Source organism: Patella vulgata, chromosome 4, assembly GCF_932274485.2.
Source record: "Patella vulgata chromosome 4, xgPatVulg1.2, whole genome shotgun sequence".
Taxonomy (NCBI): domain Eukaryota; kingdom Metazoa; phylum Mollusca; class Gastropoda; family Patellidae; genus Patella; species Patella vulgata.
Window position 1 is genome coordinate 48,554,568 of NC_065882.2, and position 252,783 is coordinate 48,807,350.

Consider the following 252,783-nt stretch of genomic DNA (forward strand, 5'->3'; position numbering starts at 1 on the left):
ATCATATCCTCCAAATATATATTACTAGAAGAATGCCCGACTTCGCTCGGGGGGTCATAACTCCGAAACCGGAAGTGGTAGACTAACGCCACCTGGCCTATGTTACTTCCCGGTCCGAGCTACCCCTATACCCCAAATTTCAGACTCGGGGCAGACCTAGTTTAGCCGCCAACCCCGAACAGACAGACAAACGACAGTCACAAATATTAGTATAGATGTTCTACCTACAAAATCCCTATTCCTACCAATATATTAGCTTCTAAACCACTTAGGATCGCATTCACCTACATTTTTTTTTTGGTGGAGGAGGAGGGGGGGGGGCAAAAATACAATTATACAATACAATCCAGAGGTATCAAGATGAGGGTTAAAAGTCAGTTGGGTAACAAATATCTTTATGTAAGTTGGAAAATAACGAATATTTATCGTAAGGTTCTGTATTCAATGAAATATTGCATGGCCTCGAGAAAGGTGTCTGATAATATATTATCATCCCCAATGCACATTCCCAGAGTTCATGCAATATTTTCTGTGACTACAATACCTCAAAGATACAATTTCATATTTTCTAAGAAAGTCATAACATAATTATTTCTATGTCTTTTGCTCAGTAGGTTGTCAACTCACTATTATACGATCATAGGTTGTCTTTCTCACACTTAAAAATCTTCACACCGGAAATAATAACACAATCACCTCCCAAATACTCCATTGTTTTCCTATTCCCCACCATGGAATAGCTATCTTCAAACGTTTGAATTTGAAGTTGAAAATGATATTTTTGCCAATTTTTCAACTGGCAATAGTGAATTATAGGATTAATAGGATTATTCTTTAACAAGCTAGGACTGTTTATAGATACCATCTATTTTAAGGCTTTATTTTAATAAATTTTAAAAATATAACTTAAAAATATGGAATTGTAACTTTAAGACAGTACTGAAGTGGGTTTTCTTTCAGCGTATATGAACGTTTTCTTTTCGTGTTAATACCAGCATTCTAACCCTTTCTAGGTGGTATGAATTGTATTCATTGACCATTAAAATATATTTTTAAACACCAAGATTGTGATCCTAACTGGTTCTGAAGCTGAGATTTTAAGTTGGTTTTTACATTGACGTTTCCTTTATTGTGTTTATATAAACAATCTGATCCGTTTCTAGATGGTATAATTGTATTCCTTGTATGATCGTTCACATCAACTTGCTAAGCTGCCTAACTAAACTTGAACAGAAGGACGTTAAATCCCATTTCATTTCATTTGTCCAAGAAATTCTATTATGGTTGCACCCAAAAGCAAATCCAAAGGAATTTCTGTTTCCCAGGGAGAGCACGAAAAGAACAAAGGGAATAACTGATTCATTTTTAAAAATCCTCCAGAGAACCACTGAGTGAAATTCCGAATGTGATTTACACCTATAAATATCCATTTCATTAGCCTGGGATTCGTGTGGAAATGCATTTCTATTATCAGTATGGGTCTTCTTTTCAACAGTGGCACAGTTATACAAAGGTGTGCAGCATGATAATATGCACATAAAGGAGTCGGTTATGATGAAATCTTTTTTTAAACGCCCAATATTAACCGCATCCTTTGTTAGTGAACAACAAGTGGGAGGAAACCTGAGGACCCGGAGAAAACCCACGAAGCTGGACAGGCGACCCTACTCCTTGTCACGTACAACTGGGGATTCGAAACCACGCCAGTTGACTGAATGACAGGCCTTATGATACAGCACGCACGTGCTAATAACCATTCGCCCCCCCCCCCGTCAAAATCAGTAGAACACAATCAGCTATAATACATCCTAGTGTGGTTTAATATCTCAGCCTCCCTCCATCAAGAAACCTTAAAGATAGAATATTTTCAAATCAAAGTACACAAAAAAGCCTAAATTCGTAATTTTTCAGTCAGTTTAGATTTTCAACAATAGACGATGGCAATCGTGCTACAATATATCATGTGATATAGCAGTACCATCAATATTTACAGACTTGTTGTTATGTAGCAGTTACCAATAATCAATCGAATTGTTTGTTAGATTTCCTCCCAATCTTCTATTGTAAATAGTTCCTAGCCTTTAGATCTTCCCATAGTAATGGCTCTTTAATGAAATGAGTACTGGGGTCGATGGAAAGGGTATAGAGGGTGTTATGAAGAGAGGGGTTATTGGGAAAAGCGGGTAAAGGAGGGGGGGGGGCAGAGCGAGTGGTTGGATGGAACACATAATTTGTTTTCTAGGGTCAACCAAATGAATTTGCGTCAAACACCACCAAACGGCCAATAAATTGTAAGGTAGTTAATTCTGGGAAACATGACTAAAACTGTAACTCACTCACACCCAACCTCGGGTTCAATCAAACAATATACTTGAAATCCACCCGTTCTCAATACTCAAGTCTTACTGGATCCAACAAATCCATTTGAACACATTTTCTTTTTATGTGAAACGTCGATAATGTGTAATGTGTCCCTACTTCAACCAGATTTGAGGAGATTGAAATATTATCACTAAGTCAACATGTTTAGCAAGTTTTATGTTGAAATCCCGGTAAAATGTAATTCAGAACCTTTATATTGCCGTCGTCCCCATTTGGGTGACTTACTGAAATGTATAGCTATTTGCTACGAAATCTTTTGATTCAGAACTTTTCGTCCGCACTTGTAAACGCCATTCTCTTTATTTTAAATTCATGTTACTTACTTAAACTTATGCCCCTTTGTTACGAAGTCTTGTGAATACTCTAGCGGCCATTATTATCGATCTTTTTTTTCAAATTGATATAGAAAGAAAGAATTTAATGATTTTAAAATCATTCCAGAGTTATTCCACGTTGTAACGAAATCTGTTTAGCGATTAGACGAGAAAGCTGTAAGTGGATGTACCTTTGGTTTTCTGGCAACGTATATTGTTAATCCGGATGTTTATCCTGGCATGAAGGATATAACACTGTTGGATGTTTTGATTACAAATCTCCGCATTTACATTTTAACTTTTAAATACGCAACGAACCAGGGGTTGTGTAGGGACGCAAGACGGAAGAACTCTGCCAAAACATGAACATTTTAAGTTACAATTGGCATTTCTATGTTTGATATGAACCTGTGGGGCATCCCCGTTTTTATATTTCAATTACTGTATTATTCAGGCGTTACTGGACAAAGTTGGAAAATTCAGAAAGATAGTTGATTGCGGCTGAAGCACATTTCCGAAATTTATATTTTAGTTTTAGAGCAAGGTGGGGCGCCTTTGTTAATGCTGCCCATTAGGGCCTTACACATGTCCCATCTGTATATTTGTGTTTGAAATACTACGATACATCTTGGCCCCACAAATGTCGCAACTCTTGTAAATTACCTATCTTACAATTAATATACAATATCGTTTATCATGGCTTAACATTTATTTAATTCCATTGCTACGACAAAGGAACTGGTTTCAATCACCATTCCTGCATAATTCCTGTCATATTTGATTGTGTATTCATAATGCCCGCAGGTAAACAAGGAATCAATAAAACAGAATAATAGAATCCATGGTGTCTTTCATTCTTTAAGCTAGCTATTTAATGTTCTCGCCATTAATGTACCCATACAATAACGTTTGCTTATATAAAGTTAAAGTTCTGCATGCTTTTAGGAACTGGTGCCCTGGGACGTTTCGAGAATAAAAACAGTATAGATATAAAATGTAAAGAAGCGGTGACAATCAATATTACTTCCAATGACGTAGGCGACTCCTTGGTGACACTCTATGGCTCTATGCTGGTTGATGCGAGCTCTTTTCCCTGGGTGTACCTTTATCACCGAGCCAGCCACCATATTGGAAGGATAGTCAGTCGTAGAGTGCTGAAGAAAAAGGAGAAACTTTTGGGCCAATTTTGACGAGCTAAATTTGGGTAAGAACATTATTTACGCTTAAATCGTTTACCAACTTGTGAAATATTAAAATTCGTTTCCTGAGAACTTTCAATATAGCGTGTTGCTTTTTTGTGCGATTTAATTTTATAATATTCAAATTATGAGGGGGGGGGGACAATATTAACAACCATTGAATATGATTTTATGATTTAAATAATACCACTTCTAATTCAGTCTAACGTACAGTGGATTCATTATTCTTCTCGTATCAAAGAAAATTGATATTGCATGCAAAAAAGTATAAATAAATAAATTAAATTTATTTGTCAAGCATTTTGTTGCAAATCATCTCTCAACTTGATTCTGAAGTTTTTAGATTTGAATATAATGACCGAAAACAGGTCATAGTTTAATCACAGTTAAAATTAAATACGAAAGTTCTTGGCCTTTTAAAACATTACATTATTAAGCATTTTATAAAGATTAACCGAATGTCTGTATTAACCGTCAAACGAAATTATGAAAGTTATTGAAAGATACAAACTAAAAATGAATTTATTTGCCGTCTTCGAAAAGGACCGGGTAGATTATTGTTGCTTTCAACCACAGTTGAAATTTTGCATACAATCGCTGTTATTTCTTCGTCAAATTACGTCAATTATTTTTTTGCAAACCCCCACAAATCTAAAGTGCCATACCTCTTCCAGGCTCTTACGTCGAAACGAAATATCAATTTACGAATTCTAACAGTTTTTAACCTCTGGTACATGTACTTACAATCTGCTTGAACAATGCCCGTTGTTAATCTCTTTACGATGCCACCAATTGCAAATAAACTTTGTTTTGGTAGCCTACCAATTTAAGAATTAGTTTTCAAACATTGTACTTGAGAAATGGGAAGGTCTGTAAGACTCAATAAGTTTTTTGATGACAATAACGTTTTAACCGTTGACAAATTCTTGGTGTGGGTGTTTTAACGTCACAAATTATATTCATTCACACTTTTACTTCAGCTACGTATATATACTAAGGACCTATACAGATTCGGACCTGACCATCATACTTCCTCCAGAAAGCGTTTAAAACTATTCATTGCCGACGCTGACAGCCGAGAACTAACAACCCGACTTCGTGCATATACAAGGTACCGCTTCACATCTAGGCAACGAGTTAAGGATATGCATTATTTAGAAATGGTTTTAGAAACCTTATTACGGGTATTTAAAAAATGCAATTTAAAAACACTTTATGGGCACAACTATATATTATATCTTTAATTGGGGCTGCACACCCTGATGTTATTTGTGTTTAAATGTAATCACCTTAATGAAATTAAAGGAAATAACACAGTTCAATGAAACCCGTCGACGTGGTGGTACCTAAGAGTCTAACTACATGTATTAAGTGATTATCCCACTTTTCTTGCATAATTTATAGGGTAAAATTATTTCCAATAACAGTATGGCACATTTGTTATATAAGGAAAGTACAGAAAATACTAGATTCTCTGAAAGACTTAACTTCTCCCAAAATTAAAATTTTAACCCACAATCCTCGGCAACAATCACGTGCCCTAACCCTGTCTACATCTCCTGACCTTGACGAAATCTGCAGATGGCCTCAATATTTATATCTGACCCAAATGGAGTGGCGTATGGAGAGCTTCTTGTTGATCTAATGGTGAGCGGTTGTGACAACATTGAGAGACTGGCTTGGCAGAGGATAATCCAAGAATTTACATAGGCTTCAATATTTATGGTTAATGTACACGACTAACGACAAATGCAAGCTATAATTTTTTCTCCCTAATTTTATTCGTGTGGCAAACAATTACGCCTTAATATAGATTCTTGAGACATGGGGAAGTTTTCTTGACTTTGAAATGCTTTGAGGGGGATTTGAAGTAAAATTTGGATAGATAAATTAGTTTGAATGTAAGTTTAATATCAAATTACCCAGTTTGTACGTGGGAAGACATCTTTAAGATATCCGTACCATTCTCAGTATTTAGCTCTACAAGATAACGCAACATTATGTGCGCGGAATGATTTTAGTTTACCTATCTGATGATGTAAACAAAACCATGTAGGCCCTAGTGACTTGGTGCGAAAACGAAAAGAGAATTATCAATATTTTAATTGTCACATAATTGTCAATAGAAAATCGATTTTCATAAGATAGAATCGATGAATTTTAATAATTTATGGACAAATGTTTTTCAATAAACGTATTTTTAACTGTACATTGTCTTACATTCAATATTTAACCTTTATCCTATGGCAGGTTTGAATTTTAATTATCAAGGGATCTTAATTTTTTTTACATAATCTACCTCAAAGATGTGTTTTGATAATTTTGACTACATTAGATGTCGACTGGCTTCAACTTTGGTATATCACATGTAGCTCGTATCTACAAGAACTTTGTAGTCCCAATTGTAGACAGTTTTAGTTTTTAGGAAACGAATCATAATGTCGCTTTGTACCCGAAATATATATGTTTTATACTTCAAAGTAAATATACGGATATTTAATTCCATTGTCGATTTCTACAGTCTATATTAAAACGGTGTCACAAAATCAATATATTTAGTCTTTTAACTACACAGAGTAAAGTTTGCAAGAGTTATCGATCTTGTTGCTATGACGAAGTGTTAGAAAGCTATGGCGGAAAACAAAGAAGAACAATAAAAGCTTTTATTTCGAGAACAGTCAAGCTCTGGATCGTTGGCCATTCAACTAAATAAAGAAAGTAGAACATTGTTGGGTTAAATCAATTTTACTACAGATAATATAAAGTTCCTGGAGCAAACAAAATACTATGGGCCTGGGCCTAGGTAATCGCACAATTAAACACAGGGAAGTTTATTTGAAAAAGACGTAAATATCTACTTTTTAACTATCCCTCAATCTATACGTATATTATTAACAGAAGACGGTAAACTTAATTTCACTACTCTTTACAAAATAACGACAGAATTATTGATTACAAACTCAAGTCAATTCGTTAGAAAAGTTTTAATCTACCGCAGCATCTTGGCCAATCCAACAAGGCTACGTGAAAGACGCGGATAGAGAATAGGTGTGCAGGGGTGCGCATCACCCATTTTATATTGGTATTTTTTTTAAAATGTCTTCACTGCAGTGAATAGCCTACTATTATTATTGTTCGCTTTATATAGTGCTTCGCTACACGTGTTTCTAAGCGCATTAACAACAAAACAGTTTAAAAACATTTTTGAAATCTGTATTTAAGTTAGTTTTAAAGCTCTGGATGGAAGGGGACCCACTAAGGGTTTTTGGAACATCATTCTACATTTTAGTTGCTCTGACAGAGAAAGCATATTTTCGGAATCCTCAATATGCTACCATCAATTGAAGAACAAAGGTTGGATCGCCGGGGAGTATAGAAATCAAGGAGTTCCTATAAATAATTGGGTACAGTGTCGGAATAAATTGATTTAAACACATTCACAAGAGCTTTAAGTTGAACCCTCGCTCGAACTGGAACCCAATGGAATTTTCTGTAACTTGGCTGATATATGATCAAATATTTGTGTTCTAGACCTAGTTATGAGACGTGCAGCATTGTTTTGTGCTATTTGTAGCCTATTTAAAGCCGTTACTATGATCCATAGGAAAACCCCCAGGATAACACTGTTTACATAACATTATTAAATTGTCCTCATCTATTTATTTGTCCAGTCATGCTTCAATTGCAGTTTTCCTATTCCTGATTATAATATTCGCCTTTAGGGGGCTAGAAATATTAAATTTACCAAACAGCTCTTAGCTGCGGAACAGTGGAATAAATGTTATAAAACCCCAGCAGAGGACACAATCAATATACCGGTACCTGTTATACATATAACCAGCGGCTGCCAAACAGGATACGCCCACATTTTGCAAGAGATGGATAGAGAACAAGTTAAAAACAAATGGGATTTTGTGTACAATCAGGGGCAATAATCCAGAAAGTTATGGTCTGAAATGCGCAAATATCAAAAGGGGGGGATGTTTGGGATATAAAGATATGTTTTAAGTTTCATCAAAATCGGATAAAAATTGTGATCTCTAGAGGGTCCACAACATTTGTATTGCACACTTTTACACAGTTTGAGTACAAAGAGCGGACATTTTGTCGAACAGTTTATTTCGATTTTCCCGAAATTCGAATTCAACATTCATTATGGTGGAATGGTGATATATTTAAACGCTTTTTAAAATCCGAACTCAATCAAAATTACAGTGTAACGGTGATATATTCGAACGTTTTTGTTTTTTTTAAAATAGGATAATAATTGTAACCTCTAGAGGGATCACAAGCTAAAAACGCGATTTTTTGTACAATCAGGGGCCATAATTCAGGAAGTTATGATCCTATTCGAAAGGAACCAATATCTTTGGGTTATAAACATGTATTTCAAGTTTCATCAAAATCGGATCAAAATTGTGACCTCTAGAGGTTCCACAACTTTGATATACCAGATGCTATTTCCGTACGAGGGGCGGGCATTTTGTCCAGCAGTTTTAGTCCGATTTTCACGAAATTCGAACTCAGCCATAATTTTGGTGTAACGGTGATATATGTGAACGTTTTTATAAATTGGATAATAATTGTGAACTCTAGAGGGACGTGAAGCTAAAAGCGCAATTTTTCGTACAATCAGGAGCCATAATTCAGGAAGTTACGATCCGATGTGCGCGAATTTCGACAGGAACCAAGATCTTTGGGTTATAAACTTACATTTCAGGTTTCATCAAAATCAGATGAAAATTGTGACCTCTAGAGGGTCCACGACATTGATATTTTTACGTTATTTGAGTACGAGGGGCAGCAATTTTGTCTATCAGTTTTGGTCCGATTTTTACGAAATTCGAACTCACCCATCCTTAGGGTGTAACGGTGATATATTCAAACGTTTTATTAAATCGGATAAAAATTATGACCTCTATAGGGTCCACAAGCTAAAAACGCGATTTTTCGTACAATCTGGGGTCATAATTCAGGAAGTTACGGTACGATATGCGCGAATATCGAAATGAACCGGGATCTTTGGGTTAAAAACTTACATTTCAAGTTTCATCAAAATCAGATGAAAACAACCTTGATATACCATATTTTTACGCTATTTGAGTACGAGGGACGGCCATTTCGTCCGGCAGTTTCAGTCCGATTTTTACGAAATTCGAACTCAACCATCTTTAGGGTGTAAAGGTGATATATTCAAACGTTTTTTTTTTAAATCGGATAATAATTGTGAACTCTAGAGGGACCTCAAGCTAAAAACGCGATTTTTGGTAAATCAGGGGCCATAATTCAGGAAGCTGCGATCCGATATGCGCGAATATCGAAAGGAACCAAGATCTTTGGGTTATAAACTAACATTAAATTCAAGTTTCATCAAAATCAGAAGAAAATTGTCACCTCTAGATGGTCCACAACTTTCATATACCATATTTTTACGCTATTTGAGTACGAGGGGCGACAATTTTATCTGTCAGTTTGGGTCCGATTCAAACGGTTTTTGAAATCGGATAAAAATTATAACCTCTATAGGGTCTATAAGCTAAAATGTGATTTTCCGTACAATCAGGGGCCATAATCCATGAAGTTACGGTCCGATAATGCCAATATCGAAAGAAACCGAGATCTTAAGGAGATAAACCTATATTTCATGTTTCGTTGAAATCGGATAATCTTTGTGACCTGTAGAGTGTCCACAAACAATTGTGGACTGACGGACGGACGGACGGACACCCGGACGTAGAAGGGTGACGACAATATACGTCCACATGAAAATGTGGGCGCATAAAAAGTAACATGTAGCCAATATTTAAATCTATGGAGCTTCAAAGAACTACGGACAAAGTAGTTTGGCTCGCTGTCTTTCTTGAATAACGAACGTCTCCTTGTCGGACCATGCACTATAGTTAACCCAATAGGATCGTTATGCTATTCATGCGTTTATCGTTTACAACAATTTGTGGGCTTTTTTCATGCAAATATGCTTTTAGAAGTGATTTATTTGATTTTTTGGTGATTGATATTTAGTAAAACGGACATTGTACTACAACCTTACTAGACACCTCTAGGTAGTCTTTTCTTCTTGGGACCCAGCAACGTAAAAAAAACTCGATTAGGTTAATTTCATCATTTAGACTACCGCTTGAAATCATTATGATTGATGGATAAAAATCGACAATTAACTAAAATTGATTTTTTATCGGTTATGATTGTTAATTCTACTTCTGTAAATAAGTCAAAATTGATTAAAGTCAAAATTGTTACATTTAAAGGAGCTAAACCTCAATATTTTCCATAATATTCGAAATTAAAACACGAATTATATCCAAAATTCAAGAAACAATGAACACTTTAAAATCAGTACACGAGTCGTGTACTCTATAGTTTCGGTGCAATTTGCAATAAACAAAGAAAAACATATCTTACAAGGCAATGCGGAAGTAATTAGTAATGGGTGGTTCAAAAACGACAAATAATAATTTTAAAAAAAACCCTGTAGAATGGACTAAGCAGGTGGAAATAACTGCCGTTGAATTTGGACAGTTCGAGTATTTCAACTAACATAATTGATTATAAATTACAATAAAAAATTACAAATTGAATATAAATCACTCCATATACATTCATATTAATAAATATTAAAATATGTGCTTCAAGACCCATTATCGTCTTTTTTAAGGTTCCAAAGAATAGAGCCATACGCCCTTTAAATTGCCATTTATCGTTCTTAAATTTAAATAATTATAATAAAACATTAAAAATTATCTTGACTTCGCCCATTTTTCTAATTTCCAGGATACTCATAGCCATCCACCGTACTTACGGCTCGTAAATTAAAATTTCTTAATCTCTACTTAACCTGATCGATAACGGGAGTATCTTTCACAATTTTATCGTCAATGCTTTAAATATCTGCTTATGATAAATAAACAATGACTCACTGTTTTCTGTAAATATTTTAACAGAAATACAATCCATCGTCGTGGTAAAGAATAAAATTAAAGTGCTCTTCTGAATAAAAAAACATATTTAGAGCCGCATTGTCTTAACAGTATTTACACAATCAGAACTTTCTGATTTGTAATTTTAAAAATAGCTTAAACAGTGATTTTTTTTTACTAGTTTTCAATAATACCAAAACTAATGTTGAAGTTTAATTTACAGAAAAAGAAAAGTGTAGCTAAGACGTCAGGTAGTACCGTACAATATCAATGTGTCACAGACTATAATGTTGTAAAGATCACTGCTAACCCAATTGTTTAGATAATAAGACTATTTCATTTCTTGTAAATGGGACTATAGATAATACCAATAACAAACCCATTGTATCCAACCATGCATTAACCAAAAGAAAAATATAGAATTGGATTGTTTTAAAAGCTCGTTTGTACCTGAACTCCGATTTAATAGCTTTTATTGTTCATAATCGCATTATCTTGTTTTACATTCAAATTCACTCAATCGAATGGTGAACACAATTTACAGACATGCTGACATAAATATCTGGCGTTTTTAATTGTTCCAAGTACATTTTATAGTATTAATGACAATGCCCATCTGAGATTGGAACTAAAAGCTATGGAAATGAAAACCATTTAAAGGGAAACTTTACAAATATTGGCAAAACAATGTATATGTACATGTATATTGAAAATGGTTAATAAAGCGTATTTAAGGCCAATGAGGTCAATAAATAGTAGTACATGTAGCCGTGAGAAGATGTTGTCCGTCTAATATAGCTTACGTGTTCAATTTAAATAGTTTAGTAGGTGCCTATTTATTTAGTATTTATTAGTTGATTTTTTCCATTGGTTCAGATCGTACAGACTTTTACGTGTAGAATTGTTAGTTGTTCTCTTTAACCCAGTTACATCTAGTCCGGTGGCTGAAGGGGGGGAATCGCCACCAGAGCTGTGAATTTATGAGACCAAGTTTTTCTAGACCAGTTTTTAGTGTAGATTCCGAATCTGGGTGGTGATCAGGCGTTTGAGAGGGCGTTTTCGAGATATAGGGGGTCAAATGTCTACAATGGGGGGGGGGGGGTGATGTCATTATGTTGACGTAATATATTAATAAAACATAAATTTCTAAGACTGCCCATCTATAGATAAGTGTTTATGATGCTCCTGGACAACTGCTTTGATTTGTGGGGAGGTGGGGTGGGGACAGCAGGTAGGTAGGTGTGTGTGTGTGTGTGGGGGGGGGGGGGTCATTATGTTGACATAATATATTTTTAAATAAGTGTTTATGATGCCCCTGGACAGCTATTTTGATTTGTGGGGAGGTGGGTGGGGGTAGCAGGTGTGCGTGTATGGATGGGGGGGGGGGTACATTTGGCGAGAAGTGAGTTCACGTTGATGATTTTCTTAGAGCTTGGTAAAAACATTATTTTTAATTCCACTGCACATCTCTAAATATGTGTATACGATTACCGTTGTGCGGGATAGATATCCACTTGATGGCTGATCAACAGCCTGCGTATATCCTTTGGATATGCTTTAGTTACCCATTCATCTTGTTCCATCATTAATTTTGCAACCTGTCTCCATATTGTTGCAACATAATTATTGCGTTTAATGTGCAGCAAAAGACTACTCGGGCAAGATGGTAATAGGGAAAGAAAGTTTTGTTATTTTTTATCACAATTAAAATTTCTCCAGAAGATCTTTCTTCTAGTGTCATCTACAAAGAATTTTTTCTATACCAGCAATTACGTCATCAGAAGCATCATTTGTCTATCCCAGCTCTTTAAAAATTCCTAAAAAGTTAGGATTATCTTGAAAAAGAAAGACAGATAGTCATTACCACTGAAAGCATGTACCGTAGGCCGAGATATTCTCGACACTTTCAATACTAATCTTGATTGGATCAAAAAATATCAAGATTAGTATTGAAAGTGTCGAGAATATCCTAGAACTGACAACCTACTCCTCTTCGCATTGCAAATTAATGGAGGTGCTGAAACAAATTGTATTTTGCATTCTTGCTCGGGCGAAATAGACATCCCAATCATTCTCTTCGCAAACGATGATCCAAATATACAAATTTTGATCGATAATGAGACGGGCAAAGGTAGAAAATATCGCGAAAGACGACTTACATCACTAGATGACGCTAGAAAAAAGTTTTTCTGGGTGAAAAAATAACAGACCTTTCTTTATTACCACCTTGCCGTATACGTGGTCTTTTGCTGCATGACTGGAATGAAGATTTACAATGTGAATTGGTTCCTGAAGCATATCCAAAGGATATGCGAGCTGTTGGCCAGCAACCAAGAAAATATTTATCTAGCTCATATGAACTTTTGATTTTGAATCTTCTGATGAAGACTAATAAGAATAAACTAACAACTAAACATATCTCTCAGTTAATGTGTTTTTGATTTGCATTTCCAGATCTCTTGAAAAGTACCATTATACTTTAATATTTTGAACGAAAACGCTAACGAGATACCACTTTAAGCTCAATTATGAACAAAATGAGTTTTGTCCACAAAACACATGTTGCCAACCGCCATTACCCGCACCGCCCCCTCCCCCACGGCGGGCACTCACCCCGGCGTCACCCCCATACAATAGGAATCTTATAAACATATTTAGAGATGTTTCATCAAGCTGCTACCCCCACCCCACCTCCCCATAAATCAAAACAGTTGTCCAGGGGCATCGTAAACACTCATTTATAGATGGGCAGTCCTAGGAATATATGTTTTATTAATATATTATGTCAACATAATGACATCACCCCCCCCCCCCTCCCCATTGTAGACATTTGACCCCCCATATCTCGAAAACGCCCCCTCAAACGCCTGATCACCACCCAGATTCGGAATCTACGCAAAAAACTGGTCTAGAAAAACTTGGTCTCATAAATTCACAGCTCGGGTGGCGATTCCCCCCCTTCAGCCACCGGACTAATCATTTTACTTTATTTCCGACGTCTCGGCTTTGCAGAACGTGTAGTACATGCGCAGTTAACGTATATAGTCTTTAAGATTACATTATGATTGCGTACGTTAGATGTCCCAGAAAAATTTTATTCTGACATATCTATCAAAATGTTGGAAGTTTCGGTACTTTATTGGCTATTCATGAATAATAAAAAGTAATTTCCTTTCTTGTCTCAGATATCACTTGATAGTGGCAATATATTAAAAAGGGGTTATTTCACACATAACTTCGAATGCCTTAGAATGCTAGATAGTGTGATGGCTACAACCAATAAGATTTGTTTCGGTGTAAATTATAAAATGTTGTGTAGCTTGTGTAGAAGAAAACCCCCAAAAATAACGTTAATCGAATGTAATGATTTAATAGCTATTGCTTTATTGTAAAACTTCATTGATTATGAAGAAAAGGTATACCCAAATGCATACGCGTACATTTTTTTGGCGAAATAGGTTTGTTTCCGATATTTTACATTTTTGTCCTCGCAATTTCTAGATAAATTGTGCATTAACGATATTACCTTGTTCGACGTTTAGAAATCGTTATAATCGATAGTGGTATGGCAATTCTCAATTGCTTATTCAATAAAAAAATATCAGAGATCACAGGTTAATTTAGATCTCCAGGTCAAACATGCGACCTAAAAGGAAGATAATTACGATGTCTTCAACGATTAAATATGGTTACAATGGATTATTTTCTTCCCTTTTTGCTAAGCGACAGAGGTTATTCAATAAGAGTTATCAATACTGATCTTATCTGTTGATATATATTTTCTTGCACTTCACATTCTGTGGGTATGTTTATTTTTTCGCAACATTATAATACTGATACTACTTAGCTATTAGGATATTGGTTATATCTTTCTCCCATTTTAGAAGTTTTGCTTAATTGTGCGTAATGAATTATTGAATTTGGTTATCCACTAAGGCTCCTAGTTTATGTGTAGCAGGTAAATTGTTTCTGGCCTTATGAATAATGTTCTTATGGATAAATATGTGGTACTAGTCGAGCAAGTATTTGTAAAGCCTGTACTCGGGGTAACTCGTGGTACTCCTAAAAGTAAATATGTCGTACGTTTCATCAAGTCCTTCACTATTAAACATGAATACGATTTGCTGAATTGCTCTCTGATAATATTCGACCTCAAAATGGTGCACTTGACAAATACAGCTATTTTCACCATACTTTGTTGAATTGTTATATTTATCCGTTACAATGCCCGTGCGCTACCACATCCACCTTTGTATATTACAAGAGGCCTTCAGCAACATGTTAAATAACCCTCTCTTGAACGTGCCACCATTATTATTAAAACAATATGGTGATTTTAGTACACGTTGTTAATAATGAATGTTTTAATATAAAAATGTTGTCATTATAGAATTATTTATCGATAAACATTATTATAAAAGGAATCGATAACTGAATGAGTAACCCACCTTGCAAAAAATCATTACATGACAGGAAACGTGTGTTGGTATTATTTATCAAATCCTGTCCAACTCTGTCGCCAATGGCGATAGAAACATGAGAGAGAGAGAGAGAGAGAGAGAGAGAGAGAGTTTGCCCGAGTTCTAAATATCTAGAAGTTATTGCTAAATGTATCTTTCAGTTACTGACTGTTGTTTTCATCCCTTGATCAACGTTTCATTGTAAAATAGGCTAAAGTTGTTATGGCCTCCGTAGGTAGTTGTTTTTTCAAGAGTCAGTCTATGTCCCGCCTATAATCACATTTCAGCTGTACAATGTCTCACCAGCACTGTCATTGAAATCAGTGGTACCTTTTCTTTGCATGTCAGTATATATAAAAGAGAAAGTTAGTTTGTTCGCTATAAGAAACCAAACTGTTGAACTTATAAATTTTAAATTAACCTCATAAAAAAACATTTATACATGAAATGTATTGACGCTATTGATCTTGTTTTTGGTGTGGTATTGAATGATGAGATTGACAAATAATGATCACTGAGTTATTATGAATGTTAGAAAAATGGAGTTAAAAACTATGAAATTAATAAAAACAAAACTATAACACTGACTCATAGATTTATACTTATATGAAATAGTTGTATTATTTTAGATAATGAATCATTCTGAAAAATCTATTTTTATAAAATAGTATCATTTGCAAAGTGGAAAGCAAATATAATATACTAAAAGATGCAGTTAGATTCGAACCCTACAAGAAACCTAACTAAACTAGTTGCCTAATCAAACCGCGACACCGGCGTGGGGTGGGAAAAACTTCTGGCAGTTTCCCCAGATGATTCTCATTTTTCAGGGATGCCACTTTATTTGACGGACAAGAAACGCTGGTCTAGTCGTTCGGATAAACGAAAAACAATTAACCAAAGATCCCGAAACAGTTAAAACACCGGTAGCCCCACACCCATGCTAGTTCACAAAATTTAAATGTCGACATGGAAGTAGTCAACGTCGCCTTATTCGTTGCCATGTTGCTAACGGAGTAATAGTCAGGTTATATTTACTGCATTACTTGATTATCAAGACTATTATGAAACTGCTATTTAGTCTACATACCAGTTTCATAACAATCTCCTGTAATATGTTTGGTATAAGACCAATCAAATTTCGGATTTGACCAGGACTCAAATATGATGATAATAGTTTGACTATTACAAAATGCAGCTGATGGTAGCGGCCCGAGAGCAAAGGTCAGTAGAGACATAAAAAAAATTCCATTAGGTCTAAGCAGCTACCTACCAACGCCCACTTTATAAATGTAATGCTTTTTTGTAAATAGCCTAAGACTGGTTAGACTCGATTTGTTATTCCGCACCCAGTAAACCCCTCATAAAATAATAATTACAAACTGGAGATATTTCGTCTCGCTTTATATATATATTATCAAATTAGAGTCTTTGGTTAGAATTTTCGCTGGGAGGGCTAACATTTTAAGGTGTTTGCTATATATTGCTTTGGTCTGGAAACAATCGTTTAAAATCTGAATGGATGACGTAAATCTCATTGCCATCGTGCTATTCAGTTCGATTGTGTTCGCAAATATATGGTATTTGAAGATTCATTATTTATTGAGAACAAAAGGTTCGGTTTCATTTGAACAAGATTTAAAAAAAATGTGTTCATGTTTTCAATAACCACTCTTTAAGATTGGTGCTTTTACAAAATGGCGACTATGGGTGTCATAGTAACTGAAGAATCGAAAGCGCTTGTATTGTTTGAAAGTTCTAGCATATATGTATATAGACAATAAACTGTTACGGGAAGGCTCATTGGTTATACGACACTTTCTGTATAAATATTTATAAGACATCCAATTCCATAGATACAAAAGACAAAGCTTTTTAGCAATCGATGTCTTTGTTTTTTTTGTTTTTTTTATGGAAGCAGACGATCAATAATAAATAACACGAAAGGCTTGCCTTCATTGGTTTTCGTCATGGCACAGGTACAAAGGAATTGAACAGGTAGCTATCAATAATGGTGCTTCATACAGGATATTTCATTCAATACTAGTTCCTGCGTTTAATTCGAGAATTTATTAAAAGAGATTTCTAAAGTAGTTAATATCGAAAGCTGATTTAGAACTGGACATTCTTTTTACGTTGAAGCAAGATCAATGTACGCTGAGGATATTAATTTTTGATTGCAATAACGTGACGTCATTTAATGAATTCTTCGCTTGTTTTTAAAAGTTATATAGTTGTGGCAATACCGAACAAATTGTACAGGGGTATTAAGAAGATCATTAGTTTATTTTAAGAATATTTTTAAAGTAAACCTAATTGCTTTATATTGGTGAATTCTGAGAGCTCCTAATATTCAAAGTAGAAATTCTGAAAATGTATCGATGTATTTCTCTCTGAAAAGAATTCAATATTAAATTCAATGTACACCAAAACTTATTTCAGTGTTTGAAATTGTTTTTAAAACTTAAAATATTATTTAACACTTATATCTTTTTAGAAACATAAGAAGAAACGAGACAAAAAGACGTAACCTCGAGGACATTCTAGAATGTGCTGACTTCATTTTGCACTGACCAATTCGAACTGATCAAGGAACAATGGGTACAAAGAAACGCGATGGGTGTTGCAAGAAATTTGCAAAATTTCTATTTTCTCACATTGGATTATGTGGTATGGTGATATTGTATTGTGTGGCTGGAGGATTTATATTCGAACACTTAGAGAAAAACAACGAACAACAGATTTGCTATGAATCAAGAAGCGAATACAATCCCATGGAAAACAAAACCATCGAGAGTATTTTGAAGATATTTAACGATTATGGTTTCCCTACGGAGAATAACCGAGCTTTAATGGAAGTTCAAGTTAAGAGTGTGTTGGAAACTTTCAGGAACAACACATTGGCTATAGGATATGATGGAAGAGACTGTGGTGCCTATGGTCGAACTGGTGGGCCAATTTATTCCTGGTCTTGGGCTGGATCATTGATGTTCTCTGTTACTGTTATATCAACTATAGGTAATTAGCTAGTTTCTTAGATTTGTAATTGTGATTATTTACTCCATCTTTATTCACTCAGATGTTGAACGTTAAACTCCATTTCAATTTCATTTTGCGATTCTTTCTGTATATCGTGAAAATGAGTTAATTGAGGCTATAATGTTGGTTCTCTTAAAATACGCTCACGTTACTGTTGCCATAGACCGTCTGTATTGTCCGAACACCCAAAACATTATGCTGTTTACAAAGTTGGGGGGGGGGGGGTGGATGGCCGAATGGTTAGCGCGTGCCTGCTGTATCATAAGGCCTGTCATTGAGTCAACTGGCGTGGTTTTGAATCCCCGGTTGTACGTGACAAGGTGTAAGGTCGTCTTTCCGGCCTCGTGAGTTTTCTAAGGGTCCTCCGGTTTCCTCCCACTGCTAAAGACCCCTACGCGCAAGCGAATTATTGAAATAAAATTAAACCATATGTTAGTCCCGAAATGACCTAGTTTTTGTCGAGTGGACGTTAAACCCCATTTCTCTCTCTCTCTCTCTGTTTGCAAAGTTGGCTTAGATTGAACTAACTCAAGGACATTTTTATTGCCAGTAAAAGTGAATTTTAACCTCAATTTCACATTCGGCTGTCAAACTCATTTCTGTTCTACACAAAAAACACATACTTATTTCTGTTCTGTTTTTTATCCAATAATAGTGTTGCTCTAGAAAACTAGTACTGGAACTTAAATGAAATGTCATTCAAATACATTTTCAAACTCATAGATGTAAAATATGTATGTAGCTTTTGTTGGAGAAATAAGTATACTATTTCCCTAATTTAACGGTAGGAGCTAAGCGGGGACAATTAATTGGACTGAGACAGAAATGTGTATACGACTGATCTCACGTAGCAGTCACGTCATGAATTTCTGGGATCTTTATGAAGGACATTTATAAGGAAAGAAAAGTTTTATTGTTCCATGATTAACCACAATCACAACTTTGCGTGACTAAAATGCTAGGTAGTGAAGACTAGTTTGATGAATTACCTAAATTCACTATTATTGAAGTCGTCACGACACCTTCTCATGCTCATATCTTTGATACCAAGATACCCCCGAGACAACCTATGCCCGTGCTACCTTCATGTTCATTGGCTATAAAATATGTCAACATCCTAAATTACCTACTATTCATAAGATTTTCTCCACGCAATTGAAAAATTTTTGCTGAATGTGTGTTGATTGCGTACGCGATACCTTTAAATTGTATTAAATGATACGTCTTCACAGGTAAAAACTTAATAGTTTGTATTTCAGTCATTGAAAGGAATACTTTCTACTATCATTCTGTTATCAATGATTGCTTTTAAAACCCTTTTGTATAAAGGGGGAATTCAGTTCATACTTAGTTTTGAATTAGATTCCACTGCATTGATGCATTGAAAATAATTAAAATTTAAAGACACATAATTGGAAATACCCTTTAACCTGGGAATTTCATGTGATGTAAAGTGATCAACTCTGGGATTATAAACACGGCATAGTATTAATAAACTGATTCATGTGCTGTAATGTTTTATTTTCTAGGATATGGACACATCGCTCCTAAAACCGTTTGGGGAAGATTGGTGTGCATTGCTTACGCTGTTTTGGGTATTCCGCTCATGCTGTTGTGTCTGGCTAACATAGGCGACGTCTTGGCTGACATCTTTAGATTCATTTACGCCAAGATTTGCTGCTGTGGATGTTGTCGACGAAAAAAGAAGGACAAGGCTACTAAAGTTGTTGAAATTAAACCCATGCCACGGGATGGAAACTGGAAGTCAGATAAATCAAACATGGTAAAAAACAACACAGTCACCGATCAGAACGAATTCTCACGAATACCATGCAAATCACCAACAGGAAGTACCGATACAAATGACAACAACAAGTTGAAGCTATCTTCTCGTTCACCGAGTCCACTGGGCAAATCCGTTAAAATTGTTCCCTTGGACCTAAACCCCATGAATCGACCTGATCCTATGATTCTCGATGATGACAGTGATGATGATGACGACGATTTGGATGATAAGAAAATCACCGTCCCCCTAACTATTACTATGATCGTTATTGGAGGCTACATTTTTGGTGGGGCCGTTTTGTTTGGATTATGGGAAGGTTGGGATTGGTTACAATCGGCTTACTTTTGCTTCATCACACTGAGTACGATTGGATTTGGAGATGTTGTTCCTGGAACCGATTTCGAAAATTCTCAAGCCCAAGCCCAGCTTCTTCTCGGAGCTGTGTACGTATTGTTCGGTATGGCCATCTTGTCCATGTGCTTCTCGCTCATGCAGGATGAAATTATCGCCAAGTGCAGATGGGTTGGAGAAAAGTTGGGGATTCTAGATAAAAGTGAAGAATAAATGGGAAAAGCTGCACTACCTTTAGAATAGTAGTCTACAACCTTATGAATTATTTCTGATAATACGATCATTCTGAGTGAACATTTAAACAAAATAAAACGAGAATTGGATATTTCTGCATGCGGTTAAATAGCCATTGCTCTAGTTGGGTTGATCTTTATAGTGGACAAGGACTTGATTCGTACACGTGCAAATGACTTCTCAATTCACTGTTCCAAAGAAATTATCCGAATATTAATTGCATACTGCTGATATACACAAGTTGTCGTTAAAGATTTTCATATGGAAGAAGAAAAACATTCCTTTTATTTTACTTATATACGAAAAACATATTTTCTACATAATGTATTTTTTTTTTTTTTTTTTTTTGAAGCAAATTGTCGTACTAATAAAATGTGTTTATTGTTGTCAAGTACACGATCCCTTTGCAGAAAATCTCTTATTGGTGATTTGTTTGTTATCTGAATTAATATTTTATTAATTAAAACCATCGTTGCCTTATATGTCAGTATGTGCTTGGTAGATTTTCGACCGGGGGATGTTTGTGCTTTTAACATCCTGACTATTCAATCAGGTGCATTCTGGGTGAATAATGATGTATATCATGTGCTCAAAAGCCCGAGGTTGATAGCACATGGCCTCGGAGAAGATATCTTTACCACCAATGACAAATTTTTCGTAAAGGGATGTTGACAAATGTATCAGAATACACGCCCTTATTCCGTCCAAAAACCCTACTTATATAAATATAGTTGTTTTGGTGTTATGTTTTAATGTCTTTTCCCACATTTGCCGTATGTTTAAATGTAAATGATTGATCTGCCAATTTTCTAAAATTATGTTACTATCTATAGAATACATTGTTTACAACTTGAATTTGATTTCAGTGGGAGATAATGAAATTAAATGAATCAATTGTTTGAAATCACAGAGTTTATATATTGTACTAAATCAATTTGTTAACTTATTGGCTACACAAATGTTCCCCCAAATAACGCATATTTTAGTTTTAATATATATTTTTTCTACTATGTAAATAGTACAATTTAGCACAATGCTATCCATACATCAGTTGTAAATATATTGTAATTGGCTATGGATAATGTTTCGTGCCGCACCCACTATCTTGAACCTATATTGAACTTTTAAGGTCCTTATCAAACGTGATCATCCCATGCAGTGGACATGCAGCTATGTCAAGCGGGATAGTGATGTGTGGTGAAATTGGTACAAGACTACACTTGTGGTTAAAATATTTTCTTGTTTTAGCATACTGGTATCCACGCGTTAATCATAAATCTATTGTAATTAGCTATGGATAATGTTAATTGTTACTCTGCGTCATACGATTTAATGGTTATTTAGTTATGCTACATGTAGTGTTATTGATATTTGATTATATGGTCACATTTGTTATCTTTAATGGTGGTAATACTCGAATTACATTTTATTTAATTTTGTTATTTTATATGTTATGTTATATAAAAGCGCAATAGCTTTATTGTTACTGTTACTACTTTAGAGATAAGTAGCGACGACAGGTTGGGTGTGGTGAGGTGGGTTATACCATGCGGCGAAGCTAGCAATATATATCCAATTTCGAATAACTAACTTTCTCCCTTTCTGGTCGATGCTGAAATGCGATCAGTTCTGTGGTTGATTGTATTCTTGTACTTTGCATGGAATTTTCTGGGAATATATCGCCACCCCACCCTTTCAGAAACACCCCGGAGCTGCCATTGGTTACTAAACGCCTTAATACTCTGCTGTTAAACTGTAACAACAATAATAATAGTTGTTCAGTTCACATTCGGTTCCCTCCCATGGATTTATATCAAACCCGTCCATATTTAGAATCCCATACAATTTGTTTATAAATTTACTGCTAAATTATTATATTCTTACTGTTTAATATTTATCATATTGTTTTATTTTTTTGTTTGGTTATGTACTATATATTTATTATAGCTATATAATATATTTATTACATTTATATTATGTGAAGAAAGGGTTGTTACACAATCTAGAGATTGACACAATCCAAAAAGGTAAGGCACTGCATTGCTAGTAAAAGTGTTTTGAGAGACGTCGAATGGCTTTATGGTCTGTCGAATCTGTTTAACAGCCCAATGAAATTATGTTGAGAGTTACCATCTTGTAAAACTCTGCTGAGTGTATGTGTACACGACGCGGTTAAAACAGTCTAGTGAAACAGTATAGAGAGTCACCGGACAGTTTTAACAGTAGAAATAGCCTCGTGATATGCTAGCTACGTAACAGTTTAAGCAGTAGAATATGACGTATGCAATATGTATATTTCTATGAAATATTCAAATACTGATTAAAGCCGCTAATTTAAAATACTATTTCATTTCTTTCACGGCTTAATCCATGCTAAAATGTTCTCAGATTGGTTATTTCACATTTAATTTAGAAAACAAAACAAAAAATATCAATGGTAGGTTATCTCTCGGCGTGTATTAAGCACAGGTAGGTGGTGCTTGCTATTTTATATCAACCGCAGAGAATAACGCAGCTTACTAAATTTTCCAAGTACTAAACCAGATCGAACTATTGTAGCGATACAACTTTCACAATATGGTCATTTGCAAGTGATTCAAAACCCCTCACATAACGATAATCGGCTTTAAAAGATAACATGAATACAAAGTTTATAAAATTCGTACACATACGTTTACTAAAAACAAAGACAACCCTTTCTTCATGTACGTATTTTGTCTGTGATATGTGTGTACAAAGTGATATATAAATAAAGTCATATAAAACAACCGTTTCTGCATTTGCCTCCTATAAAGAAATGTGAAATGTACATGGAATGAGACATAAATTAGCGATCTGGAAACTTCGACCATTAACATAAAATACAGATGCGATGGAAAAAGATAGACCTTCATTTAACACATTGGTAGGGTACCCCTTACAGTCAAATGTAAGCTTTTAAAATAAAAGATGACCCTACCTCAACAGATTTTCACACAGTTCAAGATACAAAAGTGGTTATGTTATAGCTCCCGATGCACGTGAAAGGTCAACAGTAACGTTTATTTTGGTCTTTAAATAGGAAAGTATATAATATTCTCTCTCAACAAGAGGGTTGTATATGATCATAGTGCTATAACTATCAATAGTTTTCGAGATTTTGTTCAGCCACGGGTACTACTGATTACTAGCCATAAAATATTAATCTCGCTATTTGGTTGGGTATCCGGCAACATGGCTGGTGAGGTTGAATTTAAAAGCATAGATTGTCAGTATACGATAATAAAAATCAGTAATCTAATGGATCAGTTTGACAAAATGGAGTAATGCTGCACATCTTGAGCGATAATCCACACGTCATACATAAATGGCAAAATACGCCCCGCCCCCCTCCCCGGCAAAAAAAAATCTCGGATTGCTCGGATTGCGCCCAGGACGGTAACCCTCTGGTCCACTTATAAATTGTAGACCCTGCCTCCTTTAATTAACTAGTCGTTGGAAACTGCATTATTTTCAATAAAAGTGTATTTTGTCAAACTCATATCATAAACAGACAAGAGAACAGAAATTGAGCTGAGTGCACTGATCACCGTGTAGGCCTGCCTAGACCCTCTTCCTAAGGGAACAATTAGTTTATAAGGTAAAGCACACTCACACAAGTGTTGGTCCACTAAAATGCTTTCTGTACGCCTGAACGATCAGAAAAAAATTAAAAAGCGATCTGCTGAGAATATTTGATGTAACTAACAATTTAAGCCCTTTAAAATTGCATCAGCAATTGCATATCCTCTACCATAATGCCGCCTTTAGAATCGATATTTGCCAAGCGATGAGAATTATTGTATTAAACCCCGATTATATTTAGATCTCGTACGATCAAATATATAGGATGTTTTATTGATATCTAAAATACACTATTTAAAGATGAAATGGCACATAATTTCAGTCAACATAACTGGTTAATTTATGTCGAAGACTCGTAGAACCCTTTCCCCTAGTCCTAGGAACATCCGGAACCTCAATGATACGTTTTTAAAGAAATATTTACGTCACATTGACCCATGGGGTTGGGGAGGGACGGGGGACTTCTTGGCCTGTAATCACTTGGTGCCTGGATAAACCCATAGATAACTCAAACGCGTGCATAATCACCACTTCTCATAGCTTATGGTTTATTCTTGTTGTCAACCAACTATAAAATTCGCAAGTTACTGCTGTTTTTTTAATTACTTCTGGCAAACGATATCGAATCGCTGTGTTTATCGGGGCACTAAATCAACAACTTGAGATGAGCGTTCTGAAATGAGATATTTAACCTCAATACTTCATTTCCAAACTGCTCAATATTTTGAAATGAAAATTTCAGATAAGGTAAATTAACCATTTATTCACAACCTTTAAATCCACGATTTAATGGATAAAGTTAATATATACATCTTAATGCTTTAATATCATCGACTATCAGTAACTAACACCTGCATTATTCCCAATAACACCATATTAAACGTTACCTTATAATGGCACCTGATTGCGTGTTACCTATAATTATAGTTAGAGTGTTTAAAGACACTGCTGATGGTTTAGTATGTAAAAACCGAGAATCGATAATAAAATCCATACACAAAAATCGATGATGTTACCAACCAAATCTTCTTTTTGTTTTCTGTGTTTCTATAGCAGAATAAAAGATGATCGCTCTAGTCATAAATCATGCATGATATCGCCATGGTAATTCTATTGAAATCGTCGTAGCTTTATTGATAGCGCTCAAAGTATTAATATATACAATAAACTTAATTCTCGTCTTAGAAATATAGAATAAATATGACAATGTATTGTAATAATGTATTTTTATTTAAACCACACCATATTTATGGTAGACATAAATTGGATTGTGTTAATAAGACAATATAGAAAAAAAAACCTTAGACTATTTGCAGTTGTTTCTTCTTTAGTAGAATATATTATGTGTATATTTATTTCCTAATTTTAAATTAAAAACAAATATTGCATAAGACACGTTGGATATATACCAGAATTTGATACCACTAATGTAAAAATTGATAGTTGTAATCTGTTTTAAGTGTGATTTCTGGAATTAGTTAAAGAACTACTCCACAAGTTTAGTCACTCAGTTTGGCTCCCCACATCTCACCACCTCTCCGTTTCAGATATTATCACTTCTCCACCACAAAAGAGTATCGTATTTGCAGTGATGGAATTGGTTTGGGTTCAGAAATTGTTTTTGTGGGCCTTGAAATGTTACAGGGTGACCAGAATATCTTAGAAAGGATGTTTTTCAATGTAACTGAATAATTGGTTTGCGTAGATTCCTGGAATGGCTGATGATTAATCCATGACAATTTAATTGATACCAGAGAAGACAAAAGAAGAATAAAAGTAATAGATTTAAGAATGAAGAATTCATAATAAAAATATCGTGAATTTTGAAAGGGATAGTGTCCAAATTTCTAAATGTATTTCGTTCCTATTTACCAATCCCGTGCATGTTAAAACTTGCTGGACATTTGTTTTAAAATGCGGGAAGACAGATCGATAACCGATCCTAATTCAAAACAATTATGTGTTTGATAGATACTAGTGAAAGGACAAGGGTGCATTTTACACCAGAATTTTAGTCAGTCCAAGCTTTCTTTGCACCACTCTTCGCCCCACCCCCACCCCCCCAACCAAAAAAATATTTTTCATATTTTGTGATTGCTGTTTCAAATTTGATGCGTACGGGTATTTTTTATACGCCCACATATTCATCTGGACGTATTAAGCCGTCACCCCCGTCCGTCCACATATAGAATTCGGTTCCTTTCGATATTGGCATGTATCGGACCACAACTTCATTGATTATGACCCCTGATTATTCGAAAAATCACGTTTTTAGCTTGTGGATACACTATATATAGAGGTCACAATGTTCATCTATTTTCATGGAACTTGAAATTCACGTTTACAACCCAAAGATCTTGGTTTCTTTCCATATCCGCGCATAACGGATTGTAACTTCCAGCATTATGGTCCCTGATTGTACGAAAAATTGTGTTTTTAGCTTGTGGTCCCTCCAGAGGTCACAATTATTATCCGATTTAAAAAGCCGTTCGAATATATCACCGCTACACCGTAATGATGATTGAGTTCGAATTTCGTGATAATCGGACCAAAACTGCTGGACCAAATGGCCGCCCCTCGTACGTAAATAGTGTAAAAATAAATATATGGTATATCAAGTTTGTGAACCCTCTAGAGGTTAAAATTTTGATCCGATTTTGATGGAACTTGAATACATGTTAATAACCCAAAGATCTTCGTTCTATTCGAATATATCATAACACCGTTATGATAATTGAGTTCGAATTTCCTGAAAATCGGACATAAACTGGCGGACAAGATGGCCGCCCCTAGTATGCAAATAGTGTAAAACAATATGGGTATATCAAATTTGTGGACCCTCTAGAGGTCACAATTTTTACCCTATTTTGATGAAACTTGTAATACATGACAATAACCGAAAGATCTGGTTTCCTTCCATATCCGCGCATAACGGATTTTAACTTCCAGCATTATGGTCCCTGATTGTACGAAAAATCGTGTTTTTAGCTTGTGGTCCCTCCAGAGGTCACAATTATTATCCGATTCAAAAAGCCGTTCGAATATATCACTGTTACACCGTAATGATGAGTGAGTTCGAATTTTGTGAACATCGGAACAAACTGTCGGACCAAATGGCCGCCACTCGACCCCTCGTATGCATATAGTGTAAAAATATCAAGGTTGTGGACCCTCTAGAGGGGGGTTGGATGGCCGAATGGTTAGAACGTGCGTGCTGTATCATGCGGCCTGTCATTGAGTCAACTGGCGTGGTTTCGAATCCCCGGTTGTACGTGGCAAGGAGTAGGGTCGCCTGTCCAACCTCGTGGGTTTTCTCCGGGTCCTCCGGTTTCCTCCCACTGCTAAAGACACCTACGCGCAAGCGAATTATTGAAATAAAATTAAACCATATGTTAGTCCCGAAATGACCTAGTTTGTGTCGAGTGGACGTTAAACCACATTTCTCTCTGGACCCTCTAGAGGTCACAATTTTAATTCGATTTTGATGAAACCTGAAATACGTGTTTATAATTCAAAGATCTTGGTTCATGTCGATATTCGCGCATAACTTCCTGAATTAAGGCCTCTGATTGTTCGAAAAATTGTATTTTTAGCTTGTGGATCCGCTAGAAGTCAACAATTTTTACCAATCTGATTAAAACACAGATCCTATTTCGTTTTTTATAGTTATTTACTACTCTAGGATCTGGAAGAGTGCTTATATAAACCGCGTTCTGGGTGATGTGAGGGATTAGCCCATGAAACGGCCTGTTACGGCGAATTTTTGGCGTGAGGCACACGGAACTTTGGGTAACCCACTAGAAACATCAACGCTGATTGGTTAATCAAATATCTGACGTCATAGGGTCAAAAGCCGCTCGTATAACCTCTGACCCGACCTTCAACTACAACCGGTCAGATCTTCATGTAGTAGAGGCCATCGAACGTATAAAAAAAAAACGAAACGAATTATAGATCCGTGTTTTAAGGTAGCTAAGTCTCTAACGCAATATCATCCAAAGTCTTCGACATTGAAAACACGAATTATTTGTCATTTTAAATCAACATCGATGTTGTGAACTTACCGGGAAATATGGGATTTCTGATATCCAATATTTAAGACAAAATAAACATTTTAACATTGGTACACGAATCGTGTGTCATAATGCGTTTCAACGCCATTTGTAACAAGGGACTCGAAGAACAAGGCTAGACATATTCCACAAGAAATGTCAAGCGGTGACGCCATATAATATTCTTATCTGGAGAGCATGCGCAATAAATATTATCGGTGTAGACTGGAATAACCAGACGCTAGAGATTGTCATTCGATTGAGACTTCTGGTGTATTTCGCCGAACATAACTGATTAGAAACTAGAGTAAATACACATTCATATTACATTATTAATATGTATTGCGACCCATTTTTGTCAATTTCTATGTCCCAAATATTAGCAAATATTAGCAATAGTGTAAAAGTATATAATACCAAGGTTGTGAACCCTCTGGAAGTCACAATTTTTATCCGGTTTTGATGAAACCTAGTAGAATATTAATCATTTATTATATAGATTGGGCACTTCGCTCGGGCTGCCCATCGTTAACTAACCATCTTCAAATTTACAAAACTGAAAAGATTAAAGTTGGCTGCGATAGTGCCTTTTACAAATCAAAGTGACAAAATGGGGAAGTACAAAATTCGACGTTTTGGGGTGTGTTTTTACAAAACCGGTCGAAACTATCGCTCATTAGAAAAGTGTTTACAGAAACAACTTTTGTAATAAATATTAAATGACATTATTAAAAATAATCGTTTTCATTTTCACTATACATATTGCGACGAAAGACAAAAAAGCCTACGACCTGTACTGTCACGAAAGATGGAAACAGACAAAGCTAAAACAGTGATGTGGTGCTTTTTTGGTGAGACTAGCCCCCCCCCCCCACCCCCCCCACCCCCCCCCCCCCCCCCAGTATTGCTACAAAATTATTTTCACAGAAAACACTTCGATGGGCAGGAAAGGAGAAACGATCTGAGGGAATAGCGCGCGATGTTGCCTGAAAATTCACAAATGGACCTCCTCCCCACAACGGATTGGAACCTGAAATTAATGTCTTTAAGGTTGCCGGCCGCGTCGTTATTTTCTTATTCTGATCTGAATATGGGTACTAAACTTGAAGGACGAGAAACATTTCAGATGATTACATGAGAAATGTAATTACTCAGAACCACGAATATATATAAATATATGAAAAGCTGTGATCAGCGTGATTAACTTGGAGGATCAACGTGAAGTAATAACATGAATGTACCGGATACGAAGTAATTCTCTAACAAAAGATTTCTTCGCACCACAAGAATTATTATACCAAAGGGATACCACGCGCATGACAACCCCTGGACTACTCGGAATATTCTAGTTATAGATTCCAACATACTGACATTCTGCCCCCACCCCAGACACTCCCTGCCCTGTAAAGATGGTTCAACAGATCACTCTTGAAACATGGATTCAAGATATTTGTTCTGTATCGGTTCCTGTAGTGTTCTGGGTTGCAGTCTGATCTGAGGGGTTTAAATGGTAACCGGATCAGAAGACGACATGTTTCATCGTTTCTGCGCCGGAATTTTAAAACATTTCTCGCGGAAGATCCCGGGTGAGATAACAACACCGCACCATGTTGTCTCATGCCCTTAGTGCCTTTTTGACACACCATAAACAAGTCTAAGTTTCCGATTTTAGCCTTCTTAAATCTCGCTAAACTACTGTAGTTAACAATTGCGTTCTCGTAACATCACGCAGAGTACTCTGTTTAAAGATACCAATCCGATAATTAATTTAGTTAAAGATTACATCCGGTTGACACAATGTGTAGCAATCTACTCAGGGAAGAGATTTTGTAACAATATCTTAGTGATAACAGAGATCAGTTTAGTAAATATATGATTTATTTACTTCAGGTATATAAGATATCTATATGCAGAACAATGCAGGAACCTAAACTAATATACAGGAACTAGCCCACGACAAGAACATATATAACTATATCAAATCCACCATTCTGCCCCTCTGCCAAGGCAGCGGTTGAACTCGGGTGAGTCCATACGCCAGTCTCTCCATCTCCGCTCGTCTCTAGTCGTCTTTAGTCGTCTGCCTAACTGTCAGCAAACTTCTCATTATATACCCTCGGACAATAGATAACTCATGATCATACATGCAATTGTCTCTTTTATCTCGTCATGATATGCTTACTGACCAGTGCGTATTCCTTTGAAGTAATGCGGAGCGTGTGCACTGATCATACGTAGTTTGTAAATGACATATGGGATTGATTACATGTTTAATTAGATCATAACCAGTCCGTGCCTTAACAGAAGTTTATACAGAGTTGAAACGTCAATATATATTATCAAAAACCAGCAGAGGTCATAAAGTTCTAAGCACCTAAAATAATGATCGTTCAATTTGATGAAAGTTATAGAGTACTTTGTTAAATTTTCCTATCCTACCCAAGTACTCTAGCTTGAGCAACACTAGTTAAAGAAAAGGCTAAGCCTCTTGGCACACCGAGAAGTAATCTAGGAATAGACCTTCACCAATCCCCGCGACTGCACTACAGTTGGTAACGACCGTGTTAGATTGACTCCGCTCGACGGGCTACTCAAGTTAAAGATATTAGTTGCTTGAAAAACCCGACAACTACTCCTGGGGATTTCTCCCCGCTTACCACCCAAGGTAAAAATCTGACTCTAGTTCATGATTGCGCGGTTTAACATCTCATGATCTGCATGTACTCGGTTAAAGATTGTGTCCGTTGCACAGCCCGAGATTACACAAGCTTGACACGCGATGGACTATTCTATTTTTATTGCACCCGCACAACAACCCGATGACAGATGCTTGCTTTACACAACTTGAAGATGAAGCTTGCTTGACACCCGAAGATGCAACCCGGGAAGAGATTCAACCCGATTAACAATTCCAGGTATAGATTGCGTACCTCCATTCGCTACTTTCAGCATACCCCTTCAGATTTCAGTCTAACGGAAAGTAACTTCAAACATCAGTTCATTGACGCTCACAATTTACAGAAATGCAAAGATATTAGGCGAATGTCGTAACACCATGGCATGTAGAAAAAAAACAGCGGCTGCCAGGCAGGATACGCCCACATTTTGCAAGAGATGGATAGAGAACAAGCTAAACAAAAAGCGATTTTTCGTAACATCAAGGGCCATAAGTCACGAAGGTACGATCGGATATGCGCGAATTTCAACAGGAAATAAACATGCATTTCAAGTTTTATTAAAAGCGGATCAAAATTGTGACCTCTAGAAGTTCGAACACAACCAACATTACGGTGTAACGGTGATATATTCGAACGTTTCTGTAAATCAGATAATAATTGTGATTTTTCGTACAATCAGGACTATAATTCAGGAAGTTACGATCTGATAAGCGCAAATGTCGACAGCAACCAAGATATGTGGGTTATAAACATGCATGTCAAGTTTCATCAAAATCGGATCAAAATTGTGACCTCTAGAGGGTCCACAACCTTGATATACCACATGTTTATACTATTTGCGTACGGGGGGGGAGGCATTCGAACTCAACGAACACTACGGTATAACGGTGACATATTCGAACAGTTTTTCAAAATGAATAATAATAGAGACATTTTTAGAGACCACAAGCTAAAAACGCGATTTTTCATACAATCAGAGGCAACAATTCAGGAAGTTACGATCCGATAAGCGCGAATATCGACAGGAACCAAGATCTTTGGATTGTAAACATGCATTTCAAGTTTCATCAAAATCGGGTTAACATTATGACCTCTAAAGGGTCCACAACCTTGATATGCCACATTTTTACACTATTAGCGTAAGAGGGGCGGTCATTTAGTCCCTTAGTTTTGGTCCGATTTTCACGAAATTCGAACTCAACCATCATTAGGGTGTAACGGTGATATATTCAAACAGTTTTTTAAATTGGATAACAACTGTTACCTCTAGAGGGACCACAAGCTTAAAACGCGATTTTTCATACGATCAAGGGCCATAATATTTACAACCTTGATATACCACATATTTACACCATTTGCGTTATACGAGGGGCGGCCATTTTTTCCGGCAGTTATGGTCCGATTTTCACGAAATTCGAACTCAATTATTATTATGGTGATATATTCACACGTTTTTTTTTTAAATCGGATAATAACTGTGACCTCTAGAGAGACCAGAAGCTAAAAACGCGATTTTTCGTAGAGTCAATAGCCATAATTCAGGAAGTTATGCGCAAATATCGAAAGGGGAGAGAGAGAGATGGGGTTTAACGTCCACTTGACACAAACTGTGTCATTTCGGGACTAACACATGGTTCAATTTTTTTATTTCAATAATTCGCTTGCACGTAGGTGTCTTTAGCAGTGGGGGGAAACTGGAGGACCCAGAGAAAACCCGCGTGGTTGGACAGGCGACCCTACTCCTTTTCACGTACAAACGGGGAATCGAAACCCCGCCAGTTGACCCCATGACAGACCGTATGATACAGCGCACACGCGCTAACCATTCGGCCATCCAACCACCCAATATCGAAAGGAATCAAGATCTTTGGGTTATAATTCAGGAAGTTACAGTCCGTTATGTGCGAATATCGAAAGGAACCGGGATCTTTGGGTTATAAACTTACATTTCAAGTTTCATCAAAATCAGATCAAAATTGTGAGCTCTAGAGGGTCCACAACCTTGATATACCATATTGTTTTACACTATTTGCATACGAGGGGCGGCCATCTTGTCAACCAGTTTATGTCGATTTTCACGAAATTCGAACTCAATTATCATTTTACACTGTTTGCATACGAGTTTTGGTCCGATTTTAAATCGGAATAAAATTGTGACCTCCATAGGGTCCACAAGCTAAAAGAAACTAGATTTTTCGTACACTCAGGGGTCATAATTCAGGAAGTTACGGCCCGATATGCGCGAATATCGCAAGGAACAGGGAGATAAGCCTATAATTCAAGTTTCGTTGAAATCGGATACAAATTGTGGCCCGTAGAGTGTCCACAAACAATTGTGGACGGACAGGGGCGACGACAAAATACGTCCACATGAAAATGTGGGCGTATAAAAATTGTGAACGGAGTAGACGCCAGCTACGTAAATGGTTCTTATAAAAACATGAATGCCTCTTATTCTTTCCCGTGGAGTGTGTCAAGGGAGACAACTCTTATAGTAAGTGCAGGAGGACCGTACTACACGTAAAACAAAAATCTACAAGATAAACCTGCGGACAAGACAGAAAATAGACATTGCACCAAATAAACAAATATCAAATTTATAGCCCTTCGAACGTCGACGTTTAAACCACTACCATCCTTTCGCATAAATATTATCAGCGAATTATAAATACAAGATCAAATACAAGATCAAATCCATAGAAATCTTGATATTTCAAGAAAACTGCTAGAACCAATAATTATATTGCTTACTTATAAGCTTATATCCAGGAATACAAACTTACCCATTTCAAAATGTTTCCACTATTTATTAACTGATCATTATCTCATTATCCGTCCATGGGGTTGTTCCCATTGTGTATAAAACGTAAACAATAATAACAGTTTATTGTTCAAAGCATACAAATACAAATTTTTCTACGCCAGCTTTAGAATAAAACAGTTAATTAAATGCAACATATCAGTATTAGAAAAAATAAAAAGAGACTACGAATAGGTGAAGCGAAATAAGTGAGTTTTCAGTTTACATTTAAGAAAGATAAAAAAAAATATAATAGCAGGAATAGATTCTGGTAGTTGTTCCACAGCCGTGGAAAAGATATGTTAGCGTACGTTTTCAATGTCTTAGATAAACTGGATGAACAAGTTTAATTTCTTTAATATCTTGTAGGCCACACGGGCAATTACGAGCTCGACCAGATTGGCCACCATGTATTGCTTTAAATGTGATGCACAGAATTTTGAAGCTTTGGTAAAGTAGACCAATCAAAAGGGCAATTACGAGCTCGACCAGATAGGCCACCATGTATTGCTTTAAATGTGATGTACAGAATTTTGAAGCTTTGGTAAAGTAGACCAATCAAAACAACGGCCTATGAGTTTGTGCAGAAGCCTTCACTTTGATCATCACGCGTTTAGCGAGCCAAAATTGGGTTCCTGGAGCCGCCCTCCTGGCCTGGACTAAATATTTACAAATTAGGCCTATTGGTGTATGTGTGTGTGTGGGGGGGGGGGGTCTGGCCTAGGTTTAGACACGTTGAAAGAAGAGGCAATCCCTCCACACGTCCCCCCCAAGTCGAGTCAAATATTTCAGTAACAAGTCTCAGTTCACACATAATGACCTGTGCCAAGTAACATGCCAAGGAAATTTGCCCAAAATGTGTCTTCTGATCGGCCCGGGATTTGGTGATCAGATAGACCGACCCACATTATTTCTTAATTTTGACTCGCTACTTTGCCATGGCATTTGGAGAAACCACGCTGCGAAATAACTCGCATAGTATTAAGGTTATGGCCAACATCACGACACCAACCCGACAACACGACATTTTTACCCGACAATACGACATTTTTACGGGACATTACATTTTTAATGTCGTGGTGTCGGGTGAAAATGTCGTATTGTCGGGTTAAAATGTCGTGATGTCGGGTTGTCGCCTTATGAAGGGCGACATCACGACATGATACCAATCAGCCACCATATATGTGTGGTTTAATGGTCGAGAGCTAGACATTGTCATTAAGTAATATATTGAAACAACATGAGTGACGTAGTGTTGTTTCAATATATTACGCAATATCTTAAGCTCCATTCTGAACATCTTAGACACGCTACCTGCGGAGAAGTATCTCAGACACAGTCAATAGCTATGATATCCATATCACGTGATCTACACATCACAGGTCATGACATTGACGTCCATGGGTCATGAGGTCAACAACACGTTAAATTGTAAACAATAGGTTTATCTTCGGCATTGTGTCCTTTGCACCCACAAAGACTATATAATTCGTACAGTCCCAACGTGTCCTTTGCACCCATAAACACTATATAATTCGTACAGTCCCAACGTGTTCTCTCTTCTTCCAATGAGTTTTCACAAAAAATAACATCTACAACTCATAGAATTGACGTTGTCTTCAATGACAGCGTCTGCGAATGGTTGGCACTATTTTGTGCGTCGGTCGTGTCTTTTTCAGATATACACAATCAATTCTGTTGATGTTTTTTACGTTGTGATTGACTAATAGTTAATTTATTTCAGTTCCAAAACAAATATTAAAAACTTTAACGCAAATTTAGAAAATAGCCAAATTCTGGCTGGGATTACTGAGCAATATGGCCATTCACTGTAGTCCTATAGGCCTACGTGCGAAGAAAAGCTAGCCACCAATTAATTTTCGTACGTTAGTTACGTACGCTTAAGCTCGAGATCATTAAACGACTTAAAATACGGACACTCGCACGTGCTTTGCAATGAAATACGTCACACGGTTCAAAAGTTTAACTAGTATAAATAATGTACGCTTGGCACATTGCCCGTACCACTATTTAAAATAATGATACGCCAACATCAAAGGATGACGTCACATCTGTATTTTAAATCCAGAAGAAAAATAGACAAAAAATTTCATATAATTTACACCACTTGGTTGTAATAGTGTAAACCATTTTATAATTAATATATTATTTATTTGTTATTTCTTGGAAATAGCAGTGATCGGGTTTGCTGTACATATTGGGTCGATATATATGCCGTTGGGTGACTTGTGTTTCTACCGGAAGGCCAGTCTCTTTACTAATTACTAATTACCGGCCGTTGTTAAGGAAAATTCACATGCTGAATGGCGAATAAACATGGACCATGGTTGATGTTACTGGTTTAGATGATGAAGTTAATATGATGTGTATACCGTAATAAATATTGTCACATTCAGTTATATAGGTATATAATTACTTATTACGACCAGGAATTGCCTTTGTCTGTATTCATACACATATGCAAATATTGTACTTGTGTTAAAATTGAGTAGTTATAGAGGCTGAAACAATTTATTTCTTGGTCGGCGAAACCCTAGTGTAGGCCTTGTGTGTAGGCCTTGTTGGGCTAATCTTATTCCCCATCGTCTCAATTTATCAAAGGTCAAATAATAGAGTTATTTCCCCTTATATAACATGGGGAAGGCAGGCCATTAATTTCTTCATTGACGTCAAAGTTAATTCTAATCTTTTTGTCCGGGTATAACTATCCACCGTACGTATAATCGTGGCCAACCTCATAGTTTTGTTATCCTTCAGCCAATGGGAGATTGGGCGGCTGAGTGGTTAACGTGTGCGCGTTAGATCAGAAGGTCTGTGATTGAGTCAGTTGGCGTGTTTTCGATTCCCTGCGTGTACGTGACAAGGCGTAGGGTCGCCTGTCCAACCTCGTGGGTTTTCCCCAGGTCCTCCGGTTTACTCTCACTACTAAAGGCACAAGCGAATAATAAAAATAAAATTGAACCATGTTAGTCCCGAAATTACCTAAATTGTGTCGAGTGGACGTTAAACCCTATTTCTCTCTGTCCCCTTCGGACAATATTCAACAAATAACTATCATTTTTCGTTTTTGACCAAAAGAGTCAACTAAAACGGTCATGCAAATGAGGAGGATCGGAAGAAGAGGGGAAAGGGGAAGATTAGTCCTATATAGAAGTCTCAGCTAATTCCGTCCAATATCTGAACCCAAGAGCCAAACATGTCACGATATTATCAAATAAAATTTGAAAGGGATGGCCAGCTCAATATTTTGCTCGACGTGAAGAATTGATGAAAATGTTAAACTCCATTTCTCCCTGTCCCCTTCGGCCAATATTCACCTAATAACTATCGTATTTCGTTCATGATCAAAAAAGTCAATAAAAACGGTTATGCAAATGGGGGAGGCTCGGAAGAAGGGAGAACAGGGGAAAATTATTCCTATGTGGAAATCTTAGCTAATTCCGTGCAATATCTGGGTCTATAACCCTTTTTGGTTGAGCCTAATATCCAAACATGTCACAGTATTATCAATTAAATGAAATGAAATGGAGTTTAATGTCCTACTGTTCTGCTCCGAACTTGAAAGGGGTGGTCAGCTCAATATTTTGCTGGACGTGTGGACAATTGATGGAAATGTTATTTATCCCATGGAATTCTTGACGTCTGGGGCATGGGTGAGCAATCGGAATTTGAATATTTTGTTTTTGGGTTTGAAAAACACATCCTTTTAGCAATTGCAATGAAACAAACTCTTTTGTTATTTTCATTTCGAAATGATTTATAGGATGTTGTCGGAACCCTGTAATGAAAACAAACTGATTGACCAACCTTTCAAATTTAAGACAAGATTGTACTTGGTTTCCGTCATTACATGACAATCAGGTTTCTTATAAAGGACTTTCTGGACGTTGGATCGATTTTACGTGAACATTAAATGAAATCTCTTTCAATTCAGCAAACAGCTAAGAAATGAAATTCAGTAAACGCAAGATTCTTACAATATCATTAACAAATACTGTCAAGTTATGTAGAGCAAAAACTTGAAGCCAAATCGAAGGCATAATAATGACATTTACAAAAACACAATCGGTGTAGAAAATACTTCAAATCCACCGAAGAAGCTAACGCCAAATGGGAGTCTCGATGGAGTAGACAATAACTCGTTTCTAACAATGTTACACCAGTGTGAAACGTCATTATTATAATACCGATTAAATGAAAACCTTGTTCTACCAGTTAAATGTTAATGGTTCAGAAAGGAGCTTCACGGTCTGATATAATTTAACTATTTGAGGCTTGATCAGTCACGAATTATTTTAGAGAAAGTTCGAGGAGATAATCACGCTTTTCAGCCAACTCAATTGATCCTTCAAAAGCAATATCTTGAAATTCAGGCCAGGTTCAGTTATTGTATAAGTTGCGGGAGCTGACGTTCAGTAGAACATCGTACACAACTGGAATCATATTAATATATAAATGAATTGCTCATAGTTGTTGAAACTGTTTTAAGTGTAAGAGTCATGCAATGTCAGGAACTCGCCGTATTATGATGTCTTAGGTTACAGTTCAGGGTCTTTATAATAAAATCTTAATGACATCACCCCGAAATAATTTGATCTTGTTGACTGGAGAGAGTAATACTAGTGTAAAACGTAACAACATCTAACGTAGCTGTGGAAATCTAACGATATTGTAATATAACTGATTGAAGGTCACTGATTGAAAGAAGACTACTTCTTTTTGTTGACTCCTCCACAAGCTAGTCGGTTATCTAACTGGAATAAAGGTGTCGCGAGAGAGGAGCTCTAATTAAGACCGGAAGTGTGTCTGATCATGTTGATTGGTCAATAGCGGTAAACAGAATTCTCCACCAATCAGCCATACTTAGAATATTCAAGCTTTGCTCGTGTGACACAGTAAAAAAAACAATGGTGACTTGCTGTCAAGAATGTGTATGACAGAACGCTACACGAATTGCCATTGAACTCAAAATAGGACAAAATTTACAATTAAGACTTAGCAGTATATTCCCCAGTCCTAACTGTTTTTCTTGACCTTTTATTTCAAAACGGTTTAAATGTATATTGGTAGCCAATCGGCATTTAGAGGTTGCCGGCATTGGGCGTGCCTCGTACTACGATGGTCTAATAGGCATAGCATACGCATTGGTGTGGTAGGTAAATTTAGGTTTGACTGCCCGCCTGTCCGACCTAGGTTCAGGGATGTGGTAGGTAAATTTAGGTTTGACTGTCAGCCAGGTCCTAGGGCCCACCGCCTGTCCGACCTAGGGCACCCAACATCCCTTCACGTATGGACGTCCGACTACCAGTAACCCCAAAGTCTTCACAGAGTAGAACACCCCGTTCGTCCCTCCGGGGTCACATCATAATATTTATATTTGGCATTTGCTGCCTGTAACTCTTTTTCCAGGATATACATCCCGAAGCCCGTCGTACCGTTCTCGGGGTTGTGCGATCTATCCATGTATATGTGAATCCAATGGGTTATTCCCTTTATCTACGAGGGAGGTATCTTCTATACTATTAATAGTGAGCTTATCGAAACCGGAGTCTCTAATCAATTCGCCAACTACCTGCCGGGGGATGGGGGTGTGCCACCTTAGGGATCGCTACCACAGTAGCTGTACGCCACAGACAGGGCACTCGCCTTTCCGCCAAGAGAGGGATTGTAAAGGTCAAGGACGACTTTAGAAGTATATTTTGGCAGATGTTTTAGCATTGGAGTACTTGACCCCTTCCGGCTCCGAGGCTCTGTCTTTTTTAGATGACAGAGCTTTTATTATATTCTCTCAGGGAAAAGGGGGGGGGGGGGCAGATCTGAGCGTCCAACAAGTTCGCCGCCTTTCGGCTTACCCCTTTCCTTTTGTGGATCGAAGTCTTTTTTCCTGGCGCTCAATTCAGGCGTAAAGTTGTTATTGTTACTCGTCATAGCAAATGTTTTAGCAAGAAGTTCGGCCTTTTCTGGGCAGATCTGGGCCACCTCTGTTTTATAACTGAGATTCGGTGAGCATGCCGTTCTCATCTTTCCATTCATAGCATTAATCTTCTGTCACACCTCTTTAACTTTAGAGTTTGAATTGTCATTCAGTGACTCACAGTAGGCGTGCCAGCGCTGGGTTTGACATTCCTTAATAACATCTCTTGCCGGATAATTTGCCCTTAAGTATGCGGATCACGTGGCCGAAGAGAGGTAACGTTGGTACTTCCGTAGACATCTGCGGCGTTCTCGCACTGAAAATTGACAAGATTGGGACCACCAAGGTTTACGAAACTTTTAAGATTGCCCGCCGGTCATAGGAATAAAGGCCGTGGCTGGCCTCTATTATGGCACTGGTTACGTTCGCGGCATACGCTTCGGTATCCTCCGCAGCCAGTTCCTCTTCCCTCCACTCTCGACAGCTGTCCCAGTTGGCTTTGGACATTTTCCATGTTTTATTGCTTTCAATAGCTCTACCAGGCCCGTTATGCTTAATTCGGCTTCCCTGTAACTAATCCCTTCTCTTGCCTTAACTTTGAGTGCCCGGCTTACCAGGACAATTTTGGGACACAGTTTGGAAATTGCCATGTGGTCACCCTGGCAATTTTTACATTCTGTTGTCGTCTCCGGGCACACAGAACTTTTGTGATCTTTTCCACAGAGACCACAGACAGCATTCCCAGAGCAGAACTTCTCCGTATGTCCCAGTTTCTGACGTTTTTTTAGGGACATACGGGTGTGTCTGTCTACGAATGTAGAGGATGTAAACAGTGCTGGGACACTTTCCCTTTGGGACGGTCAGGACGACCGTCCAGTGTTGGCTGCCATCTTTTACTTTGAATCTATGGGTCTCCTCCACACCATAGCCTTTAAGTTTGAGGTCCTCTGTAATTTCCGTCTCACTATATTCGGGGGGGGGGGATTCTGTGGACGACGCATTTCTCAGAGCTGAGAGAACGTGGTAGGGAGATCGACACTCTCACGTAGCTAAAAACGTTGAGATATACTGATGTGCTTGTTTTTAGCTACGATTGGGTGCCTTTAGTTCCAAATGGCAAACTCAGTTTCTTTATTAATGCATGTAACATCTTAAAAATAAGATAATTTTATACTATTATGAACAATTACACTTACAGAGGCCAATGTAGTTCCACAACTATCGCCTAACTTCAAATATTCGCGTTTAAATTAATGAAGCGTTGTTTTATCTGACATACACCGTCATGCATCTCCTGTTTAAAAATGGCGTTCCTGGTAACGACTTAACGCCTCGATTTTAAATACGATAATTTATACGCGTTTTGGTAGGATTGCTTAATTGTAGTTGGATGTGTTAGAAATATTATAAATAACAATAATCAATCGTTGTTTTGATGAAAAATAATGTCACTTTTGCTTACTGAGGCCCGATGTGATTGGCGTTGGGCTTTGCTACGTGGGACTTTATAGCACCATCTTTTATCACGAAACACAGAGGGTTGAGAAATTAGGTTTGTTATCTAGACCGTGAGCGTGTCAAAGGGAGGGCCCGTTCCATATCCACCTCGTCTCGGAAAGCCACGCGGAGCTCTCCGGTTTTCGTGACCTTGATTGTCGTGAGGCAGGACACCTCCCAGACATCTCTGATTTCTTTTTTTCCACTAGTGTCGCATTCTTACACAAGAAAGACGACCCATCTAGTGTTTTTAACTTATAAAAGATGGCGATACGGCTCGAGCAGGTTCCTCGTGAGGAAACCTTTGGGGGCCCGAGAGCCATTGAAAGCTTCGGCGAAGGAGCGTTTCAGAGGGGTGACTGTTGAGTAGACCTCATCTTCAAAAACCGCTATTCCGTCCATGCAGATGCTAGTATTTGTCATAGCTGTTGGGTACGCGGGGAAAACTAATCAAGAGTGTTGCCGCGTACCTCAGAGAGAACACTAGATTCTAAAAGTAAACCTGATCTAAGTGCGTACTTCGGAGAGAGCACTAGAAAAAGGAACCGAGTATACTCGATGCAGACCTATGAGAGTACACCTTAATATAAACGAGAAAAAAGTGGCGAGTGAAGGTAGTCACGTGACCTCTACTAAAAAAGCCAGTGAGGTCCCCTCGAGCACAGCGTATCTTACAACTCTTGAATTAATAACTAATCTATCAGCGGACCTAGTCAAGTGACTCTCACATTGCAGTGTTCCAGGGGTGGTTCTATCAGTTTGTCAATAGCACCGAGCAGTCTGGTTGACAACTTCAAAGATGGCCGCCGAGTCGCGTCCCTGGCGACGTAGTTTTTAGCAAGTGAGTTGGGAACTGGTTATTCTTATTTCATGAATGCAGTGCGAGTGTTACTTTTAGGTTCTTTGAATCCGTTCTGGATGACAACACTGGTTTAAACTTCATATAATACTTTTATTTTTTCTTTAAACATGTCATGTACAAGATTTCTTAAATAAAACTTAGTTACCAGGTTTCTTGTCTTGTAGCAGCCTTGTTTCCAGCTCGGCTCTCTGGTCTGGATTGACTACAATCGTTTAGGTCTGGTCTTATATAGTACTGAGCAAGATCGATGTCCAGTCTTGAATTCCAGATACCACATCCACGCACTGTGACCTGATTGGTCAGTATTCAGTTTGTCGTGGGTTATGCCCCGATCGGATAGATAGTTTTGACCAATCAGCTTCGGACAGGTGTTATATTTCAGACCATATTGTGGCCGAAGGTTGCGACTGGTTATTACATAATACCAGGTTAAGCTTGCAGTACAGATTGCTTTACAAGACAAAGGACACTGCGTTAATCGGGCCAGCTGTAATGACTAATGACTTCACTAATGACTCCCACTTGGCTGTTGGTCGCGTCAAGCCAGTGCCAATGTCGACCATCTGTGGGTCATACTATGATAAGGATGTTTTAATCAGTTTCATGTATGGAAGGTGTGACATTTTTCTAAATAATCTCACTTGTGTAACACGAGTTATAAATAGACAATGTTTCCCTTAATTTTTGTCTCCCTTCTTCCTGCAATTTTAGGTTGACTTTTTGGTCTAGAATTGGAGAAAAGGGATCAAATTTGCAATTTAATAGCAGTTTTAGGTAACACTGATGATATTACAGTAGTGGGATAGGGTGTGTAAAGTGTCTTTCTGCAGAGCAATCATTGTGTCGGAACTGGCTGTGATGGTTCCCATCTGAGTAAAATATCAGACGAAGGCGCTAATTGAGAATGTCAAAAAATACATGTTCACAAATCAATACTCTACATTTACGATACTCCCTAATTTACGATGTGGTCGTCGGATTTTCGGCAGGTGGTAGCGGCACAATAAGCCCCCATCCCCATTCTAAACATCGAGGTACGCTACCTTACCATTTAATTTTCGATAAAACCTTTTTGGATTGATTGCTTGACGACTCCCTTTTATTTGCGAAAACGATGGCCGCATTTTCCCCATTAATACCCTCAGTAAACTATTCTATTTAATTTGTAATTTAAGGCTTTATAAACAAAATCGAGAAGCTGACCACGGCCTGGTTTTCTCCGTATTTATTTTAATGGCAGTATTCTTGAAATACTCGGTGAAATTATTCATATTGGAATAATGAAAGAACTAATCAAACGTTTTTGTTTTGGTGAAGCCTTTTCAAGCTTCTGACGTGATTTTTTCAGACTTTTTGTTAAATATTTCTCTCTGATAACAATGTGTTTCATTATATTCCTACAGATCAGACCTTCTAATAGCCTTCACATGTAGATTATTCTTGTTTTATTTACCGAATTACAAGATGCCACAAAGCATAAAGCGAAATTATACCGAATGTTTAGAGATGAACCCAAGGGCGCTGTCAGTATCAAAGCAGATTTTTGTGCATGTTCATTAGGAATACTTAAAAATTTAAAAAGCATAAATGGTATCCATGGGCTAAATGTCACGTGGCCCATAAGAACAGAAAAGAAGCATTCCCCACCCTAAATTATGAAAACAAACACAGATAGATTGATTTTATGTCATCTACGTCCCCGGGACATCTTCTGGAGTCTTCGCAAATATTTAGTGTAGCCAGTTACATCCGATATCTATTTAGTTTTTAGACGATTGCGTCGGCTTGATTGAATTGAATTCTAGTCTGTAACATGGCTATATGTTGTCGAGTCTATCATCAGCATTTCTCTATAATAGGGTGTCTAGTGTCTACGACTATAGATATAACGTGAACTAAGATTTTAGTGCTTAAAGGACGGAATTAAGACGTTTCAGATAGAGCATTTACGTCCATTGGCTTTTCGACATGTCACTTACGGGGATACAAATTTCGAAGGAATTTGTCAAAGCAGTACAACCAGATTGATTTCTGTTAAGCTATGACCCCAGCTAAAATGACTTGATGTCCTAGTTCCAAGGCTAGTTTTAACTCTATTGGTAAAGGTAGACACCGGAGTGGAAGAGCGAAATATGCCAGTTTACACCAAGAACTACCAAACGATTAGTGTCGAACCTGTGTTGCCTAAACACTAACTTATGTCTGAGCTCTTCGATTTGTCAATATTATATTTAATAGCCATTTATAGAACTATTAGAATTGATTGAAACGATTCCCATCAAAAGATATCAGCGAAACTTAACGGATGGGACGATATCAAAATTATAGTAATAGACCAAACAAACTTATGAAAACGGCCCAAACATTTGATCAAAACGAACAAAAGTTTTAGATAAAGACTAAAAATTGGTAACAACACCAATAATACAAAATGTAAACGACGATAGATTAAATATTTATTATTTACTGAGAATCCAATTTTGTAGATTTAGATACATTTTGACATTTTGATCGTTGCTGTATCTTCTATAATATATGCTCCAATCCTAAGACAGACACATTCTAAATTTATAACTGAAAATATTAAGCCAGACGTTATTTGGATGTAAACAGCATTAAGGGCTCTATGTGGTGGATGTTTTTAGATGTCCGTGGTTGAGATGGTTATCAATTATTGAAAAATGTCAGTACTTGTTAGTTGAGCAATCTGTCCCACGTAGAGAGGATATCCACAAGCCTGGCGGACCCAATAACGTAATAGCATCGAAATAAAATAACTAAAATGGTTTAATTATTTTGACAGACTTGTAAAGACCTATCCTTTTCCCGAAAAATCGATTTTAAGATCTCTAGTCCGATCCTTAATGTAAATCCGCCGGCTTTTCGGGTAGAAATGGAATCATAAATGGCATTATATAAAGCCGTTAGAAAAGGAATAAATAAATCAGCACACGATTTAAAGGATATGCCAATTCCATCTGGGCCAGGGTATTTGCCTGATTTCATCTTTTTTTATAGCTTTCCTGATCTCAAAATCATTAATTGGGTCATTATACTTACTAATAATATTCTCAGCATGTTCTAGAACTTGATCATCCTCAGTTGACAACGACTTACTATACAGTTGCTTGAATGGTTAAACCGTGTTCCAGGGTCTATATTTAGACTCTATGTGGACTTTGGGCTAGAGCCTTCCATAGACTTCCAGAACAAGATTGGACCATTCAAGCTAGACTGTAATTATTTAGTAATGCTCTCTTTATCACAATTTTCTTTTTTAACTTTACAGATATTCTTAAAATTATTCTTAAACCTGTAGATCATCATCAATATCGGGTGTTCTAAATGTATTTAGTGCTTGATATTTGGCAGATTGGAAGGATTCACATTCTCAGTCAAACCATCCAGGTTGTTAAACAAATGGCCTGCCCAAGTAGGTTTAGAGAGAGAGAGAGAGAGAGATGGGGTTTAAGTCCACTTGACACAAACTAGGTCATTTCGGGACTAAGGTTTAGATACCATGTGCTTAGCACAATGTTTGATATAGCAACATAAGTGTGAGAGTGCAGTTTCATTATTTACCTATAGTTGTTCATAGAATTCTTTGTTAAATGTTCTAATATTTTCAATATATTGTTCTTATATAAAGGAACCTTTTCAGGATTCCAAATAATCTTCTGATAATTATGTATGTTAACAGTGTTGCCTGCGGTGCTAACAAAGGTAATACTGCATACAATATTGAACTCTAAGGGGAGATGATTTGTATCAGATCTTGGTTGAAAATAGAATAGTCTATAACGCTTGCACCGTTGTGTTTTATGCCAGTCAGTTCGCCATTGCTATAAGAATCTAGTCTTCCATTAACTAAGTGAACATTGAGACTTCGTCACTTCCACATAACGTATATTGTTCGTTTCATTGTCTTTGGATTGTCTAGACAGGGAAGGATACCGGTGTTGTAAGTACCGCTGGTCTTGCGTAAGTAATGAAAGGTAATCCCATTGGTCATGCATTCCAACGTATGAATATTTGTGTAGTAATGTACTTTGAAGAAGCCAAGCTAATGTGGCGACAGCGCCGGATTATCTATGTAAGGGGCCCCCAACCTAAAACAAGTGACCAGAACTTGGGCAGTATTATTCCACACATATACATCAAACCTAATTCGAAGTCGGTCAGTGATAAATAACGGGGAGACCTTGATACGGAGAGTAATATACGATAACACGAGATTCAATCAAGAAAGCAGACTATTTCCTGTGATCGTGATGTGATGTATGCACGGGCAAAATATATAGCTAACTACCATTACGTAGGTGGATCTAAGCCAAAATCCACTCAGGAACATTCTTCTTTTATTGCCCATGGTGAATTTTGCAATGGCCTCTTCGACATTATGGTGCGCAATATACCAATCTCAGAGGCCAGCCGCACTAAATACACAAGCCTATCATACAAGCCTGTGTACAAATTTTCACGAGATTCAACAACAGGAAATGAATTAAATGAAACCAAATATAAAGTCATCTTTCGCCGCCATTTCTTCTAAGCGATGATCCCCGCGGGTAGGATAATCACTACCGGCGGGGGAGATGCCTAATCACTGAAAAACCTAAGTTATGGCTGATGTATGATAAAAACAAAACGCCCCCAACACTCGCATAAAGGATCATAACGTTTACAATCACCGCAGAAATACTCATCCTAGCCTGACTCAAATTTAAATGCGTTTTTTTGGGGGGGAACCAAATTGGTTAGATCTTTTTGATAATAGATCTTTTTTAATCACCCTAAGTCAGTGCTTATATGGAGACTTACCCCCCCCCCCCAATTCTTAAACCTAACAGTGGACCTAGCCCCAATGCTTACCCCAACCCTAACCTACAATCTCGCCAACAATCACGTGTCCTAACCTTATGTACATCTCAGCGACCTTGACGAAATCTGAGCTGGCCTGAACAAATAGATTCAGCCCACCAAATTATCAAATAATTATAGTCTAGGGGTTTCCACGGCAATAAAAAGAAGGTTCAGAGATTACCAATGACATTTTTGACAGATTCTGCGTTCAAACCTCGAACACATATGATTCCACCTCCTAGTAGCACAATATTGCCGCCAAAGCCGATTTTAATGCGTTTTCTTTGTACACTTTCCCGCTAATTAAACAAAAGAAAAGAACCAGCGGCTGCCAGGCAGGATACGCCCACATTTTCGAGAGATGGATAGAGAACAAGCTAAAAAGAAAGGGATTTTTATACGCCCACATTTTCATGTGACTCTCTACAGGTCACAATTCTTATCCAATTTTGATGAAACTTGAAATATAGGTTTATCCCCAAAAGATTTCGGCTGCTTTCGATATTGGCATGTATCGGATCGAAACTTCATGTACGAAAAATCACGTTTTTAGCTTGTGGACCCAATAGAGGTCACAATTTTTATCCGATTTTTTTGAAAATTGAAATGTAAGTTTATAACCCAAAGATCTCGGTTCCTTTCGATATTCGCGCATATCGTACCGTAACTTCCTTAATTATGGCCTCTGATTGTACGAAAAATCGCGTTTTTAGCGTGTGGACACAATAGAGGTCATAATTTTTAGCCGATTTAAAAAAAAAACGTATTATTATATCACCGTTACACCCTAATGATGTCTGAGTTCGAATTTCGTGAAAATCGGCCCAAAATTGACAGACAAAATGGCCGCCGTTCGTTCTCAAATAGCGTAAAAATATGGTATATCAAGATTGTGGGCCCTATAGAGGTCACAATTTTTATCCGATTTTGTTGAAAATTGAAATGTAAGTGTATAACCCAAAGATCTCGGTTCCTTTTGATATTCGCGCATATCGGACCATAACGTCCTGAATTATTGCCCCTGATTGTACGAAAAATCGCGTTTTTAGCTTGTTGACCCTATAGAGGTCATAATTTTTTATCCGATTTAAAAAACCGTATTATTATATCACCGTTACACCCTAAGGGAGGTTGAGTTCGAATTTCGTGAAAATCGGCCCAAAATTGACAGACAAAATGGCCGCCGTTCGTTCTCAAATAGCGTAAAAATATGGTATATCAAGGTTGTGGACCCTATGGAGGTCACAATTTTAATCCGATTTTGTTGAAACTTGAAATGTAAGTTTATAACCCAAAGATCTTGGTTCCTTTCGATAGTCGCGCATATCGGACCGTAACTTCCTGAATCATGGCACCTGATTGTATGAAAAATCGCGTTTTTAGCTTGTGGACCCTATAGAGGTCATAATTTTTATCCGATTTAAAAAACCGTATTATTATATCACCGTTACACCCAAAGCACGACTGAGTTCGAATTTCGTGAAAATCGGCCCAAAACTGACAGATAAAATGGCCGCCCCTTCGTTCTCAAATAGCGTAAAAATAGGGTATATTAAAGTTGTGGACCCAATAGAAGTCACAATTTTTATCCGATTTTGTTGAAACTTGAAATGTAAGTTTATAACGCAAAGATCTCGGTTCCGTTTGATATTCATGAACTTCGAACTCAGCCGTCATTAGGGTGTAACGATGATATAATAATAAGGTTTTTTAAATCGGATAAAAATTATCACCTCTATGGGGTCCACAAGCTAAAACGCGATTTTTCGTACAATCAGAGGCCATAATTCAGGAAGTTACGATCCGATATGCGCAAGTTTCGTTGAAATCGGATAAAAATTGTGACCTGTAGAGTGTCCACAAAGAAATTGTGGACGGACGGACGGACAAATGGGGGCGACGACAATATACTACGTCCACATGAAAATGTGGGCGTATAAAAACGGATATCAGTCGAAAGCCGAATAACACAAAATTCTCGGATGTCAACCGCAACACGACGATTGAATTAACAGGCCCAATGTCCAGGACTTTGGAAATCAGATGTATGTGGGGTGGGTGGGTGGGTGAGGTGGCTGCTGTGGTTAATCCGGTGATGTATGACGATTTAATCTACAAACTACAATGATCAATTTGATATTTAAGAATATAATCTCCAGCTGGATGAATGGGACAATGAGGGACGGAGGTATCTTGGTTCCTTTCGATAGTCGCGCATATCGGACCGTAACTTCCTGAATCATGGCACCTGATTGTATGAAAAATCGCGTTTTTAGCTTGTGGACCCTATAGAGGTCATAATTTTTATCCGATTTAAAAAACCGTATTATTATATCACCGTTACACCCAAAGCACGACTGAGTTCGAATTTCGTGAAAATCGGCCCAAAACTGACAGATAAAATGGCCGCCCCTTCGTTCTCAAATAGCGTAAAAATAGGGTATATTAAAGTTGTGGACCCAATAGAAGTCACAATTTTTATCCGATTTTGTTGAAACTTGAAATGTAAGTTTATAACGCAAAGATCTCGGTTCCGTTTGATATTCATGAACTTCGAACTCAGCCGTCATTAGGGTGTAACGATGATATAATAATAAGGTTTTTTAAATCGGATAAAAATTATCACCTCTATGGGGTCCACAAGCTAAAACGCGATTTTTCGTACAATCAGAGGCCATAATTCAGGAAGTTACGATCCGATATGCGCAAGTTTCGTTGAAATCGGATAAAAATTGTGACCTGTAGAGTGTCCACAAAGAAATTGTGGACGGACGGACGGACAAATGGGGGCGACGACAATATACTACGTCCACATGAAAATGTGGGCGTATAAAAACGGATATCAGTCGAAAGCCGAATAACACAAAATTCTCGGATGTCAACCGCAACACGACGATTGAATTAACAGGCCCAATGTCCAGGACTTTGGAAATCAGATGTATGTGGGGTGGGTGGGTGGGTGAGGTGGCTGCTGTGGTTAATCCGGTGATGTATGACGATTTAATCTACAAACTACAATGATCAATTTGATATTTAAGAATATAATCTCCAGCTGGATGAATGGGACAATGAGGGACGGAGGTATCTTGGTTCCTTTCGATAGTCGCGCATATCGGACCGTAACTTCCTGAATCATGGCACCTGATTGTATGAAAAATCGCGTTTTTAGCTTGTGGACCCTATAGAGGTCATAATTTTTATCCGATTTAAAAAACCGTATTATTATATCACCGTTACACCCAAAGCACGACTGAGTTCGAATTTCGTGAAAATCGGCCCAAAACTGACAGATAAAATGGCCGCCCCTTCGTTCTCAAATAGCGTAAAAATAGGGTATATTAAAGTTGTGGACCCAATAGAAGTCACAATTTTTATCCGATTTTGTTGAAACTTGAAATGTAAGTTTATAACGCAAAGATCTCGGTTCCGTTTGATATTCATGAACTTCGAACTCAGCCGTCATTAGGGTGTAACGATGATATAATAATAAGGTTTTTTAAATCGGATAAAAATTATCACCTCTATGGGGTCCACAAGCTAAAACGCGATTTTTCGTACAATCAGAGGCCATAATTCAGGAAGTTACGATCCGATATGCGCAAGTTTCGTTGAAATCGGATAAATATTGTGACCTGTAGAGTGTCCACAAAGAAATTGTGGACGGACGGACGGACAAATGGGGGCGACGACAATATACTACGTCCACATGAAAATGTGGGCGTATAAAAACGGATATCAGTCGAAAGCCGAATAACACAAAATTCTCGGATGTCAACCGCAACACGACGATTGAATTAACAGGCCCAATGTCCAGGACTTTGGAAATCAGATGTATGTGGGGTGGGTGGGTGGGTGAGGTGGCTGCTGTGGTTAATCCGGTGATGTATGACGATTTAATCTACAAACTACAATGATCAATTTGATATTTAAGAATATAATCTCCAGCTGGATGAATGGGACAATGAGGGACGGAGGTATCTTATTTTAAATAGGTTAAAAAGTTGAGCTAAAAGAAAGTCCATTTTAACGAGATGTACTACATCTTGAACAAATCTAGTAATATTTATTTGCTTATGTACAATATAAAATTTTTAAAAATATGTCGGCTTTAACAAACCTAACAAATACAAATGATTAAATCCCTTCATTACAAAAGAATATTCGAGATTGACTCTTTATGAAATTTGATAGGTACTGAGAAACTGATTTTCTAAAGCATAAAATAAATTCATTTGTTTTACCATAACAGATTCTTGTTACCGTCCGGACAACACATGTCGGTGCACTTATAATTTATGTTTTCGTAAATACCTCTTTATTAACTGAAAAATATACCTGCCTTCCTTTTTTACCATGACCTATATATAAAAAAGCAATAATTTGAAAGAATGCCCAGCTGTTACAAAAAGCTTCATTATTTATTTACATAATAATATAGAGTCCATTTCCATTTTGATCCCATTTGATAGCATAAATAAATATCTCCAAATATCTCGACAATTACACCACACTATGCAGGGATCGAACACCCGACCTCCAGGATAGCGAGCCAGCGTCTTACCCACTTAGCCACGTGATCCCCTCAACAGAAATCACTTCGAGACAAGCCACTGAAGCGTGCACATTCGCCATGTCGAGTCCAACTTTCTGTAGCGAAAATTTTCACTCTACGGTTCACCCTATCATGGAATTAGGTTGTTATTGGGAAATAAAAGTCATTTGATTATATAATGATCTGTTTTTGGTTATCGATGGTTTGGAGGATGTACAAGTGTATTATCACTGATTCTCTTCAAAACATATTTAATCCCATTTAAAGTCATACTGAATCAACGAAAAGGGACGTATTAACCATTCCTGTACTGGCTGATAATGTTTCTTATAATCGTTTTGAGCATTTATAATGTGTTCAGGGGATGGCAGCAGTAGTTTCTTGAAGTTTAGTTTATGGAAGTTCTTTTCATTAGCCAATCTGATGCTTAAAGACTTCACAGGTTTCCCGTCGATACAAATGTTTTAAAGTAATGACCGAAATAGCGTGTCTGAAAGTTTCATCTCAAAATATGAGCGTCCGAAAATGATCGCGTTATATTTGCTTAACAGTCTTGCGTAACATATTGAAAGGGACAAAACGTTTTTAATTTAGAACAAAATAAAGTATTTATCCGAAAATGATCGCGTTATATTTGCTTAACAGACTTGCGTAACATATTTAAAGGGACAAAACGTTTGTAATTTAGATCAAAATAAAGTATTTATGAGTTTATCTGTTAATTTGATTGATCTGGGCGATTAAATTGATGCTTAGTGCCAGTTTCTACTAATTTATCCATAGAAGTAAACTTTTCAGCGAAGACAGATTGACAAAACTCTTTATAAAATCCAGAAATGTACCACAGTTTCTGTAGGGGCCTCCATTCTGTGGTTAATATTAAATGATCGTTCTTTGTTTTTGTCCTTCTGTCACAGTGTGGCAAATGCTTATGTGGGATCTTAAAACGAAACGAAGTATTAGAGACACGTTTCGTATAGTGGTACAGGACTAAGATAACGGTTGCTATGAGTATTCTACACAGAATTAACTCATTTCATTCGCTAACATACATGTATATCAGAGCTCAATAAAAACATTCAGCTTGAAATACTACTAAGCTGATATCATATTGACAGTAATCATCTCCTGGATTCCAATTGCTCATTATTATCTGAAAGATTTCTACAGTTCCTAATCAAAATATTAAGACCAAGGCTACCCGATCTACTGACATAGCCTGGTATATAACGACAATGGTGATAATTTATTTAAGGATGTATTATATAAGATTTAAATAAAGTGCTGACCGTTCTTGCTATCATAGTTCAAAATTAGCTAAGGAAATTAAATTGCGAGTGTTCTAATCCATCCAATATAACGGCCATTCGATGGACTATAGACTTGATCAAACGAGGAGATGCATCATAATCAGGAAAAAAGAAACCTGTTCCTATATATAAAACATGATGTGAATACGGACAATGCGTATTTGACTTTCAAATAGTAGTTGCATGAGGACCGCACAAAATATACTCTTCAAAAAAGTAGGGGATATTGAAATGCAAATACCTATGCAGGTTGTGATATGATAAATAGTCATGGACACTTGACATGCTTTGAGAGTGTGTTCACAGATGAAGAACTTATCGCCCCAACAGAACCACTGAGCTGCACATGCGACACGCAATAGCGCCATACATGCGGGAGGGGTTCATTGTCAAATTTGACACTCCAAGGAAGGGTTGATGAAAACTGCCGCGTGCTGGTTTATCCTATCCATGTTTGCTTTCCTATCGGTTCTTGCATAAGATTTACTGTTTAGCGTATCTTTGCTTTAGTGTGTTACGGTTAATTTGTTCGTCGACGTCAACGTCAACCGACAACACTGCAAGAATTGGCCGTGGCACTGCAAGAGGAGTAGGTCAGATTGCCCTAAATCGTGATTGGACGCTTGATTAGGACCATGCCACGACGAATTGCTGAATGTATGAGGTTTGGTGGAGCAATTACTCATTATTAAGACAAAAATCAAAACGTCCATTTTCACATTTGACAGTGTATCTCTTTGCGAGTGAAATGGGGCCCTCAGATAAGTCGCCCATATGAACTGTTTATGTTCATGTGTAGGCAATTGGCCTGTTATTAATATACACTGGTTACCTCTAGTGAAAACAGCAGTGCATTTCAGCAGTTTTGTATTCTTTCTAAATATCCCTTTGTTTTTTGAAGAGTATATAAACAAAATAGACAAGATAGACACACGGACAAGACACACGACTGCAAACAATAAACAACAAAAGTCTATATCAAATCAAGTGAATACTGGAACCAAACGTAAGTAAGCGCCCACTGCGCTGTACAGCCCCGGGTCTATTGTGTAGTGATACATACTTAAAGACGCATTATGTAAAAATGAATGTATTAAAAATTTAATACATGACAATCCAAAAAGGTAACTGCGCACTCCCTCTTTTATGGATGCCAACACCCCTAACTGATTTACGTCTCACCAAAGTACTAAATTCCAAATATCGAATAGCCATGCCCATTGCTTTGCATACCAGCAGGGACTATTTCCTAATTTGGTTAGCAGGATACATTCCATCTCCCTTGGTGCAGTTTCATAAACAAGAGAGATTGATGTGTTTATGACAATCCAAAAAGTTAACTGCCCACCCTGTTTATTAACCTACAGGCCATTTATTGTACCAAAATACCATCCATTTGCGTTGAATTACGTGTTATATTCTTTGTTTACGAATGTGGAACCAATAATTGGTTAAGGCCATAATATTGTTACGCTTATGAGTGTATGAAGTTCTCACAAGTTCTCGATTGTCAAGTCTATTGCCACGATAATCAACTTTGAATTATTAAATGGCGCAAGTGTTCTAATCCATAAAATGTAATTTACTACCCGATGTTCTAGGAAGTGAATTATAGGTTTGTCATATGAATACATTCCAAACTAATAATTTATATAACATTTGAAGCCAAAAAAGACGTACAACAGGCAGATTTATCTCTTTCATAATGCATCTTTAACGTTATCGTATAGCACGACATCGTTCATATCCAACACGCTATCATTGATTGAAGAATACTGAAAAGATACTCTGTGTATGTCGAAAGAATATACTTCCTTCTCGTTGTGTCAAAACTATTGAGAAACTGCGCCCTGTTTTATTGGCAATGTAATGTTAATTATTCGGGGAAAGAACTTATATAGGCTTTGCCTGTTGTTCAATCCTTTTCAAATGAATAAAATATTGTTTAAACTAATTATTCGCTAAATTAAATCATGTAGAAAATAGTGTTTGATTAAGAAAGAAGGCTTTGGGTTTGTCAGCCCCATAATAAACCCACCAGCAGGAAAGTCGCCCACGGTAGCACCCAAGTTTTAAAAAAACAACCACCCTGAACCCAGTCCCAAGCCAAGTGTGAACGGCATTATTAAAACTGGCGATTTCGACCTTCGGTCATGATAGGTCTATATAATTTCGCTTGATAATTCCGGGTTTACATGTTTCAATCCACACCAAACTCTTTAAGATATCTACCATGTTCGATATGGTTAAGATAAATTTCTGGTCAGGCAAGGTCACTCTTGTGCGCCCGACTTGAGTGCGGCTTGTTCTATGACGATTGTACGCTGGTAACTTGAAGGAACCGCTACTTATGATACCAGCTTTCAATTTTCAAAATGTCAGTTATTCAACGTGCACGAATGGCTGTTTCAACCTTTTCAAACGACAAGAGAAAAAAAATAATATTCTTGTTAAATCCATATTGATTTTAGAGGCGAGATTCGAATTTTTTTTATGTAGTTTATAATAAAAATCCGGATTGTAACATTTAGACGTTTGTAATGTCGAGATGCCCTATAATAATAAGATTATGTCAACGTGATTCATCTAAACAGGGCATTTGTTTAATTCAGTTCAATAAGATCTTTCTATATATTTGGAACTTCCTACTAAGTATTGCATTACTGGTAATAAGTGCCCGATCTACTAAACAAAACATCACAACAGAAAATGTTCGCTATGTGAACTCATCCAATGAAAATTTGTACCAGGCGGTCCAACATGAGTGAGCATATTATCCTACATACTCCTCGCAGTGTTTCGTTTGATTAGATCTAATCCCACTCAAATACTTCCATACTCGGCGCAAATTTCTGTTCCAAATTATGACTGGTTAACAGCCCGATCAACAATTGGTACATAACTCAATAACAAAATCAATCGAGATTAACCAGAGCTCTAAATGTGTAACCGTAAAGTGTCTGTTGACAAATGCAGGTACATTACTTCAGTACGCGCGAAATGTATGAGACTCAATTAACCCGTGCATAACAGAATATTGCAGAGAAACTAATTGTGTGATAAACGAGGCTATCCGAAATAGCTACAATGTAAACATTGGGTAATCGCCGCGCACGTGGATTTTTCGAAACACCTCTTGGACCACACAGCAGAACAAAAAGAAGGGCTGTCATGTTACGTACAGTGTTTCAACAAACTGGATAGAAATACGACATGTACCTTTTTGATAAAATAAAGAATTTATGGATTTTCTTTACAAAAATGGATAAATATTATCGAATATTTAAAGGTAGGCAGTAATAATCGGTACAAATAGACACATTTATAGAGTTTATATCGGAGTTTATATGTGAGTATCAATGCACCCAAGGGTAAAATGTTTTTTGAAATCAGCACTAACAAACACTGGAATAATTTTTTTTAAAAGAGGCCACCCCGTTAAGTCTTGAAAATTTCTTTTATTTTACTCAGAAGAGATTTGATTGGACGACCAGAATGGACAGAGAGGAATTTCTCGGGCCATTGCTTTAGGAATATGAATTATCCTACCTCGCACACGAGACACATACTTAAAGCTAACTGTAGGAATGTAGTCGGGTCACAACCCCTAGATCGGTGACCATTTTTCGAAGAACAAGGTTTGACGATGGTTTCAGATAGAAGGGGTCCTATTGAAGATATTTGGAGTTTGCTGCTCTTGAAAACTACTGGCTAACTCCAGGAGAGCCGAACATCCAAGATGGCTACCAAACATTGTCTGAAATTGAACTTGACAAATATTTTATAGGGTTTGTTGGTCACTCATTTTGGACAGTTCTCGATTCATCTCACAAACCGTTGATCTAATATGGCCCTAAAAATCCGAAATGGCGACAATACCAATATCAATTTGAAGGGAGATGGCATACACAAATTAATCATTTTCTAGGGTGACCCGTGCACTTTACAGAAAGTTGGTCTCGACACGGCTAAATGTGCACGCTTCAGTTGCGTGTCTCGAACTGATTTCTGACTACCCCGCACTCGCTTTGAGTCGATAAATAGCCATGGCACGTGCAATTCTCTACAAATATATCAACTATTACAGCCGTAAAAAATCTATTGTTGACGATTTTGAATAGCAGTAAAATTTAGCTTCTTGGTTATTACAGCAGCTTTAGTATTATAATAGTAATTACGTTTGTTTTATTTTTTAAATTGCTTTATCATTAACTGTACCGTTAAGAGCGGCATCTTTTGGTTTAGTACAAATACTATCTCCGAATCGCTTTCTTTAGCAGGAACATGATACTAGCAGTAGTTTCATTTTACTTTTACAAGTTTCTTAAAACAATTGTTGAGTTGTCTAAAGTGCTTATTTCTAAATTCAATTTCTTGTTCTAGCTTTCTGTTATGTTTCGTAAAAAAAGTAGTCTTGATTATCCCGACCTGTCAATCAGACGTAGAATGGTCGATAGACTGGTTAAGCGAGACTAATTTCAAAACAAGGGCACGTAACCTATATTTTACTCAAAAGTGTCTGGATGTTATGGACGCAACTTGGAACCAGTTTTCAGTCTATTATTTATAGATGATTAATGGTCATAGCTTATTAAGTACAACATGATCGTTTATTTAGTGACTATAATTGTGTGAAACTGATTTGAGGCTTGGCATATATATAAATATTGTGGCGTAATTGTCGAGATATTTGGAGATATTTATTTATGGTGGGTCACCCTACATTTTCACGACCACAAACCTACGCATGTAATAATAACTACCATAAATTGTTCCAGATATCCATGAATTTTATCCTTTATATATTACAGCTATACATTATAATGCACTATAATAATGTATTCCGCAGTATGATTCGTAAATCTCTGAAAACATGCGTCAAAAGTCTGAGTATTTTGAGTTTTCTATCTGACTTGCGCATTCAGATTGAAAAGTAATGTTATTTTGGGTGTTATAGACTGAGAGGTTGTATCATATACTTCCAGCCTTGCCCAAAAGGCCAATGTGGATTCTGGAGTCTGTAATGCAGCATAATGTAGGATTGATAGTTAGCTTTTTTTGACCTTTTGCCTTGAACTATCACGATCTTGTGGTAGACGCGTGGCACACAATATATATCGTATGCTTCCAAGTTACTGATTTTTTGGATTTTTTTTTCAAATATCACTGACCTGTTATAGTCTTTTCAAAGGGTATACATGTAGACACTCATAGTCAAACAGAAGTTATATTACTAAATCTGCGTCCTTTTCATAATGGCTAAATGGATATCTCTGAAACGCGGCAAAGATGACCCTAGTATTATGATAAAGTTAAGAGTTAGTCTGAAAGTAATTGAAGAATTTTGATAAATAGCGCCATGAATGTTACGTAGCTGTGGTTGTTGAGATTTAGTGTAATGAAATTGTCCGATCTCATAGTTTTTGGTGCAAAAGCAGTTTGATCGAGCAAATTTTGGACCCCTTGTGAACCCTTTAATGGGTTTGAACAATATTTGGTAGGTATATATGTTGATTGAGTGGTGCTTGTCCAGATCCGTTTATGTGCCAGGCATCCATTTCATGGAGAATTAATCAAAGAGTGAAATCAAAATTCAGTTTGTTGAAATTTGAAATTATCGCTGTTATCTATGCTGTAAAGGGTTTATTTCATCTGCTTTTACATAATTATATGAAATGTTTCTTTTCTCACATTTCTCAGTAGTAAGCCCTATACTTGAGTTTTTGAATGGCGGTAGGAGCAAATAACTTCTGCACGCGCCACGCCTCCGAGATTGGCAAGGTGAAGGGACATATTTATACATTGTTCTGTTGACTTCTTGATACTCCTAAAACTCATGATGGACTACACCTAAATTCAGAACCTATTGCCAGGAATATTCAGTAGCAGCTTTTAATGGAACATTTTGACTTTAAATAGTTCAATACAAATTTATCTTCAAAGCTGCTCCTGCATAATCCTGGCAATAGGTTCTAAATTTATCTGCAATCCACCATGACTTCTAGAAGGATCACCCCTCCACTCCCTTTCTCCAATTCCACGCCTCTGGTTTATTTCCTGCCTAGACAATCATCACTCAATCAACTTACTTATTTGATTTTGTTTAACTCAATAAAGGGTTTGGTGTAGTCGAATATTCGATAAGTAACATTCATGCCAATAATAGTTATCAAACATCCATTCAGCCATTATAAAAAAGAAGTAGATTATGTATAAAATACATTCTATTTGACCCGTAAATGTGTTAGGACTTGGGTGCCTACACCCTTTTAAATATGACTGCCCAATTCCGAGGCGCTCACCATTATAAGAAGAAAAAAAACTATTCAGTGGCTTGAAAGCACATAATTGGTAGTGTGTACCACGCGTATGCCACTAGATCGCGCGATAGGGCTAACAACTACCAAGCCTACATTATGCTGCATTACAAACTGCAGAATCCACCATGGCCTCTTTGAAATGGCTGGAAAGTAGTGAATGGGAAATACTTGTCTATATGATACACGCCCGATGCTAAGTGGTTAAACAAGATCTCAGTCGATATCTCCCAAAATAACAATACTTCTCAAAATACCTAGACTTATTGTAGGTTTCTGAGATTTGAGAGTCAGTCTGCGGAATACATCATTATATGCATTATAATGCATTATATATGCAGGGTAAGATTTATTGATGTCTTGAACAGTGCATGGTAGTTATTATTACATGTGTAGGTCTGCAGTCGCGAAAATGCTTAAATCCTTTCAAATTAATTCTATCAACTTCGATATGCCATATTCGAGTTTCTTGTCCTAAACATCCCCTGAAACGACATATCACACGTGTACGTTGATTTTGGTATTGAAAGAATACTTTTCGAGCCAATTTCTGTTGCCATTTTGAATTTTGGCGACCATATTGTATCAACCGTTTGTGAAATGAATCGCAAACTGTCCAAAATAAGTCGATGACCAATAAACTCTATCAAATGATATATTACACGGGTCATTTCGCCGAGAAATGTTTGTTAAGGCCAATTTCAGACCATTTTTGGCCGCCATCTTGGATTTTCGGCTCTCCTGGAGTTATCCTGTAGTTTTCAGAGGTCGCAAACTACAACTATCTTCACTATTGAATTAGTTTCTGATGTCACTTGCCACTGTGAGTAACTGGGAAGAATGTTGTCTCGTGGTAGCTTCGCGTCTGAATTGTATATCTGATGTATACCATTTATATGCTTGAAAACACTACCCAAAGCAATTACAATATTCCATCTGTGTCGACAATGATATTATAAGCAGTACTTGAATATTCTTAGACTGAATATCAACCTAGTATTGCAGCTCTAGATAAGGTGAGCTCACCCAGCCCAGTGCACAAACCAGTCGCTATAATTCAAAAGCTGGGATTACCGGTCAGAAGCTAAATCATTTTAAGATAAATATTCTTAATTTCATTTTTCAATATCTTTAAAACATCTAATGTAGACGTCGGGAGCAACATCATATTCTTTCTAGGATTATTATTTTAAATACTCTTCAAATAATTCTGTTCTACCTAATTTATATATCAGACAATAAGAAACATTGGAAATCTGCCGTTACTGTAGTAACGCTAATAAACAATCCAGCAACAATTGATTGCATTATCGAGGGTAAAAGAAGACGTCTGAGAACCTCCAAGAGGTCTATTAATTGTTCTCTATTGAAGAATATTATTATTCGTCTTTCACCATAATACCATTGAATAAATATATACTTATCAGGAAGGTTCATTCGGAAAATAAAATATGGATAATTTTATTGACAATTGTGGAAGAAATCCAGAAACTTCGCTATGACCATCTGTATTTGAACATCAGAAGACATAAAGAGATAAATCTATATTATTAATTATAAAATTCTGATCACGTAGACACGTTTATTTTCCGTGGCGTGTTCTGTCAGTTACCTGACAATACAGAGGTATTTGTGTTATGGCTACCAGAATGTGCTTATTGAATATATCAATAGGTTTTGATCCCACGCATCAATGAAATATTAAAATATCTATGACCTGGAAAGAGACACACCATGATGTTGTTAAGAGGGAAAGAACAATGTTTTTACGATGATAGAATAATGAATTATACATGTAGTTTAGAACTGTAGTATTAAAACACAATGGTTCTGAATAAATAAAAGCACTAAAAGAAATTTCCAAGGATCAGAATTTTCCAAGATTTTCGAAAAATGTAAAGTAGTCCGGAACGGTTTCAGACTTCATCACTCAAATTTAAATTTCAGGAGACGTTGTCGTTGTATATCTATTTGGTATTAGTCTATCAATCGAGAAATTGTCTATTGATGGATGTTATGTCCTGTCGATGAGTGCACTGAAGAAGGTTATACAAAGCTGATTTAGGCGATGGGAACGGTGGTGGATTGATGGTTGTAATATATAGGCATGAAGAAGTTGTGGTGCTGGTGTTGATGCAGTGATGGCGCAAGCGATGAATTTATGGTGGAGATGAAATATATGAAGAGAAAGTGACGGATATGATACAGTGATGGAACAAGTGGTGGGGGTGATACAGATGTAGTCGAAATGGTGGATGTGATACAGTGATGGTAGAGATGATACAAATAAGGGAAAATGGTGGGCCGTTGCGGATGTGATACAGTGAGGGAGAATATAGTAGAGTGTTGGTGGAGATGATACACTGGTGCGGATGGGGTGCTGATTATTTAGTAATATTTGGTTAGTTATCCGTGTTTAGGAGTCCTAAACAGAAATGCTAATGCTGCAGCCTTATTTAATTTGTTAATGGAAGTGTGGGTGTTGCTATTTTAAAGAAATTTGATTTACCTAAAATCAGAACATGACTGTCATGAATGGCATTGCTATTGCTATTATCCACACAACTGGTTTCCATTCAGGATAACACGAAAATAGATGTTAGTTAAGCACACCATAACACCTTTGAACACAAATGAACGTTCATAATTTCAGCAAAGTTGGATAAACAATTCAGTAATTTAAATAAAAATGTGAAAATTACTCTCATTATCTTGAAAAATCGATTTTGAAAACACCCTCAATATAGCCAATCAAGGACAAATTATATCGTGACAGAAAACCATTATAATCAACTATTGTTTGATTGCTTTCGACCCAAGAATTATAATTTCATGCAATGGGCAGACGTTAAGTGTCATTGTTTATTAAATATATGCAGCGCTGTTACGGGTAGTATTTCTCTACAAAATAAATTGAACCATTTAAACTCGTTTTCTTTCGGTCGCCAAGGGCACAAAAATCTTGTGCAAGGTCGATAGCTCCCAGGACCCACCATTGCAAAATGGAGTTTGTTGAGTTGAAGGATCCACCGACGCCTTTCCATTATCAAACCTTCATGCCCTTACTTTTCCGTTAACCCCAAGCAAGGAAATTTGTTTTTGTTTTTTGTTTGCCATCAAGACAAATCACCATTAGAAACTTCACTTAAGATGTTTTAAATATGTGTTTATCGAAACTCTAACCCCTTGAGACGGTTGATTAATCAATTAGATAGTATTGACCCGTGGCTGACCATTGTAATTGATACTGCCTTGTGTTAATATTGAACAATTCAAGAGTAAGATATAAATATAAATCAATTTCCTTCCAAGTTTAAATTTACTTTAAAATTGTACTTCATAAATATGATGTTTGTAATACAACTAGTTTTTTTTAGGTGTTAAGTCGCAGACGAGCTGAAAGGAAATAAATGATTGTTGTCGCTGATCGTGGGGTTTAACGTCAGTTGCAGACAAAAAGAAATAAAGGACAAGATACCGTACTAAAAACCTAGATATACTCTTCAAAAAAAGAAACGCTTAGTGCCATTTCGTCGTCGGTATACCCTCGCTTTACCATCGCCTCGTTACAACAGGGACCGCGACCCGTCGCTGAACCAAACTGTTCTCCAGCGTTGCTGTGGCCATACCCTATGTGTCTGAACCCATTGAAGTCGGATTTGACGGTGTGGGCTTATTTCAAAACAACAGCTCTAATAGGACGTCTGGCTGGTAATACGGTTTCACGTAGGCGTCTATGGACTGTTTGCGCTGAGATCCTACGCCGTTCAGCAATTGCTGCTCCAGTAGAGGTCGGCAAATAACGTATCCGGATGTGACGATCCAGGGCAAGTGGGGTCACTCTTGTTTAGCCTAAGCTTGGGTGGTCAAATGTTGATCTTCTATGTCGGTACCTATCCAAAAATCGTGAAATAGTACTATGGAAAACATTCAGCGGCCTGGCTACATCTGTCTGGTATTCACCTGCTCGTAACCAACCTATAGCGTTATTGCGTTGATCTTCGTTCAGGTGTGGCATCACTTGGCTCGTTGAGTGTTTACGTGTGCAACTGATTTTGAAACCGAGAACCCCGAGATTTTAAAGGCCCTAGGTTTGAGTTTCACGCGAAAAGCTTGTGAATTTGTTAAACTCACATGTCTTGGTGCAATCAAGCGAAAACAAATTTCGGCAGGGTCACAATTAGTGACTCGACATTTAAAACCAATAATGGATTTCTTTTATCCTTACATAATGACATTAAAACGATCGTCACGTCATTAATTTACATGGATCATCAAAACATTAAAATTGACAAATACACTTTAAATCGGCCATTAGCGCTTTATATGGGTCATCAACGCTTTACTTAGGTCATCAAAGCTTTACATGGGTCATTAACACTTACAGTAGATTTTAATAAGGTTAGGGGGTGGGGCTAACATGAACGTATTTGTATTAATTGTGGTCATGTGTACACTGCTGGTGAGTACCGTGCCATAATAAAGAGATGATGTGCTAAATTTTGATTTGCCCGACATCCATTAATACGGTGCTAATTAGATAAGCACAAAGACGTTTTTTTTATTATTAAAATCACGCTAAAGAAAAGATTGAGCGACTATTTTAAGGTGTAAGAGGCCCAAGTCTGCGCCCCGCCCACCAATGCTCCGGATTGAATACACTACATGATCATGTACTTACGCGCATTTATCTATGTCATCCTTATAGATAGCAAGACAGAGACAAAGAGGATAGATAGAAATTGGGTTAAACGTCCAATCGACACAAAAACACGCATTGTGGTCATACGTAGTGGGATGACCCGGATAAAACCCAAGAGGTTGGGCATGCGATTCTACTCCGTGTCACGTACAAGCTTGGGATTGGAACCACGCCACTCACTAACAGGCCATCCTTATATTTGGAAACCACCCCCACCCCCTAAGTATGACTATAACATCACATTAAACATACATTATGACTATTGCAGGTCTTTCCTTGGGCCCGAAATGTTATCTAGATTATTAATTAGACATTAATTAACTTATCCATACCATAATCTACTTTCGATGTCATAGCTAGCCTACGATATTAACTGGAATTGAATCCAATTTGCTGCTCAGCGCTCATTGATGATTAAATCCAAAAATGGATAATCGAGACTCTGTTTTTTATCGTACCGACTTTTACTAATGATGATCGGGGCTAGGCCTAAAATTCAAAAGCTAATATCTCGGTTCAGAGTGGATCAATTTTACTTTAATTTTCAGCTTTACATTATTTAGTTTTTAACTATTATAGTGAGAACTGCCAGCTCTTTATCTAATCTCCCATAATGTCCTTTTAAGATTGAGTTTACAGAAGCAGTTTTGTAGTAAATAATTTTACAAGATGTTGATAGTATATTACTTATTGGGTGTACAGAGGTAATTATGTAGTAAATAGATGTAGAAATAAGATGTTTTATTACTAATTGTATTAAGTTAAAGTATGAATGGCTACATATTTATTTTAGAGATAGCATAACTCAAAACTATTCCGTATATTATTCTAGATAGAAATTAGGTAATGTGCCACACTGATCAGCAGTGAATATTCGCTAGGTCGCTACAATCTCTGATAAGGATGACATCGATGCGACTTAATGAGTCCCAAATATTAACTTTTTTCCTTCGACAAATTAAATTCTAAAACATTTTTTTCATGTATTAGAAAAATAAATAAAGACGTTTGAAGTATTTGTAGGTAAAAAATATTTCCTATTTAGTGTAAATGGGTATTAAAATGAGTAAAAGGCTCCATTCTGCCCGAACCAGTTACGTCTTTTGTAACCAATGCACGCTCCATTGAGCCAATGATCGTCGCCGCGTGATGTGACGTCACTTGTTGAAGACAGTCATCTTTTACAGAGATATTAGAAGACTTTCGTAATCCTCTGTGAAACAGATTTGTAATAAGCGTGCGTCACGCACTTCGCTATTAGAAACTGTTGATTAAATCTCAGTTGCCTTATCTGCCATGCTAAAATTGTGTTTCGAAATGCTGACACCTTGTACAACTTGTACTTGTAACATCTTACCACCATACGGGTAGTAAAGGTTATTAGGTTTGTCAATGTTTAAGCAATTCCACGATTTCAAATTGGTCTAGATAAATTACTGTTATTACGACTGTGGGATGTAGGAAAGACCCTGGGATAATTCTACCCCAGTACATGCTAACTCGGGAAGTGATTATCTCGCTAATGAATACCGTCAAATTTTCTGGTATCCGTTTCGCCGCCAACCATTATTTAGATAGATGCTTAGAAACCCTTGTCTTGTATACATACATACACTTGTATATTGCTGGGGCTGTACTGTACTGAAAAAAAAGTCATTTTATTACATTTGTATAATATCATATTCAATATAATGTTAGATTCGCCTATTTACCAAGTAAACCTATTGCGCTCGGTAAACCTATTGAAAACCACTACAACATTAGTATGACCATTAAGCTCAATAGATAGTTTAAAGGACAATATTGGCGTCAGTCATTATCACATATGTGATAGAACTGGCTAAATACTTTCCAAACATAATTTTAACACAGAGATCATTGCTACTACGACAAATGCGTTATGAAGATTTCAAGAAAAGGAAGTGACGAACACAAAAGGAAAACACGAGTTATCCTTCTATATAACTGACTGAAGTGACGACTGATAACAGATACACAGGCGAATTTCTGCTCACTAATAATTCCTCTGAAGACCGAAAGTTGGTATATGAGACTGTGGGGGATATCTGACAATTCAAAAAATAATTGACTGTCACTAGATAAGAGAAAAATAGAAAAAATCCGAGCATTACTGTGTTTTTATTAACAAGGGAATGTACGGACTTTTTCTATTTTTCTCGTTTTCCCTTATCTAGTGACATTCAATTAAGTTTGCATACAATCTAATCTGAACATTCGCGATTTACCTGCACGACAATCAACAATCGACGAAGAATTTCACGGAGCTATTGCCTCTTTAAATAAACCCCAATACATTAAGTTTGTTGGTGGGATAGCGCCCTACAACACGGTATCAGCGCTTCGATTATAAAATTCATATTATAGTCTTTTTCTGTTATTGTGACCTTTCTATGACAAATCTTTACAATAAGACAATCATCGATAAAATATCTGCTCTTGTGAAATTTCGATTTAATCGATAAATTCAATCAAGACATTGAAATTGGAAATGGTAGTTCTACTAACCTGACCCAAACCAATCAATCAGTGCATCGTGTTCAGGAAAATCACCATTACACACTGTCGGTTCAACACGATTTCTAGTTTCCCGCTAACCTCGATTTAAATGAACAATTCCGCATAAAAAATAATTATGGTAACTAGGTAAAAGAACAATTTAAATTGATACGAATGGAGTGTAAAAACGATCCATAGTTCAAATTGAGTAAAATATGCCCAAGATAATGAAATGCAAATGTATTTGTTGTCTGTTTCCAGTGCTTGTACTTCAAATGTTTAAAGAATTAATCAAATTGCTTTAACACGCCTTTTCTTGCTGCCATGAATAAAAGATTATTTGACAACACCTGATGGGTTTTAGGATACAATAAGCTGTTAGGTTTAAAACCAAGCAAAGGTTGGGCATGATTTAAATTCTAAGCATCAGTAACATCATTGCTATTTCAAATGAAATAGGCCTTTTTAAAATCTTTGGATATTTAGGTATGTTCATGGTGCCTTAATAACTGTTTTTCCAAGGCAAAGAAATCGTAAATCAGTCAACTCATAATAAAAGAAAGTGTTTTATTGAATCGTGGGTCCTGAAATGATAAATTCTAGACCACTTCGCATAAGTTGTAACCTTTTCTTCATGTGTATTCCATTTCTCTTTCATTGGTTCAGACACTTCAATAACTATAAAATCCAAAATATGATTTACCTCGCTTCGAGTGCTACAATAAGAATTCTAGAGAACTCTATAAATGTGTCTTGTGGGAATCCAATATCCTAAAATCTTTTACTAAATCAATGTAAACGTTTTCGCTGAAATGGACTTCAAGTTGTTGGCCATTGTTTGTTCGGATCTTCTGGTGTCATGTGTACAGTTAATGATGACGTAAAGCTCAGAGTTGTCATAGAAACGCATGAAAATAATCCTTAAAAGAAAACAAAATCATCGATTTTTCGTTGCTTTTTACAGCCGCTTGGATAGAAGGGTTTCGTATTGATTAAATGTGCTGATTGTGAAGTGAATGTAGAATAACAGCTTATATGGCGAGATAATCTGAATCATAAACATAACCTTTGTAGGAGGTTGTCAACCCAACAAGATTCATAAAGATTAAATATAAAACACTGCATTATCTTTATCTGGACATATTAAGATACTGATTTTTTGGCAATTTTAATTATAAGAAATTAATATTTAATAATATGGTTGTAAATCATAGCAAACTTTCCAGACCAACGTGGACATACAACACTATGGATTTAGTTGTGGTGATTGATAGTATATATTAGATTTCTGTTGTATGCGTCCTTCTATCGTTCTCATTTTAGGATCACTATAGAACCTACAATATTCCGTATATCTTTTTGAAATTGATATAGATTGTATATCCCATCGAAATGAATAAAGCTATTGATGTTGGAAAGCTATTTTCGAGGTCTTTTTACTTTACAGGCTTCATCCGATCATTCTGAAATTTTGGCTGTATATCCTATTGAAAGGAGGGGTAATTCGTTTTTGTTACAAAATCTTGTATGCACGTTGAAAGTTTCAATTATCATCCAATCTTTTGAAATTTGTATTCAATCTTTCTGAATTTAGTTTGGAATGGAAGAACTTATCCTTTTTTGATTATAACTTCGGTAGTCATCCCACATTGTTACGAAATATTGTTAGCGCTGTAGATCCCATCCTTCTGAACTTTGTCTATGTTTTTGCAAGGAAGAACTTTATTGATGTTCAACTCTTTTCGATAAGTAAGATTTTGTTAGAGACTCTTGTTAGCACCTACGGGACATTAATAATGGCCCGATCGTTTTGAATACATGCATGTCGGCCTGTATTAGCAAGATTGGTGTGGAAAAGGGATTTTAAACCCTAGTTTTTTCATTTCGTTTCCTTTTAATCCGATGCAAAACTAATATAAAGTTCAGAAAGATCGGTTAATAATTGCTGCAACTAAAGGGCTATAACCTTGGGCTGGTGATCAAAAAATATTGAAAACAATAGGGTTCTTATTTTGAAAGTGCTGAAAAGCATCAATATATAATTCGGAAAGATGGAATTCTACTTGAAGTCTATATAGAGCTAACAAGATTGGATATCAAAGTGAAATGTATCTTGAAGTTATCTAATCTGTGTGCGTATAATTTTACATAAACCTTGTCAGGAAGAGGTGCCACGTTACTGATAAATTGGTGTCAAGCAAATATCTGGTGTTCAGGTTGAGTATTTGTACATTTATAGAAAAGTCTAAATACTGTAGAATCTAAAACAGCACCCAATTCAAGCAATACTGCCGCGATTTCTGTCTCAAATTATTCTGCTTAATTAATATATTTCATTGCGCAAGTGCATTAAGAACCATACAGACCTTTTCGAGTACCCATTATCAGCGGTTAGTTTGTATATCGGAATTATAATAGATTTAATGGATTTAACACTTCTAGTAACTATCAAAAAATTCTTCACTGTGACGTCACACGCTTGATTTGGTTAATTGGCCACATGTTTTCTTCCGTTTTGCTATTTTAGCTGTAATGGATTTAGATAAAATTAGTTTTTGGTGCATCAAAACACAAGACCTTCAAGCACATTTCATTTTATGATTTTTTAATACTCCCACATTTTCTTGAAAGATACTCGAGAGTCCTAGTGGAAGCGTCGCTCAGAAATTATAAAAAGTAATTATATTCCAGTAGAATGGTGTTTTGTATATCCACGTAAATAACAAAAACACAACATGGACTAATGAAGTAATTATAATGATTAAGTTTTAAAAATAACATAAGATTCAATTAATATTTAAATTCAGATGTTAAACCATACGATAGTAATATTAATACTGGACAGTACGTTCTTGGTGGTCAAAAAGATCTGAACTTAGTCCTGTTTATTGAAATCTACTCAGATATACTAAACAACAAAAAAAAAACGTCAGTACGATTTCAAAATCAGAGAAGCACCTTAATCAAATCATTCTAGAAAACGACTTACTAAATTGATCAAAGCAATTTTTTGTGAACAGTATGTTGACACATTAGTGATTAATTCATCACATTCCAAGACATTACGAGAAGGTTTAGAGTCTGTATATGGTGTGTCCACCGCGAGTGTCAATAACAGCAGCGCGGCGTCTGTACATGGAGTGGACCAGACGATTGATGAACGCCACTGGCACCTTGTTCCACACTCTCAGAAAAGTCTGGCGCAATCCATCCACTGTGTTTTGCCTCAGTACGACGTTATTAAGTCTCCTCTGAATTTCATTCCAAAGATGTTCAATCGGGTTTAAGTCCGGACTAAGGGCTGGCCAGTGCATAACGTTGACATCGTTCTGACATGCTGGAAAACGTTGTTTCGATGATGTGCGAAATGTGGTATGACGTGGGGTCCGAGAGCTTGATCGATGTAGCGCACTGTTGTGATGCCACCTCCTCTCCCTGGGCAAAGATTTTGGAACATCACAGGACCTACTCTCTGGTTCAGGCCGATTCCACCCCAAACCATTATGCTTGGACCTCCAAATCAGTCTCGTTCCATGACACATTGGTCAGAATAACGCTGGCCACGTCGACGCCATGTTCTGGTCCTCTCATCTGTGAATAGAACAGTTCTCCATTGCCTGTGTCGCCAGTTCTGGTGTTGTTGGGCAAACTGAAGACGTTCACGTCTATGGCGTGGGGTGAGGTTAGGCCAACGGTAAGGTCTACGGCAATGGGTGTTCTCTGGTGAGACGTCGGCGCACTGTATCGGTACTTATGGGTCTTCCGTGTGTTCCCACTGTCTGACGTGCAGTCTCAGATGCCTATGTGAAGGGATTCTGCACGTGCTGTCGCACAACATGGCGGCCTTGTCGCCTTGTAGTAACCCTTGGTCTACCAGTTCGTGGGCGATCACCCGTGGTGTTGGTGTCCCGAAAGCGTTGCTGAAGCCTGTAGATGGTCCGAACATTGACCTGGAAGTGATTGGCAACGGCTTGGGCAGTGTGGCCAGCGTCGAGTCTTCCAAGCGCCTGGTTCCTCTGAGCTGCCGTGAGTCGTGTCATGCTGCTGACGTTGTAGTGTGAATTATTTAACCAGGTATGGGGGTGCATTTTATAGGGCTGGTCCCGGTGAACAGCACGTGCAGCATGAGTTACATGAAAATCATGCAGAACACATTACCATCTCAGAAGTCAGGTTGCGTTTTTGAGGACATTTCCTGGGTTCAATTCTGTGTTTGGGAAGGAGCCTTATTGCTCAGGTAAAGTTGGTCACAAATATACAATAAAAACATTTTGCAAGTTTTATGCAATGTGTCTACTCAGAGTAACATACCAACCTGACGTTTCTTTTGCTGCTTAGTATATATCCTTTGGCAATATTATGGAGAGTTCAGTAACGAAACGATGCAAAGAAAATGAGTAATTAGTATATAACAATGCACAAATATATTTTATAAAATCTTATAAAGGATATTATCTCAAACAATGGTTCAAAGTTTATTTTGCATTCTATAATGTATATGTATGGCCATTAACCGTATGGTATTGCTTGGGGTAAATAATAAAATAATAATAATAATAATAAAAGTAGAGGTACATAGAAAATCTTTCACCTAGAGTAGTGCCGACAAACATTATCTTCACAAGATATCGTAGACAAGATACTATCTCGTCACATATGATATAAATATGTGGATTTATAGGATTATGTATAGATATCATAATAATATAGTATTTGACTATATGAAGAAGATCAAAATGTCATTACCCAAGCATCACGTCTGATTAACTTTAACATTGAAAGTATGATATTGGCATTCCCTTGTTCCCTTTAGCTTAACCGATTTTGAATACTTCAATAATAAACGTTAGTCTGATAAATGCTGCCAACTTTGACATTATATCTCGTCTGATATTAAATACTCAAGTATATCTTGACATTTTGGTAATCGATGGTGGCCATGTTGTCTTATTATTCGGTCATTTTGTTAGTCCTCGAAAATCACTGCCAGATAACTAAGATTAAATTTCAACCATTTAAATTGTCTTATTTTCTTTCATTTTGTTTTTTGCTTAATGCGTTTTCGGAACTTGAACCCAATCTATCAGCTCTTTGTGCCCACACATTAGATGCAATCGAGTTACGTGCTTGGTTGTTGCAAATGAGCGGTCCATGATGCTTTTATATATTTCAAATTAAACGTTGGCTTCTTTAACCAGTCAGTTACTAAGGAACGCAGACAGGGGGTGCTACCTGGGTTACTAAGGGAGACAGAAAGGACGTTACCGGAAGTTTCTAACTCAAAGAAGTAATGGCCTCGTATCAAAAACTGCGATAATTGGAATTTGTAAAAGTTTTTTTTTTTAAATTGGTACTCTTAATTTACATAATGTTTATCGCTCATTATAACCACAGTATAAAGTCTAAAATAAATATTTTAAACACTAGCAATGTTTCATTGTCCATGACTCCCCGTAATACAGAACTATAAATGTCGATAGGTTCCTCATCAGGATCAGGCGGACAATCCTAGCAAGGTTCAAAAAAGCATCATTCAAACTCTTACCTTTGGTGCTATACTACATTTCGCCAGGGTTCTTTATTATGACAATCACAACCATTTTAAAAATAGTAAACCCATCTAAGACTCTGGCCAGTATTAGTATTACTATAACAGCCCTACGGACAGGGGAGACAAGATACTGCCACATAAATTGTGGGTATATTTGAACTTCGATCCTCTGGCCCTTTAACCTTTTGGATTCTACCAAAAAGAGAAGAACCCACTGGGTGATAAAACTGCTGGTAAACGTGTTACCTTGTCTGTAAGACTGTCTTTAGTTTGATGATATAACGTCCCCCATCCCTCTAAATTTGTCTTCAATATCATATTTAATCTTAAGCCAAAACCAGTCTCTTCATTGAATCATACCAGTCGATATGGGCGGATCATTTTAGTCAAATTTAGAGTTTCCCATCTTGTAAGGCAGCATTAAATAGGTGGCCAAGTTGTCTAACGGTCAATAGTGAAATAAAACAAATAAAAAATAACTTGCGTGAACGTGCTAATGGTCTATCTCGAGGGGTTGTGTTAGTTTTCTATAACATGAATTCTCCCCAAAGGTTTGTGTGTAAATATATTTAGACGTAGTTTATTTGTATGTCACCGCCTCGACATTGTTGTTTATGAAGATGGCAAAAACTCACTTTGTCCATTGTGGCGGCCACCTTGCTTCCGCCATTATCGGTAAACGTTTGTTCGTTAATATCTCAGCAACTAGATTTGATATGCCGGTGACCAATACTGTCTCCAAACCCATGTTTTAATTGTCAGTGGTTACAACAGTGGTACCACTAAAAACCAATCTGGTTAAAATACAGATCTATATTTCGTTTTATTTTTTTATACTTTCGATGGCCCCCACTACATGAAGATCTGGCCGGTTGTAGTGGGGGTCGCGTCATAGGTCATACGAGCGGCCTTTGGCACTATGATGTCAGATATTTGATTAACTAATCAGATTTGGTGTTTCTAGTGGGTATTTGGAAATACAACTATTGCTTTGTCTTCGCTGCGAAGGTCTACGCACAGTTCAGTTCCGTGCACCACCAAGAGAGAGAGAGAGAGAGAGAGAGAGAGAGCTTAACGTCCACTCGACACAAACATGGTCATTTCGAGACTAATATATGGTTCAAATTTATTATTTCAATAATTAGCAGTGGGAGGAAATCGGAGGACCCGGAGAAAACCCACGAGATTGGACAGGCGACCCTACTCCTTGTCACGTGTATTATTGGCTAATCCCTCACATCAACCAGAACGTAGTTTATACAACAACTCTTCCAGATCCTAGTGTAGTAAAGACAAGTAAAGCGAAATTTTGAACTATAAAAAAACGAAACTATCAAAAATCAGAGTTAATAGAAACAACCCGGTATGTACACAATACTTTGTCATAAGTCACACTGTTACATTGGTCCCTGATGATAATACTCACACATCCCGTTATAGCCTTGTCATGTGAATAAATGTCTAAATAATATTTTTTTATATAACATTTGAAGCCAAATACTTAGGCAGATTTAGCGCTTACATAATAATAGAACTTCTTAATCTTTCGGAAAATTCATAAGCCTGACAATTAGCGTCGCAGTTATATATTAATCAGGTAACATGATGTTTACGCATATATAAAACAGATATCATCGGTACAATAGTCCAACTCCATCACAAAGGACATAGAAGATGTTGATCATGATAACTAAATGTCAATTGACACATAACACGTGATTTATTGCAGAGTAAATTGTTTAGATTTCTGCCCAAAGGCATCATTACCTTGTAACATTTTCTTTATATCACCTTTTGCTACTTATTCTTCATCTTTCTATAATTTCTTTTTTAACTAATTCTCGAAAGAAAGCGTCATTAGAAGATTGATTTCATTTTTTTCAAATTATAGGCCTTTCTTCCGATATTGTTTATTTGAAAGAAAGAAAAAAAAGTCGGTTAATCATAAAACAGATTTTAAAACAATATGCTTTGTTTTGGGTTATAAATTGCATAGAGTTTGCCATCAAATAATCGTTTTGGCAAAAAAAATATACCTTAATTATTCATTTTAATTATCCGTTTCATTTACTTAGATATCATAAGATTATAATCAATAGCCCGTGTTTCGGCCGCGCGGCACTTTAACATGTCTTCATCCAGAACACCAAATATTAGTTTACCGACACTAAACCATTCAGAGCATCAAATGTTAGTTTACCCCAGATACATATAATAATGAAACAACTTCATTCTAAACACCAAATATTAGTTTGCCGATATACAAACAATAATGAAACAACTCAGACCTCTTTGAAATTCCCAGATTATTTTTAAAAATAGAAAGCATTGGTGTTTATTAACAGATCAACGTAATGTTTTTAATTGTTAACGTTGTCCTATGGCCATTTGAGTGTTAGCTTTTAACAGATCAAAACGCTGGAAAATGTAATCACATTAGATGGAGATTAGATTTCTCCATAATCTAATACGGTGATCGGTGATGTGATTCTTCGCCCACGTAACTGTCTGTCCCGAGGCAGTCTAAAGCTTAAAATGAATTCAAAGGTTTTTTTATAGACAACATAGACATAATACAACAAACGAGTAAAAAAACAAACATAACACGTACCAACAATTCTAAATGTAAATTAAATGTTATTTACAAGCAAAATACTTTCGAGATCCAGTACAGTTCATACCGCAGTGTTTTCTATTAGGGTAAGACCTCAATCAGGTGTCAGTTAAGTTTCGTTTTACTAATCTTAAATGACATCTGACATATTTCTTATAGTCCGGTGTTCAGGACACGCAATCAAACTGTCTGTGTTGGCATATTGGTCTGTGTTGGGATTGGAATAAGGAGGATTTTAAAACCCAAGCGTATACGAGTTGCTCTGATCGGTGTAGCGTATGATTGGTGGATTAAAATAACCAGTATTCAGTCTGTTTACATACAGTTTTGTACACCATCACCTCCTTCCAATAACATTTTTATACACTTACAATTTCATCTGTACGTATCATGCCGCCCTTCCGTATGTCCGTTCACATTTTGTTTGTGGACCCACTACAGGTCACAATTTTTATTTGATTTTGACGAAACTTGAAATATGAGTTTATATTTCTTTCGCTATTGGCATATATCTGACCATAGCCTCGTGGATTATAACTCTTGGTTGTACGAAAGTTCTTGTTTTTAGCTTGTGGGTACTCTTGAGGTAACAATTTTTATCTGATTTTGATGAAACTTTTCATAACATATGTTTATCCCAACGATCTCGATATTGGAACATATCGGACTTTAAAATTCTGGATTTCTGACCATCTCTTGCAACATGCGGGTGTGTGTGTGTGTGCGGGGGGGGGGGGGTATCTTGCATGACAACCGCTTGTTTAAAAAAATAATTACTTTTGATTTGTTGACTCTAAGACGGCAGATTCGATATTATTCTGTTTTTATGCACTGCAGACAGTGCAAACGTGGGCCGGGTATATTGTTGTGTTTCATCACGATGTACAATATCCACTGGAGTATGCGACCGTGAAATTTCATGGAAAACTCATGTCTTGACAAATTCTGTTTCTTGGATCGAAATGTAGGAGTATAAACAAATCCACTTTTAGTGGCAAAAACAGGTTTTGGCTTTTAATCGAATCTATTATTATAATTTCAACAAATTCGTGTAGAATATTAAAAGCTTCAGAAATACACAAGAAGAGTGGTTATAATATTGAATTGAGATCAATTTGGGCATAATACTATGTTTTCTTTGATAGCGTTATCCAATAACATCATGTCACTGATCGTCATTTGTGTTTTCTGAAACTGTCTAATTTTACGCACTAAAACTTACTCAAATTGGTTATATAACATTTGGGGGGTTGGATGGCCGAATGGTTAGCACGTGCGCGCTGTATCATAAGGCCTGTCATTGAGTCAACTAGCGTGGTTTCGAATCCCCGGTTGTACGGGACAACCTCGTGGGTTTTCTCTTGGTCCTCCGGTTTTCTCCCACTGCTAAAGACCCCTTCGCACAAGCGAATTATTGAAATAAAATTAAACCATATTATGTTAGTCCTGAAATGACCTAGTTTGTGTCGAGTGGACGTTAAACCCTATTTTTCTAAATATATACATTTAAAGCGGCATTATTGAAGATTAGATCCAGAGCCGTTGAATCGCAAATTGGATTCAAATCTGTTGACCCATCAGATGGCAATGAGAGTGGATTATGGTCTTGTCACGTTAATAAATGTCTAATCAATAGTTTATATAACATTTAAGATCTAAAGAAAGACTTGCAATAGACATATTTAGCTATTGCATAATGACTGTTTAATGAAGAAAACAAAATCATAGTATCAACTTTTAATTTAAGTCGGATTAAAACGAAATGAAATGAAATTGGGTTGGACGACTTACTTTTTGCACCAACCGGTCTAATAGTAATTAAAAATCAAATCAAAATATCCGCATTCAGTCAGATTAAAAAAGAAATTAAATAAAATTTGGGTTTAACGGTTTACCTTTTTTCACAAACCGGGATAATGATGACTGGCATATACACCATGCAGGGTAATATGGGGCAATTTCGCCAGGACAGAGGCGCAACGGTCGGCTCTTTTACTTGTGTGCATTCCAACTTGTACACGAAACCTCGAATTTCCGTCCTAACCCAACGACAACACACTGTTCCTTGTTGAACCACTTCTAAGCGAAATACACGACGGTAAAATCCCGAGGAACTTTCTCATCCATGATGAAATCGTGATCCAATACCACATATCAAACAATCGGCTTAGCTTAGAAATGTTCTTCGTTTGTTTCCGTCTACGTACTTGCGATCGTAGATTTATTTCCAATCTCGTTCGACCAAGAACCCGCTAGTGTTCAACTGCGGTCTTTCATGAAGATGGTTTATACCAGTCCAGGTTTCCAAAGTTTGGTTTATAATTAGTCATTAAAACTGCCGTAAGTCAACCTAAGAGCAGTCGTCATATATGGGCATAATGCTGTTAAGACGAATAAACTTTTGTTGAGATTATCCCGAGATGTATTGAAAGGTTTGTTAGATAAATAGAATTTGAAATGTCTAGTTTGTTTCAACACAAGGTGCATGAACTTATAGTCCAGGAGCTAATGACATGGTCATCAGTTACAAAAGGTTTGCCCCCCCCCCCCCATTTGTAGTGGGTGCCCATACGAGTAAAAAACAAATGGTCAGGGGGCCAAAAATTATGTCATAAGTTGCATGGCGTCATCTTTCAAACATGCATGTGCATGCGTAATGAACATACTATGCATAAACTATTCATTGATACCTCATTTGTGAAAATCGGTCTTCAGGTGGCAGATATATGATCAAATGAATTTACATGTAAGAAATCCAACCATTTTCAAGCGTGGTCCTATTCTTTTGGCCACGACTGTATTCATAGCTGGAGTAAATATTTCACAAATCTAACCAAACTTTCAGGGGCTTTCTCCAAGTCAGACCACGCCCAATATCTCCTCACGGGGCTAATAATGTGGTCTTCAATTACATGGTTGAAACTTAACAGAAACAAAGATCCATACTTGGAAAATATAATTTTCAAAAATCTAACCAAAAGTTTGGGGGGCTTTCCCCAAGTCAAATCGCTCTAAAGTCTGCCAGACCACGCCCTAAAAATGGGACCACTAATATGGGCATCAGTAACGTGGCTGAAAGTTCACAGAAACAAAGATCCATTCTTGGAAAATATAATTTTCAAAAATCTAACCAAATGTTTTGGGTTTTCCCCAAGTAAGATCGCTCCAAAGTCTTTCCGACCACGCCCTAAAACTGGGGGTAATAATATGGTCATCAGTTACATGGCTGGAACTTACCAGAAACAAAGATCTATACTTGGAAAATATAATTTTCAAAAACCTAACTAAAAGTTTGGGGGCTTTCCCCAAGTCAGATTGCTCTAAAGTCTGTCCGACCACGCATTAAAAATGGGGATTTTTGTGAGATCATCAGTTACATGGCTGAAACTTAACATAAATAAGTATCGGGGCATGGATAATGCGATTTTCGAAAATCTAACCATAAATGTTGAGTCTTTCCTCAAGTCAGGGTGACCTTTATAACTTAGCCCCACCCCATCCCCTCTATATAAAGCTTATAATAATGTATTATATATGATACCTTTTTGAACCGCAGCAGGATTCAATATACTAATACAAAGTAGAAGTTAGCTGTGTGAAACCCTCAAATGAGAAATGGTATCTGGTGTTGTAAAAAGGGTAAGCATACCATATCCAATTCACGGCAAACTGCATTAATTATAGCTAAATGATTAGATAGTTAGGATTAGTATTGAATTTATGTCTTCAAACGTTCTGTTTTCCGTTTTTGACACATCACAACCTCCATTCAACAATCATTCAAAATGTTATTCAATATCTTACAACATTGTGAGAAAAAAAAAACTAAATTTTTTAAACATTTTTATTGGAATGGTGTAATACGGAGCTTTGCTTCTATAGTTTTTACTTTTCTGAATCTTTGATAATGAATAACCACCTAATGGATTCTGAAAAACGTTAGTGATAGATGAATTCATGAATGTATGAAAACTATCCATTTACATAGTTTTAATATATATACTATGCAATTCCTTAAACGGTATTTTGGCCTGAAGAGACCTGGGGAGCCTTTTTCAAGAATGCGTGTATATTTAACTTTGGAACAATCTGTAAAGGCAGGTGTTGCTAGCCAAAGAACAGGAATCAGCCCATTCAAAAATTCGATTTTGGCTCGATAAACCATTAATTTATTTTCAACATTGGATCTGCCGCCAAGACAGCCACTATGGTAAGAAAGGACTTTCTATTAACTGAACAAATATTAAAAAGAGGCTGTTTCAAAAATATATCACCCCAATTCCGTCCTATAGCTCCTAGTAATGTTGTCATCTGCACAGATGATACTGATAATTCTACAGGTAATATAGATTTTATTGTTCCATGGATTTATGCTTGGAAGTAGGTGTTTATAGAAACCAACATTTCGTTATATAAAAGTGAATGAGTTACACAAGAATCTTGGAGCAACGTTATCACCAGCATACCACACTCACTGGCTTTGATCATGCTGCATCATTTAGGCAGAAAGGGGAAGTTTGTACTTGTAGAAAAAGCTGTTGATGTCCTGAAAGCCTTGTCTGACCTGGTGTAAATACTGTTATTGAAGGACCTGTTTTTATTATCTATCAATTGAAGATATCCATCTAGAAATAGTTTTAAAGAAATACAAACCAAACAAATGGCGATATATGTCTCTCTAGTATTAAAGGCATAGAAGCGAGCTCTTTGCTGTCGTGCCCATGCATATTAACTTTGAAAAACAAGAGAGGGAATTATACTTGTACTGTACGGATACATGCATAAACGAATAATCCCCCAAACTGCCATTCAGAAAAATAGCGGATGTGTTTTAAATGATGACGAGTTGAATTAAAGTGGTTTGATGGATCAGTGGACAGTATTTGCGTAGATGAAGATGATAACCAAGAAACAGGACCGTAACTAGCTCAGAGCAATGAGGGGGGCGGGAAGAATGGTGCTGTAAATTTGACGAACAGTGTATATCTATTTTGTTTATGACGACAATTTTTTCACAGGGGGGAGGGGCGAAACTGACGAATAAGATGACGAATAAAAAAATCCCTATGAACATCGACAGCTTTTTCTAATCCTTTCCAACTAAAAGATGCAGTACAGGCAGTGAGTGCGTGATTTGCTCCTAAAGACTCTAAACAAGATGTAAAGACACGCATTGAATGACTATTTACCTATCGAATACACTGGACTGATCCCTATTCTTTGGCTAGAAGGAAGCACATCTGCGTTAACAGTTTGTTCGAATGTCAAATCTACAGACATTCTTGAAAAAAGCTTCCCAGTTCTCTTCGGCGCAAAATACCCTTCAATAAACGAATGAACAACCAAGCATAGATTGGCTTACAGTAACAGGCAAAACAATAATGGGTTAATTTTGACAAGCAGTATAATTCGTAATCTTGTAGCTAACAGACATACGTTCTAAATTTGTGTTAGTATTTTAAATCCTGCTGCGGTTCAAAACGGTATCATTGATAATACATTATTATAAGCTTTATATAGAGGGAATGGGGTGGGGCTAAGTTAGATCTTTGTTTCTGTTAACTTTTAGCCATGTAACGGATGACCATATTATTAGCCCCATTTTTAGGGCGTGGTCTGGCAGACTTTAGAGCGATCTGACTTGGGGAAAGGCCCCAAACTTTTGGTTAGATTTTTGAAAATTATGTTTTCCAAGTATGGATCTTTATTTCTTTTAAGTTTCAGCCATGTAACTGTTTGCCACATTATTAGCCCCGTGAGAGATATTGGGTGTGGTCTGACTTGGGGAAAGTCCCAGAAATTTTGGTTAGATTTGTGAAATATTTACTCCAGCTATGGATGCCTTTGCTTCTAGAAAGTTTCAGCCATGTAACTTATGACCTAATTTTTGGCCCCTTGAGGGGTACTTTAAGGTGTTACTGTGGCTATATGCCCCAGCAGTGCCTGATATGACCAGTTGTGTTTTACTCGTATGGGCACGCACTACAAATTTGGGGGTCAAACCTTTTGTAATTGATGACCATATTATTTTGTCATTAGCTCCTTGGCTATTATTGATCAATGCAACGCAATAGGTGTCAGATATCCGAAATAAAATCATTATTATTGCAGTAAGCTGCATTTCTGAATGTTGTCACATTTGTACACGCAGATTCTTATCGTAGTACACAAGCACATCTAATATGCATTAACGTGATAGGAATATGTGATTACGTAATGACATGGCGCCTGGATTCTACGATCAGAGCAAATATATCGTGCCCAAGTCCATCAATGCTGTAATTAGAAAGCACACAGCATATAAATCTATAGACCTATCAGTCTGCTACAGTATTAAAACAGTGTATTGTTATGGGCAATCGGGAATGATATATGTGTCTCCAGGTTGCCATATTTAGCTGAATAGGATGAATAGGCCAGAGTTGAAAATAAAGGATATAATGCGGTAGTGAATAACATATCAGTTATGATTTTGTGATAAACGGACAATCACCTATGTTGAGCAGACGTAAATCTAATCCGAATATCACCACAGTTTCCGTAGATCAAAGTAATTTTCGTGTATCATAAACATAACACTTTCTCATTTCCTTTAATAGGGATGAAATTTACGACGTAAATATTTGCGATGTTCGGGTTATTCAAAAATACTAACTAAAGTTATTGAAAGAGGGACCCTCGATTGAACTCTGTACATTAAGCGCTTAACATAATACCCTGCATATTTCATCACTAATTTCGATTGGCTAGTGACCGAGCTTGGGACCTCTCAGATTCTTCGATAGAAAATATCATCGCGAATACCAAGTCTCGCGCTTCCCAGCTAAAATGTCTACTTGTGATAATCGAGTTGCAAAGTTCAAGGTTCGTTCAATGTCAAGGTTTCCTAGAGGTAGCAATGTTTGATTTGAGTGTGTTTGTGTCATGATCTCTGATTGGACATCCCTCTTGTTCACGTGTCTGCGGTAAAGGGAGATAACGTACCTATAAGTTCGGGAATTTCAGACTAATCTAGCAACGGCTAGATATTGTAAAACTCGCGGTCATTGCTTTATTAACATGGAACGTGGATAGCTTTCTCCATTATCAATCTTTACTTGTTCCTCGGAATATCCATAACATAATACCCTTGATGCAAAAGGCAGCTAGAAGCCGGGGCTAACTAGGTGAAAATCACATCGCTGAAAGTGACAATGACTTTTATATCAAATGACCCTTCTGGGTATTTGGGCTAGTTTGTAATAAGATAGTGGTATTTTACCACGACATTAAAACAGCCAGCAGACTTTCTCCCTCAAAGTCACTGCTTTATCACATTTAATGTCAATTTCTATAACAAAAAATAACTCTGATCTTTGAGAGTGGACTAATGCAAAGCAAACAAACCCGGATTCTGTGAGTTATCGTTGTATAATATTGTATAATATAACTCTTCCCTATCCTATCAAAGAAATCAAACCATTACATGTTATTGCCATTTTGGCATACATGATAGTCCATTTGGCGCGGTCAGTTGTTTTGGGGTTTTTTTTTTTAAAAAAAGGCGAACTATTTTTGAAGGTCAGCGTAAGGAATTTATGAAAAAGGGCGAGGGTCCCAAGAACATTCCAAGAAAAGTTTTATTGGTGGTTTCTGGTAGAATTGGGTGTAGAGAATGACATCCTAAAGTTTACCGAAATGGGAGTACCGGAAATCCCAAATTTTGAGAGTAAAATTGTTGTTTTTTTTTTAAAATCATTTTCCTTTAAAAAGTAAGGCGGGCGGGGGGGGGGGGGCAAATGGTTAGCGTGTGTGCATTGTATCATAAAGTCTGTCATTTAGTCAACTGACGTGGTTTCGGTTGGGAATGATCATGATACACTAGACGCATCTTCATCTCGTCCCCAGAAGAACTGCGATCATATTTCCAGGGCGGTTTACAATAGCTATAAGATGACAACCATAGAAAGACGTGGCGCAATAGTGGATCATAAATAGTCCATATTGCGTCATTGTAATGTCAGGTTTAATTTTTATGTAATTCTAAAGATCCTTCGGTGTCCTGCTGTTTTAATATATATTAGGGCCTTAAACCAACCGTTTAAAATTTTACCATTTTTTACCGTTTTCCGGTGCTCAAAATTTGGTAAACGTTTGGGATGTTATAAAGTACACTTACATAAACGCAAAAATGCATAAAAGCGTTTCCTTGCCATTTTGTTGGTAAAATCATAAATTGACTGGTCTAATGGGATGAAAGGCAGCTTCTGTTTGTTCAGTGAAGATGTCACAACCCATCGACCATAACAAAGACATGGGTCTATTTCCTAGATAGGGCATCTGGGGGTATTTTCTAGATACGCCAACATTGACAAGCTCTGTTATTGAATAAAGTTGAAGTTGAGGGGGGGGGGGACTCAGGCTGGTAAGGTCGCTCACCTAACCTCGTGGGTTTTTTCAGGTCCTCCGATCCATGCCCCCACCCTCTCACTCACCACTAAAGACCCCGACGCGCAAGCAAGTTATCGAAATAAAGATATGCCATAAAATGTTAGTTTCGAAATTACTTAAGAGGTCGTGAAACCCGTTCGCCCTCTCTCCAATGAAAATAATACAATCTCCAGATTATATGCAAATAGATTTTTGACTTTGGCACGACTCCCACAAATCAAACTCAGTATTAATTTCAGATAAAGAACAGATAATTATTGATCTGCCTTCCCGGACACGTGGAAGCAATAAATAAGAATAACTATATATCAAAGAATAATATATATTTTATTTATCACGTGTTTTTACATGTGAAGGTATAAGCAGCTCTTTAGATTCCGAGCTTAACACTGACAAATTTATCAAAGCTACAGTGCATTTCAGAACTGAGAAATGTTTTGGTTTTTTTAAATTAGATTTTTTAAACCATCGTTATCATTAAATGAAAAAATCAAAAAACCAATAAAGGGAACTAATATCATATTAGTACTCAAATTGTTCATGTAATAAAAGATGGTCGGCTTGATAAGATTATTAATGTATTTTACAAGAGGCGGACTATACAGGAAAGAATTGCTTTGAATGAATAATAAGCCGTTTCTAGGGGAAGTAAGAGAACAAATTCAATACCAAGCTCTGGTACATTATACAAAGAGTTCAAAGATGGTCGACTCATTTAACAACCCCGAAGAACAAGCAGGAATTGTCTAAGATTCATAACTCGCGTAGAGAATTCGAGCATGACATGTTATTTAAAACTCTGACATTTTGTGCTCCAGGAGGCGAAGAAATATCATATTCTTCGCTGTAAGTTCTAGACACGAATCTGTTTTGACAACTACAAAACGATATGTTAAAACTTGTCTAGATTTTGGTCGTACCTAAACAGAATGGAAAATGATAAGATATTAGTACTGGGAATTAATTATTAGAAATATTAAGAAACTATAAAGTCTGGGTCTTTGGTTTTTTGTATTCTGCATCATTACTGATATTTGAACAATATGATAAATATGATGTAGTCTAGTTCCCGTAATCTAGAAAAACGAAAATTCGGGATAAAAGTCCGCTATTTTTCTCAATTCTTTTCTGTTTTTAATTTCAGACAATTTCTGAGAGTCTTAAATAAACAGCCCAAGACATTGGCTTAATGATTTTACACTCTGGGCGAGATGTTTTGTTCTAAAATTATATTGAAGAAATAAAAGATACCAATGTTCAGGTGACTTTTTGGATTGATGACTATTCTAATCTATTCAATATTTAAGCATCGGTCACGTGTTAACTGCGACTTTAGTTCCAAATGTTCTTTTTTCTAAGATTTTGAACTAAACTACTGACCATTGTTCTGAGATACCACACATTGGTATAAGATATACTTCTAAATCCTGAATCAAACTTATTTTAATGTGTACACTAATCACCAATGAACGGTTTGTCATTTCAACTGCAGTTAATTGTTTTCATTTTCTTAGTGGTCTGAATCCGGTTTCTAGAACTATTATTTTATGTGGTTGATTTTTTCCCCACGTTTTAATTATGAGAAATTTATGTGTTTTTTAATAGGAAATAATTACATTAATAACATTAAACCCTGGAGAATCAAATTGGTTACTGCTAATTTGTCTCCGGTCTGGATATTTATTAAATATAATCCATGATCGAAAATTGAACGTCTGCTAGAAACCGGATACAAATATATTTTATTTCCACAGATCAATATTGTTTAAAATATTGTTTTAATACAACAACAAAATAACACAATTACATATACATGCTATATACAACATATGTACAATATAGTTCAATATATGTTTGACATGGGTGATGTTTTGATTTCATAACTCAAAAGCCAGTTTTATCGTAAATTGGTTTTGATTAAGTCAGCTACAAAAATTGGATATTAAAACTACACGTTTTCGATCTAAAACCTAGCTTATGTCGCCCTACGACGCGACAAAATTGACGTCGATTCGAAATCGGCGACTGGTTTACGATCAAGTGGAACTGATCAGTTTTGACTACCTGTGTGACGTGGGCGCTCTTACGACTGGTGTAAGTCGCCGTCGACTCCAGTTTCTCGGAGTCGCACATGTTCTACTCCTACGACTGGAGATAAATAGTTGTCCCTAGTCGCAAGCGACATGAGCGTGCCTGCAACTACCTTGAGTCGGCGCCTCGGTGAGGCAGCCAATACGATTCGGTTATTTAGTCACGTGGTACCCAGGGGCGGTACAAACATGGCGGACACGTGGAATGAGGACATTTTGAAGGTTATCACATGGCAGTCATGTGATCAGTTGTGACCCCGGTTCTGCAACTGACGCCGGGCGACATGAGCGCGCTTACGACTATGATCAACTGGTTGTTCATGGTTGCATCCAATCGTGGAAATATTGGGTCGTGGCGAAATAAGCTCCCAGTTTTCGTTAGTCGTTAGGCGACGTAAGCTAGGCTTAAGATTCCAGAAAATATTATTCCACAGTGTCAAAACTTTCTAAAGAATTAAAGATCAAAATGTTGTTAATATCAATGTAAACGTAAACATCTAAATGGGCTCGACTAATCTGAGGAAAATGCGTTATATTCGCACGTGCGAAAATCGGTGACAATTGATGGATATAGATCCAAAAATACTTGTAGATGACTGTTTTAACATATGACTTACAAACAAACAAGGACAATATAGAACAGGGTATTATACACAAAAAATCTATGTACACTATTTTGTGGCCTTGTAGTGGGCAGCTATATAGAGAGAGTTAATTAAGGTAGGGTGCTAAATGGGTGTGCTAAATTCTACAGTGGGTGCAAATGCGTGGGTAACGTATACATAACGTTCAGAAGGCTATATGCCTACTTCTGGGTTTTGCTTTAAATTAACTGTACATATGTACAGAAAATAAAAGCATTAATATATCTATGACGTAATATATTACAGCATTTCTACTTCACGAATGACTACACGTTTAGGCGTATATCATAGCTAACTCTTACAAATATTAAGCTGACACTTTTATAAATATAATGGTAGAAAACGGGTTTGTCAACTTAAAAATCTGTTATTGTTTCTGGAAAGGTAATAACATAAACAACATCGTATCTGGTCATCCCCAGCATTTCGTTTCTGTTCAACTGTGTACTGTTTTGTGAAGTAATCACTTTAAATTGGTACATTTTTTTAAAAATCCCAATATGTATAGGCCTTTATTAATAATCCTCTTTTGTTCCGTTCGGTTATATATAATTTTGTTTAAGGGTTGTTTTTATGGGGTTTTTTTCTATTATTGTTTGTCACTTTTGTCTGAAGTTATTTTAATATACAAATCGGTAATCGTCTAGATTTGTTATCATTTGTTTTCTGCGATAACTTTAGTATCAAAATCGATAATGATAATCGTCTAGATTTGTTATAAGTTTATTCATTAAATATGCAAAAATACTATTAAACGACGGATTAATAATTGAACCGGTAAAACAAATTTTGTCAGTTCTTAAGTAATATTGCGATACTAAAGTACTTATACAATTAATAGCATATAACATATACAATATAACATAATAATAACTACAATACATAACAATAATAATATAACAATCGGTGGGCAGTATCGTTCTTGTCTAGTCAAATAATGTCATGACTTGGTCTCCATAGATAATCTTAAAATGGGTGCGGTACTATTCTCACGCTATCTGGCCACAGATCACCAATGATTTCCCCATCGACGTTAATGCTAATTCTCGTCTCTTAGACCGGCTCTAACTTTTTTCCCAAATTTTCGTTGGTAGAACGCTTTTCTACCACAGCTGGAGCAACATGTGACAACCTCTTGCCCAAAAGCATGAGGTTCATCATGAAAAACTTGAGACACACAAGTTGGAAGTAGAGACAATTAAACATGCAATATTCCGCCCTATATTTTAACCCAACCAACCTCTTAACTCTTGTATCCTTAAGCCTCAAAATCACGAATATGCACCAAAACCTGGCTGAAAATGTATAATCAAACCCTTTTCTTCAATTCTAAACCAAAAAGTCAACAAAGATCGCCATGGAAAAGGGAGATAAGGAGCAAGGTGGAGAAAGCCTAACAATAGCTTTGGCCCTTGTTTCGTTGGTGACGACGTAGGAATAATTGGTGAGCTGTGTCCATCTGTTGTACTACTATTTATGATAAATTATTTGGTTTCAAAACCAGTTAAGACATTTATCATGTGATATTCTAAGAACCACTCGCATACATGACTACCGGCACGAGATCACGTTTTTCACTAACAGCTAAAATCGTGTATCTAACAGATAACCAAATCATCATAGAATTTCCCAAAAAGACAAGAGTCCTCGAAAGGACACTGGGTGATAATGAGTATATCACTCTACACACCTGGTCAGGACAATAAGAAGTATTCAAAATCTCTTATATTACTCTTATAATCCGAAAATGTATGTTTAAGGCAAAACCTTGAAACCTTTACATCACAGACTATTTTAGAACAAGCACAATTTTTTTAGACTATCTACGGTTTTCATTCTCGAAGGTTATTAATTTCAATCAAATTTCTTTTAGAAGGGAAGTTCTCTTTGATTGATATCAATAAAACAATTATAATTATAATAAGCGTATACAGTTAATTGAAACAGTGGTCGTTAATTCAAACAGGGGCAATTAATTTAAACAGAGGCAATTAATTTAAACAGGGGTCGTTAATTTAAACAAAGACTGTTAGTTAAAACAGCGGCGATTAATTTAAACAGCGACTGTTAATTTAAACGGTGGCTGTTAATTTAAACAAAAGCTGTTAATTTAAACAGAAGCCGTTTGTTAGTTAAAACAGCAGTTTATAATTTAAACATAGACTGTTAATTTAATCAGCGGCAGTTAATTTAAACAGAGGTTGTTAGTTAAAACAGTGGCTATTAATTTTTCATAACAAAATGGAAAGACCGAGCTCCTCATTAAACACGAAATGTATTATTTATTATTTACGTTTCTCATTCCCTGAGCTTGTGCCATTCTGCAATTTGCTTTCTTGGGCAATTTATAACCTCGTTCCAGTGTGACACTTCTGTTGGTCCTGTTTTTGAGCCTATCTCCAGACGCCCCACTACTTCGTTTTTCGTCATTCGGTCCCAATCCAAAACGAGGAACTCCAAACTGATGTTTTGCAATCCCTCATTATAAGGGACATCGAAGAGGAATGATTCATTAAATACGGGATTTAAGGTTCTTTTCTTCACGTGTGTCTTCTTCTTGGCTATCCGTTGACCATTATACAGCAGATATATTTTAATGTAAGGATCTGAAGTGAAAGACAAAGGAAAAGAATATAAAAGAAATGGTTTAATGGAATATCAGAGGTTAATTCCCGACAGTCACGAAACAAGCTTGAACATCGAACTCTCTGGACCTGTAATGCTTTTGAGCGCTTTAGAGAATATCGCCGGTTAATTTCTACGTCGGGATTTGATTACACAATAGAAAATGGTAAGATCTTGTCAGACATTGAAGTCGATGACGCTCAATAACTTCGCCTACGACCCTGACATAAGTTATTTAGTAGGCTACATGAACTCGTGTCAATATCACTATGACCCCTAGAAAAGAGTTTTATGCGAAATATGGCGCATTATATCGTATCTGTAAATGACAGTGATGGACTATCTGGTACAGATAGATCGATCGATCATGATTTATAGAAGGACTGGTTGACCTAGACGATGTTATTTTTAAGTTTGCAGATTCGCTAGGAATCTACAGAATATATATTTCTGGTACATAATTCGATTTTATATATCAGCATAGATGAACACTAACAAGTGCAAAATTATGCAGGCTTAAGAAATCAACATCTATAAACCTCCCCTACCCCACCCCACCCGAGCCCCTCCGTCATTGGAGATTAGCAAGCGACGTTACAGTTATGAGAAATACCTATAACAGATGTATACAGTTCGTGAGAAATCAATCAGCTAATGCTTCTCGTACGATCAAAGCTTTTAACATATCACGATAGCAACATATGTATATACTTGAGAAAAGGCCTAATTCCCATAAATACCGTTAAGCTTCTCTTCCAATATAGTGATTAGCAAGAGATGGCGTTTTCCTTACGATGGTTATTTAGCCTACACGTTGATTACTTTTAAAATCCGAAAAACGGATATCTGTCCTTAACCACTTTTTTTCTTTAACTATGGATGTAAATCTACACGGACATAACAAAAAATGCGGTAATATGCTATGAACGGAAATCTGCACGGGCTTAGAAAATGCTCGGTTTCTTTATCAGCTTTATGGGATTTCTTCAGCGGCCTATAAGTAAAATTTCACCGCTGACATTGCTATATATTACAAGAAGAAACGCTCTCTAGTTGAAATGTATATTGCCTCAAGGAATAATAATCACATGCCTGGAGAATAACTATGGCAACAAGTCGTAAAGACGGAATACATTAGGTTTGACATAAAAATCACTCAAGACTGCACAGATAAAATTGCTATTGGTTTTAATTCGTTACACGCTTATTCCACAAAGCCCAGATAAACCATTGATAACATGTATAAATCGGCCAGGTTGCTGATGAAATAATAATCTAATCGACTTATATAATCATCATTAGCATTCACGCTTACAGCAAACAGATTATATAAAAGTCATTAAAACATATAGAATATCGGCAGAAAACATCATGGTGGATCAATTCGATTACGTTTTACGACTAGAGACGTCCTCCTGAATTATCGATGTTGTTACTAAGCGACATTTCCTAGCACCATGACAATTTTAGGATTATTTTGTAGGTGTTATTTTTTTTTTATAACTTTGAAGGATTTTATTCAGAGAGTCATTTTCAGGGAATTTGTTGTCAAAAGCCTGATGAAGATTTGTAGCTATATACGGATTGCTTATCGATTATGTGCCAGAAACCATGGCAATATGGAAACAAAAATACTACGGTGACGTATCATTTGCGACTGGGAATAAAGATCAGTAGGATATCGCTGTCAAACTCTCCAATTAGAGTTCATATACATGTAACAAAACTTCACGAATCTAGTTAGAATCGCTTCGTAATCAAATTCACCACTCTCGAGATCCCAAAAATATTGAATTAATCAAGTTCTTTCCCCCGCCAAGAGATTGTAGCAGAATACAAATCAAGTATGACGAAACTGGTAGCATGTTAGCTGAGACTATTTTGTAAAATGAAGAGAATCATTAGTTGACAAGGCCTCACTCAAAAGTAACCTACATCTGTAACTCGTATTAATTGAATCAAAATCGAGTATCAATTTAACCATGAGAGGGTGACAATAACAATCCGGATATATTTGATTAAATGAATGTATCGTTGCTGGCACAATATTCCATATCTTGGCCATTCCGAATTGGATTTATATGTTGTCGATCTCAGATCGATTAGTTATAGTAGACCAATATTTTTCAATGTTTTTAGCTTGAAATCAAGGTTAATGTGTTCGAAATGGCTTTTATCGACAAAGATGGTAGACTTTGCTAAGTATAGCTGACACGTGCTTTAATTTGATTAACCTTTATTCCTGTTGTTGAGGAATACATATAAACAAGGTTAACTGACTATCAATTATTTACCCACTACAGGTGTAAACAATTAGAATGAATATGAAATGGGATTTAACGCCCAGCTGTTCTGCGCCAACTGGCGCTACGACCTACTCTTATATCGAACTCCAACTGCCAATGGATCTTTTACGTGCATGCTAATGGGACCTCGGTTTTTCGTCGAATCCGAGCGACTAAACGTTGTCCCTTACCAGGCCCTCTATCCTGTATCATTGACAAGAGGGGACCACGCCGGAATCCCGATGAACTTTCTCGACGAACACCGGGATCGAACACGGGACCTCCAGGTTACCCAGTCAACATCTTACTCGCTGAGCCACCTCGGCTCCGTCACAGGTGTAAAGTACTCAATATGATTAAAACACAGATCCTGTTCCGATTTTTATAGTTCAACATTTCGTTTTACTTGTCTTTACTACACTAGGATCTGGAAGAGTTGTTATCATTGAGTTGTTATGGATGATGTGAGGGATTAGCCAAAGAAATGGTCTGTTACTGCAAGCTTATGGCGTGAGTTGCACGGATCTGTGGGTAATCCACTAGAAACATCAATGCTGATTGGTTAATTAAATATCTGACGCCATAGGATCAAAAGCCGCTCGTATGACCTCTGACGCGACGTCCCCAAAACAACTGGTCAGATCTTCATGTAGTTTAGGCCATCGAAAGAATAAAAAAACGAAACGAAATATAACTCTGTGTTTTAATCAGATTGTAAAGTACTAGATATATAAACAACGACACTAGACAGTATAAACTGGGAAATCTGTTGGAAATGTGTAAAATGAACCAAAAATTTATCAGTATGAATATTAAACTTTAAGAAATAATCTGGAATTTTCCTTTGTCTCCCGATTGTTAGTACTTCTCTTTTGTTAGTAATTTTGTTTCTCTATCTTTAGTACTTATTTATTTGTCTCCTTATCGTCAGTCACTTTTGTCTCCCGATAATTATTTATATTTAACTCTTGTCTCCCGTTAGTTTGTATCCTTAGTACTGTTGTCTCCTTGTTCTTTGTACTTCACTTTTGTCTCCCGATCGTTAGTACTTCTCTTTTGCCTCCCGATAATTTGTATTTCTCTTTTGCCTCCCGATAGATTGTACTTCATTTTTGTATCCCGTTAGTTTGTATCGTAAGTACTGCTGTCTCCGTGGTGTTTGCATTTCACCATCGTTAGTAGGGCTTCTTCTTTTTTGTCTCCCGGTAGAATTGTACCGTTAGTACTTTTGTCTTCCGATAGTTTGTACTTCACTTATGTCTCCCGATAGTTTTTGAACTATTTTGTTTAGAAAGTGAGAGTTGGTAGTGGTATGTTTAAAAGAATCAATATATTATGTATAACATACCTGAAAGTCCTGTTATATCCATCTTGGGTAAATTTCTGGCTTTTAGTACCACTACTCCTAGTCTGTTAGCTGCTGGTTGATAACATAACGATACCAATAACTCTCCTCTACCCTGACTTCTTAACTGAAATTCAAAAAAACAATATTTACAACTTGCATTGTTGATAAATCCAAAATCTTAGAGTTTCAATTTAAGGGTATAGTGAATAAAAATTTTAAAAAAATCATTCTTTGAAATACATGTATATTGGTGAATTTTGTTATTATCATTAGTGGAGTTTGTGTAATAATTTTGATTTTGTTCTACATGTAAATGTGTTATTATATATTCAAAGATATGATTGTAGTATATTTTGTGATAGAGATAGAATATCATATGTTTAATGGGGACTGCCATAACAATTTTTAAAGATATTTTAATTAGATCATTTGTTCAACCCTCAAAACTTATTTTTTTATTCAAAAGTATGGTGTATGTAATAATAACCGGGGAAAATAAATGATTACTCGTAAAGTGCATAATATACCGACAGGTCATTTATTATGCTATCTCAGTCTGTGCGTTACATGGTTTCCGGCGAATACATTGTAAACTAAGCCTCTTTTGAGATAACCATACAAATGTAATGGTTTTGGCAACAAAAAGAATTTTCCTACTAGTATGAATATATTTCATATCTTTAAGACGAACTAATGGATTTTTCCATTGTGGGGATTTTTTTATAAAATAATTCATATTATGCAATTCATTTAGTTCCGAATTCTGAAATTCTTTTTCAGCAAATTAAGAGGGATAATATAGGAAGAATACACGCCCAAGTAATCTAAATTGTCTTAATAACAATGTTTGGATTAACATCAAAGCTTATCTCAGTAAAATTATTGAAAAGACAAAACAAGTTTCTGATTTATCAAACATGTTATTGAAAAAAGGATGTGATGCATTGGGAACGTAATTGAATAACTGAATACAACGAGAAATCATCAAAGAACTATTATTGAATTTGAATGTGGGGTTGGTGGATCTGTTTTATTGTATCCCAATCAAACCACAATTCAGACTTTCTTATTTCGATCGTTCTATTTAATGGCGTCTGTACATTTATAGTTTACATTGAAGATGTGTTTCCAGAAATACAAAACAAATGACCGGAAGTCGTATTATTATCACTTTTTAAAAGAGCCGATCAAAGTTATCTTATGTGGTTACCCAATTTCGTTTCGTTTCTCAACATTGACCTAGTCTATGGGCGTAAACTACGTTATACACTGTTAGAAAAAATCTGGTAAATTTACATGAAAATTACTGGCAGCAAAAGTTGCCAGTAAATTTACTGTAAATAAACATTCAGCTGTAATATTACAGAGTTTCTGTAATTTGACTTTGTGAGTAAATTTACCTTAAAACAGTAAATGGAAAATAACATGAGTTTGTTTTTTAACTTTGAACTGTAAATTCACCGCAACACAGTAAATGAACGGTTACAGTAAGTTTGTTTTTAGACTTCCCAATGTAAATTTACCTAAAAGCAGTAAATGAAAAATTACAGACAAATGTTAAAATAAAACACAATGATTTTAACTTCCGTTCCAGGATTTTAGATGTAAGCTTGTGGTACTGTCTACTGCAGGCATTGTAACTCTCCTCTAGAGACAGTCAAGCTAACACTGGCCAATCGGTTTAATTAACCGTCTTCAATTGACCTTGGTTACGAGATAATACAATCTATGACAAGTAAGCAACACATTTTTTTATACGTTAATGAACATACTTACAATCTGATCAACGTACGATGAATAATAATACACGTTTTAGATCGTATAAATAAAGAAAATTAAATATATATAACATGCAATATACCAAATTGCACAAAATGTGATTGTCCATATTATGGTTAATAAATTAGAATGAATACTATAAGACAATAATTATTAGGAATGGTTCGTTGCTATGGAATACTAAAATAAAATAAGAGACAGTAAATTTACATAAGAGACAGTAAATTTACCAATAAGTAAATTTACAAAATAATGTGAATAAACGTAAATCTGTAAAATTACCTACTGGCTTTGCTATTTTCATTTCAATATTGAAATATTACGCATGTATTTTTACCGGGGTTTAATGTGCCTTTGGTTTCATCAAAGTTTATTGTAAAAAAGAATGAAACTTGGTAAATATACATCATTTTGGTAAACATTCCGAACATTTTTGGTAAAAATTTAATTGCTGTAAATTTACTTATATTTCTAACCTGAAAGTTTACAAAATAATGTGAGTAAACGTAAAATCTCTAAAATTGCATGCTAAGAGACAATAAATTTACCGAATACGATAACTACCAATAAGTTAAACATACATTATGCAAGAGCTAAATCTGCCTATTGCAGGTCTTTCTTTAGGCCTGATATGTTCTATAAACTATGAATTAGACATTTATTAACATGAAAAGACCATAATCAACTCATGGATGACATCTTATGTGTTGGATTTTCACTGGATTTGAGTCCGATCTGGGGCTCAACGCTCATTAATGATTAAATTCAAAAATAGATAATCAAGACTATGTTTTTTTTATCGTACTGACTTAATAAGTAATGATGATCGAGGCTAGGCCTAACATCCAGTCTCTAATATCTCGGTTCCGAGAGGATCAATTTGACAGAAATTTTCAGCATATTCCCATTACATTATCTAGTTTTTAACTATTATAGTGAGAACTGCTGTAATTTTATTTATATTTCTAACCTAAAAGTAAATTTACAAAATAATGTGAATAAACGTAAGATCTGTAAAATTACATGCATGCTTGTTTATTTTGAGTTCAGTTTGGAAATATTACATATGTAAGAATGTATTTTTACTGATTTTGAATGTGTCTTTGATTTCATCACCGTGTATTGTAAAAAAAGACACGAAACTCTGTAAACATACACGAAACTCCGTTAAAATACGCCAGACTTGGTAGAACTACTACATTGTGGTGAACATACCGATAATTAATGTACAAAAACTGCTTGTACTACTGTAATTTTACAAAAATTTCTAACAGTGTAAGAGCGGTGTATATGTCTATTCATTATATTAATCGACAATTGATCCTATAATCGTTAATTAATAAATATCTCCTCATATTATTAGATAATCCAACATGATTTCTCGCTTTATTGATGGATAAAAATATATATCTATTGAATCCTGTTAAATACTAATAAGGTTGTTGATAATACACACCTTTATCACTACAAATAATCTGAGACGTGACGTAAGGTGCTACCTATTATCTCTACAACCAGATATGGTTATTATAATGTTCCTGTATGTTGTATTGGTTATTAGAATTATGTATGCAATGAAGTGAAATGGGTTTTAACGCCCTACTTTTCTCCACCGACTGGGCTAATGAAGACAGGCGTACGCCGTACAGTGTACCATGAGGGATATTTTGTCCGGAGAGCAGATCTACGACCTACTCTTATTTCGAATTCCAACTGTCAAGGGTGCTTTTACGTCCGAGCGATAAGCTGACAAGGGGTAACTAAGCCGGAAAATCACGAGGAACTTTCTCGGCCAATACCTGGATCGAACCAGGGGCCTCCACTGCAGGTTAACAATCCAGCGTCTAACTCACCGGGTCACGACGGCTCCCGAATTATGTATGCATGACTTCCAATGCTCCTTCTTGTACGGTTAAAATAAAGAAGCGAAATGCATAGTCAGTTTTATTCTTAGATCAGTTCACTTATCAATTATAGTACAACAACGGAGAATTTGAAATTATTACAACTGAAGAATTTAATGATGAACAAAATAACCACAATTTTAGTTTGTAAACCAGCAAATAAAGTAAATATCTCAACCACATTTTTTTTTTTTTTTTTAAATTTAAGGAAAATTTTGTCGGAGTATACTATATCAAGACCCCGTATTCTAGAGAAATGACTGATTTTAAAGGGCATTTTACACATGTGATCAGATCATGTTTAAACAACTGATAAAGAAAAAACTGGTATGTTTTGAGATTGTGTGTATAACAGTAATTGATAACTAAGATGGTACAAGTTAAGGTGGTAAGGCTTGAATATAAATTGAGACCGTCTATGGCTGTTAAAGGAAAATGGTGGACCTACGCTAGGTGTTCACATATTCATTATGCTAACAATGAGAATTATGGAGATTTCAGTCACAAACAAACAATTTTTAAGATTTGTATATGCTGCTGCGCAATGTGAATTTTTTTCCTTTCATAACATTATTTACAACAACAATACGGTGATAGAGTATGAACCAACTATAGAAAAATATGCCATGCGACTGCACAACTATCAATCCGGTATCAAGCGGTATAGTAAAATTCACCGTCCATGAACCTTGTTGAAAACCTCTAAACAACTAGAAAATTGAAGGTTCATACGTCAACACATCAGTGGTGTCTTGGCAGATTTGTGTCATATTGTGCATACAATAAAATCTGAACATTACTCGAAAATTACTCACCATTGTTATCAACATTTACTTGTGAAATGCATATTTCTTTTTTCATAATCTTACATGTATTTTATTGATGTTTATCAAATTCTAACAACGATCGATTTTCAATTTAAAAAGATGACTTCAAATCATAACATAGAAATTACATCACTCGAGTCATCAGTAATTGCATAACGATCAACATCTGATGTCAGTCGTGACGAACTCATCAGATTCATTTAACGCAGTTTGAAGCTGTATTCATGTTCCGACATTAATGTTTCACCTTCATAAAAGAGAACAGATAACGTTCAAAACAAATAAGTTTTTATCTCTAATTTCAGGGAATGGTTCAGCAAAAATAGGCGGGAAGTAATAGGTTCTGAATAAAGTATGTGTGGGAAATCGATAGTTCCATTGTGTTTCATTGCCAGACCGAGTAGGACCTTCAAGAGAAAAACATTCCATACACTGACTGGAAAACATCACTGACAAACAAAGCAACATTTCAGTTAGGCATAGAAGTTTTTAAAGAAATCATTAAATGGTTAAATTGTAAACCAATTGAGTTTCTTGGGTGATAGTAGTCATCCAAAACATAATTGTGGGCGCTAAACAAAAATCCTTTACAGGATATTCGATTTCGTTGTGTTTGGATCATGCAGTTCAACTCGATTCCATTAACTATCACTTTTTATCATCCACGTACGGTCCTCGTCCTCTTTAAATATACAATACACAAGAGAATCTTATAAAACTCTTGTAAAACCTAAAAGACAATTTACAATAGTGGTGTTTGATGAACAAATTGGAGTATGGGTAAATTTATTTCGAAAGACTGAAAGGGTTTGGGAGCCCTGCTTTAAGGTAATATAAAAACGAGATCAGCCAGATTAATAAAATTAAGCTAACGGCATGATAACCAAAACATGAAACATATTCATTGATATAATTCAAGTAGAAATTTAATTTAGTTCACAATATTAGAAAGGAAATGTAAAATGGAGGCAAATATATTAAGAACAGTAATCGAACTCACTGATCATAAAATGGAAAAAAAAAGACATTATATTTTATCCGCCACAGAGTTTTGGTTCATATATACATGGACGACATTACTATTTGATATTAGTTCTACTACACGATACGTCTGTTCATGGCAAGGAATCTATAATTGATAGACAGGGCATGGTTCCTGATGTCTAGGCGGTATTATAATCTAATGAGCAATGAATTGGTTTAATTCTGGCCTTTCATTTTCAGAAGCATATGACTTTGAAGTCTCGCTGAATTTAGCTTTCAGTAATCTTAAACATTTGCATTTTAATTAAATTTAGAGAACTCCGCATAGTTCATAATTTTCTACTATCACTTGCCAGATCAAGACTACGAGGATATTTAAAATCTAAATGACCAAGACTAGTAGCTCCTTGCGGGCTATCAGTAGGCTGGTAATGGCCACTCGAAAAATTATCGAAAATGTACGGTAAAATTGTTAACCATATAAAAGTCATGTTGCATTCGATATCCTAAAAGAGAATTCCCATTCTCGAATCCAAAAAGCATCATTATTTTTTGTCCTTTTCTAGACCCAATTTGCCTATTTCTCCAAACATTAAATACTAATAACCTTAATAGTACAAATTATAAATTTGCCATGTTAAGTCTTAAAATAAAAGCTGTTCATAAATTTGACTGTATTTCCAAACGTTATTAGGTATACTATTTGTCACGACTACGTAATTGGACAAGATAATACCAAGTCTGAATATCTATTATCTATAAGATTCCACCACCCTTTGTTCTCGGTTCTTTCTTATGCGTGTTTGTTACACTTGTGTGGGCGACCGTGTTGATCCCAGATTCACGGTTCTACAGAAGCCGATTAATTTTGTAATAAAATCGAGACAGTACAGCTTGTGTAATGATCGAAAAAGAATTCATCAAATGCTTCACTAGGGCTAGTTTATTTAAAATCTATATTAAGATTTGTTTTTAACTGTGAGCTATTTCTTAAAGAAATAAAAACTGAGATGGTTATTAAATGAGAATTGTAAACTTTTTATTTCCTTGACGAAAGTGATGTCACCTCTTTAAGGAGTCGCCAGGGTTTTTGAATGCTAGATTTTATTTCTAATTTCAATGTTAGATAGTCTGATTAAAATCACATCTTTATTTCGTTTTGGTTTGAATAATCTTTATTTTGTTTGGGTTTGAATAATCTTTATTTCGTTTCGGTTTTAGTAATCTTTATTCCGTTTCGGTTTGAATAATTGTGTTTTTAGTCCAAATAAAATATATCATCACGTTACCAAGTATGTACACGGGAAGACATCTTTAAAGATACATTCTCGCGAAAGTATTTTTTGGGTAGTTATTTCCAAAAAAAGTATGGCAAATTTGGAAAGTAGATTCCATATAATACACCCATGCGGCAAGCACTGGGCAAAAATGTGTGGGTATCACTAACGGTCAGCCCGACAGCTTATTGTCTACCAGCTGGACTTAGGGAGCGGTTGGGAATATTGAGGGGAGAGGGGATTAACGTCCACTCGACACAACTAGGTCATTTTGGAACTAACACATGGTTCAATTTTATTTCAAATGGAAGGAAACCGTTGGACCCGGAGAAAACCCACGAGACCGGGCAGGCGACCCTGCTCCTTGCCACGTACAATCGGGGAAGGCGAACCACGCCAGTCGACTCAATGACAGACCTCGTGATACAGTGCGCACGTGCTAACCATTCGGCCATCCACCCCCACCACCCCCGTTTTGAGAGGGATTTGAAGCAAATTTTGATAGATTAATTAGTTTGAATGTGTTTTTAGTCCAAATATGTCATCAAATCACACAGTTTGTACATGGGAAGGCATTTTTTATAAAGGGAACGATTGCGTCAGAACGTTATCATTAACATTACACTCATAATAACGAATAATCGGTAACCAACAAATTAACACCTTCGTTACTTAAGAACCATATGATATGTATTATTTTCATTGACCCTAGCTATTCTAGTAAAAATATAAAAAAACACAATGAAGTAAACAAATACCAATTATAGTGTCGTGTTATCCGATGGGAATACACTGGTTATAAATAAGATCTGAACTTGATATCATTCACATCATGAACAATTCAACAAAGAGAATTCATGGAGTTTCGTTAATCAGACGCGCAGCATGTTTACAGTAAAATAGATGAAACATCTCTGTCAATTAACCATAAATTATTCTTAATGATTTTCATCAATGAGAAATTGACTTTCCCACATTATCAATTTAAATGTTGCTGGTTTAATAGGTGTAATAAATGATGTTGGTGTATTTAGTAGAATCCCTTTAGGGATATTGAGGAATAATAGTTCTTTAACCGGAAGTTTGTTGAGTGTCGTGCTCTAATTACATCAGCTGTAGGTAAACCCATTAACAATGACGTAGTACGCATATTATACGATTATTATATTGATCCAACCAGGAAAAAGATTGATAATATTACTTTTTCCTTTAGAGGGAGTAAAACGTTATACTCATTTTAACCTAAATCAAAGAGACAACGTGTCTTTAATATTTTGACAGACATGTCATAAATATTTGAGCACCGTTAATAACAGAAGAAAATCAACGTAATTTAATATTATTTCTAACTGGTAAAACTTGTTCTAGATGGAAGATTATATACACACCGCGTTTATAGGTTATGAAGAATACATACCGCTTTAAAAGGTTACGAAGAATACATATTGCCTTAAAAGGTTATGAAGAGTATATATTGCCTGAAAAGGTTATGAAGAATAAAAATTGCCTTAAAAGGTAATGTTTAACAGACCGATATTAACAAGCTTTAGTTCTCGACTCCTTCTACTCCATGTCAATTGATTCTGACATTTCATTTCCCATTTAACAGCAGTAACTGAATTTAGAGAAATATAATTTCTAGCATGTCGTCGCGGATTTCAACATTAAAATTAAATTAAATGCTCTGGAAAGAAAAGACAATAGCTTACATTCTCTGGGGAATCAACTTGTAATTTATTAAATCGCTACTTTTTAAGTCAATCGTCCAGGGTTGTTTCTAGGGAGGTGGGGGGCGGGGGTTAAAGTTTAAATATCTAAATAAATTATCAAGTTTATTAATATAGATTCATCATATACTTACATTGCCCCCCCCCCCCCGCCAAAAAGAAGAAAAAGAAAAGAAGAAAAAGATAAAAATATGTCATGCTGTTCATTAATCAGTGAATATCCCTTCTCGATAGTTCGCTTTTAAAAATGCAATCAATTTGACATTTTAGTAGAGGAATCGCCATCCACCGTGAAACAATTATGACAGCCTCTGTGTTTAAATGGAAAAGTTTCGAAAGAGTAATAACATCTCCTAAAAAAAACTTGCAGATTAATACATACTGACACCCCATTTTTTTGTTAAAATTCCTGCAACTCCTTACTGAAAGCAGTTTATTCTGTACGTTGACCCAGTGAGATATTTGCGTGTTTCTTTGCGGTGTTCAAATTATACTTCTTTTTATCTACAACCTGCGCTCCAAAACTTGGATTTTTTTATGGGGCAAGTATAGATTTTTTTTTAAAGAATGCACTTTTGAAGTGCGTAGCATACATTTCAACAAATTTGATCTACTTCAATTAAAAAGTAATTACGTCGAAACGGAAATAGGAAGTTTTTATCATAAAGCAGTTTAATAAAATGTGTTTAGAACCGAAGAAACTTATTTACCGAACCTTTGTCTCGGGATTCATTGGATTTATTTGCGAACCATTTAGGTAAATTGTTGAATCTGGCTAGAATAAGTGAATAGCTAAACTTTGCAGGTTTCTAAAATGGGTGTTAACATATTAACATATTTTAGCATGTTTATTTCATTTCAGCCATGTCACATTTCCGAACTAGTGAATATTAACACCCTTATATCTTCAATCGATATGTTATTGTCTTGGCTCATAACTCTTCTTTGTTTTTAGTTTAGGGTCGTTCATATAACTCGATCATAATTTAATAATATAACGTTATGGTTGACACTATGACGTCAGATATTTGATTTACCAATCAGAATTGATGTTTCTAGTGGTTTATACACAGTTCTGTGCATGGCACGCCAAGAAGTCATCGTAACAGACCGTTTCATTGGCTAATCCCTCAATTCAACCAAAACGCCGGTAATATAACAACTCTTCCAGATCCTAGTGTAGTGCAGACAAGTAAAACGAAATAGGATCTGTGTTTTAATCAAATTGATTTCTCAACACTGGCTCTTAACTATTCTCTCCATATAATATCATGCCACCAGGAAATTTGTTCCTTACAAAGTGGCCAATGATATTAATGACGCCGACGAAGATACTTATATAGGATGTTAAAAGATTTTCGCCTCCGCGAATCTATTCTTAGTAATCTATAACTATGTTTGGTCCATTCCGCACTTTGATCGCCATTATTAGTGTATTCCAGATCATAAGAAGGCACTAATGACGTCGATTAATGATTTTCTAACATTAATGATTTCATTCATTAACTACATTTGATACTTTGATATCTTGTTGATGATCAGCGAAAATAGGTTTATTAGCAACGCTTCTTCCAGTAAACAAGATAAACTCTCTGAATCGGCAATGGAAAAACATCACGAGTGTCAATGAAATAACGATATTTTCTTTCATTTTGGTTCTCTTACACACAATTATAATTATGGATTGGAGTAATAAATTATTTCATATTTTAAAGAGTCAAGTAAAATCAATGCAGCTGTTGAAAAAATGTCATCTACACCATTCGCTCAAATCAAACAATTCAAGGCAAAAGTAAAAATTCCTATATCAGACATTTCACGTTGCCAAATGAAATTAATAATCTATCTTAATTGTGCTGAATATCTGGTTTCTTTTGCTGAAATTCGTATGAATGGGTTATTCATGTTTTATTTATATATAAAGAGAAATGATTAGTTGCATCTGACATCTTTAACCTGTAAATGGCATTTTGTTTGCCAACCCACGGGTACGTTTTTTAACAACCATTTCATGAATAATGGTCATACGACGGCTTTACCATCATGCTTCATGCAAATGTATTGTATTTTACAGAAGCAATATCCTAATATTGATTTAGGTATTATTTTCTATAGAAACAACGAACTGATTAACTTTACAGATACCACTAGTCTGTCAGCTGAAACTTAAACCATTGTTCCCAATCGACTTAGTTGCAAATTACATTATGCTCTTAATATGTCGAGTTGACAGGACTCAATTATATTCCGCTCAAACCGTCTAACGAAGTAATTATAACGAGACATTTTCTATCATATTGTCATTTAATAGATCTGATGACCATTTTGTCTAAAGATGACCGATTTCAAAATGAATCTGCTTTATTCTAGATTTGGGTCAAAATAACACAATAACTAATCAAGTAACGTCTAGATGTGATGCTTTCGGTTTTTCAAAAGTATGTGTCTTTAAACAGGAATGACGTGCGCAAAGTAGTCTATGAAAACTGTCATGGAGTGTAATTTGAAAGTAAAAACTGCACCGAAAAAGAGCAATAGGCTTGTTCAATATTAAAGAAGTATGAATTATTCCGTCCAAATTCCAGAAATTAATTATCTATCCCGATGGTATATCAATAAAGCTTTGGGGTACAGATCTACCGTTGGCGCTACAAAGTGCATTTTCTTAGGATACAAGTCTATCTTTTAGTATTGATTATTTTATTGCTAGCCGCTGACTGTTTGCATTGTTGAGACCCTTGGAGGAGAAACCATTATTAAAATCTCAAACGTAGAGTGCTCAAAAGGAGATTCAGTATTTTCTAATTTAATTTAAGATCGCGGTTTGATCGGTCTCCAAGATTACCTACCACGATTGCTACATTTAAACTTCACTAACAATATCCTTCAAGCGCACTATCTTTTCCAAAACAGGGAAACTTTCTTTTTATCTGAAATAAATTCGTGATTAAACACGTACATTCCATTTCGTTTCGTTTTATCTGGATAAAAGCTTTTAAAACAATTATAGTTACGTTTTTCAACCAGTTACAAGTAACTTTAGTGATTGCTTCAGATTCGTCAAGGGAATTTCGACGGTACGTCACGTCGCTACGTGCAGATAAGCAAGACAGATCAAAAGAGCCGAATCGATAACGAGGCTGGAATGTTCTCTTTACATCAAAGCTTTGATAGTGCTAGTTATGGCTTTTTGCCCGTTCTACTTTAGTGCGTCAAGTTAAATCCAAACAAAATTACTTTAAAAAAATGTATGTATTAATTAATGATCTTTGTAAATGTAACTCTGGAATAGTATATGAACGTCGGAATATTTTATATAGAACAGATCTCATGCAATATCTATTTACTCCAAACGCCCTTGCCTACGGCCGGTGCATACCTAAATGGTTTACGTAAATAAAGACCCGCGAAGTAATCTAGAATAGCTTATCTAAAACAAAGGAACAAGACAAAAAATGAACGGTTTCGGAAATGATGCAACGAGTGCCGTAAGCCAGTTCATAAATGTAATATAGCATGCTGTTTTCTAATCAAACCAAGTTGATTGATTCTTCGGGACTATATATGTATTATTCTTTAGATCTATATAGACCAGTATGTCGATATGCCGATTTACAAAATGGGTTTATTTGAATGCGTTATTCTTTTACATGTACGTATGAAAGGGTTTTAGAAACGAAGGTAAATCAATCAGGAAAACATACGCATGACATCAAAACAAACGATGTTTATATAGAGGCGTGTGGTGGCATTTAATAAGTAAACTTATATAAGTCTCTGAACGTCATTTGGGGATCGATGATCTTATGTAAATTATAATATTGTGAATATTCTAAACGAAATATCAGTCCTAATTGGTTAAATCCCGTTCAATGTTATGATGACTGAGAACAATAATTTTAGGGATTTTGAATCCCTTGCTAACTATAATATTTGAAATTCTTAAGAAGTTCAGTCCAAAAATGGTTCATTTCCGTTTAGTATTTACTAAGATATGATGTAATGAATATTTGTCAATATTTGGTTTCACGTGACTTGAAATCGGGCTTAGAGTCCGCTTCCACCTAGGTGATATTGAAGACAAGTGTTTCCTAGGAAATTTGTGAGAGGAGCTGGCCGTTAAAGGGATGCCCGTCAATCGCATGTTGGAGATAGATAAGCGATTAAGTAAGTATATAGCTTTCAACATTTGGCATCCACAGAAGACAATGTATAGGATATAATATGGTCAAAATTATAATTTTCGCCAAATCGTTTGACGGATTTCTGTTTACTCCGACCGAATTATCAATTTAGGTACATTTTAGCTTGGATTAAGACGTGTAAAATTATATATTGCCCGGAAAATCCAAATGACGACTAAGCTATCCCGACTTAAAAAAAAATTATTTGTCTTGGGTCGTTAGATATCCCAACTATTTTCATTTTGCTAAAACATTCTAGTCTTTCAGGAGATATTTTAATTTCAAGGAGAAGTCAAGTTAGTTGTTTATGTCTGAAAGCTGGCTCGCCATAAAACATCGCACGGGGTAAAAACAAAAACTTCAGAGACATTCTTCTCGAATTCAAAGTAAAACCATTCTAAATAGATCGTAAATAGAGTATAGTTATTTTTCATGTTTCCAGAGATAGACACACAAACACGCACGGAGAAAACACGACTGGGCATTTATACACTGGAAATGGCATTGCCAAGATAAATGATTTTAACCTTCTATTAAAGGAAACATTTTTAAGGCTTACTTCTATTTCATTTCCGCTGAAAACCCGAGGCTACAAACATTTTCCGGTTTCCCCTAGAAGACAGAGTATGTTACTAAGCAACGAGCTTAATCTTGAAAAGTTCCGTCTAACTGTTGCATAATTACACGACTTCTCTACGACAAATGGCTTTAGCTCCGTCTTCTTGTCTGAACTTTAATTAGTTGGTCACAAGCACAACATTTTCCTCTCTTAATGGGGAGTAAATCAACCATTCAAAATGCTCTATGTTGTGCTGGATTATTTTATGAGTGGCCATAAGGTATTATTTTAACGATAGCTTCAATTTGGTGAGTTCTGCTGTATGTTGCTTTAAGGTAATGTCGAACATTTAATAAATACCACCCACGGGAGAAACTAGTTAAGATTCCAGCTGGACGCCGAACAAGTAATAGCATCTTTTGCAGATTAGATATTCTAGATGAGATAAGACTGACATCACAATCTCTTTGCTAATGGGGTCCTATTGTTTCTGACAGCTTTTGCCATATAAAATCATTAGAAATGCATTAGTGTTCGAAATCTTGTAATAACGCCTTTGGTAATCATCCATAGAGTGCAGTCAATAACACACGAGGTAACCTTCACGTCTTCGATGATTTCTGCATTAATGGGACCAATTATTACAAGGCATGAATGAAAACATACTTAATGAACCTAAATATTATTATTGTTCTACGCATGATTTCTTTTCTTTGTTCAAATTGGTCTAGTACTGTATACGTACGTAATGTATCTGATAGTCAATATCGATTTTAAAAACCCCAGGGTAATTCAGTTTGATTCTCTAGTGGGAGAAACGTTATGCATGATGGCGACATCATGGCTATAAAAAGAAATTAAACATCCATGAAACATGAGCAGTGAGATAAAAAGGTAATATATTTAATCTCATCAACATCTAAATTATGTAACTTCTTTAAAAGGAAAAGAAAAGGAAAATTGCGAGATATGAACTTTCCAGTTGAAACAAAACATTTAATTCTTTGGGAAACAGTCATCAAATGTCTCACAGGCTGTAAAGACATGTCTGTCGCCTTTTTAAAACAAACAATAACTTTAGAGGCTGTATTCCATCATATTATTAAAAATGGTTTTGATTCGACTTTCAATAATTGATTAAATGTCCTCTACTTGCTATATATATTTTTCTGGGATGTCTGGGCCAGTTGTTAGATACAACTTAATGACCGCCTTCCTGTAATGTCCGACTCAGTCTTCAACCTTTCTACTCTTATCAGACGCTCATTAATATATCATCTATCGTCATTTTCAAACATCGGCAGCTAATACTATCGATTGTTTCCAAATATACATATTTATGCCACACGCTATTAAAAGGTGGGGACTAGTGTATATTAGGTGGATGACAGGTTCTCGAAACTGATCTTATTTCTATATTCTATTTAGAAGTGTTTAGTCCATATCTAAGCCACCCTGGCCTGTCAAATCATTAAGCTAAGTAATGCGCTTTAACCGAATAACGAAAATATTGTATCTGGAGATTTAGAGTCTCCTTCAGAATACACCTGTTTTAAGGAAAATGATCCAGACATTCTTGAATACAGGATTTAGTAATAGTTCCGGAGATGGCGGGCCGACCAGAAATGACAACTCGGTACCCTAGAAGAGACACGTACGTGTCAAATATAATGTCAATTATAATCTGTCTCTTCATGGGTACCGAAATGTAAATGTTAGATCATGAACCATATTCCCGGTATCCCAGACTATTTCATCCCCAGATCCATTCCATGGTATTGTGGCTCTTCACTGTTTCGTGAATAATTAATTTATAAAAGTTGTAAACGACACAATCTGTGCTACTAAGATTTAACATCATAAAATGACTTAATAATAAATGGGTGCTTAAATGTTTAATTGGTAACCATACTCCTCTGTTTAAAGACACATTTATAATTCAAATCAATTTTCTTAGGTTTCAGACTGCACAAAATCAATCTATTTCCATACAAAATATTTACATTTCCACCATCTTGTTGGTTTGTTAACAGACAGTTTGTTTGACTTATCAATGTTGAATAACACAGCATCAAATAATATTTTTGCGTTTCAGACTCCACAAAATTAATATATTTTCAAACAAAGTATTTGCATTTTCGCCATCTTGGTTGTTTTCAATAGTTTGTTTGACTTTTTAATGTTTAATAATAAAACAGTGGTTAAACTTACCTTCAAATGACGTGGTGAAATCTCCCGAATAACATTAACTTGTTTCCCTTCCGGGTCAACACCAGATAGTGGATAAATCACTTCCCCAATAATATCATCTCGCGAGAACCGATCAAAACTTAAAACCACAAAATGAAGAGTTATTCCTGAAAACTGGTTGGCCGCGATTCCAAAGAATGTGAATGTTTCGTCGTAGACTGGATCAAGCGTTTTCCTGAGCACTCTTGTTTTACACTTGTGCTTTTTCTCCGGAAGTAATTGCAGCTTGATGTAGGGGTCACATCCGCCAAGATTTGGATCCCGCGGGGGTAGGTTGGTTGCGTTAGCTATACTAACAATAAGGGCCTGTTTAGCAGTATCATACTCGACAGAAAACTCAACCGAACCCAATTGTGTGGCCTTCTCACTGGGGTATTTTTCCTTTAGTAATTCCTCCTTCTCGGGGGTCGCGCCTCCTTTTTCATGTTCAATATAAACTTCTGATTTGCCATGCCCACACTCCCGAGATGGGGTTGAAAATCCAGCAATAGGAATACGATCTAATCCCCCTAATTCTCCACCGCAGCTTGGGGGTGTGATAGGACTGGTTGCTTTGGATTTCATAACTTTTCCCGTGCTACGGACGGGAGTACTTTTCCTGAAGCTTCCCGAGGTACTCTCCTGAAGTCCTTTCTTTATGGCGGTGGATAGACGATTTTGGGCGTTCACCATTACTCGGCGTCTGTAACATTTGTAAACAAGAGCTGTCATAGAAACCAAAAACACTATGGTACCGAAACATATTCCTCCAATGGCTGGACCGGACACTGTAAAATAGAAGAAATTGTATTTATAACTTTATACATCGGTTCCCCGACAATGGGTTGAAAGTAACATGTCTGTTGCATCATCATTTAATTTTAGTACCGCCGGAATCGGGGGTATTTCGTTCCGACGTCCATGAGTTTATACATTAGTTTTAGTTTTATTAGGAAATGGGTCTAAAGCACACGTTAATGTAATGAGTGTATGTAAAAGTGATTTACCACAATAGTGGCCTGCAACTTCCCTGGGTCCGTCCAGGTGTTTCTCTGTGTATAATATATTAAATTATCCATAAGACGGTGTTCAGATCCATCAAAAACATTACAATGTGGTGAGTAAATTATTTTAAAAAAATCAAGACAAAGACATTAATCAGAAGACATGATATAACTGATGATTGCCTGTCAACTTAATCACAAAATCTCTATCAAATCTCCATTTTGATTGATCTACAGCGGTTCAATCATTTCCGTTATGACATCACCAATTGCTAATTCATGAACAAAGGATTCGCCTGATTTCTCAATTACTGAACGATTAAAGCAGGCTCAAACTTTGAAAGACCCATTATGGTTTAGGTAATGAGAAAATCGTAAATATTTCATTATTCATATGAAGATACCGAGAGATCGCTACACACAGGGAGCAATCAAAGTTGTTGACGTGAATATTACGAGGTTCATGCAAAATTAATGAAATATAGTTGGACTGGGTTTATATAAATGATAAATCTGATGAATATCACGTATATCGATAGAATAAACAAGAAATATTAATGAAGTTCTTTGACACATTCGATATTCTAAGAAGTTTTAAGTGGGTCCTACGTCGCACTGCCGTTCAAAACATGCTTACACCTTTTTACAAACACAATTACTTCACAATTTACTTTAATGAATTCCCATTGTATTGCTCTTCTGAATGAAAATTGATTTCCACACATGTTAATCCATGTTCTGTGTCGGTGTTAATAAGTAGTTGTGGTATATGGAATCACAAAACAACAAGCGATCATATGCATTTTCTTTGTAGCTTTTGTAACCTACTGAAAGTCAGATAATGTATTAAGCTGAAAAGTTGACTACTACGGACCTTAAATTTTTAAAAAGAAATCTAGCTTTCAGTTTCCAATCTTTCCAAAAGGAGATTGTGGCAATGTCATGGTCTATGGCGGATAGGTGCGAGTGAAATCCTTATTATCAGAACACAATTTTTAAGGGAAACAATCACTGGTTTCATTCTTATCGTTATCAAGCACAATTCCCATAAAAATTGTTCCGCTAATGTGATTACCACTTAACTGCCACTTAAAGATTATGTTCAGAATGAAATGCTCGTTTAGTACCAATATATGTAACTTAAAAAGCTGTTTCCCAAACCGTTCGAAAAACCAACCTACGCCTCATATTCCCTCCTGTTACAATTTCTATATACCAATGCGTGATGAAGGTTCGAATACGGTGTTCTGTTTAGATGAAAGAAAACACGGATAAATTTCCTGATTTTCGGACATTAATATGAATCATAGGTTGATGAAAGATAACCAAGTTAAAAAGAAATCGTAATCTCAGAACAAATCTGTGATTTGGACAAAAAAACCTATTAAGGACCACAGCCTAATGGATTGTTTCAGACACGAACGAGCTAAAATCGAAATCGAAGCATGGTGTATTAAAGTGAGTTAACAATATACCACTAATGGTAGTTTCTATACCAACATCTATAAATATAAAATTAGTTATTACACTGATGCTTGGAGATTATTTATGTGACGTCAATAGTATTAGAATACTCTGGAACGGAGAATTTGATTAAAAAGAATGGATTCCATTGAGTTAAACCCAAAGACTGCGTAAAATAATGTTCTAGACAAAAACTAATTGAGATAGGGGCAATGTTTATGTAAGTTGAACAACAAAATGGCTTATTCATTAAGCTCAGTCCGTGGATTTTTAAAAAACATATACTACTATTTCATTAATGGATATTTGGTATTATATAATTATTTATTGACCAGTTCTGCGTAAATTCGATCGATTTAATCAATTGAATGCGTAATGACAGTTGTTGACAGAGCCATTTGGTGGGCCTCTACCTTAAGGGCTTTGTCTCAATCATTGCTGTCAGATCCCACTGGAAATTCAAATATATATGACGTTAATTATTGAAAAGGGTGATCCACTTGAACAGGTAAACATATCATAATTAAAAGTGATCCACATGGACAGATAAACATATCATAATTCAGGATATTTCAACAAACAAAGACAAATGTCCAATTTCCGGCCATTATCGGTGGAATGCTAGTATTTTTACGATGAGTCAACACCCATCCCAGGAACTCTCAAACCAAACGAATATAATTATATTTACTGAGTCAATACTTGGAACAGACACTTCAATTCATATCGGCGTTAGGCTACTATATCATGTTAAATTCTGCTGGGGGTATATTTAATATTTAATATTGTTATCTATTATATGCTTAACTAGATTCATTCATAATCCTGGTGGGTTTCGTATCCATGGTAACTCCACTGGAACACGCGCTCCACCGTCTGTCTAGTTTGGAATAATAATGCTGAATTGGTTTGTTAAACGGAGTCTTACGAAATTCTCGAGAAAAAAATCAATCCTAACTTGACCAAGGTATTGATAAAATATTTAAGTTCGCAGCCTGTCTAACTTGATTTATTTTTCATAAGCTATAAATGTCAAGAAACGCATTAATTTCGATCCTTCGTATTTTATGTTATAATTGTTTTGTATTAATCTATAATATGTTGGTGTTTATGGTAATAAATTTAATATCACAAGCACGTGTTTAATTGCATCCTTTTTCATATTCTTAAGAAAAATCCAAGGGTCTTTTTTAAAAATGGTCGATTTTTTCCAATACAATAAATTTAATTCCATATTTATGTAAATAATTTAATAGATTGATTGATCAATTCATTTAATTAATAAACGAAGCCCGTTGAGACGTTTTCTAGTAAAACTGAAAAATCAATCAAGCGTTAATGCCAAACCTTTTATATGTTTTTCTTAATTAGATCATGATTATTAAATAAAATGGTTTGTTTCACGATTTCTACGAGGATGTCCTCGATTTCAGATCATTTTCATAATTACCTCTTTGAATCAATTCGGCAGTCTTATCGAAGGTTGCCATTAGTCGTTTCAGCAAATTCGGGTGTATTGGGAAAACAAAGTTTTGGTGAAAAGGGCCCGGGAAAACTGTATTTAATCGTATACCTCATATCCGGATTGAAAATTTTGTTCGATAAAGGTGAAACAATTTGACCCCAATTCTAATTTTAACAAATCAATCATGAATAAAATGTAAAATAAGCTAATTGAATGTAGCAGTCTTTTAACAGAACTGATCTATGCAAGTTAACATTTTCTTTAGAGCAGAATTGAACTATTCAAAACATTCCAAGCTGGCGACAGAAAGGCGAACTGGTTTATTATTGACTTGATAAAATTTGATCATGTCTCAATGAACAAAACTTCTTTAAAGATAATTTCTGTTTAAAGGATTGTTTTGCTACTTGACATTTAAGCATCGTTTATTAAACGATATGTTTTATTCATAAGAAAAATAGTATGCAAAAATATTCCCAAAAGATAGACTGGCGGACAACAAAGCGTATACCTATGGCAGCTAAGTCACCCGTACTGTCCATAAGTTTTGTCATAGCGTATATAAAAAGCAAAATCTGTATACCGTACTTTTGGTGCGTAATTATAAAAATTGTATCAATTGAAATTCATGGCAGCCATGGTGCTTTTATAGTCAAAGCATTAGTAAAGAATGGTCATAATTCTAGAATTAATTAAATTTGACAAGTCTGAAAATTATTCAGAGTCCATTTGCCTCTTCATTTCATTAATTTGAACCATTCATATACATTTCAAGTACAACAATTAAACTTTCGTCGCTATATCGAAGTGAACAAGGGTTATAACTCTAGAAGTAATTAACAGAATTATTCAAAACAATAACTATTAAATGCAAGACACAGATTTGTGTGGTTTCATGGAAAAAATTCCCATCAAAGCAAACTTGGTCTCAAATGAAAGTTGGGGTTCGTAGGTACTTCAGAAAAAAATGACCCATCATGATCGCTTAGGGGAAATTTTTGGGGCGGGGTCAATGGTCACGGTCGACCAATCAGAAAAAAACCCAGTCAATATCTCAAAAACTATCAATGTTAGACCTCATAAATGTATTATCAACATTGCGTACAAAATATCTACTATGCTAGATGAGTGGACAGCGTGGTCCGATACTCTGAACCCTTGATTCTTAAGTTGCGGGTCCCCTTCCCATGGGGGTGGGGGGGGGTCTGATAAAACGTCGAAATTTCAAGTTTAATTCGACTTTTGAGTACAATAATCAACTTCAGATGTCGCCAAAAACACTGCTTAAGAAGACCCCCAACCCTTTCTTCCTCCCTTAAGAACACCCCCTTGAGAGAGGAGTTAATTCGACTTCCGCGTACAACATTAATTTTTTCGTTAAAGTTTCACTATTGGTCTGATAGAACATAACACTAACTTAAGAAGGCGAAACCCCCTTCTATCCCGGATAAGAACGACAAAACGGGTGACCCATGGGTGAAATGGCCAAAATGACGATTTAATTCGACGTATGCGTACAACGATCAACTTTAGTGCATATGTCGACCAACCTCAGATGCCATCAAACACACTGCTTAAGAAGACCCACGACCCTTCTTCCCTCCCTTAAGAACCCCCCCCCCCCCCCCCCCGAGATTAGTTAATTCGAATTCCGCGTACAACATTATTTTTTTCGTTAAAAGTTTCACTATTGGTTCACTAGAACATAACACTAACTTAAGCACGCGAAATCCCCTGCTATCTCGGATAAGGAAGAGAAAATGGGGGCGGTGGGCAGGATGAAATGGCCAAAACTGACGATTTAAGTCAACTTCAGCCTACAAATATCCTTCATGCCTATGCAAACTTACCTCTGCTTAAGCAGATCCCCGACCCATTCTTCACCTCTTAAGAACGACCCCTTTAGCTCCATCAGAGATGGGTTAATTCAACTTCCGCGTTCAACATTAAGTTTTTCGTTAAACGTTTCACTATTAGTCTACGGGTTAGTACAGGTTTTATATGGCTCGCCTCTCGGAGAAGGGAGCTGATTTAGTTGATGACCATAAAAGCTCCTGACCTCCATTCTGTTTCACCTAAATAAAATCTGTATTATTTATCATAGACATGATATTCCTAGATCTTCCAGATATATGTGATATTTTCATTAATTGCTCTCGTACGTTGTTGTCGATTTACTCACTAATGTGCCAAGAGAAGAAGCCTTGATTTCAGAGTTCTTGAAACCCGTATTTGACAACTTTCTACACCACTGGATACATCACTACAGGTTGGTACTATTATTCGTTTGATCAAGAAATGCCCGGAATCCACATATTTTATATAGGGAAAAAAACTATTATGGACAGATCCATGGTTTACCGATGGGAAATCCTTTATCCCCGCTGATTTCCGAAATTTACATGATGTCACCAGAAGAAGGCACTCTAACCGCTCCTTTCAACCTATTTTCTGGTTCAGAAAGATGGATAACACATTCGTCATGTTACAAAAAGAAGATGATACTGTCGTAGCCCTGAATCACTTGAACAACCACTTTCCAAGAATGAAGTTCACAGTGGAGAATGAAACCAACAGCAGCCGCCCATTTCTTAATGTAAAGGTAAGAAGCGATAACTCCAATGTCACTACCTCAGTGTACAGAAAACCAACACACATCGACCAATATATCTACTGTACATCTAATCACCCAAATGCATAAAAAGCAGGCATCATCACCACGTTTACTAAAAGAGCCAAAACCATTTGTGATCCCGAATCCCTCAACCTGTAGTACAACACTTAAAAGACGTCTTCATCCAACACAATGACTATTCAGAACATATGGTAAACAAGTTCACCAAAGCCACATTATCCAACCTGTCAAAACTTGATAAACCAAAAAATCATACACCCTAACCAATTTAGAAGGTTATTTAAAACAGAAGCAGGCATAGAAACCACATTCCTCAAAGGCGCAACAACTAAGGAGTTAGTAAATGCCAATGGAAAGTCAAACCTCGCAAAGCCTACCTTCCCGAAAGGCTGTGTCTACCAAATTAACTGTAGATGTGGAGAATATTACATTGGTGAATTCAAACGACCCTAGATGACCTTAAGGAGCATGTGTCCAAAGCCCCCACAATTTTTTTTTCTAGCTCCCTTACTTTAATCTTACCTAATGCTTCTTTAAATTTTTTAAAATAAAATAGAATTGAGTTAAACGTTTCGTCGACACATCATTACTTTTGTCATTTTGGGAAAACACCATGGGTTATTTTTTCTATGGTGGAACTTTGCCCAGGCACTGGCATTTAAGTGCATTAGTACAGACTGCTTTAATCGACTCGGAGATATAGAGTTCCTATATCTTGATAATACATTTATAGGGTCTAACATTGATAGTTTTTGAGATATTGACTGCTGTTTTCTGATTGGTAGACCTTGACCTTTGACCCCGCCCAAAACAATTCCCAAGCGATCATAATGAGTCATTTTGTTCTGGAGTATCGATGGACCCCACGTTTCATTTGAGACCAAATTTGCTTTGATGGGACTTTTTTCAAGGAAATAATCTAAATCCGGCAGACTATCTATGGCGGTATATTAGATTCAAGGTTCTAACGTGCTATCGTCTAATTTCTAACTTCTATTCAGGCAGTTTTTAACTTCTAGTCGTGTAATTTTTAAATTGAGACAATGTATAACCCAACTTCTTTATTGTTCAGTGTAGATTTTAATTCTAACTCATCTTATTTCTATTATTTAGACGAAAAATGTCTTCTTCATTGACGCTTTACACGTTTAGCATTGAACATCAAACAAATTTAGAATTTTTACACTTCAGCCTAGCAACCATCATGGAGGAATGGATGGCCGAATGGTTAGCACGTGCGCGTTTAATTATAAGTTCTGTCACTGAGTCAGTTTTGATTCCCCGGTTGTACGTGACAAGGAGTAGGGTCGCCTGTCCAACCTCGTCGGATTTCACCGGGTCCTCCGGTCCCCCCACCCACTGCTAAAGACCCCTACGCGCAATTTGTGATGTGCGTGGATCTCTCTCTCTCTCTCTCTCAAGAGAGAAATGGGGTTTACCGTCCACTCGACATAAACTAGGTCATTTCGGAACTAACATCTGGTTTAATTTTATTTCAATAATTCGCTTGTGCGTAGGGGTCTTTAGCAGTGGGAGGAAACCGGAGGACCCGGAGAAAACCTACGAGGTTGGACATGCAACCCTACTCCTTGTCACGTACAACCGGGGATTCGAAACCACGCCAGTTGACACAATGACGGGCTTTATGATACAGCGCGCACTTGCTAACCATTCAGCCATCCACCCCACCCCACCCCACCCCACCCTCAATAATAGAATATTGACCAGTGTATAAATATTAATATAAATATTAATTGGCTCAACTGTAAAAAAAATCAAATAAAATTATCCAAATCCTGCACTTGTCTTTAAAAAAATGAACAATGCTGTTTAGCTTATATTTGAAGTAGTATTTGCAAACCATATCGCGTTCGATGCTGTTTTCAATTTTAACACTCCGCCAAACCATTCAACCTGACTAAGAGCGAGTCGTTTGTATCAACATATTGGTGCCGATCAGGTGCTCAATAGACATATTGGCGACACCAGACGATCTCATAATGATTGTTACTAGGTAGAAGTATCAAAATTCTAAATTTGTTCAACGTTCATACTTAACATGTAAATAAATCGACAATGAAGTAGATATTTTTCGTCTTATATAAGATGAAACAGAATTAAAAATTTACACGGAACAAATAGAGAAGGCGGATTATGCATTGTCTTAATTTAGAAATAACATGAATAGAAATTACACGAATAGACAACAGTTAAAAGCCTACCTAAGTTCTCTCCAATGTCGTATGGGTTGTGTTCACGTGAAATTGTTGACGATGAAGTGACGAACGGGCAGGGACGACGACGGTATACGACGACATTTACAATGGCAAGTGGGCGTATACAAATCGTAATCAACCAGGAAAATATTTTGAATAAGTTAATGGAATTGCAAATTATTCGCAAATGCTTCTAGTTGGCTTTCCTCCTACGCCTTCCATATCGAAATAATCCTCGGTCAAATAACAAAGCCGCTGTATAAATGATGAAGAAAGTATTGAATATTCCACGCCGACAGAGATAGCTAGCGAATTCTTTTAGATTTCTATTTGAAACGATTTTAAGATTTTATCAGGATTATCCCAAAAATGTGTGTTCAAGATATTCTTACAATTCTAAGTTCTAAGTTTAGATTTCTATTATGATCTAAATAGTAAGATATATTAAGAAACAATGTAATAAGATTGGCTGTTTTTAGTCTTCTAAATGAAAAAATATATAATTGTACCACTGAACATGTAAGTGTAGTACGAGTACAAAAAGCTGAAATTGACAAAAGCTATATTATATGTTTCTAAAAGGGGTACGTATTGAAATCATAATTTCTAGTGCCTTTTTGTTGCTATAAAAAATCTATTACCGATCAGCATAAATTTAGTAAAAGGTAAGATATAAAAAAATTATTCCTGGGGTGGTACTTTTTTATAGATTTAATCAAACTATGAATAATTTATGTTAATTGATTCTTTCATTTAATGGTATAATTAAGCTAATTATGTTAATTTCGATGATAAACAAATGACAACAAGATATAGTGAAGAGATAGCACTAGAATTAGTTAAAGGTAACACCATCGGTATTGATAGTGAACCGATTACAGATAACAAAAAAATATTCTTATTATGTTAATACTATAATTATACCACATGGTAAAGAATAGAATATCTAAGAATAAAAGATAATAATTAATAAAATGCGGTCATTAGCAATGGAAATTGTTTCGTACTTTTGTTATAAGATATTGGTGTAAATCATTTGATCGCTATAGTAGTGTCGAATAAAATATATCTTTAAGAAGAATTTGAGAAAAAAAATAATGTTTTTAGTCAATATCACACATTCTTTAGAGTGTACACAAAATTTCAATATCTTTATATTATAATAGCGAAATTTAACAAATTCCAGTGCATATTTTACGACCACACCTCATTGATTTGATTGCATTTCTTGTTTGAACTAAGGTTATAATAAAAACTGAAAAGGTTAAATCTAAATAAAATGTGTGCTATAAATGCTGTCCATCTTTATGTACTCAGATTGGTTTTGTGTTATCGGTATTAACAGAAGTGTCGTTCGTGTACGTATGTAGGCGTTGAGTTATAACGTTCTTTGTAAAATGACATTTCTTAATTCCACTGGAGAATAAAGACAAATTGTGTGTCTGAACAAGACGAATATGGTCGTGTATTTACCTTAGATTCTGTACAATATTGGTGTTTTGTCAAGAAATAATGGTTTTATTTAATATCAATACTTTTTTTTCAAAAGTAATTTAGAGTAAACTGCAAGTGGACACTCTACAACTTATCCATTCTTAACAAGATGTCCAATAATTTTTTAAGAAATGTTTAAAACTGGATCGAAATTTAATAATTTAGTTTAAGGAATATTTCTATACTTCAGCTATGCATTTGTTGATTATATAATATCTGAAGACACAAACCAGAAATCTTAAAGTACACAGAATGTTCCCTTTGTTCGCACTCTAGAACAAAGGCATCTATAAGGTTCTTGCGTATGTCCACATTAATCTGTTCGTGTACACCATCTGGCGTGGAAATATCAAATAGACAAATGTCTAATTATCCGACTGTTCTATACAAAACAAATCCAAATTTATCACGTACAAAATGAAACTGTGATGTTATATTGGGCATTAATTACGTATTCTTCAAACCAAAGCTCACAAGGGATTTAGAGGTCAGAGAGAGAGAGAGATGGGGTTTAACGTCCACTCAACACAAACTAGGTCATTTCGGGACTAACGTATGGTTTAATTTTATTTCAATAATTCGCTTGCGCGTATGGGTCTTTAGCAGTGGGAGGAAACAGGAGGACCCGGAGAAAACCCACGAGGTTGGACAGGCGACCCTACTCCTTGTCACGTACAACCGGGGATTCGAAACCACGCCAGTTGACTCAATGACAGACCTTATGATACAGCGCGCACGTGCTAACCATTCGGCTATCTACAATCCCCCACCTCCCCCCCCCCAACCCCCTGGAGGTCCGAGGCTAAGAGAGAGAGAGAGAGAGAGAGAGTAGGTCATTTCGGGACTAACACGTGGTTCAATTTTATTTCAATAATTCGCTTGCGCGTAGGGGTGTTTAGCAGTGGGAGGAAACCAGAGAACCTCAGAGAAACCCCACGAGATTGGACAGGCGATCCTACGCCTTGTCACGTACAAGCGGGGAATTGAAACTACGCCACTTGACTCAGTGACGGAACGTATGATCCAACGCACGCGCGTTAACCATTCGACCACGCAACCCGCCTGAGGCTAATAAGGGATTTAGTATTATTTCAGAGGGCATAGATCTACCACGAATCCGCACAAGTTAATCTTAAACACATTGGTCCTGATCCTGAAACATTTTTCAAAAAATAATTACACTTCTTATCTATACGCAGGATGAACTATAGAAAATGAAAATTATAATTATGTAAAAATTCATATACCATTCATATACTACACTTTTTCTGGAACAAAATTAATTGAGACTTGCATCTGATACTTCATTTTCTGTAGTTGAATGTATTATGTTTCCCCGCCTATTCTTTTCCGAAATTTAACTGTCAACTGGGGACCACCCAAAGGACCAAACAAACATGTAATTCAGCCTCAACGCTGTCTTCCATTCGATAACTAATGTGTAATGGACATAACATTATATTAAAAATTCTAAAATATTTAGCAAAATCCATTTATTCGGAATTATTGGCAGTTTTGATTGAGGTCGTGTTCGTAATTACAAGGGTTATATGTCATCGTGGCTCTGAATATAACGATGTATGGCATTTTCAAGATGTGCTGCACCATTATCAGAAATGGGTAAAATGAACTGACGGGATTAGAATATGTAAATGTCATTTATAACGAGTTGGGTTTCTAACTGATTAACTTTCTGGTTCTGTGTTAATGTGTCTGGGACAAACTCGAGAGGAAAAGAAATGGCGTGATATATTATAGTACCTAGCATTGTGCATCTCTTCATTAAAAATGTGAAACAGCTATGTCACCATTTCAACGCGGACCACACCTATCGTTATTTCTAGCCTTGACTTTGATTTAAAACCATTGTCGTTAACTACAAATGTCTGACACCAATAAGAAGTCATATCACGTAGAAAGAGTAAGCATAAGCCTTCCTCGTCGGCATCACCGATCAATGCCTATAAATTACAAGTGTGTAATCTCTTCGATTTAGCTTTTTTGCTGGGATAAATTTCTAAAACACTATACATTTTCATTTCGCAATATTAAAGATACATTATGGGAGATTAGATAAAGAGTTGGCAGTTCTCACTATAATAGTTAAAAACCAGATAATGTAAAGGGAATTTGCTGAAAATTTCAGTCAAATTGATCCATTCTGGACCAAGATGTTAGCGATTGAATTTTCGGCCTAGCCTCGATCATCATTACTAAATTCGGTACGATAAAAAAAAACATAGTCTCGATTATCCATTTCATGATGAAATCATGAATGGAAGTCGAACAGCAAATCGGAACCTAATCCAATAAACATCGCAGGATAGCGAGATTTTGGCGATTGAATTTTCGGCGTAGCCTCGAACGTCATTACTAAATTTGGTACGATAAAAAAAACATAGTCTCTATTATCCATTTAATGATGAAATCATGAATGGAAGCCGACGGCAAATCGGAACCTAATCCAATAAACATCGCAGGATAGCGATGACATCGAGAGTTGATCATGGTCTGGATAAGTTAATTAATGTCTTATTAATAATTTAGATAACATCTCAGGCCTAAAGAAAGACCGGCAATAGGCAGATTTAGCTCTTGCATAATGTATGTTTAAGCGAAACTGGGTTTGTTTTCGACAGACCAATACAAAATCAATTGCATGTATATCTCAAATTTGGTTCTATCTGTGTACCTCAAATGTGTAATGTAGAAAGATACTCACTTCACAAAGAAAATAACACAAGCATAATTAAAGACATTGGGATTCCGATCATATTCTACACATTATGCTGTAGCTATCAAATATTCATATAATTTACTTAATATCTCCTAATGGAATCATATTAATATCGACTTTTATATGTTATGTTGCTATTGCTATAGGTTTATCGTACATGTAAATGAAATTTAATGTAATGTTAGACGAGTATTTGCAGATATGTAGTGCTTATTGGCGGTGTGCGTCATGGGAGATCATGAGGCCATTGATTCTACATCAGTAATTTGATTATACTGTTGGATGTGACATGCTAATGTAAAAGGGGTGGGGTTGGGCAATTTAGATTAATTGCCAAAGATTTTTGCTATATCAAATAGGATTGGGCAGGATAGCTGTTGCCACAACCCAATGTATGTCACTATGTTAGTCTTAAGTTGCAGTGGATGTTGACGTATTCTGTTTTGTTGTCATCTCTCAAAATGCTCAACATCTACATCACTAAACACAGAATATTCCAGGGGGTCAGTTTATTGGTTATTTTTTGCCCTATTTCATCTAATTCTTTGATTCAATTATACACAAAAAAGGTATTTTTCCTAAAAGCACACACGTCCCAAAGTTATTCGAATCACTAATCATGGCATAAGTGTGGTCTCGTGACGCCGCCATATTTTAATTTCTTGCAATAGTCTGAATGAATTTCTATCCGCGAACATTCGAGACTAAGGTAGTAGGTAACTAAGTTTTTTATTTTTATGGTCTTACCTTTGTGACATTTAAGGAAAATGTTGATAGATTGTATATTACGTTTAATAAGGTGTTTTTAACATAAGTATATGAACCGGAGACTTAAATAATAGCTTTCCATTAACTTTAGACATTTGATGATATAAGAAGATTACTGGGACCAGCTCAAGACATTCTAGAGAACCTTTGAATATACAAAAAGCCATAAAGATCTAATTACGCAGTTACTACTCCGGTTACCAACATAATTATCCTCTAGAGTTGTTGATCAATTTCTTCGTGACCATGTTTGTTATCTTGCCACTGATGTAACAAATGAGATTGTGCTGGGTGACAATCGCATGATAAACTATGTTATCTCTCAGGATTGTGCACCATAACTTCTGTGGATAGTATTTCCAACTGATAGAATAAGTGGAGGTGGGAGACAGCTGCAAAATTGCGACATATTATGACAGTCAAAACACTTCAATTGAATCCATTTCATTTTCATATCTTTCACAAGAATTTTTATTTTCATACCTTTCACAAGAATTTTCGATTTCTCTGTATAATGTTTAGAATTTGTACACAATATTTTGAACATTTTGTCAGTTTCATAGTCTATGGTTCACTGTCATATTTGTCGTAGCATAGCTCATTGAAAACAAACTCTTTCTTCTTTTCTACCCATATTCACCTTATGTTATTTTTTCTCTGGGAAAATTTTTCATATAATTACCTTCTCAAATCCCAATATTCCGTGTAGAAAAATTGTGTAAGGTAAATTTTAATGTTTATTTTTAAACCAGTTTTTCCCGACAAGAGCACCCCAATGGGTTTCGGAGAGATTTTGTAAGTAATTTATTTAAATCGTAAATGGTTTCACTATACTAACACGATGAAAACAAAAGCGAAAATGTTGGGGTTTTCGTTTTTAAAAAAAGAGGAACTTTTTAGTTTGGATATTGTTAAATATATTCAAATTCAATAGATTAACACATGCCAAAGGGTATTTTTATGATTATTTCATAATACCATATTTATTTTAATAGTAAATATTATAACAGTAATAGTGTCATTTTGATTTTCATTCAGTTGACATATAATTTTACAATTAAATTTTCTGACCATCTGATAAGTATGACTAAAAGTATGTATACATGTATTGCTAATGAGTACAATTTGCGCCTAAACAATAGTGGTAATTTCTAATATGTATCCAAGGCATACATAAAACCATATTGTTTATGTAGTGTGAATAAGTCAGTAATTAATAATAATACTTACATTTCCGGTGAAGCGGGTGTGGTTCAGTTGGTTTCATGGTTGTTCAATTTTTTCACTCACCGATAAAAAATGGAAAACTTTGCTTGTTTTGTCGACGCTACATATTCACTGTGTCAAAATGGCGTGTTTTAGTGCCAGAAGAAGATGTAAAAAGCTAGGGAGATTTCGTTGCTTTCAACTTCACGCGCTCTGGAACAAAATCGATATTGCGGAACGTGATTCCACGGACTAAGCAATGACGTCAGTAGGTTCATACCAAATGATTGGTTATATCGGCCTGTTTGCGCAGACGACCTGTCAAGATGGCCGCCGAGTCGCTTCTTTAATTATTCATTGATTGAATCGATTGGTTCTCGCGGGGTAATCAAACAGCAAAATTAATGAATCTTCTTGAGTATTGGGAAGCTCCGTTACCATAAATACAGCTAAGCAATGAAATGCCAGCTAGAATGATTCTGAGCACGTGCTAATCGAACTGTCGGTGGAGAAATTGGCGGGATTAAGCCCTTGGTCATTCTTATTCTACAAAAGATGGTGTTTACGTTACGTGAAGAGCGACTTTTCTATACTAACTATTAGCATCGTATTTATCAACCAATAGACTTTTTGACGTACCACGTCCCCATAATTACCACATGCCCGGACCCCGGAGGTATATATATATATCTGTTGTTTTCGTAATCGACTTTAGGCTACATCAGTCAATAATACTTTGATTTTGACCATCAACAAGAAATGGACGAGTTGGTGTTAGGTCGATGTTTGAATATGGAAGTGAGAAGATACATCAACAAAACTAATAATAGGCGGCATGCTATTTTCTTAGTAATTATTTTTTTTTATTATATTCAGCACAGAGATAAGAAATGAAATGAAATGAAATGGTGTTTAACGTCCTACTGTTCTGCTCCTAACCTGGGCTAATGAAGACGGGCATACGCCATACAGTGTGCCATGAGGGAAATTTTGCCCGGACAGCGGCACTACGGCCTACTCTTATATCGAATTCCAACTGCCAAGGGATCTTTTACGTGCATTCCAATGTATACACGGGACCTCGGTTTTTCGTCTCATCCGAAGGACTAGACAGCTATCCTTGTCAGGCCCTCCGTCCTGCATCACTGACAAGGGGGAACCACGCCGGAAAATCTGGATGAACTTTCTCGGCCAATGCAGGGATCGAACACCCGACCTCCAGGCTAGCGAGCTAGCGTCTTACCCACTTAGCCACGTGATCCCCACACAGAGATAAGAACAAGCTATTGAAATGACAATGATAACAAGTTAATCTTGTTGTTTAAGAATTTCTTGAGCATCTTTCCAATTAATCACCTGGCATTTTATCACAAATAGGACCTACTGTCTGGAATGAAATGGGACTGAAACGGGGTTTAACGTCCTACGTTTCTGCTACATCCGGGTTAATGAACAAGGGCTACTGTCGGGAACCAAATTATGAATTGTGGTCCGTATTCAGAGGTTATCGACTTCATCTACCATCTTAAAGGAGTCATGTGAGAAATGAAATGAACTGAAATGAAATGGGGTTTAACGTCCTGCCGTTCAGCTCCGATCGGGATAATGGAGACGGGCATATGCATTCAGTGTGCTATAAGGGAAATTTTGCCCGGATAGAGGTATACTCTTATACCGAATTCCAACTGCCACCGAGTACTGAACCACGGCTATTAACTTCTGCGTGAAAGACGTTTAGAAACCTTTATCCCAGTCCCGTTGACGTTAAAATATAGGTCTTGACGACAACTGGAAGTACACCTTCCCAGCATACACACGAAGAGGTGTCTGTAACTTCGTGCATCCCAAATTGGGCCCCACAATTTCTACAACCAACCCTGCGTTTAGGCCACTATCTTTATCGCAATCCCGCATTTTTCGTAATCGGTTTCCGGTCATTCGTCAACAGCATAGTGTTTGATTCCCATTTTTAAATGTTGACAGGTTACTAACTCTGGAATAAAAAAATAGTTTTCTTTGATTGGCATTTAGTAATTGAACATTATTAACACAAGGTACAATTTTATGGATACACAATTACTGAGTTTGATACTTAGCGACGTTTCGACGAGGATACTCTCGTCTTTATCAAGCAAATGATACAAATATGTGAATTGAGGGCAAATATATATACATCTTTGTTGCATATTCTGTATATATATTTGCCCACAATTCACATATTTGTATCATTTGCTTGATATCCTCGTCGAAACGTCGCTTAGTATCAAACTCAGTAATTGTGTATCCATAAAATTGTACCTTGTGTTAAAGAAATAGTTGGTCTGTATTTCGTTGCCACACAAACCCATGCTTCTTTCCGTTTAAGTAATACATATATGCCTAACCGAATGTATATTATGGGCTAATGTATGCGGCTAAGGGCTGCGATATAACCCGACAGCGGAAGCGGGCGTAAACCCCTTATCTAAGTAAATAAGCGGTGGGAGTATAACATTTCTGCATAATTTATATTCCAATATTGCAAAATATGTGCAATATATCCATAAACTGTATATTAAGGACTGGTGTGCGCATAACAATCTGATTAAAATACAAATTTATATTTCGTTTCGTTTTTTATTTTTTATTCTTTCGTTAGCCTCCACCTAGTATAGTAACGACAAGTAAAACAAAATTTTGAAGTATAAAAAATGAACCGAAATAGGATCAGTGTTTTAATCAGATTGTGCGCAGCTGGGACTGTGATATCACCTTAGGCTGAAGCGGGTATAGACACCAGAAATTCTATTCCAGTATGGCAAATTATGTGCAATATATTCAAATACGTCCACACAGACAATGTTAGAATATCACAAAATATCCATAATGACGATGTCAAAATATTGTTAATGATAATGTAAAATTAATGTATAAAGGAAACAAATGAACTGTCAAATTCATTTGCTTTACAATCCATTACAAATTGTCTTTATTACCTTAACGACATTGTTGAACGTGCAAATTTAATAGAGCACTAACGTCAATCTGACTCTGGCGCGTGTTCGCGGGGGTGGGGGGAGGAGGGTGGCAAAGTATAGTGCCCAAATCTAATAATCACACCGAAACTGACGGCAAAATGGCCGCCCCTCGTTCGCAAATAGTGTTAAAATATTGTGTATCAGGGTTGTGGACCCTCTGGAGGTCAGAATTTTCATCTGATTTTGATGAAATATGAATTGCATGTTTATAACCCCAATATCTTGGTTCCTTCCTATTTTCGTGCATATCTAATCGTAACTTCCTGAATTATGGCCCCTGATTGTACGAAAAATCGCGTTTTTAGCTTGTGGTCCCTCTAGAGGTCACAATTATTATACGATTTAAAAAAACGTTCGAATATATCACCGTTACACCGTAATGTTGTGTGTGATTGAGTTTCATGAAAATCAGACCAAAATTGCCAGACAAAATGGCCAGCCCTTTGACGCAAATAGTGTAAACATCTGGTATATCAAAGTTATGGACCCTATAGAGGCCACAATTTTGATCCGATTTCGATGAAACTTGAAATGCAAGTTTTTAACCCAAAGATCTCGGTTCCTGTCAATATTTGCGCATATAGGATCGTAACTTCCTGGATTATGGCCCCTGATTGTTCGAAAAATCGCATTTTTAGCTTGCGGATTCTCTAGAGGTTACAATTTTTTTCCGATTTTAAAAACCGTTTAAATACATCACTATTCCACCATAATGAAGGTTAAGTCGTATTTCGGGAAAATCGAAATGAAACTGCCCGACAAAATGGCCGCTCTTTGTATGCAAAATGTGTAGAAGTGTGTAATACGGAAGGTTGTGGACCCTCTAGAGGTCACAATTTTTATCCGATTTTGATGAAACTTAAAACATATCTTTATATCCCAAAGATCTCTGTCCCTTTTGATATTTGCACATTTCAGGCCATAACTTTATGGATTATTGCCTCCGATTGTACAAAATATCGCGTTTGTTTTTAGCTTGTTTTCTATCCTTCTCTTGCAAAACGTGGGCGTATCCTGTCTGGCAGCCATTGGTTTATTTATTTCTATCAAAATTAAATAACTAGATAATTTAATCTCGGTGGTTTTCTGCTGTGTCGATATATCGATACACCAATATGTGATGGATAATGGCCTCAGACTGTCCATTAAGTAAATAGAAAGAACAATAATGGATAGTTTTCTAAAAGAACAAGCCAGAAAATTCTTAAAACAACATGCACATGCTCATGAATGCATGTGACAAAACACTCCAGTCATACAATGCAATCATACACAGACAGTCCAAAATATTCGACATGGAGACGACATGTTTATAACACAGTTGAAAACAAATGAGAATATATGTGATAAGCATTTGGATACTGATTACATTTGGTAATGTACCCGATATAAAAATTGTGATGTTCTTGATATGGGGATATTAGCCGTTAACGTTGTGATGGAAAGGCTGCTCACGAAAATGATTTAGATACGTGTATTGATAATATTCTTAGTACTGTGGTTAATGTGGAGGCCACTAGCCGTCCAATTTTTTTTTTTGAAATTTAATATATACTCTGATATAAGTGACAGGATACAGGATCAAAGGCACAGACTAATTCATGAAATTCGAACTCAACTGTCAATGTCATTATGGTGTAACGGTGATATATTTGAACGGTTTTTAAAATCAAATAAAAATTGTGACCTGTACAGGTTCCACAGGCTGAAAACACGGTTTTTTTTGTTCAATCAGGGGCCATAATCCAGGAAGTTACGGTGCCATACAATATCGAAAAGAACCGAGATTTTTGGGATATATACCTATATTTCAAGTTATGGCCTGTAGAGTGTCCACAAAGACGATGTGAAAATGTTGGCGTATAAAAACGTATCATCGATCTAGTGCCGAACGTACTATTAAACGGACAAGTGTACGAAAGCCCAGAAGGCTCATTCCAAATTCCAAATTCCAAATGCGAAATTCCAAATTCCAAATGCCAAATTCCAAATTCCAAATGCCAAATATCAAATTCCAAATTCTAAATTCATGTCTTACCGATAAAATAGCAAATTGGCAGCCCCCCCTCAACTGAACAAATTAGAATTTATATAAATTGTAATTTTACACAACTAATTACTTTTAGTTTACCTATCTGGGCCGGATAAATACCCGTTCCAAATTACTAGATTCCAAATTCCAAATTCCAGTTTGGAATTCCAGATTCCAAATTCCAAATTCCAAAATTCCAAATTCCAAATTCCAAATCTCATCCGGCCAATCGGATCAGGTTTTTGCTTTTGACTAATCAGTTAGAGAGAGAGAGAGAGAGAGAAATGGGGTTTAACGTCCACTCGACACAAACTAGGTCATTTCGGGACTAACATATGTTTTTAATTTTATTTCAATAATTCGCTTGCGCGTAGGGGTCTTTAGCAGTGGAAGGAAACCCGAAGACCCGGAGAAAACCCACGAGGCTGGACAGGCGACGCTACTCCTTGTCACGTACAACCGGGGATTCGAAACCACGCCAGTTGACTCAATGACAGGCCGTATGATACAGCACGCACGTGCTAACCATTCGGCCATTCAATATTCCAGTTCGGGTTTGCTTCGGCAGATGTGAACAGTTTGGGGCAAAGCTCCTCTGCAGTGAGCTACTCTGCTACTCGGTATCCTAGGACTGGCATTTTTTTAATTTTTTTTGCTACAGCAGGAAATCTGGAATTTGGAATTTGGAATCTGGAATCTGGAATTTGGAATCTGGAATTTGGAATCTGGAATTTGGAATTTGGAATCTGGAATTTGGAATCTGGAATCTGGAATTTGGAATCTGGAATTTGGAATCTGGAATTTAGAATGAGCCTTCTGAGCTTTCGTACAAGTGACATATAACCTACGGATTTAAGTGGAATTCTTTATGTAGACAAACGCGTGAAATCAACATTCGGTCATGTGACATTTCGGTAATTATGAGGTTTTAAGTAATTTCATGTACTGTAATTTAATTTGTTCAGAGAATAAATTATCTCAAAATACATGTTCATTTTTCAGATAAATGTCTATTATTGGTAAACCTGTCCATTATTTTCAATAAATAATGGTCAGTTTTATAAATAAAAGACGATTGAAAAGCGTACATTCTCCTATATACTGGTTAAAAACATCAAAGGGTGACGTCATATCTCTGTTTTAAAGTTACAATTTCATATTTTCTAAGAAAGTCAAAACATAATTATTTCTATTTCTTTTGCTCAATAGGTAGTCAACTCACTATTATACGATCATAGGTTATCTTTCTCACACTTAAAAATCTTCACATCGGAAATAATAACACAATTACCTCCCAATTACCTCCCTTATTTTCCTATATCTATCTTCAAACGTTTGAATTTGAAGTTGAAAGTGATATTTTTGCCAATTTCTCAACTGGCAATAGTGAATTATAGGATTAATAGGATCATTCTTTAACAAGGTAGGGGGGTTGGATGGCTGAATGGTTAGCGTGCGCGCGCTGTATCATAAAGTCTGTCATTGAGTCGACTGGCGTGGTTTCGAATCCCCGGTTGTACGTGGCAAGGAGTAGGGTCGCCTGTCCAACCTCGTGGGTTTTCTCCGGGGCCTCCGGTTTCCTCCCACTGCTAAAGACCCCTACGCGCAAGCGAATTATGTAAATAAAATTAAACCATATGTTAGTCCCGAAATGACCTAGTTTGTGTCGAGTGGACGTTAAACCCCATTTCTCTCTCTCTCTTTAACAAGGTAGGACTGTTTATAGATACCATCTATTTTTAAAATATAACTTAAAAAAATGAAATTGTAACTTTAAGTATCGATACGTTCCGGCGATATATATATCGATACGTAATATAGCCGTATCGCCGTATCGTTGAAAAAATTATTCAGTTAAGAAAGACCATGAAACTTATTAATAGGTTCTAAATAACTATTAAATTATTAATTTGTTTGCATCGCCATCTCTATCTTTGTTGCAAACGATTTGTAATTTGTGATGTGCGTGGATCTTTCTTCGTCACGTGATTGTGACGTGATTTAAACAGACTGGTCTTAAACTGAAGCTAGAACCGCTTCTACTTCTGTTACTGGTTTAGTAATTACTTACTGTACTTCGAAGTTTTACTTAAATAATCCAAGAAAACTATTAAAGCTACGTTCCCAGAAAAGTATTTATCGGGTGGTTATTTTCAATAAAAGTATGGCAATTTTGGTATACATGCATATGGAAAGTAGAAATATCCAATCTTACTTGAAAAATAATGGATTCCTTGAAAAACACTCATGGAACACAAACAGGGCAAAATGTACGGGTTTCCCTAATCGACAGCCCGACGATTAGGAGTGTCAGCACGCGTGACGTCGAAAGTTGCACGCGGAGATTGAGCGCTTGATGTACTTGTTGATAAACTTTATGAAGAGTTAGATGTACAACTCTTTCTGAGATAAAAATCACGGAAAAAGACGCGGGCAGTGGATAATCCGAGAATTTAATTAGACTTTAATATTTGTAATAAATAGTCAGCGATAAAGGCAACATCGTCTTGTGTATGCAATGAATTCTCCCCCGACCTCGCACCCGTTGTGCAACGTGACAGAAACATGGCCTCTTTTGATCGATTTTTATAGCCGACTATTCCCTGGCAATTGCAATGTTTTAGGAAGGATTTGAAACAAAATTATGATGATAAATTAATTAGTTTGAATATGTTTTTAGTCCAAATATATCATCAAATCACCCAGTTTGTACCCGGGAATGTATCTTTAAATTATCATAATATAAATTAATTATTTCTTTAATAACTAAATAATAATGATACAGGTTTCACAGTTTATTTTCATTAACACGTGATTTGATGTCGGCTTCTTGACTTGCCAGTACATTTTTATACGCCCACATTGAAATGTGGTCGTATATTGTCGTCGCCCCCGTCCGTTCGTCCGTCCGTCGGTCCGGCGTCAACAAGCTAGAGGCTAAAGTTAATATCCGATTGACTTTAAATTTATACACTGTGTTTAAGGTCACGAGACGAAGAAGTCTAATAATTTTCAACGATTTCCAATAATTACTGCCAGAATTATGGCCTTTGATCACTTTGAAGAATCTTGTGTACGCTCTAGAGGCTAAATTTAATATCCGATTGACTCGATATGTATACACAGTGTTTAAGGTCATGAGACGAAGAAGTCTATTAATTTTTAAAGAGTTATGGTCCTTGATCACTTTGAAAAATATTGTGGACGCTCTAGAGGCTACATTTAATATCCAATTGACTTGAAATTTATACACAGTGTTGAAGGTCATGACACAAAGAAGTCTATTAATTACCAACGATTTCCAATATTACTGTCAGAGTTATGGCCCATGATCACTTTGAAAAATCTTGTGTACGCTCTAGAGACTAAATTTAATATCCGATTGACTTTACATTTATACACAGTGTTTGAGGTCACGAGACTAAGAAGCCTATTGATTTTCAACGATTTCCGATAATTACTGCCAGGGTTGTGACCCTTGATCACTTTGAAAAATCTTGACATTAAATTTAAACACAGTGTTTAAGGTCGTGAGACGAAGAAGCCCAGTGATTACTACCAGAGTTATAGCCCATGATCACTTTGAAAAATCTTGTGGGTGCTCTAGAGACCAAAGTTATCATCTAATTGACTTTAGAATGATGCACAGAGTTTAAGGTCTTGAGATGAACAAGTATATTGATTTTCAATGAATTTTGTTAACTTGATCAGCTAAATCCATGATATTAAATGTTTCGTATACTAAACGTTAGCATGGGACAGAACTAAAAGCCAAACAAATTCTAATGATTCTCTGATAATTACTTAATACTCTTAATCAGATTTTAGTGTATTATAGATGTTTCATTGCCGACAATAGAAAAAATATGCGACAACTCTTGTTGACTGCCCGGACGACATAGCTGCTGTGGGCGTATGTTTCGTTGCCTGGCAACCTATCTTTTATTGTCAGGTCACACATTCACGCCGTTTATTTTGGTAACTGATTCAGTCGCGCGTGCTATACTGTTCTCGTCTGCTACTATGTCCGGCAAAAGTAAGTCAAAGGTTTGGCATCACTTTTAATCACCAAGCAGCAAAAGAAACGTAAGGTTGGTATGTTACTCTGAATAGACGCATTGCATAAAACTTGCCAAATGTTTTTATTGTATATTTGTGACCACATCTCCAACTTTACCTGAGCAATAAGGCTCCTTCCCAAACACAGAATTGCGCCCAGGAAATGTTCTCAAAAACTCAACCTGACTTCTGAGATGGTAATGTGTTCTCCATGATTTTCATGTAACTCATGCTACACGTGCTGTTCACCGGAACCAGCCCTATAAAATGTACCCCCATACCTGGTTGAATCATTCACACTACAAAGTCAGCAGCATGCCACGACTCACGACAGCTCAGAGGAACCAGGTGTTTGGAAAACTCGACGCTGGCCACACTGCCCAAGCCATTGCCAATCACTTCCAGGTCAATGTTCGGACCATCTACAGGCTTCAGCCACGCTTTCGGGCCACCAACACCACGGATGATCGCCAACGACCAAGGGTTACCACAAGACGACAAGACCGCCATGTTGTGCGACAGCACGTGCAGAATCCCTTCACACAGGCATCTGAGACAGCACGTCAGACAGTGGGAACACACGGAAGACCCATAAGTACCGATACAGTGCGCCGACGTCGTAGACCTTACCGTGGGCCGAACCTCAACCCTCGCCATCGACGTGAACGTCAACAGTTTACCCAACAACACCAGAACAGGCGACACAGGCAATGGAGGGCTGTTCTGTTCACAGATGAGAGTCGGTATTGTGTATCATCTGCAAATGACAGGACCAGAATATGGCGTTATTCTGACCAATGTGTCATGGAACGAGACTCATGGGGGGGGGGGGGTCGTCCTGAACTAGAGAGTGGGTCCTGTGGTGTTCCAGGGAGAGGAGGCAGCATCACAGCTGTGCGCTACATCGATCAAGCTCTCAGACCCCACCTCATACCACATTTCGCACGTCATCGAAACAACGTTTTCCAGCATGACAACGCCCGTGCCTACACCGCCAGAGTTACTCGGGACTTTCTACAGCCGAAGGGTGTCAATGTTATGCACTGGCCAGCCCTTAGTCCGGACGTAAACCCGATTGAACATCTTTGGGATGAAATTTAGAGGAGATTTAAAACGTCGTACCGAGACCAAACACAGCCGATGGATTGCGCCAGGCTTTTCTCAGAGTGTGGTTCCAGGTGCCAATGGCGTTCATCAATTGTCTGGCCAGGTGCCAATGGCGTTCATCAATTGTCTGGTCCACTCCATGTAAGGACGCTGCGCTACTGTTATTGACACTCGGGGTGGACACACTAGATACTGTTGTATAGACTGTGTACAGACTCTAAACCTTCTCATAATGTTTTGGAATTGTGATGAATTAATCACTAATGTGTCGACATACTGTTCACAAAAAATTGCTTTGATCCATTTAGTAAGTCGTTTTCTAGAATGGTTTGATTATTTTATGGTTGTAACGTGACAATTGTGTCGTTTGTCTATCATCGATGAATGAATAAAAACTTTTGTAAGTTACGTGACTAGTTACGTGATAGACAAAAACTACAAATTGTGTTATGATGAAATGCCATGGTGCCGTATCAGCTTCTTTTGACTACGTCATTTTCTGATACTGGCAACTGTAGAAAAATGATAATATTTTAGACCATCGACTTATGAAACGCGAACGTTTCATGGAATATTACTGAAGTGAACTTCAAGCTGGTACGTGAATTACGATATGGAAAATCTTCAAGAATTATTTTGGTTGACGTCTAGTTATATTAAACATACATTATGCAAGAGCTAAATCTGCCTATTGCAAGTCTTTATTTAGGCTTTAGATGTTATAGAAATTATTAATTAGACCTCTATTTATATGACAAGCTCAAAATCAACTCTGTAGACCCTCGGATGGTTTGGATACAGCTTGGATTTAAACAGTCGTCCATTAAAAATTAAATCAATAAATGGCCGACCAAGCTAACGTTTACCGTTAGTCACTGACGCCACCACCGGACACTGCCGATGAAAGGCTCACCAAACAGGGGTACCATAACCATTGAGAATGTTACTTGATAATCGAGAACATGTGGGTGGAGTTATCGTCTGTCAATCAAACGATCGGCAATTCTCGTAGACGGTGCGGACATAGCGTATGCCTACTTCTAGTCCAAACTTCCAACGGGTACAACTTCGTTTAGAATAATTCTCTCTTTTTTATCATCTATTTTTGAATTATTATAGCAAGAATTATTAATTAGACATTAATTAACTGATCCCGGTCATAATCAACTCACGATGGCATCGGATTTCTCCGATATTAAATAGATTAGAACGGTTAAGCCATATTTTGATTTAATATAAAAGTAGAGGAACGAGACTTAGCTTCGAACAACCAGCACAGTGGTTGCAATAATTGCACACGTCTTGTCAAACCTTCAAAGGATAATATCTTCGCCTAGAATAGTAGGAGAACATTTGAACTCTTTCGGGTTACTCACTCCTTAAAAATAGACCGTTGCCGCCACTGACGTCTATACGTCAGACCCATTGTTTGCCGTATTTCTTTATTAGGACTTTTATAAATAATATTTGTTAATGGCAGAAATTTAAAACTTAACAACAAAATGAACCCATTGCGACGAATGTGTTTCATTCTGGGTGGGGTTGTTGCTGTCCATATATTTGAATTAGGAGAAAACCCAGAAATTAAATTATCTTGAAATCTAATTTTGGTCGAAAAACCGTAAATAATAATCATTATTTCATTAGCGTAGATTTATTAACACCGATAAGAAAAGTCACGTTTTTAATAAATGGTATTTAAAATAGACGCCTTCTGGTATTATCAACACAAGAGTATTCATTCGTTTCGTTATAAATTCTCCGACAATTTTATATTTTAGCGCAGAATGACAAATTCGTTGGAAATAAATGAAATTACGATCACCAAGTCGTATTATTCCTATTTTGTGACGTTCGCCATTCGCCGTTTTTGGGAAAATCACAGACACCGGCAGGAAAACGCGTTTGCGACAGTCTAATTTACCAATTTTTCTGGGGGAGGCCTACACCCCCTCCTTAAACGGGAATTTATTCGGGCATTTCTCGGGCCTATTATTGAGGCCATTTTATTTTTAAGTGGATGCGATGATGCATTTCAGTTGTTTTGAAAAAAAAAGTATATGCCAAAGTATGTTTTCCAGTCGGCGCCGATGGACCCCGGGTACTTATGGGGCATTAAACAGATGAGTATAGTAACTGAACAACTTGCCTTGGACCAAAAAGTGTCGAAGTTTGGTACAAATTTATGGAGAAAACGACTTGGGCTTCCACTGACGGCTTCTAGATTCGATTTCACAGTCGAGTTAATATTTCCATAATATTCAGAATCAATTAATCTGTCTTTGTTTTATTTATTTCGCTAAATAAAATTAGGAAAATGAAAAAAAAATCATTCCAGAATTGCAACACGGGCGATGCCAACGTTTTTAGCTGTTAGCGTACTCAATGCCAATACTTTTGCAACCCTATGGACATTTTTTCCTTAACTTTCAAATATTGGTCATCGTCTTGTTCTTGGGGCTGTGTCATTGACAGAATCGAATGAAATGAAATACCAGTCCCTTTTGATGCTTGTTTTTCGGTATTCGTAGGTTGTTTAGTCCTTGATTCTATCGTATAACAAAAATAAGGGGGAAAAAAGATACTCGCAATGTTCCCTGGTCTTTTGGAAAATACATACCTTTTCTCTATTTTCACCCCCAAAAAATGCCATTGGGACGATAAGGTAATCGCTTGTCTTCATTTGACTATTGGAACCAGAAGCTGTTTAACTGCCTCGCTGGATGAAAAATTTGTGCTTTGAAAATCATAAATCCGTGCTTTAAAAAACAATGCGCATTCTTCTGAATCTGAGTGTGTATTGAAAAAATTGTACGAGGAAATAAAATGGGGTTTAATGTCTTTCTTTTCTGAACAAATCAGGCTAAATGAAGAGGAGCGTAGACAATACAGTGTCCTACGAGGGCGTTTCTGTCTGCTATTAATTGAATTTAAATTGCCATGATTTCTTTTACGCGTACGTCAACGTAAGTATATAAGGCACCGTGGTATTTCGTACCTTTCGAATAACTAGATACTCATGGCGAAACTACACTGGAAAATCCTGGGGAACTCTCTCGGTCAACACCGGGATCGAACCCCGAACCTTCTGGTGAGCCAGGGTCTTACTCGGGGCATGGGGAAACTGGATGCCATCAGACAGCAATCGTTTTGATCGTCGATCACGTGGTTTGGTTTGATATATCTATAGAGCGGAATTTCCCCATAATTCTAACTCCTAACCTAGTAATGCGAATGCTAATACTTCTATGCATTTAACTTCTTACTAGTAATGCGAATGCTAATACTTCTATGCATTTAACTTTTTACTAACACATGTTAAATTGGCTATTTACACATGTAAAAATGCTAATTTATGTGACTTATTTTTTAAATATTGCAGTTTGAATTTGTATGTTGCTCTATTTCCATTATTACTTTCAATTTATTGTAGTCTGTTTTGTTTCGTCTGTTTTCACCGCGGCTCCCGATGATTTGGAAGCCTGGTCCGATATAATGATATCAAAAATACTTTACTTGTGTGCGTAACATATTTCATAATTTTGAGGGGAAGAGATACGCTAAACTAAGCATGACGTAATGAGTTCTTGCTATATATTATTCTTTTAGAAAACTAATAGACCAGAACAATCGATAGTGCATTATTTGTGAAACTGTACGACAAAATATCTAGAATTGTTTGCTTTTGTACGTAAAATATTTTATTATTTTTGACAGAAAAATGTAATGTCTGTCGGGTTGGAGAAAAGGCGCGTTTTTACATGTTCCCAATGAGCCACCATACAATTCTAAACAGCGCCATCTATTACCAAAATGAGAATTAGAATTATGTCGCCTTTACCACGAAACATTTGTGAAATGTCAAAATGTTAACGAAACTAAACTGACTACAATAAATTAAAAGTAATAATGGAAATAGAACAAATTACAAATTCAAACTGCAATATCTAATAAATAAGTCATATAAATTTAACATGTTAGTAGGCCTAAGAAGTTTTAAAAATGCATAGATAGAGCGGGAGCCCAGGGGGTTAACCTAGCTGAAAAGTGTACCAATTCTCTCCTATATCATATCAATGCATGTATATCTGGTATCATCAGAATATAAGTCTGCCAGGTTACTGGTGGTGGGTGTGGTATTCAACACCCAAAATGCAATGCCCCCCAACTAGGCTAGATTAGCTCAAAAGCGTACCACGTGAAAATCGTATAGCAGTGTACAGTACATTTTCAGGTATTACAAAAACACTCTGACAGACATTTCTAGTGGTTGGGTAACCCCTAACAGACACGCCCAAAAATGCCACGCCCCCATCTAGTTTAGATTAGCCGGCACTGTTCCCGTGGTCCAAAAAATTAAAAATTGTGCCAGGATGCACAATCTTTATGTAACTTTTCATGTCCACAGGTTTGTTTTGTTAGTTGCACTTGCTCTTTGAGTGGAGTTTTTGCCCTTCGTACTGAAGAATGTGGTATGTCTGTGTATATTGTGCCCTGTGTTAGTAGGTATATCTTGCGTAATTGTTTGTGTGCCATGCTGTGCCCCTGCACCTACTATTAAAATCGGTTCTGGTGAACAAGCATCGGGGCCAATTAATTAAATTGCCCACTATATAATAATTTTCTCCCTGTCGACCTATCGGCACCAACCTGTTTCACAGAGAATTACGAGTCTAGTAATATCTCTGTCAAAGATGACTGCCTTAACACGTGCCGTCACAGCACTCGGCGTCAATCATTGGCTGAATGGCGCGTGCATTGTTTACATAAGACGTTACTGCTTCGGGCGGAATGCTGCCTTTTAGTCATTTTAATACCCATTTATACTAAATAGGAAATAATTTTTACCTACAAATACATCAAACGCCTTTATTTATTTTTCCAATACATAAAAAAATGTTTTAGAATTTAATTTGTCGCAGGAAAAAAGTTAATATTCCTGGCTCATTAAGTCGCATCGATGTCATCCTTATCAGTGATTGTAGCGGCCTAGCGAAAATTCACTGCTGATCAGTGTGTATCGGCACAAGTCTTGTTTTTTGTGTGTTTTTTGGTTTGTTTGTTGTTTTTTTGGGGGCGGGGGGGGGGGGGGTTGGTGCGGTAAGAAGCCTTTGTTGCAAATGTTCAGTTGAGTTGGGCAACTTAAAGGGAGGCAACTATACATTTATGGACGTAACCTTTCCGACCACTAAGGATTTGTCCACATTTAAGACTTTTCGGTTTCATACAAACTAAGCATGACGTTATTCTTATAAACGATAATGATTACTTTATTCTCACAATCATTTATGATTTTATAATGTCAAAAACATACCACTTTACAAAGAAGGATTCAAAATTTTGCTAATGTTCCAGTGCAATCGATAAAATGTCCTGCCATATTAGATAACGATAATGTCTGAGCATGTTGTAATATACTGTTCTGTCAATATCCATTATCATACATCTGACCCGTATCTGGCGGAATAGGGCGAATGGTATTCCTGTGATGCCATTGTCTTTCCATTTGGCGTCGTGCATCTTTATTATTCTGGTCATCACAGTTGCCAGAAAAGCCGGTGATCATGATGTATACTGCCCACAGGCACAAGAAGGGGTCTAGAGTGTCTAAAGATCCATCGCATCGATTATACTGAGTTAATCGGTTTCGAATATTTATAGTATGTCCTACATACGAACGTTGTGGCTGACGTGTAATCACAATTAAATAGACGAATCCAGTTTCTGTATTTTGGGTAACTTTACGACGAAATAAAACCTTTAAGAACAACAATCAAAAGGAGACGTTTTGTTTAACTTCAAGGACCACAGCAAATTGCAGCGATTTCATTAGCTGATAAGTCGGTTAGCAGTTATTTGCTCCAGCTTCTAACCTAGTATAACTAACATAATTAGAACAAACCTCAATGTTCATTTCAACATATACAATCAAATTTTAATGCATCATGCGTAGGGGTGGTTCCAACAATGGGGTCGATCGTGTAAAACGCCGAATGGCTTCACCCGCGCGCAGCGGATTAACTCGAATTCTATGACGAAAATCGTGGACAGAAATGTGCATCCCATACCCGGTTGATCCGCGTAATTATATTTTGCTAGTCAAAGGTTGAACTCTTCTTTCATAATCAGTAAATGACTGTCATACGCCGCCGTTATGAAGGGCAGAAAAAAATATCGTCATTCCCTACCCTATGGACTGTCGCTGAAAAGTAGTGCCCGGAATTTGAAATGGGTCGCTGCGCGTCACAAAAGAAAGAAGGACGGCGAGGACAGAACAGGACACAGGACAGAAGAAAGAAAAAAATGACTGACAAACAACACAAAAAAAGAAGTGTACTACAAGGAAAGAACTTTATGAGTTTAACCTCATTATACCGAGAACCGTGTAATTCATCTTTTAACCTCTACTTAGTTCTTCATTGAAGCTAAAGAAATACTTTGTTACTTCCTTAGAGAAGAATTTTCAGTTATCATCACAGAAGTAAACAAATATCATCACAAGTTCGTGAGGTTCATGAGCTTATGATGATATTCGTCTACTTCTGTGAGTTCGAAGATTCTCACTATATTATGTGATGAGCGTCAACAGAACTGTCAAATACGCGTACTGTATGTATATTATAATTTGCATTATTTTCATAACGGAGAATAAAAGGTTTTTGTTTTTGACACTGAAGAGAATTCTCAAATTCATCTAATGATAGTGCGCTTAGGTCATTCTGTTATCTAATTGTATCAGGAAATCAAAAATTTGCCTTGTTCCGCTTTGGTCTGAAATGCTTGGAAAATGGGTTTGCGGTTGTCAATTTTCAAAATGTTCCTGGGAGGCCGTAACTAGCTCAGAGCGACGAGGGGGCTGGAAGTGTTCTCAGGGGTGCTGTAAAATTGACGGACAATGAATGTTAGACAATTTTTTTACAGGGGGGGGGGGGGATTTTTTGCAGGTGGGGAGGGGGGACTGCGCCCTGCTTGTTACGGGCGTGTAATGATGACAGGCATTACAGGAATCTTTATACTTCTTGGATTTGACCAATTTGTGTCCGGTTTGACCAAAGTGAAATTTTGTCGTTACGGTTTATGGCCGATGTGGAAACAGCCTTTCAAAACAGCGTCTCGTCTTCATTACCCCAGTTTAGGAGCAGAACAGTAGAACGTTAAACCATATTTCATTTCAAAACAGCGTAACTGATTTAAGGAAACTGCCAATCAAAACAAGTTATACAACTATGGAAACTGCGATTCAAACTAGGTAACTACGATACACTACAAAAACAAGCCAGCAGTGAGGCTGATGTCCCATCCGACACATATTAATTTATCGCACATTTATCTTTTTCAAAAGTATCAAGCAATCAACCTGATTATCAAATGTACACTAAGCTCATCACATAAAATCAAAGTTATCTTGGCCTAAGGCATTGACCAATGAAATTGCTTAGCTCTACTTAACTTTAGCTCGAAGTGTTAATCATTGAACTCTGTCAAGACATTCACCTAATGAACATCTACATCAACTAAAAGCAGAGTTGTTATGTTCCAAAGTCTTGACCAATCAAATTCCTTATCGCTCCTTAGTCTAAGCAGAAAGTTCTCATCATCGAACTTAGTAAAAGTAAAGATATAATGAATCTATACTCGGAGTTTCATCAATCTCACTTAATTATAACCAAAGTTATCGTGTCCCAAAGCATCAAGCAATCAGATTGCTTATCTCTGCTTACCCTAAGTAGACAATGTTTATCATCAAACTGGATCAAAGCATTCACCTAATGCACGCCTACACCAAGTTTGAACATTCTACCACAATTAGGAGAGTTATTGTGTTCCAAAGTCTCGACCAATCAAATTGCTTATTGTTCTGCTTCCCCTGAGCAGAAAATGCTCATTATCGAACTTAGTAAAGGTATTGATGTAATAAAACTATACACCAAGTTTCACCACTCTTGCTTAATTAGAACTAAAGTTATCGTGTCCCAAAGCACCAACCAATCAAATTGCTTATCTCTGCTTACCCAGAGCAGAAAATGCCCCTCTTCGAACTCCATCAAGGCATTGACCTAATAAATACCTACAGCAAGTTTGAACATTCTAGCTCAATTAGAAGGAGAGTTATTGTGTCCCAGAAAGTGTGACAGACAGACAGACAGACGGACGAACCCATTTTAATAGTCTCCTGCTTTCTTCGAAAGGCGGGGGACACAAAGAAATACAACATTCAAGCGTTTCTTCTACCATTTTCGATTTTTTTTAAGTAGGATCTTTAAATGTAGTTGTCTCCCTTGAACAAATTCCAGCGCTCAAAATTACCCGATGCCCGCGCCACTAGATTCCACAGATGGTGAATGACCAACTGCAACCTACTTAATAATTACCATTGTTTACGATAAAAAAAATAAATGAAATAAATATCAACGTCTACAAGTGATTCTCGAAAACCTACTTACAACTTATGCTGTATTTTAAACTCTTTTCTATTCATTAATTCTTACAAATTCTACCAAAGTTTTCAGAAATACTTTAAAATGCCGATGAATTCTGCACAATTCTACCACTGATTACTGCCAAGCATGATGGGAATATTGAGGGAGCTATTTAATATATTCATATAAATTTTAACCTATAAAATAAAACATAATTTATAGTTTGTTGGCTACTATTTTCTTCATTTTGTTAATTTGTTTTGGTGCTTTTTTTTCTACCAAGGATATTCGACTCATAGTTATCCAGTCTTAAATAATCGGACCAGGTGTGAACTATATTTTTGTTTAAGAACTTGAAAAATATTTTTGAAATATCAAGCAGGGCCATAACTAGCTCAGAGCAACGAGGGGAGCGGGAGGTGTTCTCAGGGGTGCTGTAAAATTGATGAACAATGTATATCTCTTTTTTTGTATGGTCGAAAATTTTTTCACAGGGGGAGTGTGGGGGGACTTTTTGCCGGGGGGGGGGGGCTGATGTCAAGCAATCATTAGAAAAATAATAGTTGCAATATACCACATTTTATTCCACAAAGTATAGGCCTACTTTTGAATAGTTTTAGTGCACATATGAACCATTTGACAAAGAGTGCAAATCGGAATTTTTTCATCAAAAGACGCATATGTTCCAATGAGTCACAATAGTATATCTAAAAACATTTTAATGTTTCAAAAATGATTTTAAAAGAATGAAAATGAATGGTCGTTTGTATGAAAAATACTGTAAAACAAAAGCAATGCTAAAAAAATGAAGATAATCAGGTCCATAACTATGTGAGTAATTAGTTCAGGTGGATTAAATTCAATAAGCATCAACATTAGAGTATTAGGATTAAAGGACAAAATTGGTGTCAGTCATTATCACATATGTGATAGAACTAATTAAACACGTTCCAAATATAATTTTAACACAGAGATCATTGCTACGACAGCTGAGTAATACAGGTTTCCTGAATCGGAAGTGATGAACGCCAAAGGAAAACACGAGTCATACCTCTATATAACTGACTGATGTGACGAGTGATAACAGATACACGGCCGGATTTCTGCTCACTAATACTTCCTTCCAAGAACAAAAGTTGTAATGTTGGAGACATTAGTACAGACTATAATCACACAGTTTCAGATTTTTAGGTGCTCATCTACCGGGTTCTATCGGTTCGAAAATACGAGGCAATTTTCGAAAATTTGTGTCTAAAACCATATTCGAGTAGTGAAGACTGGTGCGTTTTCATATGTTTCTTATGTAGTACTACCTGCAATCTCTGGATAGGCGAAGATTTGGGTCTATATCTATTACTTTGTAGCTGTTGAGCACAACAAAATCCAGAAAATATACAATTACACCAAAATTTTTTTCGGTTTTTATGACTAAGTAGCATGCGAACCCTACTGCACTGTGAGCTGTATATCTTCACCAGAAAGGTAAAAATAAGATATCTGAAACTCGAGTAAACTATTGATACATATTTTGTTTCGACAACTCATCGGTAACTCATGAAACTCAAATGCCCGTATCTCAGTCAATTTTCAAGCTACAGACCACAAATTATTCACAGTTTCTCGTTTTTACATGTACAATAACATATATGTTTTCCTGATTTTTTCGAGGGTGTCGATTTCCCACCCCTGGCCCGCTTGACATGGAATGACCCACGGGCGAATTTCTGCTCACTAATAATTCCTGTGAGGCTGTTAGCGGATATCTGATAATTCAAAAAAGTAAATGAATGTCATTAGATAAAGGAAAACGAGAAAAATAGAAATAGTTCGTAAATTCCCTTGTTTTTTATTTTATTTTTCTCTTATCTAGTGACAGACAATTGTTTTTTCAAATTGTCAGATATCCTCTCACACTCTCATATAACAACTTTTGGTCTTCCAAGGAATTATTAGTGAGCAGAAATTTGCCCGTGAATCTGTTATCATTCGTCACTTCCCTTTCTTGAAAGCTTAATAACGCATCTATCGTAACAATAATCTCTGTGTTAAAATTATATTTGGAATGTTTTTAATCAGCTCTATCACATATGTGATAATGACTGGCACCATTATTGATATCAATTAATTGACGAAGAAATTGAACGTGTATGGGGGACATTGACGGCGAATTAATTGATATAATTTAATTGAATCAATTAATTGACGGATCAAAGTTCCTTTGATATTTATTGACGGCTCGTCAATTATTAAATAGACCGTGTGTGCTAGTGCCAGAGATGCTTTCATCTCGAAGTTTTCGATCAGAATGAAAATTGACGCTAAAACATTGATCGTGTGTGGGAAATGTCAATTTCGACAATTAATTTATATCAATTAATTGACGAAAAAATTGAACGTGTATGGGCCGCTTAAGGAAGTTTTGACTAGGATTTGGACCAAAACAAGTACGGATCATCCTTAGGGTATGGGGTGTTGGGTGATCTACATTTGTTGACAAGAATATACAACCTTTGGTAAACTGTCCTCTATCAAATTCCTAGACATAACTCTACAATTTGCAATGGAAAATTACTCATTTTCGATGGGATCGCGAGTCTTCCTTGTACCAAAAGAATAATCCCAAAAAGTTTTAAAGAAAGGTTGCCAGGCAACAAAAGACATATCGTACGGTATACAGCTGGCAAGGTGTCAGACCAATCGATCCATAAAGATTGTCAAACTAAGAATCTTTTGGTAAATCAGAATTAAAATCTGTATACTATATAATGATATCATTGCCACATTAACAATATTCTATAATCAAGGGCAATTACTCTTTATATAATTATCATAAACTTGTGTTATTCATACAATGGAAGGGGATAAACAGATGCTGCTAGAACATTTACACGTGAATAGGCACCATAACTCTAGAAATTCAATGTAGACCTATAAAACTTCCATCGAGAACAAAGACCCCAGCCCACTAAAAAAAACTCTGCCATTCTAAGAATTTGGAGGTTGTTATGTAAATAAGAATTTTACTTTAACAAACATTGATTCAGAATTTTTTTTAATTATTTATTGGATTTTAATTACTGGGTAAAGCCCCTTTTTATACTTAATTGCTTAGTATGCATAATGACAGCCCACATGCAGGTGTAAATGACATTAATAAAGTACAACAATTGTTGGTATTTCATGTGATCATTTATCAGCAATACAAACTATACATGTATAATGGTATTCGTGACAAAATCACCTCACAACATCACATTAATCATGCATTAAAAATCATACAAAATTCCAGGATCAATAATTATACATTCATATTAAATAGACATACAACAAATGAATTAGATTTTCAGTTCTTTAAGATTTTGGAAAGTACATAAAACTTCCAACCAAGTTAGGGTTTTTCAGAAGTCCAACCAACTCCTTAGTACTGTAACTATACTTTTTTATTTGAAGCTAGAGTTTTCTCAAAAACTAAAATTCAAATTACTGTTGCCTTATTAACCATTTTAACTGAGATCTGAAAAAGATATTAAATGTTCTCAATGTTCTAAAATATGAAGAAATTAACATCCACACTTTAACACAAACTGATGATAATAATGCATCGAATACTCATATTAAAAAAAATAATTCTGAGATCATTTTTTAATTTTTAATAAATGACAATACAATAACTGGTTATTACACTAGGTTGGATATTCCATACATCAAACAAGTCTGTGCATAGAGGAAACATTAGTCAAATCTGGTGGTTTTTCTTCCACTAGAATGTAAAAACTGCAGATTAAAATGTTTGTGTAAATATATGTAGGCGTGAAGTTCTGCGAGCATGGCCTAAGTGCATTCCTGTGAAGAGATTAACCATCTTATTATGGTAGTCTTTAGTAATTCATAATGCTTTATATGGTGTGAGGACCTTATATGGTAATGGAGTTCAAGATTTTCGAAATTATTTGAGGCCATTAATTTAAGCTGCTTAGTCCAAGCAGAAAATACTCATCAAACTCAATCAAGCTATTAATTACCTATAGAATATCAACAAGTTTAAACATTATACTCCAATTAGAAGCAGAGTTATTGTCTTCCAAAGAGTGACAGAGACACACAGCTGCTTAGCCAAAGCAGATAATGCTCATCACCAAACTCAGGACATTAACCTAATAGATAACTACACAAAGTTTAATGTATATCTTATGATTGCTAGAATTGACGTCTACTCAGATTTCAAACACATGTTGTCAATGTTGAAGTTAATATAACCAATACAAAAAGTTTATCAGTATTTTCCTTACATATTTTCGGGCAATGAAAAATTTGACGACCTTTTTTTTCTATTAACGTTTAGAGAAAAAATATAACTAACTTATTTCTATGAGATCCACACTGCCCGAAAAGTATTTTCTCATCTTTTTCTTGTCCACTGCATGCCCAAAAATATGCCCGAAGCTCTCTTATGATATGTATGCCCGAAAAAACAGTATTGATTTCGGGCAATTTTCTCTTATGCCCCCCTGAATTACTTTGAGCTCCTACAACTATGCGCAAACGAGTTATTGAAATAAAATTTAACCATTTGTTAGACCTGAAATGACCTAGTTTGTGTTGCGTGGACGTTAAACCCCATTTCTCTCTCTGTCATTTGTTGGGGTTTTTTTTATAAATAAGTACTGCTTAAAATACATGAGATATTTTTAGGGTTTATATAATGTATATCTCATTTTGGAGAAAAGTGCTTTATGTGTTAATTGGCATAGCTGTTTTTAAATATTTGAAATTAATGCAGATTTCGGATAAAATATACAGTTATTGTCTTATTTATAGACTGGTTCTGGGCATTTTGTAGTATAGTAAGGCAGTGGTTTACCCCACTGCATCAAAACATATGCCCACAGCAGCTAAACTTGTCAACAGAAATTCAATAGGCTGCAATGTTTTACTAATTTAAATAATACATGTAAATTTAATACAGATCACGGAATACCTTTAATCGTTAGAGCGTTCACAAGATTCAACAAAGTGAAACAAGGGCCATAACTCTAAAAGTTATAATCGGTAATTGCCGAAATTCCACAGGCTTCTTTGTTTTACTAATTTAAATAATACATGTAAATCTAAAACAGATTGCAGAATAATTTTAGTCGTTAGAGCGTTAACAAGGTTCAACAAAGTGAAACAAGGGCCATAACTCTAGAAGATATAAGCGGAAATTGCTGAAATTCAACAGGCTTCTTCATTTTACTAATTTAAATAATACATGTAAATTTAATACCGTTATTCTAGAAGTAATTAATGGAAATTGTTGAAATTAAAAAGGCTTCTTCACCTTACTATTGTAAACAATATACAACTGTATATAAATTTCAAACTGATCAGATGATAAATATACAATAAATATATAAGAAATTTCATAAGAAATTGTGGACATATAAAAAAGAAGCAGTTAGGCAGTATTGATGAGGTTTTCAAGTGAAAATCAAACGCTATTGGCACTGAAATGGGGGTAGGGGGAAGAGACAACCTTCCCAACTCCCCAACCTGCTCCCTATGCCCAGTGCTTCAGATTTCTAAAACAATGCACTGGCCTTATTGGTCCAGACATAAAACCTTATTTCATTTGATATCATTTCGTTAAAATGATTGACAATGTACAATTATAAACCAATAATATTAATAGTCATGAGATTTACATCGGATTTAAGTTATTTACCCTGACTTAAGCTGTACACATTATTATGAAAGAAACAAATGACAAAATAATTTCAAATGTTTAACATCAACTTCTGATCAGATTTTAAATTACGAAACTTAAGTTGCATGTGATCGGAATTCCTTCAAAATTCTCCCGCCTACTTTCAGTTGTTCAATAATTTCACCAGAGTCAGGATCCAAAGAACGAAAAACAAACGGGTGTAAATTATAAAGGTATTGACAAGGTACATTCTTAATCAAATGTGTAGGGCAATCCATATTCCTCTTGTGTAAATAACTTGCAGAAACACAACGGTTCACATCGAATATACTTTTAACTACTTTCTCCATTTTGTTTGGAACATAAACCATTTGATTTTCAAAGGGTCTTTGTACTAGAGGAAATATGTCATTTTTATTGAAAAGAATGTCTGGTTTTGTAGCAGGAGTTAATCCCCAAATATGAGTCGAGTCCTGGTCATAGAAAAATATATCTAGAAACGGGTATTTGAAATGTTTTCCACGAGAATTGTTGAGAGCTCTTGGGAAGATTTTCCACTGAAAATGTGAATGTACCATTAATTCAATATCTGGCATTCCCGAAAATGCATCTCGAATCTTTGACCAATCGGCAACATCCATTATCACATCCACATCATCGTCCCATGGAATTAAACCCATATGCCGATAGGTTCCTAATAATGTTCCTTCGATGACAAAATATGTTAAATTGAATTTTTTACAAACCTCCAAATAAATATTTAAGGTGTAAAGCATGATGTTGCGCTCATCAAGTGACATCATGGGCTGAAAGTTGAGGAATGTTTCCAGTTGTTTTGGGGAATCAAAATTTACTATATTGTCTTTCTCGTTATCCATTTTATAAAGTAAAAAATTGCTGTAATAACCAATACGTGACAATTCAAAACTCCTTAAAAGTTGGCGGGTTAGAGGAAAAGATGTATTATACGGGTGTACAGGTTTGCTTTCTAGATTGAATCTCTGCCAGTTAACTAATGACTTGAGAATGTGCTTTATGTCGTTGTTCTGCCATGAATTTGGTATTTTAGGGAAAAATAATCCAGAAAAAAAGAGAACTATTATTACAGCTGACAAACAGAGACACACGAAGCTTCGTTTTAATGAAATCTTCATTTTGATCCGGTTTTGCATATTTCATAAATACATCACAATATGTGAACCTTCACCTAAAATTCAAATTGATATAAATCACACTTGTATCAATTCACTTCACAAACACATGGACTACGGTAAACTATTCTTTGGTTACAGCTATTCAATTTTGGAATAGGTTTTGTCACATTTTAAAGTAAAATAAGATTATATTAAATGTGATATATCTAATCTATAAAGCATGATTAGTGTTCACACATTAAATAATAACCATCACATAATTACTGTCCTATTAAATAATTACTATCACATTAAATAATGACTTCATCGTGTGCTATAGACATTGATTCAACAAACTACTCTAATGCTACAGGATTCATTTTTTGACATCATCACCCTGAAATTATAAAAAAAAAACAACAATATTTTAGTCTCATAATACTTAACAATGCAATTTGTCATGTAGACATCATGCAATTATTTCATCCTCAGTTCAATTGAAGTCCATTCTCATGCTCAATTTTTAGTGCTAGACACCAGCTTTGTGTTCTATGTTTAGTTTAAGGCTAGTTCCCTCTCATGGGCATAAATATTATATAGCTCCAACTATCCAGGCAATATTTATTTTCAAAAGTTGCTAGGATAATTACTATAAATTTTAAACTAATCAATGCTGTTGTCAGTAACTCTGAAAGAGGTCATATTTTCAAACCAAATATACTATGTTGAGGAAAGAAAGATACATGTCATTATTATCATTTACATTGTACTGTAGAGTCTAAAATTAACAGTGAAATATCTTTTTATCACCAAATTTAGCAATGTCCCTTGATGGTGAACCAAATATTAATAATTTTCAAACATCAAAATCCTTCATTTGGATGAGGGGTGCAGGACTGTAACCAGCCTGTTGGCTGCGGAGAAGCAGTAAGCTTTTTAGGGAGGGTGGGGGTTCTTTCCGGGGTCCTCCCCAGTGACAGATCATGAGCTGCCGGGCCCTTGTGACAAGATGACACTCTAATTTTTGAAATTTCGACCTGAAATGGTGGTCTGTGGAGTATATCCCGGGCGGGAAGTCATATACTTAGTTCTAAGCAGAAATAACTATTGCCGAGAGGAGGTCAGTGGGAAGGGCCTTATAAATATCGGTTCGCAATTCTTGTCAAGCAAGCTGGTTGAGTGAGAAACAGGGGCCCGATGGAAATATTGGACAATTAACAAGACCGCTACCTGTCAACCAGAAATAATATCGGGTTATGGAAACATTACCTAATAATTTCAAAACTAATCGAAAAAGGCCACTATGTTTCACGATTTTTGGGAAATGGGTCTTCATTATTTTTTTCTAACAAATAAAAAAAAAAAATTTTTTTTTCACCAAATCGGAGCCCGGGCCAAGGAATTTGCCTCTGTTGCCCTCCCCATGATTCATTACTGCTCCTCTCCTTTAAAATTTTTAAAATTGGATGGCCACAAACGCGTTTTGCAACCCAGAAAAATTATTCTCTAGCAAACTCTGAACAATGAAGATAGTAGTAAGACAGGGACCCCACGACAGTGGGCCATTGGGCAAGTCAGTACAAAACATATGGCAGATAGATGTCAGAACATAACCAATAACCAAGGGGCTGTGACAGTGGCGGGAATGTAAGCTTGGCAAGCAAAGATGATCTACTGTAAGCAGAAACATCGCTTTCCAGCAATAATTTCTCCCACACAACAGTCAACACTGTATGACATGTCCATCTTTATTAGCCCAGTTGTTGCAGAAATGTAGGAAAATCAACTCCATTTCACTTCACTTAAATTAAGTCAATTGGATGATGTTTGAAATTGACGATCTAAAAAGAACACTGACTTTTAAAACATTCCATTAAAAACCATGGCCTGTTTTGTATTTACAGGTGTTTAATTTTTAGTTTGAATATAAACTTTGGGATATCCCTGTGATCAAAAAAGTCTGCATATTTGAAAAAAATCTGTCAAAACTCTTAACCTGTAGGATGTTCATTAGAAATTATGATAAATGACAGAAATAGTTATACATCCACATTAAATATAGAGATAAATGATATAAATATATCAACATGAATGACAATATTTATTGCATTGAGTGCCGAACATGGAAGGCAATTACAGTAAATTAATTTTGCGGGGATAAGAAATACATTTTTGGATATTATTTATATCATGATCGTTATCGAAAAACCTTAATATCAGCCTGCATATGTACCAAGCAACATTATTTAATAATATATACATTCTTCAGCTGTTACAATAGAAGAAAGTAATAAAGTTCAAGTAATAAAGTTCAAGGCTGAAAATATCTGAAATTTCCCCATAAAAATGGGCACCTACACCTCAGGGGGGATTGAATGGCCGAATGGTTAGCACGTGCGCGCTGTATCATACGGTCTGTCAATGAGTCAATTGGCGGGGTTTCAATTCTCCGGTTGTACGTGGCAGGGAATAGGGTCGCATGTCCAACCTCGTGGGTTTTCTCCGGGTCCTCCGGTTTCCTCCCACTGCTAAAGACCCCTACGCGCAAGTGAATTATTGAAATAAAATTGAACCATGTGTTAGTCCCGAAATGACCTAGTTTGTGTCGAGCGGACGTTAAACCCCATTTCTCTCTCTCTCCACCTACGCCTCAGACAACATACTACTGACCTTATGCAGCTGACATTCATCCATCAAGCAACTGGTGAAAAGAAAATGTCTAATTCAGCCTTTCTAGCTAGGTGACCTACATAAATCACACACCTACCAAATCTGTGTTGGGGGTTCAACCAGATAATACCTGTTTTATAACCTGCTCTTATCTAAATACAGGTAACTGTCTTATTTCTACATGGGTTTAAAATTTGTTTACCAATCTCATTAATCCTCTAGTTAAACAGTTCACTTTAGATAATCCTAATACTGACTAATCCCATAATCATATGTACCCATGCAGTCTTGCCAGCAAATACTAAGATTTACTACAATATCATTCCATTTAATTTTGACCCACCAAAAATCAATTGCCAAGGCAAAGACCCTACAAATGTTTTGGGCTTTTGGTTAGAGATTGAAATCAAATTTGGTGAGAACTAGATGAAACTCTTTAGATGTACTGTTAAAGGACAATATTGGTGTCAGTCATTATCACATATGTGATAGAACTACAGTGTAATTAAACACGTTCCAAATATAATTTTAACACAGTAGTTCCAAATTTTGGCTACTCTGAGAAATTATTAATGTTATCATATTCTGTAAGTTTCATGGAAATCGGTTGATAATTGTGATCTGTGGCCGTGCCACATGAAATGTGTGGTAACCGGATATCTTGGAAACCGCTAACCGGAAGTAGTCGAAATTTGGCCTACTCTTGAGATGGAAATCGGTTTGTAATCGCGGTCTGTAGCCGTGCCACATGAAATGTGTGGTAACCTGATATCTCCGAAACCGCTAACCGGAAGTGGTCGAAATTTTGGCTACTCTCAGATATTATTAATGTTATCATATTCTGTAAGTTTCATGGAAATCGGTTGATAATTATGATCTGTGGCCGTGCCACATGAAATGTGTGGTAACCTGATATCTCGGAAACCGCTAACCGGAAGTAGTCGAAATTTGGCCTACTCTTGAGATATTATTAATGTTATCATATTCTGTAAGTTTCATGGAAATCGGTTGATAATTGTGGTCTGTGGCCGTGCCACATGAAATGTGTGGTAACCTGATATCTCGGAAACCGCTAACCGAAAGTTGTCGAAATTTTGGCTACTCTGAGATATTAATATTATTAATGTTATCATATTCTGTAAATTTCATGGATATCGGTTGATAATTGTGGTCTGTAGTCGTGCCACATAAAATGTGTAGTAACCTGATATTTTGGCTATTCTGAGATATTATTAAAGTAATTATAATCTGCAAGTTTCATTGAAATCGGTTGATAATTGTGGTCTGTAGCCGTGCCACATGAAATGTGTGGTAATTTTCCTGATATCTCGGAAACCGCTAACCGAAGTGGTCGAAATTTTGCCTACTCTGAGATATTATTAATGTTATCATATTCTGTAAGTTTCATGGAAATCGGTTGATAATTGTGGTCTGTGGCCGTGCCACATAAAATGTGTGGTAACCTGATATCTCAGAAACCGCTAACCGGAAGTGGTCGAAATTTTGGCTACTCTGAGATATTATTAATGTTCTCATTTTCTATAAGTTTCATGGAAATCGGTTGATAATTGTAGTCTGTAGCCGTGCCACATGAAATGTCTGGTAACCTGATATCTCGAAACTCGCTAACCGGAAGTGGTCGAAATTTTGCCTACGCTGAGATATTATTAATGTTTCATCGTAGATAATACCGTATTATCTGTGGTTTCATTGAAATCGGTTGATAATTGCGGTACGGAGACTTGCCACATGTGGCAAATAGTCTCCGGATTGACTTACCACATGACAAGGCAAATAACCCCAGCCTATATTTTCAACAGGCTTGTACTTGTAGTGTACAGTAGCCTACATATTATATTATTTTAATTTATCTGACATATGAATACTACATAGTTATAATCTAAAATGCTTCATTGATTAAATATTTCAAAGCAATTAATTTGTATTGTGCTCAATGCTAAATGTCACTCATGGATAAGAATTAATTACCTCAATTAAATATAGACTAATATTATGTTCCTATATAATTCCTATATTATGTTGATAATACATTTATAGGGTTTCACATTTAGGCTGTGATTTAGCCCCGAAAATCGTTTCATCTCGTCCCAGCAAATTCTGGGTGAAAATCTGACGCTTTGTTACATAATTTAACTAGTAGGCCGTCACTGTCGCATACATTTCTGTTCCGATGCATTGCACAATACGTCTTGCACTCGAATTACGTCACGAACTATATTTGTCAAGTGTAGCCATAATCGGGTGAAAAAATCAAATTCTAAGCCAATCAGAAACCATAAAAGCAAAGATCGTCATTAGGTCAAGGGTCAATGGCCATAAATAGACCAGGGAATACATTTTATGAGACGGAACACGTTGGATTGCAAATATGCCGGGATTACTGGATAATACCACCTGTTAAATGTTGCATTGACACGGTAAAGACGACTTACCCCTGATCTGTGGCATAAATATGGCCAATAATTGGGAAATAGCACCAATGATTGAATGAATCTGTTATTTTCTGGAAACAAGTATTTCTTCAAAACTATTTTAGTGAAACAATATCCAAGAGAAATATATACTTAATACAGATGAAAACGATTTTGGCATGCTTGAAATACTGCTTTGGTCTATTAATTATATATAATGACGTTAAGAAAAAACAAAAATAATAATACCATGTGATCTGATCAATACAATTAATAATAATTCACCTTCATCAATTTTACTATTTTTAAAAAAAGAAAACAATAGACTTATTATAAGAGTATATAGAGAGAGAAATGGGGTTTAACTTCCACTCAACACAAACTAGGTAATTTTGGTTCAATTTTATTCCAATAATTCGCTTGCATGTAGTGGTCTTTAGCAGTGGGAGGAAACTGGAGGACCCGGAGAAAACCCATGAGGTTGGACGGGCGACCCTTCTCCTTGTCAAGTACAACCGTGGAATCTAAACCAAGCCAGTGGACTCAATGACAGACCTTATGATACAGCGCGCATATGCTACCCATTCGGCTACTCAACCCCCTATAAGAGAGTATAAGATTACATTTATTTAAAGAAAGAAATTAAAAAAAAAAATAAACAAATGCAATTGTATAAATTTCCTCGTACACAGCAATACCACACACCACTAGTATTAATGAAAAATGTATATAATTTAGGTGGAAAGGCTTGCATTTGCAAGAAAATGGGGAAAATGTTAAGATATGATTTGATCCCCCTTAACAAATTAACCAGACCTATTATTTTATTCTCTTTCTGTTTTGTTTTTTTTTGGCTGCTTGTTTCTAAACATCACTTTCTTCAACAAATTTTGGAATCGTGATAATGTTTCATACACAGTTTTGTTAACGTTGGTAACGTGGAATGTGAGAAGTAGTAGCCTCTACCATACCCCAGTGAGAGTTTTGTCTGCACATTCCTGCCTGGAGTTCTTGTCAAGCAGCCAAATAGGCATTTGTCTACGGCACAAGCCTGCCATTTCCATCTAAATTGATCCACTAGTTTACACATACCTTATATTTTTCCCAGCTTGTCGCAGTGAACGGTTTTAGCTCAGTGTTTTTAACAAAATGTTCACAAAGTATGCAGTTTTACTTTAGCTATCCTTCCGCCATGTACCGTTAATAACGAAACGTAAACAAAGAGCAGGTGACCTTTCACCACACGACCTATTGAACTTTTCATCGTGTATCTTTGATTGGCCAATTATGTCAAGTGATCTGTTTAAACCGAGTCAAATACCATTGCACATTGACAAGTAAGCCCATATTTAATTTACGTTTTCTATCAAACGTCAAAGAATTGATAAAAGAAAAGTTGTGTGACAATACAAAGTAATACTAGAAGAATTAGTTGATGTAGTTGTTTTTTTCAACCGAAAATGGTCGGGACGAAGAAACAGAAGCAAGCAAGCTAGAAATTTGACACCACGGCCTAATTGATAGTTTTTGAGATATTGACTGCTTTTTTCTGATTGGTCAACCTTGACCTTTGACCCCACCTCAAAAAATTTCCCCAAGCGATCAGGATAGGTCATTTTTTTCTGGAGTACCTACGGACCCCTCCTTTCATTTAAGACCAAAATACATAAATCTGTGTTTATCCGGTAGACTATTGCAGTTCTCACTATAATAGTTAAAAACTAGATAATGTAAAGGGAATTTGCTGAAAATTTCAGTCAAATTGATCCACTCTGAACTGAGATTTTAGCGGTAAATTTTCGGCCTAGCCTCGATCATCATTACTAATTTCATGTGAAATTATATAGCAGTTGTGCTGATCTCAAATGAAAGGAGGGGTCCGTAGGTACTCCAGAAAAAAATGACCTGACCCCTCCTTTCATTTGAGACCAAGTTTGCTTTAATGGGACTTTTTTCCAGGAAAATACATAAATCTGTGTTTATCCGGTAGACTATTGCAGTTCTCACTATAATAGTTAAAAACTAGATCAGCACAACTGCTATATAATTTCACATGAAATTAGTAATGATGATCGAGGCTAGGCCGAAAATTTATCGCTAAAATCTCAGTTCAGAGTGGATCAATTTGACTGAAATTTTCAGCAAATTCCCTTTACATTATATAGTTTTTAACTATTATAGTGAGAACTGCAATAGTCTACCGGATAAACATAGATTTATGTATTTTGGTCTCAAATGAAAGGAGGGGTCCGTAGGTACTCCAGAAAAAAATGACCTCTCCTGATCGCTTGGGGAAATTTTTTGGGGTGGGGTCAAAGGTCAAGGTTGACCAATCAGAAAAAAGCAGTCAATATCTCAAAAACTGTCAATATGAAACCCTATAAATGTACTATCAACATAATATAGGAACTCTATATCTCTGAGTCGGATAGCAATCTGCATCCACCTATGATGCCCCACTGCTAAAGACCCTTACAAGCGAATTATTGAAATAAAATTGAACCATGTGTCAGTCCCGAAATGACCTAGTTTGTGAGGTAAGAAGTCCTCTCTTTAAACAAATTTTTTTAAATAATAACTACATGCATAGTATTTACAGTTGTTGTGTGTGGTGTCAAGGTAACTCATGTTATAGTTAGCTCGGCCACTCAGTCAGTTTATTATGAACACCTAACCCGTGAAATATGATACCCTTATATCTATATACATACAACTTTTATGCTCCCCGCTGTCTTATTTCATAAAGAATATGATCACAAATTTCTTCAATATCTGATATTTATTGTTTAAAGAGACACCGTGATAAATGAAATGAGATGCAGTGTAACGTCCTACTGTTCTGCCCCGACTGGGCTAATGAAGACAGACATACGCCAGTCAGTGTGTTATGAGGAAAACTTTGTCTGGACGGCGGAGTTACAATCTGCTCTTATTCTAATTCCTACACGAACGACTAGACACTGCCCCTTGCAGACACCTGACAGAAGGCCGTTAAATGTTTCATTATCTAAACATGCATTATGCAAGAGCTAAATCTGCCTATTGCAGGTCTATCTTTAGACCTGAAATGTTACCTAAATTATCAATTAGACATTAAGGCCCATATAATTATACGCCCACATTTTCATGTGGACGTATTATGCCATCGCCCCTGTCCGTCCGCACACACGTCCGTCCGTCCACAATTTGTTTGTGGACCCTCTACAGGTCACAATTCTTATCCGATTTTGACTAAACTTAAAAATATAGGTTTATCTCCAAAGGATCTCGGCTACTTTCGATATTGGCATGTATCAGATCGAAACTTCATGGATTATGGCCCCTGATTGTACGAAAAATCACGTTTTTAGCTTGTGGACCCTATAGAGGTCACAATTTTTATTCGATTTTGTTGAAACTTGAAATGTAGGTTTATAACCTAAGGATCTCGGTTCCTTTCGATATTCGCACATATCGGACCGTAACTTCCTGAATTATGGCCCCTGATTGTACAAAAAAAAACGTATTCAAACAGTGTTTTAAATTGGATAATAATTGTGACCTCTAGAGCGACCCCAAGCTAAAAACACCATTCCAATATCGAAAGGAAACGAGATCTTAGAGTGATAAACCTATATTTCAAGTTTCGTTGAAATCGGATAAAAATTGTGTTAACAAACAATATTGTGGACGGACGGACAGGGGCGACGACAATATACGTCCACATGGAAATGTGGGCGTATAAAAATTGCAAAAGAAGTATCAAATTATAAATTTCATCGAAACATGAAATAGACACAATTTATGTTTATATAATGATATGCCAAGCAGGGCGATACGAACAACTTTATTAAATATAGGTTGCCAGGCAACGAACCATACGCCCACAGCAGCTCAATCGTCAGGGCAGTCAACATGAGTTGTCACATATTTTTACTTTTTTCGGTAATGAAACATTTATAGTACACTAAATTAATTAAGTAACTAGAACTGCGATGCAGTAATGACCAGTAATGACGGGTTTCACCGGTGCCACGTTACCCTTAAACATGTGTCACTTTCGGTATCAATGAAACCATTAAACAGGTTTCCACATAAGCATTGCAAACATCAAATAAAATGGACGCAGAATCAACCAAATCCAGCAATATCAATTCATTTTATACATTTGTTACATGTAAGTGTACAGTACTTCCGTTGATAATGAAAATGTTCAGTTAGTTTTATGAAATCAGAAATGGCAAAAGGCATCACATGGTGAAAATTTTATGTAAATCGAATAATAATTGCCACTTTTATAGACCAAAAACCTTGAAAAGTGACTTGTAGAAAATCGTCTATTTCTCTGCAACCGTACAAGTTAGAAACCATTTTTTGGTATCTGTATTTTGTGTGGGTTCAATCTATTTGTTGATTGGAATCAAATATCATAATTTTAAAAACAATACAAATCAGACTCATTTGAATAAAATATCTGTTTTGAAGGCTAAAAATACAGTTTTTGCCAAAATGACGTTACTTCCGGTGACAGTAAAAGTGTTAAATTACTTGTATGAAATCATAAATGGCATTAGGTATCACACACTGGAAATTTTATGAAAATCGAATAATAATAATAGACACTTTTATGGACCAAAAACCTTGAAAAGTTACCTGTTGAAAATCGTCTATTTCTCTGCAACTGAACAAGTTAGAAACCATTTTGTGATATCTATATGATCGTTTGGGTTCATGCTATTAGTTGATTGGAATCAAATATCAAAATTTTAAAAAAATAACAAATACGACTCATTTCAATAAATTACTGGTTTTGTAGGCTATAAATACAATTTTTGCCCAAATTATGTCATTTCCAGGGACATTGAAAATTTTAAATTGGTTTGACCTAGTTAAAATTGACATTACGCATCAAATGTTGTCACTTTTATGAAAATCGAATAATAATTGACTCTTTACAGGCAAACTAGCGTAAAAAGTGACTAATGCAAAATTGCCCATTTCTCGGCAACTGCTCAAATTACAAACTAATTTTCACATACATTCTCTTCGTATGGATTATTGCTATTAGTTTATAAAAGTTGCGAAAAAATATATTAAAATATGAAAAGCCTGAATGGGTTGTGAATAGCTCATTTTTTTACCTTTTTTCACCCTTAAATCGAAATGATCCGAAAACGAAATAAAAATTAAAAAAACTGAGCGCGATGATTTCTGCGCCTTCACAGGGCACACCCTTTCAGTCATACCAGATTTGAAAAAAATAACATTTGCAGTTTTTGCTAAATTTATGTCACTTCCGTTGCCAAAAGGAAAATGTACTGGTAGCAAAATAAACGACATTTTGGACCACGGAGCATATGAACTTTGTTTTATACAAATCGAACAATAAATAATTAAGCCAGGACTGAAAAACTGAATTAGCCAATGGGGGCCAAGGAAAAATACGGTGACAAAAAATGTTGCCATTTTTGGTCAAATCAGATGACTCTTTAACCCTAAGTAAAATAACACATAAAAATATTCATTAATAAAAAAAAGTTTTTTGTAAAAATTTAAATTTTCAAAATTTAGTGCCTAATATCTCCAAAGATTTGTCGAAAATAAAAAATCCAAAGAACTGTAGCTATGTGCCTTGTCTCCGGCTATGTCAAAATGTATCAAATATTACATTCCAATAATTATTGATAACATTACGGCAAAATTTCGAAAAACGACAACTTCGGTGATTTCGGACATTTCAATTCGTCACAGAACGTTAGAAATAGCTTTAAAATTTAAGTCAAACCCACTTTCCCAGTAAAGTTCTGCCCCATGCTAACGTTTAGTATACGATACATTTAATATCATGGATTTAGCTATTCAAGCTATCAAAATTCATTGAAAATCAATATACTTGTTCGTCTCAAGACCTTAGACTCTGTGTATCAATTTGAAGTCTATCGGATGATAACTTTAACCTCTAGAGCGTCACAAGATTTTTCAAAGTGATCAAGGGCCAGAACTTTGGCAATAATTATCGGAAATTGCTGAAAATCAATATGCTTCTTCGCCTAATGATCTTAAACACTGTATATAAATTTAACGTGAATCGGATATTAACTTTGGCCTCTAGAGCGTCTACAAGATATTTTGAAGTGATCAAGGGCCATAACTCTGGCAGTGATTATCGGAAATTGCTGAAAATCAATAGGCTTCTTCATCTCATGACCTTAAATACTGTGTATAAATTTCAAGTCAATTAGATATTTAATTTAGCCTCTAGAGCGTCCACAAGATTTTTCAAAGTGATCAAGGGCCATAATTCTGGCAGTAATTATCTTATGTGTATAAATTTAAAGTCAATCGGATATTAACTTTAGCCTCTACACCGTCGAAAAGATTTTTCAAAGTCATCAGGGGCCATAACTCTCGCAGAAATTGTTGGATATTAATAGACTTCTTTGTCTCATGACCTTAAACACTGTGTATAAATTTCAAGTCAATTAGATATTAAATTTAGCCTCTAGAGCGTCCACAAGCAATTATGGACGCCAGACGGACAGACGACAATATATACGACCACATTTCAATATTTTGGAGAATAAAACTGCTTGATTTTGTGTTAAAAACCCTTAAAATCCTCTATATTTCAATTTGGGCCAAGCAACTAACTCAATATACCTGATATGTTTTCAGACATCTTAAACCTGTCAGTCTTCATCTAGAAACGGAGACCGGTGTCCCAAGCAGTATTATACGGTGTCTGGATAAAACCAGACTTTTATTTTTTAAAAATAACGTGTAAGTGAAATGTACCTTTCGTCATCAAGAAAAGCACGTGGGTCATGCACTGTATAGATCTTTAAACGAAAAGCAATATTTATCAGGTCACCCAACAAAAAAAATTGAATCGAACCCTTAAAAGGGTTACGTATCCGGATAAGCAGTTTTGACGCCAACGTCAAAACGATTCAATACGTACACTTTTGTTTCTGAGTCTCTGTTAAAATCCGGGATGTTCCCTTTAAATAGAAATATTGCAAGTTTATATAAAATTGACAAATAATGATCATTTCGGATGTTAATCCGAGAGAATTTTCTATTGTAGTGAAGACAATGAGAATTTTCTATTGTAGTGAAGACAATTCGTCCCCTGAGAGGTAAAAGGTTGCTAGTGACAAAACAGGCAAATTGATATTTTTGCACCAATAGTTTATAAATTGACCCCTCCAGGTTATAGCAAACAATGGTGGCAATTGCAATGATACAAACTACATGGGTCATTAATATAAGGTAGTAAGTGGAAAATTTTACCAAGATGTCACCGGCAAAAGGTAGTAAGTACACTGATGGCAGTGTAACAAGGTCGTAAGTGACATTTAGATATGTGCAGTAGCAACTTCTATCACGGGCTTCGCCATGTTTTTTGTTATCACTCGTCGACCAAGTTGTGTAAATACACGGCTAAATCTATTTGTTAAGTCCAGCTCAATTTTCGAGGTGTAAATAAATAGGTTAGGGCACGTGAATTGGCGAGATTGTAGGTTAGGGCATAGATAATACCGGTATTATCTATGGTTAGGGTTAGTGAGCTAGATCCAGGGTTAGGAGCCCTGTTTATATCTCGTGACCTTTGACCAAACTTGAAGTTGGCCTTATCAAATAGATCAAATTGACCGTCTTTTAGGTTACAATAACCCTGTTCAAACTCTGATTTACAGAGACGAGAGAGCCGTGCAGGTCAACGATCATGTGGTGCTGTCCATTTTTATTGTTGTGTCCTTTACTTAACACGGGGTGTAAAAAGATAATACATCCTTACCAACCGCGAGCGAATACACTGACATTTTTATGTTGATTAACTCAGCCATCTTCAGCAGCGTTGAACTAACTGAAGACGAGAAGGAATTTATGTTGAATAGTAGGCTATGGGAGGTGGTTAGTGCCAACTGCCAATACTACTTTTCAGTTACTTTGCAATACAATGACGCGAGTCAAGGAACATAACCGATCAATGCATTCATTTCATTTCCACGAATAATCTATTCTCTAGATACAAGACTGGGGACAGATCAGAAATAAAAGCCATATTAAAAGTCCGTGTAATGAACACAGCATCTACGTACGTACGTCGCTATATTACATTATGTCCCGAAAGAAAAAATATCGGCGGGACAATTTACACAATACTACCCAATACCACCCGAATATCACCACATACTACCCAATACTACAACATAATGGTTCCAAATGAGCATATATATTACTTGATTTTTTTTCAAAAATAGTGAGATATATCGTGGGAAATGTACTTAAAATGTGATTACCGTTGTCTGGCTGTTCCATTTGCCTACCTATATCACCCAAATCAAGCAAATAATAACCCAATACTACCAAATACTTAACAAATACTACCTGTAACCATGTGGAAACTAACTTATGTATACAAAAAGTATAATGATACTGCAAATATTATATCACTTTTTGTTTCGTTTCGGAATATATGTCAGTGGTTACGAAATATCACCGGAAGTTGAAACCGCATGGTTCTCTTCCATTTTGACAATAAAATTCGATAACCGCTCACTCTCTGTCTCTAATATTTTCAGGCCTATGACCAGCTAGACCAATTGTGATGTGGGGCCAGGGTCGTGAGTTCCACTGACCAAGCCATCGATCGAGTCAGCCCAGTCAAGAGCATTATGTCCGTTCGTGACATATCTTGCAACCACCTCAATTAACTTGAGCAAGACGTGTTACATAGGCTACCCAATATTATAAAATACAAACCTAATATCGTCAATTAGAATCATATCAGTATAATTATTGCAACGAATGTTCGATAATCTGTAGAAAATTGAAATATTTACCTTTACAACCGATAAATAGACTTTAGATTGTTACTCTGACTAATCATCTTGTTGGGCTTTGCAGTTTGTTTCAAAGACGACGAAGTTAAGACCAGGAAAACTGGTTATATAGATGCTCCCTCTATAGTGTATTCAAACAATATTACACGTTAAAAGCATATAAATATATAACATAACATAAAATAAAAAGAGTTTTAAAAGAAGTTAACAAAGATTTAAAAAATGCATAACAAAAAAACAGTGTATAAAATAAACAGCCAAACATCCAAGTATTGTAGAGGTTGATTTAAAAATGTTCATTTAACGGTCTAGTGGACTACTCAAAAGTCTTCTTATATTTCTTCATCCTGGTAATTTTTTTATGATAACATGCTGTCTAGAAAGTATATCACGTTCCTGTAAAAAATCATTTGGGTATAATATGCCAGGAATATTTGTTGCAGTAATTATACTAATGTGCTGTTATTTGACAAAATTAGGTTGTTATTTAATAAAATTGGGTAGTAGTATTTGATGAGTATTTGGTACTATTGGGTTATTATTGGCTTGTTTTGGGTGGTAGGGAGGCAAATGGAAGAGCCTGATGACATCGGTATCGCATTTGAAGTACATTTCTCGCGATATAACTCTCTTTTTTTGAAAAAATTCAAATGATATGTCTATTTTGCATCATTATCTTGTAGTATTGGGTAGTATGTGGTGATATTGAGGTGGTATTGGGGTGGTATTGGGTAATATTGGGTAAATCGTTCCACCCAAAAAATATAGCCAAGACAGCAAAATATGTCTGCCGTGTTCACAAACTTCTCCGGACACGTAAAGACTCTCAAACAGAAAATCATAGAATGCTGAAAATCAACAGGGTTCACCCTGTCCGACCCAAATCCTTCACACCCTACCCGAAAGTCAATTTAGGGTTCGCCCTATCGATAAGACCTCAAAATGTTTTCGGAAACTTACTCGAGGCAACTCCAGAACTGAAAATCAACAGGGTCCATCCTTTCACACCAAATTTGATATAATGCTATGTAGAAATCGTGAAGGACAATTAAATGATGTTGCAGAGCGCAAATGTAAAATGTAATGTGAGAGATGCAAAATGTAGACACGTCAATAAAAGCATTTTCTAACAAAACCTTTGTCATTTGACACTTAACATTTGACGTTTTATTATTATTATTATTATTGTTCGATTTATATAGCGCTTCATTACACTTGAGTGTTTCTAAGCGCATTCACAACAAAACAGTTCAAAAACATTTTTGAAATAAGTAGGTTTTTAAGTTAGTCTTAAAGCTCTGGATGGAAGAGGACTCTCTAAGAGTTTTTGGAAGATCATTCCACATTTTTGCTGCTTTGACGAAGAAAGCATATTCACCAGAACGCTTATTATATTTGGGGATCCTCAATATGCTACGATCACTTGAAGAACGAAGGTTGGATCGCTGGGGAGTATAGAAATCAAAGAGTTCTTTTAAATAACTGGGTGCGGTGTCAGAATAAATTGATTTAAACACATTCACAAGAGCTTTAAATTGAACCCTCGCTCGAACTGGAAGCCAATGGAGTTTCTGTAACTTAGCTGATATATGATCAAATTTTCGTGTTTTAGTTATAAGACGTGCAGCATTGTTTTGCGCTATTTGTAGTCTGTTTAAAGCTGTTTCTGGTGCTCCTAATAGAAGAGAATTTGCATAATCCATGTGCGATGTTACTAATGCTCTAACAACACTCTGGCAAGCATCAGTATTAAGATTAGAGCGTATTCTCGAAATAGCTCTCATTTGATGATGCATTTTTCGTATGATACTATTGATTTGGGGAACTGGGGACATAAATTCATCAGTAACATAGCCGAGATTTTTAGCCTGCTTCTTGGGAGATATAGAGCAATCACCGATCTGAATGGAATCCGCTTTAAACAATTTACTGGATTGTGATTTTGATGATATGATAAGAAATTCAGATTTGTCATCGTTAAGTTTTAGCTTATTTCTGGTCATCCATCCTCGAATGTCATTAAGACAAGACTCAAGTCTACTGATAGAATCCTTGGAAGCAAGATAGTTGTTGTGTTGAAAATAGTCATATATTTGGGTGTCATCAGCAAAGCCGTGGTTTTGTACCCCATGTCTTCTTATGATTTGACCAATCGGAAGAATGTATAGAAGAAAAAGTAGAGGTCCCAATACAGATCCTTGTGGAACACCTATCCTATACATTTAACTATTTAACTATATTTATCCTATACACCTATACATTTAACTCTTGCCTTATTAGAGGTATTTTGATTTTATCATTACCGGTATTAGGACTTCGTACATTGTAATTTTTACATATAATTAACGGAGAAGACATTGTAGCAGAGCATTTAATATTGGCAGAGATACCCTTCCATAAAACATGGCATTGGGTGGGTATGTGTGTGTGGGTGGGGAGGGGGGAGGATCAAGGCCAAAATGGGCGTTAACTTCATTATTTTTGTTTAAGCCATTTTTGTCATCATACAAACAATTTTTTGACGAAAACTGGTGAATACCTATAATCTTCTTATAATGGAAGTGTATTTACGCTTCGATAATGAGATGCGCCGTGCAGTGTATAAATTTCGGGGCCCCCTCCAAAAGTTAATTGTAGTTACCCTACCCAGGTATGAACATTTGTTTCTTTTTCTGACCCCCCCCCCCCCCCAAACTCCCTGTACACACCCCTGAAGATAGTGGGGGTTAACTGAGGGTGATAATTTAAATGTATCAAAAGGAATAATATACTAACTCTCTACACAAAATTCCAAAATCTCATCATCCATACGCGCCAGACAAGGAAAAATGAAAAATATACTGAGCGCCATGGAAAACGCATCACTTTTTTTCCCAAATATTTTATTACAAGGTGGTTTTGTATGTATAATATTATGCAATACTATGAACTATTGTTTCACACAATGCTCCCAAACGCAAAAAATATCGGCCCGTGTGCACGAGATACACATGAAAACCCAATATTCACGTGCAGTGCAGCATTGTGTGTGAGCCCTTTAAAAGCATGTTTTCAACTTCATGTGCAGTACATGAACTGTGAAACGTCAATCTGTCGTAATTTGTTTTTGGACGTGTGACGGAATCGAGCTAGAGATGCCGAGACTTACTGAAAATCAACGGAATGAAGCCATGGGAATGTCCAGGGCTGGCATGTCTACACGTGCTATTGCCAGACACTTCAATTGTCATCAGTCCACTATTGTAAGGTTGGTGGAACGTGTTCGAGTTACTAGATCAACACGTGACCGTCAACGTCCTGGTCCTCAACGCGTTACAACCCAGGCTCAAGACCGCTACATCCGGGTCACTCATCTGCGTGACAGATTCCACCCAGCGACTCGAACAGGTGCAGCAGTCTTCGGAAGACAAGGACCAGTAAGTGCCAACACCGTAAGACGTCGTCTAAGAGAAGTAGGACTCCGTGCACGACGACCTTATGTTGGAGCTATCCTCAGGGATCATCAGCGGCGTTTGATATGGGCTCAAGGACACCAGACATAGAGAAGAGTAGACTGGCAAAGTGTTCTCTTCAGTGATGAGAGTCGCTTTCATCTTTATCACGCTGGTGGCCGTCAACGTGTGTGGAGACGTCTTGGGGAACGTCTTGCAGACTGATGCGTCTTCGAAACGAATCGATGGGGTGGGGGAAGTGTAATGGTGTGGGGAGGCTTCACATTTCATCACCGGACCGCCCTACACATTTGCAGGGGTCGCGTTAATGCTGTAGCCTACCGCTATGATGTCTTGCAACCAATTGTTGTTCCGATGTTTCGAGCGCACCCACAACTTCAGCACTTCCAACAGGATAATGCACGTCCGCATACCGCCCGTTTTAGTATGGACTACCTGGCTGCTAACAACATCAATGTATGGACTGGCCAGCCATGTCTCCGGACATGGCACCGATAGAACATGTCTGGGATGAGATTGGACGCCGTCTGTATCGGAGACCACAGATGCACACCATTGCTGCTTTAGAAGCTGCTCTTGTCCAAGAATGGAACAATTTGCCCCAGGCCTTCTTTCAAACATTGGTAAATTCCATGCGACGTCGCTGCACGGCGTGCGTAAGAGCCCGTGGAGGACACACGCGCTACTGACATCTGTGTCGTACTTTTGGTTTTGACCCCTCTGACTTTGTACCGTTGATTACAGATTAAAGATCCATAAGTGTACAAATGTGTTGTTATTGATGTGTTCCCATTTGAATATTGTTCACAATAAGAAGCAAAATAAATAAGATATGTTTACAGGATCATTTTGTTATACGAAAAACTAAGTGATGCGTTTTCCATGGCGCTCAGTATATTAAGAGAATGTTAAACTATTTAACACTGAATATTCTCAATTGTTTGATATCTATTAAATTATGACGATACAGAGGTTAGAAAGCGCTTCGAAAGTTTTCATGGTGTGAAAATGACCTCAGTCGAATTTGATATCTTGGAAGATTAACGAGGTGAAAGGAAAATGGTAAGTGAAAACTTCATTGATGAACAGTGGATGAAAACTATGGAGACACTGAGGCATTAGAGAAGCGTGCTAGAAGGCAGAAGAGCCAACCCTAATCCGATTGAATTCCCCAACATATTTGGTACGTTTACGGTAATATATCTCGAAAAACCAGCATAGGAGGATTCTGGATTTTTATATTCTAGTAGTTTATTCATCCCTTGACTCTGTGAAATACAAAACATTTTGCCACCAAAGTGCTTTTTGATGCAGCGTGGACGTACCCCTTGTTTATTGAAGCCACGAACCCTGCCAATCTGTTTCACAGAGAATTACGAGTCTTCTAATATCTCTGTAAAAGATGACTGCCTTTGACACGTGCCGTCACAGCACGCGGCGTCAATCATTGGCTAAATAGCGTTACTGCTTCGGGCAGAATGCTGCCTGTTAGTCATTTTAATACCCATTGATTGGACGCCGTCTGTATCGGAGACCACAGATGCACACCATTGCTGCTTTAGAAGCTGCTCTTGTCCAAGAATGGAACAATTTGCCCCAGGCCTTCTTTCAAACATTGGTAAATTCCATGCGACGTCGCTGCACGGCGTGCGTAAGAGCCCGTGGAGGACACACGCGCTACTGACATCTGTGTCGTACTTTTGGTTTTGACCCCTCTGACTTTGTACCGTTGATTACAGATTAAAGATCCATAAGTGTACAAATGTGTTGTTATTGATGTGTTCCCATTTGAATATTGTTCACAATAAGAAGCAAAATAAATAAGATATGTTTACAGGATCATTTTGTTATACGAAAAACTAAGTGATGCGTTTTCCATGGCGCTCAGTATATTAAGAGAATGTTAAACTATTTAACACTGAATATTCTCAATTGTTTGATATCTATTAAATTATGACGATACAGAGGTTAGAAAGCGCTTCGAAAGTTTTCATGGTGTGAAAATGACCTCAGTCGAATTTGATATCTTGGAAGATTAACGAGGTGAAAGGAAAATGGTAAGTGAAAACTTCATTGATGAACAGTGGATGAAAACTATGGAGACACTGAGGCATTAGAGAAGCGTGCTAGAAGGCAGAAGAGCCAACCCTAATCCGATTGAATTCCCCAACATATTTGGTACGTTTACGGTAATATATCTCGAAAAACCAGCATAGGAGGATTCTGGATTTTTATATTCTAGTAGTTTATTCATCCCTTGACTCTGTGAAATACAAAACATTTTGCCACCAAAGTGCTTTTTGATGCAGCGTGGACGTACCCCTTGTTTATTGAAGCCACGAACCCTGCCAATCTGTTTCACAGAGAATTACGAGTCTTCTAATATCTCTGTAAAAGATGACTGCCTTTGACACGTGCCGTCACAGCACGCGGCGTCAATCATTGGCTAAATAGCGTTACTGCTTCGGGCAGAATGCTGCCTGTTAGTCATTTTAATACCCATTTACACTAAATAGGAATAATTTTTACCTACAAATACGTCAAACGCCTTTATTTATTTTTCTAATACATCAAAAAAATGTTTTAGAATTTAATTTGTCGGTGGAAAAAAGTTAATATTTGATACTCATACTGTAGTTACCCTACCCAGGTATGAACATTTGTTTCTTTTTCTGACCCCCCCCCCCCCAAACTCCCTGTACACACCCCTGAAGATAGTGGGGGTTAACTGAGGGTGATAATTTAAATGTATCAAAAGGAATAATATACTAACTCTCTACACAAAATTCCAAAATCTCATCATCCATACGCGCCAGACAAGGAAAAATGAAAAATATACTGAGCGCCATGGAAAACGCATCACTTTTTTTCCCAAATATTTTATTACAAGGTGGTTTTGTATGTATAATATTATGCAATACTATGAACTATTGTTTCACACAATGCTCCCAAACGCAAAAAATATCGGCCCGTGTGCACGAGATACACATGAAAACCCAATATTCACGTGCAGTGCAGCATTGTGTGTGAGCCCTTTAAAAGCATGTTTTCAACTTCATGTGCAGTACATGAACTGTGAAACGTCAATCTGTCGTAATTTGTTGTTGGACGTGTGACGGAATCGAGCTAGAGATGCCGAGACTTACTGAAAATCAACGGAATGAAGCCATGGGAATGTCCAGGGCTGGCATGTCTACACGTGCTATTGCCAGACACTTCAATTGTCATCAGTCCACTATTGTAAGGTTGGTGGAACGTGTTCGAGTTACTAGATCAACACGTGACCGTCAACGTCCTGGTCCTCAACGCGTTACAACCCAGGCTCAAGACCGCTACATCCGGGTCACTCATCTGCGTGACAGATTCCACCCAGCGACTCGAACAGGTGCAGCAGTCTTCGGAAGACAAGGACCAGTAAGTGCCAACACCGTAAGACGTCGTCTAAGAGAAGTAGGACTCCGTGCACGACGACCTTATGTTGGAGCTATCCTCAGGGATCATCAGCGGCGTTTGATATGGGCTCAAGGACACCAGACATAGAGAAGAGTAGACTGGCAAAGTGTTCTCTTCAGTGATGAGAGTCGCTTTCATCTTTATCACGCTGGTGGCCGTCAACGTGTGTGGAGACGTCTTGGGGAACGTCTTGCAGACTGATGCGTCTTCGAAACGAATCGATGGGGTGGGGGAAGTGTAATGGTGTGGGGAGGCTTCACATTTCATCACCGGACCGCCCTACACATTTGCAGGGGTCGCGTTAATGCTGTAGCCTACCGCTATGATGTCTTGCAACCAATTGTTGTTCCGATGTTTCGAGCGCACCCACAACTTCAGCACTTCCAACAGGATAATGCACGTCCGCATACCGCCCGTTTTAGTATGGACTACCTGGCTGCTAACAACATCAATGTATGGACTGGCCAGCCATGTCTCCGGACATGGCACCGATAGAACATGTCTGGGATGAGATTGGACGCCGTCTGTATCGGAGACCACAGATGCACACCATTGCTGCTTTAGAAGCTGCTCTTGTCCAAGAATGGAACAATTTGCCCCAGGCCTTCTTTCAAACATTGGTAAATTCCATGCGACGTCGCTGCACGGCGTGCGTAAGAGCCCGTGGAGGACACACGCGCTACTGACATCTGTGTCGTACTTTTGGTTTTGACCCCTCTGACTTTGTACCGTTGATTACAGATTAAAGATCCATAAGTGTACAAATGTGTTGTTATTGATGTGTTCCCATTTGAATATTGTTCACAATAAGAAGCAAAATAAATAAGATATGTTTACAGGATCATTTTGTTATACGAAAAACTAAGTGATGCGTTTTCCATGGCGCTCAGTATATTAAGAGAATGTTAAACTATTTAACACTGAATATTCTCAATTGTTTGATATCTATTAAATTATGACGATACAGAGGTTAGAAAGCGCTTCGAAAGTTTTCATGGTGTGAAAATGACCTCAGTCGAATTTGATATCTTGGAAGATTAACGAGGTGAAAGGAAAATGGTAAGTGAAAACTTCATTGATGAACAGTGGATGAAAACTATGGAGACACTGAGGCATTAGAGAAGCGTGCTAGAAGGCAGAAGAGCCAACCCTAATCCGATTGAATTCCCCAACATATTTGGTACGTTTACGGTAATATATCTCGAAAAACCAGCATAGGAGGATTCTGGATTTTTATATTCTAGTAGTTTATTCATCCCTTGACTCTGTGAAATACAAAACATTTTGCCACCAAAGTGCTTTTTGATGCAGCGTGGACGTACCCCTTGTTTATTGAAGCCACGAACCCTGCCAATCTGTTTCACAGAGAATTACGAGTCTTCTAATATCTCTGTAAAAGATAACTGCCTTTGACACGTGCCGTCACAGCACGCGGCGTCAATCATTGGCTAAATAGCGTTACTGCTTCGGGCAGAATGCTGCCTGTTAGTCATTTTAATACCCATTGATTGGACGCCGTCTGTATCGGAGACCACAGATGCACACCATTGCTGCTTTAGAAGCTGCTCTTGTCCAAGAATGGAACAATTTGCCCCAGGCCTTCTTTCAAACATTGGTAAATTCCATGCGACGTCGCTGCACGGCGTGCGTAAGAGCCCGTGGAGGACACACGCGCTACTGACATCTGTGTCGTACTTTTGGTTTTGACCCCTCTGACTTTGTACCGTTGATTACAGATTAAAGATCCATAAGTGTACAAATGTGTTGTTATTGATGTGTTCCCATTTGAATATTGTTCACAATAAGAAGCAAAATAAATAAGATATGTTTACAGGATCATTTTGTTATACGAAAAACTAAGTGATGCGTTTTCCATGGCGCTCAGTATATTAAGAGAATGTTAAACTATTTAACACTGAATATTCTCAATTGTTTGATATCTATTAAATTATGACGATACAGAGGTTAGAAAGCGCTTCGAAAGTTTTCATGGTGTGAAAATGACCTCAGTCGAATTTGATATCTTGGAAGATTAACGAGGTGAAAGGAAAATGGTAAGTGAAAACTTCATTGATGAACAGTGGATGAAAACTATGGAGACACTGAGGCATTAGAGAAGCGTGCTAGAAGGCAGAAGAGCCAACCCTAATCCGATTGAATTCCCCAACATATTTGGTACGTTTACGGTAATATATCTCGAAAAACCAGCATAGGAGGATTCTGGATTTTTATATTCTAGTAGTTTATTCATCCCTTGACTCTGTGAAATACAAAACATTTTGCCACCAAAGTGCTTTTTGATGCAGCGTGGACGTACCCCTTGTTTATTGAAGCCACGAACCCTGCCAATCTGTTTCACAGAGAATTACGAGTCTTCTAATATCTCTGTAAAAGATGACTGCCTTTGACACGTGCCGTCACAGCACGCGGCGTCAATCATTGGCTAAATAGCGTTACTGCTTCGGGCAGAATGCTGCCTGTTAGTCATTTTAATACCCATTTACACTAAATAGGAATAATTTTTACCTACAAATACGTCAAACGCCTTTATTTATTTTTCTAATACATCAAAAAAATGTTTTAGAATTTAATTTGTCGGTGGAAAAAAGTTAATATTTGATACTCATTAATGTCATCCTTATCAATGATTGTAGAGGCCTAGCGAATATTCACTGCTGATCAGTGTGGAACCCCGCCTCGAATCACCGAACACAAATTGGCAACCTATTCGCCTAGCGGCAGATTCGACTATCTAAGTACTAGATGTTTAAGTGTCCTACCTGTTGTGTAAATTATCCATTACATCCCATTTTACTTGTCCAGAGGGTCCGAAAATATTTTTAAATCAAAGTTTCATTTGAAAAGGTTTACGTTAGACGTTTCAAACCATTATGTTGAATTTTTCAAAAATTTTAAATAAGGTGTGTTAAGATGAAATTTGTATCATCAATTAATTGAAATATTCTAAAATAGTACAATTTGATGACCAGAATAAAGATTGGGACATATTATTCAGTTACAACAAGAGTGGTATTGAGCCTTTAAGTAAGCTTTCCACATATTATTAGTAAAAGTTGGCACAATAATATTAAAGAGGTGCGCTTTCATCCTAAACATAGCCAATTTATTCAAATATTTTTAAAATAAAGACCGTTAATAGTCAAAATTCGGACCATCGTACAAAATTTGGATGACCCAACTAAATATATTCGGAAAGGTAATGAAATAAGCTTTCCAAATATTATTAGTAAAAGTTGGCGCAATCATATAACAGGGGCGCGCCCTCAACCCGAACACTGCCAATGTTTCAATATTCTCTAGGGAAAGACAGTTAATTTTCCGTGTCAAAATTCGGATCATCGTACAAAATTCTGAGCATCCAACTATATATATTCTGAACGGTAATTAAACAAGCTTTCCAAAAATTATTAGTAACAGTTGGCACAATCATATTAAAGGGGCGCGCTGACAACCTGAACATCGCCTATTTTTAAGAATATTTTAAAGGGAAAGACTGTTAATATCCTAAGTCAAAATTCGGACCATCGTACAAAATTTGGATGATCCAACTAAATATATTCTGAAAGGTTATTAACTAAGCTTTCCAAATATTTTTAGTAAAAGTTGGCACAATCATATTAAAGGGGCGCGCTCTCAACCCGAACACTTGCCAATGTTTCAATATTCTGAACGGAACAATTAATATTCCGTATCAAAATTTGGATCATGGTACAAAATTCAGAGCATCCAACAACTAAATATATTCTGAAAGGTAATTAAACAAGCTTTCCCAAAATTAACAGTAAAAGTTGGCACAATCATATTAAAGGGCGCGCTTTCAACCTGAACGTAGCCAATTTTTCAATATTCTAAATGTAAAGATAGAGCTGTATTTTTTTCGAGTTTCAAATTCGAACCATCGTACAAAATTTTGATCCAGCTAAACATATATTGAAAGGTAATTAAATAAGCTTTCCAAATATTATTAGTAAAAGTTGGCACAATCATATTAAAGGGGCGCTCTCTCAACCCGAACAGACCTGTATTTTTTCGAAGTTCCAATTCGGATCATCGTACAAAATTCTGAGCATTCAACTATATATATTCATATTAAAGGGGCGTGCTCTCAATCTAAACATGGCCAAGGTCCACCTTTATATTTAGAATATTGAAAAATTGGCTATGTTCAGGTTGAGAGCGCGCCCCTTTAATATGAATGTGCCAACTTTTACTAATAATATTGGGAAAGATTACTTAATTACCTTTTAGAATATGTATAGTTGAATGCTGAGAGTTTTGTACGATGATCCAAATTTGAACTTCGAAAAAAAAAAACAGTCTATCTTTACGTATAAAATGTTGAAAATTGGCTATATTCAGGTTGAGAGCATGCCCCTTTAATATGATTGTGCCAACTTTTACTAATAATATTTGGAAAGCTTATTTAATTGTTAATCACTGAAATCAGTCAAGACATTCACCTAATGAACATCAACATCAAGTTTAAACATTCTACCTCAATTAAAAACAGAGTTGTTATGTCCCAAAAACTGTGACAGACGGATGAACACATTTTAATAGTCCCCTGCTTTCTTCTAAAGGCGTGGGACAATAATTTTGTCATAATTACTGCCAGCAAGCTTATTATCAGCAGTCTAAATGTAAAACAGCTAGCAAACCGGGGACACTTTCCCCTATATAACTGGTCATTATTCTCCCATGAAATAAAGAAAAAGACATTGCTTCTGTTCAAGATTTTATTCAAGGGTGTAAAGTGATCTGATAAAAAAAAATCAACATGATTTCAAAATATGATTATCTAAATATGTACCCGTTGTTGATGTTAGATGGTATAAGTACATCACACAACCATTTGTTACCAGTATCATATCAATAAAACATTACTATTCTCTACATAAACTAGTTCATTTTCTTCTACACATAACCAAGTAATTTCCTATATCGTTAAGTTTACTAATAGCTTTGTAATCTCCTTCAATAGGTAATGTCCTAGGTTAAAGGTTAAATTGAAAGTTATGGAAAGGAAAAGGCTTTACTAGATGTTGAAGGTGGATTGGTCAAGTGTATACCAAAACTTTGTGCATGTTACATTGTTCCACGTCCTTACTAATAACTGGACTTTTATTACAAGGCTACACTGAACCTGAGCAATTATGCTATACAAAAAGAGTTTTCCTTGTGCAAGCTAAAACAAGTATAATGCAAATATATGTATAAATTGATTATAAAAGCAAATTAAAAAAAAACCTCTCGAGTAGTACTCTTTAGCAACTTCTCTTTACACAATACAGAATAAAATGAGATATCAATGGTTATAGAATTAAGGTATATAAAAGTTATACATATTCTAATAGTACACAAGACCGGGTAGACCTATTTTAAATGACTTCACTAAATCTATTTCCTAAATATTTTTTACTAATTTCTATATACAGTGGACTCTGTCACTTCCGACATCTGAATACTACGGCATGCTGTGAAATCCATCATCATTTTCATGTCCCGATTTCCTTATTACTTCAAATAAAAGAGTTTTGGGTAGTCCAGATTCTGAATATTCCGAATTGCGACAGCAATCAGCTGTCCTGTCCCACTATTTGCATTGAATTAACATTGGATAATCCGGCCTTCAATCATTGTTCCTGTCACACGATTTGCGTTGAATTAACATTGGATAATCCGGCCTTCAATCAGTGGGTGTTAACCGACAAGCAATCACCAATCAATTATCTGTGAGCATAAAACATGTGCCGGTCTTTGTTGATTACCTCTATAATTTGATAAAGAGAGCGTTTTGGAATTGATTTGAGTTTCTCACGTCAAATACACACTCGGCAAACCTCTACAGATTCTGGTACTCTACATCTAGTACTTCCGGCATAATTCAGTATTCCGACATGCTGCCTAAGCGGCCATTTTGTATCGATCCTGTACGATGTCGGAATTGACCGAATCCACTGTAGTACTTTTTTTTTTATCATAATATCATATACATAAGTAATTCTAGAACATGTTTAAAATGATATACAAAAGAAACATAAATGAATGTATGAATGAATATCCTTTTACATTTAACAAGTATAAATATTTTTTTAAAAATAATTATGAAAGAAATATAGAACGTTTTCTATAACACAAGAAAATATAACAATGTAAATGAATGCGGAATATGTTTCTAGATCTTTTGTGGCCCTGTTACATGGTACAGCTTTATTATTATGATAATTCAATGAACCAATATGCACACACAGTGTATGCTTATGTTATTTGATATGCAACAATGAAATTATGAAATCAGATTATAGTTTTATTTACACTGTATATATTAAATCAATCGTTATGGCACTGAATCAACAGATCCATAAATTTGCATTTTACTATATGAACTTTTCAATTTCACCAAGAATTTAAATAAATTTTTGATAAATTATAGGTGAAACAAAACCTCAATAAAGACAGCACAAAGTGGTCTTTCCATTCAAAAAATGCTGTAAATTCTTAGCAATATTCGTTAACTCAATTCTCACTTCATTGACCTGTCCTTTAACATAAAAAAAAAACAGTCAATAAAAAGGAAGATATCAGTTGGCAAGTTATTTTGGATTAAAAGCAAATAAGAGATATAAAGGTTGTAATTCTACTATTACCTAATAATTTGTACAATAAGTCAATATTCTTATTTTATTGTGTACTGTGCTCACTGGACATTACATCCAATAACTTTTATCTTAACTTTGTGACTGACAAATCAATTTAAAAATAACGAAATTCATATCTTTGACATAATCCCTATTATCTCATAATTAGCACAAAGATGTTTTTCTAGGAAATGTATGTACATTATGTATGTTGCCTGACAATGAAACATGTGCACACAGCAGCTATGGGTAAGTTGCCAGAGCAGTCCCTAAAGGTTGTCGCATAGTGAATTATTTCTATCATATGAAAAGAAAATCTTTATGCTGTTTTATATCATTCATTTAATCAAGGGCAATAACTAATTAGTTGTAACTGTTATTCAGCGCAATAATCCAAACATAGGAGATAAATTTAAAGCTGATAAGATAACTTCTGTTGTTGAAAGCATCAACTAAATTCCAAAGTGAGCAAGGGCCACATCAAAAAAATAACAGAAATTCTTGAAATCTGAAAGGCCGTTATGTTTCCCTAATTTGAACAATGCATATCAATTTCAAGCAACTGGATGACACCTTGTTCCCAGAGCTTTCATGAGTTTCTATAAATTGACATCAGTTGGACAGGGGCGACAACAATATACAACCAATGTGGGCATATAAAAATACAATTCATTGAGATTCATAAAAGAGAATAAAGAATGACCCACAATTGTTCAATTGCAGCAAAACTTAATTTGTAAAATATTAATCATCGTTGTTTTGGATGAATACCAAAATAAAATCGCTAACTTAATGTCACTATCTCTTTCCATTGTACATAGAAAATAAGATATCGATATAAAATTTGTACAAGTTTTCTGGTTAGTAGTGACTCATTAGATTGGCAGTACATGATCTTAACTCTAAATATATATATATATATACATTTTCTGCACTAAGGTTAAAATAATTACAAAAGAAAACGAAATAAATATACATATAGACAGTGTACAAGTATCACAAAGTATTATGGACTGCAAAGAAAGCCTAAAGAATGTCCTAATCTAAAATATAGCTACAGGTTTACTTTTTCTATTTGTAATTCAGATGTCTTTCTATGGATCACTCCTATACCATTTTACAGCTGCTTCATATGATGAAGAGAAGTACAATATGTTAACAATTTACATAATAGCACATTTTTCTTTATCTTGGACCTGAAAATATGACCGGACATAATGATTAAATGCATTGTATTTGGATAATGCAATTCACACAAGTGAAACAGATTACCACATTTTATTTCTAATTGCCCTGCTCATATGGAATTACAAACTGAACACATACAAACAAAAACATCACTCATTAAATATCTATTAAAATTAATGAATGAAATGTTAGACCTGGATTCTGTAAAAACAGTCATCAAGTTACCATTTGTAAAAAAAAATTTATTGGGATATCAAAACAGAAGATCTGAGGAAAAAACAACAGCCTTCTGTGTAGAATGTGTAACATTTCACTATAGGTTCAAACATTAAAGTAATTTGATTAGATAAGGTAAAGATTTTGTCAAGAATCTTAAAGAATCAATTTAACAGTGAGGCCAACTTAAAGAATCAATTTAACAGTGAGGCCAACAAATAGATGACACATTAAATTAATTGCAATAATCTCCACATTTTGAAAGGGAAATAACTCACCTCAACACCATCGACTTCATCAGGTCGTCTTATACTGGATCGGAATGAAGACATACTCTTTACCATTGAATTGTGACGGATTAATTTACCTTCAAGCTGAAAGATTAACAATTTATTTTCCACCAATATGATAAACTGATTTTGCATTTTACTAGCAGAATAAACTAATTTAGGAAGCTTTCATGAAGGCAAGTATTTGCTATTTTCCATTTGCTTCTTTGTCTCATGAATATAAACGTACACATGTTTACTGATCAATTATTGTGACTATTTATTGGAAATTTTGAAAAATCAACTGGATTCTTCGTCTCTGGGGAATCCACAAAAATTTCAACCAGGACAACATTTAAATTTGTGCATATATTCAGCAAAATCTTTATACTATAAAATATCACTGACAAGTTGACATAATTATATCACATAATCATTACAATAATGGTAACAAAGAAAATGAATTTAAAGAGGATACGATAATGACTTTATAAAAATTACAGTACAGTAAAGTTTGCAAAAGTGATTAGGTGCAAATGAGAAGTTTGGTCCAGTGATGAGATTTCAAAATTTTACTTGTACATTTTATCAAAGATAGGTTGCCAGGCAACGAAAAAATACGCCCACAGCAGCTAAATCGTTCGGGCAGTCTACAAGTGTTGTCGCATATTTTTTCGCATATTTTTACTTTTTTTGGTAATGAAACATTTATAATACACTAAAATCTGATTAAGAGTTACAACTCATGAAGTAATTATCAGAAAACCATTAAAATTTGTTTGGTTTTTATAAAGTTCTGCCCCATGCTAACGTTTAGTATACGAAACTTTTAGCTGTTCAAGTCATAAAAATTCATTGAAAATCAATATACTTGTTCGTCTCAAGATCTGAAACTCTGTATCAATCTGAAGTCAATCAGATAATAACTTTAGCCTCTAGAGCGTCACAAGTTTTTCAAAATGATCAAGGGCCATAACTTTGGCAGTAATTATCAGAAATCGTTGAAAATCAATAGGATTCTTCGTCTCATGACCTCAAACACTGTTTATAAATTTAAAGTCAAATATTAACTTTAGCCTCTAATAACTAGCAGTAATTATCGAAAAACCACTGAAAATGTATAGACTTCTTCATCTCACGACCTTAAACACTGTGTATAAATTTAAAGACAATCGGATATTAACTTTAGCCTCTAGAGCGTCCACAAGATTTTTCAAAGTGATCAAGGGCCATAACTCTGGCATTAATTATCTGAAATCACTGAAAGTCAATAGGCTTCTTCGTCTCATGACCTTAAACACTGTGTATAAATTTAAAATCAATCGGATATTTAACTTTGACCTCTAGAGCGTCCACAAGATTTTTTTGAAGTGATCAAGGGCCATAACTCTGGCAGTAATTATCGAAAATTGTTGAAAATCAATAGGCTTCTTCGTCTCATGACCTTAAACAAAGTGTATAGATTTAAAGTCAATCGGATATTAACTTTGACCTCTAGAGCGTCCACAAGATTTTTTGAAGTGATCAAAGGCCATAACTCTGTCAGTAATTATCGAAAATCGCTGAAAATCAAAAGGCTTCTTCGTCTCATGACCTTAAACACTGTGTATAAATTTAAAGTCAATCGGATATTAACTTTAGCCTATAGAGCCGGACGGGGGCAACAACTATCTACGACCACATTTCAATGTGGGCGTATAAAAATAAAAGGCATAACTATTATCGTTATTTAAGCAGACTAATTCATCCCACAATTAACCAGCGGCTGCCAGGCACAATACGCCCACATTTAGCAAGAGATGGATAGAGAACAAGCTAAAAACAACAAGAGCATCGCTAACGCTGCAATATACATCCACATTCCAGCATTGATTGATATGGTACTTTTTAAAATGAAGAGAATGAAAAATGAAATGGTTGTAATATGATAAAAGGCAAAGACGGCTAGGCGTTGGGTTTGTTTTGCCAAATTTACAGACAAAATAGTAACCAAAAAGTGGGGGTGACACTGTCCCAGGAGGTCGGAGCAAGCACCAAAATAAATAGTTGCTGTCTTTACGGTATAAAGAATAAATATGCAAAGTTCCAAGATGATCCATTCAGAATTGCAGCCTGTAGACGATAAATACAAAAAATGGGCGTGGCTCTTCCCCTGGCGATTGGATATGGAACAATATGAATAGGTGCCGTCCTTAGCGTATAAGAAATAAGGATTTCAAATTCCAAGATAATCCATTCAGAATTGTGGCCTTGGGGCTCTAAAGGCAAAAATTGGGCGTGGATCTGCCCCTGGTGGTCGGGGCATTCACCAAAATCAATAGTTGACACCTTTAGGCTATAAGAGTATAAGGAATACATATGCCAAGTACAAAGTTGATCCATTCAGAACTCCGGCCTGTAAACGATAAACACAAAAATTGGGCGTGGCTCTGCCCCTGGGGGGCGGGACAAGCAGTTGTTGTCCTTAGGCTATAAGGAATACATATCCCAAGTTCAAAGACGATTAGGAATTGTGGCCTGTAGGCAACTCACAGGGACACAAAGAACAAATGGGTGTGGCTCTGTCCCTGGGGGTTGGGCAATCACCAAAAAAACAATAGGGGGCATCCTTGGGGTATAAGGAATAGGTATGCATAGTTTCAAAATGATCTGTTAAGAATTGCGGCCTGAAGATGACAAACAAATACAAGAAATGGGCGTGGCTCTGTCCAAGGGGGTCGGGCATGCACCAAAAACAATAGGGATCATCCATAGGGTATAAGGAATAAGTGTGTAAAGTTTCAAGATGATCACTTAAGACTTGTGGCCTGTAGGCGACACACAAAAAGAAAATGGGCATGGCTCTGCCCCTGGGGGTAGGGCATGGCACCCCAAACAACAGGGATGTTCCTTAGGGTACAAAGAATAAGTATGCAAATTTTCAGTATAATATGTTAAGAAATGCAGTCTGTAGACGACAAACAAATAAAAACAAGAAATGGGCGTGGCTCTGTCCCTGGGGGTTGGGCACGCACCCCAAACAATAGGAATTTCCTTAGGGTACAAAGAATAAGTATGCAAAGATTCAAGATGAGACGTTAAGAAATGCGGCCTGTAGACGACAAACAAACAAATACAAGAAATGGGTGTGGCTCTGTCCCTGGGGATCGGGTATGCACCAAAAACAATAGGGATCATCCATAGGGTATAAGGAATAAGTGTGTAAAGTTTCAAGATGATCACTTAAGAATTGTGGCCTTTAGGCAACACACAAGAAGAAAATAGGCGTGGCTATGCCCCTGGGGGTAGGGCATGCAACCCAAACGATAGGGATGTTCCTTAGGGTACAAAGAATAAGTATGCAAAGTTTCATTATGATACGTTAAGAAATGCAGCCTGTAGATGAAAAACAAAGAAATACAACAAATGGGCCTGGCTCTGCCCCTGGGGGTCGGGCATGCACCAAAAACAATAGGGATCATCCTTAGGGTATAAGGAAAATGTGTAAAGTTTGAAGATGATCACTTAAAAATTGTGGCCTGTAGGCGACACACAGACACACACCCACACACAGGGGTGACGGCAATATACGTCAACATTCATTATGAATGTGGACGTATAAAAATGATTTTTTGTACAATCAGGAGACATAATCCAGAAAGTTATGGTCTGAAATGCACAAATATCAAAAGGGACTGAGATTTCTGGAATATAAAGATATGTTTCATCAAAATTGGGTAAAAATTGTGACCTCTAGAGGGTCCATAACCTTTGCATTACATACTTATACACAATTTGCATACAAAGAGCGGCCATTTTGTCGGGCAGTTTCATTTCGATTTTCCCGAAATTCCAATTCAACCTTCATTATGGTGGAATGGTGATATATCCAAACGGAATGGTGATATATCTAAAATCGGAAAAAAAATTGTGACCTCTAGAGAATCCACAAACTAAAAATGCGATTTTTTGACCAATCAGGGGCCATAATCCAGGATATGTGCAATTATCAAAAGGAACCAAGATCTTTATGATAAAAACATATATTTAAAGTTTCATCCAAATCGGATAAAAACTGTGGCCTCTAGAGGGTCCACAACCTTGATATACCATATCTTTACACTATTTGCGTACAAGGGGTGGCCAACATGTCCCTCAGATTTTAACGAAATTCGAACTCAACCATCATTAGTGTATAACTGTGATATATTGTATAACTGTGATATATTCACACATTTTTTTTTTTTTTTTTCAATCGGATAAAAATTGTTGACCTCCATAGGGACCACAAGCTCAAAACGTGATTTTTCCTACAAACAAGGGCCATAATTCAAGAAGTTACGATCCGATATGCGAGAATATCAACAGGAACCAAGATCTTTGGGTTATAAACATGTATTTTAAGTTTCATCAAAATCGGATCAAAATTGTGAGCTCTAGAGGTTCCACAACCTTGATATACCATATTTTTTACACTGTTTGCGTACGAGGGGCAGCCATTTTGTCCAGCAGTTTTGGTCCTATTTTCACACGGTGATATATTCAAACGGTTTTTTAAATCGGAATAAAATTGTGACCTCCATAGGGTCCACAAGCTAAAAAGATAGGTTGCCAGGCAACGAAACATACGCCCACAGCAGCTAAATCCTCCGGACATTAATGAAACATTTATAATACACTAAAATCTGATTAAGAGTAAAAACTCAAGTAATTATCAGAAAATCATTAGAATTTGTTTGGTTTTTATAATGTTCTGCCCCATACTAACGTTTAGCATATGAAACATTTAATATCCTGGATTTAGCTGTTCAAGTTATCAAAATTCATTGAAAACCAATATACTTGTTCGTCTCAAGACCTTAAACTCTGTGTATCAATCTGAAGTCAATTGGATGATAACTTTAGCCTTTAGAGCATCCACAAGATATTTTGAAGTGATCAAGGGCCATAACTCTGGCAATAATTATCGGAAATTGCTGAAAATCAATAGACTTCTTCATCTCATGACCTTAAACACTGTATAAATTTAAAGTCAATCGGATATTAATTTTAGCCTCTAGAGCGTCCACTATTTCTTGTGGAAGCCGGACCGACTACAATATACGGCCAAATCTCAATGTGGGCGTATAAAAATAGTGACCTCTATAGGGTCCACATGCTAAAATCGTGATTTGTCGTACAATTAGGGGCCATAATCCATTAAGTTACGGTCCCATACATGCCAATATCGAAAGGAACTGAGATCTTGGGGAGATAAAACCTATATTTCAAGTTTCGTTGAAATTGGATAAAAATTGTAGAGTGTCCACAATTGTCAATTGTGGACGGACGTCCGGAGAAGACGATAATATCCGTCCATGTGGGCTCATAATAAAAAGGAACATCAAAGACGCCGGCAGCAGTCGTTGATGGGCAAATTGTCTCGCGAGTTTAAGACCTTTATAACCCCTAAACCTTTGATGTGACCTACAAATTTTATGATTCCAGTAATTAGTTCAAACTATATATTTATTGGACAACTACTTTTGGAAAGCCAATTGGCTTATTTTGATAACTTTCCTCTTCAATAAAACATTAAATCAAAAAGGCTGACAACAGTCGTTATTAGGAAAAGTGATGAGACATTAGGCAGTCGACAGGTGGCGTAAGCCGGTGAAATGCAGTAGCTAATTATGTCGACGCCTGGCGAAAGTAGGACCGAATGAGTTAAAATGTCCGACAATCAAGAAACCATGAGGTTAACAGGTAGATTAAAATTATAACCACTCTTATTGGATTGATGAATAGTCCGACAAAGGGGAAGAAGTGACTTCTGTTTAAGATTAGAATTGTTCGATAAAGGATAAAGCCAGTCAATCCTGGCAGATTAAGTAGTTAATCAAGGTAGGTGTATAACATGATAAATAAGTTGATCACTTAATTACCTGATCAATCCAGCCTATTATCATCGTGGTAGATATACATTCAGTACACTATATTAATTTTGGAATTTTTATTATTATTCACCATATCTTGATGTTCCATTGGGCATATTCCTGTTCACGTTCGGAAAATAGCATCAGACATGTCCAGAATATACGGGCGAAATCCCATCACTGGCTTGATCAAACATTATTTTCTATAATGACATTCAATATAGCTTATAAATATCTATTTACCTTTCCATCATTACTAATTAATGATGTTTCACTGTCTTTAGCAGATCCCCATTGTTTGTTTTTCATGACAAGATCTGAGGGAGGATCATGAGTGACTTCTTGATCAGAACTCCACACCTGAAATTAAATTATCAATAATATAATTTCAACATATATTTCAAATGACCATAAAGCATATCTGCGTTCATAAAATTGGTCAAATCTGAATTGTGAGTTTGTTGAACATGTTTGCTCAATCTATATTTATTTCTTGGTCTTTGTTATGCAATCTTCCATTGGATTCGGATCTAAAATTTATCGAGTCTAAATCAGTCATTACCTTCATCACTGCTCCTTCAATTCCCAGTAAAGATGGTGTGGATGATATTTACAACTTATTTGTTTTGTAATTGAGACAAACAGTCCTTTGAAGGTATATTTAACTTACCGTCATTGTTGAATTGCCTTTTAAGATAAGATTACGGTGAAACTTGTATGTGACATCAGCATCACCTGCTTTATGTTCTAATTTCCAATTTCCAACATGAATTTCCTATAAAAATACAAATAAAATATATATTACATTTCATTTATATTAATGTGTAATTCAAAGGAACAGAACTCAATTTCAGAAAATGTCCCCCGCCGAAATCCCAAAATAAATAAATGACACATTAATTGCACATTTATTTTTTTCAAAGGTTTCGAGCAATCAAACTATACACTAAGTTACATCACTCTCTGTCAGATAGAATCATGATTATCTTGTCCCAAAGCATCGACCAATGAAATTGATTAGCTCTGCTAACTATCGTTATAATCTCATATTTAAAAGGAATTCAAGACATTTGAAACAAAATTAAGGATCTCAACTGAAATTCAAGGATATTTTCCTATTTCCGCGAAATTCAAGGATATTCAAGACCTTGAAAATGAAATTTTAAATTTAAGGATATTCAAGGATTTTCAAGGACCACGGGAACCCTGTAAAGATATACACCAAGTGCCCTCACTCTCACTTAATTAGAACTAAAGGTATCATGTCCCAAAGCATCAATCAATCAAATTGTGTCCCAAAAAGTGTGACAGACGGACAGACAGGCCGGCAGTCAGATGGACAAACCCATTTTAATAGTCCCCTGCTTTCTTTGAAAGGCAGGGGGACAAAAAAGATAGGTTGCCAGGCAACGAAACATACACCCAAAGCAGCTAAATTGTCGGGGCAGTCAACAAGACTTGTCGCATATTTTAACTTTTTTCACTAATGAAACATTTATAATACACTAAAATCTGATTAAGAGTAACAACTCATGTAGTAGCTATCAGAAAACCATTAGAATTTGTTTGGTTTTTATAAAGTTCTGCCCCATGCTAACGTTTAGCATACGAAACTTTTAATATCATGGATTTAGCTGTTCAAGTCATAAAAATTCATTGAAAATCAATATACTTGTTCGTATCAAGATCTTAAACTTTGTGTATCAATCTGAAGTCAATCGGACATTAACTTTAAAGCCTCTAGAGCGCCCACAAGACTTTTTGAAGTGATCAAGGGCCACAACTCTGGCAGTATTTATTGAAAATCACTGAAAATCAATAGGCTTCTTCGTTTTATGACCTTTAACACTGTGTATAAATTTAAAGGTAATCGGATATTAACTTTAGCCTCTAGAGCGTCCACAAGATTTTTTTGAAATGATCAAGGCCCATAACTCTGGCAGTAAATATCGGAAATCACTGAAAATCAATAGGTTTCTTCGCCTCATGGCCTTAAATGCTGTATATAAATTTAAAGTTAATCGGATATTAACTTTAGTCTCTTGAGCGCCCACAAGCAATTGTGGACGCCGGACCGACGATGGCCGCGACAATAACGACCACATTTCAATGTGGTCATATAAAAAAAGTAGGGGATATTCAGAAACAATAAACGATAGGTTGCCAGGCAACGAAACATACGCCCACAGCAGCTAAATCGTCCGGGCAGTCAACAAGAGTTGTCGCATATTTTTAATTTTTGGTAATGAAACATTTATAATACACTAAAATCGGATTATAAATTTAAAGTCAATCGGATATTAACTTTGACCTAAAGAGCGTCCACAAGATTTTTTGAAGTGATCAAGGGCCATAACTCTGGCAATAATTATCGGAAATCAATAGGCTTCTTCGTCTCATGACCGTAAACACTGTGTATAAATTTAAAGTCAAACGGGTATTAACTTTGGCCTCTAGAGCGTCCACAAGATGTTTCAAAGTGATCAAGGGCCATAACTCTGGCAGTAATTATCGGAAATTGCTAAAAATCAATAGGCTTCTTCGTTGCATGACCTTAAACAATGTGTATGAATTTAAAGTCAATCTGATATTAACTTTGGTCTCTAGAGCGTCCACAAGATTTTTTGAAGTGATCAAGGGCCATAACTCTGGCAGTAATTATCGGAAATCGCTGACAATCGATAGGCTTCTTCGTCTCATGACCTTAAACACAGTATATAAATCGGATATCGGATATTAACTTTGGCCTCTAGAGCGTCCAAAAGATTTTTTGAAGTGATCAAGGGCCATAACTCTGGCAGTAATTTTCGGAAATTGCTAAAAATCAATAGGCTTCTTCGTCTCATGACCTTAAATACTGTGTATGAATTTAAAGCCAATCAGATATTAACTTTGGCCTATAGAGCGTCCACAAGATTTTTTGAAGTGATCAAGGGCCATAACTCTGGCAGTAATTATCGGAAATTGCTAAAAATCAATAGGCTTCTTCGTCGCATGACCTTAAACACTGTGTATGAATTTAAAGTCAATCGGATATTAACTTTGGCCTCTAGGGCGTCCACAAGATTTTTTGAAGTGATCAAGGGCCATAACTCTGGCAGTAATTATCGGAAATCGCTAAAAATCAATAGGCTTCTTCGTCTCATGACCTTAAACACTGTGTTTGAATTTAAAGCCATTTGGATATTAACTTTAGCCTCTAGAGCGTCCACAAGCAATTGTGGACGCCGGAACGACGGACGGACGCAACGACAATATACGACCACATTTAAATGTGGGCGTATAAAAACTGTGGAAATGCACTGCTGTTTTTATTAGAGATAACCAGTGTGTGTTAAAGACAGGCCAATTGCCAACACATGAACATAAACAGTTCAAATGGGCGGCTTATCTGACTGCCCATTTCACTCGCAAAGAGATTCACTGTAAAAAGTGAAAATGGACGTTTTAGATTTTTGTCTTAATAATGAGTAATTGCTCCACCAATCCTCCGACATTCAGCAAATCGTTGTGGTATGCTCCTAATCAACCATCCGAATCACGATTGTCGGTTGCTGTTGATGTCACCGAACACGTCTCCCGATCATGTCCCAGACATGCTCTACAGGGGAAAGGTCAGGAATCATGGCTGGCCAAGGCATATGGACAATATGCTGACACTCGAGGTAGTCATTCACGACACGAGCGCGGTGGGCACAGACATCGTTTTGAAAGATGAAACGTCGACCTGCACGTTGAGCAAATGGCAGAACTATTGGTGCCAGGATGTGGTCATGGTAGTACACACCAGTGACACTTCCTTGAAAAATATGCAAGTCTGTTCTGCCAGTCATGGTGATTCCTCCCCACACCATAATAGACCCACACCCTGTTGCCATTGACGCCTGTTTGCCATGTGCTGGCGAGTTAATGGAGGCACAACACACGGTCGCCGTGCATGCAAATGGGCTGCATGTTGCCGATTTCTAATCATTTGGGGTGCAATTTGAATTCCTGTAACTTGGTACAAGTTTACAGAAAGCTGATTGGCCGTTTGTCCTCAATTTCACAGGACCTGTGTACGAATTTATCGATCCTGGGCTTATGTAGTGGTTCTAGGAAAACCTGAACAAGGTCTATCATCAGCACTGTGTGTTTGTTGGTACCGGTTCTACAGTCTGCTGATCACAGACTGTGACACATTAAGCATGCTGACTACTGCTCGATGTGTAAAAGCCATTTGAAGCATGCCAATAGCACATAGACGTTCATCATGTTGAAGACTCCTCATTGCAAATTAAACGTAACACACTAAAGCAAAGATACGCTAAACAATCAATCTTATGCAAGAACCGATAGGAAAGCAAACATGGATAGTATAAACCAGCACACAGCAGTTTTCATCAACCCTTCATTGAAGTGTCAAATTTGACAATGAACCCCTGCTACGTGTAGGGCGCTATTGCATGTTGCATGTGCCGCTCAGTGGTTATGTTGGGGCGATAAGTTCTTCATCTGTGAACATCCTCTCAAAGCATGTCAAGTGTCCATGACTATTTATCACATCACAACCTGCATAGGTATTTGCATCTGAATATCCCCTACTTTTTTTGAAGAGTATATTTATTTTCTTAGAGTGGCGTTCAAAATTTCGCGGCACACTTAGGAAGATCTTGCGGCACACTGGTTGAGAATCACTGCTTTAGAGAGACCACAAGCTAAAGACACGATTTTCGTAAAATCAGGAAGCTATGATCCGATATGCGCAAATATTGAAAGGAACTTTAGGTTATATACACGTATTTCAAGTTTCATCAAAATCAAATGAAAATTGTGACCTCTAGAGTGTCCACAAGCTAAAAACGTGATTTTTCGTACATTCAGGGGCCATAATCCATGAAGTTTCGATCCGATAAATGTCAATATCGACAGCAACCAAGACCTTTTGGTGATAATCCTATATTGCAAGTTTCGTCAAAATCAGATAAGAATTGTGACCTCTAAAGAGTCTACAATTAATTTCTTTAGGTTTTTAAATATTAGAACACAGCCTTCAGAAAAATACTTACTTCGTCAGTAAGATTAGTAATTTTAACAAATTTTCCATCTTCATCGGCTTCAATGCCAATCTTTCCCTGTTCAGTCATAGAACTGTGACTTGAGAATTCCTCTGTTCGTTCTTCAGTTTCAACTCTCTTTCTTTTGGAACCTTTACCAGTGCTTTTAATAATAAGGCTACTAGAACCTGATCGTCTTGGTGATGAAAATTCCTGAGACATGTTCAACCTATTAAAATAAACATAAATACATTGTTATTCTTTTATCGTTCAAAATTAGTATTTAATGTAAATATTATTGTTGGTTTAAAATGAAGAGATTGAAACAGTGGACTCTGTCACATCCGAACTTTGAATACTCTGGCACTCTGTGAAATCCGACATCATTTTCATGTCCCGATTTATTTCCTTATTATTTCAGCCAAAAAATCTTTGAGTAATCCGTACTCTGAATATTCCGAATTACGACGTCAATCAACCGTCTCGTCACACCATTTCCATTGAATCAACACTGTATAATCCGGCCTTCAATCGGTGGGTGTGAAGCCACAAAAGATTAACAAGCAATCACCAATCAATTATCGGTGAGATTTAAACTCACTCGCATAGGTCTTTGTTGATTACTTTGATAATTTTATAATCTCTTGTAAGATAGTTTTGACAAATACTCAAGAATACCCACAAATTTTCCCACACATTGTTCACAGTCATAAAAATATTCCTAGCAACTGTTGGAAAGATTTGTTGCGTATACCTCAGTTTGTTCACCCTACGGATCTATCCGAACCGCGTGACGATGACCTGACATAGAACGACAGATTATCAAAGAACATATGACACCAAAGACAAATGTGCGATCAACTAAAGATGATCAATAAGATAAATTAACGACAGACTTGACCTATTCAAAATGCCTACGCATGTTAAATGAAATAAAAATTAATGTAATAAAATTTTGAATGTACAGAAAGGTTTATCATTTTTAAAGGGAATAACATTCTGGGAATTCGAAGCTACATTATAATTATACTTCCGGCTTTCGAAGTTACAATAATACTTCCGGCTAGAAAACTGAGTATTCCGACACTCTGCGTAATATTGTAACGAGCCCGTACGATATCGGATTTGACTGCAATATAGACCAGAGGCAAAATAGGCTAGGCGTTGGGTTTGTTTTGCCAAATTTACAGACTAAATATTAACAGAAAAGTGGTCAGACACCAAAATAAATAGTTGCCGTCTTTACGGTCTAAGAAATAAATATGCAAAGTTCGAAGATAATCTATTCAGAATTGCAGCCTATAGATGATAAATACTAAAACTGGGCATGGCTCTGCCCCTGGGGGTTGGATATGGAACAATATAAATATGTACCACCCTGTTATTGAAATGATTAATGTGCTGAATTTGAACAAAATTTGTTAATTATTGTAACCTGTAGAGTATTTACAGATAAAAATTAACAAAAAAGTGGATGATCTATTTAGAATTCCAGTCTGTATACGATAAACACAAAAATTGGGCATGGCTCTTTCCCTGGGGGTCGGGACATGCCAAGTCGATCCATTAGGAATCGTGTTCTGTAGGCAACACACAGACACAAAAAAAGAAAATGGGGTGGCTCTGCCCCTGGGGGTAGGGCATGCACTAAACAACAGGAATGTTCCTTAGGGTATAAAGAATAAGAATGCAAAATGTCAAGATAAGTTCAGAAATGCGGCCGGTGGATGACAAATACAAGAAATTAGTGTGTTTCCGGCCCTGGTGGTCGGGCATGCACCAAAAGCAATAGGGTATAAGGAATAAGTATGAAATTTTTTCAAGACGATCGATTAAACATACATTATGCAAGAGCTAAATCTGTCTATTGCAGGTCTTTCTTTAGGCCTAAAATGTTATCTAAATTATTAATTAGACATTAATTAACCTATACAGGGCCCTTATTCACGAAAACTTAAACTAAGATACAATCGAAATTTTAAGAAATACTGCAATTCGATTGGCTGACCAGTAAAATCAATTTGCATATATCCAATGAAGTTGCAGTATTTCTTAAAATTTCGGTTGTAACTTAGTTTAAGTTTTCGTGAATAAGGGCGCAGACAATAATCAACTCTAGATGGCATCGCTAGCCTGCCATCTTTAGTGGATTATGAGCCGATTTACTGCATAGATAATCAAGACTATGACGTTTATCGTACTGACTTTAGTAATAATGATCGAGGCTAAGTGGAAATTTCAATCACTTAGTTCTCGGTTCATAGTGGATCAATTTGAATGAAATTTTCAGAAATGAAATGAAATGGAGTTTAACGTCCTACTGTTCTGCACCTAACCTGGGCTAATGAAGACAGTGAAATTTTCAGCAAATTGCCTTTACATTATCTAGTTTTAAACTATTATAGTGAGAACTGCCAACTTGTTATCGAATCTCCCATAATGTATCTTTAAGAGGTTGGGCATGCACCACAAACAAAAGGGATGTTCCTTATGGTATAAAAAATAAGCATGCAAAGTTTCAAGTTGATACATTAATAAATGCGGCCTGTAGACGATAAACAAATACAAGAAATGGGCATTGGAAATCGGATAAAAATTGTGACCTCCAGAGGGACCACAAGCTAAAAACCTGACTTTTCGTACAATCAAGGGCTATAATTCAGGAAGTTACAATCCGATATGCACGAATATCAAAATGAACCAAGATCTTTGGGTTATCAACACATATTTCAAGTTTCATCAAAATCGGATAAAAATTGTGACCTCTAGAGGGACCACAAGCTAAAAATGCGACTTTTCGTACAATCAAGGACCATAATTTAGGAAATTGCTATCCGATATGTGTGAATGTCGAAAGGGACCAAGATCTTTGGGTTATAAACACTTATTTTCAATTTTCATCAAACTCTGATCAAAATTGTGCCCTCTAGAGGGTCCATAACCTTGATATACCATATATTTACACTATTTGAGAACAAGGGGCGGCCATTTTGCCCGGCAGTTTGGGCCGATTTTCAAGAAATTCACACTCAACCATCATTATGGTGTAACAGTGATATATTTAAATGTTTTTTTTAAATCGGATAAAAACTGTTACCTCTAGAGGGACTACAAGCCAAAAACTTGATTTTTCGTAATTCAGGAAGTCACGGTCCGATATGTGCGAATATCGAAAGGAACTGAGATCTTTGGGTTATAAACATGCATTTCAAGTTGCATTAAAATCAGATGAAAACTGTGACCCCCAGAGTGTCCACAAGCTAAAAACGTGATTACTGTGACCCCCAGAGTGTCCACAAGCTAAAAACGTGATTTTTCGTACAACAATCAGGGGCCATAATCCATGAAGTCTCGATCCAATACATGCCAATATCGAGAAGACTCAAGATCCTTTGGAGATAAACCTATATTTCAAGTTTCGTCAAAATCGGATAAGAATTGTGACCTGTAGAGTGTCCACAAACAAATTGAGGGCGGGTGGACGGACGGACAGGGACATGAAAATGTGGGCGTATAAAAAATATATATTTCAATAGCTACCTCTCTTCTTCACCTTCCAGTAATTTTCTATATGCCATGATTTCCCGATCCAATTTAATTTTGATTTCTAATAATTCAGCATACTCTTTTAACTGAGTATCAAGTTCTTCTCTCAGATGTGATAACTCAATATCTTTTGTATGCAGACGTCCCATATACATATCTCGATCTCTACTCAGCTGACCTTCCAATTCCCGAATTCTAGATTCATAACCAGCATTCTAAGAAAGAAAATCATGGAAGGGAAGACAATTATTATATATTACGTAACCGAGATTAACAAAATGTCCATATACATTTTTAGATTTACCTTATCACTAATATTCAACTACTACTTTTTGTGTTTTGTAATATTAAGAAAAAGTTTACAATTCATAAATCATAAAAATGGGTTGCCAGGCAACAAAACATACGACCACTGCCAATTAAATCTCCTAAGTATTTATAAGACACTACATGACCTTAAAACACTGTGTATAAATTTACAGGCAATCAGATGCCATGTTAACTTCAAGAGCTCCACGAGCAAATGTGGAGAGACAGATGGGAGAGAGAGAGATGGGGTTTAACGTCCACTCGACACAAACTAGGTCATTTCGGAACTAACATATGGTTAATTTTTTATTTCAATAATTCGCTATTGGGAGGAAACCGGAGCCCCCGGAGAGGTTGGGTAGGCAGATGGGACAGGGGTAACTAGAATATATGAGACTAGTTTGAAATCAACAAACAAGAAGCAAGTCTTCCATTAACAGGAATATCTACCGTTTTATCCATTCAGACATCAAGTTAAAGCAATGTAACGATCACCATTAATCTAAATCATTTAAACTTTGTGATCTGAACGGCATATCAAATACCTACATTGCAGGAGAGAATATTCAGGCATTCAATACAGATTAAGTGAAGTATGAAGTTAATGAAAACATACCTCTGATCTAAGTCTAGCTAATTCTGAGGATATTTCATCTAGTTTAGATCTTGTCACTCTCATTTCTTCCCAGGCTGAACCAGCAGCAGATCCACTTCTATCAACTTGATCCTGTAAATCTCCAACCTAAAATACAATGTACACATTTGGTTCATTCCATTTGTTTGGGAAGAAGTTAAAAAAAAAAAAAAAAATTTTTCGTTTCTTTTACAGCGTTTATAATTTTGAATAATTTTACCAGGACATGCCAAGAAGTAGATCTTTGATCAGTTTTTTTCTGCACAAGTTTAGTATATAGAGCATTCAGAAGATTGATCAATTATCATAAACATTGTGCATAAATTTCAAGTTAATCAGTAAATCAAGTTAAAAGTTCAGCTTTTAGAGCATCCACAAGATTCCTCTAATCAATCACCATAAATCTGCCCTTATTTATCAGAAATCAATAGGATGTAAATGATGAAGGTCAACTAACACCAAAACATTATCATTAAATCCTATCTTATCAACACAACCTCTGTTCTTTTTGGGTTAGAGGATACTTTACTTATTTGATCAATAGGATTCTTCCTCTCATAAAGACAGGTAGTCAGACAATGAAACATACGCCCACAGAAGCTACGTCGCCCGTGGAGTCAACAAGGCTTGTCATTATTTTTTTACTTTTGTCAGAAATGAAAACATTTACAACATACGAAAATCTGATTACGAGTAACAACCTATTTGGCTTCTAGCTCTTCCCTATTCTAACATTTAGCATACAAAACATTTAATATCAATTTCCATAATCATTGAAAATCCTTGAAAATTGCCAGGCTTCTTTATCTTATGACCTTGAACACTGTGTATAAATTTAAAGTCAATCGGATATTAACTTTAGCCTCTGAGAGTCCACAAGATTTTTCAAAGAGATCAAAGGCCATAACTCTGGAAAAGTGTGAAAATTGATAGGCTTCTTCGTCTAATGACCTTAAACACTGTGTATAAATTTAAAGTCAATTGGATATTAACTTTAGACTCTAGTGCGCCCACAAGCCACTGTGGACGCCGGACAGACAGGGGCAACGACAATATACGACCACATTTTAATGTGAGTGTATAAAAATCAACATGGTAGGCCTATATAAATTTTATGTCAATCAAACGGTACCGTCTAGAGCATCCACAACCAATTGTGGATGACAACCGATGGAGTGGGATGATTATATACGACCAGACAGGGTCACGGTGGCTAAGTGGGGAAGACACTGGCTTGCTAGCCTGGAGGCCGGGTGCTCGATCCCTGCATTGGCCGAGAAAGTTCATCCAGATTTTCAAGCGTGGTTCCCCCTTGTCAGTAATGCCCGCCAAGGACAGCTGTCTTGTCATTTGGATGGGACGAAAAACCGAGGTCTCGTGTACACAGTGGCATGCACGTAAAAGATCCCATGACAGTTGGATTCGCAGTGCTGCTGACCAGGCAAAATTTCCCCAATAGAACACTGTATGGCGTATGCCTGTCTTCATTAGCTCAGTTCGGAACAGAACAGTAGGACGTTAAACCCCCATTTCCCTTATATTCGACAAGACCACATTTCAATCTGGACATGTAAATGGTACTACCCAAGATAAAAGAAAACTAAATAAGAAAAAAGCACTTATACTGCCTGGACAATACTAACTTTGGTTTGATATAGTACTTCCAGTTCAGATTTGACTGAAAGAAGATCAGTTTCATGCTGTTCTCGTAGCTCATGAAGCGCATCAGCCAATCTAGCCTCGTATTCATCCTGGAAAGCACCATCAATTTGTGAGATTTCTGTTGTTGTTCGCACTCTACTTTCTTCCAATTCCTATAATAAAAATATTCCTTATATAATATAAGTAGTCTTAGATGACATAGCTCATGTATCAAAACTGTACAATTACCGATGTCTTGAACGTCATGATCAGGCCTGGAAATAACAGTTTTAAATGTACATGTACATAACAAAATGTCAGGCACTAATGAAATAGTACCTACCATTTTCAACTTAGTGCCGGACATGTATTAATATCAATAAAAAAGACAAATCAGTGCCGCACAAAATGAAAGGCACCAGGGTTCTTATTCACGAAATCTTAAACTAAGATACAATCGAAATTTTAAGAAATGCTGCAATTCGATTGGCTGACCAGTAAAATCAATTTGCATATATTCAATGAAGTTGCAGTATTTCTTAAAATTTCGGTTGTAACTTAGTGTAAGTATTCGTGAATAAGGGCCCAGAGGTTTTGTGCTGAATCTGTGCCTGACATTGTGACAGATGCCTTATTTCCAGGCTTGGTCATGATTTGGGAAACGCCTGGAATTATTTTACCTCAAGAATCCAACAGGACCATAAGATCTAACTATTTTATGTTTGGAGAGAACTTATATAGGCCTTTGCCTGTTGTTCAATCCAATTCAGTTTATTGAATAAAATATTGTTTAAACTTAACAGGAAAAAATAGTTTGGGCACTCCTCCTCCGCAGTCAAAAATACACACAATCTAAAATTATTTGCTGTATAAACAAGCCAACAGTGAGGCTGATGTCCCCCGCCGAAATCCCAAAATAAAAAGATGACACATAATCAAAAGTATAAAGCAATCAAACCGATTATCAACTATACACCAAGTCTCAACACTCTCTATAAGATAGAATCAAAGTTATCTGGTCCCAAAGCATCGACCAATAAAATTGCTTAGCACTGTTTAGCTTTAGCTCGAAATGTTAATCATTGTACTCAGTCAAGACATTCACCTAATGAACATCAACATCAAGTTTAAACATTCTACCTCAATTAAAAGCAGAGTTATGTTCCAAAGTCTTGACCAATCAAATTGCTTATCGATCCTTAGCCTAAAGCAGTGGACACATTGGCCGAATCGTTCGGCCGAATCAATCGGCGCCAAATTTTATTCGGCCGAATGGGTGGACACACTAGCCGAATGCTTCGCCCGATTCAACATGTCGATTGCATCATCTTTCACGTCACATGATTAAACATGGCGGCGTCTATGTCTTCAATATATCACGTGACTTCTCGATATGAGTGGTGATTGGCTAATGAATTCTATATTCGGCCGAATGCTTCGTCGAAGCGGACACACCAGGCGAATATAATTTGGCCGAATATATCAAACCTGTTTGATTCGGGCGAATTATTCGGCCGAATGACAGTGGACACACTAGGCGAATTTCGACGCCGATTGATTCGGCCGAATCATTCGGCTAGTGTGTCCACCGCTTAAGCAGAAAATTCTCATCATCAAACTTAGTCAAGATAATGATATAATGAATCTATACTCTCACTTAATTAAAACTAAAGTTATTGGTCCCAAAGCATCAACCAAACAGATTGCTTATCTCTGCTTACCGTAAGCCGACAATATTTATCATCAAACTCCATCAAGGCATTCACCTAAAGAATGCCTACACCAAGTTTGAACATTCTACCTTAACTAGAAGAAGAGTAATTGTGTTCCAAAGTCTCGACAAATCAAAATGCTTATCGCTCTGCTTACCCAAAGCAGAAAATACTTATTATGGAACTTATTCAAGTTATTGATGTGATAAAACTCTACGCCAAGTGTCCTCAATTTCACTTAATGAGAACTAAAGTTATCGTGTCCCAAAGCATTAACCAATCAAATTGCTTATCTATGCTTACAGTACACCAGGCTGACCTTAAAAATATCTTTGTTTCGCCTAACGCGACCGACTAACTAAAACCACCCCCGACTTAAATTATTTTATTGCACTTTTCCACGATCTTTTTATTTTATTTTGTGTGTCAACCTGAAATATATCATGAGAGTTATTTCCCTATACTATGGCTATGGTTTGATTCATTATTGAAACTGGTTGATCAAGACGAAAGCGTCATAGGTGTCGCTTCTCAACAAAATGGTTGCAGACGAATACACGTCCATTCCCACGAAATAATTCTGCCTCTATGTCTGTGGTGCGTAGTTTTAAACATGACGACGATATTTTCAATATCCGTTTTCGAGAAAAATGAAAGCACAACGCGCACTATCGTTAAAAACGTGTTGAAGGAGTTTCACACTTCAAGTTCGTGGCTAATCGTATGCGAGTCGGGTATCACGAAAAATCCCGATGTCATTGATTTGTTTGCCAATAAAGAAGACGAATGTTTCCACCCGGAAAATTATTAAGCTGTCAAATTAGCTCTTAAGTTTAATAAAAACTTTCAGTTCGTTACTTTTTACGTCAGACCCCAAATTCATTAAACAAAATTAATGAATCTGTAGTATACAGCTAATAAGTTTTCTGTATTGATTTCTCTGACTTTAAAAAAAAAATCTGAAAAAAAAACCGACCTACCGACCCTTCTCCTCGATTGTGGGTCGGGTTTGGTGAAACAAAGATATTTTTAAGGTCAGCTCCATGTTTGAACATTCTACCTCAATTAGGAGAGTTATTGTGTTTCAGAGACTCACCCAATCAAATTGCTTATCGCTCTTCTTACCCTGAGCAGAAAATGTTCATTAGGCCGTGTTGTATTGATTCTCCTCGCCCGCGCGCTTAGCTCGAGGACCCCGAAAATCGTGCGCTTACATTTTAAACACCAAAAAAATATTCCAAAAATTGCGTTAATAACATCTAAATAAAATTCTACCAAACATCAGAAGTCAATTCTCGTTGTTTATTCCTCGTTAAGAATTAAAGATGTTGATAATACACATGTAGGGGCCCACATACCATGGAATAAGTTACACTATTTGATTGGATGAATTCCGCAAAATGGCGCGTGTAGCAGTCATTTCGGCTAATGGGAAAGCATATTATAAACTGTAAGACAGTCACTAATATTCAACAGCGAACCTGAATAATCAATTTTTTCATTGGCTAAAATTATAACACATTTTATTATTATTCATGTATTGTCCAATTATATCTTATGTACTAAATTACGCACGCCTTACAAAATGGCGAACTATGCCGGGACATAGGTAAATTCGCGTACCACTAATTTATTGATCTTCAAGGAAATAATAGTGGTCCCGTTCGTTAAACTTGAGTAAACGAACGAACGAATGGGACCACTATTATTTTCTTGAAGATCAAAAAATTAGGACGAACGGTACGCGAATGTACCTATCTCGACTGGACTCTGGTGGGTATTCCCAGCACTTTCACGTTCGATGATATTGTCAAAACCATCTATAACTCAACAAGCGAATCAAATTTCATCTAACTGAAATGTTTCTATTGTATTGTAACACAAGAATACGGAAAATCTATATCAAAATATGGTTATTTCATATTTTAACCAGCGCATTTTACCTGAACCTGATCGATGGGGGAGTAGATAATTAACTATTAATCACAAGATTAGCGGAGGTGGTATGAAGTACGACAAGATGGTATCGTTCAACAATGGCCGTTGATGAATAAGCCCTATTTTGTTAAATTTATTAGTAAAATAGTGACCGCTGGCCGCGTTAGAGGAGTGACCGTTGATTAAAGAGATGGAACAATAGAATTTCTACGGGGAGAATTTCTTGTGACCGCTTACAAGGAGATGTCGCTGAATAGGAGTGGCTGCTCGTACAAATTCTACTGTATATACATCTCACTTCATCAGTACATCTCACATACATTACTAAATACCAAATGGATACACTAGATACATTAATCCATTTATACACCTCAATTTTATATCAGTACTTATCACGATATTGGATTTTTGATGCATGATAATTCTAATCATCGCGATAATTTACTCCAGACGATAATCCATGATATCGCAATAATTAATTTTACCAATATCGTGAGATATCGCAATTTATTTTTTCTGTATCGTTGCAACCTTACTTTGTATGCTCATCTACTCACCTTCAAATAAAATCTTGTGAGAGTGATAGATTATTGAACTCATTTTCTTATGGCCTGGTGTGCATGTACATGTGACCAACCATTTGTTATAATAAAGCTTACCGATTCATATACTTGTGATTTGAAAGCAAGTTCTTCTTTAAGACTTTGAACTCTGTTTTCAAGATCAACACGTCGTAAGGTTTCTTCCTCTAACTGTTTTTTACAAGCTGCTAGTTGACGTTCTAAAGCAGCAATTTCGCTTCGTAGTTTCTGAAAGAGAAAAAACAATATACTACCATTAGTGATAGCAATCAACAGTATTCCAATATACATCCTCAGGAGGCTCTGATATCATTTTTGAAACTAAATCAATTTATTAAGAAAAATGAAGACAAGCATACACCATACAGTATGCGTTGAGGCAAATTTTTCCCGGACAATGGCCTGATCTTATATCAAATTCAAATTGCCAAGAGATCTTTTACATGCACGCCAATGTATTATGGGACCTCCATTTTTCATCCCATCTGAACGACTATACCTTCTATACCACCGACATGTGGGGGAAGTCACATGGGCAAATCCTGGTGAAAGTAGGTATCGAACATTGGGCCAACGTCTTACTGAGCCACTGTTGCTCCCTATTTTAAGAAAATGCGGTTATTATGCAAAATATGCCCTCATTTCAAGATTTTTCGAACAATATTGGGCCATAATCCAGGAAGTTACAAACATATATTTTAAGTTTCATTAAAGACCACGTAAGATCAAAAATCTAAATTGCATGCATGTATAGCCCATGGTTACTATATCAACTTTACGGCAAGTTCACACCAATCTGATTAAAATTAAGTCCGCTGTTAACGTTTAAGTATACGACACGCCAAAACGCTTTTCGATTTTTCAATTACGACCTTAATCCAGTTGATTGGCTGGTGACAGGCACTACACATAAGATATACATTATCTATACAATATCTCACTGTCTGTACAATATAGCACTTGTAATACACACGGCAACTGGACAAGCGTCTATTGACGGTCCAATTACCACGTGACTGGCCTAATCGTAATCACCGAATTATCGTCTTTCATTGGTATAGATTAGACATTTGTGATTGGAATATTTTAGAGTGAATTTATAATGCTGTATCATGCCGTAGATCAATTTAAGCTGCCTTTGTTTAAATAGGTCACGTTTCAAATGAAGATGACTCAAGAAATTAGCGCATTTACCGGTAATTTGGATAACCCCGTAATACTTGATATCCCAAACTTAAGTACAGAAATACAAATGGTGCCAGTCATTTGTCGATATATTAATTATTAGCTATATATAATAATAACCATTTCTATACATAAAGAACAACTACAGTGAATATGGAATTTTCCGATGACTCTGGATAACATGTACAATAGATCGCACCCATTTCTCTGCCAATCAACGCTTGGTATCTTATTATCATGTACCGTTCCATGTACTACGGGTGTAGTAAATGAGGTTAAACTTCACCGCGAAAATTGCACGGGATCATTCGTGGAGTTCCTGGTGCCGTTTGGTGAGTGATTAAATTGTCAATGCAATTGTAAAATACTTTTATGATAAAGAAGATAACCGATGTTAGACATTATAACCTAATCGTATCAAAAACGTTAATCCATCCATCAATTAAATGTTGTTTAAACGCCAATCAACAAATAATACGAGGCTACTTGATGACAAAAACACCGGTGAGCAATAATTATTGGGTATATAGTAATTTTTAACAACTTATTAGTAAAAATTAATTATTTTATACAATTAATGTGTGTGTGTATGATTCTACCATTAGTTCCTACGCACACGTTCCACTTAGAGTGATGTCTTTGATCTGGCCGGCGTAAAAAAAAGATAAATACCTAATCAACATTCTTAATCCCGCTAACACTCACTGCTAACACCAACGTGTAAATTAGTTTATGACCCATGCCTGTATAACTTTTATAGTCAGATTGATTAATTAATGACAGATATTAACGACACTACACTTTATGTGGAAAAGCGAAGTGCTCACAGTAAAAACCACAAAGCTGGACCTGTATAGTATTTACATGTACATATTAAAAGTGTTCGTCCAATAAGTTCCATATTGTAAAAAAATTAAGAGTTCAAGACTTCAAAGTTTAAAAGTTGTAGGCACTCTAAATTGGATCTTAAATTAAAATGAATTACAAAACAAATTATTCCGTAGTCAATTGTTTTATTTAATTAGGGGATTAAGGAATCCTTCAGGCGTTAAAGAATACACACACCGGCTGTATATAGGTAATTAAGGAATAAACATTCCGAATATGCATTCGGTCACTGTGACGTCACTGACGTCTGAGGGGATTAAGAGTGTTTTCGATAATTGGCAAAGTCGTTTTTACAGGAGGTCTATTTTTACGACTGAGTGAAGATAACTGAATTAATTTCAACCAGATTGGCGTGAACTTGCCGTAAAGTGGATATAGTAACCATTGGCTACACGTATCTTAAAGTTTCCAGGCCCATCTTATGTGCACTTTAAAATCGTATTAAAATTGAGACCAGCAGAGTGCCCACAAACAAATGTGAGCGGAAACATGGAAGGACGGACAGGGGCAACGACAATATACGTCCACCCAAAATTAGGGTGTCTAAAAATGCATTTTTTTTTCATAATACAGTGTGAACAATGTATGATGATCAAAAGTTACAAGTGATTGAATGACAAAATTTAACAAGCGATCAGATTTTCCAGATAAAAATATCTATTATGTATTATGTTCAGATATCATGCAAATTACTGTATCAATATCAGGATTTCATCAACTATCAATAGATAGGGTAATCAACAATGACAAATTATTGCTAATTTTGCACACCAGTAGAATTTACTTGCAACATAATAAATCAGTTCAACATTAACAGATTTCATCATAGCATGACAAATTCAATCGTACACAAATACATGAAGTCCATTTAGTTCGTTTATAATGTTATGTACATGAACATGTATATACTTTTATTCTAGTTTGGGACCAATTTCTAAAATTGTCTATGATCATCTACGAGATAACTATTTTTTTAAATGATAACAGTCAGAGCTGGATGAATCCTCCAGATGACAGAACTTACATCATTTTCTTTTTCAAAATGTTTTCTCTGTGATTCAGCATCAGCTGTCCTTCCTCTTAATTCAGTTAATGTAGATTCAATTTCTAATAATTTCTTTTCAGCTGCTTTCCAATCTCTTTCTTTCCTTGCAAATCTTTAATAAAATAGAAAATATGAAAACTTATCTAAAAGATTGTATTTATGACTTTACTTCTGGTGATAATGAAAATGTTAAATTAGTTTTATGGAATCATAAATGGCACAAGGTATCACATGGTGAAAATTTTATGAAAATCGGATAATAATTGACACTTTTATGGACCATAAACCATGAAAAATGAATTGAAGAAAATCGTCTATTTCTCTGCAACCCGTACAAGTTAGAAACCATTGTGTGGTATCTGTATGATCGTATGGGTTTATTCTATTTGTTGATTTGAATCAAATATCATGATTTTAATAACATTACAAATAAAAATCATTTGAATAAAATATTTCTTTTTAAGGCTAAAAATACAGTTTTTCCCCAAATGATGTCATTTCCGGTGACAGTGAAAATGTAAATTGGTTTGACCTAGTCAAAATTGACAGGTAAAAAAAACCTGAACAAGCGGTTGCCATGCAAGATACGCCCACATTTTGCAAGAGATGGACAAGCTCAAAAAAAGAAGTGATTTTTTCGTACAATCAAGGGCCATAATTCAGGAAGTTATGATCCAATATGTGCGAATATCGAAAGGAACCAAGATCTTTGGGTTATAAATATGTATTTCAAGTTTCATCAAAATCGGATAAAAATTGTGACCTCTATAGGTTCCACAACCTTGATATACCATATTTTTACGCTATTTGAGAACGAACGGCGACCATTTTGTCTGCCAATTTTGGGCCAATTTTCACGAAATGCGAACTCAGTCGACCCTAGGGTGAAACGGTGATATAATAATACGTTTTTTTATATCGGATAAAAATTATGACCTCTATAGGGTCCACAAGCTAAAACGCGATTTTTCGTACAATCAGGGGCCATAATTCAGGAAGTTACGGGCCGATATGCGCGAATATCGAAAGGATCCAAGATCTTTGGGTTATAAACTTACATTTCAAGTTTCAACAAAATCGAATAAAAATTGTGACCTCTATAGGGTCCACAACCTTGATATACCATATTTTTACGCTATTTGAGAACGAACGGCGGCCATTTTGTCTGTCAATTTTGGGCCGATTTTCAAGAAATTCGAACTCAGTCGTCCTTAGGGTGTAACGGTGATATTATAATACGTTTTTTTAAATCGGATAAAAATTATGACTTCTATAGGGTCCACAAGCTAAAAACGTGATTTTTCGTACAATCAGGGGCCATAATTCAGGAAGTTACGGTCCGATATGCACGAATATCGAAAGGAACCGAGATCTTTGGGTTATAAACTTACATTTAAAGTTTCCACAAAATCGGATAAAAATTGTGACCTCTATAGGGTCCACAAGCTAAAAACGTGATTTTTCGTACAAACAGGGGCCATAATCCATGAAGTTTCGATCCGATACATGCCAATATCGGACAGGGGCGACGACAATATACGTCCACATGAAAATGTGGGCGTATAAAAACGAATAATAATTTACTTCTTTACAGCCCAAAAAACATGGAAAGTGACGCATGCAAAATTGCCTATTTCTCAGCAACTGCTCATATAACAGACTAATTTTCACATACATGTATATGCAAAACTTGTGTAGAATTCGCATCCAACAGGAATATGAAAACAATGGATTGAGTCCGATACCAAAGTGTCCTTCACTAGATAAATATTAAAGTAGATACATGTAAGCAAAAGAGACAATAACACTGTTTTCATCGTCAGATACTGTATATATGGATAGAATGTTAGATTTGAATTTATATCTATTTTGGCTGGATATGATTTAACCTCAACCCATTTTCAGGTTTTGAAGAGCGTGGATTTTCATTAAATTCTATGGATCATCTAACACTGTTCTGACAGGCTAGGAGAGATCAGCGGTGCACAATTTCCATCGCCTGACGCCCGGGACAGGTTAATTTTTTTGTTGGACAACTGAAATTTTGCATTCCATTCGCCCGCGGACAGGCCGATTTTCTCCGACAGAAATTCTTTGAAATTGAACAATACTTTGTGATTATTTAAAGCATTTTAGTTCCAGTCCGTGCAATAATAATAGCCGAATAGACTAACTTCAGTCAGAATAACTTACTAAACACACGATAGTTCTACCGGTAATAGCTTCCGATACTAAAAATAACTTTTCTAAAATTAACGAGTATTGTCGAATGACAACATTCTAGTGTTGAAACTACTATTCGGATATCCGTTAACGGATACAAAATAAGGGTTATCCTAATCATTTTACTATCCGTTTACTATTCGTTACAATATATTCTGACATTCCCTATGCTCTATATTTAGCCATTTTTACATCTGATTATTTTGAAATTTTCCCCAATGCTATTGATCACATACGCAGCTTTGAGCATAAATGTTAATATCACGCGTATTATTTAGCGATAGTTACTAATAAAAATATTAATGCAGTGCAACGAAAACAGTAGTCTAAATAAAAAAATATTCATTCACTCCTTGCGCTGGTTTACGCTAGAAAGAAGCTACTTCTTGGGTTTACAGGATACAAGTTAACACTGTGTTTAGACTTCCTGCAATGTAATTTATTCTTAACGACCTAGGTCATGTATATTCTCACTTACTGATTGGTTCAATAGCAGTAGATTATCAGAATGAGGCAAACGACCTTCACGGAATAAATGTTAGATGTTTTTATTTACTTTTTTCATTCTTGTTGATTGAGCAAAAATGATAAGTGGGAGGGCCCCAGATTACAGGAGTAGTTATACACAAATTTATTCACCTTGTTGATTTTTTTGGATATCATGGATAGTCTTAATAATTGCTGCTAAAGGTAGGCACGGTTTTTTTCTTCGCGGCTCAAACAATTTGCAAATGGAAAGTAAGATTTCATACTCGGCATACACAGACACTCATAAACATTGAAATAAGTAAGAAATTATGAGTATTTGAACTTTTGATGTGATTTTATTCAAGAATTTCACGTTTCCGAATTATCCGACGAATAGTATTCGGATAGCAAACAAAAGTATTCGGATCACAAATCTCAATCCTTTTTCAACACTACAACATTCCTTACCGAAGATACCGCAATTTTTTTTTCTCTATGTATTTTGTGAAAATATGTCTTCCTTTTCTTTTCATTAGTGCTCCTACGGTTAGGACTTTTTGTTATTCGAATAGCCGTAGCTATTAACCGGTTAGTAACCGTTAACCGTATGGTATCAATTTTAAACATATAACAGAGCTTGTCAGGAGGTGCGAGTCATTATTCGTGCGCACGCTATACTCGCCTAAAAGGCATTACACGCGCAAAAATTTCAGGAATTTTTTCAGACATGTACAATTCTTTAATGAAAATTTAAACTATCTAACGACGTAGTTATTTATTTACCTGGTTAACTTGGTTCATTTGAAACATTTTTTAATTCAATATATATCTACTATAATATACAAGACAATACTCTGTTTCCCTTCGTACATGACAGATGGCGATAATATTACGATTACACAATGTTACTAAGAATAAAATAAAGTAAATTGGAAGGCGTCTATTGATTGGACAATAAAGAAATAATTCCTCACTTGTAAGTAGAATTTTTATGATTGGTTAATTTGACTAAAAGCCAAAGTAGAATTCTTGCGAGAAATTACGAGATATGAAACGTGTTGAATGTCGTAACGGATCTAGTATAATATCATTTTTTAGCCTTTATGAATATATTTTGAATAGTGGTTACGTTTATAAATAAATACTAAACAAGGTAGAATATAGTTAGAAATGCCGATTAGTATTTAGATTGGATTAACAATATAGATAAAGTCAGAACCAGGCCCCGAGTTCACAAAGATTTTTCAAATTTAAGTTGAGAATTTGCTCAACTTTCAATCACTGTTTATGAGAAATACCTATGATCCAGAAACACAAAACTTTGCACATAGTTTCTTATTGATATATCTGATACATTAAAACAACAAACGTTTTATAAAGGGCTATATTTTATTTAAAATAAGACAAACCAGTTTGAGTAAATTCTCAACTTAAGTCTGAGAATGCTTTGTGAACACGGGGCCAGGTCCGTTGACTTTGCCGTATGACTACGACGAGTGCTATTAATAGTATTATTTTTTAGCAGTCGACATCGTAGGATGACTGTTACATTTTAAGATTTTCAAACATCAAATACAAAATGACAACGGGCAAGTTTTGTTATAAAGAGGAATATAATCAGACACAACTATGTAATGGGGGACATCTCCGACTAAACGTACCGTTGAATTTGAACCGTTTAACCGTCCAGTTCTAACAGTTTACGGCTATCTGACTAGGCGTAGGAGCACTAGTTTTCATTCACAGCTTTTTATTGTTTAATGATAAATAAACAGCAATTAATACTGATATAAACTCCCATGTGTTCATTCCACGAAGATTGCAAACGCCGTAATAATATAGCGTGTTTACATCACGTGACACGTGTCTTCTCAATGACTTTTCCACACGACCACTGGTACTGTTAGAAATATCCCCGTTTCACTAATTATGTATACCCACACTTTGATTTTCCAAAGGACTCATTGATTTTCTGATTAAAATATACTTTATTTATGTAGGCAGAAATGTGAACCAGCGGCTGCCAGGCAGGATACACCCACATTTTCGAGAGATGGATAGAAAACAAGCTACATGTAAAACGAAAGTGATTTTTCCTACAATCAAGGGCCATAATTCAGGAAATTACAATTCGATATGCACAAATATCGTAAGGAACCAAGATCTTTGGGTTATAAACTTACATTTCAAGTTTCAACAAAATCGGATAAAAATTGTGACCTCTATAGGATCCACAACCTTGATATACCATATTTTTACGCAATTTGAGAACGTGGGGCGTCCATTTTGTCTGTCAGTTTTGGGCCGATTTTCATGAAATTCGAACACAGCCGTCCTTAGAGTGTAACGGTGATATATCAACACGTTTTTTTAAATCGGATAAAAATTATGACCCTCTATAGGGTCCACAAGCCCAAAAACGTGATTTTTGTATAATCAGAGGCCATAATTCAGGAAGTTATGGTCCTATATGCGCAAATATCACAAGGAACTGAGATCTTTGGGTTATAAACTTACATTTCAAGTTTCAACAAAATCGGATAAAAATCGTGACCTCTATAGGGTCCACAACCTTGATATACCATATTTTTACGCTATTTGAGAACGAAGGGCGGCCATTTTGTCTGTCAGTTTTGGGCCGATTTTCATGAAATTCGAACTCAGTCATCCTTAGGGTGTAACAGTGATATAATACGTTTTTTTAAATCGGATAAAAATTATGACCTCTATAGGGTCCACAAGCTAAAAACGCGATTTTTCGTACAATCAGGGGCCATAATTCAGGAAGTTACGTTCCGATATGCACGAATATCGAAAGGAACCGAGATCTTTGGGTTATAAGGATACATTTCAAATTTAAACCAAATCGGATAAAAATTGTGACATCTACTGTGTTCACAAGCTAAAAACATGATTTTTTGTGCAATCAGGGGCCATAATATATGAAGTTACGGTCCGATACATGCCAATATCTTAGGATGACAAACCTATATTTCAAGTTTCATTGAAATCGGATAAAAATTGTGACCTGTAGACTGTTCACAAACAATTGTGGACGGACGTCCGGACGGAGGCGACGACAATATACGTCCACATGAAAATGTGGGCGTATAAAAATGCTAACTATATTGAGAGGTACCGGTAGACTGAATGACATTGTGTCATAGTGGTCCGTAAATCGCATGATCCGAAAAAAACGCTATTTATTTGACTTAGTTAATGGCCATTTTTTGAGACAGCACTCATATTGTAGTATTCTTGTATTGTAATATTTCATTTTCAATACGGTATACGCTTGAATGAGAAAAAACGAGTTTGCAAGGGTAAATTGAACCCGTAGCTATAAAAAGGACTGATAGAACAACACAAACTTTTTCTGATATTTTTTTCCTTTTTATCCCTCCGTTTATGGTGGTTGTTGTCTATTAGAATTATAACATCCAATACGAGACAGTATTGGAACATTTGGATGCTTAAATATTTGTTACTTTGTTATTATTTTTATGTTTAGTCATTAAAATAAATTAAAAACAAAACAACCTTATTTTATATTCAGGGCATGTGTATTTTTCTGTAGGGCTAGCAAATTTTGTCATGACACCTGCCCATGGGCTAGTGGTTCAAAAGTGAAATTGTGCACCCCTGGAGATACATGTATTATAACAGATTCTTTACAATGAGTTAAGTGATAAAACCTCTTTAAATTTTATGTATATAAAAAGTGAACTCTTTTAAAGTCAAGTTACTAACAAAGTGATTAAATTAATTCATAGTTATGAATAAACATATGAATGATGATGTATTGGCTTGAAGGATTAATTCGACCAGTACTAATTAATCTACATGTTACTAGCCTGTTATCAATTCTGACAGAACATGGTCATGATAGCAATTTATTTAATGTACAGTTTGTAGCCCAGAACCTAACATGATACCATAGTAATATAATTATAATAAGTACACTACACAGTTCTCACACCAATTTTGTAGTTTCCAAGTATGTGGTTCATATCCACAATAAAATAATCTATGTTGATTTGAACAATTTCACAAGTGATAAATCTGCAAGTAATTATTTCAGTAACCCAACCTATTTAAGCTATTTTTATATCCACCCACAACAGCCCAATCGAAAGCATGAAACAATCTCTTGCAGACACATTATTCATCCTCAAGGAATGCCCTGTTAGCAATATGGCTGCCACAGATTACTATGACAACAGGATAACAAAAATTATATTATATACCATTCCATACAAAACAATGGGTGGCTAAGGTTTCATAGGTGACTTATTTCACTAGAGGACCAGATGAGTGTCAATGCATTTTTACTTATCTTTCATAACTAGGACTTGCAGGAAATTTTGAAATGTAATAGGTGTGACGTTTTCACGCCATGAAGGTGGGGCTAAATATAAGACAGGTATATGGGTCGCGCATGACTAAGGCCCCGTAATTGTGATCCAATTTTGTTAAATACATGTAGCTTAAAAACACCGCTCGATTAACTTTACTGACATACATGTATATGCAGATAAACAAAAGTTGTGCCATTACAATGTTTAATTAGCCCTACTGTCTGAACCTTTCTATTTTTTAAATGGATTTCTTTGATTATGAACAAACTATAGAACTATGGATAATTGCTATAAATGAATATAAATGTCATCGTTCTTTGAATCTGCATCTACCGATCGGAATAGGCGAGTACTGTACATTGAACCATTATTAAAAACTGCCATACTGTTGACACGAGATTGCTAACTGACGTGAAAACGAGACTACAGGTTTCGTGTAGATTTACCACTGCACATTCCAAAAAATTGTAATCCTCACAACCTTCGTTCTAATAATGGCACGCAATTGAACAAAAACAAGTGAACGTATATTTCAAACTGGTGGATAGGGTCTGCTTGATTGGCATTTAAAACAAAACAAATAAATTTATTATGGACCTATTTCGTGCAACAGCATGATACGATTTTTTAAGTTTCATTGCAAGTTCTCTCCCTTGAACAAAATGGGTTCCCTACGCCATTTTTCTTTAGCGGTTGCCAGGCAGGATACGCCCACATTTTGCAAGAGATGGATAGAGAACAAGCTAAACAAAAAGCAATTTTTCATCCAATTAGGGGGCATAATTCAGGAAGTTACGATCCGATATGCACAAATATCGAAAGGAACCAAGATCTTTGGGTTATAAACTTTCATTTCAAGTTTCATCAAAATCAAAAGACCTCTAGAGGGTCCACACCTTGATATACCATATTTTTACGCTTAGAGATTTGCGTACGAGGGGCAGCCATTTTGTCTGGCAGTTTTGGTCCAATTTTCAGGAAATTCGAAGTCAACCATCCTTAGTGTGTAAAGGTGATGTATTCAAACGTTTTTTTTTAAGGGGGGGGGGGCGTGGTCTTTTATATACTATTCAAAAAAAGTAGGGGATATTTGATTTTGGGGGCATAATACTAAAATATGCAAATGACTACGAAAAAAGTCACTATAGAACCTAACAGAAGAAACATTTCCAGTTACATGTGACGCCCAAACGCACCAATACCTACCGCATGGAATGCAGGTGATGCTTGGGATCATCATGGGGGTCCAACCCAAGATTTGCACGACTCTGACTTTGAATGTTACAGTCATTGTGGCATTGAATTCCAGGGTGGAAACATCAGTTTAATTGTTTTAGTGACCAGAAAACAAATTTTGATATGCGTCGGCTTACCCAAAATGAAAGGTTACGTGCCCTTGGCATGCTACAGATCGGCACAACACAGGCGGTTGTGGCGCGGACGATGAATGTTTCTCAGTCTGTAGTGTCATAAGCAGGCTATGGTCCAGATACCGTGATACACAATCTGTACAGGACAGACCACGCTCAGGTCGACCAAGGGCGACAACTCAAGCCCAGGATCGATTTATCCGTACCTTGGCCTTGAGAAATCGTGTCATCACAGCAAATCAGATCAGCGCTCGTCTTCAAACAGACACTGGTGTGAGAGTGAGTGGCCAGACGATTCGGAATCGACTGCATAGGGGTCACCTTCGCGCCCGACGTCCTCGCGTGATCCCTTGTTTGAGAGATCATCACATTCAGGCAAGACGTCATTGGTGTAGGGATCGTCAACACTGGGATAATCGACGCTGGAGCAATGTGATGTTTTCAGATGAGTCAAGGTTCACTGTTGATTTTTTGGACAGACGTAGGAGGGTGTGGCGTCGTCGAAACGAGCGCTTCCAAGACGTTAACGTCATCAGACATGATCGATTTGGGGGTGGTTCTGTTATGGTGTGGGGAGGCATCACTGTTGCTGGAAGAACGGCTTTACATGTTGTTGCAGGGCGTGTTACAGGCCAGTACTACCGGGACAACATCTTGGCAGTCCATGTTGTGCCGTTCGCACGACGTCATGGCCGCCGTTTCATCTTCCAGGATGACAACGCAAGATGTCACAGGGCCAGGATCGTTACAGGTTACCTCCAACAACAGAACATCACCACATTACCTTGGCCAGCACTGAGTCCCGACCTTTTCCCCATCGAGCATGTCTGGGACATGCTTGGACAGAGGTTACGTCAACGTTAACAACGTCCTGCCAATGTCAAAGAACTTGCTGCTGCGTTGCAACAGGAATGGGACAATCTGGACCAAAATGACCTTAGACGTCTCATTAGGAGTATGCCACGTCGGATCAATGCTTTTTTGGCAAACAGAGGAGGATTTACCCGTTACTGACTTGGTTGTGATGCTGTGGTAACTTTGCTGTTTGACCCCGGGTATCATTTTACCCTTATAATGGTCAGTCTGTGCCTTACTTAGTCTAACGATCATTTGGAATAAATCGATGAATGTGAACTTCATTTCATTTTGTCATTTGTTTCTTCGTCAGTTTCATTAGGTGACTTTAATAACACTTAAAAATCAAATATCCCCTACTTTCTTTGAATAGTATATATTCAAAATTTTTACCAAATTCACATAATTTTCATCAATGATACAGACTGCCAGGGATCTAAAAACTTTTTGACACCAATGAGTACATTAAAAATTGACCGTAAAACCGAAAGTACATGTACAACACCCTTTGCTTTATGAGATCTAAACCTTTAACATTGAACTAATTGAAGTGCCGTAAATTGGTCTGGGTGACCTATTTACGGCAAATCTACAAATTTAAAGACAGTAGAATTGTAAAATGAATAGACCTACACAACTTCTAAATATAAATAAACAAAATACCAATCCTTCTTTCTTTAAACTAATTTGGGATGATAGGGTCTACTACGGCACACAAAAGATAAATTATGCCGTGGCAGACATGGTTTGCGTTGGCTTTTACAATGGCTTTGCCGTTTGCAGTGGTAAATTTCAAGCCCTGAGTTTGTGTACAGAGAAGGACGAAGGGGTTTAAATATGGCTGGGCGGCTTTCTTTGATTTTTTCTTTGTGCTGGGTGGCAAAAAATAGTGCTGGGCGGTAGGCACATCCCTGTAAATGTACCACAAACCTGTTCGATGGGGCAACAGTGCCAAGAGAGAACTTTTTTTCGTTGGGATATTTAATTATGCATTGGATTTTATGCACAAAATTACACCAACCACTACCAGCGAATTGGAAGGAATTTGTGTTAATTTAATCTGGAGCCTGTGGAGGACTGGATGTACATTTTCAGCTTATTGTTTATTAACTATTTATTTGATTTATAACATGTTTGCAATATTATGATTTAGTTCAGTTTTCAATTTTAACATGAACCGCCCTAATAGTAGTACTTATAAACTATGATGCATTTCTGATACTACTACTAGTGATAACGATAACGTGAATAACTGTTATCGGTATTGTTATTCATAATGGTCACACCCACGCCAATTTATTTCAACTTGACAACGCATCATTTCACTGTCCCCAGTCTATCAATGCAACTCCACCCAAACAAAATATAATGTATGACTTCGTTTGCGTTACTGTCCTTAGAATAAATGACCACTTCGAGACAAAAATACTCACTTTCCAGAAATATCGTCGTAATCCGATTTATATTTATTTACTTCAAGTTGCAAACGAGCCTTCTCTTTCGCCGTTTCATCCAACAACCGACGAGCATCATTCAATTCCGATTCAAATAAACTTTTCACCTTTGAGACCTCCCTTCTTACAACTTCTTCAGATGTTCGCACCTGAACATTTAAACGGTTATTTTCATTTTCTAGGTATCTGACACGGTCAATATAGGCAGCCAGACGATCATTCAACCCTTGCAACTCTTGTTGTTCTTCATGTCGCGTTATCCGAACCGGCGAAGGAGGACGTTCTCGGCTTCGTGGTGTACTTCCAATTGAAGTTGAACTACTCGACATGGACTCTCCACCTGATCTTGACTTATGATGAGTTGTCTTCGTTACTTTTTTTGACCTGGATTCCATGATGATATTCGTATACTAAGCAAATCCTCTATCCTTTCTCGATGCAATTTATCGGCTATTCACGACAATATGGCCGGCGAAAAACAGCGTGCTCAGCGCGCGCTTATAATCACGTGACCACGCACCTTTCTTACATGTACTAGATGTTTTCATCCAGACGCATGGACCCGAGAGACAAGGGTGAACCAGAGAAAAGCGTTATTTTTGTAATTGTTCTAGTCTATACATCTTCGCGGTCTCGTGGATTTCTGGGTCATTTGTAGCGTTTTAATATTTGACATTTGATAAAGACAGAAAGTAATTTTCTTACAAATTATAAAGTTTTTAACTGCATGGTGAAAACGTCAACTACTTGTAAACTTGCGTTTGAGGGCGAATTATATTATATAGATTTTAATCTCGCTTTAGAATGAAGAAAACGCAGTATTATTTATTTTATGTCATGTTTACATTAATGAATTGTATGCAGCTTGAAATGGGCGTTGAAATACAATGTAATCTTAAATTATCTTACAAACCGTAAAGTAAATGGTGCCTGAGTTTAGTTGAATTAGGTAGATGCTGGATTGCACATCACAAAGCATATATTCTATTTTACCAAACAAGGACAGGCTCGTTAACGTCACAATCGTACATCTTGTGTCTGAATGAAACCGGTTACTTTTCTGCACCTATGCTATACGGAGCTGTGGTCATACGCCATAGTGTGCTATGAGTATGAGGGAAATTTTCCCCGGTCAACAACTGAATTCCAACTGCCATGGTTCTTTTCCGAACAAGGCACTGTTTCCTGTCAACCCCTCTTGTCCAGCACCTGAACAAGGGAAAGAAATTTTCCCCGGTCAACAACTGATCATTCCAACTTCCATGGTTCTTTTACGAAAGACAATTTAGGCACTGTTTCCTGTCAGCCCCTCTTGTCCTGCACCTGAACAAGGAAAAACCACGCCGGATAATTCTGAGGAACTTTCTCGGACACCCAGGTTACCGAGCCAGCGCCCTATACTCACTGAGCAACTGAGCCCGCCCCCCCCCCCTCTTGTTTCTGTAACGTGGTAGGCTATATACACAATTTTGTTAATTATATAGTGATTTTAGCTCATTTACAGGTAATGTTGCAATAGAATGTGTTTAAATAAATCATATACATGTAGTTTTAGTCGCTAAACATTCTTATAACAACGATCTATTTGAAACGGCAGTACGGGATATCACCACCTTGTCTGCGATATTATACTTTTGAGGGTGCATACGTTAAAGCACAAGAGACAGGACATATATATATTGTTATAGGCTGTTCGCCCTATTACTGTGAACAGTGTCCGATTTAGCAAGAGTTGGCAGGCTGAAGTCCGTGGCCTCAAGATCTAGCGGGCCTCCTACCAAAAGTGTATATGGTATCTTTTGACTGTGATAATCCTTTCTTACACGTACGTACGTTTAAAACACACTTTTATCTTCCTCTATAAGTCGTGAGGGTGGGGGATTTTGAGGGACTTCATAACTGGAATAACCTGGGGAATCTCTTCATCTAAATCCGAAATTGTGATCCAATGTTCCCGTCGTCTGTCTACCAATCTTTAACAATCTCAACAATCATAAATCCAGTTGTAAACGAATTTAATATATGAAATGAAATGGGGTTTAACGTCCTACTTTTCTGCACCGACTGGGATAATGAAGGCTGGTATATGCCATACAGTGTGCCTTGAGAGTAATTTTCCCGGCCAGCGGCACAACGGCCTACCTTTACTTCACTGTACAAGGGATCTCGGTTTTTCGTCCCATCGGAACGCAGGATCGATGTGGCTCGGTACGAGATACGAGGCCTCGTATGGCGCCGCCGGTCCTGATTTTTCAATATTGTACTGACATTTTCGACCATATAATTTGTCAAGATGATACCTCGGACTGATGGTTAATTGGCGTCGGTCTGGGATCTACACTGTTAGAAATAAATGTTAATTTACCGTAAGAATGTGGTAAAATATTTACGTAGTTGTATGTTATTTTACAAATGTATGTTTTATTACACCAAACAGGAGTGATAGTACAAATAGTCGTAAAAATAACATATTATACAGGTGATGTTACCGTGAAATAATTTATTTTTACATACGTAACGTCAAAATACAGTAATGTTCAGTGTATTTAGACTTTTGGAAGATGTACCGTAGCCCAAATTGGTTGTCGTAAAATGTTGAAATCACAGAAATGTTTTATTCGGTAATGAAAGCAAACTTTGAAATATTTTTGTTAACATTTCTCAACACACAACCAATTAACAGTGACCGTTGAAGTCCACAACCAAATAGCAAATGATGTTACGACAACCACCAGGTAAACTGTCAGAAATGTGTGTAAAATTACAGTAGTACAAGGGTTTTTTGTACCTCAATTATCGGTATATTTTACAACATATACTACTTTTACCAAGTCTAATGTATTTTTACCGAATTTCAAGTATGTTTATCGAGTTTCATGTCTTTTTGACAATAAGTGGCGATGGAATCAAAGACATATTCAAAATCCTGTAAAAATACATATAATGTAATAAAATTGAACTGAAAGTAACGCAGCAAGCGTGTTACTTTACAGATTTTACGTTTGTTCACATTATTATGTACTTTACTTTTAGGTAAGAAATATAAGTAAAATTACAGCAGTTAAAGAATTTGTTTTTACCTTAAAATATTGAACGGAAAATAACATAGCCAGCATGTCATTTTACAGACTTGCGTTTATTCACGTTATTTTGTAAATTTACTTATTCGGTAAATTTACTTATTCGGTAAATTTACTATCTCTTATTGTATTTTAGTATTCCATAGAAACGAAAAATTCCTAATAATTATCTTCTTATGGTATTCATTTCAATTTATTAACCATAATATGGACAATCACATCTTGTAAACTTAGTATATTGCATGTCATGTATATCTAGTTTCCATTATTTATAAGATCTACATGTATAAAGTGTATTGATATTTAGCGTACGTTAATCAGTTGGTAAGTATTTTCTTAAATGCATAAAAAAAAATGTTTTGACTTTCTGGCCGTAGGTTGTATTATCTCGTTTTCAAGTTCACTTGAAGACGGTAAATTAAACCGATTGGCCAGTGTTAGTTGGGCCGGACTGTCTGTAAAGCAGGGTTATAATGCCTGCAAATAGATAGTACCGCGAGTTTACATCTGAAAGCCTGGAACCATGCTCTCGTCTACCAAACAGGATTATCGATATTCAATATATATTGAAGGGATATTAATACGAAATATTTTACACCGGGCCTATTGCTCGAATCTTGCATGTAAAATTACCAATATTAGTATTTTTAACAAAAGTGTAAATTAACATTGTGATGTATTTTTACAAGAAATGTAAATTAACAATGTGATGTATTTTTTACAAGAAATGTAAATTAACAGATATGTCCTTCTACAGTAAATTGTTAAATAAATAATGGTGTAATTTTACCTATGATTTAGGCGCAACTTTTGCTGCCCGTAATTTTAGGGTAAAATAACCAAAATAATTTTAACAATGTATCTGCACCAGTCTGGAATCCCGCGGCACCAGTCTGCAGGTTATTAGCGCCGGTCTGGGTTCCAACATCTTCAATAGAAGACTTGATCTCGCTTTAACTCCGTACATCTTATCAAGGCCTTCACGTACCCAACATTTTTCAGCACTAATTTCGATTGGTTCCTGGCCAAGCTGGGAACCTTTCAGATTCCTCGATAGAAAATATCATCGCGAATACCAAGTGGCGCGCTTTCCAAGGTTCGTTCAATGCCTGGGTTGCTGAACCACATCACATCTTAGTCCAAATCTTTTTAATTTACTTTTTGTTCTTCCATTATGCTAGTGAGCTTGCCTTTCTTTGGTTTTCCGTGAGTTTTTCGTCTAATCGTCTAAAAAAAGCTTTCAACGTCTGTACACGAATCTATAATTTACGTGTTTGTATCACGTGTCTGTGATAAAGGGGGATAACTACATGTACCTAAAAGTTTGGGAATTTCAGACTATGGACCAGGAATTTCCGCTGGCCAAAAGTCGCTAATGTGACGAAGTACTATTCACATAGGTTGGCATTTTCACCAGCTTCAAAATAGATGTGAAGGCAAGGATTAAAAAAGAGAACATTTTTAACGTTTCGGCTCAGTTTAGAGCCATTACAAGGGTTGATTTTTAACAGTAGATTGTGACTCATTACGAAGATGTGACGTATGGATTTGTGATGTAAATTCGTTTCTGTTGATATGGCCCGCAACTTTTTCAAAAGTATTCCTGATTTCAAAACATATGTTCTCTTCTACGATTATTGCCTACACGTTTATCTGATATCTGTCTCTTTGGACTCAGACTGATTGGTGTCCTGGCACACGTTGCGATCAACGTTGGATATATACAATAATTATCACAGCCAAGGACTCTGATGTAAAACAGTTTGAAAGGTACGTATCTAGTCTTCTTCCAATCTGATTAAAACACAGATCATATTTCGTTTCGGGGGGTTGGATGGCCAAATGGTTAGCACGTGCACGCTGTACCATAAGGTCTGCCATTGAGTCAACTGGCGTGGTTTCGAATTCCTGGTTGTACGTGACAAGGAGTAGGGTCGCCTGTCAAACCTCGTGGGTTTTCTCCGGGTCCCCCGGTTTCCCCCCACTGCTAAGGACCCCTCCACGCGGGCGAATTGTTGAAGTAAAGTTGAACGATGTGTTGGTCCAGAAGTGACCTGGTTTATGTCGAGTGGACGTTAAACCTCATCTTCCCCCCCCCCCTCTCTCTCTCTCTCTCTCTCTCTCGTTTCGTATTGCATAGTTCAAAATTTCGTTTTATTTGTCTGTACTACACTAGGATCTGGAAGAGTTGTTATATAACCTGCGTTCTGGATGGCGTAAGGGATTAGCTAATGAAACCATCTGTTACGGCGACTTCTTGGTGTGCGATGCACGGAATTATGGGTAAACCAATAGAAACGTCAACGGTGATTGATTAATCAATGGCTGACGTCATAGAGTCAAAAGCCCGCCGTACGATCTTACTACAACCGGTCAGATCTTCATGTAGTGTAGGCCATCGAAAGTATAAAAAACGAAACGAATTATAGATCTGTATTTTAATCAGATTGGCCCCCTTCAGTTGTACTAGATTGTTTTCTTTGGTGAAGAATTTGAATCCTGAAATTATTTCGTATTCACTGTAAACCAGCAAATATCACCATGCTACGTTGGTTTATATAATAAATTTACTCGTGGCTCTCATTAGACAAGGCAATGAACCATCAGTGGCACCGATTTTGATGGTTCGCTAAGAGCGGCTCGACGGTCTATACTCTTATTTCGAACTGTAACGGGGTTTTCTACGTGCACGCGAACGTACCACAGGACCTCGTCGTTTTCGTACCATCCTAACGACTAGACGTTGGTCCACTGCCATGCCCACCGCCCCGCATCACTGAAGAAAGGAAATCATGTCAGAAAATCCCAAATAACGTTCTCGGCCAAAACGTAGAGCACACCTGAACCCCTTGGTTACCAGCCAGCGCCTCACGCACTGAGCCACTGTGGCACCCTTAATTGTAATCAGTAGCATACCAGAAAGCAGGCATTAAACAGGTATTATGCAAGAGCTAAATCTTCCTGTTGCAGGTCTTTCATTGGGCCTGAAATGTTATAAAAATTATTAGACATTAATTAAATTACCAAGACCATAATCAAATCTCGATGTCATCGGGTGGCTGCGATATAAGTAGATTTAAATACGTTTTATGGTCGTGGCGGTTACCGTAAAAGTGGATAATCGAGACTTTGTTTAATATCGTAACAACGGTAGTAATGACAATCGGGGCAAGACGATCATTTATTGTATCCCCGATATCTATAAGGATCAGAGTGAAGTAATTTGACTGAAATGTTCAGCTGAATCTCTTTCCATTTTCTTTTTTTAACTAATATAACGAGAACTGCCAGCTCTTTATCTAATCTTACCTAATGCCGCTTTAAAGAACGGGGGTACTAGTATGTCAGGGGAACACTGGCATGCTACCGGTGTTAGCAGTTTTTATCCGATTTGATGAAACTTAAAATGTATGTTTAGAACCCAACGATATTCGCGCATATCGGACCGCAACTTTCGGATTATGGTCACTGATTGTACGAAAAATCGTGTTTTCCGCTGGTGGACCCTCAATAGTTCTCAATTTTTATCCGATTTTAAAAATCTTTCAAATATTTCACTGTTACACCCAATTGTAACATGCTTAAGGGTGAATATTGCGTTTTGATTGGTTAATTAGACACTGTCGATTGGACAATAACACCCCCCTGTTTTAGTAATTTCTTTTTAAAATGCTAATACATAGCATGTTACAATGTCGATAAACACTTCCTAAAGCGTCTTGGGTCCTAATGATCTCAGGACATGTCTAATAGACAATAACACCCCTCTAAATGCGAAACAGGAAGTGTTTTTCTCCTAAATGACGGTTGAGTTCGAATTTCGTGAAAATCAGACCGTAACTGTCCAACAAAATGGCCCACCTCTTACCCAATTAGTGTAAAAGTATGCAATACCAAGATTGTGTACCCTCCAGAGGTCCCAATTTTTATCCCAACAATCTCGGTTCCTTTTAATATTAGAGCCTTCCTGGATTATGGCCCCTAACTGTGCAAAAAAATCGTGTTTTCATCTTATGGACCCTCTAGAGGTCACAATTTTAATTCGATTTTACAAACCGTTCATTTATATCACCATTAAACCACAAATACGAGTTTGAATTTCGTGACAATCGGGCCGAAAATGTCCTAAGCATGTAATGCCCTGATTGTGAAGCCTCTCGGGCCACGATTTTAATGAAACTTAAAATATTGTTTATATCCCACAAATCTCTGGTCCTTGCAATATTGACGCATGTCGGGCCGTACCATTATGGATAATGGCCCCAGGTTGTACAAAACGTCTCTTTTTGTTAGCTTTTTATCTGTCAATCCCTCGCAAAATGTGGGCGTATCTTGCAAAATGAAATGAAATAAAATGGGGTTTAACGTCCTACTGTTCTGCTCCAAACTGGGCTAATGAAGACGGGCATACGCCATACAGTGTGCTATGAGGGAAATTTTGCCCGGACAGCGGCACTACGTTCTACTCTTATATCGAATTCTAAATGTCAAGGGATCTTTTACGCGCAGGGCAGTGTGTACACTGGACCTCGGTTTTTTGACCCATCCGAACGACTAGAGAGCTGCCCTTATCCTATATCACTGACGATGCAGGGATCGAACACCTGACCTCCAGGCAAGCGAGCCAGCGTCTTACCCTATAGCCACCGTGATCCCCGCGTAGCTTGCATGGCAACCGCTTGTTTTGTATCGTTTTCTTAATTAAAGTCCCCGAATGTCATGTATCTGAGGAATTGTTAATCCCTTGCAAGTTCAACCGCCTCGACCAAAGAAACAAATAGCGCGTGAAATGGTCACAAATGGTGATAACTTTTTGTGTGAGGTATAAAAGCAATGAATTTTATTATCCTATTTATTAATCGCATTTACCAGTAGTATTTCGAGTACCCATAACTACAAAAGGTTTGACGTATGCTATTGGGCCAAGATGGTAAATACACAAGTATACGTCAGAATAAATTACCAGCTGACTCTTTAACCATTGCCATAGCAACCACGCATTTACGACTTAATTTACTCAATGACTGGACGCGTTGAACTGCGACCAGGTAAAAGGTCACGTGAACAACTCGGCAGTCTTAATTAACCAGCCTGGGGTTATTTTTACATGCGATTTTAACGCTGAATCAAGATCTGACTGACCATGCAGTATTTATTGATAATAAAATGATTACATTAGAAGCGGACGTTAAATAAAGCTATTTCACACACACATTACAGTCCCCTTTGTAGCCAATAAAACACATCCATTCCTGGTCTTGCACTTGCAGACAAACGAGTAGCCTTAAAGATTTAATTTTGAGCGTTTTCCTACCGTTAATTGTTTAAGAGGGGTTTGACCCAAATGAACTTGCGGATGAACTATCAATTACACATAACCCAGTGGTTATATACTGGAATAGAGAGTTTATTGTTTATCGATATTTATTGAACCATTAACGTGTATTATTAAGACTTGTGAATAATCTTGGTTATTAACATGTTCAATTTGGACAATAAACAAAAAAATTCTTTACAGTTTGAAGTACTCAATCCATTAATATTTATAAAGGAGTTTTCTACACGAAAGCTGTAATAAATCTAAATAAATTAACACAGGGTACAATTTTATGGATACACAATTACTGATAAAGACAAGAGTATCCTCGTCAAAACGTCGCTTAGTATTAAACTCAGTAATGTGTATCCATAAAATTGTACCTTGTGTTAATATGTTCAATTACTAAATGCCAATCAAAGAAGAAATCTAAATAACTTTATTTATAATTTTCATGGGGGGAAAATAGGGGTTGAATATTCAATCTGAATATACTCATTTTCACTTTGAGTTGTCAGTGGCCGCGCAACCGCCTGTGGAAGGAGGGGCAAAGCTGGGGCAAAGTCCGAGGTAAAGGGGGCAAAGCTTCATCTAGGGGTATCGGGGCCTTCCCCCAATCAATTCGAAAAAATTGACTGCCGGAAATGCAGTCTGGTAGTATTAATTCAGACACTGATCGTCCAGATAAATAGATCTGACCAGATCCGCCTGTCGCCTGACCACTAGTTTTTTCCGACCAGAGTGGAAACGAACGGACTTGCGAACCTCGACGAAGCCCCCTCATGAGCACCAAAGTAACAAGCCCTTCGGAGGGTATGGGGGACCTCTCCCAGACATTTTTATTAAAAAAAAAATAGACAGTCGGAAATGCAGCCTGACAGTATTCAGGCACCGATTGCCGAGATAAATAGAGCTGACCAGATACCGCCTGTCGCCTGCTCACTAGTTTATCCAAACAGAGAGGAAAGTGTCAAACGAACGGACTTGCGAACCTCAACGAAGCTCTCGAAATGCAGTTTGGCAATATTTCAGGGATTGATTATCGAGGTCAATAGAGCTTACCAGATACCGCCTAACGACAAATCAATAGTTTATCCGACCAGAGAGGAAAGTGTCAGACGAACGGAGTGAGTGAATCAAGGTGAATGAATATTTTCGCGACGATATTTTGAGAAATAAATTGCCGGAAATGCAGCCTGGTTAGTATTTTAGACACTGGTCGTCTAGATAAATAGCACACTGATCAGCAGTGAATTTTCGCTAGGCCGGTACAATCACTGATAAGGATGACATCGATGCGACTTAATGAGTCCCAAATATTAACTTTTTTCTTCCGTCAAATTAAATTCTAAAAATTTTTTTTCCATTTATTAGAAAAATAAATAAAGACGTTTCAATTGTTTGTAGGTAAAAATCATTTCCTATTTAATGTAAATAGGTATTAAAATAAGTAAAATTCACCATTTAGCCCGAATCAGTATAACGTCTTATGTAAACAATGCACGCGCTATTGAGCCAATGATTGACGCCGCCAGTGGCGGCGCCAGGGGGGGGGGGGGGCATTTCCGGCAACCTGTTTTTCAAAATATTCTGGGGGAGGCCCCCTACCCCTAGTTGAAGCTCGTGCTTTTGCCCCCTTAACCTTGGACTTTGCCCCAGCTTTGCCCCCCCCCCCCCAATCACCGATGGCTGGCGCCGCCACTGGACGCCGCGTGATGTGACGTCACGTGTCGAAACAGTCATATGTTACAGAGATATTAGAAGATCTCTATGAAACAGATTGGATAAATAGAGTTGACCAGATACTCTCTGTCGCCAAATGGTGGATTCTATAGAATGATATAGAATACTACTGGAAAAATAATTCATTCTGTAGATTTTTTCACAGTACGGGTTGGTAGTTGGTTTTTTTACAAGACAGTGTAATTTCCCATAGAATTATATAGAATACTGCAGGTGTAGGATAAAGCACGAGACTGAGGTTAAGTCGAGGACTTTATCTTGATTATAAACCTTCAGTGTTTACATATACGCAAAATGAGAATATCCCATAATTCCCGTAAGAAAAACATTATATCATGTTTTCATATGAAAAAAAAACCTACTCTGGAAGAATAACCCGCTACGGGTTTAAAAAAAAAAAAGAAGAATAACCCCAAATTCTCCTGTATCTATCCAAAGCCGCCCCCGACTTTCAGACTGCAAGTTATTCCGGACATAGAATATACCCCAAAGATCAAAGAGATTTACCGTTATATAGGTTTATAAGAAACTATAGAAAAAAATTAACCTGTAGATTCGTTAGTGATGCTATAGAATTGAGGGTAAAAACTGTTTTTTTCTATAGAACTAACTTGTATCCTCAAGTCAGTTTTGTTATCTTATTGTTTTCTATAAAGTTGGGGGTAAAAACTATATTTTTCTATAGAACTAACTTGCATTCTAAAGTCAGTTGTGTAGGCCTAATCCCATAGATTCCTATAAATTGCATTCATTTAATGACATTTATTTCAAAATTTAAATAGCAAGTTTTAAAGTAGCCGGTCGTCATCAGAGGGACTTTGAATACCATGCAAACTACATTTTTTGTGAAATTTGAATCTCTTAACAGGAATAGGCCTAAGTCCAAAAAGGGTTCAGTTCCGTTCAGTATATACAAAGATACAGTGAACTACAAATTTGTCAACATTCGGCACCCTCTGCAAACCAGATAGGCTAAATAAACCATGCAGTTACAACTGTAATCTTCGCTAAAATATTTTGATGCTCCTCATCCGTACGATTTTTGTTTTTTTTGTTTTTTTTTGTTTTGTAATTTTCTTAAAGATACATTAAGTAAGATTTAGATAAAGAGCTGGCCATTTTTTGCTATAATGGCTCAAAAATAGATAATGTAAAAGGAAAATGTCATTCAAATTACCTTGTCAGTGATGCAGGACGAAGGGGCTGACAAGGACAGCTGTCTAGTCCTTCGGATGAGACGGAAAACCGAGGTTCCGTGTAAACATTGGAATGCACGTAAAAGATCCCTTGGCAGTTGGATTTCGATATAAGAGTAGGCGATAGTGCCGCTGCCCAGGCAAAATTTCCCTCATAGCACACTGTATGGCGTATGCCCGTCTTCATTAGCCCAGTATAGGAGCAGAACAGTAGGACGTTAAACCCCATTTCATTTCATTTCATTTCATTCTGAGCCAAGTTATCAATGTTTGTTGTTTTGACAAGATGTGTGCATTGTGGTAACCAGGGCACTGGTATATTCGAGACTTAGCCTCGCTTCCCATTTTTTAATTTTTAGATTAAATTTTTAAATGGCGAACCGTTCTAATCTAGTTCAAATCTCGAGTATCCGATGCCAACGAGAACCGATCATGGTTTTGTTTTGTCAATAAATGTTTAATTAAAGGTACATTATGGGAGATTACTGTAATAGTTAAAAACTAGATAATGTAAAGGCAATTTGCTAAAAATTTCAGTCAAATTGATCCACTATGAACCAATAATTAAGCGATTGAAATTTCAGCCTAGCCTCGATCGTCATTACTAAAGTCGACACGATAAACAAAACATAGCCTCGATTATCCATTTCATGATTAAATTATGAATGAAAGTTGGGCAGCAAATGGGATCATAATGTCTAATTAATAATTTATATAAAACACAAATTTATATGGAAAACAATCACTGGGTTTATTTCACACTACGTTTAAACAAATTCCTCTTGTCGTCTTGTTGAAACGTAGTGTGAAATAAACCCAGTGTTTTCCATATAAATTTGTGTTTTATATCATATGTTCAGTTACTAAATGCCGTATATGGATTTCATTAATAATTTACCCTACATGTACCCTATATGTATTGAATACTGAAGCGTTTCTTGATTAAATTTAGAGTTTAGACTACTTTTTTTATACATTTCACGGATGTGGTTACTTGTATATTTGAATTTTACTACATATGCTTACATTCGTATTTCGTGTAGCATATAGCAGATCATGACTCATGCTGGCATTGAACAATGTCACTATACAGACCCGGCTAGCTTACGGCTAGCCCCCGGAATCATTCACTCTTTTTAATTGTCTGTATGTTTGTGTTTTCCTGAGTATGATGTCCTGTCCGTGTATTTGTTTTTGTGTAAATTTTGTGTGGTGCAGCCCCCCTGCACTTACTATTAGATAACATTTCAGGCCTAAAGAAAGGCCTGCAATAGGCAGATTTAGCTCTTGCATAATGTATGTTTAATAGTTTTTATAACAGTTCAGGCCTAAAGAAAGACCCGCAATATAGGCAGATTTAGCTCTTGCATAATGTACGTTTAATAAAGTTCCCGAATGTCATTTGGGGGATTGTTAATCCATTGCAAGCTATACTATTGTGAAAGTTGAACCATAAATTCCGTCTCGACCGTCGGTACCAAGAAACTAATGGGCGGGACGATTTACCCAATACTGCCCAATACCACCCAATACAACTCGAATACCACTCCAATATCACCAGATACTACCCAATAGTGCAACATAATGGTACCAAATAAGCATATTACTTTATTTTTTTCAAAAATAATGAGATATGTCGTGGGAAATGTATTTCAAATGCGATTACCGATGTCTGGCTGTTCCATTTGCCTCCCTATATCATCCAAATCAAGCAAATGATAACCCAATACTACCAACTACTTATCAAATACTACTTAATACTACCCAATATTATAAAATACAAACCTAATATCGTCAATTAGTAGCACATCAGTATAATAATTGCAACGAATATTCGATAATTTACAGAAAATTAAAATATTTACGCAGTTATCTCCCTTTACAACCGACAAATAGATATTAGATTGCTACTCAGTTTAATCATCTTGTTGGGCTTTGCAGTTTGTTTCAAAGACAAAAACAGTTTTAAATGAAGTTATTTCCGTTATTTACATCAGTTGTTTTATTAGGTTCTCAAGTGTTGTATTACTTATAGTATGAATATTCTTTATTTATTTATAATAATAAGAACTAGTGTCGCATTACACGACTGGGAAAGTGACAACAATAAATACAGATATGTATATGAAAATAAGAACTATGTGCTACATTGTAATGTGGGATGCCATATGAGACAAGCATAGAGAAATATGATAGCTATGGTGTCATGAAGAGACCTTTACTTAGGATAGCCCATAAAGCCTGACGTATATAACATCCGTTGCTTATTTCCAATGGGGTCCAAAGTTGCCAAGGTCGCGTCAGGTCATCATTGGGAGGCAAAACTTAATAAACATGCCATCACAGCATTGTATCACAAATAATAAAATATATTTATGTCTACATGTTATACATCAACCAATTTTATTAATAGTAGATTATCAAACTTGTAGTATCACAGATTAACATTGTATTAACAATAAATACTTCTTGGCTGCAGCTTTAAAGCTGTAAAGTGAATCTAAAGACTTAATATCATTCGGTAAATCGTTCCAGACACTTATGGCGGTATAATAAAATGATGTGAGCTGATCTCTACCCGAGCATTTTGGAACCGCAAAATTGAATAAACTAGATCTTGTGCCATATTGATGAGTATCTCTAACACATTTGAATTTTGATTTAAGGTATGATGGACAATTATTATGAAAAATCTTATGTACGTGATTGAGTTTTAACTGTTTAACTCGGTTTTCAACATTAAGTATATTCAAATCAAAATATGAAACATGATCTCTACGTCCCAGCCCATTCACAAATCTAAGAACCTTATTTTGAACAACTTGTAATTTATTTTTAAGTGATTGATTCACACCAGAATACCAGGCTGAGCAGGCATAATCACACTGGCACTGAATAAGTGCAGAACAAAGTAAATTTTTGGTTTTTTTGCTAAGGCATTTATTATAGCGAAACAGAAATTTTAATCTTGAATTTGCTTTCTTAAATGCTGTTAACAGTGTCCTCACCAGACAAGTATTTGTCAAAACGTAGACCCAAATATTTAAGGTTATCTGTTGCTTTTACGGTATGGTTATTGCAGGTTATTGTAAACTCTTTCACATTATTACAGATATGATTAATACGAGAATATATTTCTTTGTTTGATATCCTACGACGAATTAGCAACCATAAGATCGATGTTGAAAGATTCCAAGATTACGTTTACTTCTACACTAGTTAACCTAGTCACACAGTCAATAATCATTGAATGAAATATGGGAACGAAAGTCAGCTACTAGCAGGGCCCTCACAATCCTATGTGGCACCCCAGGGCAAAAATTTCAGTGACGCCCTCCACCCGTTGCATACTGTAACTGTTTTGTTCAGTCTCTGCGATCAGTTGATTTTTGATGATTAAAGAAATTTAAAATACCATTTTTTATACTTTTAACATTTTGTCTAAAAAAACTATTAATTGTTATATCAACTTATATGTAAATTTTTAAAGGGCGACGCGTGGCTTTATAAAGGGCGACGTCGTGTTAAAAAGTCGACGTCGCTTTTTTTTTCTCCAGCTTAACATTGAAAAACGCGACGCACGACGCGGGAGGTGGCCGAAATAGAACACCATAGTATCAGCATATCGGTTTCTGGTGGGTGCCAATTGTCTGTCGTACAGTTTGAGTGGCTGTTTTAAAGCGATTTTGTAAGTGCTGGCGTAAAGCAGGAGCCCGGGGGGTTCAACCTAGCTGAAAAGCTAACCAATTTCTATTTGTGTCATTAGGTTCGCTATGGGTCACTATCACAGGATATGAACGTCTGCTGCGCCCGTTGTGGTGGATGTGGCCAAGAGGGTAAAAAAACTTGATATAAAAACTAAGCTAGACTAGCTCGTTTATTAACCATATAAAACTTGTTGCAAAATGTTAAGCATATCAAAATGTATTGAGAAAACACTGCAAGACATTTTAGGCGGCGGGGCGTGTCCGCCAGACTAAAAATACAGGTAGCAAAAAACTAAGCTAGAAGCTCATTTACTAACCGCATGAAACTTGTTGCAAAATGTACAGCATATGCAAATGTATCGAGAATCACCGATGCCAGAGATTTTCAGTGGTGGGCTACCCCCGCCAGACCCCCCTAATTGCCCCACCCCAAAAGCTAAGCTAGACTAGCTCGTTTACTAACCGCATAAAACTTGTTGCAAAATGTTCAGCATATCGACATCATGTATCACGAATCACCGATGCCAGACATTTTCAATTTCAATGGTGGGGTACCCCCGCCAGATGTCCCAAATTGCCCCATCCCATAAGCTAAGCTAGACTAGCTCATATACTAACCGCATAAAACTTTTTGCAAAATGTTAAGTATATCCACATGTATCAAGAATCACTGATGCCAGACATTTTCAGTGGTGGGTTACCCCCGCCAGGCGTCCCCAATTGACCCATCCCAAAATCTAAGCTAGGCTAGCTCATTTACTAACCGCATGAAATTTGTTGCAAACTGTTCAGCATATCCATAAATATTACCCTTCGGCCTTAGGTTATTTCACATATCGACCGTCGACCGAGGGTATTATAGGCTAATATTTGTCTTACATCCTGACATCAATGTCAAATCTATCCTAATTGATTTCACCTATAAGACAATGGTTTAGCCCATATCGGCCCTGCGACTGGCGTGACAAAGTTAAAAAAACAAGTCGTAAGTTGCAAGTGCATTAATTACATTTTAGTAACCACGCGTTCACAAACTTGTATTCATTTTGTGCAATGTTGTCAAACAATTCGGAAGATGAACTGATCCGAACAAGTCAGTTTGTAGAAAATATGGTTTAAAAACCAGCGGCTGCCAGGCAGGATACGCCCACATTTTCGAGAGATGGATAGAAAACAAGCTAAACGAAAGTGATTTTTCCTACAATCAAGGGCCATAATTCAGAAAGTTACAATTCGATATGCGCAAATATCGAAAGGAACCAAGATCTTTGAGTTATAAACTTACATTTCAAGTTTCAACAAAATCGGATAAAAATTGTGACCTCTATAGGGTCCACAACCTTATACCATATTTTTACGCAATTTGAGAACGAGGGGCGGCCATTTTGTCTGTCAGTTTTGGGCCGATTTTCACGAAATTCGAACTCAACCGTCCTTAGGGTTTAACGGTGATATAATAATACGGTTTTTTAAATCGGATAAAAATTATGACCTCTATAGGGTCCACAAGCCAAAAAACATGTTTTTACGTACAATCAGGGGCCATAATTCAGGAAGTTGTGGTCCGATATGCACGAATATCAAAAGGAACCGAGATCTTTGGGTTATAAACTTACATTTCAAGTTTCAACAAAATCGGATAAAAATTGTGACCTCTACAGTGTTCACAAGCCAAAAACGTGATTTTTCGTACAATCAGGGGCCATAATCCATGAAGTTACGGTCCGATAGATGCCAATATCGAAAGGAACCGAGATCTTAGGGTGATAAACCTATATTTCAAGTTTCATTGAAATCGGATAAAAATTGTGACCTGTAGACTGTTCACAAACAATTGTGGACGGACGGACGGACGGACAGGAGCGACGACAATATACGTCCACATGAAATTGTGGGCGTATAAAAACGTAGATACGGACAAAGCATTATTTAAAGTGAGAATTTATGCAGAGAATATTTAAAGGGACTATCCCGATTTGAACAGAGTCTCAAAAATAAAAGTCTTAGTACGTATGAAATTTAAGCGCCAAAATATAGAGGAATTGTGTATTTACCTTGTGTCAATATATCAGCTCAAAATATTGAGTTGTTTGGACGTGAACGTCAAAATTCCTTATCCAGACACGTAATTAACCTTTTTAAGATTTTGGGTCAATTTTTTCGTTGGGTGACCTGATAATCGACCCCCGTTCTTTTAGAGGTCTCTACAATGAATGACCCATGTGCCGTACTTGATAACGAAAAGTAAAATTCACCTACACATTATTTTTATAGTAGTAGTAGTTCTTAGTGTTTAAGGTCTGCTTCCACATAAGTGATATCGCAGACAAGACATAGGAGAGCCGAAGCTGATTCCTGTTTTTTAGAATAGATTTTACAATCTTTCCATTTGGCATTAGGCCATGGATTTGGTTTAGTGGGAAGTTCTTCCCTTTATTTAATATAAAACATATCGTTTGGTAGATGATTTCGTCTCCTTCTGGATTGGTAGATGTCATCGTTTGGGGTTAGTGTTTAGGTGCCAGGCCCGTCTTATCGTGGCCTCCCCTTACTCCGCTATCCCACTCTTTGGGCTTGGTATCAGTTTTATTTGCAGAATAGTGTTTAGGTGCCGAGTTCGTCTGATCGTAACTCCCCCTTACTCCACTATCCTGCTAGTTTGGTAGTTTGGTTTGTGTTTAGGTGCCAGGCCCGTCTTATCGTGACCTCCCCTTACTCCACTGTCCCACTCTGTAGGTTTGGTGTCTGTTTTTGGCGGAATAGTGTTTAGATGCCGAGTCCGTCTGGTCGTGACTCCCCCTTACTCCACTATCCTGCCAGTGTGGTATAAATCCCCTATGCCCGTCTAACCGTGACCCCCTCTTACTTCACTATTCTACTTAGTCCAACTGTGTCCATTAGGGCGTGGATTTGTTCGAAGATTTGCAGTTTCAAATCTGGTCTCGGGAAGGGTAGATTCTTAGTGTTGAATGGTATGTTGTTAGTCTCCATTGTTCTCACTAGTTCCCTTCTCTCCTCCTTGTATACCTCGCAGTCTACCAGGACATGGTTGGTGGTACATTCTTCTCCGCATTCACAGATGATGACTTGGTGTTTGTAGTCACCCTTAGTTTCGATATAAGTCTACATATATCTCTTCTAGGGTGACTGAGTGTTGTCTTTGTATATATCTTGTCATCCAGCCGGAATCTGTATGTGTCAAGTTCAACGAGATTTAATTCCCAGATTGAATTGACCTGTCTTTTGACCATACTGCAGATTTCCGTGGTGCTGTAGTCTATGGTGCGGATTGGTGCTATGTCCTTGAGACCTTCATTGGCTAGTCGATCTGCCTCCTCGTTTCCTCTAATGTTGACATGTGATGGAATCCACACGAGTTCTAATTTGCTTCCCTTCTCTAAAACCCTCTGGTACAGCTGCCTGATTTCCAAAATGACTTCTGGTCTTGAGTCCGAGTTGTCATTTTGGATTGAAATCAGACTGCTCAGAGAGTCGCTTGGAATGACGAACTTACTAGTCTTTTGATGGGAAATCCATGATATAGCGTCACGAATGGCCACAAGTTCTGCAGTGTACACCGAACAGTTATTGGGCAGTTTCCTGCTTATTCCCTGTTCCCCGTTTGGCAGGTATATTCCAAACGAGCTGGTGCCCCTTTCAGGATTGTGTGAGCCATTCGTGTACACATGGTCCCAGTCATCAGACGGCCAGTTGTCTTCCAGGTGTTCTAGAGAAAAAGCACGTGCTGCAGTGGGGTTGTTTTTCTTGTCGGTTTTCTGTAGTAGATCTAGATTAACCGGCGGTATAGGGAGCGTCCAAGGGGCGATCGCTGGGGGGTCGTGTTCATTTATCACGAGCTCCCCCAGTCGCAGTTCCTTGATTGTTTCCCTGATACCCTGGCCGAAGCTTTTCTTTCTAGGATCTCTCACATATCTTGTTTTTTGTAGACTGACAAAGGTTGGGGATCTTTCGCCCAGTTGCGAGATCTTAGCCCAGTACCTTGTCGCTAGTTCTTTTCTTCTTAGGGATAGGTGCAACTCCCCGACTTCCTGCAGTTTTGCCTCTCTCCCAGTCCCTTGCCCTACGCCAGTCGCAATACACAGAGCTTTGTATTGGATGGTGTCAAGCTTCCTTAAGAGTAATGGCGCGCAGTTCATGAAGGCCAGAGAGCCGTAGTCTAATACAGATCGTATTAGAGCACGATACACCATCATTAGTGTTACTCTGTTGGACCCCCAAGTACTGCCCGTTATTTTTCTCATTAAGTTTAGGATTTTGGTGCATCTATCTACAATCTCGTCGATGTGCGGTTTCCAGGTCAGCCTTCGGTCAAAGATTACGCCAAGGAACTTGGTTTGGTATTTAAACTCGATGGTTTTGCCGTTCATACACAGAGTCATTCTGCTTATCCCGCTATCCCTGCTTACAAGCATGCCGACTGTTTTCTTCTCCGAGACCTTGAATCCCCAATCGTTTGCCCATGCCATGAATTTGTCTAAGGCCTTCTGCATGTTCTTTTGTAGTTCACAGAAGTTCCTCCCTTTCCTCCATATGGTACTGTCATCAGCAAATTTAGCTAACTCAGTTTTGGCGTCGAGGTATGAAGATTTCTGTATGTCGTTGATCATGATATTGAAGAGAGTGGGGCTGATAACCGACCCCTGAGGCGTGCCATTTTCTAATGTTTGCTCGGCACTCAGGAATCTGCCAACATTCACCTGTATCCTTCTATCGCTCAGAAAGCTTTTGATCCACCGAAACATTATGCCCGTTATACCAATACGTCCTAACTTGAAGAGCAGCCCGTCTAGCCAGACTAAATCGAAAGCCTTAGTTAAATCTACGAACACGACACATAACAGGTTCCCAGAGAGGAGTGCCTGCGACATGACTTACTGCAGTCTTACCAAGTGGTCCATTGTTGAACGCCCTTTCCTGAACCTGCTTTGATTTTCGTCGATCAGTCGGTTGCTCTCCAGATAGAACTGTAGTCGTATGTTAACCATTGTTTCCACGGTTTTGCACAGTGTGGATGTCAAACTTACTGATCGATAGGACTCTGCCTTTGTTTTCTCTTTACCTGGTTTTGGAAGAGGGATGACGTTGGCTTTCCGCCATTCTTTAGGTACCTCTCCTGCCAGCCAGGATGTGTTGAAGAAGTTTAGTAGTATCCTTTTGGCATTTTAGGCAGATGTTTGAGCATTGAGTACTTTACTTTGTCCTCACCAACCGCACTATCCTTCTTGGGGGAAAGAGCCTTATTTAACTCCTCCTCAGAGAAGGGTAGATCGATTGGTTTAGCCCCTTCTAATGAAGGGTGCTGTGAGTAAAATATTTCCTTTCTCTTCAGGAACTCTGGTGATTGGTTTTCGTCCCTGCTTGCGTCAGCGAAAGCTTTTGAAAGTAGATCTGTCTTTTCATTGCCGTTGGTAACGTACTCATCTCCATTCTTTAGGTTTGGTATGTTGAATGATCTGCGCTTCCCGTTCATGGCGTTTAGCTTCTTCCAGACGGCACCTGTTTCCGTGTTTTGATTCAACGCATTACAGAATGTCATCCAGTGCCCACTTTGTGCCTTCCGGATGGTGTCTCTAGCAGCGTATTTCAACTTGAGGTAGTTTTGGTGGTTGACTTCATTGTAGTGACGTTTCCGTAGGCGTAGTGCCTTCTTTCTTTCGTTAACCGCCTTCTGACATTCTGGTGACCACCAAGGTTTTCTAATCCTTGATTACCCTCCAGAAGTCTTGGGAATGGAGTCGTCTGCGGCACCTATAATAGCACTCGTGATGTTGGCTGCGTACACGTCGATGTTGGCATCGATGATGTCTTCTTCTTTCCACCCAAGGCAGCCTACACGGAAGTTAGCCCAATCAGCCTCTTTTATTTTCCAATTGGGTTTCCCGTTATAGACTTCCCGGGTTGTTTCACATTGGATGTAGAGTTCTATCAGTAGATGGTCGCTGCCAAGTGTTTCATCTTCGTGTACTTGCAAGTCGCAGCGGTTTGCCATACCAAGCGTACAGAGCGTGAGATCCAGGTGTGAAGGTGGGGCATTTCCTCCAACAAAAGTAGGGCTCTCGTCGTTTAGTACGCATAGGTCGTTCTCTTCGATTATTGAGCACAGGCTAGTCCCCCGACAGTCATTCCTCGGTGACCCCCACAGAGCGTGTTTTGCGTTGAAATCCCCGCAAAACACAGGTCGCCCTGCGGAAGCTGGTCGAGAAGTGACTGGAAGTCTACTGATTTTATCGTGACTATTGGGGGTGCATAGACATTCACTATTGTCAATTTTTTATTATTGCTCAATGTGATGGCTATGCCCATTGCTTCTAGAGGGCCCGCTACGTCCAGCGTAACAGAAGTATAATTTAAGTTATCACTGACGTAGATGGCAAGACCGCCGCCACGAGTCGTGCTGCCCGGTCTGTCCCTTCTCTGACAAGTGTATCCGGGTAGGTAGATGTCTTTCTTAGTTGGTAGTAGCTTGGTTTCCTGGAGGCATATTACATCTTTGGGGTTGTGGGTGATGTATTTTCTCAGCTCAGCACATCTGGGGGCCAGTCCGTTAACGTTAAGTTGAAGAACCTTTACCTGGCCCGCCATGATGACTGTCCGGATTGATGCCTCTCATTGGTTGTGTTCTATTAATCTACTGGTGTCTCGCTTTCCATAGAAGGTACCTCATTTGTGTTCGCCTTTGGTGTTAACACCGGCAAGCAACTGGGCATATCGCCGGTGCTGTAGTGGCGAACATGAGATATCCTCCTACGTAGAGCGAGATTTACCTCTTGGTCGTTCTTTTCATCTTCCTCGTCTTCATCTCTGAATCTTTTCTTGACTGTATTGATAGAGTTGATTAGAGCGTCTGCGTTGACCATATACGCTCTAAGTTTCCCTAGGAGGCTTGCCATTTTTGTCGTTTGGTCTTCATTTGACACTGCCACCTTCAGGAATTCAATCATGAAGCTCATGAAACCACTCTCCGTTTTGAATTTCGGAATAAAGTGAGTTTCATCAGCTTTCGTTTTTGGTTCCTCTTTTTTCTTTGGGTTGGTTTTCTTCTTTGGAGTCTTTGTATTTGGTAGTGGTTCTTCCGGCGTCGATGTCGATGGAATTGGCTCCGTAGTTGGTTTATTAACCGGAGCCGTCTTCCTGACATCGTTTATTGCCCGCTCTTTATTCTTGAGAATGAGTGCAGCCTCACTGAAACTCACTTTCTCCTTCCCCTGTATCTTTAGCGCAGCCTTGGTGCTCTGTATCTTGGGGCATTCGGGGGAGTTCGCTGCGTGACCGCCCTTGCAGTTCCAGCATTTTGTTTGAATGCCCGCCCTGCACTCGGCCACCGCGTGACTCCCACCGCACTGGGCACATACAGTCTTTCCCTTGCAGTACTTGACTGTGTGGCCCAGCTTTTGGCAGTTGGAACATTGCCTTACCCTGTTGAGGTAGGCGTGGGTCCTTCGGGATAGATATACTACCTTTAACAGTTCAGGTGCTTTGTTGTTAAAGGTCAGGGCGACGCTTCCCTGGCTTTTACCTTCAGCAATCTTGAATCTGTACACCAACGTGACCGCATATCCTCTGTCTTTCAAGTCTTCCAGGATTTCTTCTCCGTCATACTCGGAGGGAATCCCGTGAACCACCACCTTTTCGGTTGACAAGGTTGACGGCTGGGATACCCTCACTTCTATGCCGAGAAGGGATACCTGGTTCACTGCCCTGTCCATGTCCTCCTGTGATTTAAAAGCCAGTCGGACGTGTCCAGGGACAGTTACTCTGATGTCTGGGATATCGATAATACCCCAGGTCTTCTTAATCTCCTTCCCTATCGCCGTCAGCTTGGTCCCTTTGAAGGACTTGCCTTCAGCGGGCCTCACCTGGACGACGAAGGCTTTTTCCTCCCTCTTTTTAGCCGCTGGAAAGGTCGATGGTGCCGAACTGCTGTTGAAAGCCTCAACCATCGACATGTTGAGCTTAGTCACGGACTCCATTTCCCTTTTCCTGTTTCGAAAGTCTAAATTTAAAGAGGGGTCAACAAGAGATGGTTCTAATTGTTACTCTAAAGTAGAGTGGTTAGGATTAAATAGTAATTGATTGGTTGATTACCTGATGGTCTGCGATTGACCCTTTCCACACAGATCCACTAGTTAATCAGTTTTGATTACACTAATTAACTATAGGTTCCTAGTGTTTGTATAAGCCAATTAGCAGATCAGCTGTCAGATCGTTAGCTCAACAAAGGCGGCTAAGCCCTTGATTGAATATCTTTGATCTGAGTGTAGTTCAATCGCTTGAGCTAATCTCCGATCGCTTGGACACTGATTGCCTAACAAAGAAATAGAACTGAAGCCCTTGTAACGATAATGTAACTAAGAAAGTAAATGAGAGAAAAATATGAGAAATAACTACCAAAAATATAAAAATAAACAAAATTATGAGAAATAACTACCAAAAATATAAAAATAAACAAAAATATGAGGCTAATGATACAAGAAAAGTAAACTAGAAACCAAAGTTAAAGGAAAAGAAATAAGGAAAATAAAAACTAATCTAGAATAAACGAAAAGTATGAAGATAAAAGAAAAAAATCCTAGAAAGAAAAGAAGTACCAAAAGAGATAGGTCCAACTAAATGTAAAAAATAAATATTTAAACAGAATAACCGAAAAGAACTGTCCAAAATAAAATAAAAAATCCTAGAAAACAAAGAATACCGAAAGAGATAGACCCAACTAAATGTGAAAAATAAAAATGAAACAGAATAACCGAAAAGTACTGTCAAAAATAAAAATAAAAAAGAGAAGGAAAAAAAAGAGAAACTTATACCTTATACAGATATAAGAAATAAAGAACGAAATAAATAGAAAAAGATAGAAAGACAACCTTGGGACTGAAGAATCTTTGTAGAGTCTTAAAGTCGATTGGAGAGTCTTTCTCGAGTCTTTGCTAGGCTACTTTATCTTTAGATAAATTTAGACGATAGCTCTGGAGCTCTGGTGCATTAGGTGTTATCAGTACGAGTACTAATTAACCTCTGAGTGAGTGTTCTGTTGTTTATAAAAAAAAGTCTGGTTTTATCCAGACACCGCATAATACAAGCTTGGGATATCGGTCTCCATTTCGAGATAAAGTCTGGCGGGTTTAAGTTGTTTGAAAACGTATTACATATAATGAGTTAGTTGCTCGGCCCTAGGTAGAGAATTTTAAAGGATTTTAACACAAACCTCAGCAGTTTAATTCTCCAAAATATTAATAATATTATCGGGATTGGCCCTTTAACAAGGAATTAATGTACTCGAAGATTTCGGATAGCGGGGAAGATACAAATGAAGACGTCAGTGAATGTACCAACAATGCCGTGCCTATAAATACCTTACGCAGAAATCAGTGGACTGTGAACAGTTGGTCAGTGTGGCGGAATAATAAACAAACACAAGAGTGAGCGAAAAATCCTGTGTGCGCTCGAAGATATGAGGATATAAGATCTTATTTTTTTGGATGTCTACGATTATGAACAAATAGTTTGTTCATAATCTAAGAAATCCGTTTAAAATTTACGATGGTTCAGACGGTAGATTCATCTTGGAAGTAAGCAAAATTAAGCACGTTCTTGTGCTTAGATTTAAGTAGACTTTGCATTTAAGTAAACTTACCTTATTTTGTGTTCCAAAAAAATTCTTAAGAACGTTCTTGTGCTTAGATTTTAAGTAGACTTCATTGTAAGCACAAGAACGTTATTATGCGTTCCAAGAAAAAACTTAAGCACAACTTCGATCTTAAACATAGTCAATCTAAGCACAAGTCCCAAGCTGCTTTAAAAAGATGTCTGACCGTAGATCGACGGCATTTTCAACACCTTTTGATACCAAAGAGACAATTACAAGACAGAGAAAATCTTTCTCCAGATGAAATTTCAAATTAAGCATGCTCTAAAAAAATTTCGCTTCTAGGCCTACCCTGAAACCATTTTATTTATTTGCAAATTAGTAAACAATAGGCTACAAACACACATGCTACTTTAAGATCAGGCGCTCTCACAATTATTCAGTTAGTTTGTATGCGTCTTCGTTTTTTTATCTTGTGGCACATTTTATATGTGAATAGGGGACATGTCAAATGCATCGAAATGAACCATATAATATATATATATGACGTCAATGAAGCAGACGACAAATAATTTAAGACGTAAACTTTTACCAGTCACAATGTGCTTAGACTTATACTTGACTTGTGCTTTCATAAGAATGGTCTTGAGAATTTTCTAGGGACGGTATTTTTATAAGTTTCTTACGTAAGAAAAAGTGAAGCATGACTTTGTGCTTACTTTAAGAATTTTCTAGGAACCGGGCCCTGATTACGTCAGTCATTCGATTAACCAATTAGCGACCGCCATGTATTTTTTATCTACTTTTGCTTTGTTTTGATTTCTATTGCCGCTAATGTCTACCCATAGTTCCGCGCAAAAAAAGGTCAAACGCTCGATCCGACAGAACATTTATTGGTTGACCCCTCATCACACTGATCCGCAGTGAATATTTGCTAGGCCGCTACAATCACTAGACTCGTAATTCTCTGTGAAACAGATTGACCCCTCATTTCAACAGAACACGAGTTAAATAACAACGCTTCCAGATCCAAGTGTAGTAAAGACAAGTAAAATCGAAATTTTGAACTATAAAAACGAAACGAAATTGGATCTGTGTTTTAATCAGATTGTGGCAAAGTTCGTCGTCCGAATCGTTTGACAATATAATACAAAAAAGTGAATAAAATGTTAAAAGAAAGAATTTATGTCCTTTTTCATTGAAAAGCGATGTAAACCTGTTGCGACGTCATCAGAGGGGGATATCTGATATCGGCTCTAGGACGTGGGTTTTGGCGCGTGCGGTAGAATAGATGAAGCGATGGGAGATGAAGACATGTGGTGGAGCGGTTAGCTCGGCGGTCAGCCAATAAGTTTTCTAATGAAGTTGTGAGGCGGTTAGCCATATGAAACTCCTACAGACCTATAATAATATGTAGATATATGCTGCTACGTAATGACTTATTTGGAGATGAATAAAGTTTCAAGTTTATGATGAACATAATTAGTCAAGTCTTATTTGATTTGTGAATGTGATGAACGATACACCCGACCGGTGACAAAATAACGTCACAGCCGTTGATACATTTCATAACTTGGGAGATCAAAGGACATAACATCCCAAAGTGTACGTAACGTCTAGTAACCCTTGTGCGACCTCTGTGTGGGAGACCATGGTCCCTCAATTGAAATCTGGGTGCTGTCCAGCACTCAGACGTATCTATCAAAACCATGGGCTATACTATATACCGGAAAACACCGGGAAACTACCGGAAAACACCATGTTATACTGAATACCGGAAAACATCGGAAAAACACACTAAATACCGGAAACCATCCTAAAAAGGTAACCCGGAGAAGGGCTATTCTATAAACCGGAAACTAACCCTAACCCTAACCCAGGCACACAGAGGACCAGGCTCCCGGTTACCCATTTAGGGTGCCAGTCTCCGGGTTACCTATTTAGGGTATTTTCCAGTATTTAGTGTGTTTTCCGGTGTTTTCCTGTATTCAGTATAAAATGTTGTTTTCCGGTATATAGTATTGCCGCAAAACCATTAGTGACATTAACTCTTTTGGGTCTTTAATTAAGATACATTGTCCCGAAAGTATATTTATCGGGTGGTTATTTCCAATAGAAGTATGGCAAATTTGGTATGGAAGGTAGAGACACCCAATATCTTACTAGAAAAATACTGATTACCCGACAAACACCCGTAGGGCAAGCACTGGGCAAAAATGTCAGGGTATCACTAACTGGCAACCCAACTGTTGTCTGCCAGCTTATTGTGTGCTAGCTTGACTGAGGGGCGGTTGTTATTTCTTGATCAAATGTTCAGGCGGTTTGGTGAACATTGAGGCGTGTCAACGTACAAAAGATTAAACGGCGGAAAAAGAAGTGGACTGAAAATAATTAAGAATTTACTTAGGCCTCAATATGTATGGTAAATTGACAGTAAGTAATGACCGCATTTTGCAAGAGATTAATAGAGAACAAGCTAAAAAGAAAATAAAAACACGATTTTTCGTACAATCGGGCCATAATCCAAGATGCTATGGTCTGAAATGCGCGAATATCGAAAGGGACTCTTATATTTTAAGTTTCATCAAAATCGGACAAAAATTGTTAAGTCTATAGGGTCCACAACCTTCGTATTACATAGTTGTACACAATTTGCGTGCAAGGAGCGGCCATTTTGTCGGGCAGTTTCGGTTTGATTTTCACGAAATTCGAACTCAACCATTATTAGGGCGTAACGATGATATTTTCAAACGTTTTTTTTTACATAGGATAAAAATTGTAACCTCTAGATGGGTGCAAAGTACAGAAAGTTAGTCTCAACACGGCGAATGTACACGCTTCAGTGGCTTATCTTGAAGTGATTTCTCGCATACACTACGCACTATGATAACACTCAGCGCTAGAGTCTATGATACTATAAATAGCCATCGCACGTGCAATTCTCTACACATCTATCAACTATTACAGCCGTGCAAAATCTATTGTTGACGATTCTGAATAGCAGTAATATTTAGCTTATTGTTTATTACAGCAGCTTTAGAAATTACGTTCATTTTATTTTTTAAATTGCTTTATCATTAACTGTACCAGTAGGAGCTGCATCTTTTAGTTTAGTACAAATAAAATCACTGAAATACTTGCGTTGGGCAAAAACATGATACTAGCAGTAGTTTCATTTTACTTTTACAAGGTTCTTAAAACAGTTGTTGAGTTGCCCAACGTGCGTGTTTCTAAATTCAATTTCTTGTTCCTGCTTTCTGTTACGTTTCGTAAAAATGTAGTCTTGATTATCCCGGCCTGTTAATCAAACGTAGAATGGTAGGTAGACTGGTTAAGCGAGACTAATTTCAAAAGAAGGGCACGTAACCCATTTTTTACTCAAAACTGCCCGGATGCTATGACCGACACTCGTAACCATTTTTCAGTTTGTTATTTATTGATGGTTAAATGGACATAGCTTATTAAGTACAACATGGCCGTTTATTTAGTGCCGTTTATTGTAGTGACGTTTCCGTAGGCGTAGTGCCTTCTTTCTTTCGTTAACCGCCTTCTGACATTCTGGTGACCACCAAGGTTTTCTAATCCTTGATTACCCTCCAGAAGTCTTGGGAATGGAGTCGTCTGCGGCACCTATAATAGCACTCGTGATGTTGGCTGCGTACACGTCGATGTTGGCATCGATGATGTCTTCTTCTTTCCACCCAAGGCAGCCTACACGGAAGTTAGCCCAATCAGCCTCTTTTATTTTCCAATTGGGTTTCCCGTTATAGACTTCCCGGGTTGTTTCACATTGGATGTAGAGTTCTATCAGTAGATGGTCGCTGCCAAGTGTTTCATCTTCGTGTACTTGCAAGTCGCAGCGGTTTGCCATACCAAGCGTACAGAGCGTGAGATCCAGGTGTGAAGGTGGGGCATTTCCTCCAACAAAAGTAGGGCTCTCGTCGTTTAGTACGCATAGGTCGTTCTCTTCGATTATTGAGCACAGGCTAGTCCCCCGACAGTCATTCCTCGGTGACCCCCACAGAGCGTGTTTTGCGTTGAAATCCCCGCAAAACACAGGTCGCCCTGCGGAAGCTGGTCGAGAAGTGACTGGAAGTCTACTGATTTTATCGTGACTATTGGGGGTGCATAGACATTCACTATTGTCAATTTTTTATTATTGCTCAATGTGATGGCTATGCCCATTGCTTCTAGAGGGCCCGCTACGTCCAGCGTAACAGAAGTATAATTTAAGTTATCACTGACGTAGATGGCAAGACCGCCGCCACGAGTCGTGCTGCCCGGTCTGTCCCTTCTCTGACAAGTGTATCCGGGTAGGTAGATGTCTTTCTTAGTTGGTAGTAGCTTGGTTTCCTGGAGGCATATTACATCTTTGGGGTTGTGGGTGATGTATTTTCTCAGCTCAGCACATCTGGGGGCCAGTCCGTTAACGTTAAGTTGAAGAACCTTTACCTGGCCCGCCATGATGACTGTCCGGATTGATGCCTCTCATTGGTTGTGTTCTATTAATCTACTGGTGTCTCGCTTTCCATAGAAGGTACCTCATTTGTGTTCGCCTTTGGTGTTAACACCGGCAAGCAACTGGGCATATCGCCGGTGCTGTAGTGGCGAACATGAGATATCCTCCTACGTAGAGCGAGATTTACCTCTTGGTCGTTCTTTTCATCTTCCTCGTCTTCATCTCTGAATCTTTTCTTGACTGTATTGATAGAGTTGATTAGAGCGTCTGCGTTGACCATATACGCTCTAAGTTTCCCTAGGAGGCTTGCCATTTTTGTCGTTTGGTCTTCATTTGACACTGCCACCTTCAGGAATTCAATCATGAAGCTCATGAAACCACTCTCCGTTTTGAATTTCGGAATAAAGTGAGTTTCATCAGCTTTCGTTTTTGGTTCCTCTTTTTTCTTTGGGTTGGTTTTCTTCTTTGGAGTCTTTGTATTTGGTAGTGGTTCTTCCGGCGTCGATGTCGATGGAATTGGCTCCGTAGTTGGTTTATTAACCGGAGCCGTCTTCCTGACATCGTTTATTGCCCGCTCTTTATTCTTGAGAATGAGTGCAGCCTCACTGAAACTCACTTTCTCCTTCCCCTGTATCTTTAGCGCAGCCTTGGTGCTCTGTATCTTGGGGCATTCGGGGGAGTTCGCTGCGTGACCGCCCTTGCAGTTCCAGCATTTTGTTTGAATGCCCGCCCTGCACTCGGCCACCGCGTGACTCCCACCGCACTGGGCACATACAGTCTTTCCCTTGCAGTACTTGACTGTGTGGCCCAGCTTTTGGCAGTTGGAACATTGCCTTACCCTGTTGAGGTAGGCGTGGGTCCTTCGGGATAGATATACTACCTTTAACAGTTCAGGTGCTTTGTTGTTAAAGGTCAGGGCGACGCTTCCCTGGCTTTTACCTTCAGCAATCTTGAATCTGTACACCAACGTGACCGCATATCCTCTGTCTTTCAAGTCTTCCAGGATTTCTTCTCCGTCATACTCGGAGGGAATCCCGTGAACCACCACCTTTTCGGTTGACAAGGTTGACGGCTGGGATACCCTCACTTCTATGCCGAGAAGGGATACCTGGTTCACTGCCCTGTCCATGTCCTCCTGTGATTTAAAAGCCAGTCGGACGTGTCCAGGGACAGTTACTCTGATGTCTGGGATATCGATAATACCCCAGGTCTTCTTAATCTCCTTCCCTATCGCCGTCAGCTTGGTCCCTTTGAAGGACTTGCCTTCAGCGGGCCTCACCTGGACGACGAAGGCTTTTTCCTCCCTCTTTTTAGCCGCTGGAAAGGTCGATGGTGCCGAACTGCTGTTGAAAGCCTCAACCATCGACATGTTGAGCTTAGTCACGGACTCCATTTCCCTTTTCCTGTTTCGAAAGTCTAAATTTAAAGAGGGGTCAACAAGAGATGGTTCTAATTGTTACTCTAAAGTAGAGTGGTTAGGATTAAATAGTAATTGATTGGTTGATTACCTGATGGTCTGCGATTGACCCTTTCCACACAGATCCACTAGTTAATCAGTTTTGATTACACTAATTAACTATAGGTTCCTAGTGTTTGTATAAGCCAATTAGCAGATCAGCTGTCAGATCGTTAGCTCAACAAAGGCGGCTAAGCCCTTGATTGAATATCTTTGATCTGAGTGTAGTTCAATCGCTTGAGCTAATCTCCGATCGCTTGGACACTGATTGCCTAACAAAGAAATAGAACTGAAGCCCTTGTAACGATAATGTAACTAAGAAAGTAAATGAGAGAAAAATATGAGAAATAACTACCAAAAATATAAAAATAAACAAAATTATGAGAAATAACTACCAAAAATATAAAAATAAACAAAAATATGAGGCTAATGATACAAGAAAAGTAAACTAGAAACCAAAGTTAAAGGAAAAGAAATAAGGAAAATAAAAACTAATCTAGAATAAACGAAAAGTATGAAGATAAAAGAAAAAAATCCTAGAAAGAAAAGAAGTACCAAAAGAGATAGGTCCAACTAAATGTAAAAAATAAATATTTAAACAGAATAACCGAAAAGAACTGTCCAAAATAAAATAAAAAATCCTAGAAAACAAAGAATACCGAAAGAGATAGACCCAACTAAATGTGAAAAATAAAAATGAAACAGAATAACCGAAAAGTACTGTCAAAAATAAAAATAAAAAAGAGAAGGAAAAAAAAGAGAAACTTATACCTTATACAGATATAAGAAATAAAGAACGAAATAAATAGAAAAAGATAGAAAGACAACCTTGGGACTGAAGAATCTTTGTAGAGTCTTAAAGTCGATTGGAGAGTCTTTCTCGAGTCTTTGCTAGGCTACTTTATCTTTAGATAAATTTAGACGATAGCTCTGGAGCTCTGGTGCATTAGGTGTTATCAGTACGAGTACTAATTAACCTCTGAGTGAGTGTTCTGTTGTTTATAAAAAAAAGTCTGGTTTTATCCAGACACCGCATAATACAAGCTTGGGATATCGGTCTCCATTTCGAGATAAAGTCTGGCGGGTTTAAGTTGTTTGAAAACGTATTACATATAATGAGTTAGTTGCTCGGCCCTAGGTAGAGAATTTTAAAGGATTTTAACACAAACCTCAGCAGTTTAATTCTCCAAAATATTAATAATATTATCGGGATTGGCCCTTTAACAAGGAATTAATGTACTCGAAGATTTCGGATAGCGGGGAAGATACAAATGAAGACGTCAGTGAATGTACCAACAATGCCGTGCCTATAAATACCTTACGCAGAAATCAGTGGACTGTGAACAGTTGGTCAGTGTGGCGGAATAATAAACAAACACAAGAGTGAGCGAAAAATCCTGTGTGCGCTCGAAGATATGAGGATATAAGATCTTATTTTTTTGGATGTCTACGATTATGAACAAATAGTTTGTTCATAATCTAAGAAATCCGTTTAAAATTTACGATGGTTCAGACGGTAGATTCATCTTGGAAGTAAGCAAAATTAAGCACGTTCTTGTGCTTAGATTTAAGTAGACTTTGCATTTAAGTAAACTTACCTTATTTTGTGTTCCAAAAAAATTCTTAAGAACGTTCTTGTGCTTAGATTTTAAGTAGACTTCATTGTAAGCACAAGAACGTTATTATGCGTTCCAAGAAAAAACTTAAGCACAACTTCGATCTTAAACATAGTCAATCTAAGCACAAGTCCCAAGCTGCTTTAAAAAGATGTCTGACCGTAGATCGACGGCATTTTCAACACCTTTTGATACCAAAGAGACAATTACAAGACAGAGAAAATCTTTCTCCAGATGAAATTTCAAATTAAGCATGCTCTAAAAAAATTTCGCTTCTAGGCCTACCCTGAAACCATTTTATTTATTTGCAAATTAGTAAACAATAGGCTACAAACACACATGCTACTTTAAGATCAGGCGCTCTCACAATTATTCAGTTAGTTTGTATGCGTCTTCGTTTTTTTATCTTGTGGCACATTTTATATGTGAATAGGGGACATGTCAAATGCATCGAAATGAACCATATAATATATATATATGACGTCAATGAAGCAGACGACAAATAATTTAAGACGTAAACTTTTACCAGTCACAATGTGCTTAGACTTATACTTGACTTGTGCTTTCATAAGAATGGTCTTGAGAATTTTCTAGGGACGGTATTTTTATAAGTTTCTTACGTAAGAAAAAGTGAAGCATGACTTTGTGCTTACTTTAAGAATTTTCTAGGAACCGGGCCCTGATTACGTCAGTCATTCGATTAACCAATTAGCGACCGCCATGTATTTTTTATCTACTTTTGCTTTGTTTTGATTTCTATTGCCGCTAATGTCTACCCATAGTTCCGCGCAAAAAAAGGTCAAACGCTCGATCCGACAGAACATTTATTGGTTGACCCCTCATCACACTGATCCGCAGTGAATATTTGCTAGGCCGCTACAATCACTAGACTCGTAATTCTCTGTGAAACAGATTGACCCCTCATTTCAACAGAACACGAGTTAAATAACAACGCTTCCAGATCCAAGTGTAGTAAAGACAAGTAAAATCGAAATTTTGAACTATAAAAACGAAACGAAATTGGATCTGTGTTTTAATCAGATTGTGGCAAAGTTCGTCGTCCGAATCGTTTGACAATATAATACAAAAAAGTGAATAAAATGTTAAAAGAAAGAATTTATGTCCTTTTTCATTGAAAAGCGATGTAAACCTGTTGCGACGTCATCAGAGGGGGATATCTGATATCGGCTCTAGGACGTGGGTTTTGGCGCGTGCGGTAGAATAGATGAAGCGATGGGAGATGAAGACATGTGGTGGAGCGGTTAGCTCGGCGGTCAGCCAATAAGTTTTCTAATGAAGTTGTGAGGCGGTTAGCCATATGAAACTCCTACAGACCTATAATAATATGTAGATATATGCTGCTACGTAATGACTTATTTGGAGATGAATAAAGTTTCAAGTTTATGATGAACATAATTAGTCAAGTCTTATTTGATTTGTGAATGTGATGAACGATACACCCGACCGGTGACAAAATAACGTCACAGCCGTTGATACATTTCATAACTTGGGAGATCAAAGGACATAACATCCCAAAGTGTACGTAACGTCTAGTAACCCTTGTGCGACCTCTGTGTGGGAGACCATGGTCCCTCAATTGAAATCTGGGTGCTGTCCAGCACTCAGACGTATCTATCAAAACCATGGGCTATACTATATACCGGAAAACACCGGGAAACTACCGGAAAACACCATGTTATACTGAATACCGGAAAACATCGGAAAAACACACTAAATACCGGAAACCATCCTAAAAAGGTAACCCGGAGAAGGGCTATTCTATAAACCGGAAACTAACCCTAACCCTAACCCAGGCACACAGAGGACCAGGCTCCCGGTTACCCATTTAGGGTGCCAGTCTCCGGGTTACCTATTTAGGGTATTTTCCAGTATTTAGTGTGTTTTCCGGTGTTTTCCTGTATTCAGTATAAAATGTTGTTTTCCGGTATATAGTATTGCCGCAAAACCATTAGTGACATTAACTCTTTTGGGTCTTTAATTAAGATACATTGTCCCGAAAGTATATTTATCGGGTGGTTATTTCCAATAGAAGTATGGCAAATTTGGTATGGAAGGTAGAGACACCCAATATCTTACTAGAAAAATACTGATTACCCGACAAACACCCGTAGGGCAAGCACTGGGCAAAAATGTCAGGGTATCACTAACTGGCAACCCAACTGTTGTCTGCCAGCTTATTGTGTGCTAGCTTGACTGAGGGGCGGTTGTTATTTCTTGATCAAATGTTCAGGCGGTTTGGTGAACATTGAGGCGTGTCAACGTACAAAAGATTAAACGGCGGAAAAAGAAGTGGACTGAAAATAATTAAGAATTTACTTAGGCCTCAATATGTATGGTAAATTGACAGTAAGTAATGACCGCATTTTGCAAGAGATTAATAGAGAACAAGCTAAAAAGAAAATAAAAACACGATTTTTCGTACAATCGGGCCATAATCCAAGATGCTATGGTCTGAAATGCGCGAATATCGAAAGGGACTCTTATATTTTAAGTTTCATCAAAATCGGACAAAAATTGTTAAGTCTATAGGGTCCACAACCTTCGTATTACATAGTTGTACACAATTTGCGTGCAAGGAGCGGCCATTTTGTCGGGCAGTTTCGGTTTGATTTTCACGAAATTCGAACTCAACCATTATTAGGGCGTAACGATGATATTTTCAAACGTTTTTTTTTACATAGGATAAAAATTGTAACCTCTAGATGGGTGCAAAGTACAGAAAGTTAGTCTCAACACGGCGAATGTACACGCTTCAGTGGCTTATCTTGAAGTGATTTCTCGCATACACTACGCACTATGATAACACTCAGCGCTAGAGTCTATGATACTATAAATAGCCATCGCACGTGCAATTCTCTACACATCTATCAACTATTACAGCCGTGCAAAATCTATTGTTGACGATTCTGAATAGCAGTAATATTTAGCTTATTGTTTATTACAGCAGCTTTAGAAATTACGTTCATTTTATTTTTTAAATTGCTTTATCATTAACTGTACCAGTAGGAGCTGCATCTTTTAGTTTAGTACAAATAAAATCACTGAAATACTTGCGTTGGGCAAAAACATGATACTAGCAGTAGTTTCATTTTACTTTTACAAGGTTCTTAAAACAGTTGTTGAGTTGCCCAACGTGCGTGTTTCTAAATTCAATTTCTTGTTCCTGCTTTCTGTTACGTTTCGTAAAAATGTAGTCTTGATTATCCCGGCCTGTTAATCAAACGTAGAATGGTAGGTAGACTGGTTAAGCGAGACTAATTTCAAAAGAAGGGCACGTAACCCATTTTTTACTCAAAACTGCCCGGATGCTATGACCGACACTCGTAACCATTTTTCAGTTTGTTATTTATTGATGGTTAAATGGACATAGCTTATTAAGTACAACATGGCCGTTTATTTAGTGACTATAAATGTGGGAAACTGATTTAAGGCTTGGTATATATATAAATATTGTGGTGTAATAGTCGATATATTTGAAGATGTTTATTTATGGTTGGGCACCCTAGCATGTAACATAGGTTGTCAGACAACGAAACATAGCAGCTAAGTCGTTCAAGCAGTCAACAGCTAGGAGTTGTCGCATATTTTTTCTGTTGTCGGTAATGAAACATTTATAATACACTAAAATCTGATAGAGAGTAACAACTCATTAATTAATTATCAGAGAATCATTAGAATTTGTTTGGCTTTTAGTTCTGCCCCATGCTAACGTTTTGTATACGAAACATTTAATATGGATTTAGCTGTTCAAGTTATCAAAATTCATCTCAAGACCTTAAACTCTGTGTATCAATCTAAAGTCAATCAGATGATAACTTTGGCCTTTAAAGCATCCACAAGACTTTTCAAAGTGATCATGGGTCGTAACTTTAGTAGTTATTGTCGGAAATCATTGAAAATCACCGGGCTTCTTCGTCTCACAACCTTAAACAGTGTGTATAAATTTTAAGTCAATCGGATATTAACTTTAGCCTCTAGAGCGTCCACAAGATTTTTCAAAGGGATCAAGGGCCATAACTCTGGCAGTAATTATCGGAAATCGCTGAAAATCAATAGGCTTCTTCGTCTCATGACCTTAAACGCTGTGTATAAATTTAAAGTCAATCGGATATCAACTTTGGCCCCTAGATCGTCCACAAGATTGTTTGAAGTGATCAAGGGCCATAACTCTGGCAGTAATTGTCGGAAATCGTAAAAATCAATAGGTTTCTTCGTCACATGACCTTTAACAATGTGTATAAATTTATAACTCTGATAGTAATTATCGGAAAACGTTGAAAATCAATAGGTTTCTTGGTCTCGTGGGCTTAAACACTGTGTGTAAATTAAAAGTCAATCAGATTTTAACTTTAGCCTCCACAAGATATTTCAAAGTGTTCAAGGGTCATAACTCTTGCAGTAATTATCGGAAATCGTTAAAAATCAATAGAATTCTTCGTCTCATGACCTTAAAACACTGTATAAATTTCAAGTCAATTGATATTTCCTTTTGTCCCAAGAGCGTCCACAAGATATTTTCAGAGTGGTCAAGGGCCATAACTCTTTTGTTGAAAATCAAATGGCTTCTTTGTCTCATGACCTCAAATAGGGTGCAGACTTTCGTAACCGGACTGTCTTGTACTTAGTTGATTCGTACCTCAAATTGATTCATACATTTTCCTATATGTTGATGTAATGAAACTATACACCAAGTTTGATCACTCTCACTTAATCAAATTGCTTATCTCAGTCTCTGCTTACCCTTAGCAGAAAATGCTCATCTTCGAACTCCAGCAAGGCACCGACGTAATAAAATACCCACACCAAGTTTGAATATTCTAGCTCAATTAGAAGAGTTATTGTGTCACAAAAATTATGGCGGATGGACAGATCCATTTTAATGGTCCCCTGCAGGGGACAAAAACATTAGCAGTGATCGGTCAATCAAGCTGTTTGATAAATGAAAAACAACGAAATATTACTATATATACACTTTTTAAACACCCAAGCAGTAATTGCCAATCTTCCATTCTACCTACTCTGTAGACTGCACCATAAAGAAACATCTCTATTGCCATTACAATTAAAGCTAGTTTTCTTGAAATTAACCAAGGTGCGAAACGGCTCATGTGAGGTACGAATAAACTTAGTACGAAACAGCTAGGTTACGAAACCGCTCGCATTCCTCAACACTGTATAAATTTAAAGTTAATCGGATATTAACCGTCGCCTCTATAGCGCTTCCACAAGCAAACCAGCGGCTGCCAGGCAGGATACGCCCACATTTTCGAGAGATGGATAGAGAACAAGCTAAAACGAAAGTGATTTTTCCTACAATCAAGGGCCATAATTCAGGAAATTACAATTCGATATGCACAAATATCGAAAGGAAACGAGATCTTTGGGTTATAAACTTACATTTCAAGTTTCAACAAAATCGGATAAAAATTGTGACCTCTATAGGGTCCACAACCTTGATATACCATATTTTTACGCTATTTGAGAACGAGGGGCGGCCATTTTGTCTGTGTTTTGGGTCGATTTACACGAAATTCGAACTCAGCCGTCCTTGGGGAGTAACGGTGATATAATAATACGTTTTTTTTTTTTAAATCGGATAAAAATTATGACCTTTATAGGGTCCACAAGCTAAAAACGCGATTTTTCGTACAATCAGGGGTCATAATTCAGGAAGTTACGGTCCGATATGCGCAAATATCAACAGGAACCGAGATCTTTGGGTTATAAACTCACATTTCAATTTTCAACAAAATCGGATAAAAATTGTGACCTCTATAGGGTCCACACCCTTGATATACCATATTTTTTACGTTATTTGAGAACGAAGGGCGGCCATTTTGTCTGTCAGTTTTGGGCCGATTTTCACGAAATTCGAACTCAGCCGTCCTTAGGGTGTAACGGTGATATAATAATACGGTTTTTAAAATCGGATAAAAATTATGACCTCTATAGGGTCCACAAGCCAAAAAACGCGTTTTTACGTACAATCAGGGGCCATAATTCAGGAAGTTACCGTCCGATATGCGCGAATATCGAAAGGAACCGATATCTTTGGGTTATAAACTTACATTTCAAGTTTCAACAAAATCGGATAAAAATTGTGACCTCTACAGTGTTCACAAGCCAAAAACGTGATTTTTCGTACAATCAGGGGCCATAATCCATGAAGTTACGGTCCGATAGATGCCAATATCGACAGGAACCGAGATCTTCGGGTGATAAACCTATATTTCAAGTTTCATTGAAATCGGATAAAAATTGTGACCTGTAGACTGTTCACAAACAATTGTGGACGGACGGACAGGGGCGACGACAATATACGTCCACATGAAAATGTGGGCGTATAAAAATAGAATATGCTGAGAATTTCAGTCAAAATTGCTTTTGAATTTTAGGTTAGCCACTATCACCATTACTAAAGTCGGTAAGATAAAAAAAAACCAGCGGCTGCCAGGCAGGATACGCCCACATTTTCGAGAGATGGAGAGAGAACAAGCTAAAACGAAAGTGATTTTTCCTACAATCAAGGGCCATAATTCAGGAAATTACAATTCGATATGCACAAATATCGAAAGGAAACGAGATCTTTGGGTTATAAACTTACATTTCAAGTTTCAACAAAATCGGATAAAAATTGTGACCTCTATAGGGTCCACAACCTTGATATACCATATTTTTACGCTATTTGAGAACGAGGGGCGGCCATTTTGTCTGTGTTTTGGGTCGATTTACACGAAATTCGAACTCAGCCGTCCTTTGGGAGTAACGGTGATATAATAATACGTTTTTTTTTAAATCGGATAAAAATTATGACCTCTATAGGGTCCACAAGCTAAAAACGCGATTTTTCGTACAATCAGGGGTCATAATTCAGGAAGTTACGGTCCGATATGCGCAAATATCAACAGGAACCGATATCTTTGGGTTATAAACTCACATTTCAATTTTCAACAAAATCGGATAAAAATTGTGACCTCTATAGGGTCCACACCCTTGATATACCATATTTTTACGTTATTTGAGAACGAAGGGCGGCCATTTTGTCTGTCAGTTTTGGGCCGATTTTCACGAAATTCGAACTCAGCCGTCCTTAGGGTGTAACGGTGATATAATAATACGGTTTTTAAAATCGGATAAAAATTATGACCTCTATAGGATCCACAAGCCAAAAAACGCGTTTTTACGTACAATCAGGGGCCATAATTTAGGAAGTTACCGTCCGATATGCGCGAATATCGAAAGGAACCGAGATCTTTGGGTTATAAACTTACATTTCAAGTTTCAACAAAATCGGATAAAAATTGTGACCTCTACAGTGTTCACAAGCCAAAAACGTGATTTTTCGTACAATCAGGGGCCATAATCCATGAAGTTACGGTCCGATAGATGCCAATATCGAAAGGAACCGAGATCTTCGGGTGATAAACCTATATTTCAAGTTTCATTGAAATCGGATAAAAATTGTGACCTGTAGACTGTTCACAAACAATTGTGGACGGACGGACGGACAGGGGCGACGACAATATACGTCCACATGAAAATGTGGGCGTATAAAAATAGAATATGCTGTGAATTTCAGTCAAAATTGCTTTTGAATTTTAGGTTAGCCACTATCACCATTACTAAAGTCAGTAAGATAAAAAAAAAAAAAAAGTTTTGATTATCCATTTTTACGTTTAGTTATTTTTCAAAAAATGTATTCCAATCCACTAAACATGGCAGGCTAGTGATGGCATTGATTATGGTCTGGATAAGTTAATTATTGTAATTAATAATTTAGACAACATTTCAAGCCTTAAAGATCTGCAATAGGCAGATTTAACTCTTGCATAATGTATGTTCAAAAGAATGATCATATTGAAAATTCAAGCACTGGCCTACACTTTTAGTAATAACCTTTTGTTAAACACCTTTTAACCTGTAAAAGATGGATTGCCAGGCAATGAAACATTAAACCACAGCAGTCAAGTCATAAGCAATCAATAAAAACTGTCACAAATTATTCCTTTGTAGGTAACCGGGCGTGTTCAAGAATTTGAGACAAAGTCAATTTTGGCACTGGGTCAGGGGAATTACCCGAGAATTTCATAAAATCAGATGCTCTATGACAATATTTCTGTTTATTTAGGTGCATACAGGTATAGGATTAGAGGAGAGTCAGGCCAAAAACAGCGGCAATGCCCAATGTTTGAGGGGGTATTTTTGATGAAGGAAGGAGGAAAATGAAATGCTACGCACAATCAATGGGTGATCCGGACAAGTTGACTCGAATTTTGCATAGAAATAACTTATTTTTTTTACAAACTGGTGAGGACTTCAAACACGCTAATGTCGCTTTGAAAATATGACGATTTTGTGCTGTTCCTTTTCCCATGTAAGCGAGTGCTTGAAA

General features: G+C 36.8%; 4 protein-coding genes across 10 annotated transcripts; 1 reads left to right on the forward strand and 3 right to left on the reverse strand.

The window, feature by feature from the left end:
- Positions 1-3,656: 3,656 nt before the first annotated feature.
- Positions 3,657-23,469, forward strand: LOC126819051 (TWiK family of potassium channels protein 7). Its single transcript, XM_050546866.2, has 3 exons — positions 3,657-3,900; positions 17,788-18,308; positions 19,859-23,469. Exons 2-3 carry the CDS (start codon positions 17,888-17,890, stop codon positions 20,677-20,679), a joined length of 1,242 nt encoding a protein of 413 aa, XP_050402823.1. The 5' UTR covers positions 3,657-3,900; positions 17,788-17,887; the 3' UTR covers positions 20,680-23,469.
- Positions 23,470-83,291: 59,822 nt separating this feature from the next.
- Positions 83,292-122,618, reverse strand: LOC126819053 (synaptotagmin-11). The gene is made up of 4 exons (XM_050546867.1): positions 122,459-122,618; positions 107,428-108,233; positions 91,976-92,099; positions 83,292-88,323 (listed from the first exon to the last, which is right to left on the reverse strand). The coding sequence occupies exons 1-4, from the start codon at positions 122,493-122,495 to the stop codon at positions 88,016-88,018; spliced, it is 1,275 nt and encodes a 424-aa protein (XP_050402824.1). The 5' UTR covers positions 122,496-122,618; the 3' UTR covers positions 83,292-88,015.
- Positions 122,619-144,236: 21,618 nt separating this feature from the next.
- LOC126818878 (uncharacterized) lies at positions 144,237-161,902 on the reverse strand. 7 transcript variants are annotated; one of them, XM_050546511.1, is made up of 3 exons: positions 160,771-160,893; positions 159,931-159,970; positions 144,237-148,285 (listed from the first exon to the last, which is right to left on the reverse strand). In XM_050546511.1, the coding sequence occupies exon 3, from the start codon at positions 147,925-147,927 to the stop codon at positions 146,872-146,874; it is 1,056 nt and encodes a 351-aa protein (XP_050402468.1). In that variant the 5' UTR covers positions 147,928-148,285; positions 159,931-159,970; positions 160,771-160,893; the 3' UTR covers positions 144,237-146,871. The 7 variants fall into 7 exon arrangements, with proteins under 7 accessions (XP_050402468.1, XP_050402471.1, XP_050402470.1 ...); XM_050546514.2 differs by lacking the exon at positions 160,771-160,893 and adding an exon at positions 160,263-160,405; XM_050546513.2 differs by lacking the exons at positions 159,931-159,970; positions 160,771-160,893 and adding an exon at positions 161,819-161,902.
- Positions 161,903-173,466: 11,564 nt separating this feature from the next.
- Positions 173,467-212,711, reverse strand: LOC126818876 (prelamin-A/C). Its single transcript, XM_050546507.2, has 11 exons — positions 212,172-212,711; positions 201,444-201,576; positions 198,425-198,574; positions 194,118-194,288; positions 192,457-192,582; positions 191,526-191,746; positions 187,998-188,214; positions 183,620-183,724; positions 183,193-183,309; positions 177,065-177,160; positions 173,467-176,578 (listed from the first exon to the last, which is right to left on the reverse strand). The coding sequence occupies exons 1-11, from the start codon at positions 212,585-212,587 to the stop codon at positions 176,546-176,548; spliced, it is 1,785 nt and encodes a 594-aa protein (XP_050402464.1). The 5' UTR covers positions 212,588-212,711; the 3' UTR covers positions 173,467-176,545.
- Between the last annotated feature and the right edge of the window lie 40,072 nt (positions 212,712-252,783).

What these genes read in the sequence shown, in the direction of transcription:
- LOC126819051 (XM_050546866.2), top strand. Translation starts at nt 17,888, where the DNA reads ATGGGTACAAAGAAACGCGATGGGTGTTGCAAGAAATTTGCAAAATTT. An exon ending in TACTGTTATATCAACTATAG is followed by an intron (nt 18,309 to 19,858) that starts GTAATTAGCTAG and finishes TTTATTTTCTAG; the next exon opens with GATATGGACACATCGCTCCT.
- LOC126818878 (XM_050546513.2), bottom strand. Translation starts at nt 147,927, where the DNA reads ATGCAAAACCGGATCAAAATGAAGATTTCATTAAAACGAAGCTTCGTG.
- LOC126818876 (XM_050546507.2), bottom strand. Translation starts at nt 212,587, where the DNA reads ATGGAATCCAGGTCAAAAAAAGTAACGAAGACAACTCATCATAAGTCA. An exon ending in AATCACAAGTATATGAATCG is followed by an intron (nt 194,289 to 198,424) that starts GTAAGCTTTATT and finishes TTTTTATTATAG; the next exon opens with GAATTGGAAGAAAGTAGAGT. An exon ending in TAGCTAGACTTAGATCAGAG is followed by an intron (nt 191,747 to 192,456) that starts GTATGTTTTCAT and finishes TTTCTTTCTTAG; the next exon opens with AATGCTGGTTATGAATCTAG.
- LOC126819053 (XM_050546867.1), bottom strand. Translation starts at nt 122,495, where the DNA reads ATGAAACCAACTGAACCACACCCGCTTCACCGGAAAT. An exon ending in ACACCCGCTTCACCGGAAAT is followed by an intron (nt 108,234 to 122,458) that starts GTAAGTATTATT and finishes TCTATTTTACAG; the next exon opens with TGTCCGGTCCAGCCATTGGA. An exon ending in GGATATAACAGGACTTTCAG is followed by an intron (nt 88,324 to 91,975) that starts GTATGTTATACA and finishes CTTTCACTTCAG; the next exon opens with ATCCTTACATTAAAATATAT.